Source organism: Aquarana catesbeiana, linkage group LG05 (assembly GCF_042186555.1).
Source record: "Aquarana catesbeiana isolate 2022-GZ linkage group LG05, ASM4218655v1, whole genome shotgun sequence".
Lineage (NCBI taxonomy): Eukaryota > Metazoa > Chordata > Amphibia > Anura > Ranidae > Aquarana > Aquarana catesbeiana.
Genome location: NC_133328.1, coordinates 228552708 through 228841065, shown reverse-complemented (window position 1 = coordinate 228841065; position 288358 = coordinate 228552708). Strand labels below are relative to the sequence as shown.

At 43.4% G+C, this 288358-nt stretch overlaps 1 protein-coding gene across 1 annotated transcript; it reads left to right on the top strand.

Moving 5' to 3' along the window:
- The first annotated feature begins 137048 nt into the window (after positions 1–137048).
- SPMIP7 (sperm microtubule inner protein 7) lies at positions 137049–273453 on the top strand. The gene is made up of 9 exons (XM_073630618.1): positions 137049–137715; positions 146744–146823; positions 158041–158108; positions 191545–191683; positions 206930–206997; positions 210348–210389; positions 211702–211809; positions 262031–262138; positions 273115–273453. The coding sequence occupies exons 1-9, from the start codon at positions 137241–137243 to the stop codon at positions 273221–273223; spliced, it is 1197 nt and encodes a 398-aa protein (XP_073486719.1). The 5' UTR covers positions 137049–137240; the 3' UTR covers positions 273224–273453.
- The last annotated feature ends 14905 nt before the right edge of the window (positions 273454–288358 follow it).

The following is a 288358-nucleotide window of genomic DNA, read 5'->3' as shown; positions in this document are numbered from 1 at the left end:
TCCCCCTGTGTGTGTTCTCTACCTCCAATGTCCCCCTGTGTGTGCTCTCCCTCCAATGTCCCCCTGTGTGTGTGTGCTATTCCTCCAGTGTCCCCCTGTGTGTGTGTGTGTTCTCCCTCCAGTGTCCCCCTGTGTGTGTGCTCTCCCTCCAGTGTCCCCCTGTGTGTGTGCGCTCTCCCTCCAGTGTCCCCATGTGTGTGCTCTCCCTCCAGTGTCCCCTTGTGTGTGTGTGTTCTCCTTCCAATGTCCCCCTGTGTGTGTGTGCTTTCCCTCCAGTATCCCCCTGTGTGTGTGTGTGCTCTCCCTCCAGTGTCCCTGTGTGTGTGTGCTCTCCCTCCAGTGTCCCCTTGTGTGTGTGTGTTCTCCCTCCAATGTCCCCCTGTGTGTGTGTGCTCTCCCTCCAGTGTCCCCCTGTGTGTGTGTGTGTGCTCTCCCTCCAGTGTCCCCGTGTGTGTGCGCTCTCCCTCCAGTGTCCCCCTGTGTGTGTGTGCTCTCACTCCAATGTCCCACTGTGTGCGTGTGCTTTCCCTCCAGTGCCCCCCTGTGTGTGTGTACTCTCCCTCCAGTGTCCCCCTGTGTGTTTGTGCTCTCCCTCCAGTGTCCCCCTGTGTGTGTGTGTGTGCTCTCCCTCCAGTGTCCCCCTGTGTGTGTGCTCTCCCTCCAGTGTCCCCCTGTGTGTGTGCGCTCTCCCTCCAGTGTCCCAGTGTGTGTGCGCTCTCCCTCCAGTGTCCCCCTGTGTGTGTGTGCTCTCCCTCCAATGTTCCCCTGTGTGTGTGTGCTTTCCCTCCAGTGTCCCCCTGTGTGTGTTCTCCCTTCAGTGTCCCCCTGTGTGTGTGCGCTTTCCCTCCAGCGTCCCCCTGTGTGTGTGTGTGTGCTCTCCCTCCAGTGTCCCCCTGTGTGTGTGCACTCTCCCTTCAGTGTCCCCCTGTGTGTGTGCTCTCCCTCCAGTGTCCCCCTGTGTGTGTGTGTGCTCTCCCTCTAGTGTTCCCCTGTGTGTGTGGTCTCCCTCCAGTGTCCCCCTGTGTGTGTGTGTGCTCTCCCTCTAGTGTTCCCCTGTGTGTGTGCTCTCCCTCCAGTGTCCCCCCGTGTGTGTTCTCTCCCTCTAGTGTCCCCCTGTGTGTGTGTGCTCTCCCTCCAGTGTCCCCCTGTGTGTCTGCTCCCTCCAGTGTCCCCCTGTGTGTGTGTGCTCTCCCTCCAGTGTCCCCCTGTGTGCTTCCTCTCCAGTGCCCCCCTGTTTGTGTTTGCTCTCCCTCCAGTTTCCCCCTGTGTGTGCTCTCCCTCCAGTGTCCCCCTGTGTGTGCTCTCCCTCCAGTGTCCCCCTGTGTGTGTGCTCTCCCTCCAGTGTCCCCCTGTGTGTGTGCGCTCTCCCTCCAATGTCCCCCTGTGTGTGTGCTTTCCCTCCAGTGTCCCCCTGTGTGTGTGTGCTCTCCCTCCAGTGTCCCCTGTGTGTGTGCACTCTCCCTCCAGTGTCCCCGTGTGTGTGCGCTCTCCCTCCAGTGTCCCCCTGTGTGTGTGTGCTCTCCCTCCAATGTCCCCCTGTGTGTGTGTGCTTTCCCTCCAGTGTCCCCCTGTGTGTGTGTGTGCTCTCCCTCCAGTGTCCCGCTGTGTGTGTGCTCTCCCTCCAATGTCCCCCTGTGTGTGTGTGCTTTCCTTCTAGTGTCCCCCTGTGTGTGTGTGTTTGTGCTCTCTCTCCAGTGTCCCCCTGTGTGTGTGCGCTCTCCCTCCAGTGTCCCCGTGTGTGTGCGCTCTCCCTCCAGTGTCCCCTTGTGTGTGTGTGTTCTCCCTCCAATGTCCCCCTGTGTGTGTGTGTGCTTTCCCTCCAGTGTCCCCCTGTGTGTGTGTGCTCTTCCTCCAGTGTCCCCCTGTGTGTGTGCGCTCTCCCTCCAGTGTCCCCGTGTGTGTGCGCTCTCCCTCCAGTGTCCCCCTGTGTGTGTGTGCTCTCCCTCCAATGTCCCCCTGTGTGTGTGTGCTTTCCCTCCAATGTCCCCCTGTGTGTGCTCTCCCTCCAGTGTCCCCCTGTGTGTGTGTGTGCTCTCCCTCCAGTGTCCCCCTGTGTGTGTGTGTGCTCTCCCTCCAGTGTCCCCTTGTGTGTGCTCTCCCTCCAGTGTCCCCGTGTGTGTGCACTCTCCCTCCAGTGTCCCCCTGTGTGTGTGCGCTCTCCCTCCAGTGTCCCCCTGTGTGTGTGCTCTCCCTCCAGTGTCCCCCTGTGTGTGTGCTCTCCCTCCAATGTCCCCCTGTGTGTGTGTGCTCTCCCTCCAGTGTCCCCCTGTATGTGTGTGTGCTCTCCCTCCAGTGTCTCCCTGTGTGTGTGCTCTCCCTCCAGTGTCCCCCTGTGTGTGTGTGTGCTCTCCCTCCAGTGTCCCCCTGTGTGTGTGCGCTCTCCCTCCAGTGTCCCCGTGTGTGTGCGCTCTCCCACCAGTGTCCCCTTGTGTGTGTGTGTTCTCCCTCCAATGTCCCCCTGTGTGTGTGTGTGTGCTTTCCCTCCAGTGTCCCCCTGTGTGTGTGTGCTCTCCCTCCAGTGTCCCCCTGTGTGCGCTCTCCCTCCAGTGTCCCCGTGTGTGTGTGCGCTCTCCCTCCAGTGTCCCCCTGTGTGTGTGTGCTCTCCCTCCAATGTCCCCCTGTGTGTGTGTGCTTTCCCTCCAGTGTCCCCCTGTGTGTGTGTGTGCTCTCCCTCCAGTGTCTCCTTGTGTGTGTGTGCTCTCCCTCCAGTGTCCCCCGTGTGTGTGCTCTCCCTCCAGTGTCCCCCTGTGTGTGTGCTCTCCCTCCAGTGTCCCCGTGTGTGTGCGCTCTCCCTCCAGTGTCCCCCTGTGTGTGTGTGTGCTCTCCCTTCAGTGTCCCCCTGTGTGTGTGTGCTCTCCCTCCAGTGTCCCCGTGTGTGTGTGCTCTCCCTCCAGTGTCCCCCTGTGTGTGTGTGCTCTCCCTCCAATGTCCCCCTGTGTGTGTGTGCTCTCCCTCCAGTGTCCCCCTGTGTGTGCTCTCCCTCCAGTGTCTCCCTGTGTGTGTGCTCTCCCTCCAGTGTCCCCCTGTGTGTGTGTGCTCTCCCTCCAATGTCCCCCTGTGTGTGTGCTTTCCCTCCAGTGTCCCCCTGTGTGTGCTCTCCCTCCAGTGTCCCCCTGTGTGTGTGTGTGCTCTCCCTCCAGTGTCCCCCTGTGTGTGTGCGCTCTCCCTCCAGTGTCCCCTTGTGTGTGTTCTCCCTCCAATGTCCCCCTGTGTGTGTGCTTTCCCTCCAGTGTCCCCCTGTGTGTGTGTGCTCTCCCTCCAGTGTCCCCCTGTGTGTGTGTGCTCTCCCTCCAGTGTCCCCCTGTGTGTGTGTGCTCTCCCTCCAGTGTCCCCATGTGTGTGCGCTCTCCCTCCAGTGTCCCCCTGTGTGTGTGTGCTCTCCCTCCAGTGTCCCCCTGTGTGTGTGTGCTTTCCCTCCAGTGTTCCCCTGTGTGTGTGTGTGCTCCCCCTCCAGTGTCCCCCTGTGTGTGTGTGTGCTCTCCCTCCAGTGTCACCCTGTGTGTGTGCGCTCTCCCTCCAGTGTCCCCCTGTGTGTGTGCGCGTCTCCCTCCAGTGTCTCCCTGTGTGTGTGTGCTCTCCCTCCAGTGTCCCCCTGTGTGTGTGTGTGCTCTCCCTCCAATGTCCCCCTGTGTGTGTGCTTTCCCTCCAGTGTCCCCTTGTGTGTGTGCTCTCCCTCCAGGGTCCCCCTGTGTGTGTGTGTGTGTGCTCTCCCTCCAGTGTCCCCCTGTGTGTGTGTGCTCTCCCTCCAATGTCCCCCTGTGTGTGTGTGCTATTCCTCCAGTGTCCCCCTGTGTGTGTGTGCTCTCCCTCCAGTGTCCCCCTGTGTGTGTGTGCTCTCCCTCCAGTGTCCCCCTGTGTGTGTGTGTGCTCTCCCTCCAGTGTCCCCATGTGTGTGCTCTCCCTCCAGTGTCCCCTTATGTGTGTGTGTTTTCCCTCCAATGTCCCCCTGTGTGTGTGTGCTTTCCCTCCAGTGTCCCCCTGTGTGTGTGTGCTCTCCCTCCAGTGTCCCCGTGTGTGTGCTCTCCCTCCACTGTCCCCTTGTGTGTGTGTGTTCTCCCTCCAATGTCCCCCTGTGTGTGTGTGCTCTCCCTCCAGTGTCCCCCTGTGTGTGTGCTCTCCCTCCAGTGTCCCCGTGTGTGTGCGCTCTCCCTCCAGTGTCCCCCTGTGTGTGTGTGCTCTCCCTCCAATGTCCCACTGTGTGTGTGTGCTTTCCCTCCAGTTCCCCCCTGTGTGTGTGTGTGCTCTCCCTCCAGTGTCCCCCTGTGTGTGCGCGCTCTCCCTCCAGTGTCCCCGTGTGTGTGTTCTCCCTCCAATGTCCCCCTGTGTGTGTCTGCTTTCCCTCCAGTGCCCCCCTGTGTGTGTGCTCTCCCTCCAGTGTCCCCCTCTGTGTGTGTGCTCTCCCTCCAGTGTCCCCGTGTGTGTGCGCTCTCTCTCCAGTGTCCCCCTGTCCCCCTGTGTGTGTGTTCTCTCCCTCCAGTGTCCCCCTGTATGTGTGTGCTTTCCCTCCAGTGTTCCCCTATGTGTGTGTGTGCTCCCCCTCCAGTGTCCCCCTGTGTGTGTGTGTGCTCTCCCTCCAGTGTCACCCTGTGTGTGTGCGCTCTCCCTCCAGTGTCCCCCTGTGTGTGTGCGCTCTCCCTCCAGTGTCCCCCTGTGTGTGTGCGCTCTCCCTCCAGTGTCACCCTGTGTGTGTGCGCTCTCCCTCCAGTGTCCCCCTGTGTGTGTGCGCTCTCCCTCCAGTGTCCCCCTGTGTGTGTGTGCTCTCCCTCCAGTGTCCCCCTGTGTGTGTGTGCTCTCCCTCCAATGTCCCCCTGTGTGTGTGTGCTTTCCCTCCAGTGTCCCCCCGTGAGTGTGCTCTCCCTCCAGGGTCCCCCTGTGTGTGTGTGTGCTCTCCCACCAGTGTCCCCCTGTGTGTGTGCTCTCCCTCCAGTGTCCCCCTGTGTGTGTATGTGCTCTCCCTCCAATGTCCCCCTGTGTGTGTGTGCTTTCCCTCCAGTGTCCCCCTGTGTGTGTGTGCTCTCCCTCCAGTGTCCCCCTGTGTGTGTGTGTGTGCTCTCCCTCCAGTGTCTCCCTGTGTGTGTGCTCTCCCTCCAGTGTCCCCCTGTGTGTGTTCTCTACCTCCAGTGTCCCCCTGTGTGTGTGTGCTCTCCCTCCAATGTCCCCCTGTGTGTGTGTGCTATTCCTCCAGTGTCCCCCTGTGTGTGTGTGCTCTCCCTCCAGTGTCCCCCTGTGTGTCTGCGCTCTCCCTCCAGTGTCCCCATGTGTGCACTCTCCCTCCAGTGTCCCCTTGTGTGTGTGTGTGTTCTCCCTCCAATGTCCCCCTGTGTGTGTGTGCTTTCCCTCCAGTGTCCCCCTGTGTGTGTGTGTGTGCTCTCCCTCCAGTGTCCCTGTGTGTGTGCTCTCCCTCCAGTGTCCCCTTGTGTGTGTGTGTTCTCCCTCCAATGTCCCCCTGTGTGTGTGTGCTCTCCCTCCAGTGTCCCCCTGTGTGTGTGTGTGCTCTCCCTCCAGTGTCCCCGTGTGTGTGCGCTCTCCCTCCAGTGTCCCCCTGTGTGTGTGTGCTCTCCCTCCAATGTCCCACTGTGTGCGTGTGCTTTCCCTCCAGTGTTCCCCTATGTGTGTGTGTGCTCCCCCTCCAGTGTCCCCCTGTGTGTGTGTGTGCTCTCCCTCCAGTGTCACCCTGTGTGTGTGCGCTCTCCCTCCAGTGTCCCCCTGTGTGTGTGCGCTCTCCCTCCAGTGTCCCCCTGTGTGTGTGTACTCTCCCTCCAGTGTCCCCCTGTGTGTTTGTGCTCTCCCTCCAGTGTCCCCGTGTGTGTGTGCTCTCCCTCCAGTGTCCCCCCTGTGTGTGTGCTCTCCCTCCAGTGTCCCCCTGTGTGTGTGCGCTCTCCCTCCAGTGTCCCCGTGTGTCTGCGCTCTCCCTCCAGTGTCCCCCTGTGTGTGTGTGCTCTCCCTCCAGTGTCCCCCTGTGTGTGTTCTCTCCCTCCAATGTCCCCCTGTGTGTGTGTGCTCTCCCTCCAGTGTCCCCGTGTGTGTGTGTGTGCTCTCCCTCCAGTGTCCCCCTGTGTGTGTGCTCTCCCTCCAATGTCCCCCTGTGTGTGTGCGCTCTCCCTCCAGTGTCCCCGTGTGTGTACGCTCTCCCTCCAGTGTCCCCCTGTGTGTGTGTGCTCTCCCTCCAGTGTCCCCCTGTGTGTGTGTGCTCTCCCTCCAATGTCCCCCTGTGTGTGTGCGCTCTCCCTCCAGTGTCCCCGTGTGTGTGCGCTCTCCCTCCAGTGTCCCCCTGTGTGTGTGTGTGTGCTCTCCCTCCAGTGTCCCCGTGTGTGTGCGCTCTCCCTCCAGTGTCCCCCTGTGTGTGTGTGCTCTCCCTCCAGTGTCCCCCTGTGTGTGTGTGCTCTCCCTCCAGTGTCCCCCTGTGTGTGTGTGCTCTCCCTCCAGTGTCCCCCTGTGTGTGTGTTCTCTCCCTTCAGTGTCCCCCTGTGTGTGTGTGTGCTCTCCCTCCAGTGTCCCCCTGTGTGTGTGCGCTTTCCCTCCAGTGTCCCCCTGTGTGTGTGTTTGTGTGTGTGTGTGTGCGTGTGCTCTCCCTCCAGTGTCCCCCTGTGTGTGTGTGTGTGTGTGTGTGCTCTCCCTCCAGTGTCCTCCTGTGTGTGTGCACTCTCCCTTCAGTGTCCCCCTGTGTGTGTGTGTGTGTGTGTGTGTGTGCTCTCCCTCTAGTGTTCCCCTGTGTGTGTGCTCTCCCTCCAGTGTCCCCCTGTGTGTGTGTTCTCTCCCTCCAGTGTCCCCCTGTGTATGTGTGCTCTCCCTCCAGTGTCCCCCTGTGTGTGTGCTCTCCCTCCAGTGTCCCCCTGTCTGTGTGCTCCCTCTCCAGTGCCCCCCTGTTTGTGTTTGCTCTCCCTTCAGTGTCCCCCTGTGTGTGCTCTCCCTCCAGTGTCCCCCTGTGTGTGCTCTCCCTCCAGTGTCCCCCTGTGTGTGTGCTCTCCCTCCAGTGTCCCCCTGTGTGTGTGCGCTCTCCCTCCAGTGTCCCCCTGTGTGTGTGCGCTCTCCCTCCAATGTCCCCCTGTGTGTATGCGCTCTCCCTCCAATGTCCCCCTGTGTGTGTGCTCTCCCTCCAATGTCTCCCTGTGTGTGTGTGCTCTCCCTCCAGTGTCCCCCTGTATGTGTGTGCTCTCCCTCCAGTGTCCCCCTGTATGTGTGCTCCCGCTCCAGTGCCCCCCTGTCTGTGTGTGCTCTCCCTCCAGTGTCCCCATGTGTGTGCTCTCCCTCCAGTGTCCCCCTGTATGTGCTCTCCCTCCAGTGTCCCCCTGTATGTGCTCTCCCTCCAGTGTCCCCCTGTGTGTGTATGCGTGCTCTCCGTCCAGTGTCCCCCGGTGTGTGTGTGCGCTCTCCCTCCAATGTCTCCCTGTGTGTGTGCGCTCTCTCTCCATAGTTCCCCTGTTTGTGTGCTCTCCCTCCAGTGTCCCCCCGTGTGTGTGTGTGTGCTCTCCCTCCTGTGTCCCCCTGTGTGTTCTCTCTCCCCAGTGTCCCCCATTGTGCTCTCCCTCCCCAGTGTCCCCCTGTGTGCTCCCCCCCCTCCAGTGTCCCCCATTGTGCTCCCCCTTCCCCCCCCACAGTGTCCCCCTGTGTTCTCTCCCTCCCCCCTTGTCTCCCTGTGCAGGTGTGGCTTGAGTGTGGGGACACAGGTGGCCCCATGATCTTCTATTGCCTGGGGGCCCCATGAGTTGTCAGTCCGCCCCCACCCTGAACCTTCTGGTCTGGGATTCTATAGCTAGTTTTAACTCAGGGCTTAATAACCACCATAGGCTGAAGACAGATTAAGCATCTGACGGCCATTTCTGGTAGTTAGAGGTCCAGTTGCATGACAGATTTTATGCAACTAGGGTCTAAGCGCAGAGTAGATAGGCTCTGAGTTCCAGTGCCACACCACAGTTTCTGCTGGTGAAAATCTGCATACCAGGCTGGTTGGACAATGCCTGGACGGTCTCCTCATCACCACAAATCTTGTCTTCAGATCTATGACACCAAGACGATCGAACCACTGTGATCATCCTCTTGGGCCCCTGCAACTGGACTTTGCTGCCAACATTCATCTGGAAGTATCTTTGTTAATAACTATATATATTCAAGTATATGTTGATTTCACTAGGACTATTGTTGGGCTCTTTGTTCATAATATTTGTATATTTAATGTATGTACTATTATTAATCGTTTCCTATATAAAGCTTGTAGTATTTTCATACATCTATATACTTATGGTTAATGTTATATGCTGGTTGCAGTAGTTTCCCTGCTCCCAATTACTTTGATTAGATTACTAGTTAATTTCCTTGGAAGGGAATCCCCTCTGTTAACTTATGCCCTGTTCTGGGTGAAGACATTGCCAACTTTATTCTCAAACCCATTTTTCCAGCTAACAAAGGTTCTGATTCTCCTATTTACCTACAGGTTTAGCACAGTATCCTGCCTGGAGCGGACACTAATTATACTGTATGTAAAAATAAAGCTAAGAATGTGATAATGAACACATGGCTAGATTAAATTGTGATTGCTTATATCTGTCCAAGTGAACACCTTAGCACATCTATCTAAAGTTAACACATATACATATACATAATATTCTTCACAAGTGCATGTAGAGCACATGCTGTTTTCAGGGTACATAGATTGAAGCATTAACAAAAGGCCATAATTGATTTGCCTTGTAGTAGGTAAAATCTAATTTTCTCTGCAGCCACTGAGAGCAGAGCCTGAAGGAAGAAGCCAAATCCCCTGGAATTATGATTGAAAGTGATTTAATCTTATATTATAGCCTTGTGAATATTAAAAATGACTAGATTTAGCTTCTTTTGGTCATTTGTACTTCATACAAATCTTGTTGAGTGTGAACATACTGTAATGCTTGAAATAAATTACCATGTGAATTAATTTGGGCTCTTCATTAGTAATGATTACAGTTAAAGAGATTAGGCATTCAAATTTATTGAAAGCCTTAGTGATTTAAAGAGGAACTGCAGTCTGCTCACATAATTTGTAATAAAAACATCTTTGCCATTCTGAAGCTTCCCTCCAACCACTTTGAATATTATTTTATATATACTGTGATTCTGTACTTGCAAAATATGCTGCAGAAGTCTCCCTTCATTGAGTCTGAATGCAACCATTTAAACTGTGGGCAGCTGAGGCTGCTGCCTGTTCACTTCCTGGATTTACCCAGACACACAAAGGCACACCTCCAGCCATGCAGCTCTGATTGGCCCTGTTATTACTCCCCCCCCCCCCTCCCTTCCTGGCAAACTCTTACTAGAATGAGAGAGAGCTGTGCATGATGCCATAAGCCTAGGCTAATGACCAGACAAGAAACAGGAAGTGGGCTGTATAAGGTATTTACTATTTTACTATCCAAAGTTAAAACAACAAGGGCAAAAGATTTAATAGATGGGAAGTTGAAAAAATGACAGAAATTCCACTTTAAACAGGTATTTTGTGTTTTTCCAACAGTAAAATTCAGTCTTCGTTCAGATTGAAGGTTCCCAGCATAACATTTTTGAATGGCAAACTGTTTTATTTCTCATTCTAAAAAATTACGACTGTACCCTTTATCCCTTTATACCTCCCAGACCAGTAGCTTCACCTTCAACCCTAGCCCATTTTTCTTTTTTTTTTTCTCCATAAAGATTTTTTATTCAAGATAAAAAGGAGCATGTATACAAATCATAACATATATCACGTTAGAACATTGAACAAACAGGGTATAAGTGGACAAAGTATAGGACAAATCTTGTATAAACAGCAGAAATGAGATAACCAGGAGCACACCAAATTGAAAGCGAGGTGGAGGTTCGCTTTTTCATCCCCCCACCCCCACCCCGCAGTGTCAGACACTCGACCAAGGAGAGGAAGTGGCTGACGGGTTTGTTCCGGATCAAAGCGTTAAAGGCGGTGTATCCCAAAGGGTGGGTACAAAGGACATAAGAGAATTGCAATAGTTAGGACCAGCAAAGATGTAAGTGACCAATAAGGGGAGAGCGATTAAAAGGGGGTGAGAAGAAAAGGGGAAAGGGGCAGCAAGCCAGGAGAGGCAGGAGGGGGGGGGAGTAGAGGGAAGCAAGAGAGGGGGGAAGAGAGGGGGAAAAAAGGGAGAGGGAGGGGAGAACTAGGGAAAGGGGCTAGGGAGGGAGAAGGACGATTAGGCGTTGTTGTTGACACCTACCGGTGGACCAGCTCCCCTCCACTCCCCACCACTTGAGGAGTAGCCTGGGGAAAGAACTGGTAGTCATCTGCCATCTTTAGGAAACGTAATAGCGATAGCGTTCGGTGGTTGTGAAGTGGGTCCAGCATGCCCTATAGTTGAGAATTTGTGCATTATTTTCTGAGATATATGGATCAGTTCCTCCATTTCCTCTATTTTGGATAGTCTCGCAAACCATTCTCTGATCGTTGGAGTGTGCATGGAGCGCCAATGTATTGGGATGCCAAGTCTAGCCGCATTCACCATGTGCATGGCCAATGATTTGAAATAGTCCTTTTTTGACAGGGATGTATGGTGCAGAAGAAATTGTGCATGGGTGTAATCTAGGGTAAATGTAGTAACATGTAGGATGAGATCGTGAACTTCCCTCCAAAAGGGTTGAAGTCATTCGCAATCCCACCATATATGAAGCATGGTGCCTTCCTGTTCCCCACATCTCCAGCAAGTGTTGGGGATCGTAGGGGAAAATTTATGGAGGCGAGAGGGAGTCCTGTACCACCTTGTGATAACCTTGTAACCATTTTCTTGGATGGCTACATTTAGAGAGCATTTGTGGGCATATTCATAGATGGTGTCCCAGTCCTCTGCGAAGAGAGATTCTTGTAAGTCTCTGTCCCAAGAGGCTTGTAAAGGGGCTGGGGTAGGGGTCATCACATCTGAGAGAAGGGTGTGTAAGAAGGGTATCAAATGTCTTTGCAGTGTTTTATGATGACATAGGGATTCAAAAGGTGTAAGGAAAGGCTGGATTCCCTCTTAATGTAGTCAAGGGTCCTGGTACCGAAGAAAGAAAGCCGGACCTTGTTGCTCTTCCGAAGACCAGAAGGCAGAGATAGATGAGCGGATGTGTTGAGATTGTGCCTAATGCTTGGGGGGTAGCCAGGGGAGTAGGTGTAGTGAGCCAGGCGTGAGCAATTTTTCTAAGGATACCCATGTATGTATGTTCCAGTCCACGATCCTTGTGAGGTGACATGCTAGGTAATACTTGTGTAAATCCAGTGGATCAATGCCCCCGCTAGTCTTGTGTAGTGTGAGACGAGAGTATTTTATACAGGGTGGGGAATTTATCCAGATGAAGGCGGAGCAGGCTCTCCGATAAACGATGGGGGGGACGTGGATCGGGATAGTTTGTATTAGGTAAAGTAGTCATGGTAGGATGATCATTTTAACCAGTGCCGAGCAACCGAACCATGAAACATTCAGGCCCATCCACTCTTTAAAGTGGTTTTGAACTTTGGTTAGGGCTATGTGGAAGTTATGCATGTAAAGGTCTGTCAGTCAGCTGGTGATTTTAATTCCCAGGTATGTGATTGACTCTCTTTCCCATCGGAAGGGGAAGGATTCTTGACAATGGAGCACTTTCTTAGGAGGGAGAGTGACATTCAGGGCATGGGATTTTGAGTGATTAACTTTGAGATTGGAAAGGCTGCCAAAGAACTCAATGTCTTTAAGTAAGTTAGGCAAGGTGGTCCGGGGCGATTTCAAAGACAGTAGGATGTCGTCTGTAAAAGCTGCAACCTTGAATTCCCTATCTCCTATAGTCAGTCCCTGGATGTTAGGGTTAGTTCTCAGTCTATTCGTAGACATGTGCAGGATGAAAAAATTTGTTTAGTTTAGTTTCGTTTCGATTCGTTATTTAACTAAATTCGTTTAGTTAAATTCATTGCATTCGTTACATTCGTTTTCGGAATTCGTTTTGTTTCGTATTCGAATTCAAAAAAATTTGGCCGCATTCGAAAAAATTCGACCGTATTAGAAAAAAACTATCAAATTTGAAAAAATTCTACCACATTCGAAAAAACTGTCAAATTCGAAAAAAATTCTACCACATTCGAAAAAACTTTCAAATTCAAAAAAATTCTACCACATTCAAAAAAAAACTATAAAATTCGAAAAAATTCTACCGCATTCGAAAAAAACATTAACTGAATTTGAAAAAGTAAATTATATATAACCATTTTGCGAAATTTGAAATTCGTATAGAATGAAATCGAATTCCAATAGAAAAGGTTAGGATAGAATAGAAAATATAAAAGAATAGCATAGAAAAACAATAGAACAGTGTCACGGAACGTCCCACACTCCGCTTGAGTGCTTCCGTCATATACCGCTTCCTAAGTTCTGGAACACGAGTCCAATGGATCTGGCTATAGGAACCCCAAGAACTAGACAACACCAGTCTTGGAGTACATCAGAACTACTCTTTATTTGAGATCTCCCACACATTTATACACCAGGATGACTCAAAGCTAACCTAATTAACATGAGCTCCAATAGGAGTCGTCCCGTCTCCTACATTGTATAGAGGACAATGTGATCAGCTCATTCAATTTACACACATTACCATAAACATCAACACAGGGTTAATTAGAACAAACAACAATGAGTTGAATACCCTTAGAACCTAGACTAAACTTATTTACATTAAACACATTATAGCTGACATCAGACAGATGAGTGAAGTTGATGACATTAGCATCTCCTCACAGGATGTGTCCCAACGGAATGAATCCATTGAAAATCCAGGGCCCATAATCAAAAGGCAACAGGCTTGCATACAGTCCTCTCCAACAGCCTCTGTTCTGGCTAGGTCTGTGACATTTCTCCCCTTTCGGCAGGAGACTAACACAGGAGAAGACCCCAGACGGGTTGACTCCGAAGTTAGTCCATAGTTCCAGTCCTCTACTGCCTGTACCCACACAGTACCCCAAACAAATTGTTCCAAACAGAGTATTACTCACCCAGCCAACCTCTGCCTCTCTCAGAGAACATATCCGCCGCTGGGGAGAGGCCTGGACTGGCTCTTCTCCCTGGAATCCTTTCTGCCGCTGGAGAGAAGACAGGGTGTCTGGGCTCACTCTGTCATGCTGTTGGGGATCGGGGCCCACTGCCCAGCATCCCTGGGGTATACAGGTGGAGACTGAAGTCCCATCCACCTTCACAGGAAATCCATCCTCTGTTAGTTGAGGGCAGAGTCCAGCAGTCCTCGGCCCTGTTGCCAGCCCTTCTGCTGGAAACCCCACACCATCTGTTCCGGCTAGGTGTTGGGGCAGGAGGCTGGCTTCCTCCACTCCCAAACTGTGTAGCTGCCATTGGGGAGGTGAGCCGGCTGCTTCCTTTTCCATTCCCTCATCTGGCTGCTGGGACTACATGTCGATGGTACTGTCTCCCAGGTGCATGGATCTTTGCTGGGGAGGAAAGTCCGCTTCCTCCACCCTGGCCAACTGTTGGGGAGGGACAACAGACACCTCCTCTCCCTTCTCCCCCTGTATCTGCTGCTGGGAAGTGATTGCCATCTTCTCAGCCTGAGCCTCCACAATTGCTGCAGGTGTGGGGCAGAGGTCTTGGACCCTCTGTCCGGTTGCCAGCACTTCTGCTGGGGGTTTGCCAGGTGGTTCCTCCTCTACAGAAACGTCTATTAAATCCCCAGTCTCTGGAATTGGTAAAAGTGTGGGACAGAGGTCTTGGACCCTCTGTTCAGTTACCAGATCTTCAGCTGGAGAAGTTTGTTTTAACTCCATAGATGCTGCTGGCAGAAAATCACATGTCCCTGTCAGTGTTGTGGGAGAAAGGCCGACTACCTCTTCTCTCAGGAAGGCTGAAGCCACTGTTGGTGCTGGGCAGAACACAGTGAACTTTGGCCCTGATAGCAGCTCTTCTGCTGGAGGCTCATCAGGTTGTTCTTCCTCAGCAGAAAAGTCTATCAAATCCCATGTCTCTGCAACTGATGTCTGGGGATAGAGGTTCGCCATCTCCTGTCCATGGAACCCAGAAGATGCTATCATTTCTGGGCAGAGGTTAGCAGAGCTCTGCCCTGTTGTCAGCACTTCAGGTTTGGGGACGGCAATCTCCAGATTTTCCACTGCCGATTCTCTGGCATGCTGCTGAACTTGTTCTAGCAGTTTCCTGTATGCCCTTTCCAGATGCTGTTCCTTCCTTAGCAAATGGTCCAGATCAGGTTTGAGCTCTGAGACCCCTGCAAGACCGAGCATAGACTCTCTATAGTCTCTCAGGTCCTCAAGGTCAGGTTCCCCTTCATCGCCAAACATAAAAAGATCTGTAAGGCTCTCCCACAGCAATCCAGGGCCGCCAAAGTCATATCCCTCCGGAGAGCATTCTGTTGTCTCCCCTAAATATCCCTCCTCTGCGTGCCATTGCAGAGCCCGATAACGATTGTCCAGCTCTATCTCCTGCTGGACCAACCTGTCCAACTCAGTCACCCATTGCTCCTGGGGCTGCTCTCCCAGGAATGCCATCCGCAATGCCCGTTGGTCACTGGCCCATTGCTCTTGGGTTGGAAAGCACTTGCCCTGTTTTATACCAGCGAGACGGAGGGCTGCAATCCAGAGCTCCACCCGAATTTGCTGCCTAAGCTCCAGGTATTCATCCTCAGACACAGTCCTGGTGTATGTTGAAAGGATGATCCGCAGCAGCCCCGGGAATTCTGATGCCAGGTCCATATCTCCGCTGGGGTGACTGAAGTCTGCTATGCTGATCTTGGATCCAGTTGGAAGTTTGGATGTCCCAGACTTCAGGAAGCTTTCCCGCTGCTTGCCACCAATGTCACGGAACGTCCCACACTCCGCTTGAGTGCTTCCGTCATATACCGCTTCCTAAGTTCTGGAACACGAGTCCAATGGATCTGGCTATAGGAACCCCAAGAACTAGACAACACCAGTCTTGGAGTACATCAGAACTACTCTTTATTTGAGATCGCCCACACATTTATACACCAGGATGACTCAAAGCTAACCTAATTAACATGAGCTCCAATAGGAGTCGTCCCGTCTCCTACATTGTATAGAGGACAATGTGATCAGCTCATTCAATTTACACACATTACCATAAACATCAACACAGGGTTAATTAGAACAAACAACAATGAGTTGAATACCCTTAGAACCTAGACTAAACTTATTTACATTAAACACATTATAGCTGACATCAGACAGGTGAGTGAAGTTGATGACATTAGCATCTCCTCACAGGATGTGTCCCAACGGAATGAACCCATTGAAAATCCAGGGCCCATAATCAAAAGGCAACAGGCTTGCATACAGTCCTCTCCAACAGCCTCTGTTCTGGCTAGGTCTGTGACAAACAGAATAGAAAAAAAAATAATATATTGTATTCTAATCTTTTCTATTCAAATTCGAATTCATTCTGTACCAAATTCCAATTTCGGAAGATGGTTATATATATATTATATTTTTTTTCTATTCTGTTCCATTGTTTTTCTATGCTATTCTTTGCTATTCTATTCTAAACTTTTCTATTCGAAATTTGAATTAATTCTATGCGAAATTCGAATTTCGGAAGATGGCTTCTAAAATTAGAATTTCGTATAGAATGAATTCGAATATGAATATAAAAGATTAGAATAGAAAATAATAGAAATAGAATAGACTAGAAAAACAATAGAACAGAAGAGAATAAAATATAATATATATTATATTTTATTCTCTTCTGTTTCATTGTTTTTCTATGCTATTCTTTTTTATTCTATTCTAAACTTTTCTATTCGAATTTGAATTCATTCTATACAAAATTCGAATTTCGGAAGATGGCTTCTGAAATTCGAATTTCGTATGGAATGAATTTGAATAGAAAATAATAGAAAAGAATAGACTAGAAAAACAATAGAACAGAATAAAATATAATATAGATATATATATTATATCTTATTCTATTCTGTTCTATTGTTTTTCTAGTCTATTCTTTCTACTCTATTCTAATCTTTTCTATTCAAATTCATTCAAAATATTGTTTTTCTATTATTTTCTATTATATTCTAATCTTTTCTATTTGAATTCAAATTCATTCTAAACAAAATTCAAATTTTGGAAAATGGTTATATAGAAATATACAGAAATCAAATTCTAATAGAAAAGAATAGAATAGAAAAACAATAGAACAGTAGAACAGAATAGAAAAAAATATTATATATATATATATAGATCTAGATCTATATATATATATATATAAATAAAACCATCTTCCGAAATTGGAATTTGGTAGAAATAGAAAAGATTAGAATAGAATATTTTATATTTTTTTCTATTCTGTTCTATTGTTTTTCTATGCTATTCTTTTATATTATTTTCTGTTCTATTCTAATCTTTTCTATTTGAATTCATTCTGTACCAAATTCCAATTTTGGAAGATAGTTATATATATATATATATATATATATATATATATATATATATATATATATATATATATTTTTTTTTTTTTTTTTTTCTATTCTGTTCTATTGTTTTTCTGTTCTAGTCTTTTCTATTAGAATTCGATTTCATTCTATTTCATTATTTCATTCTGTTTCTGTATAACCATTTTTAGAAATTCAAATTTCGTATAGAATGAATTCGCATTCAAATAGAAAAGATTAGAATAAAATAGAAAATAATAGAAAAACAATAGACCAGCATAGAAAAAAATAAACTAAAAAAAATAAAATAAATATATATATATAATATAATAATATATATATATAATATAATATATATATATATATATATATATATATATATATATATATATATATATATATATATATAACCATCTTCCGAAATTTGAATTTCTTATAAAATGAATTCGAATTTGAATAGAAAAGATTAGAATAGAGTAGAAGAGAAAATACTAGAAAAACAATAGAACAGAATAGAATAAAATATATATATTATATTTTATTCTGTTCTGTTCTATTGTTTGTCTAGTCTATTATTTTCTATTCTAATCTTTTCTATTCAAATTCAAATTCATTCTATACGAAATTCCACTTTCAGAAGCCATCTTCCAAAATTCGAATTTCGTATAGAATGAATTCAAATTCGAATAGAAAAGTTTAGAATAGAATAGAAAAGAATAGCATAGAAAAACAATGAAACAGAATAGAAAAAATTATATATATATAGACCGAAATCAAATTTGAATATAAAAGATTAGAATAGAATAGAAAATAATAGAAAAGAATAGACTAGAAAAACAATAGAACAGAATAGAAGAAAATATAATATATATATCAAAGAAAATATAAATAACACTGCGCTAACCCAATGTGAAAAGCAGCTACATAAAATATGACCAATATTATAAACAGAAGTAAAAGTGAAATGCAGCGCTAAAAATTATAACCAATGGTAAAAGGCACATCAGACATGGTGACCATTACCAATATATACATAGCTGAAACACATGAAGCATAATACCAAAAAATTGAATATTAGACGGGATATAGTAAAGTCCCAATGTATGGCTATGAATCTGATACAAGAGAGTCCCAATCATAGGCTAAATACGAATGTTGGACTGATGTAGAAATCTTCTCTTGTATATCATGAATTGTACGATCATGGGAAGTGAATAGATGGAATACGCTTACCAGCAAGAGTGGATTCGGATGCCGGTGACACCGAATCAAACAGACTCTGAGATCCTTAATGGACGATGGTTGGACGATGGTTGGTCCTGGAAATCCCAGATCTCGGGGGGGATCTATCCTCTATGGTCCACGTCACAACTGTCCGTTCAGAAGCCCGAGGGGGAATTCTCCGCCACAAAGAAGTCCGACGCGTTTCGTCCACATGGACTTCAACAGGGGCATTGACTATATCCCGTCTAATGTTCAATTTTTTGGTATTATGCTTCATGTGTTTCAGCTGTGTATATATTGGTAATGGTCACCATGCCTGATGTGCCTTTTACCATTGGTTATCATTTTTAGCGCTGCATTTCACTTTTACTTTTATTACTATAATATATATATATATATATATTATTTTCTTCTATTCTGTTCTATTGTTTTTCTAGTCTATTCTTTTCTATTATTTTCTGTTCTAATCTTTTCTATTCAAATTTGAATTCATTCTATACGAAATTCAAACTTCAGAAGCCATGTTCCGAAATTCGAATTTCGTATAGAATGAATTTGAATTGAAAAGACTATTATAGAATATAAAATAATAGAAAAGAAAAGCATAAAAAACAATAGAAGAGAATAATAAAAAATATATATATATATATCTTATTTTATTTCAGGTACTTATATAGCGCCGTCAATTTACGCAGCTCTTTACATATACATTGTACATTCACATCAGTCCCTACACCCTCAAGGAGCTTACAATCTAAGGTCCCTAAACTCACATTCATACATACTAGGGACAATTTAAACAGGATCCAATTAACCTCCCAGCATGTCTTTGGAGTGTGGGAGGAAACTGGAGTACCCGGAGGAAACCCACGCAGACACAGGGAGAACATGCAAACTCCAGGCAGGTAGTGCCGTGGCTGGGATTCAAACCAGCGACCCTTCTTACTGCTAGGCGAGAGTGCTACCCACTACACCACTGTGCCGCCCATATATATATATTCTATTGCTTTATTATTTTATATTGTATTGTTTTTTTTTAGAAAAACGTTTTCTATTTTTTTTTAATTCGATTCGAATTTGTTTTTGAATTCGATTTGAATTTGTCTTCGAATTCGATTCGAATATGTTTTCGAATTCGATTCGAATATGTTTTCAAATTCGATTCGAATATGTTTTCGAATTTGTTCGTTTTTTTTCAGATTCGTTTAAATTCTTTACTTTTGTAATTTGGAAATTCGGACGCATCCGAATTTCCGAATAATGAAAAATTTGTCCGAATTTCGATTCAGAATGAAACGAAATGCACATGCCTAGTCTATTGAGGAGGAGCTCAAGAGTCGATTTCAGGAAGACACGGCCAACTTCTGTAATAGACTGGACACGTTAGTCGAGATCCCAGGCTGGTCGGAAGCTCAGGTTAACACCTCATCCACGGAAGAACAGCGATGGCACCTGTGACGGATCCAATCCCACACTCAGCTGTGTGCTTCCGTCAGTAATACTGCTTCCTCCAGTCTGACCATCACAGAGATATTATTATAGCTGCATTGAATACAAGTCTAGCCGAAAATAGCTTGTAAAATCTTTAATGCTTTATTGGACAGAATACAGCCTTTTTATACACTTTTAACACAAGGGGTTAGATAACGAGGTAGGGCTGACTCATGGATACTCCCCCCTCCCCTCTAGAAAAAACTTAAAAGACAATTATATCATTAATATGTTAATTAACACAGCACTTAAGGCAGCCTAGGTGACCAGACAGTTCGTCTCCACAAGTCAATGTGATCAGCTCTTTTAAGAATCATGTATTGTTCAGAAATAACAACCAGGGGGGGGGGGGGGGGGCGTGGTCTGCCAGCGTCAGGAAAGGACGCTTACACACTGAGCTCGTCAGCCAAAGGAGAGCACCGGAGCAACAAGGGCCCAAAACACGGCACAATCCACGGCCATCCTACCTCTCCATAACCCGCACATCAGCCCCAGCAATGTCACGGAAGCGGCTGACCGATCACTACCCGCAGAAGCTGATGGCCTTCTTCAAATCGCCAGACAAGGTCAGTCAGAGCCAAAATGGCGCCGGCGCGGCCACGACCTCGGCGGTCTACACTGATCTTCCAGATGATCTCCCAGCAAATCCAGACCCCACAGGCACACCCAACCCCTTCACCCACAAAACGGGAGAAAACCCCATTACTGGCAGCCCAGCGAAAGCCCGCATGCGGTTGGAGCCAATGCCGCTGTCAGGAAAAGCCCTCTTGCAAATATCCCAGCAAACTAAAGTTTAAAGGAATGCCTGTGCACAGAAGCGCCATCCGGCGCTCGCACGCGCGCAATAGCGCCAATAGCGCTAACGTGCGTACGTGCATGCGCAATAGCGCCAATAGCGCGAACGTGCGTACGCACATGCACAATAGCGCCAATAGCAGCGTACTTGGCGCCAAAGGGGCTATTTAAAGAGGACTGTTCCACTGCTGCCTTGCTGTCCGGTCTACAGCGTTCCTGAAGACCCCTTGTGCCCTGTTACTTGCATTTGCTACCTGATACCTGTTGGACTGTTCCTGACTACTCTGTTTGCTGCCTGCCCTGATCCCGGCTTTTGGACTTTGACTACTCTGTTTCTGCCTGCCCTGATCTCAGCTTTTGGACTTTGACTATTCTCCCGGATTTACCTTCTGTACCTGATCTGCCCGTCTGTGTTTGACCCGGCTTGCCTGCACCCTGCTGTCTACATCCTGCTGCTGGACTACAAGACACCTCCCAGCTGTCTACATCCTGCTGCTGGATTACAAGACACCTCCCTGCTGTCTGCATCCTGCTGCTGGACTACAAGACACCTCCCTGCTGTCTGCATCCTGCTGCTGGACTACAAGACACCTCCCTGCTGTCTACATCCTGCTGCCGGACTACAGGACACCTCCCAGCTGACTACCTGATTCAGCTCTCTGCTCCAGCCTTCCAGCCAGGCACTTGTGCCCCTTCGCACTCCCGAGCCCCTGTCATCACTACCAGGGGTTCCCGAGTCGGAGGTATACGAGAGGCCGTTCCCTGCATTCCGGGCTCCACCTACCAGGTAAGTGACAGCCGCCGCCGTCACCAGCACAAATAGAGGCCCCTTCCAGGCAAACCAGGCCCGACACTACACTAAAGGAGATGCTCCTTTCACTCCAATCCTCCTTAATGACAGACCTTTCATCCCTTTTTACTAAAATAAACACAGATCTGCATACTATGGATGGAAGAGTAGCTCACCTAGAAAACAGCATGGAAGAATGCACCACAACTGTAAATGATCTCATAGACACTTATGCTGAAGTGAAAGACGAACAAGCCTGGGTCAGGGCCAAGCTAGCCAATTTGGAAGATCGTTCCAGGAGGAACAATATCAAAATAAGAGGAGTTCCCGAGTCCATCTTACCAACAGATCTTCCTAAATATGCCAAGGAACTTATACACTTGATCCTCCCAGACGCATCACCCAGAGATCTACTTGTGGATCGGATTCACAGAATAGCCAAACCCTCACATCTCACAGCCTCAGTCCCTAGAGATGTCCTAATGAGGGTACACTTCTTCCATATAAAAGAAAAGCTCCTCACCACAGCCAGAAACAGCTCTGCGCTCCCTGCTCCATATGAAGGAAGTCTACTGTTCCCTGACCTCTCTAAGTATACCTTGCAAATGAGGAGACAGCTCAACCCGATCACTAAAGGTCTCCACAACCACAAAATCCTCTATAAATGGCGCTATCCAGCAACTCTGCTAGTAACAAGAAACGGATCTTCACACGTTATCCAATCTCTCCACAAGGGCATGCAACTGCTCCAAGCCTGGGGAATCCTTCTGGACCCACCACAAGACACCAATCTGCCGTTGGAACAAAGACAGCCACAGCCTTCACGTCGCACTCATGGCCACCGTGATACCTGAACGGATCACCTACTCCTCATCACATAGGACACCCTCTTTGAGATTAAATGAAGAGCTTCTACAGGATAAAATAGCAGTAGAAAGGATCAAGAATGAGTTAGAGCAGTACTTTAAAATTAATCACACAACAGATATATAACGGAAGCCACAGTATGGGAAGCACACAAGGCTTACATTAGAGGTATATTGATTTTGATGGGAGCAGAAAAAAAAGGAATAGAGCAAAGAGAACAAAGAGAAGGAACGTCTTATCAAAAGAAATATGGACGGCACTTATTAGTAAAAGGGAGGAGTTGAAAGATTTAACTGAGCAGTAGACTCAAACGGCTTATAATAGAATTAAAAAGGTACCTATGGAGAAACAAGACTGCTAAGTCCCTGGCCAGAATGTTAAAAAAGAAAATAACACTAAATTACATAGAAAAAATACAAACTGGTACAGGGGTAACAGTTTATAATACATCAGACGTAGCCAGGACATTCCAGGAATATTATGGTAAACTACATTGAATCAATCAGAAGGAACCATCAGAGCAGGCTAAATAGAGGAAGGCATAAACTAAGGCATTCCTAAATGAAATAGGCCTAAATAAAATCTCGGAAGATAAGATCAGAGCCTTAGAGGACCCCGTAACAGAGGAAGAGATAATAAAAGTCTTAAATGACATACCTACAGGGAAAAGCCCAGACCCAGATGGGCTGACGACACTATACTATAGAAAGTTTAAAGATATCTTAATCCCCAAACTTTGCTCATATATGAATGGAATAGGAACTAAATGGGAGATGCTGAAGGAGGCCCTAGAGGCAGCAATAACTATAATACCAAAGGAAGGGAAAGATGCCTCACTCTGTTCTAGTTATGACCTATATCATTGCTGAATGCCGTCACAAAGTTATTTGCGAAGGTACTGGCAGGAAGGATGAAAACAGTAATGAACTATTTGGTACACGCCGATCAGGCAGGGTTCATACCAGGAAGAGAAAGTAGGGATAATGGAATTAGAACACTTCTGGTGGTACAAAAAATAAAAGAAACGACGTCCCCCAGTCTGCTGCTGTCAATAGATGCTAAAAAAGCATTTGACAGGGTAGACTGGGGTTTTATGCAAGATACCTTAGAGGCAATGGGAGTAGGCCCCAGAATGATACATTGGATTAAATTGTTATATAATCAGCCTACAGCGAGGGTGAAGGTAAATGGGTCAGTCTCAGGACCATTTGAGATGCATAATGGCACTAGACAGCGGTGTCCCCTGTCCCCTCTGTTTGTGCTTTCACTAGAACCGCTTTTGGTGGGGATCCCGCAGAATGTATACATCAGGGGGATTAAAATAGGAGAGGAAGAACATAAACTCGCAGCATATGTCAAATGATATTCTGTTTTTTATAACTAACCCCAGTATAACCCTGCCCAAATTAACGAAATCTCTAAAACTATTTGGAGAATTTTCTAATTTTAAAATGGACCCGGCCAAATCTGAGATCCTAAATATCAATGTGCAAAAACAGGAGGAGCAGATGTTAAGAGTTAAAATATCTGGGAGTAGAGATAACAACATCCATGGAGACGCTATATCAATCAAATTTTATATCATTATTGAACGACATTAAACTAGAACTAAGCAAAATCGCATTAAGACATGTGTTGTGGTTCGGAAGAATTAACATTTGTAAAATGAGTATCCTACCGAAGATTATGTATAAGATGCAAATGCTACCGATCCCCCTTCCACAGGTATATTTTAAAACACTTAAAAGGTTTATATGGCAGAAAAAGAAGGCACGCGTCAGTCTGCCAATTTTGACTAGGGACAGGGGAGCCTGGGGGTACCAGACCTCAAGAATTATAATGCTGCACTTCCCTCACGGGTGATAGAACAAAAAACAACAAAGAAAAAAGATGGGTGGAAATGTACGACGGGGAGGGCGGGGTGGGCAGGGGTCAAATGGTATTTGTAATATATGATGTAACGTTGAGAAGTGTGTCTCAACCTTTTTTTTTATTTTAATATGATATAAAGAAAATTAATAAAGAGATTGAAAAAAAAATTGATAAACAAATATTGTACAAGTGTTAGAAATAGTACATCACAGACTAATAGCATGATACAAAGTAAGTACTACAAAATGCAGACAGTTGTATTAAAATATGTACTACAATGTGCAAACCACATATTCGATGTACAATGAGCACAGATGATCAGTAATGTAATAAAAATACATATGTGCTTGCTGAAAATTGGACACAAGCTTACAGGCCTAGGCAATCAGGCATTAGCGAAGTCTATTTACTGGGTTCAAACTGCTGAATTCTTTATCAAAGTGATCTTCAATAAAATTTTAATACATTAGCTTTTATAATCTTGCAGTTGAATCTGCAGTTGAAAAATCTTTTGACGTATTTCACTAAGCATTTATATATGTCACCAAATACTCAGAAGCATGGCCACCCTAAAGTGTTATGGTTCCCCATTTAAAACTGTAATATGTGCTCCTTTATTCAGCAAAAATAGAGAATTGTATTTGCTATCATGTAAATATAAATCAGGAAAAGCAGCCTCCTCTCCAACTGCCTTATCTTTTTTACAATTTAAATGATTCACAGTAGGCACACAAAGAGCCTTGCTCTGATATGGACATTATATTAAAAGTTGATACCATGTTGCAGTAGTAAAGAACAAGCCCGGAATGAAAAGGGAACCTTAGGTGGAGGGCGAACATGACTGGGGACAGCTGTAGTGGATGCACAGGATGTTGACATGGGAAGTGTTCAGGAGAAAGGGGAAGGGGAGTTTTTGGATTGGTCAGGGGGAGGAGTGTAAAGTTAATTTTGACCCTGCAGAGGGGAGGGGTTAGTCATTCGTGGTGCAGCAGAGGCAGTGAGAGGTATAGGTAAGGTTTTTTACTGTCAGCATGGAGACCTTTGACAGCCTTATAGAACAGATAGGACAGCCGCAGAGGTGCACGGTACACAGTGGCTGAATTCTCAGCTCACGGTGTCGCTACAGGTGTCGGGGCAGGGCTCAGCTCCGCCAGCCCCCTTAACATCGCGCACGAGGAGGTCTTGGCCTCCTGCGCGTTTTAAGCTGGATGAGACCTCTCGGGTGAGCAGCCAATCCGGGAGCCTGAATTTGGACCCTCCAGTGCCCAGGGCCAAGCGCCCAGCCATGGCTGCTGCGGCTGGGAGGAATCCCCATTGAGGGCACCATCAGCACCCCCCTCCAGGCCTCCTTCTACAAGGGATCAGGACAGAGCAGCGCGCAGGGCAGGGCATTCCCCTGTGTCTGGCGGCGCTCGGCGGAGGACGACGTGCAGTTACTGGCGCGGGGTCCTCCCCCTGAGTGGCCGCGGCCATTGCTGGGGAAGCGGAGTTTCGCACGGGGTCGGCGGCAGTGGCAGATTGGTGCCTGCCAGCCGGCAGCGAGCTCCATGAGGGAGAAGTGCAGGAGTCGGCCGCAGTGCCGATGACATCACGGACGTGCGACCGGGACCTTCTACGTACTCAGCGTCCCCTGGTGGACAGGGGGATCAATGATCAATGTATCTTGCATAAAACCCCAGTCAACTGTCAGATTCTGGATCGGATGGGTCTGGTGCGGCGCCAGTTCGGGCGGGACATCTGCAGGGATCCGGATCAGTGGCTGGTCAGTCGGTTTCCCCTGGGCAGCCTGGTAAGTCTCTGTCTGTTCCTGTCAATGGGCCTGTTATGTCTGTGTCCCACCCTCCCCTTGTTAGTTCCCCTTCTGGGTTATTGGTGGGGTGACCGGTTAGCTCCCCCGCTGGGATGTTGGTGGGGGGTGGTCCGGCCCCGGCGCCTGTTATGGCTGCCGGGGCTGGGCCTGTGGGGACTATGGGAGTGCCGCAAGGTGGCTTCCAGGGCATGGGCGCCAGTGACATGCTTGTACAGCATTTGCTGGCTGCACTCTTAGCGTTTAGGGGTCCTGGAACAGCCACGCCTGGGGCTCTGCTCTCCCCGGTTGCAGCATGGACAGCGGGGGGTTGGGCCGGGGGCGCTACGGCACCGCCTGGTGTCCTCCCAGTTGTGGGGTTTACCTCCGCCACCATTGTCGGGGATGGCGGTTTCGCCATTGCCAGAAGTGGTGGTGCCCATGCCACCGCAGGCGGTGGTGGCGGTTCCGCCGGCTACTGCGGTGGTGACAGGGCCGTCGCCATTAATAGTGGAGTCGTCAAAGGATGGGGTTCCTGCAACGGTGGCGGTGTCTTCGCAGGTGAGTACGAGTACAGGGACTCCAGGGGTGTCGGTGGTGGACGGAGTGCGGCTGGCGGATGCAGCACGGTGTGAGGTTTACGTTTGCTACGAGGGTCCCCTTGGTTCCCATCTAAAAACAGAGGTTAGGGAGAGGATCTGGAAAGGGGGGTACGTAGAGATCTTCTCGCTCCTTCCGCTGGAAAAGTTTATTCTGGACTAGATTAAGCCGGAAGACAGCAAAATGGAAGAAGAGGAGAAACTGCGTTATCGGCTGATAACTAGAACGTTTGTGAATTGGTCGCAGGCGTTTCACATTTTAGCAAGTGTCAATGTGGAGAAGGCTCCGGACAATTGTTCGGGGCTGTTCTGTTACCTGGATTCCATCAGTGAGGCACAAAGTGTTTATGGGGGGTGGCCTGGCTTAGGTACGACGAGCAGTACCGGCAGCGGAAGGCTTTTTGGGCGTCATTGCGGTGGGTACAAAAAGATTTTGGGCTGTGGATGAAGCTCATGACGCAAGCCAGGGCGGTGCCACCGCCCTTTCATAGCGGGGCCGGGGGTGCCAACACCTCCTCACTATCAGCCGTTAAGCGCAAGGGGTTCTGTTGGCAGTTCAATGAGGGAACCTGCAAGTTCGGGGGAGCCTGCTGCTTCCGACATGAGTGTTCGGGATGCGGAGGTGCCCACCCGTGGTCAAAGTGCTTCCGGAAAGGTAAGAAACCGTCCGACGCTAGAAAAAGGGAGGACTCCGGTGAGGGTGGAAAAAATGGCGCCGTATCTAAGTAGGTACCCTAACAGGGGGGTGGCCCGGACGTTGTGGATGGGTTTTAGGGATAGTTTCACTACTCTGAGCACGTTGGATAGGATCCCCCCTGTTTCTCCTAATCTTAGATCAGCGTACGAACATCCGGAGGTGGTGGGAGGTAAGTTGCGTAAGGAGGTTCAGTTGGGGAGGATGGCGGGCCCGTTTGAGGGGCTGCCGGTGGAGGACTTGGTGGTTTCCCCATTGGGCGTGGTGCCCAAGAGGGAGCAGAATCAATTCCGCCTGATTCTCCGTTTGTCTCATCCAAAAGGGGGTTCAGTAAATGATGCAATTGATCCGGTGCGCTCTTACACTTCGTTTGACAAAGCAGTGCGGTGGGTACATAAATTCGGGAGAGGGGCACTCATGGCCAAGACCGACATTGAGTCAACTTTTGGCCTATTGCCGGTTCATCTGGATAGTGTGCGTTTGTTGGGTTGTTGCTGGGTCCGTTTTTCGTGGACAGGTGCCGTCCTATGGGATGCGCTCTTGCTCGTACTTTGAGTTGTTCAGTGCCTTCCTGGAATGGGTCATCAAGGACTTGTCCGGCCTTAGTTTAGTCTTGCACTATCTGGACAATTTCTTGGTGATAGGTCTGCCGAGAGAGCAGGCTTGTTCCATTTTGTTGGCCACGTTGCAACATGTCTTTCAAGTTTTTGGGGTTCCCCGGGCTAGAGAAATAACGGAGGGCCCAACCACAGTCCTGAAGTTTTTGGGTATCATAATTGATACTACACTGATGGAGTGCAGGTTACCGAGTGATAAGCTGGAGGATCTTCGATCGACTGTGGCTGCGGTGGCTAGGCGGTATAAGGTTCAGCTGAAGGAGCTGCAGTCCTTACTGGGAAAACTGAACTTTGCGTGTAAAATTATGCCAATGGGGATGGTCTTTTGTAGGCGCCTGGCAGCCGCGACTGCGGGGGTCAAGGCGCCATATCATTTCATTCGGTTAAGTCAGGAGCATCGGGCGGATCTGCAGGTTTGGGATTCCTTCTTAGAGTAGTATAATGGTACTTCTTTTTGGTTGGGGCCGGCGGTTCAGGTGGCTGAGCTGGAGTTGTTCACGGATGCGGCGGGCTCGGTAGGCTATGCTGTTTATTTCAATGGGAAATGGTGCGCAGACCGGTGGCCGGTGGAGTTGGCGGGGTCGGCGCTAGTGCATAACCTCATGCTGTTGGAGTGGGGCACGGAATTCACCAACCAGGGGGTTCATTTTCATTGCGATAACTTAGGTGTGGTACAGGCCATCAATTCCCTGTCGGCTTCTTCTTAGCTAGTGGTGCGCCTGCTGCGACATCTGGTGTTAATATGTTTACAATAGTATATTTGTGTGTCTGCTGTACACATCTCTGGGGTGGAGAATGAGGTGGCTGATGCGCTTTCTCGTTTACAGTGTGAGAGGTTCCGTCAATTGGCGCCGGGAGTGGAGCGGCTGGGAGTCCCATGCCCCAGGCACATGTGGGAACTCGTCTTGATACCGTGATGGCTTTGGTGCAGCGCTCTGTAGCGGACGCTACGTAGCGAGGGTATGAGCGGGTATGGCAGGAATGGCTGAAGTTGGTGAGTGATGTCGGCGGTTGTTCCAACAAAAAGGAAAGGCTTCAGGTACTTTTGTATTTGTTGGGTAAGAATTGAGAAGAAGGGGTGTCGGTTGCCACGGTTAATAGGAAGATGTCGGGCCTTGCGTTCATGTTCCAGCTGAATGGGGTGGAGGATGTCACGAAGGCGTTTATAGTGTGGAAGGCTTTGAGGGGTTACAGACGGGGGAGAAGTAAGCCAGATTCAAGGAGGCCAGTGTCGTTGGGGATGTTAACTAACTTGGTGAGTAATCTGCTCCAGGTTTGTTTTTCTTCATTTGAAGCACAGCTGTTTAGGACAGCTTTCGTGTTGGCCTTTTTTGGGGCCTTGAGGGTGGGTGAACTGGTAAGCCCCTCGAAGTCAGTGGTTGGGGGTCTGGCACTGTCGGATGTATCAGTAGCGGACGATTCGATTATGTTGGTCATCCCTGATCAGTTGGGTAAAGGGGCTAAGGTGGTGTTGGGTGCCGTGACTGGGCTGGAGTTATGCCCGGTAAGGGTTATCCGGGAGCGGCTAGGAATACGGCCTTCCATGGGGTTTCTCTTCTGGTACATGACAATGGTTCACAGTTGTCGCGATATCAATTTGTGTCCGTGTTCAGGGAGTGTTTAGTGGCAGGGGGTTTCTCCCCTTGTGACTACTCATCTCATTCATTTAGGATTGGGGCGGCTATGGAGGCGGCAAGGTGGGGTGTTAGTGACCAGATCTTGCAATGGATTGGTCACTGGGAATCTCAAAGATTCCGACTCTATGTTCGCCCTCATTTACTTTGAAGGGTAGTGGGGAAGGGCCTGGGGGTGGAGCCCAGGTAGACGGGTCCTGTCTGATGTTTGTAATGTCTTTATGTGGTGTGGTATGTTAATAATGGGGTGGTATGAATGAAGACTGGTGTGTGTCTATGTTTCCCTTTGTGTCTTTCTGTCTTTCAGGCCCGGTGTGCCTGATATGGATCATGGGGCACTCATACGTCCATTGGGGAGCAAGAAGGGCCTTGCGGCGGTGGATTGGGATTCTGGGCATGCTATGGGCCCGCGTCCTTCCTGAAGTGCAGTGGTACACAAGGCTGGATAGGCCCCCGGATGTGCTGTTGTTGCACATAGGGGGTAATGATTTGAGTATCAGGGCCTTGAGGGATCTTATTCGGGATGTCAAATGGGATTTCTTACATTTAAGGTCAGCATTTCCGGAGACAGTGGTGGTGTGTCAGATATGATTGGCAGGGCAACTTGGAGGGGTGTCCGGTCTGTTGAGCAAATCAACAAGACCAGGATAAAGGTTAACAAGGCTGTGGCCAAATTTGTGGTTCGCAATGGTAGATTGGTGGTCTGCCATTTCGAGTTGGAACAGGACATCAGTCTGTGCTTAAGGGCTGATGGGGTACATTTGTCAGCCATCAGGATTGACATGTGGTTCCTGGGGCTCCAGGATGGGCTGCAGTGGGCCTGTTGGCTGTGGCGGGCCTCCCATGCATGAGGTGGTCACCGGTTGGAGTCTGTGGCATGGGTCTCTGGTTCGTGTAGGTTGGAATGGTGGAAGGTAAACAGGATATGGTGTGGGGAGGGTTGAACCTATCTCGGTATGGTACCCTCCCTAGCTGGAAATAATGGGCTACTGGTCATCGGGCTGCAGTGGTATGAAGGTGGCAATGGTTCGTCCCTGTACTAGTGGGATCATGGCTAGGGGCCAAGGATACTGTGGTGGTGGTGGTGCAGCCGATGATGTGGTAGATATACCTTCCTTCACAAACCTCAGACAGAGCAGGAGTTTAAAAAAGTTGGGGTTTATTATAAGTGTTTTATATATATATATATAGTTCTGTTTTATATATATTTTTATATATGTGGTTATATATATATTTAAATTGAGTTTATTTTTATAAAAATTGTTATTTGTTAATAAAGGAGCCATTTAATCCAGAAGGTGTGTGGTGATCATTTTAATAAGTAAGGTAAGGCAAGTAGTGGAAGGTAAACAGGATATGGTGTGGGGAGGGTTGGACCTATCTTGGTATAGTACCCTCCCTAGCTGGAAATAATGGGCTACCGGTCATCGGGCTGGAGTGGTATGAAGGTGGCAATGGTTCGTCCCTGTGCTAGTGGGATCACGGCTAGGGGCCAGGGATACTGTGGTGGTAGTCGCTCAGCCGATGCGGTGGATATATGTAAAGAGAAAAGGCTGATGGCCAAACGCTGAGCTAAAAATTGATATTTAAACAAAGATTTAACGAAAAATCCAAAGATGAGCAGCCACACCAGGAGTTAAATACAAAACCCAATTAAATGCAAAAATATTATTAGTGTAGCGCTATATATAAGGTAAAAACAAAATATACAACAAAGTAAAATAAATATAAATTGCCAATGCTAATGGAATGCCTTGGTGGAGTGAAATAGAATTGAAATAATAATCACATATACCATACCAGTGAGTATATACCCTTTCATGACTAAGCCTATTTTTGAAATTTGGTGTTTACAAGTTAAAATCCATATTTTTTGCTAGAAATTTACTTAGAGTTCCCAAACATTATATATATTTTTTTAGCAGAGAATCTAGAGAATAAAACGGAGATTGTTGCAATATTTTATATCACACGGTATTTGTGCAGCGGTGTTTTAAACGCAAATTTTTGGAAAAGGGACACTTTCTTGAATTTTAAAAAATCCAAACAGTAAAGTTACCCCAATTTTTTTGTATAATGTGAAAGATGATGTTACGCCGAGTAAATAGATACCAAACATGTCACCCTTTATAATTGCACGCACTCGTGGAATGGCGACAAACTACGGTACCTATGAATTTCCATAGGCGACGCTTTAAATTTTTTTCTACGGTTACCAGGTTTGAGTTACAGAGGAGGTCTAGTGCTAGAATTATTGCTCTCGCTCTGATGATCGCGGTGATACCTCACATGTGTGATTTGAACACCGTTTACATATGTGGGCGCGACTTCCGTATGCGTTTTCTTTGCTGCGCGAGCTCGCGGGTACGGGGGCGCTTTAAACATTTTTTTTTATTATTTATTTTTATACTTATAAATTGTGTTTAAAAAAAAATATTTTTTTTACTTTTATTGCTGTCGCAAGGAATGTAAACATCCCTTGTGACAGTAATAGGTGGTGACAGGTACTCTTTATGAAGGGATCGGGGGTCTAAAAGACCGTCCCCTTCCGCTGCTCTGGTATAACAGCCGAGCGGCTTTTAGCCGCATCGGTTGTTATACTCGGATAGCCGATCGCCGGCTCTAAACAACGGAACCGGGATGATGCCTGCAGCTGCAGGCGTCATCCCGGTATAACCCCGGAAAGCCGAGTACGCACATCTGCATACGGTCGGCGGGAAGGGGTTAATAAACCCCACACATGGATATATATATCAGTGCTGTGAGAATATACCCCACCAACAAATGTAAAAATAACTCGTGCTGTGAAAATCACTTAATTGAAAGAGGGTATAACAAGATTGATGTGCGCATATGAGCGCCAGTTTAAAACAAATATGTCAAAAATAGATTTATAAATTCACAAGTGCAATATCAAAATGATTGTGGTGAAAAGAGTTATTCAAAAATATAAATGTTCAGAAAAAAGTCCCAAAAGAGAAGAATCCATCAGTGGGAATATGTTTCCGTGATGAGAGGAGAAAATCCCTTATCCAGTGAGAAACGGAACACCCAAGGTGAATAAATTGGCTCCTTACCGGATAGAAAGACCAATACGTTGGTCTCCCCAAGCGCAGGGAATTAAGGTCTCCCAAAAGACCATATGGACAGATGGAAGAAGGGGCTTCAGTATCGCCAGAAGGCATCAGAAAGACCAGAGCTCATCCGTCTCAAGTTGGTAGTGTCACTGGTACTTTCTGAATTGCTCCCGAATGAATTTGCATGCAGCAGTGTTTTTGTAGCGCTCTGGGCCATGCAGGTAGCGTAGTTCTCGCAGAAGATCACGAAATATGTGCACGGGACTTCTAAGAGCAGCCATTTAATCCAGAAGGTGTGTGGTGATCATTTTAATAAGTAAGGTAAGGCAAGTAGTGGAATGGGTTTTGGTTAAGGGGGAGCACATGAAAATCAGCTATACACCAGTCATGCATTCTTATCTCTTATTGTTTTCAGTGGACACAAATGCGACTTGTAACGAAACGTCCCACACTCCGCTTGAGTGCTTTCGTCATATACTGCTTCACTATTCTACATTGCCGACTCTTCAGCCAGGACCCTATAGCTTCCAGTGCCCAGTGCACTTCAGAGACGTTCATTTTCTTTTCTCTGAAATCCATGATTTCGTCCAACCACCACTCAAAAATCACTCCCAAAGTTATGGTCGCCTGTCAGCTTCACGTACAACAGCCCCAGGCCACCGTAGCCAAAGCCTTCTGTTGGGCTGTCATCTGCTATCCAAGGACATGCTTGGGATACATGCCACCGGAGGGCTCAGTAGCTCTCATCCAGCCACATTTCTGCCCAGACCATCCTGCTTAACTCAGCTGTCTGCTCCTTGTGCGTTTTTTCTCCCAAAAACAGCACCCGCAATCCATACCGCGACCAGTACCTTTCCTGGATAGAAGGGAGAATTTTTCCCTGGTGTCGCTGCTCACGGGCCAGTGTTTCCTTTCAGAGTTCACAGAGGATAGATTCATACCATCGCAGCAAGACCTGCTCTGATACTAGGGTTGCCACATCATCCCTTTAATCCAGGACACACATTAATTACACAGGTTCTGTGGCTGATTAAGGTGGTAATTAAACTCATTTGGTGCCTTATCTGCATTAAATCAGCCTCAGAACCTGTGTAATTAATATACGTCCTGGATTAAAGGGATGATGTGGCAACCCTATCTGATACTGGTCCTCTTTCGCAACCTCCTTCCAAATTCCTCTTCCATGGCGGCTGGTATCTGTACCTCTCCTCTCCTGCTATCCGAACCTTGGATCCAGGTGGAGGTTTGGATGTCCCAGACTGCAGGAAGTGTCCCACTGCTTGCCACCAATATAATGAAATGTCCCACACTCCACTTGAGTGCTTTTGTCATATACCGCTTCCTCCCAGTCTGAATATAGATATCAGATATTCCAACCGCTGACAACAACAAACAAGGCAATACTTGTTTAGTTGCTGAACATCAACTGTTTATTTTGAGATCTCACACAAATATATACACCAAGATGACAATACAAACTGTAACCAGAAACCTAATTAACATGAGCTAATTAACTAATCGTTTAGACAGCCCAGGTGACTCCGAGGCATGACCTTTCAGGACAGACTTGCCATCTTTTAACTCAGAAGACACAGTCAACATTATCATAATTATAAACACAGGACAACTTCTCACAATAGCAGAAGCTAATTACAATTAACAATAGAAACAGTGATCTCCCCCCTCCATAGCCTCATAGGCAACAATCTATAGTAGGGGTAGACTGTCTGTCTCCTACACAGATCTAGAGGCCTGTGATCAGCTCTTTTAATTAACGTGTCGAGTTCAGAATCAAAGAAACCAGGAACAGTCTTTATATCTATCCTGGGAGATATTGTGAATAAATATTACTGTTATGGGGCGGCACAGTGGCGCAGTGGGTAGCACTCTCGCCTAGCAGTAAGAAGGGTCGTTGGTTCGAATCCCGACCACGACACTACCTGCCTGGAGTTTGCATGTTCTCCCTGTGTCTGCGTGGGTTTCCTCCGGGTACTCCGGTTTCCTCCCACACTCCAAAGACATGCTGGTAGGTTAATTGGATCCTGTCTAAATTGGCCCTAGTATAGGTATGAATGTGAGTTAGGGACCTTAGATTGTAAGCTCCTTGAGAGTATAGGGACTGATGTGAATGTATAATATATATATGTAAAGCGCTGCGTAAATTGACGGCGCTATATAAGTACCTGAAATAAATAAATAAATAAATAAATAAATACTGTTCCATTTTAAGTAATCCAAGCCATATTTTCTCAATCACCCTGTGCCCCTAATAGACACAGGGTGACTTAGACATAGGAAGTGCATGGGGAGCTGAATCAAGGGTTTCCCAACCTCTTCAAGGGATTCTGGGTTCCACGTGCCCTCCCGTCACACGACTTTACATTCAATGTTTGTGTGTACTTTGGCATTTTTTTTTATTAACCACTTGACGACCGCCTCACGCCGATGTACGTCGGCAAAGTGGCACGGACAGGCAAAATCACGTACAGGGTACGTGATTTGCCTTCCGCGGGTGGGGGGTCCGATCGGACCCCCCCCCGGTGCCCGAGGCGGTCGTCTTTTGTCCAGCGGCGATCGGTGATGAGGGGGAGACCATCCGTTCGTGGCCCCCCCCTCGCGATCGCCGCCGGCCAATGAGAATCTTCCTTTGCTGCTGTATGCTAAACAGCAGCAAAGGAAATGATGTCATCTCTCCTCGGCTCGGTAATTTCCGTTCCGGCCCGAGGAGAGAAGACATCAATGTGAGTGCACAACACACACACACACAGTAGAACATGCCAGGCACACAAAACACCCCGATCCCCCCCCCGATCGCCCCCCGATCCCCCCCCAATCACCCCCCCCCTGTCACAAACTGACACCAGCAGTTTTTTTTTTTTTTTTTTCTGATTACTGCATAGTGTCAGTTTGTGACAGTTACAGTGTTGGGACAGTTACTGTTACCCCCCTGTAGGTCTAGGGTACCCCCCTAACCCCCCCTAATAAAGTTTTAACCCCTTGATCACCCCCTGTCACCAGTGTCACTAAGCGATCATTTTTCTGATCGCTGTATTAGTGTCGCTGGTGACGCTAGTTAGTGAGGTAAATATTTAGGTTCGCCGTCAGCGTTTTATAGCGTCAGGGACCCCCCTATACTATCTGATAAATGTTTTAACCCCTTGATTGCCCCCTAGTTAACCCTTTCACCACTGATCACCGTATAACCGTTACGGTTGACGCTGGTTAGTTTGTTTATTTTTTATAGTGTCAGGGCACCCGCCGTTTATTACCGAATAAAGGTTTAGCCCCCCGATCGCCCGGCGGTGATATGCGTCGCCCCAGGCAGCGTCAGATTAGCGCCAGTACCGCTAACACCCACGCACGCACCGTACACCTCCCTTAGTGGTATAGTATCTGAACGCATCAATATCTGATCCGATCAGATCTATACTAGCGTCCCCAGCAGTTTAGGGTTCCCAAAAACGCAGTGTTAGCGGGATCAGCCCAGATACCTGCTAGCACCTGCGTTTTGTGCCTCCGCCCAGCCTACCCAAGTGCAGTATCGATCGATCACTGTCACTTACAAAACACTAAACGCATAACTGCAGCGTTCGCAGAGTCAGGCCTGATCCCTGCGATCGCTAACAGTTTTTTTGGTAGCATTTTGGTGAACTGGCAAGCACCAGCCCCAGGCGTCAGGTTAGCGCCAGTACCGCTAACACCCACGCACGCAGCATACGCCTCCCTTAGTGGTATAGTATCTGAACGGATCAATATCTGATCCGATCAGATCTATACTAGCGTCCCCAGCAGTTTAGGGTTCCCAAAAACGCAGTGTTAGCGGAATCAGCCCAGATACCTGCTAGCACCTGCGTTTTGCGCCTCCGCCCGACCCAGCCCACCCAAGTGCAGTATCGTTCGATCACTGACACTTACAAAACACTAAACGCATAACTGCAGCGTTCGCAGAGTCAGGCCTGATCCCTGCGATCGCTAACAGTTTTTTTGGTAGTATTTTGGTGAACTGGCAAGCACCAGCCCCAGGCAGCGTCAGATTAGCGCCAGTACCGCTAACACCCACGCACGCACCGTACACCTCCCTTAGTGGTATAGTATCTGATCGCATCAATATCTGATCCGATCAGATCTATACTAGCGTCACCAGCAGTTTAGGGTTCCCAAAAACGCAGTGTTAGCGGGATCAGCCCAGATACCTGCTAGCACCTGCGTTTTGCCCCTCCGCCCGGCCCGGCCCAGCCCACCCAAGTGCAGTATCGATCGATCACTGTCACTTACAAAACACTAAACGCATAACTGCAGCGTTCGCAGAGTCAGGCCTGATCCCTGCGATCGCTAACAGTTTTTTGGTAGCGTTTTGGTGAACTGGCAAGCGCCAGCGGCCTAGTACACCCCGGTCGTAGTCAAACCAGCACTGCAGTAACACTTGGTGACGTGGCGAGTCCCATAAGTGCAGTTCAAGCTGGTGAGGTGGCAAGCACAAGTAGTGTCGCGCTGCCACCAAAAAGACAAACACAGGCCCGTCGTGCCCATAGTGCCCTTCCTGCTGCATTCGCCAATCCTAATTGGGAACCCACCGCTTCTGCAGCGCCCGTACTTCCCCCATTCACATCCCCAACCAAATGCAGTCGGCTGCATGAGAGGCATTTTTATGTCCTCCCGAGTACCCCTACCCAACGAACCCCCCAAAAAAGATGTCGTGTCTGCAGCAAGCGCGGATATAGGCGTGACGCCCACTATTATTGTCCCTCCTGTCCTGACAATCCTGGTCTTTGCATTGGTGAATGTTTTGAACGCTACCATTCACTAGTTGAGTATTAGCGTAGGGTACAGCATTGCACAGACTAGGCACACTTTCACAGGGTCTCCCAAAATGCCATCGCATTTTGAGAGACCCGAACCTGGAACCGGTTACCGTTATAAAAGTTAGTTACAAAAAAAGTGTAAAAAAAAAAAAAAATATGAAATAAAAAAAAATAGTTGTTGTTTTATTGTTCTCTCTCTCTCTATTCTCTCTCTATTGTTCTGCTCTTTTTTACTGTATTCTATTCTGCAATGTTTTATTGTTATTGTTATTGTTATTATGTTTTATCATGTTTGTTTTTCAGGTATGTAATTATTTATACTTTACTGTTTACTGTGCTTTATTGTTAACCATTGTTAACCATTTTTTTGTCTTCAGGTACGCCATTCACGACTTTGAGTGGTTATACCAGAATGATGCCTGCAGGTTTAGGTATCATCTTGGTATCATTCTTTTCAGCCAGCGGTCGGCTTTCATGTAAAAGCAATCCTAGCGGCTAATTAGCCTCTAGACTGCTTTTACAAGCCGTGGGAGGGAATGCCCCCCCCCACCGTCTTCCGTGTTTTTCTCTGGCTCTCCTGTCTCAACAGGGAACCTGAGAATGCAGCCGGTGATTCAGCCAGCTGACCATAGAGCTGATCAGAGACCAGAGTGGCTCCAAACATCTCTATGGCCTAAGAAACCGGAAGCTACGAGTATTTCATGACTTAGATTTCGCCGGATGTAAATAGCGCCATTGGGAAATTGGGGAAGCATTTTATCACACCGATCTTGGTGTGGTCAGATGCTTTGAGGGCAGAGGAGAGATCTAGGGTCTAATAGACCACAATTTTTTCAAAAAAGAGTACCTGTCACTACCTATTGCTATCATAGGGGATATTTACATTCCCCGAGATAACAATAAAAATGATTAAAAAAAAAAATATGAAAGGAACAGTTTAAAAGTAAGATTAAAAAAGCAAAAAAATAATAAAGAAAAAAAAAAAAAAACACCCGTCGCCCCCTGCTCTCGCGCTAAGGCGAACGCAAGCGGCGGTCTGTCGTCAAACGTAAACAGCAATTGCACCATGCATGTGAGGTATCACCGCGAAGGCCAGATCGAGTGCAGTAATTTTTCCAGTAGACCTCCTCTGTAAATCTAAAGTGGTAACCTGTAAAGGCTTTTGAAGGCTTTTAAACATGTATTTATTTTGTTGCCACTGCACGTTTGTGCGCAATTTTAAAGCATGTCATGTTTGGTATCCATGTACTCGGCCTAAGATCATCTTTTTTATTTCATCAAACATTTGGGCAATATAGCGTGTTTTAGTGCATTAAAATTAAAAAAAGTGTGTTTTTTCCCCAAAAAATGCGTTTGAAAAATCGCTGCGCAATTACTGTGTGAAAAAAAAAAATGAAACACCCACCATTTTAATCTGTAGGGCATTTGCTTTAAAAAAATATATAATGTTTGGGGGTTCAAAGTAATTTTTTTGCAAAAAAAAAAAACTTTTTCATGTAAACAATAATGCCGCGTACACACGGTCGGACTTTCCGGCATACTTGGTCCGGCGGACCAGAGTGTGCCGGACAATCCGCCCGTGTGTGGGCGGCGGCGGACTTTTCCGGCGGACTTCTTCCCAAAAGCCCGGCGGACCTAGATTTGAAACAAGTTTTAAATCTTTCCGCCAGACTCAGTTTCGGGCGGAAAGTCCGCTCGTGTGTGTGCTGGTCCGACGGAAAGCCCGCTCGTGTGTATGCTGGTCCGACGGACCAGATACGACACGAGGGCAGGGTATTGCATCTCGCGCTCGCTGCAATAGGAAAAACAAATTTTCCTATTGCGGCGAGCGCGGGACATACCAGGCCCTTAGGTCTGGTATGGATTATAAAGGGAACCCCCCCTACGCCGAAAAAACGGCGTGGGGTCCCCCCTAAAATCCATACCAGACCCCGATCCGAGCACGCAGCCTGGCCGGTCAGGAAAGGGGGTGGGGACGAGCGAGCGCCCCCCCCCTCCTGAACCGTACCAGGCCGCATGCCCTCAACATGGGGGGTGGGTGCTTTGGGGGAGGGGAGCGCCCTGCGGGGCCCCCCCACCCCAAAGCACCTTGTCCCCATGTTGATGAGGACAAGGGCCTCTTCCCGACAACCCTGGCCGTTGGTTGTCGGGGTCTGCGGGCGGGGGCTTATCGGAATCTGGGAGCCCCCTTTAATAAGGGGGCCCCCAGATCCCGGCCCCCCACCCTATGTGAATGAGTATGGGGTACATGGTACCCCTACCCATTCACCTAGGGAAAAAGTGTAAGTAATAAAACACACTACACAGGTTTTTAAAATATTTTATTAAACAGCTCCGGGGGGGGGATCTTCCTCCGGCTTCGGGGGTCTTCTTCCGGCTTCGGGGGTCCCTCCGCTTCATCTTCTCCCGGCGTCCGGTTGGTTCTTCTCCGCTCTCTTCTCCCGGTGTTCCTGTTCTTCGGCCGGCTCCTCTGCTGTCTTCAAGTAGCTCTCTTGCCAGCAGAGGTCCGGACTTCTGGGCTTCTGGGCTTCTGGGCTTCTGGGCTTCTCTTCCCCAGATGTTGACACGACGCTCTCTCCTGCTGGACTGCTCTCCGAGGGCTGCCTTGTGACTTATATAGGCGGAGACCCCGCCCCCTTTTGATGTCACAGTCCCTGGGCATGCTGGGACTGTGACGTTTTAGGGGGCGTGGTCACTGGGTGATGTTGCCGCGACGGGGCTCGCAAGGTGTCAATCTCGCCGATAAAAGCGGCAAGATTGACATCCTTTTCTAGTCCCGTCGCACCTGAGTCACGTTCAAAATGAACAGACTTGTCCGTGTGTGGGCAAGTCCGTTCATTCTGAAAGTCCGCCGGAACTCCGGCGAAAGTCCGTCGGAAAGACGGGCGGACTTAGCCCGCCGGAAAGTCCGGGTGTGTGTGGGCAAGTCCGTCCGTTTTAAAGTCCGGCGCACCTGGCGGACAAAGTCCGTCGGAAAGTGTGCCGGACCAAGTAGGATAGAAAGTCCGACCGTGTGTACGCGGCATAAGTGTCAGAAAGGGCTTTGTCTTCAAGTGGTTAGAAGAGTGGGTGATGTGTGACATAAGCTTCTAAATGTTGTGCATAAAATGCCAGGACAGTTCAAAACCCCCCCAAATGACCCCATTTTGGAAAGTAGACACCCCAAGCTATTTGCTGAGAGGCATGTCGAGTCCATGGAATATTTTATATTGCGACACAAGTTGCGGGAAAGAGACAAATTTTTTTTTTTTTTTTTTTTTTTTTGCACAAAGTTGTCACTAAATGATATATTGCTCAAACATGCCATGGAAATATGTGAAATTACACCCCAAAATACATTCTGCTGCTTCTCCTGAGTACGGGGATACCACATGCGTGAGACTTTTTGGGAGCCTAGCCGCGTACGGGACCCCGAAAACCAAGCACCGCCTTCAGGCTTTCTAAGGGCGTGAATTTTTGATTTCACTCTTCACTGCCTATCACAGTTTCGGAGGCCATGGAATGCCCAGGTGGCACAAAACCCCCCCAAATGACCCCATTTTGGAAAGTAGACACCCCAAGCTATTTGCTGAGAGGTATAGTGAGTATTTTGCAGACCTCACTTTTTGTCACAAAGTTTTGAAAATTGAAAAAAGAAAAAAAAAATGTTTTTTCTTGTCTTTCTTCATTTTCAAAAACAAATGAGAGCTGCAAAATACTCACCATGCCTTTCAGCAAATAGCTTGGGGTGTCTACTTTCCAAAATGGGGTCATTTGGGGGGGTTTTGTGCCACCTGGGCATTCCATGGCCTCCGAAACTGTGATAGGCAGTAAAGAGTGAAATCAAAAATTTTCACCCTTAGAAATCCTGAAGGCAGTGATTGGTTTTCGGGGTCCAGTACGCGGCTAGGCTCCCAAAAAGTCCCACACATGTGGTATCCCCATACTCAGGAGAAGCAGCTAAATGTATTTTGGGGTGCAATTCCACATATGCCCATGGCCTGTGTGAGCAATATATCATTTAGTGACAACTTTATGAAAAAAAAAAAAAAAAAAAAAGTGTCACTTTCCCGCAACTTGTGTCAAAATATAAAATATTCCATGGACTCAATATGCCTCTCAGCAAATAGCTTGGGGTGTCTACTTTCCAAAATGGGGTCATTTTGGGGGGTTTTGTGCCATCTTGGCATTCCATGGCCTCCGAAACTGTGATAGGCAGTGAAGAGTGAAAGCAAAAATTTACACCCTTAGAAATCCTGAAGGCGGTGATTGGTTTTCGGGGCCCCGTACGCGGCTAGGCTCCCAAAAAGTCCCACACATGTGGTATCCCCATACTCAGGAGAAGCAGCTAAATGTATTTTGGGGTGCAATTCCACATAGGCCCATGGCCTGTGTGAGCAATATATCATTTAGTGACCACTTTTTGTAAATATTTTTTTTTTTTTTTTGTCATTTTTCAATCACTTGGGACAAAAAAAATAAATATTCAATGGGTTCAACATGCCTCTCAGCAATTTCCTTGGGGTGTCTACTTTCCAAAATGGGGTCATTTGGGGGGGTTTTGTACTGCCCTGCCATTTTAGCACCTCAAGAAATGACATAGGCAGTCATAAACTAAAAGCTGTGTAAATTCCAGAAAATGTACCCTAGTTTGTAGACGCTATAACTTTTGCGCAAACCAATAAATATACGCTTATTGACATTTTTTTTACCAAAGACATGTGGCCGAATACATTTTGGCCTAAATGTATGACTAAAATTTAGTTTATTGGATTTTTTTTATAACAAAAAGTAGAAAATATCATTTTTTTTCAAAATTTTCGGTCTTTTTCCGTTTATAGCGCAAAAAATAAAAACCGCAGAGGTGATCAAATACCATCAAAAGAAAGCTCTATTTGTGGGAAGAAAAGGACGCAAATTTCGTTTGGGTACAGCATTGCATGACCGCGCAATTAGCAGTTAAAGCGACGCAGTGCCAAATTGGAAAAAGACCTCTGGTCCTTAGGCAGCATAATGGTCCGGGGCTCAAGTGGTTAAAGCACCTTAACACTAATACTACACAAGGAAGTGTATACGTTTTATCTCCATGTGAGATTAGATTAATTTCTGGAAAGGAGACTTAACCTGATGGTCACATTCACTGTGGATTCAGAGGAGCCTCAAGTCTATATTGTAAACAATGTAAGGGCCAGTGTGTGTCCTTTTCATCGGTGGTGGTTTCCATTGCAACACCTACTGTTTGGGGTTGTGACAGACTCACCCGGGACAGAGGCTTTTGGAGGGGACTGAATGTGAGCCTCTTGCCTACAGATTATGGGCCCTGGCATTTGGGGTACCCTTGAGGTGTTGTTACATTGGCTTTGGGTCCTTGTCCCCCAGGACACACAGACTCTGGGGACCCTGTATTTGCCATATTAGCAATAGTGACTGAGTAATACTGTTGGGACACATACTGTGAGGAGATGCTAATATCAACTCCACTCACCTGTCTGATGTCTGCTATAATGTGTTTAATGTAAATGAGTCTAGTCTGGCTTACCACAGGTTCTAAGGGTATTCCACACATTGTTATTTGTTCTAATTAACCCTGTGTTGATGTTTATGGTAATGTGTATTGAATAGTCAATGAGCTAGGAGACGTAGTCACCTAGTCTGGGTAAATGATTTAGTAAACTAGCTCATGTTAATTAGGTTCCAGTTGTATCGTTTGAGTAATATAAGCAGGAGGGGGGAACCTCCTCTAACAGCATATAAAGTCTTGTAATTTTGATTCTAAATAAACAGTCCATGTTAGCAGTGAAACAAGTGTCGCCTTGTTTTGTGCTTTGGGAGCAGTTGGAATATCTGATGTCTGTATCCAGACTGGGAGGAAGTGGTATATGACGGAAGCACTCAAGTGGAGTGTGGGACGTTCCGTGACATTGGTGGCAAGCAGCGGGACGCTTCCTGCAGTCTGGGACATCCAAACCTCCACCTGGATCCAAGGTCCGGATAGCAGGAGAGGAGAGGTACAGATACCAGCCGCCATGGAGGAGGAATTCAGAAGGAGGTTGCGAGAGATGCAGATACAGCACAGAGGACCAGTATCAGAGCAGGTCCTGCTGGGATGGTGTGATTCTATTCGCTGCAAACTCTGGAAAGAAGCGCTGGCCCGTGAGCAGCGACACCAGGGAAAAGTTCTCCCCTCCATCCAGGAAAGGTACTGGTCGCAGTACGGATTGCGGGTGCAGTTTTTGGGAGAAAAAGGAGCAGACAGCTGAATTAAGCAGGCTGGTCTGGGCAGAGAATCTGGATGAGAGCTACAGAGCCCTCCGGTGGCATGTATCCCAAGCATGTCCCTGGATAGCAGATGACAGCCCAACGGAAGGCTTAAGCTATGGCGGCTTGGGACTGTTGTATGTGAAGCTGACAGGGGACCCTAACTTTGGGAGTGATTTGGAGTGGCGGTTGGATGAAATCATGGATTTCAGAGAAGGGCTACTGAACATTTCGGAAGTGCACTGGGCAAAGGAAGATTTGGAGTTTCTGGCCCTTTAGGAATGGGAGCTGGAGATCGCCTACAGATGGCTGCTAGACGTTTCTCAGTGCCAGGGCTGGGCTCCCTTTGCCTGGGACTATCAGGAAATACCAGTTGACAACCCTGAAATCCTGGCTGAAGAGTCGGCAAGGTGGCAGAGTAATAGTGTGCTTTGCCAACCTGCCCTCGCAGTTATGGAGGCAGAGGTCTTATGGTGGATGCAGCAAGTGCTGACTGACCTTGATGATCCTGTTTCTGCATGGGATGATCTTGGATGGAGGAATGTGCCTGTCCAGCAGCATGCCAGAGAATCAGCAGTGGAAAATCTGGAGATTGCAATCCCCAAAGCTGAAGTGCTGACAACAGGGCAGAGCACTGCTAACCTCTGCCCAGCACTGATAGCATCTTCTGGGTTCCATGGACAGGAGGTGGTGAACCTCTATCCCCAGACACCAGTTGCAGAGACAGGAGATTTGATAGACTTTTCTGCTGAGGAAGAACAATCGGGTGAGCCCCCAGCAGAAGAGCTGGTATTAGGGCCAAATTTCACTGTGCTCTGCTCAGCACCAATAGCATCTTCTGAGTTCCATGGACAGGAGATGGTGAACCTCTATCCCCAGACACCAGTTATAGAGACAGGGGATTTAATAGACTTTTCTGCTGAGGAAGAACAACCTGATAAGCCTCCAGCAGAAGACCTGGTATTAGGGCCAAACTTCACTGTGCTCTGCCCAGCACCAACAGCAGTATCTGTGGAGTTACAAGGAACTTCCCCAGCTGAAGTGCTGGTCACCAGACAGAGGGTCCAAGACCTCTGCCCCACACCTGTGGCAGTTTCGGAGGCTCAGGGTGAGAAGGTGGAAATCACTTCCCAGCAGCAGATACAAGGGGAGAAGGCAGAGGAGGTGTTCTTCATCCCTCCCCAACAGTTGGCCAGGGTGGAGGAAGTGGTCTTTCCTCCCCAGCAAAGATCTGTGCACCTGGGAGACAGTACCACAGACATGTCGTCCCAGCAGCCAGATGAGGGAATGGAACAGGAAGCAGCTGGCTCACCTCCCCAATGGCAGCTACACAGTTTGGGAGTGGAGGAATCCAGCCTCCTGTTCCACCGGTTAGCCGGAGCAGAGGGTGTGAAGTCCCCAGCAGAAGTGCTGGCAACAGGGCAGAGTGCTACTAACCTCTGCCCAGCACCGGCAACAACTGTGGAGATCCAGGGAGCCGGGGCAGTTGACCCCTCTCTCTGGCGACAAGCTGATGTAGTGGAGCTGCTACTCCCAGCTGAATTGCTGGCAACAGGGCAGAGCACTGCTGGCCTCTGCCTAGCACCTACAGTTTCTTCTCAGCTTCAGGGAAATGGGACAGTGGGCCCCTCTGCCCAGCAACAGGCCAAGCCATGGAATAGTAAACACCACCCAGCTGAAGTGCTCACAGATGGACAGAGAGTCAATGACCTCTGCCTCACACCTACTGAGGTCAACTATTCCTTGCAGCCAAGAAAGGAGATTATGCGGACAGACTTTGTAAATTCACTCAGCCTGACTAACGCATGTCCAGACCAGGTGGAGGTCTGGGACCTTGTTAGTCAACTTTTCATGGGGGAGAAATGTGACAGACTCACCCGGGACAGAGGCTTTTGGAGGGGACTGAATGTGAGCCTCTTGCCTACAGATTATAGGTCCTGGCATTTGGGGTACCCTTGAGGTGTTGTTACATTGGCATCGGGTCCTTGTCCCCCAGGACACACAGACTTTGGGGACCCTGTATTTGCCATATTAGCAATAGTGACTGAATCATACTGTTGGGACACATACTGTGAGGAGATGCTAATATCAACTCCACTCACGTGTCTGATGTCTGCTATAATCTGTTTAATGTAAATGAGTCTAGTCTGGCTTACCACAGGTTCTAAGGGTATTCCACACATTGTTGTTTGTTCTAATTAACTCTGTGTTGATGTTTATGGTAATGTGTATTGAATAGTCAATGAGCTAGGAGGCGTAGTCACCTCGTCTATGTAAATGATTTAGTAAACTAGCTCATGTTAATTAGGTTACAGTTGTATCGTTAGAGTAATATGAGCAGGAGGGGGGGAAACTCCTCTAATGGCATATAAAGTCTTGTAATTTTGATTCTAAATAAACAGTCCATGTTAGCAGTGAAACAAGTGTCGCTTTGTTTTGTGCTTTGGGAACGGTTGGAATATCTGATATCTGTATCCAGACTGGGAGGAAGTGGTATATGACGGAAGCACTCAAGCGGAGTGTGGGACGTTCCGTGACAGGGATTATCATCACTGGACTCTTTTTGGAACTTTGATCCATGTCATTATGGACTATATATCTATCCTTACCATTGCATTTAAATAATACACTATTCACTTGGTGTTTTTGTTTCTCTAAAGTGCTGCATTTTATTGTTATATTTATTTGGTTTTTCAGGAAATTTTTGTGCTGGCTGCTTATATGGATATTAACTATATTTCATTTATATAACTATCAGTCCCTTAACGAGCGCAGATATTTTGTGTTTTCTTTTAGTAGTAATGCATTGGCAGATGGGTCATCTGTTAGATGCCAGTAAGAAAGGGGAACCACATTATAAAATCAATGAGAAGAAAAGAGAATTAAAGTCTCTGGCTATATGTAATTGGTAAATATGAGCTGCAATAGAAATCCATTGGGCAAAAGAAAATGTCCCTTTCCCCAAGCATTAACCAAAATGAACCTGACACATTTAGGCCTTATTTACACAGGCGCTGAGAGTCCCATATCATGAATTTTCCATTTGTTTGTTGCAACACACTGTCTGTATTCGGGGCTGCTCATCTGCATGCTCACACCTGACCAGTGGCTTTGTCTGTGAAGCCACTGTAAGCCCTATAGATTTACATGGGCTACCTGCATGCAGCACCTGCCAGCTCCATTCACATAAACAAATGGCTAATTCCTTGTGTCACTGTGTAAATGAGGCTTAAATGTGCCATTTCCCATAACTGATCATTTTAGTTATTGTTTGGTGGAAGGGACATTTTCTTTTACACAATGGATTTGTATGGCAGATGATATTTACCATTTACATATAGCCAGGTACTTTAATTCTCTTTTCCTCCCACGGATTTCATTTAGAATGTTGGGGCCACGACAGAATAAAATAGAGAAGTGGCCCCATGGAATTGTCACCCCTGACACCCATTTGTTTTACAAATACATTTTACTCTTAATAGAGGGCTATGATTATTGTTAAGTACATGTCTCTCTATGACTGCTTTGCTGGTTCTTTCGGTTTTGTGCTTCAGGTGACAAGCTGCCTGCTGTTGCTAGGAAGATTTACCTCAGCTGCTGAGCACTGAATTGGTGACAAATTTGGTGGGAAACATCTAGCCAATGAGTGTAGCTTTTTACTTATATCCTCTCCTGTGCCTGGGCAGAGTCAGCATTTACCTCAGGTCTGTCAGTTGGACTCACCTCTGGATTCTCCTCAGCCTTCCTCCTAGATCTTTTGACCTGCTCTCCCACCCTACCTCCCTTTTGTTATTTCCCCTCGTCGCAGTCTACCTTTATGTGGGTAATGTTGCCCACTTTGTGAGCGGACAGTGTTTGGTACGCTGTTACTTGGTTGGTATAAAATATTGTTGCTTAAGTCTTAGTGACTAAGCATGTTGGTCTGTTATTGGTTAACAACAGTTCTATTTAATATTAAATGTCCATCTTTTGGGTAATGTCACCAACTTTGTAGGTAGACAGTGGTTGGTAAACTGTTTTTTGGTTGGTATAAGATATTGCTGCTTGAGTCTTAGTGACTAAGCATGTTGGTCTATTAATGGTTAACAGCGGTTCTGTTTGGTAATAAATGTTAAAGTTCATTTCATAATTAAAATTGTTTTAAACCCAATAAAGGGGCAGCGGCTTAAACTTTTCCACAATCCTTGTTGTGTGTTTATTTAATATTTAGGTATGTTCTTATGGTATGATGGGTGTTAATGGGGTGTACAATCCCATGTGGTTCCCCCTTCTTACTGGCATCTAACAGTTGGCTTCTGCGCCTGTGTGATTGAGGCCTTATACATAAATGTATAAAATGTTCTCATGTAAAAAAAACACTTTTAATTTACAGCATGCATAAACTCTCTTTAAATGAACTTATCTTCAAGCAAAAAAAAAAACAAAGCTATGTCCCTGTTTACAATATATCCTTCAGCACCTAAACTCATGCTTGGCCACCAGTACTTTCAGAATCCATGCATTTTTGCATCTATACATTTATGTCTTTTCCTATCCAGCTCCGAATGTTGGTGTGTGTTTACAGGCCATAATTGTCTTGAAGAGTTAGATATTTTTATGGAACAGTAAGTCCTGTCTGAAAGAGTGAAACATGGGGCAAAGTGCCCTTATATGATTAAGTAGTTTCAGTACTTTTATAGTTTTGTCTACAAAATTAGACTAGAGTACGTCTATGCAGTCAGTAATGAATCAGTAGAAAGCAAGTCAAAAGGCCAGTGCAAATCAATGAAGCAGTTTTAATGCATAAAACATATAAATAGAAATCACTTACAAACACAGAAGAATGAAGTAGCCTTTTAGCTTGAAAGCTCAGTTCAATATACATGCAAAGAATATTTCAAGCTTAGAATACATGGTGAGTACAAATGGAACTTGTTCTGTCTTGATATTTCAAAAGATGTTTCTGAAAAATGTCATTTAGATCTACTTTTATTTAACCACAATTTTGTAACCATATATTTTATATTAGTTCTTCTCCATTTTAGCTAATGCTGTCTAACGAGATATCTTGCAGCATTACTACTGCTATGCTAGAGACTGTGTCAGAAATTTGTAGTGAGCCAATCTGTTGGCAAATTTTATTTTATACTCTTTAATGCATACTAGGTAGTACATGTTGGCTACAAATGCAAATCTCTATAGTCACATAGATAACGTGGTCTAGCCTTCATTTTCTGTGAAATGTCATGATTACAATTATCCACTATTCACTTTAAAACAGTGTCAGCCAAGCTTAAGTAGGTCCCATTCTAACCCCAGACAATGATGAAGTGGTAAGATGCTCTATGCTAAATTGTGCTATATGCAACTGGTCATGGTGGAGGGGTTAGAGCCTCTATAAGTTTTTACTGCTGTCTGTGTCACTACTGGTGGGAGTTTCCACACTTTCTGTTAGGACAGGACATACTAGGAATTCTCTCTTGTGGGGATACAGGTAAAAATAAAAACACATTTAAACCTATGTTAGACATATTCAAATGTATCTTTATTGACCTATGTATACCTTTTGTTGATACAATAACCTATTCTTCATTTGATTGTTCATATGTCGATCAACTGTTCAACTTTGTACTTTCTACTCTGTAAAACTTACAATAAAATTACGTTAAAAAAAAAATAAAAAATAAACTTAAAACACATTTTTGGCAAAAGATTTAAAATATTGTAATATTTTTTTTGGTGTCTGTGCCTCCCTTTCGTGCCAAAAACATACCCCCTACTTCTTGTCAAGGTGTCATAGGGACAAGAAGTGAATTAAGTTTCACCAATGGGATAAAATAATGAAATCAAGCCTTTAAAGCTAAATATCAAGTATGATATTTATTGCATACTCACATTGATGCAGCTTTGATCAGTGTAAGTACTGTATGCATATCTCATATCTGAGGGGCATCTGGGGAAGCAGACAATCAGCGTCAGTGATAGCTGCAATCTTCTGGGTCTTTTATTCATTGCAGGGCCAGTACAGCCAGCCCTCCAATACTACCTCTGGTACATAAGATCTTACAAGAACTACAGATCTACTCTCTGGTTGCTCTTGTTACTCCATCCCAAGGTAGATGTACTGTCAACTCTAACTGACATAATTACATTAGTTTGCTAAAGCTCATTTATCCTAAACAGTTGAGTTTAACTTTTTGTTGCACCTCAGCCCTTCTCTCCAGCCTGTTTGCAACCATTTTCCAGCTACATGCACTCCCTCCAGCCATAGAGGGTGACAACAGCAGGCAATACCCGAAAAATGTGTGTTGACATGCCCACTTGTAATCTTGCAAGAGTTTTTATTTGGATAGTCAAGCAAAAGGTTAGAAGTTACGGGGGTAGTGGCATACCTAGAATATGACCCAGCGGGAGGTTGATTGTTTTCTTTTTTAATGCCTCCATTCTCTGTTTTTAGTAACAGTCATGAAATGAAACAAATAATAATAATAGCCAAAGAAGAAATGCAGATAGTGAAAGAGTCAGAGATATGTAATGCACAACACAGCCTACTGCACTGTGAAGAAGGGGCAGTGTAGGGTCCTCTTATGTTGGTGATCAGTAGAGAAATGTAAGAAAACTCTAATAGGGGAATTGGCGCTGTTCACAAAAATCTGTATATCCTAAAAATAAAAGGTATGTGTGCATAAAGGTGCAACAACAAATGAGGTTGAAATCTTTTAAAAGTGCTAAAACCTTTGAAATGTGTGTGCCACAAAAACTGTAATCATGCAAAACACCACAAAAAATATAGTGAAATCTAAACATCAATTGCATCCACTGTGAAAGTACAAATAATAAATGTTCAAGACAGTGTGACACCATATATCAAAATGACAACTATTAATCCTCTGGTAATGATAAAAAAATCTCAAAAATGATAAAAAAATATGTGTAATGTCAAACAAAAAAAATATTTAAATATGAAAAAAATTTTTCAATGGAAAAAATCTGTGGTAAAATAACGATGTGTGCATCCAAATCCAATAAAAGTTGTCCTATGCATGTGAAAAAAAGTCTGTGATAAAATAACGATGTGTGCATCCAAATAATCCCATAGGGGTCTTGATTACTGCTGTGACTGGTGCTATCCGTCTTCTATTGTGCCCCCACTTGTGCCCTCACTCACCGGAACGCCCAACCCCTGCAAGGGTGATAGGCATGTGTATGTGAATCCAGTAGCAAAGTTCCTTATCGATCGATGTTCCTCTCTGCGATTTCCTGGTCTCCTTTCCCCGTATATCACTGTTGTTCCTTTAGTGGTCTCCACCGGAATATATCCATATGTGATGAGAAAAGAGGAGCCTCATAGAGTAAATCCAAAAATTATAAGTTTATTAAAACAATAAATCTTAAAAACTGGAGCTGACAGTGCTCCGCCGGCTGGCTCAGAGCCAATCTGCGCAGCAACAACGTGGTAGCGGTGTGCGTTCCACAGCCTGCCTTTTGTGAACAGCGCCAATTCCCCTATTAGAGTTTTCTTACTGTTTGGATTTCACCTTGGTGTTTTTCTTTTTCTGGGGGGCTGCAGTTCCTTTTTATATTTGTCCTGAGCGTGGAATATTTGATTCTTATCAGTAGAGAAATGCCCTCTTACATTTGTGCTCAGTGAAGACATTTTCCTTCATATTGGTAGTCAGTAAAGTGTTCCCTTGCATATATGGTCAGTGTAGTGCTAAGTGGAAAAATGTTCCCTTACAGTCACGGTCAATAGTAAAGTGCATTGGTGGACAGTGGAAAAGTGAGATAATTATAGGAGTTTTTTTGCTTCCCTACCACCAGCTCTGGTTATGCCAAGTGAAGTTGAAACTATGCAGGCAATATTAGGCAAAAGATCACTCTGATTGGATTGCCTATGTACTAGCTGCATTGTCATTCCCTATATACAGTACATTGCGCCCTTTTATTGACTGCACCCAGGACAACAGTTCTGCCTTTCATACACTACTATTCAAAAGAAAAAATCTTTGTAAGAACCTATGTCTATTATGTTAATCCTAGAATGCAGACATACATGCACTCATGCTGTCTCTCATCAGTGTTTTGTATAATGCAACCACTTTAATTGTTCAAAACATCTAACGTGAGAATGTTATGATAAGCATATCATAGATTACGATAAGCCAGGAGCTATGTTTTCAGAAGGCACCTTTATGGCAATACTTAATACATATTTTAATTGCTTGCACAGTAGGATTTTTTTTTTTGGCTCTGCTGGCAGCTGGCATTAGTTAATAGTGCAATTGAGAATCATGATGACATACGGAGTCAGATCCACCTAATTAATGCCGTTAATTTGAAGTAAAACTAATTTAATGTCACATTAATACAGATTTAGAATTTATAGAGCCTACTAAAATGACATTAATGCTGGTTAATATAAATGATCTAATAAACAGCTATTTACCAAGGTCATCTAATTAAGAGCTGCAAAATGCATTTATTTATGTTTTGTAAGTTTTCAAAATAGAAGTGTTCTTTTACATTTTACATTTAACCCCTGCAACCCTAATACCATGTAAATACCAGAACGTATCACTTTTTCTAGTTCTCAGAATACAAAATGTACAAAAGCTTGGTGAAAGGCCTTTCTTTAAGACACGGTGGGGATTATATAAAGCTGGGTCTCGCTTGCTTTGGCTCCCCGTGCCCCAGCAAAGCCAGCGAGACCCAAAAAGTGAGGGGAGAAACGATCTGCGGAAGTGCACGGCGCTGGATCGAAAGGGGTCTCAGGTAAGTAAAGGGGGGGCTGAGAGGGCAATGCTGACACCTAAACATTTTTTACCTTAATGCAAGGAATGCATTAAGGTAAAAATGTTTAGACTTTACAACCCCTTTAAATATCCTTTAAAAGAGTAGTGCTCAACTAGGGGGCCTCAAGTTCACTCCCTGACAACCCCAAAGAGCTGAACATAATGTTCAGCGAATATATTTCTACAAACAGGCGTAAGAGATTGCAGACATGTAACAGGGGATGGTCAATGATTAGAACTTGCTAAAGGAAATGGTCTAAAATTGTGAAGATGTCATAGGAGTTGTTGGAAACTGAGCACATGCTTCAGGAGACATAGACTCTAGACAAATTACACTAGACTTCTAGAAATCACTGTTTTTATTAAAGCTTTGCAAATTAATACTTCACCATTTGTGTTCCCTACAGTTCCCATGAAAATTACTGGTGCCACATTACATTGCCTAATGCATTTCCAGTCAAAACACCTTTGTTGCAGATATTTTTGCATATGTTTTTCTTAAAACAAAAAGACCCCCTGTTCTAATTCTCGCATCAATATATACCACTAGGGATGGTCCATGGTGAAACCTGACTAAATACTACCTCTACTGTGAGCTCTTTGGGAACCTTCATTGATTTCATTAAACATTTTTTAATAGCAACTTTCTTCTGCTCCTTCCCAAACTCCACCTACTCATTATCCTATTTATGCATTCTACTAAATGTAACACTAAAAAATCACTAAAGCTGGACATGCACTAATCAAAATTTTGATCAATGTGTGATCTCCCATGCTCAACAGAACTCAAGTGCTTAATCTACTTCTGTCAAAGGGACATGTTGGAAAAATTTCCATTGAACACTGATTAGTATATTCTGACAGCGGCAAATAACATTGTGCTATTAGTGTACTTTAACCCAATGTCCAATGGACTTTTGAGAACTGCAACATTTTAAGTGTAAAGTAATATCTAAAGCTAAAAGCTTCTGATAGAGTAGGGAACAGTTAAAAGGGTTTGTCAGGTGTTTATTTTTTTTATCATCTGTGTCCTATTGGGGGAATTATCCAACAGGGAGTAAGAGTAAATAGCTATAAAAATAAAAGACTTAAAACTGAGACAGATGTCGCCAAAACAAAAGATTCCCTCTCCATTCTCGTTCTGGTGACAACTTAACATTTTGGATGCCCTATGATTTTCAGTCCTGGTAACAATGGTGTCAGTGAGGGAATTTTCCCTGTGAGGACACGGACTGTAATAAATAAAAACTGACAGGGGTTTTAAGCCTCTCCAGTCTACACAAAACAAAATAAGTTTAGGTTTTAGATATTCTTTAATGTGAGCTCTTTGGTTAACAAGTAGGCTATTAGATGATATGCAGTGAATATGTAAAACACTAATACAGATCTGCGTCCATGGTTAGCAAGGTCAGAAAACTAAAGAAAGCCAATGGGACTGGTAGGATTAAGAGTCTTAAATTCAGTTTGTAAAGAAAAATAAACAATATGTGAATCATGCTAACAAAGTTATGTAATTCCAAAGTTTTAAAATAAAGTTTTGCATACACTTTGAATGAGTGAACTTTAACAGAAAATGCTAGCTGGCAAAATGGCAAACTTTACAAAATGAAGGAAATGTATGCTGTACACTGTCGACACTTCTCTCAAGGCCTTCTTGATAAAGATGACAGGAATGGCATAAGGAAGAAGAGCCTATCCTGCTGACAGGGCAGGGCAGGAGGGGATTGATTGTTATAGAAAGAGAAATATCATTTTTGATGATGCCAGCAATGATCCCCAGTTTAGCCCAGGCAAGAGTGCTAAGGAGGCTACAGATGTCAGGACCTTTGCTCCTAACAATGTGTCTAACTCAAGAAAAGAGGCAGTTCATGTCTGCTAAGAAAAAAAACACTTTAGCACATACAGTATTGCAGTACTAATTTAGCAGTAATTTTACTTACTCTGTCAGTGAATCCTCTCAATTTTTCTAGAATGTAATCTGTCAAGTACAAGTACATATATCAGTGAATCGAAAAAAGGTGCATGCAATGCACGTGCCATGAAGACAAGGTTTCAAGATGTAACTTTCATTTTTCTACTTTCAGTAATAAAATATACTATTTTCAAAGTAAACATTTAAAAAGCTGGAAGAAAAGAAATACTACAATCAAAATCACATTTACAGAGGCCATATGCATCAAAATAGATTACTACAGTCTTTAGCCAATATGGTTTTCATTGGTATTATCAATGATGTATTTGCTGATGAGACATTACAAAAAAACGTGCAAGCAGAAATTCTAGAATCACACATTCTTGCAAATCTTATGTGTGTTGACAGTTTTGATCTGTGGCACTTGATGCATGCAAAATATATATCCTTGTCTATAAGGGCTTTTCAGGTTGGAGATAAAGGTAACTGTCCAAATGGTCTCAGTGTGTAGCCCGGGGAGCACAGTGTTAGTGATGTGTGCTCCCCTGTGTGTTTTCTGAGATCTGGCTAAGTCTGAGAAGTGTATAACAAATCCTATTAAGGTGAAGAGCAATGATAGGCATGTCAATACATCAATCTGATCTGCTCTTTATAAATTGATAGTTTTCAGTTAAAGCAGTTCTCTAGTCCCCCACCTCCAGAATTAAAAGTCAGCAACTACAAATACTGTAGCTGCTCAATTTTAATATAAGGACACCTACCTGTCCAGGGATCTAGTGCTGTCCTCACCCGAGCCGATTCTTCTATCGGCTTCAGGGCCAGGAGCCGACATCTTAACTAAAGGAAACTGTCATTGAAGCCTTGTGGCTTCACAGTTGGTTTCCCACGAGAAACCACAAGCCTCACTGTGCTTTGTGAATGGTTCTGCAGTCTTCTGGGACTTGTGATGTGTCCCAGAAGAGGGGGTGAACAGCCGCTCGGATCACCAAGGTCCAAAGTGGGAGCTGGTACCTATTAAAACCAGGTAACCAATCCCCCCCAAAAAAGTACCAAGTGTTAAAAAGGGGGGGATGCACATCGGCAGAACTTCCCCTTTTGGGTGAAGTTCTGCTTCGTGTTTGAATTCTCAGTACTTTCTGTATGTAAACCAACAGCCATTTCTGTCACCATAAAAGTATAGCTGTGTGATATAATCCAGGGTAATGTGGCAACAAATGACAGATGAAGGCTGGGACAACATGTGGCAGGCTGTAGCTTAGCTAAGCATTATGCACAAGAAATGGGTCACATTCGTCTACTGAAGAGGAAGCACTTTCCTCAGGAGAATGTAAGCTCATGAGGGAAATACTATTTTCACTAGTTAGTAGGAAAATAGTAGGAAATACAGTCAGCAAAGTTACAAGAAACTTGACTTCCACATTTGTTTCAAGACATTGACTCTCTAACAGGGATGGGTAAAACTACCAGGGCTTGAATCTCTAAAAACAAGTCAGCAGTGGCAATTTCCATATTTCTATCCCCAACCATAGACAAATAATTTTTTATAGTTCCGCCAGTGGTTCCTCCAGACACAAATGAGATGTATGGAGGAATCCCCCTGTCGGGACATTGCATTCAGACAACTGCACCCGCTGCTGTCAGAATGCACTGATCAACAACTGCAGCCACTGACCAAAAAAAGTTTTCCAACATTTACATCAAACGATCCACTCTGTTCAACAGGGATGGGCACACACTGATCAAAATCAGTCAGTCCCTGCTGAACCGGAAAAATTTTGATCTGTCTTTGGCCAGCTTTACAGGTTGCTTATATTATTCTGTGCTGGGTTTCATTGCAACTGCTAGTAACGGGACTTTTGTACTAACTCTAAAATATGTCTCTTGAAGTTAATTAAGGGACACAAGATTCAGTTATTCAGAGACAATTGGGGTCATACTTCCACCTATAGAAGGAATTAGACAAACAAAAAAAACATTGGCCAACCAAGTATAACCCTTCCCAGTCCTGGCATGCTTCAGTTTTGTAGCGAAGCAGTACACTAAATAAATTGACGTTACAGTAAGCACAAGAATCAAGTTTTCTTTTTCATTCATTAAAGTGGTTGTAAATGCTCACATATACCCGGTGAAGTGAGAAGCCTCAGATGATACACAGATTTTAAACAAATCCCCCTACATTTTTTTACTTGTTTATCTGCAGCCCTCATTTCCCTACACCCCTTCAAAAGGGCAGAAAAGTGTTAACATTTTTCTTCATCTGTCAGGAGCACAGAGGAGGGGGCGGAGAGCCTGCAGTTACAGTGTGTGAGAGCTGATTGAAGGTAAGGCACACTCCCCCCTCCACACAGCAGAAGAACTGTGTTCTGAATAGACAAGCTGTGTACTGAGCTTCCTCCCCAATACAAATTGATCTTGTGTGTCGGGAAAACTTCTCAGAAGTGACTAATGCCGATAACAGAGGAACAAAGCACCAGAGAGAAATTACACTTAGAGCTTTGGAGAGAGGTAAGTAAACACTACAAATATGTGTGCTTTACTCACATTCCATGACTGAGGTTTACAACCACTTTAAGGAAGACAGGATTCAATCAGAGACAATTGGGATGTCCAAAAGCAATCCAACTGCAGGGAAGGCAACAGTAGGGAAAAAAACATGCCCACATAACAAAACAACGGAGCAGGGGGCAGTTTGCAGCTCGAAGAGCTGACTGACAGAGCTTACACTTAAAGCTGGCATTAGATGAGGCCTGAACATCCACCTCTAAGTAAAACTTAGAGATGGTGTGAACAGAAGATGAGGTGGCAGAATTTCAAATCTAGGAAACAGATGTCTGATTCGGAAAAGTACAAGAAGCAGTCATAGACCTAATATAGTGGACTTTGACAGGAAAGGATGGAACCTTGTTCTTAAGACAATACATTTATATAATGTCTTGTCTGAGACTCTGAAAAATAATGAACCCCATTTATGGGGACCATCAGGAATGCAAAAAATGGTCTTTCTAATGGAATTAAAAGCTGCAAGATAAATTCATACAGCACAAATTACATTGAGGCAGTTAAGGTAAGTTTTCTTTTGATATACTGAAACTAAACAGGGCCGGAGAAACTTAAAGTGGAAATAAACCCTCCTATCCCTTACAGCCAAGGAAGCTTCCATATTACTTCTGTTTTATTTGCAATTGCCATGGTCCTGCACATGTGATCAGTTGTAACATCTGCTATTTGATGGCTTAACAGTTTGGTTGAGAGCACAAGCACCTGTGACAGTTATCATTCATGGCATACCTTAAATGTAACTGTTTTGGAAAACTGCTAAATTGATGGGTTTAGTTCCACTTAAAGAATGAAGAAGGGCCTAGGTATCAACATCATCTTATCTTTGTTTAAGACCAGAGAGGGTTCTTTACATTTACAGGCCAAAGTCTAGTTCTGATTCACACCTTTCAGAGGTGCTGGCAAAAGAAAAGTGACCTTGTAGGTGAGAGTAGAAAGTGAAACAACAATGATGGGTTCAAATAGTGGTCTTTAAAGTGCCAGCAGAACAAGCCTCCTTATCCAATAAACAGGAAGCCAGTGATCTTTAAAATAGGATCACAAGGGCTAAGATTTTCTCGTTGATGGTGCTTATCCAGACCTGATTGCAAAAATGTTTCTTTCCATTATTCCCTTTTCAAGGAAACAAGGAGATAATAATGACACTCAATGATTGCAATAATTGTAATAGCTCCCGATGCTCGACCCACATGATGTACTCACTAAAGAGTCTTCAGAGACAGGTCATCAGATGCAGTGCCATGGCTCTGAACTTGGAAAGTACTCTGCAGCTAGCTAACACAGTACACAAAGGTCTGGAAGGCACCACAAGCAGAGCCCGTTTGGATGGAGTGGAAAGGGATTAGAACATCTGTTAGGTGTGTATTGTTCTCTGTGCCATTGATAGGAAGATTTACCCTCTCCATTTGTCCTGTTTACCATTATCACAGAGAGAGAAGGTGAAAACAAATCCCAAAATCTGAGTTGTGACCTAAACAGTGATTGAGGGGAAATCTTCCAATGAGTATACTAGTTCTGGTGACCTTGGTGACAACCAGAGTTTCTCTCACTTTGGCTATGGGAAAGGAAGTGAAGGGGAACCCCCCCCCCCCAATGGGACACAGATGGGTAAATTAAAATCTCACAGGTTATAACTCTCCCTTACTATATACAAACATTTTTTTTTTTAAGTTTTGCCTTTAGTTTAGTTGCCCTTAGTAGTTAGTTTTGCCTCCCAGGACTAACAAAAAAAGCTGAAGCGTACTGGGAGTGGGAGTGGTTATACCTGCTAGGAGTGGAGAAAGACATGGCCAAACTGACTTCATCCTTGCCTAGGCAGTGTTTATTATGAAGTGTTAGCAGATTTTAACCACTTCTCAAAAAATGGGCAGTGGGGGGAGGTAGGGGACAAGTGGCACTTATAATTTGGGGTGAAAATGAACAAAATGAAATCCCTTATCAAGATGTGCTCCCAGGTTTGACTGCCTTACATACAGGATTTTTTTTCTGCGCTCATAGCTCCACAACTGACTAGTCTCTGTGAGCAGGTACATTTGCTATAGTATCATGTCAGAAAATATCCCCATGGCTGCCAAGAGGGTAGGTTGGGTACTGTATTAAAAATTAACATCTGCATTCACCAAAGGAGTCAATTCAAAAGTCAGACAAAGGTTAGTCCTTTTCATGTATTAGCTAAATGAACCACTAGCTTAAGTAGCCATATATACAGCCATAACTAGTGAAATATACAGTTGATATGAGCATTTAAAAGTTACGTAAAATCTTCAGGTTTAGGCACAAAATAATTACCACATAGTTAAAAAAAATCTAAAGATTTATGTATGACTGCCAGTTACAATCAGGTTTTTTTCTTTGTCAATGTCTAGAAAAGGGTCAGAAGAGCACAGCAAAGTGAGGAAATGTATAAGAGGGGAAACAAGGTAATTAAATATAATTGAGAAAATAGAGAACACACAGCAAAAATGTCACAGGCAGAAATGTTATAAAGGTGAACTTTAAAGGAAAAGGATTTGTTATTGAAGCTATGTAGTTACATAAGAAGAAACATTGGACTGCAGCCACTGTCTGACCCCTTGGCTGCATACCAAACATGTAATAGATATGGAAACTGACACTCTTCATCTAGGAGTTGTGCTCCCGAGTACTTTAATTGTAATTGAAATCATTTTATCACATGACTTATCAAGACTTTAATGATAGTTAAAAAAAACAAAGCAACAGGGTTTATGTAACAGCTGAACTAGTCAAGTCTCAACACATACCTAAGCCAATCTAGTATAAATTTTTACCGGATAAAGCAATCTCTTTTTAAAGTGTATTTAAACCAAAAATGAAAAATGTAACATATGGCAACTTACCAATCCATAAAGGATAAGTTCACCTTTTGTAATATGTTACATGTTACCCCCATAATCAGGGTGTAACATGTTACAAATGTACCGGCCCCTGCACCCCCCCCCCCCGATCCCCCCATTTTGGCAGCAAGTGTGGGATCAGTGTTCTGGTGAATGAATGTACTGCAACTACCAACAGTCTTTGCGGCTGTCGGCTTGTAGTTTTCAATGAGCTACCATGGAGCTGTTGAGTGTTGTAGTAGTTAATTGATTCTTCCTGTCAGCGTGAAACTGCCTGCCCATATGATGTACAGGCAGACAAATTACACTGACAGTCTGCAGGAGTCCTACATGGCACCAGCGATCTGCTGATCAGTGGTGCAATGCTTTCCAAAAAAAAAAAATACCTGCAAATAAATGTGCATTTATTTATTTTTTTAACCACTTGCTGCCAAATCACGTACTTAGTACTTCATTTGACTTCAAGTGGTTGTTCCAGGGTGAATCCTGCAGCTGCCATTTTTTGAAAACCAAACGTATTAAAAAACACAGACCTTGGTGTTTTGAATGCTTTATAGACCACAGATCCCTCCATAAAGAGCACCTGTCACATGCCTATTGCTGTTACAAAGGATATTACAAGTAACAGTATAAAAATAAAAAAATATAAAATAATAATTAAAAAAAAGTAAAGTGCCCCTGTACCCTATTCATTTACTCACCCAGCATTCACATATAATGTTTACAGTACTGAAAATGATTAGTGTAACTTTGCTATTCCTGTTTTGCATATCTTTGTTTTTTGCTGCTTTGCAGGAAACACAAATTAAGTCTAGAGGGATTTATTTTCTCAAAACATTTTCAGTTTATATTGTGTTTGTGTGTGTGCTAATAACTATTTAAGTGCATAGATCGTATTGAAAATTTTCTAGAAACATTTAGCAAGCATCTTTAGAATGCACAATCAACACTTTTTTACTGGTTAGCAGCTCCGGAAAATGCTTAGTTTATCAAGCTGTAAAGCCTTGTTATTTAGGTCATAAGGGTCATTATTTTATTTTGTTGTAAGTATCATTATTTTCAGCCATATTACTATTTTCAACTCACATTGGCTGTCACTGCTATAAATAAAATTTGGTATGGCAAACATTTTTTTTTATAATGGAATAAATGGAGCATACTGATAATGAGTATTGCAGCCTTATTCTTTTGTTCAGAGATGCTAGGAATAACTGGTTAAAGTAGAAAATTTGGGCTGGATATTCATTAATGAAGCTTATAGACCAGCCATTCTCACCAGGGTTCAGTGAAACCCTACAGGGGGGGTTGACAACTTTTAGAAATTCTGTATATCGCCCTACAGAACACACGGTGCACAGTCCACATGGGCTTTGCTGCTGCTGGACTGCAAACAGGAAACAGGAACTTTATTCAGGAAGAAGAAATAGAGTATAGTCATAGATGCATCTAAAAACTTATAAACGGGGGCGTGGCCAAGATGGCGCTGTGAGCGGCGGCTTTCTCTAAGAGCTCCGCTCATCCAAGCATAAAATCCAGCTCCATCGCCCTTTCTCATCCACAAATTTCACCCCAGCTGATCGGGGGAGACCCAGGCACCCCCTGCCAGGCGAGGAGCGAGGAGGATTTCTGCCCCCGGTCCGCGATCGGCGCCGCTGCACACTCCCGCTCCACTAGGCCGGAGCCGCGGTCTTTCCTGGCGGGCCGCGCGGCGGGCCGGGAGTCCCCTGGCGCGGTCGCCCCCGTCTCTACACAAGCCGGCTGCTGTGGACTGCTGAGGGGGGTGAGTGGACTGACCCTGGGCTGCAAATAGACGCCGCTGCATACTCCCGCTCCACTAGGCCGGAGCCGCGGTCTTTCCTGGCGGGCCGCGCGGCGGGCCGGGAGTCCCCTGGCGCGGTCGCCCCTATCTCAACGCAAGCCGGCTGCTGTGGACTGCTGAGGGGGGTGAGTGGATTGACCCTGGACTGAAAATAGGCCGTGCTCTGGGCCTGGTCTCTACCCCCCCCCCCACGTATGACTAGGCCGCAACCGCAGCCTCCCCATTAGATCTGGATTCCGCTGGCCTGTAGGAAGAGGCCCTGAGACAGTGGGGGACATCTACCTGGGCAGAAGACCCATCTCTGGAGCACCTCCACCCCTGGCCCTCCTGACAGCGGAAGAAGCTGGCTGGGCTGCATACTCTGACAAGCTTGTGGAGCCCTGAAGTGGACAGCATCTACATCCTATAACTGCAGGTGAGAGGAAAGACTGTTAAAAGGTCACACACTGCTCCTTACCGACTGCCTGACTACCCCAGACCCTGCAGACAGGCTCCGTCACTCGCTTACCTACCACTGCCTGGCCTAGGCCCCCCAACACCTGAATGAGACGCAGGAACTTCAGCGCCAAATATATTAAAGGGGGGAGACGTGACCTTACTATGGAAACGTAAAGACGCGTCATTGGGAGCTCTGCACTGAAACGGGCCATGAATCACCCGCAGCACTGACCAACTAAACCATCCATTCATGCCAGGAGGCCGCAGCCACCCACCGGTCACTGAGGCAAGGAAGGGACCTGAAATTTCACACTACTTTCTGCGGCAACAGCAGGCTTCCTCACCGGCGGGAAGGAGCAAGATGGCGCCGCCTCGAGTCAGCTCAGCGGGCGCTGCATCCTCAAGTAAGAAGGGCGCTCCTGCAACTACCTCCGCAGCGGAGGAGGACTTTCCCCCCTTACCGCACAGAGCACCCTCTCCTATAGTGTCCCCGGCCTCCATAACTGCTGACACCCCTTTGCCTCCAGACTACGCTGGTGACCTAAGCGGCCTAGTTGAAGGCTCTCTGAGAGACATAGTGTCAGGCCTCCCCACCAAGCAAGACTTAAATGCCATGGCCACCTCTATTGTAAACGCACTAACCAGAGAACTGCACGACCTAAAGCAGCAAGTGGATGTGGTCGAAGAGAGAGTCACCACGATCGAAGCATCCCAAACCAATACAGAAACGCGCCTCACTACACTGGAGTCGGAATACGGGGCATTCCGCCGCCATCTTGTTGATGTCCAGCTGCGCCTGGACGACGGCGAGAATAGGAGCAGGCGAAACAATCTGCGCCTAAGGGGGATCCCAGAAGCCACCATGGGCCCAGACCTCCGATCCACAGTGACAGCCATCCTAAACCAGGTCCTGGGCAAACCACCGACAGCTAATCTGGAACTGGACAGGGTGCATCGTATCCCAGGCCCCAGACCCCCGCCCTCTGCACAAAGATCATCACCCGAACTGGACTTTCCCCGTGATGTATTATGTAGGGTGCATTTCTTCACAATTAAGGAGGACATTCTTCGCCTTGCCTGGGAAAAGGGCCCAATAGACTTCGACGGGGCTCCCATCAGGATTTTCCCTGACATTTCCAGACAAACACGCACCATGCGTGGGCTCATGCGACCCCTACTGGAAGTTATCCGTGAAGCTGATGCCACCTACCGATGGGGTCACCCCTTCCATCTTATTGTCAGGAGGCAGGGGGCGGAATTCTACCTCCGCACGCCAGACCAACTACCTGCCCTTTTTCAGTTCATCTCCAGGCCAGCGATTGAGGTGCCCAACTGGTTTGAATATCTGCTCTCCCAGGACCCACAAGGTTCAGCGCCACCCAGACAGCAAAGGTTTCGACGCCCAAGATCCCGTCCGCCAAACCGAGAAGTCCGAAGAGCCCATCCTACATCATCTGAGGACTAAACACACGCCACCTTTCGGCTGTTGGTGAGACTTCCAGTACCTCATACGGGTTGGTGCCCCGCTCCTTCCCCCCCCTAAGGCGATCCTCCCCCTTTTTATTTTTGTCCTCCTGAAGATGCCTCTTTCTTTTTCTTTTGTGGGCTAATTTTTAAACTCCAGACAGGGGCGGGGGGAGGGGGGACACATTGTTATAATTGTTATGACTGTTATAAATTCTGTATCTTTGTGGCAGGCTAGACTCCATGCACTACATCCGAGTTTGTCTGATGTGAATGTTGACACTGAAAAGGAGGTGCATACATGTTTTCCATGATCCACATCCGGCCATGCTGCCTTGGCGCACTGACAGTTAGTCGATGGGGGCTCTCTCCTGGTCCTACCCGGGGGAAGGGCTAATGGGCCAGTGGGCCCTCAGTCCTCGGCCGCCACTGCGATGCGTCAACGCCAGGAGGTTATGGATGTTAGAGGTCTACTTAGTTGTACTTGCTAGCCTGCAACACAGTTGAGTTCATGGATATTATGCCCAGATATGTGGTAAATCACACTTTATTTACGATGGTTAATGTATTGTTTTTCTCAATGTTTCTGATTCCTTAGGCCCCCCACTCAGTGCATCTCCCTACCACCCCCAAAAGTACCTTATTATATAGTTTTTTTTTTTCTGCTTACATAGGCGATAGCAATAACTATTTGATTACGCGCTTCGCCGCATTGGCCACCCCCCTTTAGGGCGACCTCCCGACTGCCGCACAATCCCCTCTGTGTCTCGGCCGGGAGCTCATAGAGTAGCTACTTGACTAATTTAGATTACTCCCTCCCTCCTTCCCCCCCTCTCACCTTCATCTACCCTCCCCCTCTCTCTCTCTGATACTGTCATCTCCTCCTTTGTCCCCCTCTCTTCCCCGGTGCTGTTGCTCTCTAGCTGGGTGGGGACGTGAACTTGAACTAAGAGTGATCATCCTCCTCATCCTATCAATGATCATCAGTGCCCCGGCTGCCACAATGGCTCTCCTAAAGGTGACCTCCCTTAATGTACGGGGTCTCAATATCCCGGAGAGGCGTTCCCAACTCCTGGCTGACCTTCGCAGATCTAAAACCCAGATTGCCTTTCTACAGGAAACCCACTTTCATGGTGAGCATATTCCCAAACTGACTAACAATCTGTTCCAGACGGCATACCACAGCATCTCACCTATCTCCAAATCTAAGGGGGTTAGCATTCTAGTGGCAAAATCTGTACCTTGGGAGTTTGGGGCGCAGCAGACGGACCCCCAGGGTCGCTTTCTCCTGATTAAGGGAAAGGTATTTGACGTTCAGGTCACTCTTGCCAATATCTATTTCCCCAACGCCGACCATGCACAGTTCCTGCGTGGGCTGTTACCCAAATTGCTTGAGTTTACGGAGGGGATGCTCATTTTTGGGGGTGATATGAACTTTGCGATGGATCCCTTGTTGGATACCTCACGGGGTGCTTCCCATCTCTCATACGCCCGCCTTAAACGAATCAAATCTGATCTTCACTCACTGCGTTTGATAGACCCCTGGCGCCTTTTACACCCCAGGGACAGGGATTATTCGTACTTCTCACAAGTACATCATTCGTACTCAAGACTAGATTACCTGCTCCTTTCCCATAAAGACCTGCCGAGGGTAGTGGACTCATCCATAGATGTCATCTCCTTTTCTGACCATGCCCCAATACACCTGACGCTCCAAATGGGACCAATGTCTAAATCCCCACCCTCATGGAGACTGAACGAGTCTCTGCTTCAATCTGCGGAGACCCGCGCTGAGATTCAAGCCAAACTACAGGAATACTTTGCACTCAATGAAGCCTCGGTCCCCAACCCCTTGGTGATGTGGGAGGCCCACAAGCCAGTTATCAGGGGCATCTTAATAGGCATTGGGGCACGTCTCAAGAGGGAAAGAACCCGCAGAACTGAAGAACTTCTTCTTCAGATCAAGACCCTTGAATGTACACATAAGGCCAGCCTAGCTCGCTCCGTGTATCAGGAGTTACTAAAAGCACGTGAGGAGCTTCGCTCGCTTCTGTTACATAAAACTAAAGAGAGGTTAGCATGGTCACGCCGCACAATGTACGAATTCTCTAACAAACCTGGCTCCCTCCTAGCCAGAGCTCTTCGCGGACCCCGCACCAAAACTTTCATCCCCCACATTCTGACCCCTTCGGGTCGGAGGGTCTCTACCTCAACAGAAATGGCGGAAGAATTCCGCTCATTCTACAGCGGCCTCTATAATCTAGATAGACCCTCTCCTGATGCCCCTGGCCCCTCTGGGGGACCCACCCCACACGAATATCTAGCCTCCTCTGGCATGCCATCTCTATCGGCCGACATCGCGGAAGAACTGGAAGACCCCATTACGGTGGAGGAGCTAGGGGTAGCACTGGCGAGCTCCAAGCCCAAGAAAGCCCCAGGCCCTGATGGCCTTACTCCAATTTATTTCAAAACCTTTTTTGAGACGCTCTCTAAACCGCTAGTGGATGCACTTAACTCAATCACGCAAGGTAACTCCTTCCCCATAGATTCCCTTAGGGCCTACATTTCTCTCATCCCTAAAGAGGGAAAGGACCTACTCCGGTGTGGAAACTACCGACCGATAGCTTTGCTAAACACCGACTTGAAACTGTTTGCCAAGATCCTGGCGAATAGATTGCTCCCACACATACCAAACCTAATTCACAAAGACCAAGCGGGCTTTGTCCCCCAACGGGAACCACGTGACAACACCATTAGGGTGCTAAACCTCATACATGCCGCCAGGACCACGCGACGACCCCTTCTCCTGCTGTCAACTGACGCGGAGAAGGCTTTCGACCGTGTAGACTGGACATTTGTTAGAGCAACTCTCGAACACATTGGCCTCCGGACGTCGATGCTCAGCTGGATCTTATCTCTCTACTCCAACCCCACAGCGGCGGTCAGGGTCAACGAAACCAGGTCGGGTTATTTTAACATTCGAAATGGTACCAGACAGGGTTGTCCCCTGTCTCCTCTAATCTTTATTCTTTCTTTGGAACCTCTGCTCTGCAAGATACGGGCCAACCCCCAAATAGAGGGCTTTCGTAAAACATCTGGAGCCCACAAGGTCGCCGCTTTCGCGGATGACCTTATCTTCTTCTTGGCTGACCCCATTGCCTCACTCCCCGCCTTGCTTCACTCCCTGAGGGAGTACGGAGCTCTGTCCCTATTTAAAATAAACATGTCTAAATCCTCCATGCTTAATATCACACTGAGCTCACAAAATATCCGACAATTGCGACTGAACTACAAGTTCCACTGGGCAACCGATACCATTCCGTACCTAGGAGTGGCCATCACCGCGGACCCCGCTCACCTTTATCAAGCAAACTTTGCCACTCTTCTACACAGACTTAAAACTGACCTGCAGCATTGGCACTCCCTCACTCTAACGTGGTTTGGACGCTGTAATGCCATCAAGATGACAGCTCTCCCGAGGATACTCTATCTCCTGCAGGCCCTCCCCATACATCTCCCGCCCTCCTTTTTCAAGCGACTCGACGCACTTTTCCGAGACTTTGTCTGGTCGCGCGGGCAGCCTCGCATCAAATTACAACTACTCTATATGACAAAACGTAGGGGAGGGGTGGGACTACCAGACGTAAAAGCCTACTACAGGGCAACACATCTTACCAGACTGATAGACTGGTATTGCCACTCAGAAGCCAAACAATGGGTCCATATGGAGATAGAGGACTCCGATGGTACGGCTAGGAGTTGGCCGTGGCTTTCCACCCCGATCCCGAAGACCATTGCTGAACACCCGACTCTGGGAAACACATTAAGAGTGGCCAGAGAAACCTTTCGTAAAACCCCGATATCACCTATTCCTTCCCCTATGGTGCCGATACTGGGCAACCCTGATTTCTTGCCGGGCTGCCAGGGCCCGATCTATAGAGCCCTATCTGGGGGAGATAGATGGCCACACCTCCACGACTTCCTGGATGCCGGTGGCCGGCTCCGGTCGGCCGCGGGAATTGAGGACCTGGACACGCCATTGGATTTCCTGAGTGGTCTCCAACTGCGTAATTTTTTACGCCGAAGTGCTCAGACTTTAGGCCCCCCACGCCCACTCACGGAACTGGAACGTGTCTGTCACCGCAGAGAGCCCGTACGCCACTCCCTGTCCTCGATCTACCTCTCCCTGATTGCCCCGACTGAAGGCTTTGTGCCCCCCTTCCTCACTAAATGGGAGATAGAATTAGGAGTGCATTTTAATGAAGCACAAAGGGAAAAGATCTTACATTTTGCCCAAAAATCTTCTCTTGCCACAAGGGTCCAAGAAACATGCTACAAGATTGTGACCAGATGGTACAAGGTACCATCCACTCTCCACAGGTTCCTCCCGCAGGTACCAAATATATGTTGGCGCTGTGGAGCAGGAGAAGGAACGATGTTGCACATTTTCTGGGACTGTCCCAAGATTAAACCTTTTTGGAAAGAGGTGACAGACACGATCGAACGTTTAACGGGCGTCGCACTGGGGGGAGATCCCGGGGCCTGTTTGCTGCACCTATCTAGCAGACCAATCAAGAAATACAAAGCCTCACTCACTATACAACTACTTAATGCGGCCAAGGCCTGTATCCCTCTATTTTGGAGATCGGAAACCCCACCAACTAAGATCCAGTGGTATGCCAGGGTTAACGAACTGCGCGACATGGAAGATCTTACGGCCACGCTGCATGACAGGGAGGAAGCCTTTCGGGAGACCTGGCGCCCTTGGCAACACTTCATCTACTCCGAGGCTTACCTCCGGGAGATGTCTTAGCGTGGACACCCCCCGCTATGAGGGCCCCGCCTGGCTGGAGGGTGGCACCACCACCCTCCCCTCTTTACCTCTCTTTACCCCCTTCCTTACCTTCTTCACCCCCCTCTCCATCTCTCCTCTCTATTATCCTTACCCCTCCCCCCTATTGTCTCCCGCTTTTTTACCTCTTCCCTCCCCCCCCCCCACCCTTCCCAGTCCTCACACAATCCCCTATACTTTTCCGGCTTAGGGAAGACCTGATCAGATATAATGAATATCATGGTCTACATCACTTTATGTTAGTTGCCCTTTGCCGGACTTTACTGGTCGACCAGGAATATCTCCACCCCCGATCAGTGGAGAGTTTCTCTTTTGGTTGTCTTAGTTCACCCTTTTACCTATCGATAAAGGATAACTACACGAGTTACCTGTTTACACAAGGCATGTCTCAGGGAAATGCTTGCAAATGGACACTAAGATAATCATTACATTAGACCCTCCCATGCACACAGGCTCCGCCTCCACCATACAGATTGTGTAAACGAGAGGATTGTTTATGTGTTACATCTCTAGTCGACGACAGTTCCTGTTAAAATTTCTTCCTACCACTGTTTTATGTTATCCACTAAATGTTATAGAACTTGACAATATGTACCTCAAACTGTAACACGTTTTATTGAAAATAAAATAAAGGAATTTAAAAAAAAATAAAAACTTATAAACACTGGCCTCTACTGGCTGATGTAGTTGTTGCACAAAATACATGAAAAATGTATTCCAACAGCAACCCATTGATCGCAATCTACCCACTGATTGTGTGGGACAACACGTAGGATGACCAAAAGAGAAGGGCCGGCAGAGATTAGTGTTTCGAAAGAAAAACAGTAATGTGTCACTGGTGCTTCCCTGTTCTGCATGTGAGGGAAGTTTCTGTCCTGCTGAGACTCCCTGCACATGTAAATCTCTGCCATACCAACTCCCTGTCTTCTGCTCTGCTGACCCCTATTATCTACTCTGCAAACTGCTGACTCCTGTACTCTGCCCCCCACCTACTGACTTTTGTACCTGCCCTTCAAACTAGTGACCGCTGGGCACTGCCTTACATAATACTGACCTATATGTAGCGGGTGTCTCACTCTATAACCCATGACCCCGCCAAGCTGGCAAGAACAATTTTCACCCCCACTCCTTCCTTATTCACTGACTGAGTCTGTTGTAATATGAGCACATACACACAGAGCTGTACATTCAGTAGCCTCTCTTGTGCCCCTATTGGCAGGAAGAAGTAAGCCAATTAAAGGCACAGTTACAGCAGCCAATCAGAGAGACTGTACTAAGCTGCAGGAAGCAGCTGCAATGGATTCTGGGACATGCAGTTACCTCCCAAAGCGACTCTATAGCCTGGTATGACAGGAAAGTAAAAGACTCCATTTTGTGTCCTGAGGAAAAGTCAGTCAGCCTTGAGAGAGGGAAGAGACCAGACCTGAGAGAGATGCTTTCTCTCAGATGATCTCCCCACGCGATTAATGCCTCCGCCACCAGTTGGGACATCCAGCCTGAGAGAGAGGGATCCCAGGTGCAAATCGAGGCGCACCTACACCGACAGTGAATCGTTCCAGTGTGAGGTGAGCAATCGGGTTGCCAAGAGAGCCTGTCTGTTCCAGGACGTTCGTTTGGGCCTTGATCACAGGATTTGGTGAAATGGCATTTATGGCCATCTGCAGGGAACAGAGACACTGCACTAAAGAAGGAGTTATTTGAACGCTGTATACAGACATCATTGCTGGTAGTCATCTTGCTGACACTTGTAGTACCGCAGGGATAAATGGATAAGGCTAATAATTTCTGGGACATTGTATACAGACATCATTGTCCTCTCGTCATGTTTAACAAAACCCTGTCTGTTTTACTTGATAATCTGGGCCAGTTGTGTTGTTTGGCCCTGCTATCCAGGAATTTAAGTGTGCCAATGAAAGGGACTAGCTGAAGACACCAAATGTTATCTTTCTTTTTTTTTTTCTTATCTTTGCTTCAAAGGGACTGAAGCTACTAGTGCCATACGGATCCACACACACATACTCAGGTCTAAGTATATGCATAGGGTGTGTGGGACAGTTTATCTAAGAAATTAAACTTACCTGTTGTATAGAAATATATATATCTATATATATAGATATATATCTATATATATAGATATATATATAGATAGATATTGCTCTCTAGTTGATTACTCGAATATATATTGTTACTGTCTGTTATTCTTCCACAGAAATATTGCAGTAAAGACAATTTCTGTGTTTTATTATAACATGTGTGTTTCTCATCGGTCATTGCACTTAAACTATTGCCAAGTGTGCCAGAGGGGGCTGAGACTGTTATTGGGGTTGAGAGGCAGAGTAACGGACTGAACATACTTAAACAGCCCCTGCGGGGGGTATCGCTACATGTGGGGGCTCGTCCGGGATAATACCGCTACTTTGCAAGACAGCACCCCCTAAAAGTGCCAAGATGGACCCCGTCGCTGGGACACAGTGGTGTAATGAAGAAGGCGCCTGCCCAGAATCATGCGTAATGCTTTAACTCCGTGGGGAGCCCTGGAATGAGAAGAAGATCTGTCAGGTAGTGCACATATTGTCCTTAGACAAGAAAATATGGGTGATCAATGTTAGACCTGGCCGTGAGTCCTCCTGCACACATGTGCTGCTGGAATGGAAACAAGAGATATTTGACCGTTTCCGACGGTCCAGTGTGCCATTGGCAGACCAGGCTGAGTTTTGTCTAATTCAGTCAAGTACGCCAGACATGTCTCCGGCAAGTTCTAGTCAAGCTGAGGCCATGAAAGAAGAAGTCCCTTCCATGACATCCCTGGCCATGATTGGACCAGAGTACTTCACTGCCTTGGGAGACTTTTGTGGCAAAGTGCCAGAGGTATACTTCAACGTATTCTGAAAGTGGGTATCAGAAACTCTGGACCTTTTCTAGGAGACATCCAGTGCCTACAGGGGAGGACAACTTTCAAGAGTGGCTGGACCAGGCCAGGCAAGCTTTGGATGAATAGGACATTCTTGAGACTCACGAGAAGAAGAAAATTACAGAGAGTCTAAGGGGCCCTGCCTCAGAAGCTATCGACAATCTGAAGCACAGTAAGAAAGATTGCGTCATTCAAGACTACCTGAACATTCTGCAGGATGTGTTTGGGTGCAGTGAAAAAACTTCCAACCTCATGTACCAGTTTGAGCATACTTACCAGAACGCAGGGGAAAAGTTGTTTGACTATGTGAGGCGTTTGGATAAGATACTGCATCAAATACTACTGAAGAAGGGTTTGGATCCCCGGAAAGTATCTGAGGTCTGTGCACAGCAAGTCTTGGGGGGTGCTCAGCCTTTGGACTCCATCACCATCCTGCTGAGAACCAGGCAAGATGTTGTCATCCTGAAGTATCCAGATCTGATCAGGATTGTGCGGGAATAAGAGGCCATGCTGAAGAAGAGCCAAAAGTCTGAATCAGTTGTCGAGGTCAGAGTGGCCAGTGCAGCTGGTGACAACTCTGAGGTCGAACTTCTCAAGACTCAGATGTCACAGCTGATAGAGATGATGACCGAACTGTTGGATCTCAAGTCTGAGATAGCCGCACTGAAGATGCAGGTATCCCAGATGATGGAAGTGATGGACTAGTTGGCAGCAAAACGTACTGAGTTGACCGACAAGGGTGGTACGGGGCAGAATGTACCTGCGGACTCACCTACTGCATCTGGCAATAGGCCAATGAGTCCAGACGTCTGTCTAAACTGTAGAGGTGTGGCTCATTACCAGAGCATATGCCCAAGCCCATGGAGGGTAGAAGACTGGCGTGGACCACAGAGCGGTGATCCAAGGATGGAGAGAAGGTCTGGGCCTTCAAGAAGAACTTACACTGAACCTGCAAGGGAACAGTGTAGGGCACCTGCAGTTTATGCTCTCTCAGTGAGAAATGACTCTCGGCCTCCAAGATGTCAACGGAAACAGAATTCCCAACATCAGAATAGGAAGGAAGCATGAGTCCAGCCACAAAAATCCGCTGTTCTAAATGCTTCCACCAAACCTCCTGTTCAGTTGGTAGGCGCTCTGCCTGTAGTGCCTGTCTTGGTGGAGGGAATTTATACAAGAACCATTCTTGATTCAGGTGCTCAGGTTACCTTGTTGACCAGAAACTTTTATGAGAGGTATTTGTCATACATACCCCTACGAAAGTTGGAAGATATAGAAATCCAGGGTATTCAAACGGAGGATTACCCTTGTGATGGATATCTGCGGATCAAGTTGTAGTGTGATCCATTGAGGACTGGGAAGCAAAAGAACTTTGAGACACTGACCATTGTGTGCCCTTTGGCTGCCAGGGTCCACAGGAAGTTTGTTGATCATTGGAACCAACACAGATCTGGTGAAGCAGCTGTGTTAGTCTCTGTTGTCCACAGATGTGATCCCTCACCTTCTCTGTCAGCAGAAAAGCGAGAAGTGTCTCCGTCCTCTACAGTGGATGAAGAAGGATCCACAGCAGAAGCAAAAGAGACTGATCTGCAGGAGGCAGAAGCAGTCAAACAAGAAGAAGGGGCTAGTGATCCTACTGTGCCATAGCTAATGGAACAGAGAAAACAAAGAGTCATTCCCCATTTCAAGAGACCGACCTGTGATGTGTTGGGTGAGAGTTCCACAGAAGTTTTCCTCTCCCCTCAAGGGACTCTTGACATGCCTGACCTGTTCACCACTGCTTTGGTGAAGGGCAACCCTGACTCACCCCTTGGCTCAACTGGTAAGTTCATCCCTATAAAGGGTGGCCTGTGGGCAGGACAACTTCCCTTCCTATGTTAATTGGTGGGAGGTTCCTCTGCCAGGTTCTTGCAAAAAATATAAATTGTGGTTTCATGAGTACATTAACCTGTTTCCTTCTGCGTGTATTTAAAAGCATGTACCAGGTCAAGGACTGTTACTTTCTTTGGAGGACCAAAGATTCTTTGGTGGGGGGAGTGTCTCACTCTATAACCCACGACCCTGCCAAGCTGGCCGGAACAATGGGTTTCCAGCTTGAGTTAGGGAGAGCTGCCAGCCAGCAGCTGCAAGGGGGATTTTCACCCTCTCCTTCTTCCTTTTTAACTGACTGAGTCTGTTGTAATATGAGTACATACACACAGAGCTGTGCATTCAGTAGCCTCTCTTGTGCCCCTATTGGCAGGCAGAAGTAAGCCAATTAAAGGCAGCCAATCAGAGAGACTGTACTAAGTTGCAGGAAGCAGCTGCAATGGATTCTGGGACATGCAGTTCCCTCAAAAACGGCTCTATAGCCTGGTATTCAGGAAGTGGCTCTAAATCGAATGATTCACCAAAAGTAGACAAAAATGTTGCCAGCAAATTTACATACTGGGGGTCCCCCATATTAAAGTTGGGACTTTAAAGGCAACTGGATATCATAGAAAAACAATGGATTTAAAATTAAATAAATTTTATTATTGAGTCAAAAATTAAAAGGTCAGTGCATAAGATTATTGCAACTGACTCATTAATAACAACAGTGACATAGAAAAAAGGGGGTGTCAGAATACAAAATAACAACGAATATAGTCTCTTAAAAGAATACACATGTCAATGTACAAACACAGTTGTGGTTTCCTCTTGGAAGAGAGAAAAAAGGGCCGGTGCGTTTCAGGAATTGATCCTTTCTTCAGGGGCCTGTTATATGTAGAGATAGGTGTACATCTATAAGAAAAATGAATCATCAGGGTTGAACAATGTGGGGACAGGAAATAAGAGGAACATCGATGAGGCAAAGGAAGACAAGTTGGCCAACTGTGTCACTGTTGGTATTAATGAGTCAGTTGCAATAATCTTATACACTGACCTTTTAATCTTTGACTCAATAATAAAATATATTTAATTTTAAATCCATTGTTTTTCTATGATATCCAGTTGCCTTTAAAGTCCCAACTTTCATATGGGGGACCCCCAATATGGTATTCAGGAAGGAACTACAAAAATCCCAGGATGCTCTGTGACAGGAAAGTAAAAGACTCCATTTTGTGTCCTGAGGAAAAGTCAGTCAGCCTTGAGGGAGGGAAGAGACCAGACCTGAGGGAGAGATGCTGTCTCTCAGATGATCTCCCCACGCGATTAATGCCTCCGCCGCCAGTTGGGACATCGAGCTTGAGAGAGGGGGATCCCAGGTGCAAATCGAGGTGCACCTACACCAACAGTGAATCGTTCCAGTGTGAGGTGAACAGTCGGGTTGCCAAGAGAGCCTGTCTGTTCCAGGACGTTCATTTGGGCCTTGATCGCAGGATTCGGTGAGAGGGCATTTCTGCCCATCTGCAGGGAACAGAGACACTGCACTACAGAGAATGCTGTATACAGACATCATTGCTGGTAGTCATCTTGCTGACACTTGTAGTATCACAGGGATAAAGGGATAAGACTATCCATTTCTGGGACATTGTACACAGACATCATTGTCCTCTCACCTTGTTGAACAAAACCCTGTCTGTTTCACTTGCTAATCTGGGCCAGTTGTGTTGTTTGGCCCTGCTATCCAGGAGTTTAAGTGCGCCAATGAAAGTGACTAGCTGAAATCACCAAATCTTATCTTTGCTTCAAAAGGACTGAAGCTACTAGTGCCATATGGATCTGCACACACATACTCAGGGCTTTGTATATGCATTGGGTGTGTGGAACAGTTTATCTAAAGCCGCGTACACACGAGCGGAAAGCTTTTCATCGTCTATTCTGATCGTGTGAGTGCTTCATCGGACATTTTTTTTTTGAAAATTCGTGCTCTATGTCACCGCGTTCTGGACGGTCGGACTTTGGGTTGACCGTGTTGGAGTTTATTCCGACGGCAAAACCGGTCGTGTGTACAAGGCATAAGAAGTTAAGCTATCACCTGTTGATTTGTATAGAGTGTTTCAGGTTGGGCCTGTGGTATCAGGGGACAGGAGAGAGAAGACTGACAAAATTTCCTCTGCTATTCACCTGCCTGGACTCGTAGAGATAACCTGGGTAGAGGTAACCAATCCAATTTAAAGTGTCATATTGTGCTTTGTTTGCCATTTAAGTGTGCCTCTGCTCTTGGGGACATTCTAGTGTTTGGAATCCCCTGAAAGCAGCTTCAGAGCTGTATTGCTCTTAAATCTCAGTTATTGCTCTCTAGTTGATTACTCAAATACATATTGTTACTGTCTGTTATTCTTTCACAGAAATATTGCAGTCAATTTCTGTGTTTTATTATAACGTGTGTGTTTCTCATTTCTCACTTACACTATTACCAGGTGTGCCAGAGGGGGCTGAGACTGGTATAAGGGTTGAGAGGCAGAGTAACAGACTGAACATACTAGCAGCCCCTGTGGGGGTATCGCTACATACACTACAATACATTCTACTGACCTCTATACTCTGCCTTACATCCCACTGGCCTCTGTACACTGCCCTACATCCTACTGGTCTTTGTACACTATCCTACATACTACTGGCCTCTGTACACTGCCCTACAAACTACTAACTTCTATACACTTACCTGCATCCTCCTGACCTCTGTACACTGCCCTACCTCCTACTGACTCCTGTATACTGCAAAACATTATACTGACCTCTGTACACTGCCCTACATCCTACTGGTCTTTGTACACTGTCCTACATACAACTGGCCTTTGTACACTGCCCTACAAACTACTAACTTCTATACACTTACCTGCTTCTTGCTGACCTCTGTACACTGCCCTACCTTCTACTGACTCCTGTATACTGCAAAACATTATACTGACCTCTGTACAATGCCATACATCCTACTGACCTCTGTATATTGCCCTATATCCTACTGACCTCTGTACGCTGACCTACATCCTACTGACCTCTGTACTCTGCCCTACATACTACTGACCATAGGCATGCGCAGTGGGTGTGCAGATATCACCAAAGCTCCAGAACGGGGCAGCTAATTTTTTTTTTAATATAATAATAAAAAATTACATTGTAAAAAATAATACAAAAATAAAATAATAAACATAAAAAAACTACTCACACCATCCACTGCCCTTCTGACACATCCACTGCTCTACTGACACCATACGCTGCCCTACTAACACCGTCCATGTTTTAATACATTTTACATTTTTTTTTAAATTTATTAATATATGTGTGTGTGTGTGTATATATATGCATATATCTCTATATAAAGTACATATACATACACACATACACACACACACACGCACACGCACACACATACATACACACATACATACACACATACGCTTGTATGCATGTGTGTTTGAGCTTTGGGGTGCACACCCTAATGCAATAGGCTGCGCACACCTATGCTACTGACCTCTGTACTTTGTCCTACATACTACTGACCTCTGTACACTGCTCTACATCCTACTGACCTCTGTACACTGACCTATACCCTGCTGACCTCTGTACTCTGCCCTGCATAATACTGACCTCTGTACTTTGTCCTACATACTACTGACCTCTGTACACTGCCCTACATACTACTGGCTTCTGTACACTGACCTACATATTACTGACCCCTGTACATTGGCCTATATCCTACTGATCTACTGTATGTACACTGCAATACATCTTACTGATATATAAATATCACATCTGATGTGAACAAATTGTGAAAAATGTCATAGCACCAAAATTAAATAAACAATAATTGGTACAATCAACAATTAAGGACATGTGAAAGTGAGTCCAAAACAGTGACTATATCACCCGTGAAAATGCAATTGGATGATAAATTGTTTTAAAAAGTCCATCCAAAAATTGTGGAATCCTTGATAGTAGAGGGAAAGATAGTGCCTGATCCACCACCAAAGAATATAGGTTTGCCGCTTATCAGAGACCCATGATCCCCCACTACAGAGGATCAGGGAAAGCCTGTATTGGAAGCTGTCCTCCGGGGCATAACAGATACACCAAAAATGAATCCAGGTTTTGGCTGTAAGTGTGGTATCCAAAACACAACCAACGGAGCTTATAGAACTTCATATCTCAAGGTAACATCCCCAGCTCGCAAGTGGATAAGTGTACCTACAATCCCACACCGAGCAAACCGCATCAGGACACTTCCGGGAGCACTGCTCAGCGGCACCCCCCACCTGGAGGTCTCTGGTAAGCGGCAAACCTATATTCTTTGGTGGTAGATCAGGCACTATCTTTCCCTCTACTATCAAGGATTCCACAATTTTTGGATGGACTTTTAGAACAATTTATCATCCAATTGCATTTTCACGGGTGATATAGTCACTATATGTTTTGGACTCACTTTCACATGTCTTTAATTGTTGATCGTACCAATTATTGTTTATTTAATTTTGGTGCTATGACATTTTTCACAATTTGTTCACATCAGATGTGATATTTATATATGGGCACATCACCATATTATTAAGTATATGTATATGTGCATAATTATTATTCATATTTAGCGCAATTCTATATTTTATTATTTGATATACACTGTGTTCATGTTGTGCTTGGTTCCCATCTATACATACTACAGGGATTCCAGATAATTTTCAATCCTTGGTTCTTAATACATAAGCCTACACATTGCTTTACTCCTTTAAGATATATGTGACTGGCGTTATGGAGACTGGAACTTGGAATATCACCTGACAAGCCATCAAGTTTTAATTCATCTAGGATATGCATACAATTCTGTGAATGAGTAAGTCCTTTCTCTATCATTTGCCTTTTTGTTCTTTTCTGCCCAAGCTCCCATTCCCCACCATTTAGACTTTGATACATGCTCATCGCATATTTGTATTAATGATTGGTATATTTTATCTATGTACTTCCTCAGATCATACAATATATCCTCACAGGAAACCCCTGAAGGTGGAATTGTACTTTTAAATCCGAAACATGTTGGGTTCCTAATGTATCATGTACATGCATGCTTCTTTACCCTAGAACCTCCATTTACATGGTCTAGAAATTTTGTATGAACCGTTCATTGCTTTTTAAACTATATATTTTGCATATTTCAAATAAAGATTATTTTTATTACTTTTGGGTACCTCATCATACCAATCACACTACCTACTACTCTCCCTCCATACCCTACCTCCCCCTCACCCATACAATCCCAGGGTTTTTCCTCTTTTCATTTTTTTTTATGTTGTGCAGGAGAATCGCTGCTTCACAATTTTTTCAAGTTATATATTATTACCCTTAGGGTTTGGGTACATATGTTTTTATTTTATTTATTCACCAGAGCGCAGTTTCTTTTTCCTTTTTTCAATACATCCTACTGACCTCTGTACACTGCCGCCCTACCTCCTATTGACCCCAGTACACTTCAATACATCCTACTGACCTCTGTTCACTACCATGCATAGTACTGTCTTCTGTACACTGCCGCACATATTACTGAGTTCTGAGTACTACTAATATTACTGAGTACTTCCCTACATACTTCTGATCTCTGTCTATTGCCCTACATACTACTAACCTCTGTCAACTGCCCTACATCCTACTGAACCTCTTCACACTGCCCTACAAACTACTGACCTCTGTATATTCCACTACAAACTACTAATTTCTGTACACTTACCTGCCTCCTACTGATATCTGTACACTGCCCTACCTCCTACTGACCCCTGTACACTGCAATACATACTACTGACCTCTGTACACTGCCTACATCCTACTGACCTCTGTATACTGCCCTACGTACTATTAAGCACCCTGTGATCCCTGTGTCCATCAAACACAGGAGATCACAGATCAGGGTACAGGGCCAATGAAATTGCCAAAAGTGATAGGGGATATAACTCCTGCCATAGCTGCAAAGTAAAGCATCACACCTGTGGTGGCCGCTGCATCTGCAGTTAAGGGGGTATTGGTTGGGGCAGCAGAAAGACCACATTTCTGCTTGCTGTCTGGGCCAATCCTTTGCCTATTTGTTAACCGTGTCTCTGCCTGCCCCCTGAAGTGACCCATCTGCACATACCACTGACTACGTTTTGGCGAGACACAAGCCCTAGCCATTCCCTGTGGACAACTGCTCTCCTGAAACCACAGGAATTATTTTGTTCTTCCTTTCTTCAGCCTCCTGTACTTCCTGGCCATGATACATGGTATTACTGTGGGCAGCCGCCAGTAGGCTAGGCTTGCTTGGCTTATAGGAACGGGGACTGATAAAGGGGATGCTACACTGAGCTATATTCCATGACCATTAGTACAGAGGTGACCATTATAGCACACTGTTTTTATTTACAATTGGTTGTAAAATTAAGTCTTCAAAAGACTCACCATGTCTCTTAGGCCCCTTTCAGTTTTTCAGGCGGACCTGATCGGACTATTTATGCATCTCTATGGAGCGACGGATGTCAGCGGTGATATGTCTGCTGATATCTGCCGATATCCATTCCGATCCTGTCTGTGAAACACAGACGGATGGAAACCTTATTTTCCTTCCGTCTGGAGAATCGGATAGGATCGGATGAAAAGGGACAGGCATCATCTGGGGAAAACATCATCTGATCTCCAAAGAGGACAGCGAGTCTTTGATAGGTCCATCTCCTCACAAGCAGAGTCCGTACATGGACAGGCCCATGTGAAAGGGGCCTAAAAAATACCCTGGGGTGTTTACTTTCCAAAATGTGGTCATTTTGTAGGTGTCTCCACTGGCCTGGTGCTCCAGGGCCTCCAAAAATGGAACAGGTAGTCAGAAAAGGAAACGTATAATTTGTGTCCCTAGAAAACCTGAAGGTGCTCTTTGGACTTTGGGCCTCTCTCTGTGGCTAGCCTGTGAAAAAGTCTCACACATTGTTATTCTAAGGAGAAGTAGCAGAATGTGTTTTTGGGTGTAATTCTAAATATACCTATGCTGTTTATTAGAATCTTAATATCGTATTAATTGTCAACTTTATGCAAAAAATACATTTTTATTGTCCTTTTGCATTTTACAAAAGCTTGTGGCAAAAAATTAAGTCTTCAAAAGACTCACCATGCATTTTAGAAGATACCTTGGGGTGCTTGCTTTCCAAAATGTGGTCATTTTCTTGGTGTTTCCATTGTCCTGGTGCTTCAGGGTCTCCAAAATTGTGATAGGTACTCAGGAAATTAGAAATGTATGCCCATAGAATGCCTGAAGGTGCTCCTTGGATTTTGGGCCTCTCTATGTGGCTAGGCTGTAAAAAAGTCCCATACATGTGGTATCTCCATACTTGGGAGGAGAAGCAGAATGTGTTTTGAGGTGTAATTCTAAGTATCCATAAAATGGTGAATGGTGCTGCACTACCAAACAATCAAATATTCAAAAATGCCATATAACAAATGCCATGTCGCAATTGCAATACCAATCAGTATAAGAAATAAAATATGTAAATGAATAAACACAGTCCGACCAGCCCATAGTAAAAATACATCATTACTTTGACGTTTAATTCTGGTGTTTTGGCAGCAGCTACCTTAGATCACTCAGAGGGAGGTGATCTAGACCAGAACCTGAATTCTGACACTTTCCTTTGATTTATCATACCTGTCTCCATTCATTGGGCCCTGAACTCATATCAAGTTTCTGTGGGCAGCCGGAAATTTAATCGAGCAGTCCTTGGCCACTGAATTGGTCATTCCTCTCGTTTCCTTGGCAATGCCTCTATCAATATCTGCAGTTGATGGCTCTACCTTGGCCTTAGGACCCCAAACTACATCCAAGTCGATTCAATTCTCCTGATATAGATCCAGTAGACACAATGGACTGAATGACTTTCACTCCTCATCTTGATGCTTATTCAATCTTAAGGCTTAGCCTTTCTTTGGTCACTAAGTAATTTACCACCTTCAGTATAATCTGACTAAACGTATTTAAAATAATTCTGTTCTAATAAGTTTGGAACTTCCCCCTTTATCCCCACTCCCTCCCTCCCTTCCCCCTTTCCTCTCCCCTTTAAATTGAAGTACTTCTATTGTTTTATATTTAATGATCCTGTTTATCACTAACACTATTTTCCTTCTTCATTACTGGCAGTCTCCTATGATAAGTATTATTTCTATGCAAACCATACAGTTTCTTATTTTAAAGTAATTTTTCCCTAGGGTTACCTGTAGGTATTTAGACTCACCTTACAGTATAATTGTTAATAGCTAATTTAGCTAACCTTTTATTTATTTTTTTACCCGTGCTCATTTTTTTTTTAACGGCTGAACTTGGGTGTCCAAGTATTTCTCTTTTTCTGTATATAGATCTAGGCCGTTGGGGTCGCGAGAGATTGTCACTGCTCCCCCTATCTTTCTGTCCTAGGATAAACCTCCATTCTGACCTATTAATACTGGAGGATCTCCTCGGATAGATACTAAGCCTCTGAGTTAGCATTTTTTTTTTTACGCACTCAGTACGCCGCTTTTTTACTTTTCTTATTCACACAATTTACTTACTATTATTTGACTATATAGCTCTTACTCTCTCTTTCTTCCTCTTTATTCTGTCTCTACTCTCCTCTTGCCCCCCGGTTGATTGTAGACTCAGAATCTATGAATGCAGTATACTACAATATTTCCTTTAAGATTTACCGATGGCCCCCTTAAATGTGTCCTTACGCTAAACATAAAAGGTCTAAATATCCCACAAAAGCGAACTAAAGTTTTTCGTTCCTTAGCTTCCTCAAAAGCACATGTTGTATGCCTCCAAGAAACCCATTTCGCAGCTAAGGCGACCCCTAAATATTTTGGTTCAGCTTATCCCCAAGTTTTCACAGCCTCTGCTAAAACGAAACAACGAGGGATGCTAACAGCGTTTCATCGTACCACACCCTTTTCCCTTTTGACAGAGATAAAAGACCCAGAAGGTCGTTATCTTATACTCAAGGGTTATCTTTTCGATTCTCTAATCACAGTGGTATCCTACTATGCTCCTAACAAAACTCCATCCTCATTTCTCTCCCATTTATTACAGGTAATTGATACTCATAAAATGGGCACACTTTTAATCTGTGGAGATTCTAATCAAGTTCTTTATCCTTTTTTGGATAAATCCCCAACTCCTATTGCATATAGTTTTCAATCTTGTAAGTTCCAACAACTTCTTCAACAACACTCTTTATTAGATTCTTGGCATGAAATCAATCCTGCTAGACGCCAATTTAATTTTTATTCTCGTCCCCATAAATCATTTTCCCACATTTTTATCTCAATAGACATGATCCCCAAACTACTTTCTTCATCTTTTATCCCCTTTACATGGATTGACCACTGTGCTGTACTTTCAACTTTTCACTTCTCTAATACCCATAACACAAGATTCTACATGGCAAATTAATGACTCAATCCTATCTTATCCATCACACTCCTCTGATCTAGAAATAACCATAAAATATTACCTGGCCAATAATGAGACCCCTGATATATCCCCCACTGACCCTATGGGAAGCTCATAAAACTGTTCTCCGTGGTGTTTGTATACGCCAAGCCTCATTTCTTAAAAGAGAAAAACAACAACTAAAACAAAAATTAGAAGCAGAATTTAATACATGCCACACAATCTTTCAATCCAATCCTACACCTGTGACTAAATTACAGCTTAATAAAGCATGTTTAAACCTTGACCTTTTTTTATCAGAATCTGCAGATACAGTGGGGACGGAAAGTATTCAGACCCTTAAATTTTTCACTATTTGTTATATTGCAGCCATTTGCTAAAATCATTTAAGTTCATTTTATTCCTCATTAATGTACACACAGCACCCCATATTGACAGAAAAACACAGAATTGTTAACATTTTTGCAGATTTATTAAAAAAAAAAACTGAAATATCACATGATCCTAAGTATTCAGCCCCTTTGCTGTGACACTCATATATTTAACTCAGGTGCTGTCCATTTCTTCTGATCATCCTTGAGATGGTTCTACATCTTCATTTGAGTCCAGCTGTGTTTGATTATACTGATTGGACTTGATTAGAAAAGCCACACACCTGTCTATATAAGACCTTACAGCTCAAAGTGCATGTCAGAGCAAATGAGAATCATAAGGTCAAAGAAACTGCCTGAAGAGCTCAGAGACAGAAAGAAAATTTCTGCTGCACTTAAGGTTCCTAAGAGCACAGTGGCCTCCATAATCCTTAAATGGAAGACATTTGGGATGACCAGAACCCTTCCTAGAGCTGGCCGTCCGGCCAAACTGAGCTATCCGGGCAGAAGAGCCTTGGTGAGAGAGGAAAAGAAGAACCCAAAGATCACTGTGGCTGAGCTCCAGAGATGCAATCGGGAGATGAGAGAAAGTTGTGGAAAGTCAACCATCACTGCAGCCCTCCACCAGTCAGGGATTTATGGCAGAGTGGCCCGACGGAAGCCTCTCCTCAGTGAAAGACACATGAAAGCCTGCATGGAGTTTGCTAAAAAACACCTGAAGGACTCCAAGATGGTGAGAAATAAGATTCTTTGGTCTGATGAGACCAAGATAGAACTTTTTGGCCTTAATTCTAAGTGGTATGTGTGGAGAAAACCAAGCACTGCTCATCACCTGTCCAATAGAGTCCCAACAGTGAAGCATGGTGGTGGCAGCATCATGCTGTGGGGGTGTTTTCAGCTTCAGGGACAGGACGACTGGTTGCAATCAAGGGAAAGATGAATGCGGCCAAGTACAGGGGTATCATGGACGAAAACCTTCTCCAGAGTGCTCAGGACCTCAGACTGGGCCGAAGGTTTACCTTCCAACAAGACAATGACCCTAAGCACACAGCTAAAATAATGAAGGAGCGGCTTCACAACAACTCCGTGACTGTTCTTGAATGGCCCAGCCAGAGCCCTGACTTAAACCCAATTGAGCATCTCTGGAGAGGCCTAAAAATGGCTGTCCACCAACGTTTACCATCCAACCTGACAGAACTGGAGAGGATCTGCAAGGAGGAATGGCAGAGGATCCCCAAATCCAGGTGTGAAAAACTTGTTGCATCTTTCCCAAAAAGACTCATGGTTGTATTAGATCAAAAGGGTGCTTCTACTAAATACTGAGCAAAGGGTCTGAATACTTAGGACCATGTGATATTTCAGTTTTTCTTTTTTAATAAATCTGCAAAAATGTCAACAATTCTGTGTTTTTCTGTCAATATGGGGTGATGTGTGTACATTAATGAGGGAAAAATGAACTTAAATGATTTTAGCAAATGGCTGCAATATAACAAAGAGTGAACAATTTAAGGGGATCTGAATACTTTCCATCCCCACTGTAAATGTTATGTAAGACTAAACGTAAATTTTATTTTAAAGTGAATAAAACAGACACTCTTTTAGCACTTAAAAAACTAAATCGCCCCTTTAAACCGATTCGACTGAATTTATCTCATGATACATTTACTAGTAATCCAGTAAAGATCCTCCACACCTTTCAAAAACATCTTACCTCCTTATATAAAAAGGAAGGATCTTTTAATCAAACTTTAACAGAATCATTTTATTCACAAATCAAACTTCCTACTATTCCTTTAGCCCAACGCGATTGTCTTGAAAGCCCCATTACAGCTATCAAAATTAAATTAGCAATTACTCTCTTAAACCAAATAAACGTCTAGGCCCAGATGGCTTCTCTGCCCTATACTATAAGAAATTGTCTCATATCCTTCCTCCAATGTTAACCGAAGCATTTAATTCTCTCCTTAACGATCAATTCTTTCGCACCGAAACATTATTGGCTATAATTTCAATGATCCCCAATCCTCAGTCAGACGATACATCTTGTTCTAACTATAGACCCATATATTTACTCAACCTTGACATTAAGTTACTAGCGAAAGTCTTAGCGACCCGCTTAAATAGTGTAATAGGTTCTTTAATAAATAAAGACCAGGTCGGCTTTATCCCACAGTGCCAAGTGGCAGGTAATGTACGCAGGACTACTTTACTAATTCAAGCAGCTAAATCACGACAAATACCCATCTGTCTCTTATCTTTAGATATCAAAAAAGCATTTGATACAGTTTTGTGGCATTACCTACATTTCGTCCTGCAGCGTTGGGGATTTGGTCCTCATATTCTTAGCTGGGTCTCTTCATTATACAAAAATCCCAAAGCTTATGTTAAATATGCTGGCTAAAAATCAAACCTATTTGACACCTGTAGGGGTACGCGTCAGGGATGTCCACTTTCCCCACTCTTATTTGCCCTACATATTGAACCCCTTGCGCAATCAATCCGTACTGACCCCTCTATTAAAGGCCTAGATTTAGCTGGTCACCAGCATTTTTACACTTTTTTTGGTGAATGTGTAGGGGTACAATGTACCCAATACCCATTCACATGGGGGGGCAGGATCTGGGGGTCCCCTTGTTAAAGGGGGCTTCCAGATTCCGATAAGTCCCCCGAACGCAGACCCCCACAACCACCGGGCAATGGTTGTGGGGATGAGGCCCTTGTCCCCATAAACATGGGGACAAGGTGCTTTGGGGGAACCTCAAAGCACCAACCCCATGTTGAGGGCATGTGGCCTGGTATGGTTCAGGGCACAGGGTTCCACTTAATATCCATACCAGACCTGAAGGGCCTGGTATGGATTTTGCGGGGACCCCCACAAATTTTTTTTTTTAATTTGGGTGCGGGGTTCCCCTTAATATCCATACCAGACCCAAAGGGCCTGGTAATGGACTTGGGGGGGGACCAATGCCGTTTTTTTTCAATAATTTTCATCTATATTGCTGGGACCCGACAATACATTACAGCCGCGAGTAGTTTTGAATTACTTTTTTCCTTTAGAAATGTAATTTTGCTGTGGTACTGTTATAAACATGGGAAAATGCGCTACTTTACAGGCATACTAAGGACACCCCTCAGGCACGATATTTAAAGGAATATTTCATTTTTATTGTTTCACTTTAAGCATTATTAACCACTTCAGCCCCAGAAGGTTTTACCCCCTTCCTGATCAGAGCACTTTTTACAATTTGGCACTGCGTCGCTTTAACTGTTAATTGCACGGTCGTGCAATGCTGTACCCAAATGAAATTTGAGTGATTTTTTTCCCACAAATAGAGCTTTCTTTTGATGGTATTTGATCACCTCTGCGTTTTTTATTTTCTGCGCTATAAATGGAAAAAGACTGAAAATTTTGAAAAAAAATGATATTTTCTACTTTTTGTTATAAGGAAAATCCAATAAACTCAATTTTAGTCATACATTTAGGCCAAAATGTATTCAGCCACATGTCTTTGGTAAAAAAAATGTCAATAAGTGTATATTTATTGGCTTGCGCAAAACTTATAGCGTTTACAAACTAGGGTACATTTTCTGGAATTTACACAGCTTTTAGTTTATGACTGCCTATCACATTTCTTGAGGTGCTAAAATGGCAGGTGCAGTACAACCCCCCCCCCCAATGACCCCATTTTGGAAAGTAGACATCCCAAGGAAATTGCTGAGAGGCATGTTGAGCCCATTGAATATTTATTTCTTTTGTCCCATGTGAATGAATAATGACAAAAAAAATTACAAAAAGTTGTCACTAAATGATATATTGCTCACACAGGCCATGGGCATATGTGAAATTGCACCCCAAAATACATTATGCTGATTCTCCTGAGTGTGGGGATACCACATGTGTTGGGCTTTTTGGGAGCCCATCCACGTACAGGGCCCGAAAACCAAGCACCACCTTCAGGATTTCTAGGGGCGTAAATTTTTGATTTCACTCCTCGCTACCTATCATAGTTTTGAAGGCCATAAAATGCCCAGATGGCACAACCCCCCCCCCCACCAAATGACCCCATTTTGGAAAGTAGACACCCCAAGCTATTTGCTGAGAGGCATGTTGAGTCCATGGGATATTTTATATTTTGCCACAAGTTGCAGGAAAATGACAAACTTGTTTTTTGGGGGTTTTTTTGCACAAGTTGTCACTAAATGAGATATTGCTCAAACATGCCATGGGCATATGTGGAATTACACCCCAAAATACATTCTGCTGCTTCTTCTGAGTATGGGGATACCACATGTGTGGTACTTTTTGGGAGCTTAGCTGACCCAATTTTGGAAAGTAGACACCCCAATCTATTTGCTGAGAGGCATGTTGAGTCCATGAAATATTTTATATTTTGCCACAAGTTGCGGGAAAATGACAAACCTTTTTTTTTTTTGCACAAAGTTGTCACTAAATGATATATTGCTCAAACATGCCATGGGCATATGTGGAATTACACCCCAAAATACATTCTGCTGCTTCTCCTGAGTATGGGGATACCACATGTGTGGGACTTTTTGGGAACCTAGCTGTGTACGGGGCCCCGAAAACCAATCACCGTCTTCAGGATTTCTAAGGGTGTAAATTTTTGATTTCACTCCTCACTACCTATCACAGTTTTGAAGGCTATAAAATGCCAAGATGGCACAAAACCCCTTCAAATGACCCCATTTTGGAAAGTAGACACCCCAAGCTATTTGCTTGTGCAAAAAAAAAAATTTGTCTTTTTCCTGCAACTTGTGTCACAATATAAAATATTCAAGTGGACTCAACATGCCTCTCAGCAAATAGCTTGGGGTGTCTACTTTCCAAAATGGGGTCGTTTGGGGGGTTTGAACTGTCCTGGCATTTTATGAACAACATTTAGAAGCTTATGTCACACATCACCCACTCTTCTAACCACTTGAAGTCCTTTCTGGCACTATTTGTTTACATGAAAAAATCTTTTTTTTTTTGCAAGAAAATTACTTTGAACCCCCAAACATTATATATTTTTTTTAAAGCAAAGGCCCTACCGATTAAAATGGTGGATGTTTCATTTTTTTTTTTCACACAGTATTTGCGCAACGATTTTTCAAACACATTTTTTGGGGAAAAAACACACTTTTTTTTAATTCTAATGCAGTAAAACACACTATATTGCCCAAATGTTTGATGAGAAAAAAAAGATGATCTTAGGCCGAGTACATGGATATCAGACACGACATGCTTTAAAATTGCGCACAAACGTGCAGTGGTGACAAACTACATACATTTTTAAAAGCCTTTAAAAGCCATTACAGGTTACCAATTTAGATTTACACAGGAGGTCTACTGCTAAAATTACTGCCCTCGATCTGACCTTCGCGGTAATACCTCACATGCATGGTGCAATTGCTGTTTACATTTGATGCCAGACCGACGCTTGTGTTCGCCTTTGCGCAAGAGCAGGGAGGGACAGGGGTGCTTTTTTTTTTTTTTTTTTGCTTTTTTATCTTATTTTCAAACTGTTCCTTTTATTTTTTTATTTTTTTTATAATTTTTATTGTTATGTCAGGGAACGTAAATATCCCTTATGATAGAAATAGGTAGTGACAGGTACTCTTTTTTGAAAAAACTGGGGCACTATTAGACCCTAGATCTCTCCTCTGCCCTCAAAGCATCTGACCACACCAGGATCGGTGTGATAAAATGCTTTTCCAATTTCCCAATGGCGCTGTTTACATCTGGCGAAATCTAAGTCATGAAATGCTCGTAGCTTCCGGTTTCTTAGGCCATAGAGATGATTGGAGCCATTCTGGTCTCTGATCAGCTCTATGGTCAGCTGGCCGAATCACCGGCTGCATTCTCAGGTTCCCTGTTGGGACAGGAGAGCCAGAGAAAAACATGGAAGACGGTGGGGGGGGCATTCCCTCCCATTGCTTATAAAAGCAGTCTAACGGCTAATTAGCCACTAGGATTGCTTTTACATGAAAGCCGACCGCTGGCTGAAAAGAATGATACCAAGATAATACCTAAACCTGCAGGCATCATTCTGGTATAACCACTCAAAGTCCAGCAACATACCAATACGTTGCTGGTCCTTGTTGGGCATATATTGTAATTTTTTTTTTCATGCAGCCTGTGGGCTGAACGAAAAAAAGAGATTGATCGGTGGGTATACCCACCATTAGAATACCTCCCTTCATCCACCCACTTCTAATGATGGGCATACATGCACCATTTATATATGCCGAAGCATGGGGGCATCCGCCCCGAAAGTTAGGAGCAAATCGCTACTCCGCCCCTGCTGCCCCCATGCTTCGGCATATATGCTCTTTTTTTTCACTGTGGTGGTGAAATCACCTCCTACAGCGCTGGAGTCACGGCTTTATGTATCGTGGGAGCAAACGCTGTTGCTGTCAAGATAAATAAATCTACGCTGCAACTGGATGGCGTACCTGCTAAGCAAATCATGGTTAACAATAAAACAAAGTAACATTACAGTATAACAGTAAGACATACCATACCTGCAAAGCAAATACAAAAAAACATAGTAAAAAATAAAACATTTTTTAACGCAACCTGTGCCTAATATATATATATGCCGAAGCATGGGGGCATCCGCCCGCAAAAGGTAGGAGCAAATCGCTCCTCCGCCCCTGCTGCCCCCATGCTTCGGCATATATGCTCTTTTTTTTAACTGTGGTGGTGAAATCACCTCCGACAGTGCTGGAGTCACGGCTTTATGTATCGTGGGAGCAAACGCTGTTGCTGTCAAGATAAATAAATCCGCGCTGCAGCTGCATGGCGTACCTGAAAACAAAAAAATGGTTAACAATAAAACACAGTAAACATTAAAGTATAAAAAATTGCATACCTGAAAAGCAAACATGATAAAACATAATAACAATAAAACATTGCAGAATAGAATACAGTAAAAAAGAGCAGAACAATAGAGAGAGAATAGAGAGAGAGAACAATAAAAAGACAACTATTTTTGTTTTTTTATTTTATATATTTTTTTGTTTTTTACTTTTTTTTACACTCTTTTTTGTAACTGTAACTTTTGTAACTGTAACCGGTTCCAGGTTCGGGTCTCTCAAAATGCGATGTCATCTTGGGAGACCCAGTGAAAGTGTGCCTAGTCTGTGCAGTGCTGTACCCTAAGCTAAAACTCAACTAGTGTATGGTAGCGTTCAAAACATTCACAAATGCAAAGACCAGGATTGTCAGGACAGGAGGGACAATAATAGCGGGTGTCACGCCTATATCCGCGCTTGCTGCAGACACGACATCTTTTTTGGGGGGTTCGTTGGGTAGGGGTACTCGGGAGGACATAAAGAAAATGCCTCTCATGCAGCCGGCTTACTGCATTTGGTTGGGGATGGTGAGGTGGAGCACTGTCTGGAAACAGAAGGGCTTTGACGATCTCTTCCTGGAATTTAAGGAAGGATCCAGTCCGTTCTGAAGCTCTGTATAGCACATGAGCGTTCAGCAAAGCCAACTGAAATAAATAAACAGACACTTTCTTGTACCAGTGTCTGGCCTTACGAGCAACTGGGTACGGCACCAACAACTGGTCGTTGAGGTCCACCCCTCCCATATTTTGGTTATATTCGTGGACACAGAGGGGTTTCTCCACAACACCAGTCGCGGTAGTAATTTGGACCGTCGTGTCTACATGAAGCGAGGTAAGAACGAAAACATTCTTATTATCCCTCCACTTCATAGCGAGCAAGTTATTACACTTCAAGCAGGCTCTCTCCCCCAGCCTAAGACGGGAATCTACAAGCCACTGGGGAAAGCCGCGGCGATTAGATCGCACAGTGCCACATGCTCCAATCTGATGATCAAACAAGTGACTAAAAAGTGGCACGCTCGTGTAATAATTGTCCATGTCCAAGTGGTACCCCTTTCCGAATAAGGGTGACACCAAGTCCCACACAATCTTGCCAGCGCTTCCTATGTAGTCAGGGCAGTTTGTTGGCTCTACGTGACTATCTTTGCCCTCGTAAACCATAAAACTACATGTATAGCCTGTGGCCCTGTCACAGAACTTATACATCTTGACCCTGTGTCTGGCACGCTTGCTGGGAAGATACTGTTTGAATGACAAGCGGTCAGAAAACTTAATCAGGGACTCATCAAAGCAGACAACTTGATGGGGAGTAAACAAGTCTGCAAAACGTTGGTTGAAGTGGTTTACGAGGGGCCGAATTTTATGAGGGGACCGTAATTGGTCTCCAATCTCTGGCAAGGAAGGACTGGGGAATAGTGGCGATGTGTTGACCAGTGTACAAACTGCTTTGGTCCACAACAGATCTATAGAGATCTTCGGTTAAAAACAGCAAATAAAAATCAAGTGACGTAAAATCAACTGTTTCCACCTGAATGCCGGGTTGGCCAGTGAATGAGGGAAGTACTGGTGCTGCAGAAATGGTGGGTTCCCAATTAGGATTGGCAAATGCAGCAGGAAGGGCACTATGGGTACGATGGACCTGTGTTTGTCTTCTTCTTGGTGGCAGCGGGACACTACTTGTGCTTGCCACCTCACCAGCTTGAACTGCACTTATGGGACTCGCCACGTCATGTCGCTGGTTTGACTATGACCAGGGTGTACTAGGCCGCTGGTGCTTGCCAGTTCACCAGAAGGAATAGCGGCGCTAGTACTGCTCTGCTCCATACGAGGGACCTGCGGTTCTTGCACCTCAACAACAGCAGAAGAAGATTGGGGTCGAGTACGCCTGACCTTGGCAGGGACCACAACTCCGTTGTCAGAGCTATCTTTCATGGAGCCGCTGTCGTCTACAGGATCGTATTCTGAGCCTGAATATGACAGATGAGTGACTTCCTCTTCACTATCTGTCATGCTCAGAAATGTGTAGGCCTTTTCACTACTGTACCTTTGATTTGCCATTTTGGGCTCTAAATTTAGCGGTACAGTAGTGAGACTCACAGGTAAAAAAGCTCCTGACTGTTAGCGACTGTATCAAAATGCTACCAAAAAAACTGTTAGCGATCGCAGGGATCAGGCCTGACTCTGTGAACGCTGCAGTTATGTGTGTTTAGTTTTTTGTAAGTGACAGTGATCGATCGATACTGTACTTGGGTGGGCTGGGCCGGGCGGAGGGGCAAAACGCAGGTGCTAACAGGTATCTGGGCTGATCCCGCTAACACTGCGTTTTCTGGAACTCTAAACTGCTGGGGATGCTAGTACAGATCTGATCAGATCAGATATTGATCCGTTCAGATACTATACCACTAAGGGAGGTGTATGCTGCGTTTGTGGGTGTTAGCAGTACTGGCACTAACCTGACGCTGCCTGGGGCGACGCAGACCCTATCTGACCCTAAAACCTAACTTATATCACCCGCCGGGCGATCAGGGGGTTAAACCTTTATTATGTAATAAACGGCGGGTGCCCTGACACTATAAAAAAGAAACAAACTAACCAGCGTCACCCGTAACAGTTATACCATGATCACTGGTGAAAGGGTTAACTAGGGGGCAATCAGGGGGTTAAAACTTTTATTAGGTAGTATATGGGGGTACCTGACTCTATAAAAAGCTGACGGCAAGCCTAAATACTTACCTGCCTAACTAGCGTCACCTGTGACACTAATACAGCAATCAGAAAAACGATCGCTTAGTGACACTGGCGACGGGGGGTGACCAAGGTGTTAAACCTTTATTAGGGGGGGGTTAGGGGGGTACCCTAGACCTAAAGGGGCCTACCACTAACTGCCCTACCACTTATAACTGTCACAAATGACACCAATGCAATAATCAGTAAAAAAAAAAACTGCTATTGGTGTCACTGTGACAGGGGGTACAGGGGGTGATCGGGGGTGAAAAGTGTGCCTAAGGTGTTCCTCTGTACATGTAGTGTTTGGTGCACTTACTTGATGTCTTCTCTCCTCGGAAGCCAGAACGAAAAGGCTTCACGAGGAGCGATGACATCACTTCCTCTGCTGCTGTTTACATTACAGCAGCAGAGGAATATTTTCATTCGCCGGAAGCGATTGCGAGGGGGTGACCATGAATCAATGGCCCCCCCTTCAGCACAGATCGCTCCTGGAACAAAGCCGACCGCCTCGAGCAATGGGTCAGATACGTGATTTTGCCTGCCCGTGCCATTCTGCCGCAGTATATCTGCGTTAGGCGGTTTGCAAGTGGTTAATATTACTGCTTCCGAAAAAATGTCCGTTTTTAAAACTTTTTTTTGCATTGATACATGTCCCCTGGGGCAGGACCCGGGTCTCCAAACACTTTTTATGGAAATAACTTGCATATAAGCCTTTAAAATGAGCACCTTTGATTTTTCATGTTTGTGTCCCATAGACTTTAACGGTGTTTGCGTGTTCATACAAATGTGAACCAAACTGGGGGGGGGGGTGTTCGGGTCATCCCTGTTTATTAGCAGAAAAGATGTCAAAATTAAAACCTCAAGAGAGATACAATTAAAACATCAAAGCGGCGCTTCTATCAGGCAGCAATTACAAACCTGATAGGTTAGTTTACAATAACTAAAAATTACAAAACTGAAGTAAATAGAAAGTCTCTAATGGATATGGAGGGTGTAACTGGTAGTATATTGATGAGTGCACCGTTCACCAAACACTTCACCACCGCGTGTTCCACACACCCGCAAGGGGTTCACACTCACCAGAACCCAGAGGTTAACAGGCCCAAACCAGCTTCCTATGGACTGTAGATCTGGATGTCCTAATAGGGTAGTTCAGCCACATCTCCAAAATCCGAGCCCAGCCTCTATTGGTTGGTTATACCATGTACTTCTCATACCTCTCATTTCTTGCTTCCCTATTTTTTCTTCTACCTAAGATTACTTTTTCTTTTATCTTCTTTCTCGCTCCTACTTTTTCCCCCTATTCTCTCTCTCCTCTTTCAATTTACTCTTTATATAGTTCTGGTAACAGAACTTTTATTTCCTTGGTTATCATTATACCGATTGTACATAGTTCCAATATGTAGTATAAGATTTTAGATTCTATAATACATTTTTTTTATCTAAAAACTATACTCTTTTTAATAATTAAGACCTTTTTTTTTATCTGAGGTCATTTTATGTTAACCTGGTCTAAGTTGGTTTTATCCCTTCTTATCCGCTAGCCAACCAGCCGCCGCAGTTATACTGCAGCCGGTTGGCACGCTGTGCAAATCGCTGTAGGTATATGTCGTTCCTGTAAGACGATCTAGCAGGCGCCCCAGAGCTGATGCACGTTCCTCAGCGGGTGCGATGTCCGCCGGGCACTCGCGAGCGCTTGTGACAGAGCAGGAGATTGGATCTGTGTGTGTAAACACACAGATCCACTTCCTGTCAGGGAAGTAGAGACAGATCTATGTTCCTAATATATAGGAACAACGATCAGTCTCCTCCCCTAGTCAGTCCCACCACCCCCCCCCCACATTTAGAACACACCTAGGGAACATAGTTAAAACCTTGATCGCCCCTTAGTGTTAACCCCTTCCCTGCCAGTGACATTTATACAGTAATCAGTGGCTATTTTTAGCTCTGATTGCTGTATAAATGTCAATGGTCCCAAAAAAGTGTCAAAATTGTCCGATCTGTCCGCCGCAATGTCACAGTCCTGATAAAAGTCGCAGATCGCCGCAATTACTAGTAAAAAAAATTATAATAAAAATGCCATAAATCTATCACCTATTTTGTAGACGCTTTAACTTTCACGCAAACCAATCAATATACGCTTATTGCGATTTTTTTTACCAAAAATATGTAGAAGAATACATATCCGCCTAAACTGATGAAGAAATTTGTTTTTTTATTTATTTTCTGGATATATATTATAGCAAAAAGTACAAAATACTGTGTTTTTTTTCAAAATTGTCGCTCTTTTTTTGTTTACAGCGCAAAAAATAAAAACCGCAGAGGTGATCAAATACCACCAAAAGAAAACTCTATTTGTGGGGAAAAAAGTACATACATTTTGTTTGGGTACAGCGTTGCACAACCATGCAATTGTTAGCTAAAGCGACGCAGTGCGGTATTGCAAAAAATGGCCCGGTCAGGAAGCGGGCAAATCCTTCCGGGGCTGAAGTAGTTAAACAATGTATGACGTAATCTTTTGAGTAGTTAGTTCCATGCTAAAATTGTATTAGTTAAACTACTTTTAGTTTATGTTGGAACTACAACTCAATATTGTTACCATATATGTGATCTCTTCTTTTGCTGCCACCATATGTACTAATTGTTAAAATTCAATAAACAAATCTGATAAGAGAAAAGAGATATATCATGACACTAAAATGACATATAATGCAAAGCATTACCATTTAAATCCCTGCTTTCTATGGGGGTTAAACCTCTTTTTTTCTTATTTCTTTTTTTTGTGTAGTAGTTAAAACACAATGGTTTATTAATAAAAAAAAACACACTCACAAAATAAAAAAATCCAACTTGCAAACCTTTAAAATTCCGCAATTACCATAATGTTTTGGACCAGGTATTGGCAATGGCAATGTGGGGAGTCTATGGTCGCCATACTTAATACATATCAACATATGCAGTGGACACTCAATTAAAGGTTGAACAAAAGTACAGCATGGTCTTATATTGATGCTAGGAAATACCCTACATTGTCATAAGCCACTAAAACAAAAATAAAATACAAAGCAATGTAATTTTGCTGTGGTACTGTTATAAACATGGGAAAATGCGCTACTTTACAGGCATACTAAGGACACCCCCGAGGCACGATATTTAAAGGAATATTTTATTTTTATTGTTTCACTTTAAGCATTATTAAAATCACTGCTCCCGAAAAACATCCATTTTTAAAACTTTTATTTGCATTGATACACGTCCCCTGGGGCAGAACCCAGGTCCCCAAACACTTTTTATGGCAATAACTTGCATATAAGCCTTGAAAATTAGCACTTTTGATTTTTCATGTTCGTGTCCCATAGACTTTAACGGTGTTCGCGTGTTCATATGAATTGTTTGCCTGTTCGCAAATTCTGGTGTGAACCGAACAGGGGGGTGTTCGGCTCATCCCTACGGAAAACTCGCTTCCCTATACTAAAAATATAAAAACCCTCAAAGTGCTAAAAATTGCTGATAAAACAGTTTAGACCAAACTCAACACAACTCAACATTACGACTGTAGGGAATCAGTGTTCTAAGGCTATGGATCCATTTTGATTCCTGCTGGCTAAGTGTTCTAATTTTGTTACTGCCTCTCTATTTCTTTGTACATGTTTCAATAACCCAAAAAAGTAAACTGGAGGGATCCTTGTTGTCAAATTTTCAGAAGTGTTTGGATAGATTATGTTTTCTGCACAATATAATAATATTTTGAACATGTTCCTGTAATCTGACTTTCAGGGGTAATTTTGTTCTGCCTACATACTGTAGGCCATGTTGACACTGCAAAACCTAGACAACCCCCTCTGTACTACAGGTAATGATATCTTTGATAAAAATGTTGGTTTCCTGTACTTATAGCCTAACTCAAACTTTTTCTTCTTTGAGTTAGGTTTCTTTGTATGATTACAAACAAAACACCTATTAAAGGGGTAAAAATCCTTTACCATCGAAAAAGATCCAAGTTATTAAAACTGGGGGTGGTTCAATGGCACCTTTAACAATTTTGTCTCTGATTATTGGGGCTCTCTTATACAAAAACCTTGGTTTTGCTGGAAACACCTGTTGTAAGTGCCTATTGGACTTCAGTATGAGCTAACGACGCCTAAAATTTTATTTGCCCTGCTTATATTGTGCAATATATTTAAGGATAATCAGTATATTATCCTGATTCTCTGTTACCTGTCCTTTATTTTCAATAAGCACATCCCTTTCCACAGCGGCCACTTTCTATTTTGAATTAATTTATTATCATAATAGCTCTTATTCGGGAATCTTCTTCTAATAACATCAGCTTGGTCCAAGAAATCAGTTTTTCTAGTACAATTTCTCCTTAAGCGGATTAATTGACCCTTAGGTATATTATTTAACCAAGGATTGTAGTGGCAGCTGTTAATAGGCATACTGTATAACTATTCCGATCTGCAATGTGTCTTGGTTATTAAGTTTTCATTTTCAATGCTAATTTGCAAATCCTAAATCCAATCCGATAATTTTGTTACTGCCCACTGTATAGAATTAATTATATAGGCTTTAACAAAATGGCTGCAGTTTATTGAAATGAATGGTAAGGGTATATAAGCACATTTATGTTGACCTGACTCTCTCCTGTTGAAGTCCCGTGACTCGTGGCATAACACATATGGTGGAACCTGAGTGACGTGGACCAGAAGTAACTTTTTACTAGTACTGGTGGTATTTCTTGGTAGTTTAAAGATATGCAAGTTGGATTTTTTAATATTGTGAGTGTGTTTTTTTTTATTAAAAAAACAATTGTGTTTTACACAACTACATTATGGAGGCTGTCTTTATCTTTTAACATGGTGAAGTGATACATCATGGCCTTAATGAGTAAATAACAACCTTAAAGGGACCTACACCTGTTTATTCAGCACAAGTGTACAAGCGGGCACTCGAGTGAAAAGGAGGTCCCGGAGGACACATAGCATGTATTTTTTAACTTACATTTCATGTGGGTCATATAAGTGAGGTAAGAGCATTATGAAGACTGAGGTGATACAAGTGGATGAATAATTTGGTACACCATTGGAGTTTCACTGGGTTTGTGGCACTTTTAATGAAGAATATAAAGGACTCAGTTGTAGTTGTTTCTATATATTAATTTGGCACAGACACTGATCACAAAGTTTTAATGAAAAAAGACATAGAGACTTGAAACACATTTAATAAGGACTGTGTTTATTCATTATTTACTTTTTTTCACTGTTATGTTGATTGTTTTTGCAATCTTGACACTGCATTTGATATATGGTATCATTTTTGAATATTTGATTGTTTGTTAGCACAGCACCATTCACCATTTTATGTTTGCTTACTGCATATGCAGGAACCATTTTTTGGTTATTTCACAAGATTTAATAAGGTAGCAGAAGTTATTTTCAGTAATTCTAAGTACTGTATAGCCTCGTACAAATGATCAGATTTTCCGCAGACAAAGCGCCAGACATTTGTCCGAAGGGCGTGTGCCAGGAACTTGTTTTGCATACAAACGGTACACAAACATGTGTTTGTCAGTCAACAAACACGAACGTAGTGACGTACTACGTGGAATTTCAGCCCTTTGGGAACCTTCTGCTAATGTCGTGTTTGGTGAGCATTGATTCCGAGCATGCATGTTTGTACTTTGGACTTTTGTGTGACAGACTTGTGTACACACAATAGGAAAATCTAAAAACAGACCGTTGACCACTGAAAATTTACTAGCCTGCCATCCAACATTTGTTGGCGGAAAGTTGGCCAACAATTGTCTGATGGAGCGTACTAATGGTCTGATTTTAGGCAAACAGTCTGTCATCACACAATTCCCTAGCAAAAATCCGATCGTGTGTATGAGGCTTATGTCTGTGCTGTGTTTTAGAAACCCTGTGAGCTGATAACTTCCTGTACTCTCTGCCTCTGGACTGTTATTACTTATCAATGTTCCCAGCTATCTCAGTAGACTACAAATCATCCCCCCCCCCCCCGTTATGGAGAAAAGAGGGAGGTGTTACATAGTTCTAACTCCATGTCCTAAGGTGACAATGCTGCTCAGTAAAGTTGTCACCTTAGAATAGGAAGTGAGTTCATGGCAGGATTACCAAGTTAAAATAAAGAAAAAGGTGTTTAAAAGAAAAGGAACTAACACAGCCACCACATCTAGACAGGTAAGCTGCAATACTACCCAATTATTGTTCTTGGATTTTGCTGCGCTTTAACCACTTGCCTACAGTGCAGCTGGTAGTTTCTGGGAGGGCATCATATGACGTCCTCCCGTGATCGCAGAGGCACACTCTGTTATCGCTGTGTCACTAGGACTCTGTAGGAGCTGATCACAGATCGAGTAAAGGGCCAATCACAACGGCCTTTTGCCATGTGATCAACTGTGTCCAATCACAGCTGATCACGATGTACACACAAGCTGGTTATCGGCATTCCTTTCCTCGCGCTGACAGCGTGAGGAGAGAAGAGGTGATAACTGGCTTGTGTAAAAAGGACATCTACACTGATAATCAGGGCATTGATTATTAGTGTCCTGAGTATCAGTGCAGTCCCAAAAGTGCCTACCAGTGCTGCCTATCAGTGCCTACCAGCACTGACAATCATTGCCCACCAGTGATGCCAATCAGTGCCCACCAGTGCCTCCTCATCAGTGTCACCTATTAGTGCCACCTACCAGTGCCCATCAGTGCCGTCTATAAGTTCCCATACGTGCAGCCTATCAGTACCGCCTATCAGTGCCTCTCAGTGCCACCTATCAGCGCCCATCATTACTGCCTATCAGTACAGCCTCATTGGTGCCTCCTCATCAGTGGACAGCAGTGCCACTTCATCAGCGCCCATCAGTGCAGCCTATCAGTGTCCATCAGTGCAGCGTCATCAGTGAAGGAGAAAATTTACCTGTTTGCAAAATTGTATAACAAACTATGGAAAACGTTTTGTTTTTCAAATTTTTTGGTCTTTTTTCATTTATTTAGCAAAAAATAAAAAACCCAGTGGTGATTAAATACCACCAAAAAGAAAGCTCTATTTGTGTGAAAAAAAATTATAAAAATGTCATTTGGATATGGTGTTGCATGACCATGCAATTGTCATTCAAAGTGTGACAGCTCTGAAATCTGAAAATTAGCTTGGTCAGGGAGGGGGAAAAGTGCCCAGTAGGCAAGTGGTTAAAGTAGAGCTTACCCCCCCTTTTATTTAAATTCACATTAGCATGCCTCTCTGCATGCTGATGTGAAATCACCTAACACCGATTTAAAAAACAAATTCAAACAAACAAATTCAATTTCCTTGTTTCCCTGAAGGCAGAAGCGACCTAGCCCCAGCTGCACAGATGCAACCATCACCAACAGCTGCACCCTCACCTTAAAGTGTTTGTTACCCCAACTCTGCAACCCGCAGGACGAACACCCATCGCAGCATCATCTAGGGGAAGACTGCAGGTACATGTATATGTCCGGGGGCTCGGTCAGAAGGGACTTACGGCTGCAATTCAGCTCGGGAATCGATCAGACCGTATCCAAGATGGCGGCTGCAGCACAAACATGTGCTCTGATGGGAAAGGAACACTCAGAGCCAGTGACTCTCGCCCCTTTACAGACAACTCCAGGTCCATATGTGAGTAACCAACATACTGTGGCACCCTCTCCTGCCTCCACAGAGTCATTAATAGGGCATACAATGGAAGATTACATGCTCTCCCCTATGGGGGCTAATGCGGCCTACTCAGCTTCACTAACTCAGCATGGGAACATCAGCTCTGATACACTTATAAACACAGCTGATCTATTTCATAAACTATCGGAGCTGCTAGAAAGGGGTCTGAGTACCACAGCAGCCAAAATTACTAGAGATATCAAGGCAGATTTTCAGAATCTGGGAGCCAGGATGGAGGCAATTGAACACAAGTTAGACTCCACAGTTACCAGGGCCAACCAAAACTTAGACCACATCAAGTATTACAGGACCAGCTGGACATAGCCCTTTCTAGGATTGATGACCTCGAGAACAGGTCAAGGAGGTATAATTTCAGAATAAGGGGTCTCCCAGAATCCATCACAGATATTGAGCAGTCCAGGATTTCATTAAGAATCTTCTTCCGGACTTTCCACTACATAAGCTGGAACTGGATCGCACTTATAGAGCATTAGGCCCCCCACGCCGAGATGGTACCGCAAAGGATGTAGTGGTTAAGCTACACTTCTATATGGTGAAGGAGGAGATCATGAAAAAGTCACGCTCGCAAGCGCAACTCCTCTGCCAAAATCATCCAATATAGATCTTTGCAGACATATACCATACAAAGGAGAAGGTCCCTGAAGCCTCTTCTAAACATCCTCATCACGCAAGAACCACCTCATACCCCCCAAACTCCCACTTGGGGGCCACTAAACGTCAAACACCATCTAGCCTCATCACTCTAGTGTAGAACAAGTCCAAGTTCAAGCAGCCCAAAGATGGCAGACTCCCTTGATTTTCCAGAGAGTATCGATACCTTCTCTACTTGACCTGACCTGATATTTTCATTACATGTGCCTTCAACATCAGCTCTAGATGCAGGACTATCTTGTAAGCATTATTGACCTAGAATAATTGCTGAAACGTATGGTCCAGGACTGCATTGAACCCAAGGAGAATCAACATTCCTTGGGCATACTATGCCATCCCGAGTACAAGTCTTTAGCTAACTTTATGGAGCTTCCCCCACTTCTGCCTTCTTCACCCTCCTACCCCAATTACCCCTCACCCCTCCTATAACCCTTTCCCTACCTTACCCCTCCCTCTCCACCCCCCTCCTCCCCTTCCCCCAACTCTTTTTTTTCCCTTCCCCACATGAGCGGGACATTTCATGTTATTCTGATGATCATAGCAAGTTGCAGCTATTTATTTTTGGTTATTTAAATTGTTTAAGTTGGTGTGTTGCAGCCGGGGGGCTTTCTTGCGCCTGCCCCTACCCAGTGGTTATGGAATCTCCACTTGGTAGGACTTTGTCCTCTTATGTTGAGGACGAGACGTATGTTGGTTTTCTGGGCAGAGAGAAGCTGTTCTTCTCCTGCCTATTGGAGCTCTTTTTGGGCTCTTCTCTAATCTTTTTTCTTTTTCTTTTCATTGCTAGTATTTACCTATTTTCTATTTTAGCCAACCTTCAGGATCCCTATACCCCACTCGCCTTCCATTGGGATTCCGCATTGTCCTGGAACAGTCCCCACGAATGGTCTACGCTCAACACAGGGGCAAGTGACAGTGGATTGGGTAAGGGCCCTACCCCTCTGCTCGATGGCTAAGGATATTATTATTCCCTACCCCCCCCCCACCTCTGCGTATTGCTTCACACAATGCGCAGGGGATGAACTCCCTGGTGAAACGCCGGAAAATTTTACAATCTCTCCACTCCCAAAAAATTGACATTGTACTCCTTCAGGAGATACATTTCCCAAAGCGGTATGACCCTTTCTTCCTACATGCTAAATACACCTTGTTTTTCCTTGCTAATGCCAAAGACAAAACCAAGGGGGTAGCAATCCTATTTTCTAACAATTGCAAATTTACAGCTCAGTTGGAACACAGGGACCCCGAGGGCAGATTTATCCTTGTAAAGGGAACTATAGATGACCAGTTATATTCCTTTATTTCTTATTATGCACCCAATCAGGGCCAAGCAGAATTTTTTTTTCAGGCAATGTTTAAAACGTTAGATCCCATGGTGGGAGGGACAGTAATATATGGGGGAGACTCAAACACTGCCATTGACCAAGGGCTAGATAAGTCCAGGCCTCCTGGTTCCCAGCCAGTGTTAATTTTAGTCTTAGGACTAAAATGGCATTTTAGTTTTAGTCCCATTTTAGTCTTCTGCAACTGTTTTAGTTTTAGTCGTATTTAGTCGACTAAATCTCCAGTACATTTTAGTCGACTAAAATGTCCTACGTTTTAGTTGACTAAAATCTCCAGTACATTTCAGTAATTGCAATTTAGTTTTAGTCATAGTCTTTTGACTAAAATGGCATTTTAGTTTTAGTCTCATTTTAGTCTTACGACTAAAACTAAAAGCCATTTAGTCCTATTTTAGTCATCTCAATTGTTTTAGTCGTATTTTAGTTGACTAAAATAGTATTTATTTAGTCAACTAAAATGTTTTAGTCATTTTAGTCGACTGAAATGTTTTAGTCGGTTTAGTCAACTAAATTAACACTGTTCCCAGCTCACTTGAGCACCTAAATGAAGCCTTAAGATTGACAAATTGATCTTCCAGTGTGGATTAGCTGATGCTTGGAGAGAGATGAACCCAACTAAAAGGGATTACACACACTTCTTGTGCCCACATCAGTCATACACTAGGATCGACCATATTTTCATATCCACGTCTCAAATCTCGGCCATAGTTAAGTCTTCCATCAGAGACACGGTCTGGTCGGACCATTTTATAGTACTGCTCACACTCTGCGTAAGCTTTAATCGCCCAAATCTCCACTATTGGAGAATCAATTAATCAGTTCTAAGTGATCCGGTTAAGGTTACGGAAATTTAGAAAGCTATCAAGGAATACTCTCTTCTTAATAATGTAGCAGAGGTGTCAGCAGAAACTCTCTGGGCAGCTCATAAGGCTACAATCCGTGGCAAACTAATTCAGATTTCCACACAGATTAAGAGGGAGAGACTGGTCGACATTAAAAGACTGGAGAGGGATTTCCTAAATACACGACAAAAACATAAACGAGACCCCAAAAATGTCCCCACAGATCAACTAGATGCAGCTTGTCTCTCCCCCAACCTGGCTCTCACAGCCAAGGCAGAAAAAAACATTTCATGGAGCGGGGCTAAATTCTATCACTAAAGGGATAAAATAGGCCCTATGTTAGCCACTAAACTATCACCCCAACAGCAAATGCACACGCTAAAATTCAAGTTTCGGGAGGGGTTTCTACTCTGAACCCGCAGTGCATCATGAAATCTTTCCATACTTTCTATGAGAAATTATACAGCGCAAGTAACACTGGAAAAACATCCCATGTGACTTTGTTCTTAGATTCTCTTCCAATTTCAAAACTGGTAGATCGACACCGAGATAGAATGGAGACCCCTATATCAGTTGAAGAAGTGCTACTAGTCAATAAAAACCTTAAGTGAGGTTCTGCCCCTGGCCCAGATGGCTTCTCTACACCTTATTATAAAATGTTCGCCCAGCTTATGCTCTTTAATTCTAAAAAACAAGGGGGATCCTTTTGATAGACATCTGAATTCAGCTTTCATTTCTGTAATACCCAAACTGAACAAAGACTAAGGAGAGGTGGGAAATTATAGGCCCATTTCTCTGATCAACAACGACATGAAGATCTTGACCAAAATCCTAGTGAATCGCATGGCATCCTTTATTGGTCTGTATGTCCATAAGGACCAAGTTGGTTTTTATTGCAGACAGACAGGGCCAGACCAGATCAGGAGAGCGATCAATATCATCTCACTCTTACAGATGGGATGGGACCGAGGGAGTCGTCAGGAAGGTTTGCTTCTTTCGATCAATCTCCAGAAACCTTTCGATTTGGTCTCATGGCCTTACATTTTCACGATTATGAACCGCTGGAACTTCATGGGTCTTTTAGGCGTGATTTAATCCTTTCACTAAGCTCAAATATGTCTTCAAGGTTATTAGCCTATTAAGGGACTAGAGGGACTAGACAGGGCTGCCCCCTCTCATCTTTAATATTTGCAATAGCAATCGAAACCCTGGCGATAGCCATTCGCACTTACCCAGATATTAAAGCTATTGGGAGACTTTGCTAGGGCTTCAGGGTTACAGGTCAGTCTCTCTAAATACCAAATTTTAAATGTCTCAGTTCCGCACTCAATTGCGGTGTATCTTAAAAACTCCTTCAAGTTGAGTGGAGCGATTCTACAATTCATTATCTAGAAGTCGACCTATCCCCGAAAACTGAACAATTATATTTGGCTAATTTCCCCCTCTTTTTTTAAAAAACTTAAAGCGGATCTCAAGGCCTGGGCGCTCCATGAGATATCCTGTTTAGGCAGGATAAACTCGGTTAAGATAACGCTGCTTCCCAGACTACTTTATCTATTTAGTTCCCTCCCAATCCCTATCAGAAAAGATCATCTGTGGATTTTCCAAGGAAAAATAATAAACTTCATCTGGGGTTCCTCTGGACACCACCTATCACGGCGGGTACGCTACTGACCGAGGTCACAGGGTGGGCTGGGGGTTCCCAATCTATTATGGTATTACCAAGTGGTACGCCTATCACAATTATCGGTCATTTACTCATGCCTGGAAAAACCTGATTGGGTGCATTTAGAACGGCAAGCAGTTCCCCCAGATACATTGGACTTCCTTCTCTGGTGTCCACCAAAAGATTTCCCACCAATTATGTCCCCCACGTTATCTTATTCTATATCCAAATGGGAGGGTCTGAGAGGCCTCCCCTCTTTACCTTCGGAAATACAACCCTTATCACATGTTTTTCATAATCCCAAATTCCCACCGGGAATGAACATTAAGGTTTGCAGTTGATGGCTGGACAAAGAGTTATACCGGATTGGACATTACCTAACCCCCCTGGGACCACTCTCGCTCAGCTATTGTAAATGCAAATTTGAGATGCCTGCCTCTGAGAGGTTTAGGTTCATGCAAATATCCCACTTCCTACACTCTCAATGGAAGAGCAAACCAGAACCCCCAAGGGTTAACCACTTGCCGACCGCCGCACGCCGATGTATGTCCAAACTTTGGCGGTGGATATCGTTGTTATGGCAGCAGCTAGCTGCCATAACCCCGGTATCCCCGTTTTCGTGCAGCGGTCGGCTTTAAGATAAAAGTGGTCTCTGTGGCGGATTCGCCGCAAGATCACTTTTATCGCTGGTGGGAGAGAGCCCCCCTCTCCTGCCGCGATCCGGTGCCCTCCGCCGCTTACCGGAGCCGTCGGTAGCGGCGGAGGCGATCGCGTCCGTCTTTCTTCTGTGCCTGGAGATGAGTGAGGCTAAGATGGCGCCCACTCATCTCCATTACACTGCTGGGCGGAAGCGACGTCAAAACGTCACTTCCACCCATACGTCTTAAAGGCACATTTTTTTCAATGTCATTTTTTTCAATGACTTTTTTTTTTTTATTGCATTTTAGTGTAAATATGAGATCTGAGGTCTTTTTGACCCCAGATCTCATATTTAAGAGGTCCTGTCATGCTTTTTTCTATTACAAGGGATGTTTACATTCCTTGTAATAGGAATAAAAGTGACACATTTTTTTTAAACTGTGTAAAAATAAATAAAATCATGTAAAATAAATAATACAAATAAAAAAAATTTTTTTTAAAAACCCCCCGTCCCGACGAGCTCGCGCGCGGAAGCGAACGCATACGTGAGTAGCACCCGCATATGAAAACTGTGGTCAAACCACACATGTGAGGTATTGCCGCAACCGGTAGAGTGAGAGCAATAATTCTAGCCCTAGACCTCCTCTGTAACGCAAAACATGCAACCTGTAGAATTTTTTTAAACGTCGCCTATGGAGATTTTTGAGGGTAAAAGTTTGACGCCATTCCACGAGCGGGCGCAATTTTGAAGCGTGACATGTTGGGTATCAACTTACTTGGAGTAACATTATCTTTCACAATATAAAAAAAAATGGGCTAACTTTACTGTTGTCTTTTTTTTTATTCAAAAAAGTGAATTTTTTTCAAAAAAAGTGCGCTTATAAGACCGCTGCGCAAATACGGTGCAAAAAAAAGTATTGCATTGACTGCCATTTTATTCTCTAGGGTGTTGAAAAAAAAACAATATATAATGTTTGGGGGTTCTAAGTAATTTTCTAGCAAAAAAAACTGTTTTAAACATGTAAACACCTAAAATCCAAAACAAGGCTGGTCCTTAATGCCGCGTACACACGAGCGGACTTTCTATCCTACTTGGTCCGGCACACTTTCCGACGGACTTTGTCCGCCAGGTGCGCCGGACTTTAAAACGAACGGACTTGCCCACACACGCCGGGATTTTCCGGCGGGCTAAGTCCGCCCGTCTTTCCGACGGACTTTCGCCGGAGTTCCGGCGGACTTTCAGAATGAACGGACTTGCCCACACACGGACAAGTCCGTTCATTTTGAACGTGACTCAGGTGCGACGGGACTAGAGAAGGATGTCAATCTTGCCGCTTTTATCGGCGAGATTGACACCTTGCTAGCCCCGTCGCGGGGCATACCAGGCCCTTAGGTCTGGTATGGATTATAAAGGGGAACCCCGCTACGCCGAAAAAACGGCGTGGGGTCCCCCTAAAATCCATACCAGACCCCGATCCGAGCACGCAGCCTGGCCGGTCAGGAAAGGGGGTGGGGACGAGCGAGCGCCCCCCCCCTCCTGAACCGTACCAGGCCGCATGCCCTCAACATGGGGGGTGGGTGCTTTGGGGGAGGGGGGCGCCCTGCGCCCCCCCCCCCCCAAAGCACCTTGTCCCCATGTTGATGAGGACAAGGGCCTCTTCCCGACAACCCTGGCCGTTGGTTGTCGGGGTCTGCGGGCGGGGGCTTATCGGAATCTGGGAGCCCCCTTTAATAAGGGGGCCCCCAGATCCCGGCCCCCCACCCTATGTAAATGAGTATGGGGTACATGGTACCCCTACCCATTTACCTAGGAAAAAAGTGTAAGTAATAAAACACACTACACAGGTTTTTAAAATATTTTATTAAACAGCTCCGGGGGGGGATCTTCCTCCGGCTTCGGGGGTCTTCTTCCGGCTTCGGGGGTCCCTCCGCTTCATCTTCTCCCGGCGTCCGGTTGGTTCTTCTCCGCTCTCCGGCCTCTTCTCCCGGTGTCGCAGGTCTTCGGCCGGCCCCTCCGCTCTCTTCATGTAGCTCTATTGCGAGCGGAGGTCCGGACTTCTGGGCTTCTTGGCTTCTTGGCTTCTTGGCTTCTCTTCTCTTCTCTTCCCCCAGATGTTGACACGACGCTCTCTCCGGCTGGACTGGTCTCTGAGGGCTGCGTTGTGACTTATATAGGCGGAGACCCCGCCCCCATATGATGTCACAGTCCCTGGGCATGCTGGGACTGTGACGTTTTAGGGGGCGTGGTCGACCACGCCCCCTAAAACGTCACAGTCCCAGCATGCCCAGGGACTGTGACATCATATGGGGGCGGGGTCTCCGCCTATATAAGTCACAACGCAGCCCTCAGAGACCAGTCCAGCCGGAGAGAGCGTCGTGTCAACATCTGGGGGAAGAGAAGAGAAGAGAAGCCAAGAAGCCAAGAAGCCAAGAAGCCCAGAAGTCCGGACCTCCGCTCGCAATAGAGCTACATGAAGAGAGCGGAGGGGCCGGCCGAAGACCTGCGACACCGGGAGAAGAGGCCGGAGAGCGGAGAAGAACCAACCGGACGCCGGGAGAAGATGAAGCGGAGGGACCCCGGAAGAAGACCCCCCCCCCCGGAGCTGTTTAATAAAATATTTTAAAAACCTGTGTAGTGTGTTTTATTACTTACACTTTTTTCCTAGGTAAATGGGTAGGGGTACCATGTACCCCATACTCATTTACATAGGGTGGGGGGCCGGGATCTGGGGGCCCCCTTATTAAAGGGGGCTCCCAGATTCCGATAAGCCCCCGCCCGCAGACCCCGACAACCAACGGCCAGGGTTGTCGGGAAGAGGCCCTTGTCCTCATCAACATGGGGACAAGGTGCTTTGGGGGGGGGGGGCGCAGGGCGCCCCCCTCCCCCAAAGCACCCACCCCCCATGTTGAGGGCATGCGGCCTGGTACGGTTCAGGAGGGGGGGGGGGGCGCTCGCTCGTCCCCACCCCCTTTCCTGACCGGCCAGGCTGCGTGCTCGGATCGGGGTCTGGTATGGATTGTAGGGGGACCCCACGCCGTTTTTTCGGCGTAGCGGGGTTCCCCTTTATAATCCATACCAGACCTAAGGGCCTGGTATGCCCCGCGCTCGCCGCAATAGGAAGATTTGTTTTTCCTATTGCAGCGAGCGCGAGATGCAATACCATCCCCTCGTGTCGCATTTGGTCCGTCGGACCAGCCTACACACGAGCGGGCTTTCCGTCGGACCAGCACACACACGAGCGGACTTTCCGCCCGAAACTGAGTCCGACGGAAAGATTTCAAACATGTTTAAAATCTAGGTCCGGCGGGCTTTTGGGAAGAAGTCCGCCGGAAAAGTCCGCCGCCGCCCACACATGGGCGGATTGTCCGGCACACTCTGGTCCGCCGGACCAAGTATGCCGGAAAGTCCGACCGTGTGTACGCGGCATAAGTGGTTAACGACCTATGAACTGTGTTGTGGTCAAGCTACGGAGCAGAGGGGGGGCATATTCACAATCTACCTGTCACTAGCTTCGGACCGCTCTAAGTTACCATAATCCAAGACAGCTGGGGCTTGGAGGACTTAAAATAATATAAAATATTTACAAAAATGTGAGGGGGTGTACTCACTTTTGTGAGATACTGTATATGGTGGGGTTGCCAGAGAATTAGGGTATTCTGGAATGAAATATTTCACATACTTCGCAGAGTTACGGGTTGTCTGATTTCCAAAAACTCCTTGATAGCGTTACTCAATTTCCCTGTACCTAAAGTTGCTAAATCTACCCAGAATCAAATCTTTTTCATTCTTTTCATTCATTCTTTTGGGAGCAAAACTTAGCCCGGGCTTGGAAGCAACCAAAAGTATCCATTGTCGCAGCCAAACAGAAAATACCCTGGATAATGGTTCACGAAAAAATGGTAAGCTCCCTGATAGACTCGGCTGCGAAATTTGAGACGACATGGGAGACCTGGGTGTATACAGTGGATATAAAAAGTCTACACACCCCTGTTAAAATGTCAGGTTTCTGTGATGTAAAAAAAATTAGACAAAGATAAATCATTTTCACTTTTTCCACCTTTGATGTTACCTATAAACTTTACAACTCAATTGAAAAACAAACTGAAATCTTTTAGGGAGGGGAAGTAAAAATAAAAAAAAATCAAATATTGTGGTTGCATAAGTTTGCACACCCTATTATAACTGGGTTTGTAGCTGTGTTCAGAATTAAGAAATCACATTCAAACTGATGTTAAATGGTAGTCAGTACACACCTGCCATCATTTAGAGTGCCTCTGATTAACCCCAAATAAAGTTCAGCTGTTCTAGTAGGTCTTTCCTGACTTTTTCTTAGTCGCATCCTACAGCAAAAGCCATGGTTCGCAGAGAGCTTCCAAAGCATCAGATGAATCTGACTGTCAAAAGGCATCAGTCAGGAGAAGGGTACAAAAGAATTTCCAGGGCATTAGATATACCATGGAACGCAGTGAAGACAGTCATCATCAAGTGGAGAAAATATGGCACAACGGTGGCATTACAAAGAACTGGACGTCCCTCCAAAATTGATGAAAAGACGAGAAGAAAACTGGTCAGGGAGGCTGCCAAGAGGCCTACAGCAACATTAAAGGAGCTACAGGAATATCTGGCAAGTACTGGCTGTGTGGTACATGTGACAACAATCTCCCATATTCTTCATATGTCTGGGCTATGGGGTAGAGTGCCAAGATGGAAGCCTTTTCTTATGAAGAAAAACATCCAAGCCCGGCTAAATTTTGCAAAAACACATCAGAAGTCTCCCTAAGGGCACTTTCACACTGGGGCGGGGGCATTAGCGGTAAAGCGATGCTAATTTTAATTACATTTTTTACCGCAGTAATAGAAGCGCTTTTCGGCTGCTAGCAGGGTGCTTTTAACCCCTGCTTGCGGCCAAATAAAGGGTTAATAGCGCCCGCTAAGCGCCGCTGCCAAAGCGCTTTGCAGGCTCTCGGCAGCGGTGGCCATTGATTTCAATGGCAGGGGCGGTGGAGGAGCAGTGTATAACCGCTCGGCACCGCCTGAAAAATGCTACTTGCAGCACTTTTTCTAACGTCCTGCAAGCGTACCACTCCAGTGTGAATGCACTCGGGCTTTCACACTGGGGCTGCAGGGGAGGCGTTTTTCAGGTGCTTTACAGGCGCTATTTTTAGCCCTATAGCACCTGAAAAATGCCTCAGTGTGAAAAGGGTCAAAAGCAGGTGGGAAAATATGTTATGGCCTGATGAAACCAAGGTTGAACTTTTTGGCTATAGTTCCAAAAGATAGGTTTGGAGCAAAAACAACACTGCACATCACCAAAAGAACATCATACCCACTGTGAAGCATCGTGGTGGCAGCATCATGCTTTTGGGTTGTTTTTTTTTTTTCAGCTGGAACAGGGGCCTTAGTCAAGGTAGAGGGAATTATCACCAGTCCAAATACCAGTCAATATTGGCACAAGACCTTCAGGCTTCTGCTAGAAAGCTGAACATGAAGGGGAACTTCACCTTTCAGCATTAGAACGACCCAAAACATACATCCAAATCAACAAGGGTTTGGCTTCACCAGAAGAAGATTCAAGTTTTGGAATGGCCCAGCCAGAGCCCAGACCTGAATTCAATTGAAAATCTGTGGGGTGATCTGAAGAGTGGCTGTGCAAAAGAGGAGCCCTTGCAATCTGACAGATATGGAATGTTTTTGCAAAGAAGAGTCGGCAAATATTGCCAAGTCAAGGTGTGCCATGCTGATAGACTCATACCCAAAAAGACTGAGTGCTGTAATAAAATCAAAAGTTGCTTCAACAAAGTATTAGTGTAAGGGTGTGCACACTTATGCAACCATATTTTTTTAGTTTTTTATTTTTACTTCCCTCTACCTAAAATATTTCAGTTTGTTGTTCAACTGAGTTGTACAGTTTATAGTTCACATTAAAGCAGAGTTCCAGCCATTTAAAAGTCAGCAGCTACAAAAAGTGTAGCAGCCGACTTTTAATAATCAAAACTCACCTGTCCCACGTCCAGCGATGCGGATGCAGAAAGCCTCACTCCTCTCCCCCTCCTCTCCGCGGCGCCGGCATTCTGAGTGTGTGTGAGTGCCTGGCTGTGCCTTCGTAGCCGGGCACACACTGTGCATGTGCGAGCCTCGCTGCATGCTGTGAATGGCCGGGCAATCTTCTGGGACCTGTGACGTCTCCCAGAAGATTGCAGGGAGGGAGGGGGGAGAGGTGATCTTCCGTCCAGCGCCGCAGGGCCAGGGGAGGAAGTGGGAGCTGGGTGCCTCTAAGATCTGGGTACCCGCTCCCCCCAAAAAAATGACATGCCAAATGTGGTATGTCAGGGGGTCACCAGCACTTAAAGAGGAAGTTCCATTTTTGGGTGGAACTCTGCATTAAAGGTTACATTTTTTTACATCACAGAAACCTGACATTTTAACAGGGGTGTGTAGACTTTTTATATCCACTGTAGGTATGCATTGGTAATTAAGTGAACTATTGGGAGTGGGCAGGGGTACTGAGGGGTTGGCTAATTCTCGTAATTCCTTTCTCTCTCCTATTTCTTTCTGACTTTACTCTCCTCTTAAATATTTTCACACTACCTCTAGTGTGTTTTTAACTCCACTTTAAGCGTTGTCAATTATCTATAGGCCTATTGCATCTTGTGATATAGATGATCGATGACTTGTGCACAGATTTTCTGAAAATGAGCCATGAAGCTTTTTCCAACTCCTACATGAAGCATACTTTCTCAGCAATACGTGTCGCAGTTACCCATTTTCAGTTGGTAGCTGTTTGGATATTTTCTTTTATTAACTAGATAACCTTTAGTGAGATATAGTCCTCTGAAGTTAGAGCAACTAATGTATCACCCTTGTTAACTCTGTATAACACATTGAATGTGACATTTTCTCTTGTTCATAATAATAAAAACTTATTTAAAGAAAAAAACTGACCACAGTAAGCAGGAGAGCACACCATGGTCAGTTCTCTAGCTATGCTGGGAACTCAGTGTACTCTCCTCCAATCATCAGACTTGTCCTGACAACCCCCCCCCCGCTGCACAGCCATTCACTGGGAAGCTCAGTGTGCTGCTGCTTCTCCTCCCCCCAGCTCTTATGCAGCTGAGAACAGAGGGATTGTGATACATTATAAAAAAGGGAGAACATGTATTAATCATTTATTTATTTATATATCTATACAAAAATGTTTTGCCTTTCATTTCTATTTTAACCACTTCATCCCCGGAAGGATTTACCCCCTTAATGACCAACTTTAGCTGACGAATGCGCAGTCATGTAACATCATACACAAACAAAATTTATGTCCTGTTTTCCCACAAATAGAGCTTTCTTTTGGTGGTATTTGATCACCACTGGGGTTTTAATGTTTTGCACTATAAACAAAAAAAGACCGACAATTTTGAAAAAAAACTATATTTTTTACTTTTTCACTTTTTGTTATAATAAATATCTCCAAAAAAAAAAATTCTTCATCAGTTTAGGCCAATATGTATTCTTCTACATATTTTTGGTAAAACAAATTGCAATAAGCATATATTGATTGGTTTGAGCAAAAGTTATTGCATCAACAAAATTACGGCATTTTTATTATAATTTTTTTTTTTTACTAGTAATGGTGATGAACCGTGGTTTTTAGTGGGTCTGCGACATTGTGGCAGACAGATCGGACACTTTTGACATTTTTTTTGGGACCAGTGACATTTATACAGCGATCAGTGCTAAAAATAGCCACTGATTACTGTATAAATGACGCTGGCAGGGAAGGGGTTATCACTAGGGGGCGATCAAGGGGTTAAGTGCTCCCTAGGGAGGTGTTTCTAACTGTGGGGGGATGGGACTGCCTGTAGAGAGAGTAGAGAGTAGAGAGAGATCGCTGTTCTTGATCACTAGGAACAGATGATCTCTCTCCACTTCCCTGACAGAACGGGGTTCTGTTTGTTTACATTGACTGATCCCTGTTCTGGCTCTCTGTGGAGCGAGCGCGGGTGGCTGGACACTGAGGCTGCCAGCAATTCGGCTCCAGCATAGCGGCGCGCATGCCTGCTATTGCTCTTGAAGCGGCTGATGTACACCTACACCGATTCACGCAGCCATGGCATCCTTCTGCAGTATAATGACGGCGGCTGGTTGGCAAGCGGTTAAACTGAATGGGTTGTTTTACAAAGTGATCATTTACAATCACTTTAAGTACAGAACCTTACATACAATTAAGGTAAGGGTACAGCTGATGGTGGTGGTTACACACATAAGAAATTCTTATTTTTATATTAACCTTCAAGAAATAACACGCATGTATCAAGTTTGGTGAAATAAGGACATTTATTTAAAGAAATCACACTGAGTTCGATTTAAGAGACTCTATTGTTTCTTTGATTTTTTATTTTTTTGAATTCATAAAAGGCGGTGCCTTTTCACATTTTAGTTATAATAGTATTAAGTGCTGTACCTTTTGTATTTAAAACAAAGCTAGAACATACTGCATTTTTTGTGTACTAAATGCATCTGGAATGCGGCAAAAACACATGATCTAAAACACATCAGAATGCACATGTCCTGAACATAAATGAAGAAAATAAGGGAGGGAAAAATGCATCAGAACGTATCAAAAACGTGCATGCATAAATGCATCCGGAAAGCATAAATTGTAGTGTGAACTGGTTTTAAGGCTGCATTCCCACCTGCGCGATTCCTAAATGCGAGACAAAACACACAAAAGTGTGCGTTTTGCTACACATTTCATAATCACGCTGCAATTGCAGACTGCGCTTGCGGTGCCATTAACTGTTAATGAAACCCCAAACACGGGTAGCAGCATTTGTAGCATGACAAAACATGCTACAAATGGGCACTGAAAAATGCCCACGTTCTGCGACAAAAAGGGTTCTGGAGCTCTGTGCATTAATGCGTAAAAAACACGCAAAAAAGAATTCCTACTATGCACAGGTGTGATTGGGGGCCTAATGCCGCGTACACACGTGCGGACTTTTCGACCGGACTGGTCCGACGGTCTATCCGACGGACTTTTGGCGGACTTCCGACGGACTTTCCCAACGAACGGACTTGCCTACACAAGATCACACCAAAGTCCGACGAATTTGTACGTGATGATGTACGACCAGACTAAAATAAGGAAGTTGTTAGCCAGTAGTCAATATCTGCCCTAGCGTTGGTTTTCGTCCGTCGGACTAGTATACAGACGAGCGGACTTTTCGACCGGACTCGAGTCCGTCGGAAAGATTTGAAACATGTTCCAAATCTAAAGTCCGTCAGATTTTCAACCGAAAAAGTCCACTGCAGGTCCGATGAAGCCCACACACGGTCAAATTGTCCGCCGGACTCGGTCAGTCGGACCAGTCGGACCAGTCCGGTCGAAAAGTCCGCTCGTGTGCACGCGGCATAAAGCCCCTACACACAATCAGAAAATCGTGCGAAAAATACCACTTTCTAAGCGATCTTATGATAATCTGATCTGAACAGCTTTTGAGAGGCGATCACGAAAATTCATGCAAAATTATCCAAAGGGACGAGCACAAAAAGTTTTCTCGTATGATACCAGATCATACAATTTTCATTCAGTCAGTACAGTTGTTCAAAAATACAATACAAATACATTACAACACATTACATCACTTCCAAATTTTTATTCTGTTGTACAAGGATAATACGGAGGAGTAAAAAACCTCTAAGGGGCTATTGAGACGCAACTTTTGAGACACAGTCCTTTTTATACTCTCCTTGATTTTAAAGATATTTCAATGGAATGTTTACCTGTGACACTACCATAGTATATGTAAGTCTACCAGATAATGAATACTGTATCTATCATAAACACTCTATTGAAAACAAATTATGTTTATTGATATGTTTATTTCTCTATAATGTTATAGATGTACAATTTGTTTCCTAACAAACATCCCTGAGGAAAGAAAATAAACTGAAACACATCGGGTGAAGGACAATACTGGGCGTCATGCTTGGATTATGGTGTTTCTAAACACAGATTTGTATACATTCCATCTCTCTGTTTATATGAAAATTATTTTAAACCTATTTTGTTAAATAAATACTGTTTGTTACATAAATACACACATTTTCTATATTCTTCTCAACATATAAGTGCCTATAAAGTCCATTTAGGGGTATTCATTTTGTTTCTAACAATTTTTGGATGTGGCACTACAATCATAAGGATACACTCACCGATCTCACCTTTATTCTTGTATGAAGAGAGGTATGGACTCCAGAGAGAGAGATATCATTTCGCCCCTGTACAAATTATTAGTAAGACCAGGGCTCGAGTCAGGCAGTAACGCGTAGGAAAGACGTTCCTGCACTTCTTTCACAGCAGGAATGTTGTTCCCGTTAGCAGCCGCATCCTGCAGGACCGCGAGCTGTGGCAGGCAGTGTGTGGGTGCAGGAAGGGAGGGCATCCATGCCAACGGGGGGTCAGTCCGCCCCGAGTGCCACACATTGGGGAAGGGGGTGTGCGTCATCCCAGCGCGCCTGTCCTCCACTCCCTCGGTCCTCCTCCGCCAGCCCCTGTAACATGGTCCTGCCTCCTAGAATTCTGTGATAGGCGGAACAATGCCGGTGTCACCAGCGTGTATTATAGGAAGCGGGACCTTGTTACAGTGGCCGCTGGAGGAGGAGGACTGAGGGAGGGGAGGATGGCCATGCTGGGATGACACCCCCCCTCCCCAATGTGTGGCACCCAGGGCGGACTGACCCCAGTTGGCACTGGTAAGGCTGCATTGATGGGGACACTGATCAGGCTGAACTGATGGGGGCACTGATCAGGCCGCACTGATGGGGACACTGATCAGGCTACATTGTTTGGGGCACCGATCAGGCTGCATTGCTAGGGACACTGATCAGGCTGCATTGATGGGGACACTGATCAGGCTGCATTGCTGGGGGCACTGATCAGGCTGCATTGCTGGGGGCACTAATCAGGTTGCATTGTTGGGCACTGATCAGGCTGCATTGATGGGAACTGGTGAGGCTGCATTGCTGGACACTGGTAAGGCCACATCCCCCAGCAGTGTCCCCCTTAATCAGGTGTCCCCCAGAGGAGCCCCCTTTACATCAGTTGTTCCCCAGTGGAGCCCCCTTTAAATCAGGTATCCCCCAGCGGTGTCCCCTTTACATCAGGTATCCCCCAGCGGTGTCCTCCCTACATCAGGTATCCCCCAGCGGTGTCCCCCTTACATCAGGTATCCCCCAGTGGAGCCTCCCCTTACATCAGGTATCCCACAGCGGTATCCCCCTTACATCAGGTGTGCCCCAGTGGAGCCCCCTTTACATCAGGTGTCCCCGAGTGGAGCCCACTTTACTTCAAGTATCCCCCAGTGGAGCCCCCTTTACATCAGGTGTCCCCCAGTGGAGCCCCCTTTACATCAGGTGTCCCAGCAGTGGAGTCTCCGCCGCCATTACTGAAGACCAGAAAAACTCGAACAAAATAGAGGCGGAGCCGGCCGTGTGGCTGCCATTAGAAATTGAGCTTCCCCCCCCCCTTGTCCCGCGGCCTTTCCCACAACAGGTCACAGACAGACCGGCAGCAGGGCAGGTGGCAGCTCAATTTTTATTGGCAGCACTGATCAGGCTGCATTTGATGGGCACTGATCAGGCTGCATTTGATGGTGTTGTGGATTTTATAAGCTTCCCTATAAGCAAATAAATCCGTTGCACTAATAAGCACAATTATAGCTCTCTTGTATAATGTCGGGAAATCGTGCTTGGATCGCCAAGTAACATAGACAGATGCTGGTATCACATTGAGTATAGAAGTCCTGACTTACGGGGGGGCGCATGCGCGGACCTGAGCGGAGCGGTTATGCCCGTCTAGAGCTACCTTACCCGTGGGACTGGAAAACCTAATAACGGCGGTGGTAGGTCACTTACCCGCAAATATATTGTACACATAAGTGTCCACAGCTCCCTGCCACATCACAGAGGTGCTACCGGCAACAAACAGCCTGATATGAAGCCAAAAAACGGCAAAGCAGTGCCGCGTCACACAGATAATAAAATGGCGCTGAAGCCGACCCCCTCAGAAGCGTCATACAGGGATGACAAAACTTTAAAGGCAAACACACAATCTCTTCTCCTCTCAGGAAAAAATGTTATGGAGATGGAGAATATTGAGAATACCTCACAAGATGAAATGGCTTCCCCTGTAACACTGAAACAAATAGAAAAACTTTCAAAAATCATTAAAAAATACCTCAGACCATATTACTACCAGTCTCACTAAAGAGATTAGGGAACTGGGCCAACGCATGTCTGAACTTGAAATTAGAGTAGATGATATGGAAAATTATACATTGAATTACTCAACAGAAATTGAAAACCTTAAAGAGGAAAATCTAGAGACCAGATTGGAAGATTATGAAAACCGTGCTAGGTGCTCCAATTTGCGCATTAGAGGAATTCCTGAAGATGTGACTGACTTACAGGCCACAATGATAGCACTTTTTCAAGAACTACAACCAGCTATACCGGTAGATCATCTCGAGATGGACAGGTTTCATGGAGCCCTAACACCGAAAAAAACAGAAGGTTCACCTCGCGATATTATCGCACAGTTCCATTTCTTGTACAAAGAAAATTGTTCCTTTCTTGTACAAAGGAACAATTATCTCTACATTTCCAAGGGCACAATTACCAACTGTTTGCAGACCTATCACAACTAACCATCAACAAAAGATGAGTGTTGAAACCACTTCTTCAGATTTTTCAAAGCAATTTAATAACATATCAGTGGGGTTTCCCCTTCTCAGTGCGTTTTACTTATCAAGGCTTTAAATACACATGCCGCAACGCAAATGATCTGCAAACAACATTACAGAATCTACGCCTGATGAACTTAACCAAAGACCCTGATGACACGCGCCAAAGATCGACCTCACGTTCTTCTGGTAAATCATCTTTATCATCAAGAAGAAATGAACACCATAGTCCGCACAAAAGAAGTTGCTTTCAATCTCCATATCCGGATCCGGCTGATTACATGGACTGAAAATTATCTCTCACCAAGTCTCCCCTTTTCTGGGAGATCAACCGAATACACTGGTTCAGATTTATTCTCAAAATGACTTTCCTATGGTTCTATTCCTAGCATTGAATATTTGGCTATGCTAATGAGACTCTTTCTTCTATCTTCTCATATATATGGCTTCAGCCCACTATCTTTTGAAACCTAGAGAAGTTATCGATGTTGATATTGTCGTTAATTATCATTTTTTAGCCATTTTTCTGCTTTATTAAATTATATTAAATAGCTTAACAACTTTAGCAATAGATGATATGAAAACTATTTGTTCCAGTCTCATAAGGCTAACTTCATACGAATTCTGGATCCATTGCCAGTATTCGTATTTTTTGAGTCTTCAAACCTTTAATACATGCTTGGGCATTTACTTTGTTTTTAATCTTGTTTACAGATTGTAATAGTACAATTTTCATGGTTGGCTTTCTATTTTCTGCAGGGATGTTCCTTGCGCTCCCCTCTTACTACCCTTGACTGCTTATTAAACCAGTAGGCAACTGACAGTAGCCAATGTACCCTTGGAGGGAGACTTTTCCTCCCTTTAATGGATATGTTATGAACTTACGTATGTTATGCTTCATATTCATGACATTCAAAATCAACATTTTTTTTTGAGCTTTTTTTCTTTTCCCTTTTATCTTCCTTTATCCCCACTATTCCGGCGGCAAATTCTCTCTTATACAGTCTCTGATTGCATGTTACCATATTTAATGATTCTTTGATACCATGGTTCCATTAAATATACTATCCCTGAATGTTCAGGGATTTAACATCCCACAAAAACGTACTAAAGCCTTTCGTTCCTTTGCTTCCAAGAAAGCACATATAGTATGTCTCCAAGAATCCTACTTTACTGCACAATCCACCCCTAAATTCTTCAGTAAGATATACTCCCAAGTATTTACGGCCTTGGCTTCAACAAAACAGCGTGGTGTGCTTATTGCATTTCACCGTAACAACCCATTTACATTATTAAAAGAGATTAAAGATCCTGATGTCCGTTACCTGATTCTTACAGGGCATTTTTTAGATACCACTACTACCATTGTGTCATATTACGCCCACAACAAACACCCCAGTTCTTTTCTCTCACATTTACTACAAACAATAGACTCACATAAAATAGGTACTATAATTGTATGTAGAGATTCTAACCAGACTATCTTTCTCTTTCTAGATAAATCGCCAATACCACAGACTCAAAGGTCTGACAAACACTCTTTCTCAAAACTTATTACGAAATATAACTTAGTAGATTCCTGGCATGAGTTGAATCCTACCAAGAGACAATACACACATTACTCACATCCTCATGGCTCATTCTGAAGGATTGACCAATATTTTTGACCACAGCTATGGTGGCTAAAATTTTGACATCAAAAATTCTGATCATAGTGAAATCTGCACTGTTCTAGCTTCTACAATCCCAAAAGCATGTGACCCCACATGGCTAATTAGAGATTCTCTGCTCAAAAATCCAGCACATAGATATAGTATTGTACTCACGCTTAAGGAATGTCTAAAATATAATTCTACACCTGACATTTCTCCGACCACTCTATGGGAGGCACACAAACCTGTTCTCCATGGCATATGTTTGCGACAAGCTGCACTATTCAATCGATAATGAAAAGACCTATGTTGTAAACTAGAAACATATTTTAATGCATGTCATATGGCATTTCAACATAACCCTTCTCCTTCATCAAGTTTGAAATTAGATAAAGCCAAATTAGAGTTTGACTTATTTCTCACTGACTCAGCAGACAAAATCATTAAAAGATCACAACATAATTTCTACTTGGATGCAAACAAACCAAATATGCTATTAGCCGTGCACTAAAATCTTGTCATAATTCAACCAAACCTATTCCAAACCTATCCAAAACACAATTGGAAATGATGGAGGACTCCATGATAGTTGGTGAGGTGACCAAAGTTATGAAGAATCTGAAACTAAATAAGTGACCTGGTCCCAATGGATTTTCCGCTCTTTACTATCAAACATTTGCAGATACTTTATCGCCGGTTTTAACAGACACCATCAATTCCCTCCTAGAAGGTCACTCTTTTAGGAAGGAAACTCTGACAGCAATCACTTGCATGCTTCCCAAACCCCATACAGATGACACTGCTTGGTCAAATTACCACCCTATTTCTTTATTAAATTTGTGTTTCAATCTCTCTTTATTAAATTTGGATATTAAAATTCTGGCCACAATTCTTGCCAACAGATTTAACAAAATTATCTGTAATCTTATACACTATAATCAAGTTGGTTTCATACCTATTCGAAAAGCTAGTGATAACATTAGACATGCAAAACTTTTGTCACATGTCACTAAAATACGTCGTATTCCCACCTGTTCTCTCTCTCTTGACATTAAGAAAGCATTTGATAGTGATATCATGGTCATATATGCACTTTACCCTTAATAAATGGGGCTTTGGCCCACATTTCTTGCAATGTATCTCTGCATTATACCATGAACCTAGAGCCTTTCTTAAATATGCAGGTTACAAATCAGAAGAGTTTGGTATAAAAAGAGGTACACGTCAAGGTTGTCCACTTTCACCACTCTTGTTTGCATTACTTATTGAACCTTTGGCACAAAGAATAAGAACGGAACCTACCATCACGTGTATTGAATTGGGCGAATGTCACCACAAATTATGCTTATTTGCAGACAACAGCCTCTTATTTTTGTCCTCACAAGTTTCCGCCCCTAACCTCATGGTTATATTACATACATTTTCACTCATTTCAGGTCTTAGAGTCAATGTTCAAAAATCAGTGGCGTTGAAAATTTCATTAAATGAAAAGGAGAAACGAACAAAACAAGATTCGCTACCCTTTAAATGGGCTGACCATAGCCTTCCATATTTGGGTGTCCAACTCACTGCCAGTCCCTTGGATCTATTTGCTGCTAACTATTCAGCTTTATTGAAAACAACTACTGGGGGGCAGGAGGCGGAGCCTAGCGGAGCAGACATGCATTGTTAGAGCTCCACACCGCTGAGGAGAGAAGAGAAGGACAAAGCGGAGCCTGCAGGCTCAAAAGGTATCCATTTGAACCTTTTTGCCCCAGGGAACAAACTGTGAAAGTTTGGGCAGGAAATATGGTACTGGGAGGAAACCGTGGCAGAAATAAAAATCACTTCACAAAGAGCTCACAGGCACTCACTGCAGCTGAAGCAGCTCCAGTCACCTCACAAGATACAGCATCAGGGCGCTCTCACAGACAGAAAATGTCACAGCAAGACTCTCCATTTGAGTCAGATACAGAACAAATCCTCTCACAAACTTCTCCACAAGCCTCCTCAGTATCCCCAGTAATATTATTACAATTTGAAAAGATGCTTCATAAGGCTTTAAAACAAACCTCAGACCAAATAACAAAAAGCCTAACCAAAGAAATAAGAGAGCTGGGAAACCGCACCGCAGCCCTAGAAATAAAAATGGATGAAATTGAAATTACAACCCAAGTAAATATAACAGAATTGGAACAATTAAAAGAAGAGAATTTAATACTTCAAACTAAGCTCGAAGATTACGAAAATAGAGCCAGACGTTCAAACTTGCGCATAAGGGGAATACCTGAAACTGTGACAGACCTGCAATCTACTATTACTGCTCTATTACAAGAACTAAAGCCAGATATCCCTATTGAACGTTTAGAACTGGACAGAGTACACAGAGCCCTCACAGCCAAAAAGAAAGATGGACCCCCACGTGATATAATCACAACATTTCATTATTACAGAACGAAAGAACAAATACTAATTGCTGCAAGAGAAAAAAAGGAACTTAATTTTCAAGGACACAATTATCAAATTTTTGCTGACCTATCCCAACTTACTATTACTAAAAGACGATCCATGAAACCCCAACTAATGGAACTGCAACGCCACAACATTATGTATCAATGGGGCTTCCCCTTTTCAGTCAGATTTAACTACCAAGGTACAATTTACAGAAGCAGATCAGCAGATGAACTACAACAAACCCTTTTAAAATTAAATCTGACAGAACCCACAAGCAGCAACTCTCCCACACGCAGAAGAATGGCGTCATCTTCACCTTCAGGCAGCACCCATAAAATTTCAGAACAAAATGGGAATCATCATTCTCACAAAAGAGGCCGTTATGCCACATCATCCATGGACCAAGAAGATTCAATGGACTGACATCCTAATTCCTAATATCTCTTCATTTATTATACTAAGAGATGGTTCTCTATAAAAAACCTATATTTATAACTGAATGTAACTGCATTCTGATAGTCACACACTGTGTGGGATCATGTTACATTCCAGTTATATTTCTTATTACTTCTGATTCATATAGCCTTAGAATATATAAGTGAAATAAGGAAATTCATGTTCAGTTATATATTATCAGGTAATAACAATAGATTTATTACTTTTTAGGACAAATATGTTCAATAATCCAGAAGTAATGGAAGCTTTTTCTTTCTTTTCTTAAAACAAATATATTATTACCTAACTAGTTCCTAGAATTATGTTTTTGTTTATTATAATCTGAAGCAATACAACCTCAATTTTATGAGTTAACATATCTAAACAGTTACATATGAATAAAATATGTAATTGTTTACTCTAAAAGGGTTAAAATCCCAAAATAATTCAAACTATCTTCATCAATACCAAAGTTATTAACAGAACCTTTCTAACTGAATTATTTAGCCTAGGGCAAGACTAACCATATACAACCACCCTGGAATAAATAATTTCAACAAAAACTATATTCTGCACTCCAATTAATGAAACATCATTTTGATGTCTTTTGACATAGCACTTCTCTCCTGTAAGCGGAAGATCCGTGTACCCCCATTAGCCCTCCTCATTCTCCCAACCATTATGTGGGAGTGTGACGAAGGCACTTATTCCCCTGAGAGAGATATTTATGCTCTTTCACGGGTAAATTGTGATTACTTGCAAAAAATAATTTATACAATGTATCATCTAATCTCATATGTTTTTTGTTTACTCTTTACTCCAGAATTCACTGGTTTCTTTTCTATCTATTCATCTCTTCAGTCCACACAGGTTGATCTGCGCAGTCAGCTCTGCATAACAAAAAGTAAGTCAAAACTATTTGATCTATTGCCATGGCACCACTGAATATACTTTCCCTGAATGTTCAGGGAATAAATGTCCCTCAAAAAAGGACCAAAGCCTTCCGTACTTTCCATAACAAGAGGGCTCACATAGTATGCCTCCAAGAAACACACTTCACCAAAGATTCTACTCCAAAATATATTTCTCCTTTTTATCAACAAATTTACACGGCTTCTGCCTGTACCAAGCAAAGGGGAACTCTAATTGCATTTCACCGATCCACACCATTCACCTTATCATCAGAAATTAAAGACCCAGAAGGTAGATACCTGATACTCATGGGTTATATAATGGATACAGCAATCACAGTGATTTCCTACTACGCTCCTAACAAACAACCTACACCATTCCTCTCACATATATTACAAGTGATTAATACACACAAAATAGGAACAGTGATAATGTGTGGGGATTCGAACCAGGTCCTCCTCCCATTTCTAGATAAATCACCTTTTACACCATCCAAAATAACCTCTAGATTACCTTTTTCTCAACTTCTTTCCAAATACAATCTGGTAGATTCATGGAGAGAAAGTAACCCAATGAAAAAGAAATTCACTTATTTCTCGCACCCTCATCAAACCTTCACCAGAATAGATCATATTTTTCTAACAATAGGAATGATACCAGAAATTATTGCATCAGATATAATTCCGATTACGTGGTCTGACCATAATGCAGTATACACTACTATAGCCTCAGCCATACCAAAAGCGCATGACCCAACGTGGTACTTACCGGACATAATGCTCAAACACCCACTACATCAGATGGCCATTGAACAAGCTTTAAAGAAATACATATCAATTAATAATACAACAGACATCTCCCCAATAACACTGTGGGAAGCTCATAAGCCTGTCTTGCGTGGTACAATACAAAGACAAATGGCACTATTTAAACGGGAACGCAAAAATCTAGCAAAAAAACTAGAACTCAATTTTAATGCAGCCTACATATCATTTCAAGATAATCCATCTCAGAGTACAAAATCTCATCTGGAAAAATCTAGATTGGAATACGATCTATTTCTCACTGAGTCAGTTGATAAATCCCTCAAACGCTCCAAACACAATTTCTACATGAATACAAACAAACCAGGTACATATTTGGCTCGGGCATTAAATTCAACTAACAAATCTTTCAAACCAATACGTTTGAAATGATCAAAAAATGTTTACACTTGTAATCCAGTTAAAATAGTCCATAAACTTCACTCACATCTCGCAACTTTATACAAGACAAACAATGAATTTAATCCTACAGAGGCTGAATCCTTTTTCTCAAAAATAACCTTACCTGAGTTATCTCAGAATCAAAAAAGCAGTTTGGATGAGCCTATAACTATAGATGAAGTTGCTAACGCCATAAAAGACCTAAAACTTAACAAAAGACCAGGCCCAGACGGCTACTCGGCTTTATACTATAAAACATTCTCAGAAATACTCTCTCCCATTCTCACTGAAACTTTTAACAAACTTCTAGATGGACATTCTTTTCGGCAAGAAACACTAATGGCAATTGTTTGTATGATCCCAAAACCCCTTTCTGATGATACTTCCTGTGTGAATTATCGGCCTATCTCTCTGTTAAACCTCGATATTAAATTATTAGCAAAAATAATAGCAAAACGCCTCAATAGCATTATAGGAAAATTAATACATAGAGATCAAGTAGGCTTCATGCCAAATAGACAGGCAGGCGATAATATACGCAGGGCAGTGTTATTGGCACATATTGCTAAAAAACGGAAAATCCCTTTATGTTTTCTATCTCTCGATATTAAGAGGGCATTTGACACAGTATCCTGGCAATATATGCAATATTCATTACAAAAATGGGGTTTTGGACCCCACTTTTCAACATGGATCAAAGCATTATATAATAAACCCAAAGCCTATATAAAATATGCTGGATACAAATCTGAAGCCTTTAATATCGAAAGAGGTACCCGACAGGGTTGCCCATTATCTCCCTTATTATTTGCCCTTATACTCGAACCCATGGCCCAGTACATCAGAACAAACCAAACTATAACTGGCATTGAAGTAGGAGGTATTACACACAAATTATGTATATTTGCAGACGATATATTACTTTTTCTATCATCACCACAGGTCTCTGGTCCTAACTTAATACCAGCTCTTGATGGATTTGCAGCCCTATCCGGCCTTATGATTAATCCTAAGAAATGCCTAGTGCTTAATATTTCACTCACAAACATGGAATTGATCCCGGCTAGGGCTGCACTCCCATTCACATGGGCAGAAAAATCAATCCCATATCTTGGAATTCATTTAACAGCATCTCATTCTGACTTATTCTCAACCAATTATCCTCCTGTATTAAGACAGATCACAAATCTAATAAAACAATGGTCGCAACTTCCTTTATCTTGGATAGGGAAGATTAATGCAATCAAAATGACTATTCTACCCAAATTGCTTTATCTATTCAGAGTCCTCCCTATTCCAATTCCTTCCTATTTTTTGAGAATAGTACAAAAAAGAGCAACTTCGTTTATATGGGGCTCTTCTAAACCACGTATACCTATACACACACTACATCTTCCCAAAAATAAAGGAGGCCTGGGATACCCTAATTTTACTAACTGCTACAGAGCAGCACATTTGGCCAGTCTGTCCAAATACCATGCAAAACAGGAAATCCCATTATGGGTATTTATAGAGGCTTCAGAAAATGACCCTCTATTAATATCAAATTTATTATGGCTTGATCCTAAAGACCGCTTTAAAATTCATAATCCCATAACTAAACACTTCTTATCTCTCTGGGATAAACTAAAAACCAAATATCAGTTACAATCTCCACACAATCCTCTCCTTTCTTTTATCAGAAATCCGGCCTTTTATCCGGCATGGATCTACCCAAATTCTTTTAAAGCTTGGACAACATCAGGCATTCAGACACTAAATGACTTCATAGCATCTAAATCATTCCTTTCATTCCCATCGCTTAGAGAAAAATATGATCTACCAAACTCTGAGATATTTAGATATCTCCAAATCAAAAATTTCTATACACCATTCCTAAAGGGGATACACCATTATCCCAATTATCCATTTTTGAATCAATCTGTACAAAAGATCCATTTGCTAAAGGTACAATTTCATCACTTTATAATCAATTATATGGAGTAGCAAATCTTAATAGACCCTCTTACGTTCAGAGGTGGGAGGAGGACCTGGGACGAACTTTAGAAGACGCGGACTGGTCTAACATATGGCTCACATCTAAGTCATCTTCACCCAACATCTTAGCACTGGAGACAAATTATAAAGTCCTAACTCGCTGGTACCTTGTGCCCGCTAGAGTGGCAAAATATTCACCTAATACCTCAGCTCTTTGTTTTCGAGGATGCCCAGAAATAGGCACATATTTACACATATGGTGGACGTGCCCAGTAATCCAAACCTTCTGGAAGGAAGTCTTCGTGATTGCATCTAAAATATTTAAAAAAATAATACAACCAGATCCATATTTAACTTTACTTAATCTAAAACCGGAATGGTTAACACTCTCTCAATTCAAACTTATGATCCAACTAATAACGGCTGCAAAACAAACAGTGGCCAAGGCATGGAAATCTCCTACATTGGTACTAGCAGAAACAATTCACAGAATGAATAATACAATGTCCCATGCTAAGATGGTAGCCATCGATCAAAATCAAATTCCAAAATTCGAAAAACTTTGGCATCCTTGGATAAAACAACAGTTCCTGTCAAACTTCAATGACTCTGTCCTGTTGCCATGGTAACAGATTAAATGACTTACAGAGACACCCATTCTAAGGCTTCAAAGAGAACTAAAAAGAATAATAAACTGACGAGCGGGACAACCTTGTGGACCATACCTCTACCTTTCAACCCTTTTTCTTCTTTCTCTTTCCTTTTCTCCACCTTACGATTAAAGCTCATTATCAGAATTTATTTGACCTATATACACTCTACTTGTAAACAATATGTATAGTAGGTATAAATCATTTAAATACCTACAAAAGTAACTAAGGAAATGATATATATCTTTAATTTAGGTTTACGTGAACCCAATGTTTAATATTTGAAATTTCATGATATTTACCTATATAAACCCTACTGTAAAACAATGAGCTTACTTTATAGATCCTTGTAAACTTACTTTATGTATCTTTATAACATTGTATACTCAATAAACTTCTTTTGACAAGGAAAACAACTACTAGTTTGCTATCTAATTGGACATCTCTACCAATTTCCTGGTTCGGAAAACTCAATATAATAAAAATGACCATACCCCCTAAATTTTTATATTTATTCATAGTCCTTCCGAATCATATCCCTGCCTACTTTCTTAGAATTATACAACAAAAAGCAATACAATTCACTTGGGGGAAAATCAAACCTTGGTTACCTAGAAGACTTTATACCTCCCTAAATCAATGGACGGCTTGGGATTTCCACACTTTTCGATTTATTACAGGGCTGCTCAATTGGCACAACTATTGAAATATCATTCTACTATAGCGATTTCTTTGTGGGTAATTGAAGCAATGGATTGTGATCCTCTTCCTATAAATAATATCCTATGGTTATGTCCTATAGATCGTAAGACATTAAAAAATCCAATTACTAAACACTCTCTATCTATCTGGGATAGACATAAGACCTTACACAGTCTACAATCTCCATATAACCACTTCTCTCTCTTCATAAATATCTGGCCTTTTATCCAGCTCGGATATCTCCCAGAACTTTTAAAGCCTGGTCTACGGTTGGCATTTATTGTCTATATTAGAGGTCGACCGATATGGGTTTTTCTCTGGCCGATGCCAATGCCGATATTTAAAAATTGGGGCGGCCGATATATGATGCCAATTTTTGCGGCCGATATTTTAGGGCAATTTTTTCTTTTTTTGGCAGGTGGCACTGATTGGCACTGGCAGCTGGCACTGATTGGCACTGACAGGTGGCACTGTTTGGCACCGGCAGATGGCACTGATTGGTACTGGCAGGTGGCACTGATTGGCACTGGCAGGTGGCACTGGTTGGCACTGACAGGTGGCACTGATTGGCACTGGCAGGTGGCACTGGTTGGCCCTGGTCTGCACTGGCAGGTGGCACTGATTGGCACTGGCAGCTGGCACTGATTGGCACTGGCAGGTGGCACTGGTTGGCACAGATTAGCACTGGCAGGTGGCACTGGTTAGCACTGGTTGGAACTGGCAGTTGGCACTGATTGGCACTGGCATTTGGCACTGATTGGCACTGGCAGGTGGCACTGGTTGGCACAGATTGGCACTGGCAGGTGGCACTGGTTAGCACTGGCAGGTGGCACTGGTTGGCACTGGCAGTTGGCACTGATTGGCACTGGCAGGTGGCACAGATTGGCACTGGCAGGTGGCACTGGTTGGCACTGGCAGATTTCCCACTGAGCCAATATAGTGTAACTGTGTGAAACTGACATATGTAACTGAATGCAGAGAGAGACCAGCTGTCAAAATTCAGTGGTGATGTGGGCGGGACCCGGAGGTGGGCGGGTCCCAGCAGCTATCAAACACCAGCCAATGATTGGGCTGCTTAAGAAAGGGGTGGGGCCACATACACATACAACCCATCCCATTGGGTCGTGTTTGATAGCTGCTGGGTCCCGCCTACCCCCCAACATCAACGCTGAATTTTGACAGCTCCTCTCTTTCTGCATTCAGTTACATATGACAGTTTCACACACTCAGCGACTCTGGCATATATCAGCCGAACCCTAGTCTATATGACATAATTTGAACAACATCAATATGTCTTTTCCCAGAACTACGCAAATCCTTTGGGCTCCCCCAATCCGAAATTTTCTGTTACCTTCAAATCAAAAATTTTTATGCTCCTCTCCTCAATGATACCATAAACACCCTCTCCCAAATTGAACGAATTTGTCTAAAGGACTCACATGCTAAGAGTCGCATTTCAATAATCTATTCTCAACTGATCACTGAATCAAATACAAATATACCAACATATGTTGCTAAATGGGAAAAAGATCTTGAACGCAAAATTGATCTTCCGGTATGGTCTAATATATGGTCTAATACTAAATCTTCTTCATCAAACATAATGGCAGTTGAAACCTTATATAAGGTACGTACACGATGGTACTTGGTTCCATCTAGAATAGTTAAATTTGCAAAAGACAACTGAGGCCTCTGTTTTCATGGCTGTCTCGAACAAGGTACATATATACACATCTGGTAGAATTGTCCAAATGTACATACATTTTGGGAAAAGGTCTTTCTAATAGCCTCAAAAATTTTTGATTGCTCTATTATACCAGACCCAATGACAGCACTCATAAATTTAAAACCAGACTTTCTCACACATAAACAATTTAAACTATTCCTTATATTCTTGACAGCCGCAAAGCAGACAATAGCTAACACATGGAAAACACCTATATTGAACATTGCAGAAACCAAGCTCAGAATGAATCAATCATGTATACATGCTAAGATGGGCGCTCTAGATAAAAATAATTTGAAGAAGTTTGACAATTTATGGAAACCATGGATCAAACATGGCATACCAGATAACTTTGACAATTGAGTACTCTCGTCATGGTAACTGACACCCTCTCACGCATTTTTCTCAGGATTTTCACAATCTATAAATAATGTTTGCCTCCGGAACCCTGATGTCTTCCCTACCCCCATACTCTTTCTCTTTTCTTCTTACTATTTCCTTTCCTCTTATTCTTTCGAGAACTATTTTCTTTCTCAATTCAATCTTTTACACATAATATTTGTTACCAACAAATGTACATAATCGCAGTTATGGTTTATATTATAGATAGATACAAAACATTCAATTAAATATGTCCATGTTAACTCCAACTTATTGAGACTTTAAATTTTTTCAACTGGAAAATAGTATATCTACATATGACAATCTAATATTTTATTATTGCATGGAAAGTTTATTGTAACACCTTGAAAGTAAAGGACTCTTTCAAAATGAATCATTCTCTACCAGTCATAAACATAGCGTAATATATCTACCTGTATTTTCTGTAATATAGAATAATATTCTAAAAATTTTGTCAGATATATTGTATTTGCTATTATTTGATATTTCAAAAAATACAAATTTGAGCGAGGAAAAACAAAAAAAAAAGAAGTCCTGACTTTAGTGTAACACAAGGATAACAAAAGAGGGTGGTGGCTTCACAAGCACCCAATTAGACACTTGTATACCTTCAAACGAACCAATCAGACACATGTATAGATTCAAATAGATATCCAGTAGTGACATGTGCAAATGGTCGTGTCCAGAGCCATGTGGGCAGCTTCCTGCCGAGACACAATGTGCCTTACACTGTGGACACTACAAACATGGTTCTGATTACAGCCATGTGCACATTCCCACCGCTATCATTGGTGCGAACAATCTTCTACCATGGCTCAGTGAGCCATAATTTTGTAAGGTTATTCTATGGTTCCCATGTACACAGATCTGTTTGTTGGAGCGTAGATGCTGTCGCCATGAGGTGGCCAGTCTCTTGGTGAGGCATAAGCGAACATCCCTTAAAGGGCAAACAGATCTGCCATGTATACAGTAGGGTTTCCACAACCAACGGTCCTCCACCGATGTCTGTATGTGCGAATACGCTCGCATGAGCATATTGCAGCAAAACTGACACTGGGGGACATCTGACAACATACATTAATAAAAATTTCCACAATGGGCACTGAGGAGTGAGCAGCCCATGTCCTGGGCCCCACAATCAACACAGGCAGCCTGAGTATATTGTGTGTGTATATATATATATATATATATATATATATATATATATATATACACACACACACACTTTTTTATTTTTGAGGTGGGGGGCAGGAATCTTGGGTGAGTTTCCACACTTTTTTTCCAGGAATTGACTCCTGAGTAAGACCTCATCTGGAATTTATTCTCTCTTGAGAAGAGGAGATTAAGGGGGGATATGATCAACATGTATAAATATACAAGGGATCCATATAGCGAACTTGGTGTTGAGTTATTCACTTTAAGGTCATCACAGTGGACAAGGGGGCAATATTTACGTCTGGAGGAAAAAAGATTTCATGTCCAAATATGGAAAGGTTTCTTTACAGTGAAGATGTGGAATAGACTCCCCCAAGAGCTGGTTCTGGCCAGCTCAGTACATTGTTTTAAGAAAGGCCTGGATTCTTTCCTAAATTAACATAACATAACCGGATACTAACATTTATAGGTAAAGTTGATCCAGGGAATATCGGATTGCCTCTCGGGGAATCAGGAAGGATTTTTTTCCCCTGCTGGAGCAAATTGAATCTTGCTTTATTGTTTGTTTGTTTTTTTCCTTCCTCTGGATCCACTGTGGGTATAGGATTGTGTATATAGGACTATACATGTGTGTGTATATACTGTATGTATACCTGTGTATACAGTATCTGTTTTTTCTTTTTGTAGCACCTTGTCCTAAACAGGGCTGCTAATAAATGTAGCTGTGGTAGGTGGTAGCTAGCCTGGCTAATTTGTAGTTTATTGATCAAAGTTGTTTCTCCGAAGCCTGGTGTTAGCTGTGATTTCTCCCTTTTGTCAATAGGTGGCACTGCTACCTTTGGCATCAGTGTGATGACTAGGCATGGGCTTTATGTTCGGGTTGAACATGAGTTCGACTCGAACATTGGCCGTTTCCCCCGTTCGCTGAATAGCGAACAATTTGGGGTGTTCGCGGCAAATTCGAAAGCCGTGGAACACCCTTTTAAAGTCTATGTGAGAAATCAAAAGTGCTAATTTTAAAGGTTAATATGCAAGTTATTGTCATAAAAAGTGTTTGAGGAACTGGGTCCTGCCCCAGGGCACATGTAACAATGCAAAAAAAAGTGTTAAAAATGGACGTTTTTTTCAGGCCGATTTTAATAATGCTTAAAGGGAAACAATAAAAGTGTAATATTCCTTTAAATTTCGTACGGGGTGTCTATAGTATGCCTGTAAAGGGGCACATGTTTCCCGTGTTTAGAACAGTCTGACAGCAAAATGACATTTCTAAAGGAAAAAAAGTCATTTAAAACTACTCGTGGCTATAATGAATTGTCGGTCCCGGCAATACACATAAAAGTTCATTGATAAAAACAGCATGGGAATTCCCCACAGGGGAACCCCGAACCAAAATTTAAAAAAAATGCATGGGGGTCCCCCCAAATTCTATAACAGGCCCTTCAGGTCTGGTATGGATATTAACCACTTAACAACCGGCCCATAGCCAAATGACGGCTACAGGGTGGTTGTTTAACTCTGGGAGGACGTCCAGGGACGTCCTCCCAAAATTCTGCTCTCGCGCGCCCCCTAGGGCGCGCACTCGAGAGCATCCGTGACCGCTGGGTCCAGAGGACCCGGCGCATCACAGATCCCGGTAAATGGCCGCTAATCGCGGCCGTTTACCATGTGATCGCTCCGTCAAATGACGGAGCGATCACATGTAAACAAACCGGCGTCATCTGATGACGCCTGTTCCTCTCCTCCCCTCTGTGTACCGGTCGGTACACTGTGAGCAGAGAGGGGGATGGATGGATGGCTGCAGCTTTGTGGGCTGCATGTGTAGTGCCCACAGCGCTGCACAGAGACATCCAGCCATCCATCCATCCATGCTCAGCCATCCCCACTACTCTGCATGCCCTGCAATGCTCTGCAATGCCCCACAGTACTCTGGTATGCCCCACAATACCCCTGCAATACTCTGCCATACCCTGCAATACCCCTGCAATACTCTGCCATACCCTGCAATACCCCTGCAATACTCTGCCATACCCTGCAATACTCTGCCATACCCTGCAATACCCCGCCATACTCCGCAATACCCCGCCATACTCCGCAATACTCTGCCATACCCTGGAATACCCCGCAATACTCTGCCATACCCTGGAATACCCCGCAATACTCTGCCATACCCTGGAATACCCCGCAATACTCTGCCATACCCTGGAATACCCCGCAATACTCTGCCATACCCTGCAATACCCTGAAATACCCCGCAATACTCTGCCATACCCTGCAATACCCCGCAATATCCTGCAATACTCTGCCATACCCCGCAATACCCAGGCATACTCAGTGATACCCAGCCATACTCTGCGATACTCAGTGATACCCAGCCATACTCTGCAATACTCAGTGATACCCAGCCATACTCTGCAATACTCAGTGATACCCAGCCATACTCTGCAATACTCAGTGATAAAAGAAAAGTGTGCGAGTGTGGCGCTGTCCCAAAGTTGCAGAAGAAATGTCTGCATATATACAGTTTTATCAAAAGTGTCACGTGTGTATTCCTTTAAGTGAAATATGTATGGCAGTTATTACCACTCCTGTGGGTTAAAGTGACAGCTGTATATCCCCTGCAGGGGTAACGAGTAGTCACAATATGTGCCACTGTGCAGCAGTGCTTGGCAAGACCAGGACCAGGATGATATCATAAGGACATAAGAAGAAAGGATTCCATAGTGTGAAACCGTTTAAAACCACTATTTGTTAGGTCAGATAAAAAGGGTACTCACATTGTAATGGAAAAAATGAGCGGTGTACAATGCTTACAAAGATGTTCCTAAGCGTCAGCTTTGCAGGGAGATGTCAGCAAGGCGTTCAGTCAAAGGCCACGCCCTACGTACGTTTCGTCACACGGACTTCTACGGGACCGACAAAGAATTGTGGGAAAAAATGACAACTTCAAAAAACTCACCATGCATCTTTCTAAATACATTGGAATGTCTTCTTTCCAAAAAGGGGTCATTTGGGGGGTATTTGTACTTTTCTGGCATGTTAGGGTCTCAAGAAATGAGATAGGCCGTCAGTACTTCAGGTGTGATCAATTTTCAGATATTGGCACCATAGCTTGTGGACGCTATAACTTTCACAAAGACCAAATAATATACACTAATTTGGGTTATTTTTACCAAAGATATGTAGCGGTATAAATTTTGGCCAAAATATATAAAGAAAAATTACTAATTTTCAAAATTTTATAACAGAAACGAAGAAAAATTAATTTTTTTACAGATTTTTCGGTCTTTTTTCTTTTATAGCGCAAAAAATAAAGAACCCGGCGGTGATTAAATACCACCAAAAGAAAGCTCTATTTGTGTGAAAAAAAGGACAAAAAATTCATATAGATACAGCGTTGCATGACTGAGTAATTGTCATTCAAAATGTGAGAGCACCAAAAGCTGAAAATTGGTCTGGTTATTAAGGGGGTTTAAGTGCCCAGTGGTCAAGTGGTTAAGGGGAACCCCGCGCCAAAATATCTGAGGCAGATCGGAGGACGAAGCAGAGAAGAAGAAGCGGAGGAAGATGCCAGACGAGAAGACTTAGGAAGAAGCGGAGGAAGATAGAGGAAGAAGCAGGGGAAGAACAAGATGGAGGAAGAACACCAAAGGAAGACCAGAAGAAGATGGAAGAAGAAGCGAGTAAAGAAGAATACATTAATAAAGGAATTGTCAAAAACCGTCTATTGTCTTTTTTTAACATTTTTAACACTTTTTTTGTGACATGGTAGGGGTACATTTGTACCCCATTAATAATTCACACAGGGGGGTCCCCTTGTTAAAAGGGGCTTCCAGATTCCGATAAGTCCCCCGCCGGCAGACCCCCACAGCCACCGGGCAAGGGTTGTGGGGATGAGGCTCTTCTTCCCATCAACATGGGGACAAGGTGCTTTGGGGGGCTACCCCAAAGCACCCCCCAATGTTGAGGGCATGTGGCATAGTACGGTTCAGGGGGGGCTCTCTTGTCCCCCCTCTTTTCCTGCGGCCTGCCAGGTTGCGTGCTCAGATAAGGGTCAGGAATTGATTTTTGGGGGGACTCCACGACATTTTTTTTTTAAATTTTGACGCGGGGTTCCCCTTAAAATCCATACCAGACCTGAAGGGTCTGGTATGGATTTTGAGGGGGACCCCCACGCCATTTTTTTTATTTTGGCGCGGGGTTCCCCTTAATATCCATACCAGACCTGAAGGGCCTGGTATGGAATTTGGGGGGACCCCCGCGCATTTTTTTTAAATTTTGGTTATTGGGTCCCCTGTGGGGGAATCCCATGCCGTTTTCATCAATGAATGAATCAATTTTATGTGTATTGCCGGAACCGACAATTCATTATAGCCGCGAGTAGCTTTAAATGACTTTTTTCCTTTAGAAATGTTGTTTTGCTGTCAGGTTGTTCTAAACTTGGGAAAAATTCGCCATTTTACAGGCATACTATAGAAACCCCCCAGGTACGAAATTTAATGGATTAGTACACTTTTATTGTTTCACTTTAGGCATTATTGAAATCACTTCTCCCGAAAAAACTGTTTTTTAAAACTTTTTTTGCATTGATACATGTCCCCGGGGCAGGACCCAGGTCCCCAAACACTTTTTAAGACAATACCATGCATATAAAATTTTTAAAATTAGCACTTTTGATTTTTCATGTTCGTGTCTCATAGTCTTTAACAGTGTTCACATGTTCAAACAAATTTTTTGCCTGTTCGCATGTTCTGGTGCATACCGAACAGGGGGGTGTTCGGCTCATCCCTAGTGATGACTAACAGAGAATGCAGGTTATGAGTGCGTATACTTCTCTTAGCCAATCAGAAGGAGTTTCTTTGGCTGCCGAGAATGCTGGGAGAAGGTATTTATTTGGAGGAGGTCAGATGATCTGGGTTCTCTCAATCCAGACTGCGGTCTGGGTGGGTGCGTGAGGAGCAGCTGTAGCAAGGTAGGCTTTAAGCCTGATGGCGTGCAAAGGGGCTCTGCTGGAGGGAGCCTGGTCGATGTCGGGAGGCATAAGAGAGGTAATTTCCAGAGGATCAACACCTCTTGTTGCCAGAGGTAGGTTGAGAGGGATGGAGTTCTGAATGAGTACCAGAGGAGACGCTTCATAAGGCGGGGACTATGAAGTGGCTGGGAAAACTTCAGGAGAGAACTCATCCATGGAACTACAGTGGGATACTGTGAGTTAAGTTGTTGGTACAGAAGACAGCTGTTGATTTGACACAGCTGATCACATGGTTAAAAAGCCGCCGATCACATGGTTAAAAAGCCACCGCTCTTTAGAGAGATCGGGGTCGCGCTGTGTCCTAGCAACACGGCGCAGTCGCGATCGCCGTGCGCCCGTTCTGGGATGACATCATACGTCAGAACTACCCCCTCTCACGCATTTCCTGTTAAGAGAAATAAACTTCTCTTTGTTCATTTTTAAAAGTGACTGGCGCCCATCTTTCCACCCTGCACAACACCCACCATGCCTAGTAACCTGCACCCTGAGGAGGAACGTCGGCCCTTCCTGTCTCTGGGGGTCATCACCATGCCTCTGGAGGGTGGGAAGGGCGCTACATTTTTATTGATTGAAGTAGATAGACTTGTGTCTTTTTTTTCAGCCAGAATAACTATGTAGAACTATGTAACTATGATATGACACTAGCATGCAAAAAAAAAGAAACAGATGATCATTCATCCAATAATCTCATTGTGTATACTAGGCATTAGTAAGCAGTGGCGGCCCGTGCACTGTGATAGCATGGGCGGCGCCCCCCATCCATGCGCCCGGCCCCTTTCAGGACACCAGACGCATAGATTCCTATGTGGTACTTTTTGAAGCACCTGATTTGAGCTAGTGGCCTGGCGCTTTGGCCAATGAGGAAACAGGTCTGCGGCCCTGCCTCCTGACTGGCGGGGAGGAGGGTTATTGTGAAAATAGGGTAGGCTCAGGGCGCAGAGAGTGCGCCTTGATCCCACCCAATTGTGTGACGATAGCGAATTAATTTTCGCTATTTTCACACTAACCTTCCTCCCTGCCAATCAGGAGGCAGGGCCACAGACCTGTTTCCTGATTGGTCAAAGTGCAAGGCCACTCTATTGGAGAGGAGGAGACACGCTGGAGGAGCTGCTGCGGTAAGTCCCCTCTGCCAGAGCCTTGCGCGCGGGGGGGTCGGTGCTGCCAGAGCCACATGCGTGGGGAAGTGGGGGGTGCTGCCAGAGCCGTGAGTGGGGGGTCGGTATTCACAGCCTGCATTTGATGGGCACAGTGGCTGCATATGATGGGCACAAGTGGCTGCACCCCCCCCAAAAAAAAAACAAACAAACTAATTTTGAGCTCCAGGCGCCACTGTAAGCAAAACCTGCCCGATCCATTCAGTGCCTGCACAGGAGGGATGAGGTGAAGGCACATCTAGAGGGAGGAGGGAGGGCTGTTTATGATCCAGGTCTGCAGAGTGGGAGGGCGGGGCCTGTCAGCGTTGTTCGTCTCCTAGCAACCACTTGTCACACTAGAAGGGAAGACAACAAGGAAGAGATCTAGAAAGTCGTGCTGCACTTTAATGAGGAGTATTACTTCGTAAGAAGACACAGGGCTGGGGGGGGGGGGACAATTATTAGATTTCAGTAAAGGATAAAGAAGCAATCTGTCATCATCATTCAGCCATCATGGTAGTCTATGATCAGCTCGTTACCAAGACGGTCCGACACCCAGCCAGCAATGTGACCAGCCCGCTCCCATCTATGAAATGGAATCCACACGCCACTTCTCCTGATATGTCCGGATACTGCCTGCACCCTCTCCGGGATGACGTGCCTTTGCTCGATCCGTGCTCGGGCTTTCTTAGTGCTGGAGCGGATGCCGATCTGAGACCCGGGACCGGGAAAAGCATCCCATGTCTGGCCGATCAGAGTGATGTGAAGCCCGGCAACAGCGATCCCTGGGAGCGCACAGCTCACCGGCAGAGCAATAGGTGCAAAACAGCGCCACCTAGAGGAACGATCAGCAATCCGACACAACACCAGCCCTGTGTCCCCAGACAGAGATCCAAGGAGGATGACTACAGAGATTTCATCTACAAGGAGGGCACGACATGGAATTCTGTAGTCAGATCAGATGCTGCACTCAGGGCACATCTTGGAGGTAAACTACCTGTATAAATATGGTCATTGTACAGTGATTGTCTACAAGACATAATAATGATCATTGTACAGTGATTGTCTACAAGAAATAATAATGATCATTGTACAGTGATCGTCTACAAGAAATAATAATGATCATTGTACAGTGATCGTCTACAAGAAATAATAATGATCATTCTACAGTGATTGTCTACAAGAAATAATAATGATCATTCTACAATGATTGTCTACAAGAAATAATAATGATCATTGTACAGTGATCGTCTACAAGAAATAATAATGATCATTGTACAGTGATTGTCTACAAGAAATAATAGTTTTCTATAACTGCTTAGTTTTTCTTAATAATAATCTCATCTGTCCTTTCCATTTACTGGAGAGCCAAGAATGTAACTATATTGTAGGGGGGACAAAACACGAGGACAGCCCACTGGACTTGGGAAATCAATATTCCCAGTTTTACTCAATAAAGGTGATATGAAATATAGTCTATATTAATCACTTCAATACAGGCCACTTTCTTCCTGCCCAGGCCAGTTTTCAGCTTTCAGCTCTCACACTTTGAATGACAGTCAGTCATGCAGCACTGTACTCAAATGAAATGTTTATATATTTTTTCACACAGATAAAGCTTTCTTTTGGTGGTATTTAATCACCGCTGGGGTTTTTAATTTTTTTGCTAAACAAACGAAAAAAGACTGAAAACTTTGAATTTTTTTTGCAAATAAGTCATATATTTTTCACTGATGAGAGATGATGAGGCTGCACTGATGGGCACCGATAAGCACTGATTATTAGGACACTGCTGATGAGTGCCCTGATTATCAGTGTAAAGTAAACAGTGTTCTGACAGCCTTGCAGGTTTTTGGCATTCCTTTCCTCACATAGACATTCGTGAGGAAAGGAATGCTGATAAACACCAAGTCTGTTTACATGTGATCAGCTGTGATTGGACACAGCTGATCACATAGTAAAAGGCCGCTGTGATTGGCCCTTTACCCCGATCCATGATCAGCTGTGTCCGAAGGACGCTTTAGACACAGAGCGTGATCGATGCGCGCTGCAGGGGGCGAAGTACTATAGTACTGCACTGTATCCGTCTTTTGTCTATAGCGCAGTACTGAAGTGGTTAAGGTACATGTAAAAACCCCAAGGCCTCCTTTACATGGGCAGTAAAAATAGCTGCGGTTTTACCACCCCTTACCAGTCAACCACAAGTTAACATGGATGTTGGCTATGTTAGTACACGCTGCTGCAGTCGTGGTGCAGCATGGCTAAATTTATACTACAAATCTCACTTGGCAAGCGGTTGCCGCCACCAAACGCAACCCATGCTAGCGAGTGGAGCCATGCCACAATTGTACTACAATCCTATGTAATACACACAACTGAGGGGTGGTACTGCAGGCTTTCAAGGCTTAGTACAGGCAGCCAGGAAGCAACCTATGAGCTACTGTCAAATACATCCAAAAAGCATTCCACTGAGAAAAGAGGATCACTTTTTATAGAGGTAGCAAAAACTACCACAAGTGTACATGGACTCTGACTAAATGATGTTGGGTCTGCTAAAGCACTACATACTGTATTATAAACAATTCCCTTTTTTTTACTAAAATACTTGTTTTCACTTTTTGTCATTTTTTTGTATCTCCTGCAGCCTCTTTGTAGGCACTTCCTGTCTACATGCATGTACTCCAGGGATACATGACCTTCCCTTCTCAGGATGGGTTTACTAATAATGACAACAGTAGACCAGTAAACTGTGTTAAAGCGGTCACCGGGAGTACAACTGTGTGACTAGAATAAAGCATTGCTACCATATGACATGTGCTTGACCCCCAAGGACAAGGGTCTTTTTTATCAAACTGATTATATAACTATAGACCAGGAAGTGCCTGCCTGAACAGGGACCTTTATATATATGTATATATACTTTTATAGGATCAGCAGGTATTAGCTTGAAGAAATCCATTTATCTAAACATTTAGGCTCCATTCACACTTGTGCGACATCAAAGTCGCATGGCGAGCGGTAGCCCATGCTTTTCAATGGCACCTGTTCAAATAAGGTGCAACTTTGAAAAGGTGCCTGCCCTACTTTGATGTGACTTTGATCCAGAGAGTGTAAAGTTGGATCAAAGTCACATCAAAGTCGCACTGTAAATCATGAGACTTTGGAGTCACACAAGTGTGAATGGAGTCTTAACAAAATGAGCTTTTAAGTTACAGTAACATGTTAAAGCCTATATGAGATTTTAGTGATTGGGTTTACATATATTTTAAGGGCCAGTTCACACCAGAATGTGGCAAGGGAAACCCACATTCTATGCACATTTCTTGCACCGCCTTCAAAACGCACTGCAGCTGCAAGCTGTGGCGGGTATGAAATTTAAGTTAATGACACCCCAAACGTAGGTTGCAAACGTAGTGCATTTGCCCGCATGAAATCACGTGGTACAGAAGTACCCTGCCATGTGGTTGCAGTGAGTTTCCAAGAGTAATGCATGCACTACTTTTGCTGCGATGCAGTGCCATTTCAGCCCTTTCAAAATGAATGGGGTGAAATTGCACCGCACAGAACTTCATGTGAATCGCACAGGACTTCACAGTGCATTCTTGTGCGATTTCCAGTGTGAACCGGCCCTATGAAAAACTTTTAGATTACGAATAGGATCACTTTACAAGGGTTTTAGAGATTGGCTAAAGCTCCACTCTGGAACATTTTTAATTTTCTTTTGTTGGCTTTGCCCTTCAAAAATTCCTTCATTCATTACTTAAATAAATACATTTTTCTATAAAAGCAAAACATTTTTTAGTTTTGGATAGGGTGAAAAGGGTTTTGAATACTGGTCTGGTTTTTATTGCTGTCTGTGACCTCTATAAGGAGATTCATTCTCTCTATTGAAAGTGAAAGTAAAAGAAAATCCCAAATTTTGGGATGTCCCCAGAACAGGAAATCTTCCAATGGGGACCCTATTCTGGTGACCATGGTGACAACCAGGGATTTCCTCACTTTGCAGGGATTTCCTCTCACTTCCTCTTTGGCTATGGCCGGGAAATGGACAGGAAATGAAGGGAAATCTCCCCAATGGGACACACATGGCAATACAAACTGACAGGTGTTATAACTAGGGTTGGCCCGATACCCTTTTTTTATCAGCTAGTAAGAGTACCAATACTTCCGGGCAAGTACTCGCCGATACCAAGTACCGATACTTAAGGGTGCAATTTGAGTCAATACAAAATAAATTGGCGCAAATCACACTGCAAAGAATCGCATTCGATTTGAACAGGAATGCAGTATGATTCCTGTCCGAAATGCATGCGATTTCCCCCACTGCTCCTGTGTGTGTGTATAGAAAGGGAATATCATCATCTAATGGGCAGTTTAATAAAAATGTTAGAACTTGCATTAAGTACATATCTGTCCAAATACAAAATCTGCATAGGTGTTCCGGTCCCACCAATAATAGAAAATCCCGGCCGCTGGAGGTGCTCCCAGAGCTGGAGGAGAAGTTCCGGGACCCCATAGGTATAGGGCAGAAGTGATGTCAGCTTGGGGGACGACCGCCTCTACATCTCCTCCAGCCCTGTGAGCACTTCCAGCCATCCTGATTTGTGATCATGGGCAGGACTGGGACACCTATGCAGATTTTGCATTCGACTAGATACAGTGCCTTGAAAAAGTATTCATACCCCTTGAAATTTTCCACATTTTGTCATGTTACAACTAAAAACGTAAATGTATTTTATTAGGATTTTATGTGATAGACCAACACAAAGTGGCACATAATTGTGAAGTGGAAGGAAAGTGATAAATAGTTTTCAACATTTTTCTTTACAAATAATTATCTCCTAGATTGTAAGTTCTAACGAGCAGGGCTCTCTGATTCCCCCCTGTATTTAATTGTATTGTAATTGTACTGTCTGCCCTAATGTTGTAAAGCGGTGTGCAAACTGTCGGCACTATATAAATCCTGTATAATAATAATAATGTGAAAAGTGTGGTGTGTATTTGTATTCACCCCCTTTACTCTGATACCCCTAACTAAACTCTAGTAGAACCAATTGCCTTCTGAAGTTGCCTAATTAGTAAATAGAGTCCACCTGCGTGTAATTTAATCTCAGTATAAATACAGCTGTTTTGTGAAGCCCTCAGAGGTTTGTTAGAGAACCTTAGTGAACAAACAGCATCATGAAGGCCAAGGAACACACCACACAGGTCAGGTATAAAGTTGTGGAGAAGTTTAAAGAAGGGTTAGGTTATAAAAAAATATCCCAAGCTTTGAACATCTCACAGAGCACTGTTCAATCCATTATCTGAAAATGGAAAGAGTATGGTACAACTGCTAACCTACCAAGACATGGCTGTCCACCTAAATTGACAGGCCCGGCAAGGAGAACATTAATTAGAGAAGAAGCCAAGAGGCCCATGGTAACTCTGAAGGAGCTGCAGAGATCCACAGCTCAAGTGGGAGAATCTTTCCACAGGACAACTATTAGTTGTGCACTCTACAAATCTGGACTTTATGGAAGAGTGGCAAGAAGAAAGCCATTGTTGAAAGAAAGCCAAAAGAAGTCCCATTTGTAGTTTGTGAGAAGCCGTGTGGGGGACACAGCAAACATGTGGAAGAAGGTGTTCTGGTCAGATTAGACCCAAATTGAACTTTTTGGCCTAAAAGTAAAACGCTATGTGTGACGGAAAACTAACACTGCACATCACCCTGAACACACCATCCCCACTGTGAAACATGGTGGTGGCAGCATCATATTGTGGGGATGCTTTTCTTCAGCAGGGACAGGGAAGCTGGTCAGAGTTGATGGGAAGATTGATGGAGCCAAATACAGGGCAATCTTAGAAGAAAACCTGTTAGAATCTGCAAAGACTTGAGACTGAGGCGGAGGTTCACCATCCAGTAGGACAATGACCCTAAACATACAGCCAGAGCTACAATGGAATGGTTTAGATCAAAGCATATTCATGCATTATGCCCCGTACACACGTTTTTTTGTTTGCATGCTAGTCATATATCGAACCTGAAGAGTTTACTAGAGTGGCGAAAATTCTCCTACGACAGAATAAAAAATCGGAAGTGATGTCATGTGTTGTAGTGTATTTGTATTGTATTTTTGGACGAGAACTGTACTGATTAAACGAAAATCGTACGATCTGGTATCGTACGAGAATCATTTTCATGCCTGTCCGATCAAAAAATATTGGATGAGCTGTCGTGATCAGCTATCGAATGCTTTGTACTAACGATCTGATTATTGTATGATCGATTCGAAAGCAGTATTTTTCGTACGATTTTCAGATCGTGTGTACAGGCCAGTCAAAGTCCAGACATAAATCCAATTGCGGTGCCAGGCGAGGAAGTGGGAGCTGAGTGCCTGTCAAAACAGGGTACCCCCCCAAAAAAATGACTTGCTAAATGTGGCATGTCAGGGGGTCACCGGCACCTAAATCGGAAGTTCCATTTTTTGTGGCACTCCGCTTTAATGTGAGTTCTAACATTTATAATAAACTGTCCACTAGATTGCGCTTTTCCCTTTCTATACACACACAGGAGTGGTGGGGGAAATCGCATACAATTTGGACAGGAATCGCACCACATTCCTGTTCAAATCACATTTGATTCTTTGCAATTTGCACCCATTTATTTTGTATTGTCTCAAATCTCAGCCCAAAGTATCGGTTTCGGTAACAGGAGCATTTTCACAAGAAAAAGTACCGGTGAAAATACTCAGTATCGGTGCAGAATTATAATTATAACACTCCCTTACTCCATCCAAACTTAAAGTGTTGCCTAGAGTACTTAGGACTCCTGTGTGGGGAAAAAGATGTTACATTGTAAGTGGCTTCGCCTTGGAGCTGCAGCTGACTACAATGTAAACATTTTCTATTTTAATTAAAAAATTATTTATTTTTATTTTAGCAAGCACAGCCACTGTCAACACTGAACACTATAAGGGCTCTTTCACATGGGGCGGATCAGTGATGATCCGCCCCGTGAATATCCGCTTGCTCAGCGGGGATCGCTCCACCGATCCCCGCTGAGCAGGAAAATGGCAGGTCCGTCGCTGCACAGTGTTCAGCGACGGACCTGTCAGAGCGCTGCTCTCCCCTATGGGGGATCGGGTGATGACGGACCGTAGAGTCCGTCGTCACCCGATCAGATCTGAAAATGGATGGAAAAGTAGGTTTTTCCTCCATTACACTTTTTCGGATCGGAGCGGGTCGGATGTCAGCGGACATGTCACCGCTGACATCCGACGCTCCATAGACCTCCATGGAGTGTCCGTTCAGGTCCGCCTAAAAAACTGACAGGCGGACCTGAACGGACAGTCCGTGTGACAGAGGCCTGAGGCCTCTGTCACATGGGTGGCTGTCATGTCACGGTTAAAAATATGTTTTATTTTAAAATTCCAAGACAGGCACAGCGATCGCTTGCATTTGTGCATTGCCAATAGCAGAGATTATGTGCATTTACATGGTGGAACATTCCTGCTGTTTTTCTTTCCTTGTTGCCGCTGCTATCCACAGGTGAAATAGTACACTGTGATTACCTGCGGTTATGTGCAGATAGCTGCGATAAATCAGTCCTGGACGCAGTCAAATTCATTTTTTCGAACCGCACAAAAACCCCATGTAACAAAACCGTCGCTAAACGCAGTGTGTGAATGGGGCCATAGGAAAGCATTGTGTGAGTTTAGGTGCGGTAGATAACTTCATCTATCCACAGCTAAAAGCTGAATTCTATCCGCCCATGTGAAAAGGGCCTTACAGTAATAAGTGAAGAAAGGGCAGCTACACTGTCACTTATAGGCCAAATCTAGACTTGCATCTAAACTGCTCCTCCTTCGAAAAGTGATCCATGTTTGGAACACTTTTCAGAGGTGTTTGACATGCAATGCAGGTGGCAGCATAATACTTCTCACTGCCTGCTTTAGCCCCATAATTGAAGCACCAACACACTGCAACTGCATGTACAGCACGCGATTGTGGGGTGTTTGCGGACATTCCTTATTCACTTGTTGGGTCTCGTTCAGTGGGTTTACCATCCATTGCATGCAACAGGAATGAAGCATCGTGACCGCAGCATGTAAACACCCCTGTCTGTTGCCTTTGCAGCTTAAAGTGGTTGTACACATCAGGCATGAAATATAAACAAAGCATATCCCTTCATAGTGTGTACTTGTCTCAATTAAAAGCACTAAGTGTCATTCCTGTCTGCTGCTTCATTCCTCTGCTATAAGCATGAGTCACTTCTAATGAGTTTTCCTGACACCAAGAGAAAAATGGCAACAGGGGAGGGACCGCCAGCAGATTGACAGCTTCAGCTCTGTTTCTGTGTGCTGTGTAAAGGGGGCGTGTCCCTTCTCTCCAATTAGCTCTCAGAGCTCGCCTCACTGATGTAACTTCATCTCTCTGCCCCTTTTATCTGACAGCTCAGACAAGCTTTATAAATTCTGGGGACTTTGAATGGATGTAGAGAAGAGAAGACTGCAGATAAACAAGTATAACTTATGTAGGAGGATTTGTTCCAGCTCTGTGTATCACATGAGGCCAGTCACATCATTGGGTATAGGTAAGGCTTTACAACCACTTGAAACCCTTAACCCTTACCTATACCCAGTGAAGTGACTAGCATTAGGTAATACACAGAAATGGAACAAATCCTCCTACATAAGTTGTATCTGTTTATCTGCAGCATCTATTCTGTAGATTGTTTTAAAAGCACTCAGATCAAATTATTTTTTTACCAGTTCTAGCAGGCAGAGGGTGAGGATGTCACATACTCGAGAAGCTTCTGGAGCATAAGTGTGGAGTTATGCAGGTGGTGGCATAAATATTTATACAGCCCTGGCCAATCCCAGAGAGGCAGGCCCTGAAAGCATGCTGGGAAACGTGTATATATTCTATGAGCACACTGGGCTCTGGGTCATTTCCTGGATAGTATCAGCCCAGCCTGGAGGGGCTTGCTGCCCCCCAATACATTGCTGCCACATGTCTGCTGTTAAGAGGCCTTCGGGGGGTGACCTATGGGCCTGAATGCTGGGATGCTGAGACCTTGAAACTAGAGAGAGAGCTGACTGAGGAGGGCTGTCCCCTGAAGATCTAGTCTGGTATCACCAGAGTAAAGTGTTGCTTGGGAGTTGGAAGGAAGCAACCAGCTGTCCTTGGGCCTTGTGTGAGTACGGACGGTTCTGAGAGATCTTAGTCCACCTAGTTCTCTGTAAATGGGACTCTGCTGCTCTTGTGGTGCTAAAGGAAGGAGTTTGAAGTTACCACTACTTCTACTACTTCAAAGCTAAAGTTCACTGTTTGTTGCAAGCCCAAACTTTTTTACAGCTTTTCCAGAATTAATACTTCATCCTCAACTAGTACATACTGTAGTTCCTGTATTTTGGAGTATCCCACCGAATTCCCTCAACCCTATCCAAGTTCTCTAAAAATAAAAAACACTACCCCTAGACTAGTTATTGGAGAAATGTGTGGATAAGCCTGTGTGCCTGTCCACGGGGCAAAGCTTGTGGGGAAGACCTGGACAGTATTTCTGAAGCTTCTATGGGAGAAGCACTACAATTACTTTATAAGTTACCCACACTGGCAACAAGATGGTGACATCAGGCATCCAACAAACATACATGGAAGAGAGCATCAAAGGAAGATATCACCAACATTTGCAGCCAGTGGATCTCTTAGCTTAATAAATCTGGCCCGATATGTTATATAGTGCAGCTTCTAATTAAACCTGGGTCTACGCACAGTAAGCGCGGTTGACTTGCCTACTACATAGTACTATCTAAATAGGGTTCAAACAGAAATCATTTGAAAATTATATATCTATGGTTAACACATTCATGTGTAATATAATGTATATTATGTGTTTCATTTAAATTATGTATTATATTTTAATGTTTTTCTTTCCTTGTATATGGTATTTTACCAATAATAAATTGTCCATAACCTTTTTAGCATTTTGATCAAAACTATTTTTTCACAAATATCAATAATTATTTTGACAGGTTGGACTAGTAATATGAAAGTAACCTCTCAAGTGACAAACGGACATGGCAGTTCCATATTGCCAAAGTTTGTTCTTCAGGTAGGTACATTTTTGTTGTGGTTGTGAACAAGGCCCGCAAGGCTCAATTGTGTTTACATTTGCTGTCTCGATACTGTGCCCTTTATGGAGAACCAATAAATTCTGAAGATTTTAAGACTGAATCAGGGCTGAATCTCTGCCTGAATTTGGCCCTGAAACGGAGCCAAAGACGCACAGTGTTTCTGTACAGTGCGCTCCGCAGCCACCCCAGAGACATGTGATCTGGCTCCATAGAGAGCCGGCCACGTTCTCCTGCTATGCAATTCGGATGTGGAGAAATCCACATCCAATTCGCATACGTGTGATCCCAGCCTAAAGAGCAGCAAGGAGATCATCTTTTTATGATTGCTATTGCAGCTGTGTGACTGCCTTTCTGCTCCCAGCAGGTCTGGAAAATTCTCTCATCTTATTGGGTTGTAGCACCTCACCTCTGCTTTATTTTAGGTGCATTTTTTAAGTTGCTTGGCCATTTCGTGGCCCCATTCACACCCGCGTGTTTTGAAGCTCGAAGCTCCAAAGCACTGAAGGAGAAAAAAAATGATTCTCTATGAATTTGGTTCACATCTCCACTCCGAGACCCCGGAAGCCAAATGCTTGAAGCACAAAAGTTCTGGAGCATCTTTTGTAGCTTGATTTGGGCAGATTTGTAAGTGTTTTTTCCCCTTAGAAATGCAATAATTAAATATTAATAATACATAAATAACGAAATAAAAAATAAATACATAATGATCACAATAAATAATAAATAAAATAACCCTAACTAAAAAAATAATAATAGGTAAATAAATAAATAGTAAATTCAACTGTGGGTATAGGATTGGGTAAATGGGATTAATGGTATTTTATAGGTTGAACTAGATGGACTTAAATAATATTAAATTAACCCCTAACCCCCTAACAAAAAAGAAATAAAAACAAATAAAATAAATAAAAGCAGATGAAAAAACATAGCAAAAGATGATGAGACAGAGAATATTTTTCTCTATTGGCTAATAAAAATATGCCAATACTCGAAAATACTTTAAAAACGCTGCACAATAATGCTCAAAAACATGCATAAAAATGCATATAAAACACTAAAAAAGTGAAATACTTTCATATGAATGCACCCTTACTGCTCTGAACATTTATGCTTCTAATAATAAACATTTATATATAAACATTTGTTGCATCGGTGACAGAAACATTTGTGAAAGCTAAACTAAAATTTCACCATATGTGTTCAAATAGATTAACTCCTGTATCATCAGCTCCCTCTAGCTGCCAAAATGCAATATCACTTTCTGAAAAATGACAAAACATACCACATTTTGGCCACTAGATAGAGCTGATAATACATGAGTTAATCTATGCTTAAACAGACAATGAAATTTAGTTCAGTTTGCACAAATGCTTCTGAGATTCGTGCAACTAATGTTTTAGAACATAGTTTGTAGAACTATAGGCAAACCTTTTTTTTTTCTTCATTTTTGATAGAGCGAGGGAGGGTTATAACCCCAGTCTGATTTTTTTTTTTTTGCCATCTGTGTCCCATTGCAGAGATTTCCCTTCACTTCCTGTCCCATAGCCAAACAGGAAGTGAGAAGAAATCCCTGAAAATTAAGGGAATTCCATGGGAATCCCCAGGTCACCAGAACTAGTGTCCCCATTGGAAGATTTCCCCAATATTATTTTTCTGGGGACAACTCAAAATTGGGGATTTTCTTTTAATTTCACTTTCAATGATAATGGTAAAAAGGACAAACCGAGAGGGTGAATCTCCCAAACAGTGGCACAGACAGCAGTAAAAACCTGACATGCGTTCTAATCCATCTACACTTTGTCTAAAACAAAAAAAAGTTTTGCCTTTAGTTATACTTTAATGACTCAGAATGAGTAAATCAATTTATGTAAGTCCGAACTTGCGACAAATCCAGAGGGATGGTTATGCACCAATACTTGTAGATAAGGACTGATCCATGGTTGTGCAACTCACAGAATCTTTAAAGCACATGCATGTTGGTCATCACATTGGCAAGCCTACCCATAATCCTTAGCATCCCCTCTGACCCAGTAAACAATTTTTCCTGCTTCCTGCAGTTGCCACAAAGCAGGGGTAAAGTGCATAGGCAATCCAACATAAAAAAAAAAAAAAAAACTTCTCACAGTATAATTGGCATTTCATGTGTTGCATGAAATGGATGTGATAGGAGAGTACTATCTGTGTTAGGTATGTAGGTATGTAGCAGGTTATTAGAACAATACTTGTAGATCATAGGCTTAGCAAATTCATGCAATGCCAGGCTGCAGGTAAAAAAGCTGGGAGAATACTCTAATGCATTAAAGGGGTATTTTACTTAAGAGATCAATAAATCTATCCCTTTCCAAAACCCTGGTTCAGCTTATGTATGTGGCTGATTTTTGGTTACCGATCCTTAGGAATGTTCTTGAACTTCAAAGAGTTCTTCAAAGGGAAACTCAATTTAATAAAGGGATTGGAAGACCTCGGCTAAGAGAAATGATTAGAAAAATTATACCCTGGAAAAGCTGTCAGTTTCCAAATGCAAGTTTAGTGTACTAAAAGCTGAATCTTTTTTTATCCCTTGCTGTCTGGAACCTGGATGATGACAATTTTCAGGCTGTACTTTTTTGGAATTCATGAATTTTAAAATTCATACCTGAAAGACTGGTGTAAATTATGGGAAAGCCCCAACACAGTTTTTGTTTTTTTGATGGGGGAGCCACATTAACATCTATATCAGAGCCTCTTTTAGGGTCTGATATGCTATTTGTTTGACAATCACTTGCCTATTAGCCTAGAAAATGGACATTACTGTTTTGTTTTTTTTAACTTCTGACTCCAATTGACTAAAACGGGGTCTGGGTTTTGCACCCAAACTTTAGGAATGTCTGCTTAAGCCTGCTCAGACCAAACCCAGGTATGTTTGGCTCATCACTAGTACAAACTTCAGTTTCTGAATATTCCCTGTACAAATGAAAAAAATCTGCAAATACCAAACCTGACCAAAGCCCAGTTTGCAAGCTTTTGTACTAAAAGTGACATTTCAAAACAAAAAAAAAATAAAACTATGGCTGCTAAATGGTATTTCCCAGCCGACTTCTGTTCTTTTTATATACAAAGCAACCCGGAGAATCCCCCCCTCAACATCTATACCAGAGCCTTTTCCTTGATAAGGGTCCGGTAAAGATTTTGAGAAGGGACCACACACATTTAAAAAAGTCACGGGGTCCCCCTAAAAATCCATATCAGTCTCTTCAGGTCTAGTAAAGATTTTAGGGGGGACTTCACGCAAAAAAAAAAAAAGAGAAGGGAAGCAAGGGTGTATCCTTTGAATAAAAAGTCATATGCTGTATATACACCATCAGATTTTGGCATCCAGTGATGTAGATCCATCATCAGTCACAATTAATGATACCCCCACCCACACTTGATCCTGACAGACTCTTGCTGGGAATGAAGTAAATAAATGAACTGTCAATAAAACTGATGTAGTGATACAAAAAATCATAATAAAATGTCCATCGACAATAATAACTAATGTATGAAAAAAATATGCAGTGAAGTCAAAAAATTTAAGGATTATAATCAATCATATAAAAAATAGTCCACTGTGAAAATGAAATCACTGAAGTAGAAGAAAAGACACCCATGTGAGGGCATAAAAGGGTTTTGACTTCGCCTTTTGATTGTGAGATCCACCACCATATGACAAGATTGGCACGCTTACCAGAGAGTGTGGACTCATATACTGATAAGTATTGAGTCAAACGAGCGTTCGTGAGGTATAACTCAACAATATCCAGCAGGATCACATGGATGGTTGAAGATCACCCGGCCATAATCTGGATGGAGGAGTTTCACTTGAGGCAAACAGACTCTATCAATGTGTTTCTTAATAGGGCGTGATGTGCCCACTCCACATGTTGTGATTCATACTTGTTATATTTGTTATATTTATCACATAATTGTCATCTTAGTATCACCATCCGGACTCTGTTAACTTTAATATAGCTGACAACATTAGACAACATTAGAATGTTACTCTAATGCCACTCGGATTTTCCGACGAGAAATGTTCGATGGGAGCTTGTTGTCGGAAATTCCGACCGTGTGTAGGCTCCTTTGGACATTTTCCGTCAGAATTTCCGACAAACAAAATTTGAGATCTGGATCTCAAATTTTCCGACAACAAAATCCCTTGTCGTAAATTCCGATCGTGTGTACACAATTCCGACGCACAAAGTTCCACGCATGCTCGGAATCAAGCGGAAGAGCCGCATTGGCTATTGAACTTAATTTTTCTCGGCTCGTCGTACGTGTTGTACGTCACCATGTTCTTGATGTTCGGAATTTCCGACAAGATTTGTGTGACTGTGTGTATGCAAGACAAGTTTGAACCAACATCTGTCGGAAAAAGAACATGGATTGTTGTTGGAATGTGCGATCGTGTGTACGCAGCATTAGAATTCTTTACCCATTATTCTGATTCACTTATTTTTGATTTTGCAATTTATGTGAAGTTGTTTACAAAAATTAATTATATGTTTCATTTTGGGATTATAAAGAGATTCATATTTCATATTCGGTCCTTTTACTAGTTCTCCCAATGACCAGAGGTGGCCCCTGAATGTTATGTTCCGCTTTTGATCAGCCGCCCCTTTGGTTCATGTTTAATGAGGCGTGGACCGCCATTATAGAGATGTTGAGGCATGGGGCACACGCTGGTGACGTCTTATCTGTTTTGAAAACGAGGGGTGGATCGCAAGGTCCTCTTCCCCTTTCTTTCTCTTTCTAATAGACAGAAGGTTAATAGCGAGGCGTGGAACGCATGCCAGCGCCATCTTGGAGCAGGTTGGAGCCCTGGTTTCAGGTGTCTCCATCCACCAATTTGGAGGTTATTTCCTATTGGATTGCAAACTTATATCGCAGTGACTGTGCACGATTCCAGATGATGTCCAATAGGATTTAACTTGGATTTTATTGAATCAAGTGGTTGTTTGTAAGTGTACTCCTGCTTTTTATATTAAACATTTTATGCAGTTTTACACTATGTGTGGCCGTTTGTTCTCTATACATATGTTCGGGAGCAGACTCCCCTATTGATATCTGCCAGTTTTGGAGGTCTGTTTGCCTCAAGTGAAACTCCTCCATCCATGTTATAGCCAGGTGATCTCCAACCATCCATCCTGCTGGATATTGTTGAGTTATACCTCACGAACGCTTGTTTGACTCAATATTTATCGGTATATGAGTCCACGCTCTCTGGTAAGCGTGCCAATCTTGTCATATGGTGGTGGATCTCACAATCAAAGGCGAAGTCAAAACCCTTTTATGCCCTCACATGGGTGTCTTTTCTTCTACTTCAGTGATTTCATTTTCACAGTGGACTATTTTTTATATGATTATTTATAATCCTTAAATTTTTTAATCACTGCATGTCTTTTCCTCCATTACTTATTATTGTTGATGGACATTTTTATGTTATTTTGTTTTATCACTACAACAATTTTATTGACCGTTAATTTATTCACTTTATATTCTCACATTGTACAGAGCGCTGCACTATTTATTTATTTGTTATAAGTTTGCACTATATGTCTAGTGAGTGTTAGCTGCTAGTTTTAGTCTCTGAACGCAGTTCCTATTTTCTTGCTGGGAATGGCAGCTCACCAGCTGGCTGCTAAATGTCAAAAAACTGGTCAGTGATGCTGACTGATGTAATTGGACTTGAAGTCATTCATATATTGGTGGTAGAATTCATCAATAAATTAATCACTCCTGGCTGCAGTAGCAGCCAAAGGTTTTGGAGGATGAGCATAGCCAAACCTTGCAATTTAGTTTCCCCATTCAGTGGACCTCCAACAGTTAAAGTTTAGGCCAGACTCTCCATCGACCTGAACCTGAAGCTCATCCATATTGCTGACAATTTATATTACAAGTCGGTACATTACATTTGTAGTATTTTTACAAAATAGGTGCAATGTTGCTAGAAATAACCTACTTGGAAATTTTGACAATAATTTGTACAATTTCAGAAGCTGTCAGTCAGATTTTTTTTTTGAACTGTGTACTCTAAGCAGCAATGTTATAGAAAAAATAGAGGCTTTTTTAGGCCTAAAATGCCTAATTTTTTTTTTAAGAGCTGACAATCCATGTCCACAGCCAGGCTTATATGATTGCTTAGTATTGTTGGACAACAAATTAAGGCTTTGTTTGCCAAAATACATGGCTATAGGAACATGCTATCTATCTTCATTGCCTTAGTGCCATGCTTATTAGAGAAGGGTATATTTCTACTTGCAAAAACAGATCAGTGTTATATACAGTAGGTGCCACCAAAAAGTGTTGTTGGCCATGTTTCCAGCAGAGGCAATGGCAGTGACCCCTCTACACAACATCAAAATATCCAAGTCGGTAAGGAAGGATGCAGTAACAGCAAGTAGTCTGGCATTTGCAATACATGGCACCTGTGGCCTCTGTTTTAACAATAAATCTAAGTGGCCGGTCCACAAGAGATTGTCAAGTGTGCCTCTTAACCACTTGACCTCCGGATGATTTAACCCCCATTCATGACTAGACCATTTTTTGCGATATGGCACTGCATTACTTCAACTGACAATTGCACGATCGTGCAACACTGTACCCAAATAAAATTTATGTCCTTTTTTTCCACAAATAGATGAGCTTTTTGCAGCACTTGTGTACAATTTGAGTTCACCTTTAACTGCACTTTCACCTCCTTCCTGCCCAGGCCAATTTTCACCTTTCAGCGCTGTCACACCTTGAATTACAATTGCGCGGTCATGCAATGGTGTACCCAAATTACATTTTTATCTTTTTTTTTTTTTTTACACAAATAGAGCTTTCTTTTGGTGGTATTTAATCAACACTGGAGGGGGTTCTGGCTAAAAAAAAAGATCGAAAACTTTAAATAAAAAAAAAAAAAATAATAATAATAATTCTTAGCTTACATCAGAAAATGTTGTAAATAAGTAATTTTTCTCCTTCACTGATGTGCGCTGATGAGGTGGCACTGATGGGCACTGATAGGCTGCATGGATGGGGACTGATGAGGAGGCACTAATATGCTGCACTGATGAGCAGGCACTGAAAGGCAGCATTGATTGGTGTCACTGATGGGCACTAATTGGTGTCACTGATTGGTGTGGCTGAAGGGCACAAACTGGCATCAATTGCTGGGCACTGTTGGGGCTGCACTGTAATCGGGGGGAACTCCCCTGCGTGTAGATGCCGCTGATCGGTTCTCCTCACCCCACACTCTGTCAGTGTGAGGTGAGGAGAGCCGATAAATGGCACTTCCGCATTTACATGTGATCGGCTGTGATTGGACACAGCCGATTTACATAGGTGAAGAGCTGCGTAATCGGCTCTTTACCGACATCAGGGTTGCGCTGTGTCCTAGGGACATGGCGAGCCTGCGATCACCGTACTGTGCGCCCCCCCCCCCCCCCCCCTCGGGGGCGTGAGCGGTGCCACTGGAAATGACAAGGGATCCCAACCACCGTCATTTCCCTATACGGCAGATGGGAAGAGGTTAAAGTCCGTTTATCTGCTGCCCTTTCCCCTCTACATCAGTTCAAAGTACACAGATCGAAGGCTATTTTTCAGCTTCCTGAAGACGGGTGGGGATTTGATGTCACACACTGCACAACAAAGAGCACAGAGCTGAGTGTAACCTGAGACCTGAGTGGAGGGAATGGACACATCCCCTCCATACAGTCTTACAGGGAAACAATCATAGCTGAGGCTGTCAGTCATTTGCTGTATGCTGGAGAGGCGGGGCCATCTTCTGGGATTGTCTAGTGTCAGTATTAATGATCAGAAGTGAATGCAAATAGCAAAAGATGAGAGAACAGACAGAAATCTCAGTGCTTTTTGGATTGAGGCTAGTACACACTATGGAAGTATGCTTTGTTCAGTTTTTATTTCAGAAGTTTACAATCACTTTATTGCTGAACTCCAGGCCAACGGCCAACTACACAATTAACACATATGTGGATTTGTATTTTTGTCCAGTCCTGGGATTTACACAGCCCTGCTAGCTAGCAGTGGTGGCTGGTGGCAATTTTTTTTTTGGGGGGGTGGCAAACAGTGCACCCACAGCCACCGTCCAGTCAGTTGGGTCCGGAGCACACACCCAATCTATGGTGGACATCGATTCACCCAGGTGACAGGCGGTGGGCATTACGGGCGACGGGCACTGCATCACGGGCGGCTTCCCCTGCAGGCATCACGGTAGCTTATGTCTCCTCCCTCCTCCTCGATGGCCAACCAGAACGCTAATCCTTTCAGGCCAATCGGGAAATGGGTCTCAGACATGCTTCCTGATTGGCCGGGAGGAGAATCTCTGTGATAATAGTGAATATTCATTTGCTATTGTCACACAACTGAGTGGGCTTGGTTTGCAGTGCTCTGCGCCTCGAGCCCACCCTTTTTTGAAGTCTATTAAAGCCTCTAGCTCTAATCATGTGCTTCGAAAAAACAAACCCCCAATTTGGAATTCATGCATCCGGCGTCCTGCATGGGGGCCAGACACATGGATAGGGGGGGCGGTGCCCGTGCGCCCTTAATAGATGGGCGCCCCTGCCTGCTAGACCATAAAATCAGCCTGGTTAACTTGATTTTTCTCTACTGCAGGTATACAAGCCTGGTAAGTTCCCTGCCTCCAAACTGTGATATTCCATTGAAAGGGCAGAAGCAGATAGCAGAGCTCATTCCCCCTCTGTCTCCTCCTGTCAGCATGTTTTAGGTCCACAAATTTCAATGCAATACACCTGATTGGTTCCCAGTACTTTCCCTAATTCTCGTAATCTGGGTTCTATTGTAAGAATCTAATATCAACATATATTCCGACAATTACACTAGAAGCATTTAAAACTACTTTTCATTATTTATTTATTTTTTTTGTTATTTATATCTTCCTGGAGTTCATCTTTAGAAGGAACAATTCATACTGACCATTTGATGAAACCATGCATACAGTGAAAACTGTTAAAATGATCAGTTGAACCAGCAAAATAGGAAACTAAAATTATGGGTAAACTCCCTGTAAAAGTGAAACACGCCTCTCCTAACTTTGAAACCTTCATTTTGATCAATAAAGCAGAACCCCAGCCAAAAATAACAAGATAAAAAGGAATAGCCCATTGAAGGCAAAAAAAAAAAAAAAAACCATCAGCCTTTGCTGCATATTCACCCTAATCCAGAGATTTCCAATGCATTCCTTTTTATTTGCAGCAAGATGTCCTCAGTCTGATAGCCACCATTATGCAACCCACTTCCTTTGAGCTAAGGTTATCCTGGACCTTCCCCAGTCTGTATTTGGACAGTGAAAGGAAAAGCAGCACTGTGATGAACTCATCTCTGTTTCTCTATCTCCTCCTATCAAATTAACTGATTTGATTCTTGTACTGCTTCTTCCTAACACTCCAGCCCTATTGTGCAGGAACTGTAGGAGGCTTATATCGGGTCATTTGCAGCATGTACAGTGGGGCAAAAAAGTATTTAGTCAGCCACCAATTGTGCAAGTTCTCCCACTTAAAAAGATGAGAGAGGCCTGTAATTGTCATCATAGGTATACCTCAACTATGAGAGACAAAATGTGGAAACAAATCCAGACAATCACATTGTCTGATTTTTGAAAGAATTTATTTGAAAATTATGGTGGAAAATAAGTATTTGGTCAATATCAAAAGTTCATCTCAACACTTTGTTATATATCCTTTGTTGGCAATGACAGAGGTCAAACGTTTTCTGTAAGTCTTCACAAGGTTGTCACACACTGTTGCTGGTATGTTGGCCCATTCCTCCATGCAGATCTTCTCTAGAGCAGTGATGTTTTGGGGCTGTCGCTGGGCAACATGGACTTTCAACTCCCTCCAAAGGTTTTCTATGAGGTTGAGATCTGGAGACTGGCTAGGCCACTCCAGGACCTTGAAGTGCTTATTATGAAGCCACTCCTTCGTTGCCCAGGCTGTGTGTTTGGGATCATTGTCATGCTGAAATACCCAGCCACGTTTCATCTTCAATGCCCTTGCTGATGGGAGGAGGTTTGCACTCAAAATCTCATGATACATGGCCCCATTCGTTCTTTCATGTACACGGATCAGTCGTTCTGTTCCCTTTGCAGAGAAGCAGCCCCAAAGCATGATGTTGCCACCCCCATGCTTCACAGTAGGTATGGTGTTCTTTGGTTGCAACTCAGCATTCTCTCTCCTTCAAACACGACGAGTTGTGTTTCTACCAAACAGTTCTACTTTGGTTTTATCTGACCATATGACATTCTCCCAATCCTCTTCTGGATCATCCAAATGCTCTCTAGCAAACCTCAGATGGGCCCGGACATGTACTGGCTTAAGCAGGGGGACACGTCTGGCACTGCAGGATCTGAGTCCCTGACGGCATAGTGTGTTACTGATGGCAGCCTTTGTTACGTTGAACCAAGCTCTCTGCAGGTCATTCACTAGGTCCCCCCGTGTGGTTCTGGGGTTTCTGCTCACCGTTCTTGTGATCATTTTGACGCCATGGGGTGAGATCTTGCGTGGAGCCCCAGATCGAGGGAGATTATCAGTGGTCTTGTATGTCTTCCATGTTCTAATTATTGCTCCCACAGTTGATTTCTTCACACCAAGCTGCTTGCCTATTGCAGATTCAGTCTTCCCAGCCTGGTGCAGGTCTACAATTTTGTTTCTGGTGTCCTTCGACAGCTCTTTGGTCTTCACCATAGTAGAGTTTGGAGTGTGACTGTTTGAGGTTGTGGACAGCTGTCTTTTATACTGATAACAAGATCAAACAGGTGCCATTAATACAGGTAATGAGTGAAGGACAGAGGAGCCTCTTAAAGAAGAAGATACAGGTCTATGAGAGCCAGAAATCTTGCTTGTTTGTAGGTGACCAAATACTTATTTTCCACCATAATTTGCAAATAAATTATTTCAAAAATCAGACAATGTGATTGTCTGGATTTGTTTACACATTTTGTCTCTCATTGTTGAGGTATACCTATGATGACAATTACAGGCCTCTCTCATCTTTTTAAGTGGGAGAACTTGCACAATTGGTGGCTGACTAAATACTTTTTTGCCCCACTGTATAGTGTTGATTTTTTTAGCTCCTATATATTTTGAAAATGTACTATTTGACATATTTTGAGTTATTATTGTTTTAATTCTGAATTTTCTAACTATTCTAAACAGCATTCAGAAGATAATTGCTCAAGAGATGCCTTGGTCCACAAATTTATGTACACTTCATCTACACAAAGGTAAAATATGTTTAAATGTAAACTTTAAGAGTGTCCTTCCTAGATATTTGTTTTTCTTAGGAAAGCATACTTTGCTTTAGCACTGGCTCAATAAACAAATCACTATTGCATATCTGAAAGTTCTCTGTACATTCACTGTGCAAGCCTGGACTTTTCCAGGGTGGTTCTTGAGTGAAGATTTAGTAAATCAGCCTCACTCTGTGCTGGTACTCATTGATGCTACCTCCCCAAGCCATATGCATCCGTGCCTCTTTTTCATTGGTATGAGCTTCAATATTTTATTTATTACAGGCACTTATATAGCACAATCAATTTACGCAGCACTTTACATATACAGTATCTCACAAAAGTGATTACACCCCTCACATTTTTGTAAATATTTTACTATATCTTTTATATTATATCTTTTCATGTGACAACACTGAAGAAATTACACTTTACTACAATGTAAAGTAGTGAGATGCTCAATAGGGTTTAAGTCTGTATACGTGCTTGGTCAGTCGATCACTTTTACCCTCAGCTTCTTTAGCAAGGCAGTGGTCATCTTGGAGGCGTGTTTGGGGTCGTTATCATGTTGGAGTATTGCCCTGCGGCCCAGCCTCCGAATGGAGGGGATTACGCTTTGCTTCAGTATGTCACAGTACATGTTGGCATTCATGGTTTGCTCAATGAACTCTAGCTCCCCAGTGGCGGCAGCACTCATGCAGCCCCAGACCACGACACTCCCACCACCATTCTTGACTGTAGGCAAAACACACTTGTCTTTGTACTCCTCACCTTGTTGCACCACACACGCTTGACACCATCTGAACCAAATAAGTTTATCTTGGTCTCATCAGACCACAGGACATGGTTCCAGTAATCCATATCCCTAGTCAGCTTGTCTTCAGCAAACTGTTTTGCTGGCTTTTTTGTGCATCATCTTTAGAAGAGGCTTTCTTCTGGGACGACAGCCATGCAGACCAATTTGATGCAGTGTGCGGTGTATGGTCTGAGCACAGACAGGCTGACCTCTCCACCCCTTCAACATCTGCAGCAATGCTCATCTATTTCCCAAAGACAACTTCTGGATATGACGCAGAGCACATACACTCAACTTCTTTGATCGACCATGGCGAGGCCTGTTCTAAATGGAACCTGTCCTGTTAAACAGCTGTATGGTCTTGGCCACCATGCTGCAGCTCAGTTTCAGGGTCTTGGCGATCTTTTTATAGCCTAGGCCATCTTTATGTAGTGCAACAATTATTTTTTTCAGGTCCTCAGAGAGTTCTTTGCCATGAGGTACCATGTTGAACTTCCAGTGACCAGTATGAGAGAGTGAGAGCAATAACACCAAATTTAACAAACCTCCTCCCCATTCACACCTGAGACCTTGTAACACTAACTAGTCACATGACACCGGGGAGGGAAAATGGCTAATTGCGCCCAATTGACTTGTGGTTGTACTCACTTTTGTTGCCAGCGGTTAAGACATTATTGGCTGTGTGTTGAGTTATTTTGAGGGGACAGCAAATTTACACTGTTATACAAGATGTACACTCACTACTTTACGTTGTAGTAAAGTGTCATTTCTTCAGTGTTGTCACATGAAAAGATATAATAAAATATTTACAAAAACGTGAGGGGTGTACTCACTTTTGTGAGATACTGTATATTGTACATTCACATCAGTCCCTGCCCCCGAGGAGCTTACAGGCTAAGGTATCCAAAATATTTGTTGTTTTGCTCTCTGTTTCTAACAATTGGGTCTGTCATTGAGTTTCTCTAAAAACAGAGAGACACTCAAGTTACAAATAAGGCCTGTAATGTGACCAACATTCTTGTGAGTAACTAAAGTTGGGTATACTGTAAGTTCAAAAGACAAAGAGAATGGAGGTGGATTTGTATTTTGTTCCTATTGTATGTTATAGTATGAGATGCTTAAATTGTATCTCCACTTTTGTTAACAAAAACAATCCTCTCTGGATGATCTACAGTGCCTTGAAAAAGTATTTATACCCCTTGAAATTTTCCATGTTTTGTCATGTTACAACTAAAAATGTAAAGATATTTTATTGGGATTTTATGTGATAGACCAGCACAAAGTGGCATATAATTGTGAAGTGGAAGGAAAATGATAAATGGTTTTCACATTTTTTTACAAATAAATATCTGAAAAGTGTGGCGTGCATTTGTATTCAGCCCCCTTTACTCTGATACCCCTAACTAAAATCCAGTGGAATCAATTGCATTCAGAAGTCACCTAATTAGTAAATAGAGTCCACCTGTGTGTAATTTAATCTCAGTATAAATACAGCCATTCTGTGAAGCCCTCTGAGGTTTGTTAGAGAACCTTAGTGAACAAACGGCATCATGAAGGCCAAGGAATACACCAGACAGGACAGGAATAAAGTTTCGGAGAAATTTAAAGCAGCGTTAGGTTATGAAAAAATATGAAAATCTTATAGAACGCTGTTCAATCCATTATCCGAAAATGGAAAGAGTATGGCACAACTGCAAACCTACCAAGACATGGCCGTCCACCTAAACTGACAGGCTGGGCAAGGAGAGCATTAATCAGAGAAGCAGCCGAGAATCCCTGGGTGGGAGAATCTGTCCACTATTAGTCGTGCACTCCACAAATCTGGCCTTTATGGAAGAGTGGCAAGAAGAAAGCCATTGTTGAAAGAAAGCCATAAGAAGTCCCATTTGCTAGAAGCCATGTGGGGGACACAGCAAACATGTGGAAGAAGGTGTTCGGGAAAGCAAAACACTATGTGTGGTGGAAAACTAACACTGCACATCACCCTGAATACACTATACGTACCGTGAAACATGGTGGTGGCAGCATTATGTTGTGGGGAAGCTTTTCTTCAGCAGGGACAGGGAAGCTGGTCAGGGTTGATGGGAAGATGGATGGAGCCAAATACAGGGTAGTCTTAGAAGAAAACCCGTTAGTTTGCAAAAGACTTGAGACTGGGGCAGAGGTTCACCTTCCAGCAGGACAACAACCCTAAACATACAGCCAGAGCTACAATGGAATGGTTTAGATCAAAGCATATTCATGTGTTAGAATGACCCAGTCAAAGTTAAGACCTAAATCCAATTGAGAATCTGTGGCAAGACTTGAAAATTGCTGTTCACAGATGCTCTTCATCCAATCTGACAGAGCTTGAGCTATTTTGCAAAGAAGAATGGGCAAAATAATTTTTCACTCTCTAGATGTGCAAAGCTAGTAGAGACATACCCAAAAAGACTTGCAGCTGTAATTGCAGTGAAAGGTGGTTCTACAAAGTATTGACTGAGGGGGGCTGATTACAAATGCACGCCACACTTTTCACATATTTGTAAAACATTTTGAAAACCATTTATTATTTTCCTTCCACTTCACAATTATGTGCCACTTTGTGTTGGTCTATCACAGGGGTCTTCAAACTATGGCCCTCCAGTTGTTCAGGAACTACAATTCCCATCATGCCTAGTCATGTCTGTGAATGTCAGAGTTTTACAATGCCTCATGGGATGTGTAGTCTCGTAACAGCTGGAGGGCCGTAGTTTGAGGATCCCTGGTCTATCAGATACAATCCCAATAAAATACATTTATGTTAATGGTTGTAACATGACAAAATGTGGAAAATGTCAAGGGGTATGAATACTTTTTCAAGGCACTGTATGTATGTTGGGAGCTTTTTTTTTAAACAAATTTTGTTACAAATTACTATCTTTTTCTGTTCTTCAGGGAAAGCTGTTTGTTTCACTTTGTCCTTTCCAGAATGATTACTGGACAGGAGGGTCAGCTTTTATTATACCCACTAGAACAAATCCCCTTGTTCTAGTGAGTAAAGCTGCAGTGTTGCATATGGATAATCCTGAGGGATATGAACATGTTTGAATGTATCTTAGGCCCCTTTCACACTGGGGCGGTGGGGGCGTCGGCGGTACAACAGCGCTATTTTTAGCGCTGCTGTACCGTCGTTCTTGCATCGGTATTCAGCCGCTAGCAGTGCGGTTTTAACCCCCGCTGGCGGCCGAAAAAGGGTTAAAATCCCTCGTACAGCGCGGCTATAGCCGCGGTATTGCCGCGGTATAGCCGCGCTGTCCCATTGATTTCAATGGGCAGGAGCGGTGAAGGAGCGGTGAATACACCGCTCCTTCACCGCTCCAAAAAAGCGGTTTGCAGGATTTTTTTCACCGTCCTGCCTGCGCACTGCTTCAGTGTGAAAGCCCTCGGGCTTTCACACTGAACAAACAGCGGAGGCTGTTTAGGGGCGGTTTGCAGGCGGTATTTTTAGCGCAATACCGCCTGCAAACCGCCCCAGTGTGAAAGGGGTCTTAGTGTAGACTTTTAAGAAAATCTGTGAGCCAATCACACAAGCAGAAAATTACATTTCTGGGGGTATTCTTTACACCTGTTTTATTATTAAAAAAAAGTCAGTACCTTTTCAAAATAAGAAAATATTTAAATCAATACAAATCCAGGGATCCAGGGAATATCCGATGGCCTCTTGGGGGATCAGGAAGAATTCCTCAAAGGTTCAGGGTCACAGGTAAACAGGGATAGTCGGGGACACGCCAAAAGGTCAGGGTCACGAGCAGACAGGAATAGTCGGGAACACGCCAAGGTCGGTAATAGAGACAAATGAATAGCACACGGCAAGCAGGAAACAGGAAGCCAAACACACAATGAATACACAATAGATGATCAGCACCGCTGGCTTGCAGTGCACAGGTTAATAAAGGGTTCCCTGATAGAGCCTGGGGTGGAGCCATACTTAGAGGAGAGTTTTAAGGTTGAACTGGATGGACTTGTGTCTTTTTTCAACCTGACTAACTATGCAACTATGTATAAAAACAGCCAGGTGAGAGTGGCTGGCCTCTTAGTCTGAACACATTAGGAGGGGTAAGCTAACTGAGAAAGATTACTGCATAACCATGACAATTTCTCACTGGAACATGCATAATATTTAATTGTAATCTTTCCTGAGATAGTCCTGAGTAGTCAGTGCCCAAATAAAAAATATTTACAAAACAAATTTGTTTGTACTTACCTGCCTTGTGTAGTGGATTTGCACAGAGCAGCCCAGATCCTCCTCTTCTCGGGTCCCTCTTCTGTGCTCCTGGCCCCTCCCTCCTGTTGAGTGCCCTCATAGCAAGCAGCTTGCTATTGGGAAACCTGTGCCGAACTGCAGCTCCCTGTGTCTATTTAGACACAGAGCTGCGGTTCGGTCCCACCCTCTCTCTCTCTCTCTCTCTCCTGATTGGCTGAGAGAGACTTTGATAGCAGTGGGAGCCAATGGTGCCGCTGCTGTGTCTCAGCCAATCAGGAGGGAGAGTTTCGGACGGCGAGTCACTCGTGGACATCGCTGGACAGAGAAGTGGCTCCATTAAGTATTAGGGGGGTGAGGGAGTGCTACTACACACAGAAAGCTTTTCATATTAATGCATAGAATTAAGGAATTATAAAAATAAATAAGATTCTAAACTTGTTGAAAACAAATGCAAAAATGTCAAGTATACTTCTATGGAAAAGTTAGTATTATGACATAATCATAAAGACACTTTCCTTGCTTTCATAGAAGCAACATCATCTCTGGCATTATCAACATTAATATCTTTTGCAATTGCACATTCAATAGAAAGTATAGGTTTGAAAGTCTTTCCTGTCTGATACTGGGATATAAATAATTTTAATGAGTTTCAGCCTGATGAAGCTCCTTTCATAAGAATCAACAGTAAAAAGAAGAGTCAAAAAAATGTTCAATGTTGTTTAAATATTTGGATAGGAAGCAGTACATGAATAGTAATGTATTATCTGACACAGATCAGGAGGCATTGCTCATTCTTTTTTCTGACTGTACAGACTCAACCAAAAATGTAAAGCTTTCAAACTCAGTGGACATTTCCAAGGTATCCAGATCTTTGTTGTACTTAGAAGCCAAGTTAAATGCAGCTTTCTATAATTTTGTCACAGTCGTTGTGACAAGAGGAGGGCAAGAGAGGCACACAAAGTCCAGATGTTTCTATTAGTGTTTGTGACTTCCATGGCAAGTCTGTGATGATAACATCAAAAATCTGGTTATGGTCGATTCTAAAATTTCTTCACTCAGGTTGACTTGCACATCTTGGGACTCGTACGAGACTTAGTTTTCCATTGCCTCTTTTGTGGAAATGTTGCAGGAATCTCATATTTATCACATACTTCTGCAGCATAATTAAATATTTCCTGAACATCCATATTACACATTTCTTGAAAAGTGTGTCTTAAGCCATTTCTCATTTGAAATGCCTGTAGTATGGAAATCCCTTTGGCCTGGATAACTTGGTTTACCCAATCAACTCGACTGAAGATTCTGTTCCACACAAACAGCATACACAAAAAATAACTAACCTGCAGCAGAAGACTTTAAGAAGTTGACCTGGATTCACGATTCAATGTGTTTTCTATAATGTCCGTAAGAGCTTCATATATATTAGTGATCTGTGTAAAAAAAGCTTTTATTGTGCTTGCCCAGTGTGCTGCCCGTAAATGTCCATTACAGGCAGCTGTGCTTGTAAAAAAGAAGGCTGCGGGCCGACAGCGCAACTGCGCATGTGCCGTTCCGAAGCCTGCCGGGCTCGGGAAAACTCATACGCGCTCGGCCGGGCGGGCGCATGCGCAGTGACGTGATGGCACCGCCTGGTGCCATTTTTGAATGGCAGGCGCTCGTTCTCTGTGGCGTCCCGATCTCGCTCACCACAGTGACAGCAGAGGAGGAGAAGGAGGTCAGTCTCTGCTTGTAACGGAGTGCCACTGACTAGTGTGACTATCCACTCCAGGGCAGTCAGATACTGATGTGTAATTGTGTATGCAATTGTGCTGATCAGCCTGAGCCAAGTATGGAGGAGGAGGGAGGCCAGCTAGAGCAGAGCCATCCAATAGGAGAACGCTACACAGACAGCCTCTGACCCCCTGTACCATGTCCACACAGCCTCTGAGTCTGACCCCCCCGTACTCTACCATGTCCACACAGCCTCCAAGTCAGACCCCCCTTTACTGTACCATAGTTACATAGTAGGTGAGGTCGAAAAAAAGACACAAGTCCATCAAGTCTATATCTGAATAATTAAAATCCCCCATTATGATAACACTTCCCATCCTTGCTGCTAATCCAATTTGTGATAGGAGATCTGTCTCCCCTTTGTCCTTCAGGTTAGGGGGCCTATAGCATACTCCCAGTATTATTTTCCCCTTAGCTTCATCCCTTTGGAGCTCTACCCATAAGGATTCCACCTCCTCCCTAGCTCCCTTAGTGATGTCATCTCTCACATTCACATTATTCTTGATATATAGGCATACCCCTCCCCCTTTTTTACCCTCTCTATCCTTGCGATAAAGGGTATACCCTTGAATGGTTGCCAGCCAATCATGAGAGCTGTTGAACCAGATCTCTGAAATTTCCACAAAATCCAAATCCTCCTTGGAGGATCCCCTCTGACCCCCCCCCCCCGTACTGTACCATGTTCGCACAGCCTCTGACCCCCCTGTACCATGTCCACAAAGCCTCTGACCAGCCCCTCTGTACTGTACCATGTCTGCACATCCTCTGACCCCACCTGTACCATGTCTGCACAGCCTCTGACCCCCCTGTACCATGTCCACACAGCCTCTGACCCCCCTGTACTGTACTAGGTCCGCACTGCCTCTGACCTTCCCTGTACTGTACCATCTCCGCACAGCCTCTGACCCCCCCGTACCATGTCCGCACAGCCTCTGACCCCCCCCCCCCGTACTGTACCATGTCCGCACAGCCTCTGACCCCCCTGCGGAAGTGGGTTTTCACAAATTTTTCACTATGTTCAAAAGACAAGCTATGTCTTTGGGTCCAATTCTAGTTGGTTGAACAAGTCAGCCAACACTGTGTGGTATATTCAGTGTTGAAGGGGGCTTCAGCCTGGGTTCTACCTCTTGCTTAGCACAAATCTGCCCCATCAGAAGTACTGACTATGTATGGTCTTACACTCAAACTCAGATGAAGGATACCAGCATATTTTATTTACAGTGGTGGACCATTTTACCAAGTTTTCAGTGCCAGTACTGACCTACAGCCAGGCAGCCAAGACCACCACCTAGATAGTGTGGAAGCACTTCTACATTTTTTTATAACTGTACACAGCAGATATATTCAGAACAGGAACCCTGTTTCAAGAGTTCCAAGAATGTTGCCACTCACTAGCCACATTAGGAATTCGCACAATACCCCATACCACCCACAAAGCAATGGGGCATGTGAGAGGTTCATTTGCAGTCTGATACAACTGCTGAGAGAATCAGCTCATGAGAAATTAGGCAAATGGTTCCACTGCACAGCCAAAGTGGTCTGGAAATACAGCCACACAGTGCATTCTTCAACAGGCCACTCACACTGTTATTTATGACTGTACTCTCAGGGGGCCCACAGATCTATGTGCCACTGTGTCCATAGAAGAACTTGAACACATCCTCCGAGCCCATGGCCGGTCCCCGCCGCTCCTGCCCCCCCCCCCCCCCCCACGATATCCATTCCAGACTTCATCATAGACTGGCTCTGGATGTGAAGACAGCAGGAACAGTCCACCAGAGGATCAAAGGATTAGGTACATATAGCTTTTCCTTGTGCCCCTGGACAAAACAAGCAGTTAATCCATGCAGTAGAAAATACATTTTTGCCCGGTGTTCTTCTTTAAATCAGGGAATAGTGCTGGAAAGGTAAAGGAAAAGTGCTGGGGAGGAGGGACTGAAACATAGGGTTGGACAATAAAATACTCTCTTTCCATACTACCAGAATACAATATTTTTGCCATAGTGGTTCTAAATATGTGTGCCATCATAAACTTGACTACAGGCAAGGTACATTTGAAAAATCGAAAATTAGAAAAATAATCATAAAATCATAAACTAATGAAAAAATATAGTAGAAAAATATTCTAATGTTAATCCGTTACAGACAATTATATGCAAGCTACACAATGCAATTAATGTAGAGAAAATGTTGTAATTCAAGGGATTATTTTCTAACTTCCAGATTCCAAAGATGCTGTGAAATTTTAGCAGCAAGCAGTGAAAGTAATGATGCACAGAAACAAAACAATTTAATAGTGTGCCAGTGCCGTGTATAACTTTTAAAGATTATTCTATTATGACATGTTTACTAGGCTGATCAAGAAAAGGATGTACAGCTGAGAGCAGCAAGCAAATAAAACATATATTAGCATAATACTTTTATGCATGATTATTTCTATTGTCAAATAAATTTTGTTTTTATCCTTTTCACTCCAGAAAGTGACTATCAAAGGAGCACCTTGAATAAACGACAAAAACAACTTATTCTGAACGTAAGGGAAATTCCCCTACAGGCCACCTTTAGTATACTACACCCAAAACTACAGATTTTTCTCGCTATATACACTAAGGCAATTCTATGTGAACCTGTGAAATCACATGTAAGGGAGAGAAATAAAAGCAGAATTTTTGTACTTATCGTAAAAAAACATTTTTTGGAGTTCATTAAGGGACACAGAATCAATAGTTATTTTGATAGATTTGGTTATACTGCCACCTTCAGGAGAATTTGGACACTGGCAAGCCATTGGCCAGCCAGGTATACCCTTCCCACTCTCAGCATGTCTCAGTTTTGTAAAAAAAGCAGTAATTAGAAGTGGATCACAAAAAAATATTCTACTACACAGCATCTAAATATACACTATAATATCAAAAGTATTGGGATGTCTGCCTTTACACGCACATAAACTTTAATGGCATCCCAGTCTTAGTTCTTAGGGTTCAATATTGAGTTGGCCCACCCTTTATAGCTATAACAGCTTCAGCTCTTCTAGGAAGGCTGTCCACAAGGTTTATGTTTGACTATTCTTCCAGATGCACATTTGTGAGGTCAGGCACTGATGTTGGACAAGAAGGCCTGGCTCGCAGTCTTCGCTCTAATTCATCTCAAAGGTGGTCTATCGTTTTGAGGTCAGGACTCTGTGCAGGCCAGTTATGTTCCTCCACCCCAAACTCGCTCATCCATGTCTTTATGGACCTTGCTTTGTGCACTGATGCGCAGTCATGTTGGAACAGGAAGGGGCCATCCCCAAACTGTTCCCACAAAGTTGGGAGCATGAAATTGTCCAAAATGTCTTGGTATGCTGACGCCTTAAGAATTTGCTTCACTGGAACTAAGGGGTCAAGCCCAACCCCTAAAAAACAACCCCACACCATAATCCCCCCTCCACCAAATGATTTGGATCAGTGCACAAAGCAATGTCCATAAAGATATGGATGAGCAAGTTTGGGGTGGAGGAACTTGACTGGGCTGCACAGAGTCCTGACCTCAGCCTGATAGAACACCTTTGGGAGGAATTTGAGCGGAGACTGCAAGCCAGGCCTTCTCGTCCAATATCAGTGCCTGACCTCACAAATGCACTTCTGGTCAGACATTCCCAAAGACACACTCCTAAACCTTGTGTACAGCCTTCCTAGGAAAGTTGTAGCTGCAATGGGTGGGCCAACATATTGAATATTGAACCTTACGGACTAAGACTGGGATGCCATTAAAGTTCATATGCGTGTAAAGGCAGGTGTCCCAAAACTTTTGACAATATAGTGTAGCTGTATAGATAAAAAGTAGCATGCACATAAAAGAAAAAGGTTCACCTTAGCAAGTGGTCGCGTATAACTAACATCACAACAGTAGCACTTGTTAATATTGCCTATAGGATGGAGACAAAACAGAAATGTAATTTTCACAAGAGGGGTGTAGCTAAAAAAAAAACCTCCAACTTTAATAAACAACACAATGAATTTCAGAGCAACCCATGCTCCCTCTTAAGAAGTAAAAACCCGAAACGTAAATAAGTAAATGCACAGTTTAAATTCACAGGAAATTCCCTTCCCCAAGTAGCAGGGGATTCTACAACACTTCATTATTAAAACAATGTAGCCACAAAAAAAAAGTAGCCTATCCATTTAATAAAGATTGCTGACATAATGGTTTATTCAACCTATGAATTCACTAGAGATTAAAAAGACAATGCAGCCTGTGGTGACCTTGTTCGTTTATGAATGAACTAGCAGATATAAGGGTGGAGACACAACACAAGTACTGGTGTCTAACATATATGCAGGGCTGATGGAAATTTGTTAAGTCATCTTGACAGCTTCAAAAGTCATAAATGTTAGTACTATACCTGGTGATAGCAAACACCATCCATGCAGTCTTGAACCCAGTTTATCTGCTTTTGATTTAGAAAGTCCCTGACCAGACCATTTAATTCTGTGTTATGAGATGAAATGAGGCTCACCAGACATACACAATTCACAATTCGGGGGCATTGTCATTGTCTGTGCCTGGATGGTGCATTGTAGTATCTTTCTCTGTTTCATCTGAGCTCCATTTCTATGGTGGCTTTCTATGGTGTCTGATACCTTGTTATAGTATTTCAGGGCCCAGAATCTACATTTTGGTATCTTTTTTGATGGTTTACGCCTTATTCTATGACAATTTATTTCCATTGTTGGTCTGGATTCCTATCTTGCTACATTGCTGGCTTTGCATTTACTATACACCAGGTACTTGCTTGATAGAGTTCTGCCTCACAGTGGTTTATAATCCCTTTGCTACCTAGTGGGTTTGCTACAGCAATACGTGTCATCCATGTATACGCATCGATCTGATACACATATGCTTCAGATTTGAAGCCTCTGTTTTTGAATGTCTGTATAGTCTCCTGGGGTGTCCCTATACCCCTGGATATAGGCTCATCAGCACCTACCCAGTATTTGTCCTGAGGAAGCTAATATCTAGAGCAACGCATCGACAAGCAAGAGTGGAGGCGATATTGGATCAAACTTTTTCCATTAGACTTAGTTAATCTCTATACCTTAGATCCAACCTCTTTAACTGCATTATTGGGTAACTGGTAACCGTGTCTATATAGGGTGTTGATTGTATGTTTTCATGTTTTTTTACTATGTTGTAATAAAATGTATCATTTTTTTTAATCAGTTCTCCTCTCAATATGTGCCCACAAAGTCCACCTTTTTTTGAGTCCTTGAATCCTTACATATATATGTTGGATGTTGGCATGGTGAGGGTTGGCATGGTGAGGGTAATTTAAAAAAATTATGAAAATGAATAAAAAACTTTAAAAACTACTGACACCGTCCACTGCGCTACTGACACCGCCCTCTTTGGTGGAGGTGGGGGTAAGGGGGGTGCCCCAGGTAAAAGAATGTCTAGCTTCGCCACTGACTATATACAATTGTGCTATGTTGCTGAGTATGTGTAGTGACTACATACAGTATTTCACAAACGTTAGTACACCCCTCACAGTTTTGTAAATATTTTATTATATCTTTTCATGTGACAACACTGAAGAAATTACACTTTGCTACAATGTAAAGTAGTGAGTATACATCTTGTATAACATTGTAAATTTGCTGTCCCCTCAGTATAACTCAACACACAGCCATTAATATCTAACCCGCTGGCAGCAAAAGTGAGTACATCCCTATGTAAAAATATCCAAATTTGGCCAAAAGTGTCAATATTTTGTGTGGCCATCATTATTTTTGAGGACTGCCTTAACCCTCTTGGGCATGGAGTTCACCAGAGCTTCATAGGTTGCCACTGGAGTCCTCTTCCACTTCTCCCTAATGACATCACGGAGCTGATGGTTGTTAGAGACCTTGCGCTCTTCCATCTTCTGTTTGAGGATGCCCACAGATGCTCAATAGGGTTTAGGTCTGGAGACATGCTTGGCCAGTCCATCACCTTTACCCACAGCTTCTTTAGCAAGGCAGTGGTCGTCTTGGAAGTGTTTGGGGTCATTATCATGTTGGAATAATGCACTGCAGCCCAGTCTCTGAAGGGAGGGGATCATGCTCTCCTTCAGTATGTTACATAGTTAGTAAGGTTGAATAAAGACACCAGTCCATCCAGTTCAACCTAAGTGAGTGTGGGTGAGTGTCTTATGTCACAGTACATGTTGGCATTCATGGTTCCCTCGATGAACTGTAGCTCCCCAGTGCCGGCAGCACTCATGCAGCCCCAGACCATGACATTCCCACCACCATGCTTGACTGTAGGCAAGACACACTTGTCTTGGTACTCCTCACCTGGTTGCCACTACACACGCTTCACACCATCTGAACCAAATAAGTTTATCTTAGTCTCATCAGACCACAGGTCATGGTTCCAGCAATCCATGTCCTTAGTCTGCTTGTCTTCAGCAAACTGTTTGCAGGCTTTCTTGTGCATTATCTTTAGAAGAGGCTTCCTTCTGGGATAACAGCCATGCAGACCAATTTGATGCAGTGTGCAGCGTTTGGTCTGAGCACTGATAGGCTGACCCACCACCCCTTCAACCTCTGCAGCAATGTAAGCAACACTCATACGTCTGTTTCCCAAAGACAACCACTGGATATGACGCTGATCATGTGCACTCAACTTCTTCTGGCGAGGCCTGTTCTGAGTGGAACCTGTCCTGTTAAACCGCTGTATGGTCTTAGCCACCGTGCTGCAGATCAGTTTCAGGGTCTTGGCAATCTTCTTATAGCTTAGATCATCTTTATGTAGAGCCTTAGAGAGCCTTTCAGTGACCAGTATGAGAGAGAAATGCTGCGTACACACGATCAGAATTTCCGCCAACAAATGTTCGATGTGAGCTTGTTGTCGGAAATTCCCACCATGTGTAGCCTGCATCGGACATTTTTTGTCCGAATTTCCGACCAACAAAATTTGAGAGCTGGTTCTCAAATTTTCCGACAACAAAATCCATTGTCGTAAATTCCGATCGTGTCTACACAATTCTGATGCACAAAATTCCACGCATGCTCGGAATCAAGCAAAAGAGCCACACTGGCTATTTAAACTTCTTTTTCTAGTCCCGTCATACATGTTGTACGTCACTGCGTTCTTGACGTTTGGAATTTCCTACAACATTTGAGCGACCGTGTGTATGCAAGACAAGTTTCAGCCAACATCCGTCGGAAATAAATCCACGGTTTGGTTGTCGGAAATTCCGATCGTCTGTACGCGGCATAAGAGTGATAACACCACATTTAACACACCTGCTCTCCATTCATACCTGAGACCTTGTAACACTAACAAGTCACATGACACCAGGGAGGGAAAATGGCTAATTGTGCCCATTTTGGACATTTTCACTTTGGGGTGTACTCACTTTTGTTGCCAGTGGTTTAGACATTAATGGCTGCGTGTTGAGTTATTTTGAGGGGACAGCAAATTGACACTGTTATACAAGCTGTACATTCACTACTTTACATTGTAGCAAAGTGTAATTTCTTCAGTGTTGTCACATGATATAATAAAATATTTACACAAATGTGAGGGGTGTACTCACTTTTGTGAGATATTGTATATACAGTATATATCAGACCTTTTGTATGTTAAGAAATTGTATGTATAAGATAACGATCATCCGCAATTCTCTACGCTTGTACAAGTGAACAAAATGTGTGTCCTCTTGCTCACCTTGAGGTTCAGATGCCGGTTAGGAAAACATGAATCAATTGTATCAACACATTTCATGTAATTTTTACCCTGGAAAAGCTCAGTGATGAAGAACTTTCAAAAACCAATTTCACAGGTGATTAACAAAATGATTATCTTCCTCATGAAGAAAAAAATTACTATTTCAATGGTAACCCATACAAAAATATATTTATTTAGGTAGCGTCTGCTTGAATTATATAGTAATTGATTGGCAAGCTGTAGTATTTCTGCTTCAAACTGAAACGTTTTAGAAGCTTACATTGTTATACTGGCAACTTCTAGGCATGCAATAAACAATTGTTAGTTCACACAAATCTCACTATTGTTAATTTGCACAAATCTTACTATTGTTAGTTCACACAATCCTAATGCTAGATTTAACAATGAATATATGTATTTAATGAACATATATGCATTTTGGCAGTGTTCAAACAAAAAAATTCAAATTGATTGGCTTAAAAGTGTAACTTCACTTTTAGTGCTGTTATAACTACACTCTGTTCCGGTTAACACCAATGCCGCGTACACACGATCGGAATTTCTGACGACAAATGTTCCATGTGAGCTTGTTGTCGGAAAATCCGACCGTGTGTAGGCTCCATTGGACATTTTCTGTCGGAATTTCTGACCAACAAAATTTGAGAGCTTGTTGTCAAATTTTCCGACAACAAAATCCGTTGTCGTAAATTCCGATCGTGTGTACACAATTTCGATGCACAAAATTCAGAGAAAAAGGGGGAGTTGGATGAAAACATTTGGAATTTCTTAACTACGTGCTAGTCTCACTTAGATGTACAAAACCTTAGATGTGTTTACAAATAAGAACATGTTATCAGAAGCAACCATTTTGTTCCAAATTCAGCTATTTTAGCCCACTGCCATATTCCCCCTTTGACGCTATTGTAGCGAAAACTTGAGCGGAGACTAAGCATCATAAAAGCTTCATTATGTACACAAGTGCCAGTTACTATGCCTTCACATTGGTAATAAGAATGCTATAGCAACATTTTGGTGGTTATGGACCCTACTCTAGTGGTTTTGATACATAGGTCACATGATTTGCCCTCCCTTTTGGGCCTAGCCAGTATCATTACTATGGCTACCAGAAATCTTATCAAAACATTTTTAGTAAACATCATATCAATGAATACCCTGAAGCTTCGGCTGTGCGTACTGTCAGCTTCCGGATGTGACTGGTGCAGAACTAGCATATCACAGATGTGTCCTTTTTCTTCCACCATGCGTTGACCCAGCAGCTTCCAGGAATGTGCTGGGAGCAGGGCTGCAGTCCAATTATCTTCTGCCATGTGGCGACCCAGCAGCTTCCAAGGATGTGCTGGGAACAGGGCTGGAGTTCTTCCCTCTGATTTCTCTAGTCAGTTTTAGCTATAAGGAGTCTTGAGGGTCTACTGCATCCAAGGGGTCACCTTCGGCCACCTTAATGTCTGTGGGGGTAGGCAACAGAACAGTGTAAGGACCTCTCAATCTAGGCCCTAAAGGGGTTAGGTTCTACTCTTTTACTCACACTGCATTTCCTGGTGCAAAGGGGTGGACTGAGTTGGCCGACTTATGGGGAGTTTTTTCCTGAACCCATTCCCCTATGTCCTGCATATTTTCCCCTAGTTTCTGTAACAGTTCACGATTCACCATCCATCTAATGTAAATCTCCCTTAATACCTTTTATGATGGGTGGGGGCCTACCGTATAGTGCTTCAAAAGGGGACAAATTTGTCCTCTTAGTTGGAGTACTCCGAATTCTCAGCAAAGCAATGGGCAGCATCAAGGTCCATTTCATTTGGGTTTCCTGACAGAGTTTGGCCAGTTGTAATTTAAGAGTATGGTTCATTCTTTCCACTTTTCCAGAACTTTATGGCCTATATGCGATGTGTAGTTTCCAAGTAATCTTGAGTGCTGTTGCTAATTCCTGGAGGCACTTGTGAACAAAGGCAGGGCCTTTGTCTGAGCCTATTGCAGAGGGGATTCCATATCTGGGGATAATTTCCTGGATCAGGCACTTGACCACTTCTTTTGTTTTCCTGCTCCTCGTGGGCCACACCTCTACCCAGCCTGGAACGGCCACCAGCAAATATTTGTATCCTTCTGAGGGGGTCATCACGATAAAGCCAACCAGTAATTCTTCCATCGGTAAGGCTCCTACAGCTTAAGAGGTGGGAAGCAAAGTGGCTGGGTTTAGGGTGTTAGCAATCTCTAAATGGATTTTGGGATTTTCACACAGCATGGCCTGGTATTTGCGGGACTCAAACATACGTCTCCTGACAATTCCAATTTCAGCGCATACTTTTTCTTCTTCGCAACATGCATATAAACCTCTTTCCACTTTCAACACATACTTTGTCTTCTTCTGTACAACATGTACAGTCAGGTCCATAAATTTTGGGACATCGACACAATTCTAATCTTTTTGTCTCTATACACCACCACAATGGATTTGAAATGAAACAAACATGATGTGCTTTAACTGCAGACTTTCAGCTTTAATTTGAGGGTATTTACATCCAAATCAGGTGAACAGTATAGGAATTACAACAGTTTGTCTATGTGCCTCCCACTTTTTAAGGGACCAAAAGTAATGGGACAGATTAATAATCATCCATCAAACTTTCACTTTTTAATACTTGGTTGCAAATCCTTTGCAGTCAATTACAGCCTGAAGTCTGGAACGCATAGACATCACCAGACGCTGAGTTTCATCACTGGTGATGTTCTGCCAGGCCTCTACTGCAACTGTCTTCAGTTCCTGCTTGTTCTTGGGGAATTTCCCCTTCAGTTTTGTCTTCAGCAAGTGAAATGCATGCTCAATCGATTCAGGTCAGGTAATTGACTTGGCCATTGCATAACATTCCACTTCTTTCCCTTAAAAAACTCTTTGGTTGCTTTCGCAGTATGCTTCTGTTCATTGTCCATCTGCACTGTGAAGTGCCGTCCAATGAGTTCTGAAGCATTTTGCTGAATATGAGCAAATAATATTGCCCGAAACACTTCAGAATTCATCCTGCTGCTTTTGTCAGCAGTCACATAATCAATAAATACAAGAGAACCAGTTCCATTGTCAGCCATACATGCCTACGCCATGGCACTACCACCACCATGCTTCACTGATGAGGTGGTACGCTTTGGATCATGAGCAGTACCTTTCCTTCTACACACTCTTCTCATCCCATCACTCTGGTACAAGGTGATCATGGTCTCATCTGTCCATAGGATGTTGTTCCAGAACTGTGAAGGCTTTTTTAGATGTTGTTTGGCAAACTCTAATCTGACATTCCTGTTTTTGAGGCTCACCAATGGTTTACATCTTGTGGTGAACCGTCTGTATTCACTCTGGTGAAATCTTCTCTTGATTGTTGACTTTGACACACATACACCTACCTCCTGGAGAGTGTTCTTGATCTGGCCAACTGTTGTGAAGGATGTTTTCTTCACCACTGAAATAATTCTTCGGTTATCCACCACAGTTGTTTTCTGTGGTCTTCCAGGTCTTTTGGTGTTGCTGAGCTCACCAGTGCATTCTTTCTTTTTAAGGATGTTCCAAACAGTTGATTTGGCCACACCTAATGTTTTTGCCATCTCTCTGATGGGTTTGTTTTGTTTTTTCAGCCTAATGATGGCCTGCCTCACTGATAGTGACAGCTCTTTGGATCTCATATTGAGAGTTGACAGCAACAGATTCCAAACGCAAATAGCACACTTGAAATGAACTCTGGACCTTTTATCTGCTCCTTGTAAATGGGATAATGAGGGAATAACACACACCTGGCCATGGAACAGCTGAGCAGCCAATTGTCCCATTACTTTTGGTCCCTTAAAAAGTGGGAGGCACATATACAAACTGTTGTAATTCCTACACCATTCACCTGATTTGGATGTAAATACCCTCAAATTAAAGCTGAAAGTCTGCAGTTAAAGCACATCTTGTTTGTTTCATTTCAAATCCATTGTGGTGGTGTATAGAGCCAAAAAGATTAGAATTGTGTCGATGTCCCAATATTTATGGACCTGACTGTATATAAACTTCTCGGGCCCTGCCTGAGCGCTCTCCGTTTCTCTGAACTATTTCTGTCAGGACTTCTGCCAGTAAATCAACTTTCTTTTTCATTCTCCGATGTGCTTCCTATTTTGTATAAACCCTCCTTCTGTACTTTCTGTTTAATGTCTCTTCCAGACTGGCCTACAAAGGCCGTGTTCACCAAATTCTTATTATCATTTGTCTTTGGATCAAAGGGGTATACAATCTGAAAGCTTCACATAGTCTCTCATAAAACTGTGCTGGACTCTCAAAGAGCTGCTAGAGGACCTCCACAATTTTACTAAGGTTAGGTTATTCTAAGACTGTCCATGTCTTCTCTTTTCCAGTTCAGTAGGTCTATTGTGGTAAAAAGGGGAGTAGACTAGAGTTCGGTATCCCCCACAGTCTATTTCTTTAGGGGCATTTGCATAACTAAGTTGAAGGATGGGGCAAGAGTCTGGTTACTGACATCAGGATTCTTTGGGGTGGAAGTGGACACTTGACCTGTGTGCCTATTGCTTTCTTTTGTTATTTCAGCTTCTATCCTACTTATACTGGGAGTGTCACGACTGGGGGTACCTCTGGGAGTGTGTTTGCTGAGATTAAGCATTGACAGAGTCTGAGTATCTGACTGGGGGGGCGGGGTGTAACACCCTGAGCTTGATTCCCCATTCTACAGGGTGGAGTGTTAGGACCTGTCCTCTGCCTATACCCACCCAGGACGTATCTTCCCATGTACTGGAAAAAAGGGAAGAGGGCTGTGTATGGGATCTGATCATGCTTCTGTGAGTCAGACCTAACATGCTATGCTAGTCAAAAATTATCACATTATGCTACATTTCACACACGCAGTCCTTCACACAGGATATCTCTATCGAATGAGGGAGGGGGAATACTGAAAGCCAGCCTTATCCTTTTTACAGAGACACACACAGTACATGTAAAGGAGGGGTCAAATCCCTCTCTGCTACAAATGATTTCTCAGTTAAACATACAAAGTCTTTCTACAAAAACTTCTATCTTTCTCATATACAGTACCACTTTACAAAACGTTCACCTTCACTTAATTACTTATCTCTCCCTATGTTAAACTCACTTAGGCTCTTAAACATAAGTAGCAAAACTCATTTTACAAATCAGCCATACTTAGCATTACTTTTCTGGCTTAATTCAGGTAACATTGTCACATTCACTACAGAGAAAACAAAATGCATTCATCATCTTCATAAAAGCAACATTTCCTCATCATTAGTTAGCTAACACAACCCAAAAAGTTCAAGGTATACACACACATCTTTTCATTACTGCAGTTTTTACAATCTGAGCGGTCAACTCATCGTTTTCGATATTCAAACAAGTACGAGAACAGTGTTCAAACTTGCCACACCCTCATCTTCCCTTGGAATTTCTTCTCCTCTTGCTTCTGTTCCCCTCCTACACTATACTGGCTATCTGGGAGTTGTTCTACATGTTGAACGGGGGGGGGCGTACTTATGTTGAGATAGACGCAGTACAATTTGGCCTTAAATCATCCTCTTTCTTTAGAGGGAGAGAGAGGTATACTGCATTATAACTAGGTGAGGATGGTCCAGGGGCTGAGGGAACATTAGAAGGTACCTTTGGGGGCTCAGGAATATATCACAGGGCATACTGCAACCAATTTAGTCCTCCCGCCCTCATATGCTTCATGTCCCACTCTGGATTCCCTGAAAACCATGGGGTTGCTTCTCTGTCACAATCCCTTCACCATATTCATGTGGAACTCATCATTTGCACCATCCCATACAAAGTGAAAATGTGACTCCATATTTTCACTCCATGTTGCTAAATTATCAGTCCATGGGTCTACACAATAATCATACCAGCGAGAGACTCTCAAAACATACTCTTTTCATTTTAAATGTTGAAATCGTTTGTCGTTTGCTCCTCTCTCTCTTTTTATTTCTTTTTAATAACCCTTATTACATTACACAGGGGCTTAGGTATGTTTGGCAGAGGTCCTTTGCCATGGACTTTACCCATCTTAAAACAAAACAGCAGTTAAGCAAAGCACTAGATGCAACATAAATATCTACTTAACAGTTAGCAGCAATTAAAGTAGTGTTCCGGTCGAAATTATACTTTTTAAATAAAAATACCCCTATAATACACAAGCTTAATGTATTATAGTACAGTTAGTCTGTAAACTAAGGTCTGTTTTGTTAGTTTATAGCAGTAGTTTGTTATTTTATAAACTTACAGCAGGCCGTGGCCATCTTAAGTGTGGGCATCTGAAGCCAGACTGTATTTCTTCCTGCATCTCATCCTTGCAGATCTCGCACATGCTCAGTGCAGCACAAGCAGTGTAATAGGTTTCAGGTCAGGTTTCCATAGCAACAGCAGTGTCAGAGGAAGTTGCCGCCCCTTCCCAGAAGGCATTGCAAACAGGAAATGATGTGATGGGCCACGGCCAGGGAGGAGGAAGTGAAAAATGAATACAGCAGATATACAGTAGGTGCTGAGAAAATTTTTTTTAAATATCCATGTATATATTTTAACAATTACATAGACCTTCCCAAGGCATTGTGTAAGCCCCTAATATGCTTGTTAGCAAATATCTTCAACAGTCTTTCAGTTATCTGCCTAATTTATCAGCCACTAATAAGGTTGCTGTGATCCTAGCTTCTCAGAATAAGGGGGAGTTAGATGCAAACATTTTGAATTTCTTAACCACTTGACGACCGCCTCACGCCGATTTACGTCGGCAAGGTGGCACGGACAGACAAAATCACGTACATGTACGTGATTTGCCTTCCACGGGTGGGGGGTCCGATCGGACCCCCCCCCCCGGTGCCCGAGGCGGTCGTCTTTTCTCCCACGGCGATCGGAGATGAGGGGGAGGCCATCCGTTCGTGGCCCCCCCCTCGCGATCGCCGCCGGCCAATGAGAACATTCCTTTGCTGCTGTATGCTAAACAGCAGCAAAGGAAATGATGTCATCTCTCCTCGGCTCGGTAATTTCCGTTCCGGCCCGAGGAGAGAAGACAAGTGAGTGAGTGCACAACACACACACACACAGTAGAACATGCCAGGCACACAAAACACCCCGATCCCCCCCCGATCGCCCCCCCCGATCCCCCCCCCCCCCCCCGTCACAAACTGACACCAGCAGTTTTTTTTTTTTTTTCTGATTACTGTATTGGTGTCAGTTTGTGACAGTTACAGTGTTGGGACAGTTACTGTTACCCCCCTTTAGGTCTAGGATACCCCCCTAACCCCCCCTAATAAAGTTTTAACCCCTTGATCACCCCCTGTCACCAGTGTCACTAAGCGATCATTTTTCTGATCGCTGTATTAGTGTCGCTGGTGACGCTAGTTAGTGAGGTAAATATTTAGGTTCGCCGTCAGCGTTTTATAGCGACAGGGACCCCCATATACTATCTAATAAATGTTTTAACCCCTTGATTGCCCCCTAGTTAACCCTTTCACCACTGATCACCGTATAACTGTTACGGGTGACGCTGGTTAGTTTGTTTATTTTTTATAGTGTCAGGGCACCCGCCGTTTATTACCGAATAAAGGTTTAGCCCCCCGGTCGCCCGGCGGTGATATGCGTCGCCCCAGGCAGCGTCAGATTAGCGCCAGTACCGCTAACACCCACGCACGCAGCATACGCCTCCCTTAGTGGTATAGTATCTGAACGGATCAATATCTGATCTGATCAGATCTATACTAGCGTCCCCAGCAGTTTAGGGTTCCCAAAAACGCAGTGTTAGTGGGATCAGCCCAGATACCTGCTAGCACCTGCGTTTTGTCCCTCCGCCCGGCCCACCCAAGTGCAGTATCGATCGATCACTGTCACTTACAAAACACTAAACGCATAACTGCAGCGTTCGCAGAGTCAGGCCTGATCCCTGCGATCGCTAACAGTTTTTTGGTAGCATTTTGGTGAGCTGGCAAGCACCAGCCCCAGGCTGCGCCAGATTAGCGCCAGTACCACTGACACCCACGCACGTACCATACACCTCCCTTAGTGGTATAGTATCTGAACGGATCAATATCTGGTCCGATCAGATCTATACTAGCGTCCCCAGCAGTTTAGGGTTCCCAAAAACGCAGTGTTAGCGGGATCAGCCCAGATACCTGCTAGCACCTGCGTTGTGCCCCTCCGCCCGGCCCAGCCCAGCCCAGTCCACCCAAGTGCAGTATCGATCGATCACTGTCACTTACAAGGCACTAAACGCATAACTGCAGCGTTCGCAGAGTCAGGCCTGATCCCTGCGATCGCTAACAGTTTTTTTGGTAGCATTTTGGTGAACTAGCAAGCACCGGCCCCAGGCAGCGTCAGGTTAGCGCCAGTACCGCTAACACCCACGCACGCAGCATACGCCTCCTTTAGTGGTATAGTATCTGAACTGATCAATATCTGATCCGATCAGATCTATACTAGCGTCCCCAGCAGTTTAGGGTTCCCAAAAACGCAGTGTTAGCGGGATCAGCCCAGATACCTGCTAGCACCTGCGTTTTGCCCCTCCGCCCGGCCCAGCCCAGCCCACCCAAGTGCAGTATCGATCGATCACTGTCACTTACAAAACACTAAACGCATAACTGCAGCGTTCGCAGAGTCAGGCCTGATCCCTGCGATCGCTAACAGTTTTTTGGTAGCATTTTGGTGAGCTGGCAAGCACCAGCCCCAGGCTGCGCCAGATTAGCGCCAGTACCACTGACACCCACGCACGTACCATACACCTCCCTTAGTGGTATAGTATCTGAACGGATCAATATCTGGTCCGATCAGATCTATACTAGCGTCCCCAGCAGTTTAGGGTTCCCAAAAACGCAGTGTTAGCGGGATCAGCCCAGATACCTGCTAGCACCTGCGTTGTGCCCCTCCGCCCGGCCCAGCCCAGCCCAGTCCACCCAAGTGCAGTATCGATCGATCACTGTCACTTACAAGGCACTAAACGCATAACTGCAGCGTTCGCAGAGTCAGGCCTGATCCCTGCGATCGCTAACAGTTTTTTTGGTAGCATTTTGGTGAACTAGCAAGCACCGGCCCCAGGCAGCGTCAGGTTAGCGCCAGTACCGCTAACACCCACGCACGCAGCATACGCCTCCTTTAGTGGTATAGTATCTGAACTGATCAATATCTGATCCGATCAGATCTATACTAGCGTCCCCAGCAGTTTAGGGTTCCCAAAAACGCAGTGTTAGCGGGATCAGCCCAGATACCTGCTAGCACCTGCGTTTTGCCCCTCCGCCCGGCCCAGCCCAGCCCACCCAAGTGCAGTATCGATCGATCACTGTCACTTACAAAACACTAAACGCATAACTGCAGCGTTTGCAGAGTCAGGCCTGATCCCTGCGATCGCTAACAGTTTTTTTGGAAGCTTTTTATTGAACTGGCAAGCACCAGCGGCCTAGTACACCCCGGTCGTAGTCAAACCAGCGCTGCAGTAACACTTGGTGACGTGGCGAGTCCCATAAGTGCAGTTCAAGCTGGTGAGGTGGCAAGCACAAGTAGTGTCCCGCTGCCACCAAAAAGACAAACACAGGCCCGTCATGCCCATAGTGTCCTTCCTGCTGCATTCGCCAATCCTAATTGGGAACACACCGCTTCTGCAGCGCCCGTACTTCCCCCATTCACATCCCCAACCAAATGCAGTCGGCTGCATGAGAGGCATTTTTATGTCCTCCCGAGTACCCCTACCCAACGAACCCCCCCAAAAAGATGTCGTGTCTGCAGCAAGCGCGGATATAGGCGTGACACCCGCTATTATTGTCCCTCCTGTCCTGACAATCCTGGTCTTTGCATTGGTGAATGTTTTGAACGCTACCATGCACTAGTTATTAGCGTAGGGTACAGCATTGCACAGACTAGGCACACTTTCACAGGGTCTCCCAAGATGCCATCGCATTTTGAGAGACCCGAACCTGGAACCGGTTACCGTTATAAAAGTTAGTTACAAAAAAAGTGTAAAAAAATATATATATATATAAAATAAAAAAAAATAGTTGTCGTTTTATTGTTCTCTCTCTCTATTCTCTCTCTCTATTGTTCTGCTCTTTTTTTACTGTATTCTATTCTGCAATGTTTTATTGTTATTGTTATTGTTATTATGTTTTATCATGTTTGTTTTTCAGGTATGTAATTATTTATACTTTACTGTTTACTGTGCTTTATTGTTAACCATTGTTAACCATTTTTTTGTCTTCAGGTACGCCATTCACGACTTTGAATGGTTATACCAGAATGATGCCTGCAGGTTTAGGTATCATCTTGGTATCATTCTTTTCAGCCAGCGGTCGGCTTTCATGTAAAAGCAATCCTAGTGGCTAATTAGCCTCTAGACTGCTTTTACAAGCCGTGGGAGGGAATGCCCCCCCCCCCCACACCGTCTTCCGTGTTTTTCTCTGGCTCTCCTGTCTCAACAGGGAACCTGAGAATGCAGCCGGTGATTCAGCCAGCTGACCATAGAGCTGATCAGAGACCAGAGTGGCTCCAAACATCTCTATGGCCTAAGAAACCGGAAGCTACGATCATTTTATGACTTAGATTTCGCCGGATGTAAATAGCGCCATTGGGAAATTGGGAAAGCATTTTATCACACCGATCTTGGTGTCATCAGATGCTTTGAGGGCAGAGGAGAGATCTAGGGTCTAATAGACCAAATTTTTTCAAAAAAGAGTACCTGTCACTACCTATTGCTATCATAGGGGATATTTGCATTCCCCGAGATAACAATAAAAATGATTAAAAAAAAAAAAAAATGAAAGGAACAGTTTAAAAATAAGATAAAAAAGCAAAAAAATAATAAAGAAAAAAAAAAAAAAGCACCCCTGTCGCCCCCTGCTCTCGCGCTAAGGCGAACGCAAACGGCGGTCTGTCGTCAAACGTAAACAGCAATTGCACCATGCATGTGAGGTATCGCCGCGAAGGTCAGATCGAGGGCAGTAATTTTTGCAGTAGACCTCCTCTGTAAATCTAAAGTGGTAACCTGTAAAGGCTTTTAAAGGCTTTTAAAAATGCATTTATTTTGTTGCCACTGCACGTTTGTGCGCAATTTTAAAGCATGTCATGTTTGGTATCCATGTACTCGGCCTAAGATCATCTTTTTTATTTCATCAAACATTTGGGCAATATAGTGTGTTTTAGTGCATTAAAATTTAAAAAAGTGTGTTTTTTCCCCAAAAAATGCGTTTGAAAAATCGCTGCGCAAATACTGTGTGAAAAAAAAAAATGAAACACCCACCATTTTAATCTGTAGGGCATTTGCTTTAAAAAAATATATAATGTTTGGGGGTTCAAAGTAATTTTTTTGCAAAAAAAAATAACTTTTTCATGTAAACAATGAGTGTCAGAAAGGGCTTTGTCTTCAAGTGGTTAGAAGAGTTGGTGATGTGTGACATAAGCTTCTAAATGTTGTGCATAAAATGCCAGGACAGTTCAAAACCCCCCCAAATGACCCCATTTTGGAAAGTAGACACCCCAAGCTATTTGCTGAGAGGCATGTCGAGTCCATGGAATATTTTATATTGCGACACAAGTTGCGGGAAAGAGACAAATTTTTTTTTTTTTTTTTTGCACAAAGTTGTCACTAAATGATATATTGCTCAAACATGCCATGGGAATATGTGAAATTACACCCCAAAATACATTCTGCTGCTTCTCCTGAGTACGGGGATACCACATGTGTGAGACTTTTTGGGAGCCTAGCCGCGTACGGGACCCCGAAAACCAAGCACCGCCTTCAGGCTTTCTAAGGGCGTGAATTTTTGATTTCACTCTTCACTGCCTATCACAGTTTCGGAGGCCATGGAAAGCCCAGGTGGCACAAAACCCCCCCAAATGACCCCATTTTGGAAAGTAGACACCCAAAGCTATTTGCTGAGAGGTATAGTGAGTATTTTGCAGACCTCACTTTTTGTCACAAAGTTTTGAAAATTGAAAAAAGAAAAAAAAAAAAGTTTTTTCTTGTCTTTCTTCATTTTCAAAAACAAATGAGAGCTGCAAAATACTCACCATGCCTCTCAACAAATAGCTTGGGGTGTCTACTTTCCAAAATGGGGTCATTTGGGGGGGGGTTTGTGCCACCTGGGCATTCCATGGCCTCCGAAACTGTGATAGGCAGTGAAGAGTGAAATCAAAAATTTTCACCCTTGGAAATCCTGAAGGCGGTGCTTGGTTTTCGGGGCCCCGTACGCGGCTAGGCTCCCAAAAAGTCCCACACATGTGGTATCCCCATACTCAGGAGAAGCAGCTAAATGTATTTTGGGGTGCAATTCCACATATGCCCATGCCCTGTGTGAGCAATATATCATTTAGTGACAACTTTGTGCAAAAAAAAAAAAGTGTCACTTTCCCGCAACTTGTGTCAAAATATAAAATATTCCATGGACTCAATATGCCTCTCAGCAAATAGCTTGGGGTGTCTACTTTTCAAAATGGGGTCATTTGGGGGGGGGTTTGTGCCACCTGGGCATTCCATGGCCTCTGAAACTGTGATAGGCAGTGAAGAGTGAAATCAAAAATTTACACCCTTAGAAATCCTGAAGGCGGTGCTTGGTTTTCGGGGCCCCGTACGCGGCTAAGCTCCCAAAAAGTCCCACACATGTGGTATCCCCATACTCAGGAGAAGCAGCTGAATGTATTTTGGGGTGCAATTCCACATAGGCCCATGGCCTGTGTGAGCAATATATCATTTAGTGACAACTTTTTGTAAATATTTTTTTTTTTTTTTTTTTTGTCATTATTCAATAACTTGGGACAAAAAAAATAAATATTCAATGGGTTCAACATGCCTCTCAGCAATTTCCTTGGGGTGTCAACTTTCCAAAATGGGGTCATTTGGGGGGGGTTTGTACTGCCCTGCCATTTTAGCACCTCAAGAAATGACATAGGCAGTCATAAACTAAAAGCTGTGTAAATTACAGAAAATGTACCCTAGTTTGTAAACGCTATAACTTTTGCGCAAACCAATAAATATATGCTTATTGACATTTTTTTTACCAAAGACATGTGGCTGAATACATTTTGGCCTAAATGTATGACTAAAATTTAGTTTATTGGATTTTTTTTATAACAAAAAGTAGAAAATATCATTTTTTTTCAAAATTTTTGGTCTTTTTCCGTTTATAGCGCAAAAAATAAAAACTGCAGAGGTGATCAAATACCATCAAAAGAAAGCTCTATTTGTGGGAAGAAAAGGACGCAAATTCCGTTTAGGTACAGCATTGCATGACCGCGCAATTAGCAGTTAAAGCGACGCAGTGCCAAATTGGAAAAAGACCTCTGGTCCTTAGGCAGCATAATGGTCCGGGGCTCAAGTGGTTAACTACGGTTTGAAATTTTCTAACTACGCGCTAGTCTCACTTAAATGTACAAAACCTTAGCACTTCTTACAAACAAGAACATGTTATCAGAAGCAACCATTTTGTTCCAAATTTAGCAATTTTAGCCCACTGCCACAACACAACTAGAAATGTTTCCAAAGGGAGACTGGGACACAATCAGTACATATGGACATAATAAGGAATGCTCCTGCAGAGTACTGCACCTACACAAGGAGAAATTTTTCCACAGAGACATAATCAGTATATACTGACATAACCAGGAATAGTTTCCACGGAGACACAATCAGTAATGTATTGATAGAACCAGAAATGTGTCCCCAAAGGCCAGTCTCGTACTCACACAACCCAAATGTGTCCATAGAAACACAAAACAGGATATGTCCACAGAGCACATGCTCCTACATCATCACTCCCTCACTGAACAAAACCCCATACAATCTTGCTTGCCAATTAGGGAAGCATTCTTAGTTCACCTCACTAGTTTATCCAACAAGTAAATTATGCAATGGAAAGAGGTGAGTGTTCTCTACTGGTCCAATCGCTGGTCAGTTGCCTTCAACGGCAAGATTTTTAGAGTAACAAATGATAATACAACTTTGTTGATCCTTGAGACCTTATATAAAATAAAATAAATCTTCTTTGTGCAGCAGCAGCCCCCCCTCCCCAAATACCTACCTGAGCCCCATCTCGATCCAGCAATATTTACAAGAGCTTCAGCTGTTCTGGGTCTCTCCCTCCTCATTGGCTGAGATAGCAGTGGGAGCCATTGGCTCCTGCTACTGTCAGCCACAGCCAGTGAGCCAATGGAGAGCCAATGGAGAGAGCGGGGGGTGGGGCCGATCCACGACTGTGTGTGAATGGACACACAGAGCAGCAGCTTGGGAGTGAGCCTGCTTGGGTGCCCCCATAGCAAGCTGTTTGCTATAGGGGCACTTGGCAGGAAGGAGGGGCCAGGGGATCAGGGCTGCTCTGTGCAAAACCACTGCACAGAGCAGGTAAGTATAACATGTTTGTTATTTTTAATTAAAAAACAATCTGCCTTTATTAATACTTTAAGGACAAATTCTATTATCTGCTGGATGCTGCAGTATTCCACATTGCAACCTGTGTTTTACTTCCTATTTAACTTGACGTCCTTTTATTGCAGTGTTCCATGGAGTTCTCTCTGCTCAACTCTGCAGAAAGAACTTTGTGATTGAAGGATCTACAAATAAACTTGTTTAGCCCTCTCTTTTTTGGGGGGGGATGGGGGTGATTAGAAATGACACTCTTCAAACAGGACATTGAGCTAAACCTGTAGGTAACAAAGAGGACCAGAATCTATGCTAAGTGGGAAGGTGGGTTGGATTAATAAGGTTGGCAGTGCCGCCACCCAGGACAGGGCCTTTGTGAGCAGAGGGGATTGCCTTCCTGAGAAATTAACCAGTAATCTAATCAAAGTAATTGGGAGAAGAGGAACAACTGCAACCAGCATATAACATTACCATAAGTATATACAGTAGATACACACCAGTAGGGGAATAATATGAGCTTTATATAATAAAATATTATTAATAGTACATACTTCCAATGTACAAAATACCCATATATCAACAAAGAGATTCCTCCAGATGAGTGTTGCAAAATCCAGTTGAGGCACCCCTGAGGATGATCACGATTTTGCATCCGTCTTGGTGTCAAAGACCTGAAGACCTGAAGATAGAATCAGTGATGATGGGGAGATCCTCTAGCCATTGTCCAACTGGTCTGGAACATAGCTTCTCACCAGCAGAAACCATGGTGTGATATTGGAACTCAGGTTCAGCCTATCTACTCTGCTTCCTAGTCCCTAGTAGCTTCCAATCTGACATGCAACCGGAGCTCTAACTACCTGTGGGCCGTCAGATGCCTAACCTACCTCTAGCCTATGCTGGTTATTGAACCCTAAGCTAAAACTAGCTATAGAATCAAGTCAAAAAGGACAAGGTTAACTAAGACAACAAGAGCTGCATATAACCTCTATTGCAATAAACAGGTTCACCTACTATGATACAGCAAGATGACCACTACACATGCACACTGTGTCATAGGCTGAACTATCTGGCATAGTGCATGTGAGATAACAGCAAGGAGACCGATATTTAACTTGTCACCAGTCTTTAAATATATACATATATACACCTGGAAGCAATGGATAACTATTAAATATAGGAACACTTTCCTAATAATCCCTGATCCTGGTCTGGGTTAATAACAGCTATTATAGCCTTTCCTCCTTCTTGGGCTTTCAACCCAACAACCCAGAGACAGAAAGTGCTATACACAATCAAGTCTGTTATAAACAGCACAGCTATTTACAAATGCACTCAGTAGAGGGCAACAGATCCCTGCACTTGATTAACCCAACTAATGTCCATTGCTCACTCAAAAATTGATTAAACAGCCAACAATATTATTATTGTTTACTACACCTTCTGTGTGATTGAAGCCCATCCCATGTAATTTACCATACCTCCCAACCGTCCCAGATTTGCTGGGCTAGGTCTGCTCCACCTCCTCCCCATATCCCCCTGTGTCCGCTCACAACCCCTGGAGTGCAGCCAACCTGTGCCTGTGAAGGGGTTGTGTGGGCTGGAATTTTGAAGCAGTGTTCTGGAGACCAGCCAGCCTTGGGTGAGTGAACACAGCCTGTGACTGAACTCACCCCTCTCTCTCTCTTCCTTCCTTCCACATAATATAGTGATCCTTTCATGTACCATGGTGATCCTTCCTGTCATCCATGTGCCATAGTGATCCTTCCTTCCTACCTTTCATGTACCATAGTGATCCTTCCTGCCTTCCATGTACCATAGTGATCCTTAATGCCTTCCATGTGCCATAGTGATCCTTCCTTCCTGCCTTCCATGTACCATAGTGATCCTTACTGCCTTCCATGTGCCATAGTGATCCTGCCTTCCATGTGCCATAGTGATCCTTCCTTCCTGTCTTCCATGTACCATAGTGAACCTTACTGCCTTCCAGGTAGCATATGGTCCTTCCTGCCATCCATGTGCTATAGTGATCTTTCCTGCCTTCCATGTGCTATAGTGCTCCTTCCTGCCTTCCAGGTCTCATAGTGAAACTTCCTGTCTTCCATGTACCATAGTGATCCTTCCTGCCTTCCATGTACCATAGTGATCTTCCCTGCCTTCCATGTGCCATAGTGATCCTTCCTGCCTTCTATATGGCATAGTGACCTTTCCTTCCTACCTTCCATGTACCATAGTGATCCTTCCTCCCTTCCATGTACCATAACGATTCCTCCATCCTGTCTTCCATGTACCATAGTGAACCTTCTTGCATTCCATGTGCCATAGTGATTATTCCTGCCTTCCATATACCATAGTGATCATTCCTTCCTTTTTTTATGTACCATGAAGATCCTTTCTTCATGCCTTCCATGTACAGTACCATAGTTATCCTTCCTTCCTCCCTTCCTTCCTTTCTTCCATTTACCATATTGAAGCTTCCTTCCTACCTTATATGTACCATAATGATTCTTCCTTCTTGCCTATTATGTACCATAATGCTACTTCCTTTCTCCCATGTACCATAGTGATCCTTAATTCTTGCCTTCAATTTACCATATTGATCCTTCCTTCCTTTCATTATACTATAGTGATCCTTCCTTCCTTTCTTTATTATAACATAGTAATCCTTCTCTTTCTCAAATCTCTCGCCCTCAGGGTTGATTCACCCTGGAACACAGTGCGGAAAAGGCATATGCTGTGTGCATTCCCTGCGCTGCATGCAACCATGCTATCCTTGTGAGAAGCATGCGGGTGAGATTTTTTGGTAATGGCAGCATGCTTGCGGCCACCAAACCACATGTTACTGCAGTACTATGCAGTTTGGTGTAGTACGATTTAAAAAAATAGTGCTTTGCAGAGCGTCCCTATTCACTGGAATGGGTTGCGGTCAGTGGGCAGCAGTGCCCACCAATGCATCAGGGGATATAATTCCTGCTGCAGCCATAAAGCAAAGCATCACAGCTGCAGCATATGTACATTCCCTGGCTGCTGCCACTGCAGCTAAAGGAGGAGCTCTTGGTGAAGTGGTAAAACCCAGTGGTTGAGCCAGGCTTTTACCACCCCTACAACCACTAGTATGAATGAGCCTTAAGTGTTATGTTGTATATTTCTGAAGTTTAAGATAAGATTTCCTTTTTATGTTCATTTGTTCAAGCAATGCTGCACTGTATACAGCAATTAGGCTCAGCTTCTGTTTAATCATCCCTCTTTAAGCCATTCCCCCTGTTAGGCGCAACTTGACCATCACTATCGTTTGCTACTATGTGCTACACGTACTGTGATACTTATTTTTTGGCTCCATCCCAGGGTTTCTCAGATCCTTCATAATCCTCTATTTAAAGCTCTCTGTCTATTCACAGTGTCTACAAAACCAGATCCAGGTAACTGTCTCCCTGAAATGTCCCTCATTCTCAAGTTCAAAAGTTGGGTGGTATGCATTTACTGAAGGTGAATAGACTGTTCACTTTGCAAGGGAAGTTTCACTTTGCAAGGGAAGTTTAACTTTGCAAGGGAATTTGCCCAGAGCTAAGTGAAAAAGGTGAAGTAAGATCTGCTGACATCCATCATCCAATCATGTGCAATCAAATTGCTGTTTTTTTTTTTTGTTTTTTTTTTTTTTGCACACGATTGCAAAAATGTCTCCTTTTACTCCTTATAAGCAGCTTATGAGTAGTAGAAAGGGCAACAGTAATCGTATCTCATAAAATGTAAAAACTACTCCTGTTATGCCATGTCTTACTGTGTAGCAGTGATGATTAATCACTCCCAGCAAGTGATTAGATCAACCTATTACATGAAATTGATGGGGTGTTTTGTATGAGGCAGAATTGTGGAATGGTGTGTATGTGTCATTTAGGTTTCCCACATGCAGCACATACAGAATAGTAAGGGGCTCCAGGATTTGTTATTGATGTGGAGAAAAAAAGCTTTTTGCTTTCACAGAAATCTTTTAAGTCTTTTTTTTGCTGGCTTCAAGAGCCCCGAGGCTTTGTAGAGCTTTGGGTGGGAAAAGCGCCTTTCCTAGATCCACAGCTTATCTCGTAGTCAAACCTCATTATTAGTCTTCGCTACTCCCAGACCTTGACGTGACTAATGCTCAAGGATCTCCCTCTGCTGTGGGTGCCTGCTGGGGGTGAAAAGGCTGATTGCCGACAGAACACTAAAAAGGTATATGTTTTGCCTGTTTGCTTTTCAGAACCCATTAGCGAACACACTGTTAGTCTCGATGAATAAAAGTGCAAGACAAAACTACTTTGACTCTTCTTTGGTTTACCGCTGCCAATACCACTTGAGTCTATCCCCTCTAAAACTTGATTTATAAAAAAAATGAAGATTCTTTCTTGCTCAAATAAATGTATTCAGTGATTGATTTAGAAATGACTTATTCACTATGTTTTTTCAAATATTTTGATGAAGATAGATAGCATGTATGCAGGATTAATTTAAACATATCATCAACTGAAAAAAGTATTTTGCTAGGTCATTGCAATCTCAAAGCTGCTAAATTTAACTACACAGAGCTTATGAAGCTGTTCCATGGGACGTTAAGCTGCCACCAAAGCTACAGCCTCCTGAGTCTACATTAGAAAAAATGCCAGATCCAATCTCACAACATTTCACCCTGAAAAGATATGAACCCAAACCGGAAATATGGCAAGTATGTAAACGGTATCATATTTTTGTACCTTGCTTTTTTTTCAACCTGGTAAACTATGAAACTGTAAATTTGAAGTGCTATTCCCAAAAACATATATGAAAGGAATAGCAGAAATAAACTACATATCAGTTAATTGGAAAACTGGAAAAACTATGCTCATTCTTTGAGTGGTATTTAAAGCTGCACTATGGGCAAAAATAAAAGACACAAATTGATGCAACTCCAATAATACATCATTATGGCTATAAGCACTTAGGCGCATTTGCCCTTGCAGCCTAAAGATAATGTGTTTATTTGTTTTCCCGGTTGTTCCAAATCTGCGTGAAGCCATCCATAGACATGAATGGAAAGGGTGGCTGTATGTCAGATGTAATGCACAGTTGTCTCATTGGAGATCATTTCTTCTTGCTTTTTGATTTTTTTCAGTTAAAGCTAAAATTGGGGGAAACAAACTTTAATTTAAAGATGTAGAGCTACCCTCGAAGGAGCCACTAGATCAGTGGTGTCCAAACTGCAGCCCAAGGGACAGATGCGGCCCTTTGGTAGCCTTTATCCGGCCCTTGAGGCACTGAATTTGAGGCACTATCAGTCGGTCATAATTCCCCCAACTGACACCAATGATGGGGCACCATTCCTCCCAATATTACCAATGATGGGGCACTATACCCTTCCTACTGATCTCTAAAAAAAATAAGTACCCCTAAACAGACTTTAAAGGCATTAATATCTATACAAAAAAAGTATGACAAAGTCTTTATAGTATTACAAAATATTTATTTGCCAAAACACTTTAAAAGCATGGTCACTTGGGATAAATGGTTGGAATATATAAAAAACTGTGTAGAAAACACCAATGTAGCAGCACACGGTCAAATGTGATCCATAACCCGACGTGTTTCAATTCCATTCTTTCCTCAGGGGTATTCTCCAGGAAACACACGTGTGCATCTATAATATTTTTAAAAATATGCAATATCAATAAACATTATTCCATAAAGTACATATATATCAATAGAAAGTGTCATTTTTGTATATTAGATGCACTTACATGTGCTGAAATGGTGTCACAGATGAAACATTCCATAATATAAAAAACAAAAAGAGATTGTGTCTCATAAAATGATTTTGATCACCCCACAGAGGTAAATGCCTCTAAGTTGGACAGACATCGGGATGCCAGGAATGACGGGCCTCCCCTCCCCAAAACAAGGATCCCCCAGGACAAGGTGGAGAGGAGCACTGAGGCCAACAAATGGGAGGACGGTCTAACTGCAAAAGATAAGTTTACGAAATATATATGAAAAAGTAAATATATGTGCCTTATTAATAGATCTAAAATATAAATAATGCCATGAAAATTGGTACCTGAATAGTGCTTTAATCCAAAATGGGGACGCTAGTATGTATAGAGATTGTATGGTTTACCAATATCTAGGTAGTAAGTAAAAATTGACTTGAAGTAAACATATGCACTGATATATCAATCAGTTAAACTATGCATCCAGCTACTATGGAGCGGATGCCATAACTGGACTGCCGTGCGCTTACACCTACTTGCTGATTGCTTAATTGACACAGCTGACTAGTGTCAGCTGTGTCATAAGTCTGCCTCCATAAAGACCTCCTGGGATGCGCGCACACCTCTCCGCCCCATTCGCGCATGCGCAACATCAGCACGGCATAACAGGGAGATGCACGCGCAACCCACCGACACACAAAGCTTGACCGACGGACTGCGCATGTCTGCCGGAGTAGCAAGATGGAGGGCAGATGACCGGAAGGTCCCTGCTCTCCAGATGCCCACCGTGGGTTGAAACCCAGGCGGCTTTGCGTACTGGGTGACTGTAGCACCTGCCTGGAAACAAAACTAATGAAGGGGAAGGGGTAAACCCCCCATGCATGACAACCCGGATAATGTGGGGCTACAAAATACATATTGCAATATAACCGAGTACCTCTGTTTTATATTGTGTGTCCAATACGGAACAGTTCATTGCCCGCTAGGGGGCATGGCCAGAACTACAATAAAAGATATAGAGAGTTAGCAAATAATACACAGAGATCAAACCGTGAAAGGCACATACCTACAGTGGGGACAGAAAGTATTCAGACCCCCTTACATCTTTCACTCTTTGTTATGTTGCAGCCATTTGCTAAAATCATTTAAGTTCATTTTTTTCCTCATTAATGTACACACAGCACCCCATATTGACAGAAAAACACAGAATTGTTGACATTTTTGCAGATTTATTAAAAAAGAAAAACTGAAATATCACATGGTCCTAAGTATTCAGACCCTTTGCCGTAACACTCATATATTTAACTCAGGTGCTGTCCATTTCTTCTGATCATCCTTGAGATGGTTCTACACCTTTATTTGAGTCCAGCTGTGTTTGATTATACTGATTGGACTTGATTAGGAAAGCCACACACCTGTCTATATAAGACCTTACAGCTCACAGTGCATGTCAGAGCAAATGAGAATCATGAGGTCAAAGGTACTGTCTGAAGAGCTCTGTCACGGAACGTCCCACACTCCGCTTTAGTGCTTCCTCCCAGTCTGTATACAGATATCAGATATTCCAACCTCTCTGAGCAGAAAACAAGGCGACACTTGCTTCACTGCTAACATGGACTGTCTATTATGAATCAAAGTTACAAGACTTTATATGCCGTTGGAACCTCCTCTAACAATACAACTGTAACTTAATTAACATGAGCTAATTATCTAATTATCTAATCCTTTATACAGCCTAGGTGACATGACATGACCTTTCGCCCAGACTTGTGGTCACCGAGCTTCATACAGTTAATTAACACAATAGCAGTCGTCCAGTCTCCTACATTGTATAGAGGACAATGTCATTAGCTCATTCAATTAACATAAACACAGGTTGATGACACCAGCATCTCCTCACAGGATGTGTCCCAACAGAATGAATCCATTGAAAATCCAGGGCCCATAATCAAAAGGCAGCAGGCTTGCATACAGTCCTCTCCAACAGCCTCTGTCCCGGCTAGGTCTGTGACATTTCTCCCCTTTCGGCAGGAGACTAACACAGGAGGAGACCCCAGACGGGTTGACTTCGAAGTTAGTCCATAGTTCCAGTCCTCTACTGCCTGTACCCACACAGTACCCCAAACAAATTGTTCCAAACAGAGTATTACTCACCCAGCCAACCTCTGCCTCTCTCAGAGAACATATCTGCCGCTGGGGAGAGGCCTGGACTGGCTCTTCTCCCTGGAATCCTTTCTGCCGCTGGAGAGAAGACAGGGTGTCTGGGCTCACTCTGTCATGCTGTTGGGGATCGGGGCCCACTGCCCAGCATCCCTGGGGTATACAGGTGGAGACTGAAGTCCCATCCACCTTCACGGGAAATCCATCCTCTGTTAGTTGAGGGCAGAGTCCAGCAGTCCTCGGCCCTGTTGCCAGCCCTTCTGCTGGAAACCCCACACCATCTGCTCTGGCTACCTGTTGGGGAGGGAGGCCGACTGCCCCACCTCCCTGGAACTCTGTAGTTGTTGCAGGTGATGGCCAGAGGTTGGTAGCACTCTGCCCGGTTGCCGGTGCTTCAACTGGGGAAGTTCCCTGTAACTCCACAGATACTGCTGTTGGTGCGGGGCAGAGCACAGTGAAGTTTGGCCCCAATAGCAGCTCTTCTGCTGGAGGCTCATCAGGTTGTTCTTCCTCAGCAGAAAAGTCTATTAAATCCCCTACCTCTATAACTGGTGTCTGTGGATAGAGGTTCACCATCTCCTGTCCGTGGAACTCAGAAGATGTTATCAGTGCTGGGCAGAGGTTAGCAGAGCTCTGCCCTGTTGTCAGCACTTCAGCTTTGGGGATGGCAATCTCCAGATTTTCCACTGCAGATTCTCTGGCATGCTGCTGGACAGGCACATTCCTCCATCCAAGATCATCCCATGCAGAAACAGGATCATCAAGGTCAGTCAGCACTTGCTGCATCCGCCATAAGACCTCCGCCTCCATAGCTGTGGGGGCAGGTTGGCAAAGCACACTATTGCTCTGCCACATTGCCGACTCTTCAGCCAGGATTTCAGGGTTGTCAACTGGTAATTCCTGATAGTCCCAGGCAAAGGGAGCCCAGCCCTGGCACTGAGCAATGTCTAGCAGCCGTCTGTAGGCGATCTCTAGCTCCCATTCCTGAACGGCCAGAAACTCCAAATCTTCCTGTGCCCAGTGCACTTCCGAAATGTTCAGTAGCCCTTCTCTGAAATCCATGATTTCGTCCACCCGCCGCTCCAAATCACTCCCAAAGTTAGGGTCCCCTGTCAGCTTCACAAACAACAGTCCCAAGCCGCCATAGCTTAAGCCTTCCGTTGGGCTGTCATCCGCTATCCAGGGACATGCTTGGGATACATGCCACCGGAGGGCTCTGTAGCTCTCATCCAGCTTTATCTCTGCCCAGACCAGCCTGCTTAATTCAGCTGTCTGCTTCTTGTGTGGTTTTTCTCCCAAAAACCGCACCCGCAGTCCGTACTGTGACCAGTACCTTTCCTCGATGGAGGGGAGAACTTTTCCCTGGTGTCGCTGCTCATGGGCTAGCGCTTCCTTCCAGAGTTTGCAGCGAATAGAATCACACCATCCCAGCAGGACCTGCTCCGATACTGGTCCTCTGTGCTGTATCTGCATCTCTCGCAACCTCCTTCTGAATTCCTCATCCATGGCGGCTGGTATCTGTACCTCTCCTCTCCTGCTATCTGGACCTTGGATCCAGATGGAAGTTTGGATGTCCCAGACTGCAGGAAGCTTTCCCGCTGCTTGCCACCAATGTCACGGAACGTCCCACACTCCGCTTGAGTGCTTCCGTCATATACCACTTCCTCCCAGTCTGTATACAGATATCAGATATTCCAACCTCTCTGAGCAGAAAACAAGGGGACACTTGCTTCACTGCTAACATGGACTGTCTATTATGAATCAAAGTTACAAGACTTTATATGCCGTTGGAACCTCCTCTAACAATACAACTGTAACTTAATTAACATGAGCTAATTATCTAATCCTTTATACAGCCTAGGTGACTGAGACATGACCTTTTGCCCAGACTTGTGGTCACCGAGCTTCATACAGTTAATTAACACAATAGCAGTCGTCCCGTCTCCTACATTGTATAGAGGACAATGTCATTAGCTCATTCAATTAACATAAACACAGGTTGATGACACCAGCATCTCCTCACAGGATGTGTCCCAACAGAATGAATCCATTGAAAATCCAGGGCCCATAATCAAAAGGCAACAGGCTTGCATACAGTCCTCTCCAACAGCCTCTGTCCCGGCTAGGTCTGTGACAAGCTCAAAGACAGAATTGTGGCAAGGCACAGATCTGATCAAGTTTACAAAAAATTCTGCTGCACTTAAGATTCCTAAGAGCACAGTGGCCTCCATAATCCTTAAATGGAAGACGTTTGGGATGACCAGAACCCTTCCTAGAGATGGCCGTCCAGCCAAACTGAGCTACCGGGGGGAAAGAGCCTTGGTGAGAGAGGTAAAGAAGAACCCAAAGATCACTGTGGCTGAGCTCCAGAGATGCAGTCGGGAGATGGGAGAAAGTTGTAGAAAGTCAACCATCACTGCAGCCCTGTGTGTACATTAATGAGGAAAAAAATGAACTTAAATGATTGAATGAATGGCTACAACATAGCAAAGAGTGAAAAATGTAAGGGGGTCTGAATACTTTCCGTCCCCACTGTAGGTATGTGCCTTTCACGGTTTGATCTCTGTGTATTATTTGCTAACTCTCTATATCTTTTATTGTAGTTCTGGCCATGCCCCCTAGCGGGCAATGAACTGTTCCGTATTGGACACACAATATAAAACAGAGGTACTCGGTTATATTGCAATATGTATTTTGTAGCCCCACATTATCCGGGTAGTCATGCATGGGGGGTTTACCCCTTCCCCTTCATTAGTTTTGTTTCCAGGCAGGTGCTACAGTCACCCAGTACGCAAAGCCGCCTGGGTTTCAACCCACGGTGGGCATCTGGAGAGCAGGGACCTTCCGGTCATCTGCCCTCCATCTTGCTACTCCGGCAGACATTCGCAGTCCGTCGGTCAAGCTTTGTGTGTCGGTGGGTTGCGTATGCATCTCCCTGTTAGGCACATACCTATGAAGATAATTTTTAGGCAATGAAATAAGGATAGCAAACAAATGAGCAATAACATTGAAAATAGAAGACGTGAACAGGAGGCTAAATATAGGGCATCAGATTTCTATTTCTCCATAACTCTAGATGAAAAGCCCTCTAAAAAGGGTTTGAAGCATGTTGCTTCATTAAGGCCTGGTGAGCATGTAGCTTTTAAATTATGGATCCATCGTAGTTCCATTTGAAGGAGGACTTTGTTCCAGCCCCCCCCTTGGACTAGGGTGGATGCGATCCAGAATCAAAAATTTGATCTTTGGAAATTTTCCTCCGTGTATTAGTTTTGTGTGACGACCAAGTGGTAGGTCAGGATTGGAAATATGCATACTCTTGATGTGTCTGTTTGCACGCCTCCAAAATTGTAGCTTCGTTTTGCCGACATAAATACAGCCACACTCACAATACAGTAGGTAAATTACACCAAACGTCTTACAAGTGGCAACGTGTTTGGGTTGAGAGGTTCTCCCGTTTGGGAGAATGGGGTCCTTCTGAGTGAGCATGTACTTACTTACAATAGTTACAAGCCCCACAGATAAAAGTACCCTTAGATTTGCAGGGATCATTACGAAATTCTCCCTTAACTTCACCGCAAACAAGTTGATCCTTAATGGACTGCGCTCTATTAAATGTGAATAATGGATGTTCAGGGAGAAATTGTCCAAGTATCAGATCCATAGTTAGCATATGCCAATATCTGGTCACAATAGATTCAATTTTTTCATGTTGGTTGGTATATTTTGTAATTATTCTTATGGAGTCAATATCCTTATTAGTTTTCTGAGAATAAAGTATTTGCGATCTGGTTTTGGACGTTGTCTTTTTGTAGGCTCTCTTCAGGGAAGCATGTGAGTAAAACCCTCTGCAGCAGTCTGTCCTGAAGCTTTTTTGCCTCAGTCATGTAGATTTTATCATCCGAACAATTACATCTTGTCCTCAAATATTGACCATATGGTATGGAATCTATTCAAGTTTTTGGGTGGAAACTAGAAGCATGCAGGATCGTGTTCCCTGTTATTGGTTTTCTGTACAGGCTTCTGCAGAGGGTCCCATCGTCCCCTCTGTAAATTGAAATATCCAAAAAGGGAATAAAATTGTTGTCATGTGACATAGTAAATCCCAGATTAAAGTCATTTTTATTCAATCTCATCAAAAATTGTTCAAGTGTTTCTATGGGTCCATTCCAGAGGACAAAACTGTAGTCGATGTAACAATACCATGTGGAAATGTGGCTAGTGTACATTGACATGGATTCGTCTGTGAAAAGCATTTGCTCCCACTTGGCGTATGATGGGGCACAGCATGTCCCCATAGCTACCCCCTGTATCTGAAGGTAGTGGGACCCATTAAACGTCAAAACATTCTGTTGAAGAATGAACTCTAACAGCGAGATGATGAATTCACTGTAGGCTTGTTCATGTGTAGCTTTAGTATGTAGAATATGCGTAATGGCCGCTAGGCTTTTGTCATGGGGAATCAAACTATATAACGTTTCCACATCCATAGTGACCAGGATGGAGTGTTCTGGAATGTAGCGATTGTCAATAATTTGTAACATATGTATTGTATCTTTAATGTGTGGTAGTAGAGTAGTCACATAAGGTTTCAAAGTTTTATCAACTAGTTTGCTGGTGTTCTCACTAATAGCCCCCCTCCTGGGTGTACCCGGTGGGTTGGATGTTTCTTTGTGGATTTTTGGGAGTGTATAAAAGGTTGGGACCTAGGGGAATTTTGTTCTGATGAAATCCCAGGTGGTTTTAGTAATGGTTCCATTTAAAAATGTTGTATCAATCAGAGGATAAAATTCTTTATTGTACTTTTCGATAATGTCTCCTGTAATGCGTCTGTACCAATCTTGGTTTTTCAAGATCTTATAGCACATAAGGGTATATTTATCATTGTCTAGCAGGACAATGTTGCCCCCTTTGTCCGCAGGCTTAATTGTGATGGAATGATTATCAGACAGACGTTTTAGAGCTTTGGCCTCCTTTACATTAATATTAGGGTTTTTATTAGTTTGTATTTTCAACTGTTCTAACTCTCTATTGAGTAATTTCAGAAAAGCTGCTGCATAAGGGTTAGTGCTGGGAACAGGATACAGATTAGACTTTTTTTTGTAATGCCCCGTACACACAGTCGGATTTTCCGACGGAAAATGTGTGATAGGACCTTGTTGTCGGAAATTCCGACCATGTGTAGGCTCCATCACACATTTTCCATCGGATTTTCTGACACACAAAGTTTGAGAGCAGGATATAAAATTTTCCGACAACAAAATCCGTTGTCGGAAATTCCGATCGTGTGTACACAAATCCGACAGACAAAGTGCCACGCATGCTCAGAATAAATAAAGAGATGAAAGCTATTGGCCACTGCCCTGTTTATAGTCCCGACGTACGTGTTTTACGTCACTGCGTTCAGAATGATTGGATTTTCCGACAACTTTGTGTGAATGTGTGTATGCAAGACAAGTTTGAGCCAACATCCGTCGGAAAAAAACCTAGGATTTTGTTGTCGGAATGTCCGAACAAAGTCCAACCGTGTGTACGGGGCATAAGAGTAGATTCACATTTAAGAGAGCGCAGTCCATTAAGGATCAACTTGTTTGCGGTGAATTTAAGAGAGAATTTCGTAATGATCCCTGCAAATCTAAGGGTATAAGGCATCTAAGGCTGCTTTTATCTGCGGGGCTTGTAACTATTGTAAGTACATGCTCACTCAGAAGGACCCCATTCTCCCAAACGGGAGAACCTTTCAACCCAAACACTTTGCCAACTGTAAGACGTTTGGTGTAATTTACCTACTGTATTGTGAGTGTGGCTGTATTTATTTCGGCAGACACATCAAGAGTATGCATATTTCCAATCCTGACCTACCACTTGGTCGTCACACAAAACTAATACACGGAGGAAAATTTCCAAAGATCAAATTTTTGAATCTGGATCGCATCCACCCTAGTCCAAGGGGGGGGCTGGAACAAAGTCCTCCTTCAAATGGAACTACGGTGAATCCATAATTTAAAAGCTACATGCTCGCCAGGCCTTAATGAAGCAACATGCTTCAAACCCTTTTTAGAGGGCTTTTCATCTGGAGTTATGGAGAAATAGAAATCTGATGCCCTATATTTAGCCTCCTGTTCACGTCTTCTATTTTCAATGTTATTGCTCTTTTTTTGCTATCCTTATTTCATTGCCTAAAAATTATCTTTATAGGTATGTGTCTTTCACAGTTTGATCTCTGTGTATTATTTGCTAACTCTCTATATCTTTTATTGTAGTTCTGGCCATGCCCCCTAGGGGGCAATGAACTGTTCCGTATTGGACACACAATATAAAATAGAGGTACTCGGTTATATTGCAATATGTATTTTGTAGCCCCACATTGTCTGGGTTGTCATGCATGGGGGGTTACCCCTTCCCCTTTATTGGTTTTGTTTCCGGGCAGGTGCTACAGTCACCCAGTATGCAAAGCCACCTGGGTTTCAACCCACGGCGGGCACCTGGAGAGCAGGGACCTTCCGATCATCTGCCCTCCATCTTGCTACTCCGGCACACATGCGCAGTCCGTTGGTGAAGCTTTGTGTGTCGGTGGGTTGCACGTGCATCTCCCTGTTATGCCATTTTGACATTGCGCATGCGCGATTGGGGTGGAGAGGTGCGCGCGCACCCCAGGAGGTCTTTAGGGAGGCAGACTTATGACACAACTGACACCAGTCAGCTGTGTCAATTAAGCAATCAGGGAGTAGGTATAAGCACACGGCAGTCCAGTTATGGTATCCGCTCCATAGTAGCTGGATGTCAGGACGCTTTGTGCTTTTCCAATCTCCCTGAAGGTAATGATTTATTTTAAACTTTAGAACTGATGTCCTAACTTCCATGTGTAGTTTATCTACTCACTATATTTAAGCAGCTCTGCTCTGCATATTTTAACTGATTGATATATCAGTGCATATATTTACTCAAGTCAATTGTTGCTTACTACATAGATACTGGTAAACCATACAATCTCTATACATACTAGCGTCCCCATTTTGGATTAACGCACTATTCAGGTACCAATATTCATGGCATTATTTATATTTTAGATCTATTAATAGGGCACATATATTTACTTTTTCATATATATTTCTTACACTTATCTTTTGCAGTTAGACTGTCCTCCCATTTGTTGGCCTCGGTGCTCCTCTCCACCTTGTCCTGGGGGATCCTTGTTTTGGGGAGGGGAGGCCCGTCATTCCTGGCATCCCGATGTCTGTCCAACTTAGAGGCATTTACCTCTGTGGGGTGATCAAAATCATTTTATGAGACACAATCTCTTTTTGTTTTTATATTATGGAATGTTTCATCTGTGACACCATTTCAGCACATGTAAGTGCATCTAATATACAAAAATGACACTTTTATGGATAAATATGTACTTTATGGAATAATGTTTATTGATATTGCATATCTTTAATAATATTATAGATGCACACGTGTGTTTCTTGGAGAATACCCCTGAGGAAAGAATCTAATTGAAACATGTCAGGTTATGGATCACATTTGACCGTGTGCTGCTACATTGGTGTTTTCTACACAGTTTTGTATACATTCCAACCATTTGTCCCAAGTGACCATGCTTTTAAAGTGTTTTGTCAAATAAATATTTTGTAATACTATAAACACTTTGTCATACTTTTTTTGTATAGATATCAATGCCTTTAAAGTCCGTTTAGGGGTACTTATTTTTTTAGTTTACAATTTCTGGATGTGGCATTATATCTATGTGAACACAATTGCCGACCTTCCTATTTTTCTCCTACTGATGACAAGCACTTTACAACTAAACAAACACCACACCCTGAGGCATTGTTAACTCTCACTGATGCAGGGCCTGGGACACATTCTACCCCCACTAGCTACAACCCAGCCCCCCAAAAGTCTGAAGAACAGTAGATTGGCCCTTTGTTTGGAAAGTTTGCAGACCCCTGCACTAGATGATTGGGTTCCCTTTGTTCCTAGTGATAATGATCCTTCAGGATCAGACCAGAGCTGGAGGAAAATATGTTTATTTGGGCAGAACACCCAGCAGAGTAAATAACAGTGACAAAATATCTGTAAACAATAGCAAATTGCAGTTTTAATAACAATTCTCAAAAGAGATATTATCAAACCTAATTTTACAGGGGTCTCAAAGGGGCAAAGTTTGCACCTCCTAGCTCGTGACTTATGGGGAGCCCTAAATATGGGATATATACGAGGGGTCTTCAAAACGTTTCCACACTGTTTTATATTTAACTGCTTCAGCTCTCCCAATGTCAAATGACGGTGGGGCGGTGCGGTTCTCGTTCTAGAACGCCATCATATGACGGCGTCCCAGAACGCCCGCTCTCGCGCGCCTGCGGGGGCATGCAGCGTGGCTATCAGGGGCGTGCCGTGTTTCTAGGACACGGCATGGCCTCGATCTCTGTAAAGAGCTGCGTCCGCGGCTCTTTAACCATGTGATCAGCTGTGTCCAATCACAGCCGGTCACATGTAAACACGGAGATGCCGGGAATCGTCTCTCCTCACCGCACACTGACAGAGTGTGTGGCGAGGAGAGCTGATCAGCGGCATCTCCACGCAGAGGGATATATAGGAATATAATCAGGGCACTGATCATCAGTGTCCTGATTACAATATAGAAATACAGTGTCACCAATCAGTGCCCACCATTGCCCAACAATGCCAGCAATCAGTGCCCACCAGTGGCAGCAATCAGTGCCCACAATTGCCATCAAATAGTTCCCATTAGCGATGTCAGTCAGTGCTTGCAATCACCCATCAATGCCCATCAGTACCGCCTATCAGCGACGCGTAACAGTACCCATCAGTGCCCCCTGTCAGTGCTCATCAGTGCCACCTATCAGTGCCTATAAGTGCGGCATATTATTGCCTCCTCATCAGTGCCACTAAATCAGTGCCCATAAGTGCCGCCTCATCAGTGCCCATAAGTGCCACCTCATCAATGCCCACCAGTTCAGCCTATCAGTGCCCATCAGTGCCGCCTCATCAGCGCACATCAGTGAAGGTGAAAAATTATTTAGTTACAAAATTTACTGACAGAAAAAAGTAAAAAACTTTTTTTTTTAAAATGTTTTTTTTTTTTTTATAAAAAATAAAAAACCCAGCAGTGATTACATACCACCAAAAGAAAGCTCTATTTGTGTGAAGAAAAGGATAAAAAAACTGTTTGGGTACAGTGTAGCACGACTGCGTAATTGTCATTCAAAGTGCGACAGCACTGAAAGCTGAAAAATGGCTCGGCAGGAAGGGGGTGTAAGTGCCTTGTAGGCTAATGGTTAATAGAGTTAAAAAAGTGTGGAAACTTTTTGCTAAACCCTCATACATTCAGGAGCTAAAAGTCACAGCCCCCCCTATCCCCTCCTTCCGACCAATGGTTTACCTGTTGGAGCCCAAAACTGCATTGGAGTTTTTGTATTTCCAATGAAAAGGCAAGTAGATTCAAACAAATCCTTTGGGGTGATACTGTCTTTTTGAATAGAGAAGCAGCAAAGATATTGACCATGTCCTCTCACCACTCAGCGTGCAGTCTCCTTCCTCCTGTGGGTGTCTGGAACACTAGATGAACAATTAGTTTGCCTCTTGCAGTCTCTGAGGGTGATGGTATGGTAGGGGCTCTGATCACTGTTGCAAACCTGGACAAAACTAAATATGGTCTGGGTGCAGCTTTCTGGGTCCCTGCAGGAACAGCAGCCTCTGAATAGGTACAGCAGCGCAGCCCTGATCACACAACATGATATCATACCAGTGCTCAGCAGTGTTAGAAACAGGCTTCACACAGCACACTTCTTTCTCTCCATGTGGAGAAACTGACCTAGAGCCCAGGATTTGCAGTCCTTTTCCTCCTTTCAGCAACACGTATTTCCCTCTGGGACTTGTGGTTCCACACAGTATCTTCCTGGACAGGGGCTGACTTCTTTGAACTTCCTTTCCCATCTAGCCTCTCTTGCCCAATCATTCAATGGGCATTCTCCTCCCTTGTTGCTGTCTTGTGATGTCCCGTGCAGTGGGTGGGCTCTCCTTCATGGCTGCAAACATCCTCCTCAGTGTCCTTCCTCCCTTGTCTTCTGTCCCAGCATGGCTGCTCTGTTCACTCACAATCAATGAGAGAAGGAGATGTCAACTGCAGCAGGTAGTTGTGTGACAGGCCGGGCCATGCAGCTGCTGGGACAATGGCACTGCAACCGGAACACATATATTCTACATATACTACATATATTCCTCAAAAGCCACAAAGCGTTTCAATCCACATTGCCATCACTATAGGTTGACTTGTGTACAACCAGCCTGTCAGGTTTACAGCCAGCAACACTGATAATTGTATTCTGCCTGTAGGGAAGGCTCCCCATCGGCAGAATACAATAGTTCAGCGGGAGTGAATCCACCATCTCCTTTGAATATGTGGATGGGGGAATTGTTTCATTTTTTTTCGTTCAACCCATTGGTTGAACGAAAAAAAAAAATGGATCATGTATGGCCTGCCTTAATATTTCTGGATAATGAGTTTGTAAACAATGAGTCACTAAGCCCTGAAAACTGAACTGAAAACTACAGGTTTGAAGCAGACCTGTAGCCAACAGTAAGGTATACAAAAGACCCAAACCTCTTTCGATACAAAGTATTTCGAGAGATTGATGTCAGGGCACTGTTCAGACAGAGATAGTCACTGGCTGGTACTTTCTGAATAATCTCCTGACAGTAGTCCCACAGATCCACTGGAAGACACTATTGGGGTTATATACTAAAGGCAAATCCACTTTGCACTACAAGTGCAAAATACAAGTGCAAAGTGCACTTGAAATTGCACTGAAAGTGCACTTGGAAGTGCAGTCACTGTAGATCCGAGGGGGACATGCAAGGAGAATAAAAAACAGCATTTTAGCTTGCACATGTGGATAATAAAATCAGCAGAGCTTCCTCTCATTTCAGATCTACCCCTCAGATTTACAGCGACTGCACTTCCAAGTGCACTTTCAGTGCAATTTCAAGTGTACTTGTAGTGCAAAGTGGATTTGCCTTTCGTACATAACCCCCACGTGACCAGTAAGCCGACAACAGTCACATGGCAGGATCCAGATATGATCCAGAATCATCACATTACAAAAGTAATATTTACAGGTATATGACTATGTTTAAATTGCAACGAGGAAGGATTGTATGTATATAGTTTTGCCTATAATTCTACTTCGACTGACCTGCAGCTTTTCATGTATGCCAGGGACAATTAAATATCCCCTCCGAAGAGAGCATGGAAACTGCTGTATTCGGTGTTTTTCTACAGTCACGCTGTGCGGCACCACAATTCTTTTGTGTAAGCAAGGAAGAAAAGAATGAGAATTAATTTTTAAAGAGCATCTGTCAGCTTAGGGATAACATGAGCGCACAGACAGTATCTAAATTGCTGTCTGCTTGGGAAAGTAAAAAAAGAAATTTTGCTTTTACCTAATTTGTTAGCTAAACCTAAAAAAGAAAATATATGAAACTTGACAAAATGGTTGACAAAATGATTTCTGCTTGGACTTTGGTGTTCATTTGAAGAATGGCCAAATGTAAAAATTGTTGTTGTATTGGACAATTTATGCACATGACAGGTATGAATGTAATGCTCACTATTTTGTATGGCTGTGCAAGAAATAGTAATAATTTAAACCCAGGGTTTTCACTGTTCCTGGGATTTATCATTCTAATAAAATGTCAATGTTTCATGCCCAACCCTCTTGGCTATTTATCTGCAAGATTTCCTCTTATTTCTTCTTCCAGGAACAGTGATAGCCAAGATAATATTTTTTTAGTAGAACTGGGAAATGTTTTTGCCTCTGTCAAGCTTCTATTGTTGTTCGTATTAGCTCTGAGATTTCCTGTACTTCATATCATAGACAGTGGTAGCTGGGACAAGAATTGATTAAAATCTTCCCAATAAGGATCCACACAGCATAAAGTGCCTTCCCTGTTATATCCTAATCTAAATAAAGAATTATTTAAAGCACTTCGATGTAACTTATTCTATTCTATAATCATGAGTTAAAATCTTAATCATTTTCCAGGTGACAGGTGGAATGTGGGACAGATTTCAAACAAGGGTGTTTCATGGTCAAAAAAAACCTCTGACATTGTAAGTTTAACTTTAAATCCATAGTATCATGTTAATCTATTATATTTATTTTACAGATATTAACTTTAGATTAATGCAATTACATTCAAATTTTGAAAAAAACAATAAATGATGTGTGGCAATAGTGAGAGGAATAGTGAGCACAGCAATAGTGAGAGAAGGCTTTTAAAATGTCTCCTATGTAAATTTTGGATATCTGATTTTTTTGGCCACTTTACACAAATTAATGTCCTGTAATTTTTTTTAACTAAATTCTTTCTTTAAGTGCATTTTAATACATACAATACTGAAAATAGAAATAAATTAAAAAAAAAACTGAAGTGTAGCTTTTGGCAACTGCAGAATGACTGAGCCCTTCATGAAAATTCTTAAACCACTGAGGGCCACAAGGAAGATGAAAGTTGCACATGTGGTCCATAACAAATAATACTTTGATTTTAACATAGTATTCAAGGCCACAAAAAAGTCATTCGTTTTTTGTGAAAATTGTTGGCATATTTACCGTAATTTTCCTTTCCTGCAATGTTAACGAGTTTTACAATTGCTGGACTTCCTCGTGTTTGCCTACTACAGATCGTATCATGCAATGCCAAAAAACAAACAAGCAGGGGAACACTTAGAAGTACTGCTGAGAAAGGAATTTAATGGTTAACCACTGTAGAAAAAGGAACCAAATCCCTCTGATGCAGCCAAAGAAAATTCAACTCTCTAATGACAATTTAAGGTACTAGCTGTGCTCCAAGTAGGTGCTTTGCAGGCTACCTCTGCTCAGACCTATGCATCAGAAGCCCATGAGACTGCTATACCTCTTGTTGAATGTGCTCTGACTTCTGAAGGAGGAGGAAGGCACAAGAACTTGTAGGTAATTTGGATGGTCTTGACAACCGAAGAAGAATTTATTCTTGGAGAAACTGCCAAACCCTTCTTTAAACCTTCTGAAAATCTTTGGTTCATTCCAGATAGGCCGATAAGGAAAGAACCAAGTCTAACTTCTTCCATTTTCAACTGCTTTTTTGGACACAAAGGCCAGAAGAATGGATTCCCAATTTAAATAAAAAAGATTTGAGACCTGGTGTAGAAAATCCAGAACTGGCCTCAGAATGTCTCTCTCTGCTAGAAAAATATAATATGGTTCTTTAATAAAAAAATGCACATAACTCCGAGAGTCTACTAGCAGAGGCAATAGCTTTGAAAAACACTGCCCTTAAAGGAGAAGTATAGCAAAATCTGAGAACTGAGTGATCAGCAGTGTTTGATCACTCAGCTCTCAGTGTAAACCTGGCAGGGGACAGATGCAGCATCAAACCACCTGGGTGAGTATAAATCTTCATTTTTTTCAAAAGTCCCATTTTGGAAAAAAAAAAGCTCTGACCGATGGCCTCCTAAAATGTCCCACCAAAGGATGAAAAGCCCATTTCTTATTAGTCATGGCTGATAAAGTGGAGACCTCCATCCTCCCTAATAAATTGTGTACCATGCCTTCATCCAAGCTCTTCTGTAGCAAATCTTGAATGTTTGATTTCAAAGAAGAAAGCAGGTTCCAGTGCTCCTCTGAGGGACTCTGTGAAAAACATAATGGTAGTTGGAATTTGATTAGATTATTTCTGAGATGGCAAAAAAGTTTCAATGACATGATCAGATAACGCAAACTATCTCAACAATCTCTTCTCAACCTTTAGGCCATTAAGTTTCCGTTTGGGTAAAAGGCCCCATCATGGATTAGGAAATCCCAATAGCCTAATAGCAGAATCTGCAGATCCAGCTTCATTCTTCATAATAATCCCTTCTCCAAAAACATGGCCTTCTCGGTTGATACTGGAGATTCACTATTGCCTGGATTCCCTCCTGCTGGATTTTGAGTAGGACTAGAAGAGTTAGGGGGGGACGGTGGAAAAATATGCACCAGGCAATTGAGGGACCACTTGTTGTGGTCTACAAATCTTCTACTCAAACTGTCCTCCACAACATTCTGAATCCCTGGGAGGTACAAAGTTGTCAAGGATAGAATATTCTGATGTGCGCACTGAAAGATCTGAGATCTGACTATAGCCAGGGGGACTATAAGTGGAAGTTGGAGTGAAATTCCTGGAGACAGATCGTGGGAATCCAGCCACCATCTCAGAGATTGGACATGACAATTCTCTGAATCAAAGAATATACAGGGGACTTGCAGGGGATCAAAAACACACTCTAGTGCAATTTTGTATGTGTCTGTTCACATGCACTTTTTCGGTGTATTGTTTTTGCATACTGCACCACGTGCGCAAAAAAAAAATACTTCAGCTGTGGAAATGACATACATGCGCAGTGAGAGACCTTTTGACTGACTTTTATTCCTCCTTGGGCTTTTCCTTCTGTCAAAACAGGGAGCGCTCTTTTAGAAAAAAAAGCTGGTGAAAATTTATGAAGATAATACTACCTTTTCCTAACATCCATTAGTGCTTTAGCTGCCAAAGAAGGACTCGTAGCAGCTCTGAAAAGGAAATTCAGACAGAAATATAATTAACCAAAGCATCCAGGACAGTCAAGCTATATCCCTATGCTGTCCCAACTCACAAGAGAAAAGCAGTGAGCACAGTGGGAGCCAGACAGAGCAGGAATAGGAAGCCTGAGAGCGAGTTTGAGGACAGGCAGCAGCTGCAGAGCTGGGAGACAAAGGAGATCCACCCCTAATCCACTGCAGTGAGTCGTATTGCCATGGGTTCAAGAAGGCTAGGAAGCCCACACCCCACTACATGATGTGATACATGAATGAAGAGCTGCTGTGTTAGATGCTGACCATCAGATGCTGGAGCATCCTAAGCAGGCCAGGAGGGAAGGTATTGTACAAGAAGGAAGAGGAAAAACAAATAACTATCCAGCAATAGGATTATACAGCCAGCCAGAGTAGCAGTAGTTTATACAGCTATCACCATATATCCCAAACTGTAGTTAACAGAGCCACCCGCCACCCGCAGCAGTAGTTTTTATTAAAAGATCCTGAAGGCATAAAAGCAACTCGAGCACCATGGGTACCCAGCATATGGAAGATTTACAACCCAAACAGTCCTCTTGTCCATGAAAGGCTGAATCTGGGAAGGAGGAAAAGGTATGGGGAATCCAAAAAGACGTGTTGAAGCGAGGGCGGAAAAAGAACAGTAGGGTCCAGGTTTTAATTTAAAAAACTAGCTTGAGATGGTCCTGGAGAAGTCAGGAGGGTGTATTTAACTTATAGTAGGCTGACACGAAGAGGTCCAGAAAAATATTTATAATTCTATTTCTTTTTTTTTTTTAGGAATGTAATGATTTATCTATTTTTTAATTTACTGTAGTCATAAAACAAATTAACCTTATTTTCTTCTTTATTTCAGTATATCTCCATATCCTCGTATGGATCATATTCCAGGTTATTGGTATGTTTTTGTAGAATTCAGTTTGCAGAACATTTGTTTTCAGCATCAGCACCTACAGCACCCAAAACAAATGAGATCATGCGCTGAAGCATTTTCTTCACCTCTAATTTGCTTGTCATATTTAAGTGAAATTAAAGTCCACAAAACTTACATCTGCTTTATTGGGCTAATGTTCCTCGCCATCACTGGCATCTTCTCGGCTTCTTATGCTCCGCAGCTCAGTTTACATTCTACAGATAACTGCAAACAAGCATGTAGGTTTATTTTTTCGCAAAAGATACGTTGTATGTCTCTTCTGCAATAAAGAGCCTACTTGCTCCCAGTTTTTTTTAAGACTTTAGTTCCTCTTTAACCACTTCAGCCCCAGAAGATTTGGCTGCTCAATGACCAGGCCATTTTTTGCAATACACGTGGTCGTGCAGCATTGTACCCAAACAAAATTGACGTCCTTTTTTTCCCACAAATAGAGCTTTCTTTTGGTGGTATTTGATCATCTCTGCATTTTTTATTTTTTGTGCTATAAACAAAAAAGAGCGATAATTTTGAAAAAAACACAATATTTTGTACTTTTTGCTATAATAAATATCCCCAATTTATTTTTTAAAAAAGCTAATTTTTTCCTCAGTTTATATGTATTATTCTGCATATTTTTGGTAATAAAAATCATAATAAGCTTATATTGATTGGTTTGCGCAAAAGTTATAGCATCTACAAAATAGGGGAAAGATTTATGGCATTTTTATTATTTTATTTTTTTTTTTTACTAGTAATGGCGTTGTTCAGCGATTTTTTTTATCGAGACTGCGACAGTATGGCGGACAGATCCGACACTTTTGACACATTTTTGGGACCATTGGCATTTATACAGCAATCAGTGCTATAAAAATGCACCGATTACTGTATAAATGTCACTGGCAGGAAAGGGGTTAACACTAGGGGGCGATAAAGGGGTTAACTCTGTGCCCTAGAGAGTGATTCTAACTGTGGGGGGAGGGGACTGACTGGGTGAGGAGACCGATCAGTGTTCATACTTAGTATGAACAACAGATCGCTCTCCTCATCCCTGACAGCACGGAGATCTTTCTGTTTACATTGACAGATCTCCGTTCTGTCTCTGTCACATGCGATGACTGACATCGCAATAGTGTGAACCCAGTCTTATATTTATACACCCTCTACAATAACTGTAACAGGAAAATGGTGTTATTGCTATATGAAAGAAGATTGTTAGTGCAACATCTATGTGACTGCATACTGTATCTATTTCGGTGACTTTGGGATTAACTGTTGTTTTTTTATTTTATCCAAACAGTGGTTTTACTGGCTCTGTGAATACCGAAGACATTGACAATCCCCGGGAGGTCTTCACACCTTTTACTAAAATTCGAACATTGCAGCCTCGATATACAGAAACAGCACAGTATGTATTTTTGCTCTCCTTCTGATTTTGTGTAATGATTGCTACTGAAGAGTTCAATTATACATTAAAACATGTTGTTTTTCAGTGTACTTGTTAGCCTATACCTGTATGCCTTAAAATGTAATATGATAAACCCCTGACAGCTTGTGGTAATAATTGTTCAAATTAACCATATACAGTAACAAATGGATACCTGAAAGAGTTCAGGAAACACCATTCAAGAGGAACTGCAGTCTGCTCAAGTAATGCATAAAAAAAAACAGGTTGCGATTTTGAAGCTTCCCTCCAACCACTTTGCATATTATTCTATATATATACTGTGATTCTGTACTTACCAAATATGCTGCAGAAATCTCCCTGCACTGAGTCTGGCTGCAGCTATTTTAACTGTGGGCAGCTGCCTGTTCGACTTCCTGGATTCACACACACACAGAGGCACACCTCCAGCTCTTCAGCTCTCATTGGACCTCCCATGACTCACCCCCCCTCGCTACCTGGCAAACTCTCACGAGAGTGAGAGAAAGAGCTGTGCGTGATGTCATAAGCTTAGGCTAATTACCAGACAAGAATCGGGAAGTGGGCTATATGGCAGAAAAAAAATGTTTTACTATCCAAAGTTAAAAAAACAAGGGCAGAAGATTTAATCGATGGAAAGTTGAAAAAATGACTGAAGGTCCACTTTCAGTAAGTAAAGCCTTTCAAAACGAATACATGCCAGCAGGTTCCTTGTCATATCTGTACAGTGAAATGCAGTTGGTCTCTCTGGAAAATGGATAAGTCGGTTTACCTATTCCAAACTCTTGAGCACAATCATTTTTTAAGACTATACAAGGCTGCCTGTAGACATTAAATAATTGTGTCCTTATCTAGCCATTAATGATTACATATGTCTGTGAACATTCCCCCGATTTATTATAGGAGTAGTGTATGTTCACTTTGCAAATTGGATTTTCAATTTTAATAGGCTTAGTGAACATGGGGAAGCTTTTCACATGATTGGTTGTTCTTTGCAAAGTGGATTTTCACCACATTAACTAAGCTAAGTAAAAATTATTTTGCAAAGTAAAAAGGCACTAATCCATTATGTTGTGGTTGTTGAGGTGCTTATCTAATAGTTTTTTTGAAACTATCAATGCCCCCTGCTGAGACCACCACCTTGGAAGGGAATTCCACATCCTTGCCGCTCTTACAGTAAAGAACCCTCTACGCAGTTTAAGGTTAAACCTTTTTTCTTCTCATTTTAATGAGTGGCCACGAGCCTTGTTAAACTCCCTTCCGCAATAAAGTTTTATCCCTATTGTGGGGTCACCAGTATGGTATTTGTAAATTGAAATCATATCCCCTCTCAAGCATCTCTTCTCCAGAGAGAATAAGTTCAGTGCTCATAACCTTTCTTCATAACTAATGTCCTCCAGACCCTTTATTAGTTTTGTTGCCCTTCTTTGTAGATCTGGTCATATGCACTGCTCTATGTACACTACAAATCCCATAGTATTAGTGTCCAACTGAATAGGTGCAAAGTGAGTGTGCTGCCTACCTACAAGGAGATGCTGCCCTTTGCACCTCCTCAGTAAGGTTGGCTATTATGGTACAAAATGCACCATGTTGTGTCAGACAGAACACTCACTGACTTTTTTAATATTTATAGATTAAAAAAAAAAGTTCCGACACACAAAGTTTGAGAGCTTGCTATAAAATTTTCCGACAACAAAATCCGTTGTCGGAAATTCCGACCGTGTGTACACAAATCCGACGCACAAAGTGCCACGCATGCTCAGAATAAATTAAGAGACGAAAGTTATTGGCTACTGCCCCGTTTATAGTACGTGTTTTACGTCACCGCGTTTAGAACGATCGGATTTTTCGACAACTTTGTGTAACCGTGTGTATGCAAGACAAGTTTGAGCCAACATCCGTCGGAAAAAATCCATGGATTTTATTGTCGGAATGTCCGATCAATGTCCGACCGTGTGTACAGGGCATAACTGTGTTCACATGTGCTTCATTTTCACGTAATCACAGAATTAATAAAAACAATCAACTGAAAAATTACCAGCCAGGAATACACTGACATTCACATCTGAGCAGGTGCGAGAAGGCGTGCAATTGCACACCTTCCTGCACTGGCAGAGGAAAAACACACTGCTGCTTAGGAGATACGCAGAGGTACACTAGAATGCGGGAAACCCTCAATCCACGCACGTTTCGTGCACCTCATTCAAATCACACCTTGCGATCTGCAGTGGGTGTCAGTGCTATCTTAATGACACCCCAAACAAAGGTTGCAAAACACAGTGTGTTTGCCTGCACCGGATTGCATTCACAAAATGACCATGTGAACCGTATGCAGTGCGGTTCCAAAATTGATGCATGCTTGACTTTGGTGCGATTTGAGCCCATTCAAAATGAATGGCCTTGATTGCACCGCAATCAACACAGTAAGCCTGGTTTCACACTATAGTTTGCATATGAATCATACAGGAACTGCACCGCATTCCTGTGCAATTCACATGCGATTCTGTGTGGTGTGATTTGAGCCCATTCATTTTGAATGGGCTGAATCGCACCAAAGAAATGCAGGCACCTTTGTTTGAAAACCAACCATACGATCTGGTTCAGACAAACACTGCATTTGCGACCTTCTTTTGGGGAGTTGTTCACTTTGAATTGACACCTGCAGCAGATCAAAAACACAGTGTGATTGCAATGCCGTGCGGGAAATGCTCAGGGATCGCAGCGTTTACTACACCACATATGTATGAACCAGGGGTAAAACAGGGCCAAGACATGCCACTGAGGGCAGCAGAAAGTCCAGCCTGGCTCTGGCATTGGCAGACATGTTGTGGTGCCAACTGCTGAATCAGTAAGGCGGTGAGCACCACAACAAGCTTGCCAGTGCCAGGCTGGACTGTCAGTAACACAAGCAATAGAAAACTCAGCTTAGCCTCAGTCAACTGTCAGTAGCACAAGCAATGCAAAATTTAGCCCAGCCGCACAGATCCCAACTGTCCCTAATTTTGAGGGACTGTCCCTGATTTGGACCAATGTCCCTCTTTCCCCCTCATTCTGGTCTGATCTATATAGTTTATCCAATTTCTAAATTGCTGTAATTGTAAATTTTAAAAGCCAATGTAAAGGAATAGTAGTGTTAAAAAAACCCTTGTGGCTTTAATTAACCTTTTTTTGGTCAATTCTCCTTTAACCACTTAAGGACCGAGCCTCTTTCTACAAGTTAACAACAGTTTTTTTTGCTAGAAAATTACTTAGAACCCCCAAACATTATATATTTTTTTCCAACACCTTATTTTCCAATACCGTATTTGCGCAGCGGTCTTACAAGCGCACTTTTTTTGGAAAAAATACTCTTTTTTGAATTAAAAAATAAGACAACTGTAAAGTTAGCCCAATTTTTTATTACGTGAAAGATAATGTTACGCCAAGTAAATTGATACCCAACATGTCACACTTCAAAATTGTGTCCGCTCGTGGAATGGCGACAAACATTTACCCTTAAAAATCTCCATAGGTGACATTTATAAAAAATTCTACAGGTTACATGTTTTAAGTTACAGAGGAGGTCTAGGGCTAGAATTATTGCTCTCACTCTACCGACTGCGGTGATACCTCACATGTGTGGTTTGAACACCATTTTCATATGCGGGTGCTACTCACATATGCGCTCGCTTCTGCACGCGAGTTCGTCGGGACGGGCACGTTTACATTTTTTTTTTTTATTATTCTTATTAATTTTACCTTCTATTTTTTATTTTTACACTGTTTAAAAAAAAAAAATAAATTGTGTCACTTTTATTCCTATTACAAGGAATGTAAACATCCCTTGTAATAGAAAAAAAACATGACAGGACCTCTTAAATATGAGATCTGGGGTAAAAAAAGACCTCAGGTCTCATATTTACACTAAAATGCAAAAAAAAAAAAAAATGTTGTCATTTAAAAAATTTTTTTTTAAAAATGGCCCTTTAAGAGCTATGGGCGGAAGTGACATTTTGACATCGCTGCCGCCCTGCAATGATATGGAGACGGGTGGGGGCCAACTTCCCCTCACTCGTCTCTATGTCGCCTCCGCCGCTGCCAACGGCTCCAGTAAGCGACGGAGGGCTCCGGATCGCGGCAGGGGGGGCCCTCTCCCTCCGCCGATAAAAGTGATCTTGTGGTGAACACGCCGCAGAGACCACTTTCATTTTAAACCAGACCGTTCACTGAATAAACTAGCTGCTGCCATAACAACGATACTCCTCTGCAAACAGCCGACGTATAACGACGGTGGGCGGTCCGGAAGTGGTTAAGGGTGTGTGGCAGGGGGCGTGTCCTATGCCTACATACATTTGCTAGTAGGTGTCCCTCATTCCCATATCAAAATGTTAGGAGGTATGCAGCCAGCCTCAATCACATACTTTGCCATTTGCCACAAAGAATCACAGACAGTCTCTCACTGACTCACGATTACCTAGTATAAACAGCAGAATGCCAGCAGCAGCACAGCAGTCTGAGCAGTGGTAAGTCTGAGGACACTCTCTGAGACTAGGCCAGAAGAGAAAGAGGGACATACCTGGACAAGACAGCAGCAGTTCATTCATGTGGGGGGCCGGGGCTTTAGGGGATGGCAATATTAGTAAACTGGGTAAACTACCCCATGGAAGTTGAGATTCGATTTGGATTCACACATAATCAAGTGCGGCTGACATCCTGTCAGATGATATCTCTTAGATGGACTACTCCAGCACAGGGGAGTCTGTGGGTAAAAGGGGCCAATCAATCATAAAAAAGAGCAGGGGGAGACAGGAAGTGGAGAAGGAAAGAAGGAGGAGGGGGAAAGAGATAAGACCAGAGAAAGAAAAAGGGGAGGACGAAAAGGGTAAGAACAGATCCCGGGGGAGAGGATCCTCTACATAGGAACTCTGATGGCACACGTTCTAAATGGTCAAGGGGATAGTAATGTTTCACCAAAGTCAGTTGAGAGATAGTGATCCACCCAAGGTTTCCACAAGCGTTCATATTTTTTGATCCTGTCTAATAAAACTGCTTCAAAAAATAAAATTGCTGAAGCTGATTGGTTTCTATGTAGAGCTGCACCAGATTTTGCGCCATGCAGTTTTAGTAAATAACCCCCAGTATGTTTGGGATTAAATTATTTTGTGTATTTCTGGAAAAACCTTTTAGCAGCTATTTCTTTTTCTCCCATCCTATATCTATAGGTAGCTTTTGTTTTGGACATGATCTGTCAGAACAACCAAATTTAACAACTGTTTAATTTGAGAGTCTTCCTAACAGGATATAATTTGAATACATTGTTTAGGTAGTCTTTAACACTGCATTACTGTAATAACAGTAATACAGTAAAAGTGTGATCACTATACATAAATGTATAATTATGTGTTTAAAAAAAATAAAGAAATCAAATGTTGCCATAGAATTGCTGAACATGGCCACAGTGATCAAGTGATCATTCTTTTAAAAACAGCATTAATAAAGGGGATGTATAGTATTTATACTAACATTTTTTTTCTTTTAGCATACAAAAAGTTGTTTTTTGTAAATATAAAAATATGTATATGAATGTTAAATGTTTAAATGTTTACTTGTAAATAAATATTTAATATAAACCATCAAAATTAGTACTAGTACAAAAACTGAGAAACGCTTACAAAGGATGAAGAAGAGGCTTGTGTTAAAATCAATTTTTTTTTTATTAATTTGTCTTTTATTTGCATTTTTTTTGTTAGAAATTTACAAACCAAGACAAGAACATTGCTATAAAACATAACATAATAGAAGGTAGCCCCCCTGATGTTTCTTCCCTCTTTTCTTCTCTCCCCTCTCCTTTACCTATTACCTCCCCTCCTTAAACATAAGCAGAGAGAAGAAAAAAAAAGGGAGAAGAGTGTATAGGGAGGGGGGAGGAGTGGTGAGGAGGATAGCCTACTTGCAATCTTTCAGTGCAAGTGTGTTATGTGCTTGTTATTAATTTGATAAGTGTCTATAAAAAGGAAGAAAAAAAAAAAGGGGGGGGGGAGTGTAAGGGTAACCTACTTACAATCTTTCAGTGCTACTGCGTTATGTGCTTCTTATTATTTTGATGAGTGTCTATGATAAGAAAAAAAAAGAGGGGAGGAGGAAAATTATTCCCCTCTAACTATTGTGCTCGTTAATTTTTCAATTTTCTTAGTGCTTATATGTGTCTACCAGTTTTCATTTTTATGTATATTATTTAAACCTAACGTGTTTAAAATGTGAGTTTTATTAGCATATCTCTCCTTTTCATCTCCATACCCCCTCCCGTAATAGAACTTAAGAATAAGAAAAAATAAAATAAAAGTGGGACAGAGGTATTATAGGGGGGTCCACCCCGTAATCAACATATAAGATTTGTTCAAGTACTTAATCTTAAAAATGTTGTAGTTCATTCCTCATTTATCTTCCTAATATCAGATATTCCTTTAAGAGGTATCTAAGCATTTGGCAATATCATCTAGTCCATTTTTTATCTCTATCTATCTCTTGGGCATAATATTTCCAGCCTTCCCATATTTTTTTCAAATTTCTCCTGTTGATTTCTGGTCTCATAGACCCACCTTTTCACCTCCATTATTGCGTCCACTTCCCTTTTCCATTCTGCTAGGGTAGGGCATGTAATCTGTTTCCAGTATCTGGGTACCAACCTCTTAGTTGCATTTAATAGATATGGTATAACACTATTTTTGTATGATTTTATGGATCCGATAGTCCCATGGAACAAGAAGTGCAATGGTCTTAGTTCTATAGATTTATTAGACGTTTTCTTGATCCATGGGGCTATTTCTTCCCAGAATACCCTAATCTTTGAGCCACCAGATGTGGAGGAAGGTGCCCCTGTCTTTACATCCCCTCCAACAGCAATGATCCGCGGTTGGGTATATCTGTGCTAATCGCGCCGAGGTCCGGTACCATCTGGCCAAAAATTTGTATGACATCTCCTGGATAGATGAGCTTACGGACGACGAGTACGTTACTTCTATTATTTTTTTTGTTTGTGATAGAGTAAATGTACATCCTAGTTCTTTTTCCCATTCTTTGATGAAATAAGGCATTGTAGTATTTTGTCCACGAAGCATTAGTTTGTACATTTGGGACAATAGATGATTAGGTTTTGACATCTTCATACACATGTTCTCGAATATAGTTAGGGAGTTCAGAGTCCTTACTTGGGGTTCTAGTTTGTTCAAAAAGTTTGGCATTTGATAGTATCTCCACCCTGCCATCACCATGTCCCCTTATGATGATACCAGTTCCGCTTGGGGAATAAGAACACCCAATGGGGCATACCTTAGACACATTGTATTCCCATCTGATTCCCATGGGCCTAACGTTCCCTTTTCCTCCCCAGGGGGGAACCATGGATAACCTCCCAATGAGGCCAATGGGGATGTTCTAGGAGCATATTTGCCAGTTTTGTTTATTCTATCCCACACTGCCAGTGTATTCCGCATTAGCGGGGATGTCATTTTTGGACAATCCCCTGGCCTTGGCTGGAATACATGGTGCTCCCGTTAAATTTCTACCTGCCATGTTTTTCTCTATCGAGACCCATGCTTTATTTGCGGAGTCATGGCACCAGTTTAAGATGCGTACTAAAGACATTGCTCTGTAATACAGTGCAATGTCTGGTAGCCCCACTCCTCCCTCCCCCTTACTTCTGCATAAGATGTCATATGTTATTCTGACATTTCCATCCTCCCATATAAAGGATCCTTTACGTATGTTTTTGAAAAATATTTGGGGAAGTGGTTTGGGTACAGTATACAGGATATATATTAGTCTAGGTATTACATTCATTTTAAGAGTGTTGATCCTGCCAAACCATGTTAGTGTATGTCCTTTCCATCTATGCAAGTCCTTTGTTATTTCCATGAGCAGGGAATTATAGTTTCGTTCATATATGAGTTTTGCATCTACAGTAATATGAACTCCTAAATAAAATAATGATTCCCTATTCCATATAAACGGGTAGCTATTTTGCAAAGATGTGGTTAATAATGGTGGCACATGGCTAAGTAATATTACTGATTTCTCTAAGTTTATTTTAAAGTTGGGGGGGAGGTCTTTTGTCGACCTCTCTCTGGTACCTGAAACCAGGGCTTGGGACGTTGTATTGGAATGTTTACATTGCTTATTCACCAAAGTCAGTTAGGGGGAGATCTAGTATTTCCAAAAACATTTTAAAATTGTCTTTAGTTCGAAGAAACGCTGTTTTCCCATCGCGTGAAACTATTAGACGGAAGGGAAATCCCCATCTATATCTGATGTCCGCCACCCGCATTACTTCCAATTATGGACGCACCATTGTGCGTTGCATTAAAGTGCGGCGTGATATGTCAGGGAATAAAGAAATTTGTGTCCCTTCATATTCAATCAAGGGTGTATATTGTACAATCCTCATTATAGTCTCCTTCACAGAATATTTATGGATTTTACATATCACATCCCTTGGCCTATCTTTGTTCTGACTTACAAAAGGTTTAGTGCGGTGGACTCTATCTATTTCCACATGTTCAGATGCGGCTGACCCCATGATCTGCGAAAAAAGCTTTTGGATTGTTACTAGCAAATCATTACTATTATATTTCTCAGGTAAGTCCCGAATCTGTATGTTCTGACGGCAGTCCCTGTTCTCAAAATCGTCCAGTTGATCCCTATAGGTATTCATCAAATCTTCTTGTTGTTTAATAATGTCGTGGACCTCCCCCACAGCCTGTGTAATCTCATCTTGGCCATTCTCCAATACTTCCACTCTATTTCCTACTGCCACTACCTCCTCCCTGAGTTCTTCCACTGCTTGTTTGCATGATCGCTCTACAGTGGCTATCAATTGTTGTATATCTGTTTTTGTGGTTAATGCTCTTTTAAGATCTTTAATGTCCCGGTCATCACAAATCCTTACTGACTCTGTCTCTGTATCATCTATGCAAAGTATATTTTGCTCCTCAGAGGCTGCTCACACCAGCTCAGCCAAGGGTAAAGATAGTATTATTCCCTCTGATGTATAATCTGTCTCTAGGGGTCCCTCCCCTGTTCTCATATGACCCTGGTCAGATCCCTTTGGGTCTATTAGGGAGGTGGCGGTTCCGCTTATGTCTGCCGGATCATCTCCTGGGGTCACCCCTCCGTTATGTGCCAAATGGCTTGCTCTGTCCTTTGGGGGCATTAATGAGTCTGTCCCCTGATCTGTTGGGGTATCTCCCAACTTTGGAAGCCCCTCTTTGCCCCTCTTTAGTTCGCTCCCCCTCCAACTCTCCTCCATACCTCTGGGGACCTGTGGGCTGCCCCTCTGCTTTGACTCCGCGTGCCCACCGCCTCTGCCTCCACTCCGCTCTCCTCCAGGCATCTGACTGCCTCGCCTGCCCACCGATGAGCTCCGGTTTTGCAAGCCTTGCACATGGGTGCTGTGAAGTGGGATCGGTGAACTGATCTGGCTTTCATATGGATTTCTCCGATCTCTGGGCTCCCGTACCTCCCCTCGCTGTTGCGCGCTGTCGCCGCTCCCCCAGTGCTGTCTCCTCTCTGAGGCGGCATGTATGCTCTCAGCCCGCCGGCCATGCTCCTGCTCCCTCCTCCAACCGGCCCGCCTGCGAGTGGTCATCTCCGCTTCTACTACCAGGACTTCGTCTCCGCTACTCACTGAAGCCCCTGGGTCTTTCGCCTGCTGTCGGCTGTTAGCCTCTAATTAAGCACAGCCGTCTCTCCGTATGCGGTGCGGGTGTGTGAGGGAGTTCTTACCTCACACGCCTACTCCTCCCATTGCATAGGCATGTTAAAATCAATTGTTAATGTATTTTTTCTTAAATTCTGAAATATTAATACAATAGAGCACAAATAACTAAGAATCCTTGTGAAATGCTGAAACTGAAAAGCAGAGAAAAGGCAAATTCTTCTGATGAACAAAACTAACTAACCCGTATTTGTAAAAGAGGCAACTAAATTGCACTTAAAAATGCAGGGTGAACATATTCTTTCACTTTATTTTCTGACCCTCCAATATTCTATGAAGAAATGCATTTTCGTATATAATTTTAATCAAAGCAGTTTAAGTTGCATTTACTTGCTTGGCCACAAGATGTCTCTATGTTATCACACATGGGAAAGGCTTGTCCAGTTTCAAACTTAAGGGAAATTACTGGCTTGAACGTTGATTTCTTTTCAACATAAAAAAAAAAAAAGAAATGCAATTGTAAACTTTTTCCATCTGTTAGGAGTAATACTTATAACATTCAAAAGTCTTGTAACTTCAATTAAAAATGTAGGTTTTTCTTTTCCCACCTACAGCACAATTGTGACCATGTCTATTTAAAGGCAATCTGTAAAAATGTTTTTTCTTCCTAAAGCCTAATTGAACCCTTTGTAATTACTACTGTAATGAAGTTAAGCTATTAGGTTCTTTACAGTTGCTAGGTGCTGCAGAAAGGATTAAAATACCCTGTTCTGACAGCATTTTAGAGAGTCGGACCACTGCCCACACACAAGGGTCAGTTTACTAAAACTAGAAAGTATAACATATGGTGTAGCTTTGCATAGAAACCAATCCGCTTACAGTTTTTTTTGTCAAAACCTAAATAATCAAGCTGAAGTTAGAAGCTGATTGGTTACCGTGCACAGCTGCACCAGATTTTGCACTCTCCAGTTTAGTAAAACAACCCCACTCCCATCCCCACACACTACTCCAATCAACAGTGATGTTTCTTTCTGGGCATTGTACTACTCCCCAACATGCTGTCAGCACAAGGTATTTTAACTCTTGCTGCAGCTCTTAGCACTTGAACAAAAAAAGTAGCATATTAACCACTTCAGCCCCGGAAGGATTTACCCCCTTCCTGACCAGAGCACTTTTTACAATTTGGCACTGCGTCGCTTTAACTGCTAATTGCGCGGTCATGCAATGCTGTACCCAAACGAAATTTGCATCCTTTTCTTCCCACAAATAGAGCTTTATTTTGATGGTATTTGATCACCTCTGCCGCTTTTATTTTTTGCGCTATAAACGGAAAAAGACCGAAAATTTTGAAAAAAAAATGATATTTTCTACTTTTTGTTATTAAAAAAATCCATTAAAATCAATTTTAGTCATACATTTAGGCCAAAATGTATTTGGCCACATGTCTTTGGTAAAAAAAATGTCAATAAGCGTATATTTATTGGTTTGCGCAAAAGTTATAGCGCCTACAAACTAGGGTACATTTTCTGGAATTTACACAGCTTTTAGTTTATGACTGTCTATGTCATTTCATGAGGTGCTAAAATGGCAGGGCAGTACAAAACCCCCCCAAATGACCCCATTTTGGAAAGTAGACACCCCAAGGAGAGGCATGCTGAGAGGCATGTTGAACCCATTGAATATTTACTTTTTTTGTCCCAAGTGATTGAATAATGACAAAAAAAAAAAAAAATTACAAAAAGTTGTCACTAAATGATATATTGCTCACACAGGCCATGGGCATATGTGGAATTGCACCCCAAAATACATTCAGCTGCTTCTCGTGAGTACGGGGATACCAAATGTGTGGGACTTTTTGGGAGCCTAGCCGCGTACGGGGCCCCGAAAACCAAGCACCGCCTTCAGGATTTCAAAGGGCATACATTTTTGATTTTACTCCTCACTACCTATCACAGTTTTGAAGGCCATAAAATGCCAAGATGACACAAACCCCCCCCCCAAATGACCCCATTTTGGAAAGTAAACACCCCAAGCTATTTGCTGAGAGGCATGTTGAGTTCATGGAATATTTTATATTTGGACACAAGTTGCGGGAAAGTGACAATTTTTTTTTTTTTTGCACAAAGTTGTCACTAAATGATATATTGCTCAAACATGCCATGGGCATATGTGGAATTACACCCCAAAATACATTCTGCTGCTTCTCCTGAGTACGGGGATACCACATGTGTGGGACTTTTTGGGAGCCTAGCCGCGTACGGGGACCCAAAAACCAAGCACCGCCTTCAGGATTTCTAAGGGCATAAATTTTTGATTTTACTCCTCACTACCTATCACAGTTTTGAAGGCCATAAAATGCCAAGATGGCACAAACCCCCCCCAAATGACCCCATTTTGGAAAGTAGACACCCCAAGCTATTTGCTGAGAGGCATGTTGAGTCCATGGAATATTTTATTTTTTGACACACTTTGCGGGAAAGTGACAATTTTTTTTTTTTGCACAAAGTTGTCACTAAATGATATATTGCTCAAACATGCCATGGGCATATGTGGAATTACACCCCAAAATACATTCTGCTGCTTCTCCTGAGTACGGGGATACCACATGAGTGGCACTTTTTGGGAGCCTAGCTTCATACGGGGCCCCGAAATCCAATCACCGCCTTCAGGATTTTTAAGAGCGTTAATTTTTGATTTCACTCCTTACTACCCATCACAGTTTTGAAGGCCATAAAATGCCAAGATAGCACAAAACCGCCCCAAAATGACCCCATTTTGGAAAGTAGACACCCCAAGCTATTTGCTGAGAGGCATGGTGAGTATTTTGCAGCTCTCATTTGTTTTTGAAAATGAAGAAAGACAAGAAAAACGTTTTTTTTTTTTCTTTTTTCAATTTTCAAACGTTTGTGACAAAAAGTGAGGTCTGCAAAATACTCACTATACCTCTCAGCAAATAGCTTTGGGTGTCTATTTTCCAAAATGGGGTCATTTGGGGGGGGTTTGTGCCATCTGGGCATTACATGGCCTCCGAAACTGTGATAGGCAGTGAAGAGTGAAATCAAAAATTTACGCCCTTAGAAAGCCTGAAGGCGGTGCTTGGTTTTTGGGGTCCCCTATGCGGTTAGGCTCCCAAAAAGTCTCACACATGTGGTATCCCCGTACTCAGGAGAGGCAACAGAATGTATTTTGGGGTGTAATTTCACATATTCCCATGGCATGTTTGAGCAATATATCATTTAGTGACAACTTTGTGCAAAAAAAAAAAAAAAAAAATTTGTCTTTTTCCCGCAACTTGTGTCACAATATAAAATATTCCATGGACTCGACATGCCTCTCAGCAAATAGCTTGGGGTGTCTACTTTCCAAAATGGGGTCATTTGGGGGGGTTTTGAACTGTCCTGGCATTTTATGCACAACATTTAGAAGCTTATGTCACACATCACTCACTCTTCTAACCACCTGAAGACAAAGCCCTTTCTGACACTTTTTGTTTACATGAAAAAATTATTTTTTTTTGCAAGAAAATTACTTTGAACCCCCAAACATTATATATTTTTTTAAAGCAAATGCCCTACAGATTAAAATGGTGGGTGTTTCATTTTTTTTTTTCACACAGTATTTGCGCAGCGATTTTTCAAACGCATTTTTTGGGGAAAAAACACACTTTTTAAAATTTTAATGCACTAAAACACACTATATTGCCCAAATGTTTGATGAAATAAAAAAGATGATCTTAGGCCGAGTACATGGATACCAAACATGACATGTTTTAAAATTGCGCACAAACGTGCAGTGGCGACAAACTAAATACATTTTTAAAAGCCTTTAAAAGCCTTTACAGGTTACCACTTTAGATTTACAGAGGAGTTCTACTGCTAAAATTACTGCCCTCGATCTGACCTTCGCGGTGATACCTCACATGCATGGTGCAATTGCCAGACCAACGCTTGCGTTCGCCTTTGCGCGAGAGCATGGGGGGACAGGGGTGCTTTTTTTTTTTTTTTTTTTTTTTTTTATTAATTTTTTGATTTTTTATCTTATTTTTAAACTGTTCCTTTCATTTTTATTTTTTTTAAATCATTTTTATTGTTATCTCAGGGAATGTAAATATCCCCTATGATAGCAATAGGTAGTGACAGGTACTCTTTTTTGAAAAAATTGGGGTCTATTAGACCCTAGATCTCTCCTCTGCCCTCAAAGCATCTGACCACACCAAGATCGGTGTGATAAAATGCTTTCCCAATTTCCCAATGGCGCTGTTTACATCCGGCAAAATCTAAGTCATGAAATGCTCGTAGCTTCCGGATTCTTAGGCCATAGAGATGTTTGGAGCCATTCTGGTCTCTGATCAGCTCTATGGTCAGCTGGCCGAATCACCGGCTGCATTCTCAGGTTCCCTGTTGGGACAGGAGAGCCAGAGAAAAACATGGAAGACGGTGGGGGGGGGGGCATTTCCTCCAACTGCTTGTAAAAGCAGTCTAGAGGCTAATTAGCCGCTAGGATTGCTTTTACATGAAAGCCGACCGCTGGCTGAAAAGAATGATACCAAGATGATACCTAAACCTGCAGGCATCATTCTGGTATAACCACTCAAAGTCCAGCAACATACCAGTACGTTGCTGGTCCTTGTTGGGCATATATTGTAAACTTTTTTTTCATGCAGCCTGTGGGCTGAACGAAAAAAAGATATTGATCGGTGGGTATGCCCACCTCCCTTCATCCACCCACTTCTAATGATGGGCATACATGCACCATTTATATATGCCGAAGCATGGGGGCATCCTCCCGCAAAAGGCAGGAGCAAATTGCTCCTCCACCCACTGCCCCCACGCTTCGGCATATATGCTGAAGTATGTAACTGTGGTGGTGAAATCACCTCCGACAGCGCTGGAGTCACGGCTTTATGTATCGTGGGAGCAAACGCTGTTGCTGTCAAGATAAATAAATCCGCGCTGCAACTGAATGGCATACCTGCTAAGCAAATGATGGTTAACAAAAAACAAAGTAACATTACAGTATAACAGTAATACTTACCATACCTGCAAAGCAAATACAAAAAAAAAACATAGTAAAAAATAAAACATTTAACGCAACCTGTGCCTACCTAAAATATATATATGCCGAAGCATGGGGGCATCCTCCCGCAAAAGGCAGGAGCAAATCGCTCCTCCACCCACTTCTGCCCCCACGCTTCGGCATATATGCTGAAGTATGTAACTGTGGTGGTGAAATCACCTCCGACAGCGCTGGAGTCACGGCTTTATGTATCGTGGGAGCAAATGCTGTTGCTGTCAAGATAAATAAATCCGCGCTGCAACTGAATGGCGTACCTGCTAAGCAAATGATGGTTAACAAAAAACAAAGTAACATTACAGTATAACAGTAATACTTACCATACCTGCAAAGCAAATACAAAAAAAAAACATAGTAAAAAATAAAACATTTAACGCAACCTGTGCCTACCTAAAATATATATATGCCGAAGCATGGGGGCATCCTCCCGCAAAAGGCAGGAGCAAATCGCTCCTCCACCCACTTCTGCCCCCACGCTTCGGCATATATGCTGAAGTATGTAACTGTGGTGGTGAAATCACCTCCGACAGCGCTGGAGTCACGGCTTTATGTATCGTGGGAGCAAATGCTGCTGCTGTCAAGATAAATAAATCCGCGCTGCAACTGAATGGCGTACCTGCTAAGCAAATGATGGTTAAGAAAAAACAAAGTAACATTACAGTATAACAGTAATACTTACCATACCTGCAAAGCAAATACAAAAAAAAAACATAGTAAAAAATAAAACATTTAACGCAACCTGTGCCTACCTAAAATATATATATGCCGAAGCATGGGGGCATCCTCCCGCAAAAGGCAGGAGCAAATCGCTCCTCCACCCACTTCTGCCCCCACGCTTCGGCATATATGCTGAAGTATGTAACTGTGGTGGTGAAATCACCTCCGACAGCGCTGGAGTCACGGCTTTATGTATTGTGGGAGCAAACGCTGTTGCTGTCAAGATAAATAAATCCGCGCTGCAGCTGAATGGCGTACCTGAAAACAAAAAAATGTTTAAAACACAGTAAACTATAAAAAAATTACATACCTGAAAAGCAAACATGATAAAACATAACAATAAAACATTGCAGAATAGAATACAGTAAAAAAGAGCAGAACAATAGAGGGAAAATAGAGAGAGAGAGAACAATAAAACAACTATTTTTGTTTTTTTTATTTTATATTTTTTTGTGTATTTTTTTTTTTTTACTTTTTTTTTTTTATAACTGTAACTTTTAAAACTGTAACGGTTCCAGGTTTGGGTCTCTCAAAATGCGATGGCATCTTGGGAGACCCTGTGGAAGGGTGTCCTAGTCTGTGCAGTGCTGTACCCTACGCTAATACTCAACTAGTGTATGGTAGCGTTCAAAACATTCACCAATGCAAAGACCAGGATTGCCAGGACAGGAGGGACAATAATACCAGGTGTTACGCCTAAATCCGCGCTTTCTGCAGACACGACATTTTCTTTGGGGGGCTCGTTGGGTAGGGGTACTCTGGAGGACATAAGGAAAATGCCTCTCATGCAGCCGGCCTACTGCATTTGGATTGGGAAGGTGAGGTGGAGCACCGTCTGGAAACAGAAGGGCTCTGACGATCTCTTCCTGGAATTTAAGGAAGGATCCAGTCCGTCCTGAAGCTCTGCATAGCACATGAGCGTTCAGCAAAGCCAATTGAAATAAATAAACAGACACTTTTTTGTACCAGCGTCTGGCCTTACGGGCAATTAGGTACGGCGCCAACAACTGGTCGTTGAGGTCCACCCCTCCCATATTAAGGTTGTATTCGTGGACACAGAGGGGTTTCTCCACAACACCAGTCGCCGTAGTAATTTGGGTCGTCGTGTCTGCATGAAGGGAGGTGAGAACGAAAACATTCTTCTTATCCCTCCACTTCATAGCGAGCAAATTATTATACTGCAAGCAGGCTCTCTCCCCCAGCCTAAGACGGGACTCTACAAGCCGCTGGGGAAAGCACCGGCGATTAGGTCGCACGGTGCCACATGCTCCAATCTGCTGATCAAACAAGTGACTAAAAAGTGGCACGCTCGTATAATAATTGTCCATGTACAAGTGGTACCCCTTTCCAAATAAGGGTGACACCAAGTCCCACACTATCTTGCCAGCGCTTCCTATGTAGTCAGGGCGGTTTATCGGCTCTACGTGACTATCTTTGCCCTCGTAAACCATAAATCTACATGTATAGCCTGTGGCCCTGTCACAGAGCTTATACATCTTGACCCCGTATCTGGCACGCTTGCTGGGAAGGTACTGTTTGAAGGACAAGCGGCCAGAAAACTTAATCAGGGACTCATCAACGCAGACAACTTGATGGGGAGTAAACAAGTCTGCAAAACGTTGGTTGAAGTGGTTTACGAGGGGCCGAATTTTGTAGAGCTGATCGTATGCAGGGTCTCCACGAGGATGACAGAGTTCATTGTCGTTGAAGTGCATGAACCGCAAAATCTGCTCATATCGTGCCCTGGCCATTGAAGCAGAGAACACGGGCATATGGTGAATTGGGTCAGTGGACCAATATGACCGCAACTCACTCTTTTTGGTTATGCCCATGTTGAGGGAAAGGCCCAGAAAGATCTTAAATTCGGAGACCGTAATTGGTCTCCAATCTCTGGCAAGGGAGGACTGGGGATTAGCGGCGATGTGTTGACCAGCGTACAAATTGCTTTGGTCCACAATAGATCTATAGAGATCTTCGGTGAAAAACAGTGAATAAAAATCCAGTGGCATAAAGTCAACTGTTTCCACCTGAATTCCGGGTTGGCCAGTGAAAGGGGGAAGTACGGGTGCTGCAGAAGTGGTGGGTACCCAATTTGGATTGGCGAATGCAGCAGGAAGGGCACTATGGGCACGACGGGCCTGTCTTTGTCTTCTTGGTGGCAGCGGGACACTAGTTGTGCTTGCCACCTCGCCAGCTTGAACTGCACTTATGGGACTCGCCACGTCACCACGTGATACTGCAGTGCTGGATGTACGACCAGGGTGTACTAGGCCGCTGGTGCTTGCCAGTTCACCAGAAGGAGTAGCGGCACTAGTACTTCTCTGCTCCATACGAGAGCCCTGCGGTTCTTGCACTTCAAGGACAGAAGAAGAAGATCGGGGTCTGGTATGCCTGACCCTAGCAGGGACCACAACTCCGTCGTCAGAGCTATCTGTCATGGAGCCGCTGTCCTCTACAGGTTCGTATTCTGAGCTTGAACTTGACAGATGAGTGACTTCCTCTTCACTATCTGTCATGCTCAGAAACGTGTAGGCCTCTTCACTAGTGTACCTTCTATTTGCCATTTTGGGCTCTAAATTTAGGGGTACACTAGTGAGACTCACAGGCAAAAAATCTCCTGACAGCGACTGATTCAAAGCGCTACCAAAAAACTGTTAGCGATCGCAGGGATCAGGCCTGACTCTGCGAACGCTGCAGTTATGTGTGCTTAGTGTTTTGTGACAGTTATCGATCGATACTGCACTTGGGTGGGCTGGGCTGGGCCGAGGAGCAAAACGCAGGTGCTAGCAGGTATCTGGGCTGATCCCGCTAACACTGCGTTTTTTTGGGGGACCCTAAACTGCTGGGGAGTATAGATCTGATCGGATCAGATATCGATCCGTTCAGATACTATAGCACTAAGGGAGGTGTATGCTGCGTGCGTGGGTGTTAGCGGTACTGGCGCTAACCTGACGCTGCCTGGGGCGACGCAGACCTTATCTGATCCTAAAAACTTAACTTCTATCACCGCCGGGCAATTAAGGGGTTAAACCTTTATAGGGTAATAAACGGCGGGTGCCCTAAAACTGTAATAAACTACAATAAACTACAAAAAACAAACCAACTAACCAGCGTCACCCGTAACAATTATATGGTGATCGCTGGTGAAAGGGTCAACTAGGGGGCAATCAAGGGGTTAAAACCTTTAGTAGGTAGTATATGGGGGTCCCTGTCGCTATAAAACACTGACAGCAAACCTATATACTTACCTCCCTAACTAGCGTCACCTGTGTCACTAATACAGCGATCAGAAAAACGATCGCTTAGTGACACTGGCGACGGGGGGTGATCACGGGGTTAAAACTTTATTAGGGGGGTTAGGGGGGTACCCTGGACCTAAAGGGGGGTACCCTTGACCTAAAGGGGGCTAACCTAACTGCCCTAACACTTGTAACTGACACAAACTGACACCAATGCAATAAATCAGAAAAAAAAAAAACCTGCTATTGGTGTCAGAGTGACAGAGGGTACAGGGGGGTGATCAGGGGGTGATCGGGGGGTGACAGGGGGGTGACAAGTGTGCCTGCGTGTTCTACTGTTAGTGTAGTGTTGGTGCACTTACTTGGATGTCTTCTCTCCTCTGCGCCGGACGAAAAGACCGGCTCGAGGAGAGATGACATCACTTCCTCCGCTTCTGTTTACATTCACAGAAGCCGAGGAAGCTTGTCATTGGCCAGGAGCGATCGCGAGGGGGGAGCCATGAATGAGTGGCCTCCCCCTCACCTTTGATCGACCCTGACCTCGATCCGACCGCCGCTGGAACCGGGGGGGGGGTCCGATCGGACCTCCCACCCGCGGGCAGGCAAGGACGTACAGGTAAGCCCTTTTGCCTGCCCGTGCCGCTCTGTCGACGTACATCGTCGTGCGGCGGTCGGCAACTGGTTAATAACTGTATATGCAGCCTGACTATAATACATACAGAGTGTTCACTTGGGTTTTAAAATAATCAACGGTCATAGCCAGGGCAGGACTTAGTTTGGTGGGGGCCCCTGGGCTTGAGTCACTTTCAGGCCCCACCTTCTATACATATGCACAGCTCTATCAAACAGAAATAGAAAAGGACAAGTTGCGCCAGACTCAGTGCAGTATTAAAGAACTTCTGTTTAATTGGACAAGACAAAACTGCCAAATGGCTACTTACAAAAGTAGATAATATATAAGCGTATAAGTGGGGGATACTGTACTGGTATTCGTCCTGGGTCCACAATTAATAAAAGCAATAAAAATTGATAAAATGATAATTACTGTATTTATCAGCGTATAACACGTGCCAGCGTATAACACGTGCCAGCATATAACACGCACCCCATGTTTAGGAGGGAATTTTAAGGAAAAAACTTTTAGGAGGGAAGTTTAAGGAAAAAAAATTAAATTTAAATGCCCATCAATGCAGCCTTATCAGTGTCCATCTGCAGCCTTGTCAGTGTCATTGCAGCCTTGTCAGTGTCAGTGTAGTCTTATCAGTGTAGCCTTGCCCCAGTGTCATTTGCAGACTTGTCAGTGTAGCCTTGCTCCAGTGTCATTGCTGCATTGTCATTGCAGCCTTTCAGTTTAAAAATGGCGCCTCCGAGATACAGAGCTGTATGTCCTGTGTATCTCGGTGGCTTTTGGCCGCCCTCGGCGGTTCTCGGCGGCTTTCGTCCACCCTCAGTGACTCTCGCCAGCTTTCGGCCACTCTCAGCGGCTTTCAAAACGGGCGGGCCCCCTATTGGCCGGGGCCCATGGGCTTGAGCCCAGTCAAGCCCAATGGTAAGTCCGGCCCTGGTCATAGCGATGTATTTTATTCTTCTGTCAGTAAAGCAGCTATTTTTAAACTGTACACGCCTTAATGCCGGGCATACACCGTGATCATGGGTGTGGATGTGAATGGATGCCGCCAATAGTGTAAGTTTGTGACAAGTTATAGGATGAAATGCATGTGTGGCGAGGGAAGGGAACATATCTTGTTTAGGGAAAACAACTGACAACTGTAGCATACAAAGCTAAAAATGTAATGTATACAGTCTGTTATATGTGTGAGGTTAAAGTGATTGTAAACCATCACCTTGTAAAACAAACTATTCAGTTTAAAATAGAAATGAAAATCAAAACATTTGTATATACAAACATTATAAATACCTTTTTTTCTCAAGTGATCACTTTCCCTCTGTTCTCAGCTGCATAAGAGCTGGGGGGAGGAGAAGCAGCAGTACACAGAGCTTCCCAGTTAATGGCTGTGGGGGGGGGGTCAGTACTGGTCTGAAAGTCAGATCATTGAAGGAGAACAGACTGAGTTCCCAGCATAGCTAGAGATTTGACTATAGTGTGTTCTCCTGCTTAATGTGGTCAGTTTTTAATAGGAAAGTAGAGGGATGGCAGGAACACCAGAAATTTCACACGGAGGAAGCAATACAAAGAGAACAGGATAATTCTTCATACAAGTACAATGCAGTAGGCTCATATCAGGAATATGAAATGTTGGGTCTACATACTCTTTAACTTTGGTGAGTGCAGGTGTAGAAGGGAACACAGTTTTGATGAAGCATTTGGAGAAAACATGATGTTAAAGATGAGAGGGCACAAGTCTAGGATAGAAATGTAGTGTAGGAGTAGAAGGGACACCGGTGTGATATAGGGTTGGGATAGCACTGATAATGCAGGAGCATAGATTCTGAGGCAGCTGCATACCTCCCAACTTTTTGAGATGGGAACGAGGGACAGCTATCAGCAAAAGCATGGTGGTATGATTATGTCAGATTTTTGCGTCTCAAAGCAGTACATTGTTTTGCATGGAAATTTGGCTTTTTATATTGTAGGCCTGTAATTCTTAGGAATAACTCACTTAACCACTTCAGCCCCGGAAGGATTTACCCCCTTCCTGACCAGAGCACTTTTTACAATTTGGCACTGCGTCGCTTTAACTGCTAATTGCGCGGTCATGCAATGCTGTACCCAAACAAAATTTGCGTCCTTTTCTTCCCACAAATAGAGCTCCCACATTTTGATGGTATTTGATCACCTCTGCCGTTTTTATTTTTTGCGCTATACACGGAAAAAGACTGAAAATTTTGAAAAAAAATTATATTTTCTACTTTGTTATAAAAAAAATCCAATGAACTCAATTTTAGTCATACATTTAGGCCAAAATGTATTCGGCCACATGTCTTTGGTAAAAAAAATGTCAATAAGTGTATATTTATTGGTTTGCGCAAAAGTTATAGCGCCTACAAACTAGGGTACATTTTCTGGAATTTACACAGCCTTTAATTTATGACTGCCTATGTCATTTCTTGAGGTGCTAAAATGGCAGGGCAGTACAAAACCCCTACAGTGACCCCATTTTGGAAAGTAGACACCCCAAGGAAATTGCTGAGAGGTATGTTGAGCCCATTGAATATTCATTTTTTTTGTCCCAAGTGATTGAATAATGACAAAAAAAAAAAATTACAAAACGTTGTCACTAAATGATATATTGCTCACACAGGCCATGGGCATATGTGGAATTGCACCCCAAAATATATTCAGCTGCTTCTCCTGAGTACGGGGATACCACATGTGTGGGACTTTTTGGGAGCCTAGCCACGTACGGGGCCCCGAAAACCAATCACTGCTTTCAGGATTTCTAAGGGCGTAAATTTTTGATTTTACTCCTCACTACCTATCACAGTTTTGAAGGCCATAAAATGCCCAGATGGCATAAACCCCCCCCAAATGACCCCATTTTGGAAAGTAGACACCCCAAGCTATTTGCTTTGAGGCATGTTGAGTCCATGGAATATTTTATATTTTGACACAAGTTGCGGGAAAGTGACAAATGTTTTTTTTTTTTTTTTTTGCACAAAGTTGTCACTAAATGATATATTGCTCACACAGGCCATGGGCATATGTGGAATTGCACCCCAAAATACATTTAGCTGCTTCTTCTGAGTATGGGGATACCAAATGTGTGGGACTTTTTAGGAGCCTAGCCGCGTACGGGGCCCCGAAAACCAATCACCGCCTTCAGGATTTCTAAGGGTGTAAATTTTTGATTTCACTCTTCACTGCCTATCACAGTTTCGGAGGCCATGGAATGCCCAGGTGGCACAAACCCCCCCCCCCAAATTACCCCATTTTGGAAAGTAGACACCCCAAGCTATTTGCTGAGAGGCATGGTGAGTATTTTGCGGCTCTCATTTGTTTTTGAAAATGAAGACAGACAAGAAAAACATTTTTTTTTTCTTTTTTCAATTTTCAAAACTTTGTGACAAAAAGTGAGGTCTGCAAAATACTCACTATACCTCTCAGCAAATAGCTCGGGGTGTCTACTTTCCAAAATGGGGTCATTTTGGGTGTTTTTTTGCCACCTGGGCATTCCATGGCCTCCGAAACTGTGATAGGCAGTGAAGAGTGAAATCAAAAATTTACGCCCTTAGAAAGCCTGAAGGCGGTGCTTGGTTTTCGGGGTCCCGTGCACGGCTAGGCTCCCAAAAAGTCCCACACATGTGGTATCCCCGTACTCAGGAGAAGCAACAGAATGTATTTTGGGGTGTAATTTCACTTATTCCCATGGCATGTTTGAGCAATATATCATTTAGTGACAACTTTGTGCAAAAAAAAAAAAAAAAAATTGTCTCTTTCCCGCAACTTGTGTCACAATATAAAATATTCCATGGAGTTGACATGCCTCTCAGCAAATAGCTTGGTGTGTCTACTTTCCAAAATGGGGTCATTTGGGGGGTTTTTAACTGTCCTGGCATTTTATGCACAACATTTAGAAGCTTATGTCACACATCATCCACTCTTCTAACCACTTGAAGACAAAGCCCTTTCTGACACTTTTTGATTACATGAAAAAATTATTTTTTTTTGCAAGAAAATTACTTTGAACCCCCAAACATTATATATTTTTTTTAAAGCAAATGCCCTACAGATTAAAATGGTGGGCGTTTCATTTTTTTTTCTCACACAGTATTTGTGCAGCGATTTTTCAAACGCATTTTTTGGGGAAAAAACAAACTTTTTTAAATTTTAATGCACTAAAACACACTATATTGCCCAAATGTTTGATGAAATAAAAAAGATGATCTTAGGCCGAGTACATGGATACCAAACATGACATGCTTTAAAATTGCGCACAAACGTGCAGTGGCAACAAAATTACTACATTTTTAAAAGCCTTTAAAAGCCTTTACAGGTTACCACTTTAGATTTACAGAGGAGGTCTACTGCTAAAATTACTGCCCTCGATCTGACCTTCACGGTGATACCTCACATGCATGGTGCAATTGCTGTTTACATTTGACGCCAGTCCGACGCTTGCGTTCGCCTTAGCGCGAGAGCAGGAGGGACAGGGGTGCTTTTTTTTTTTTTTCTTTATTATTTTTTTGCTTTTTTATCATATTTTTAAACTGTTCCTTTCATTTTTTTTTTAAATCATTTTTATTGTTATCTCAGGGAATGTAAATATCCCCTATGATAGCAATAGGTAGTGACAGGTACTCTTAGTTGAAAAAATTGGGGTCTATTAGACCCTAGATTTCTCCTCTGCCCTCGAAGCATCTGACCACACCAAGATCGGTGTGGTAAAATGCTTCCCCAATTTCCCAATGGCGCTGTTTACATCCGGCGAAATCTAAGTCATAAAATGCTCGTAGCTTCCGGTTTCTTAGGCCATAGAGATGTTTGGAGCCACTCTGGTCTCTGATCAGCTCTATGGTCAGGCTGAATCACCGGCTGCATTCTCAGGTTCCCTGTTGAGACAGGAGAGCCAGAGAAAAACACGGAAGACGGTGGGGGGGGGGCATTCCCTCCCACTGCTTGTAAAAGCAGTCTAGAGGCTAATTAGCCACTAGGATTGCTTTTACGTGAAAGCTGACCGCTGGCTGAAAAGAATGATACCAAGATGATACCTAAACCTGCAGGCATCATTCTAGTATAACCACTCAAAGTCGTGAATGGTGTACCTGAAAACAAAAAAATGGTTAACAATAAAGCACAGTAAACGGTAAAGTATAAAAAATTGCATACCTGAAAAGCAAACATGATAAAACATAATAACAATAAAACATTGCAGAACAGAATACAGTAAAAAAGAGCAGAACAATACAGAGAGAATAGAGAGAGAGAGAACAATAAAACGACAACTATTTTTTTTTATTTTATATTTTTAATTGTGGTTTTTTTTTTTACACTTTTTTTTGTAACTAACTTTAATAACTGTAACCGATTCCAGGTTCGGGTCTCTCAAAATGCGATGGCATCTTGGGAGACCCTGTGAAAGTGTGCCTAGTCTGTGCAATGCTGTACCCTACGCTAATACTCAACTAATGTATGGTAGCGTTCAAAATATTCACCAATGCAAAGACCAGGATTGTCAGGACAGGAGGGACAATAATAGCGTTTGTCACGCCTATATCCGTGCTTGCTGCAGACATGACATCATTTTTGGGGGGTTCGTTGGGTAGGGGTACTCGGGAGGACATAAAGAAAATGGCACTCATGCAGCTGACTGCATTTGGTTGGGGATGTGAATGGGGGAAGTACGGGCGCTGCAGAAGTGGTGGGTTCCCAATCAGAATTGGCGAATGCAGCAGGAAGGGCATTATGGGCACGACGGGCCTGTGTTTGTCTTCTTGGTGGCAGCGGGACACTACTTGTGCTTGCCACCTCACCAGCTTGAACTGCACTTATGGGACTCGCCACGTCACCAAGTGTTACTGCAGTGCTGGTTTGACTACGACCGGGGTGTACTAGGCCGCTGGTGCTTGCCAGTTCACCGAAACGCTACCAAAAAAACTGTTAGCGATCGCAGGGATCAGGCCTGACTCTGCGAACGCTGCAGTTATGCGTTTAGTGTTTTGTAAGTGACAGTGATCGATCGATACTGCACTTGGGTGGGCTGGGCCAGGCGGAGGGGCAAAATGCAGGTGCTAGCAGGTATCTGGGCTGATCCCGCTAACACTGCGTTTTTGGGAACCCTAAACTGCTGGGGACGCTAGTATAGATCTGATCGGATCAGATATTGATCCGTTCAGATACTATACCACTAAGGGAGGTGTACGGTGCGTGCGTGGGTGTTAGCGGTACTGGCGCTAACCTGACGCTGCCTGGGGCTGGTGCTTGCCAGTTCACCAAAACGCTACCAAAAAAACTGTTAGCGATCGCAGGGATCAGGCCTGACTCTGCGAATGCTGCAGTTATGCGTTTAGTGTTTTGTAAGTGACAGTGATCGATCGATACTGCACTTGGGTGGGCTGGGCCAGGCGGAGGGGCAAAACGCAGGTGCTAGCAGATATCTGGGCTGATCCCGCTAACACTGCGTTTTTGGGTACCCTAAACTGCTGGGGACGCTAGTATAGATCTGATCGGATCAGATATTGATGCATTCAGATACTATACCACTAAGAGAGGCGTATGCTGCGTGCGTGGGTGTTAGTGGTACTGGCGCTAATCTGACGCTGCCTGGGGCGACACATATCACCGCCGGGCGATCAGGGGGCTAAACCTTTATTCGGTAATAAACGGCGGGCACCCTGACACTATAAAAAATAAACGAACTAACCAGTGTCACCCGTAACAGTTATACGGTGATCAGTGGTGAAAGGGTTAACTAGGGGGCAATCAAGGGGTTAAAACATTTATTAGGTAATATATGGGGGTCCCTGTTGCTATAAAACGCTGACGGCGAACCTAAATATTTACGTCCCTAACTAGCGTCACCAGCGACACTAATACAGCGATCAGAAAAATGATCGCTTAGCGACACTGGCGACAGGGGGTGATCAAGGGGTTAAAACTTTATTAGGGGGGGTTAGGGGGGTATCCTAGACCTAAAGGGGGCTAACACTAACTGCCCTACCACTTCTAACTGTCACAAACTGACACCATGCAGTAATCAGAAAAAAAAAAAAAACTGCTTGGTGTCAGTGTGACGGGGGGGGGGGGGTGATTGGGGGGTGATCGGGGGTGTAAAGTATGCCTGGCATGTTCTACTGTGGGGTGTAGTGTTGTGTAACTCACTGAGATGTATTCTCTCCTCGGCGCCGGAACGGAAACTGCCGAGCCGAGGAGAGATGACATCACATCCTCTGCTTCTGTGTACTACACAGAAGCAGGGGATGGTTCCCATTGGCTGGGAGCGATCGCGAGGGGGGGGGGGCCACGAATGGATGGCCTCCCCCTCACCTCTGATCGCTGCCAGACCAAAGCCGACCGCCTTGGGCACCAGGGGGGAGTCCGGTTGGACCACCCGCCCGCGGGAAGGGAAGGCAATCACGTAATACGTGATTTTGCCTGCCCGTGCCATTCTGCTGACGTATATCAGCGTGAGGCGGTCGGCAAGTGGTTAAATATGTCCAAACAAGAGTCTAGTAGACATCCCGGGTATATGATAAAGTTTGAAACAAAATCATACATTATACTATAATAAATAACTATAAATAATTATAACAAATAATAATATAATAATAATAAATTGTATTCAATAATGTAATCAAATCAAAAACACTGAAATTTGCTCAGTTGCATAATTGTCGCTGTTGTTACTTTCAGTGTTTGATCACGAATTTCCCCACGAATCACTATTGCTCAATCCTGCAAGTGATTCTAATTTACTATCGCTGTTTTCTAGCTGGTCTAAAACCACTTTTGACGTAAAGGGACACTTTTTGGTTACTATGGACAAGCTCCAGTTTCCAGGCAGAAAGAACAGTATATATAATATAATAATACTGGACAAAGCATTAGGGATAAAAGGGATGTGAAATAATTTTTATACAGTACACTGTAATCTTACAGATTACGTTACTGTATGTGTTATGTTATTTTTTCACTTTTTGAATTTGTCACCAGGCTCCGTCCCCGTGCATCGCGACGCTTGCATGGAACGGAGCCCGGCACATTGATAAATCAAGCGGAGGACACAGCCTGCACACAGGATCCTGGGGACAAGGTAAGTAACTTTCCCAGGATACTGCGATGCAATTCTGAGTAATCCTAATTAAAATTCACCCCGAGCCACAATCGGGATTACCGCCAGGAAGATCAAAGGAGAATTATTCGGAAAAAAAAATAGTTAAACCCACAAGTTTTTTTTTTTCACAACTACTATTCCTTTATATTGGCTTTTAACCCCTTCCCGCCGACCGTATGCATATCTGCATACTCGGCTTTCGGGGGTTATACAAGTAAAAAGGCGCAAAGCACAGTTACCTTGAAAGTAAAACCGATTAGTCCAGAAACTGAAAACTGTAAAAATGCATGTGTAAGTTCATGCATATATACTGGGAGTATATACAAGAGGTCAGTCAGGGCGGCCACCAAAGGAACCAAAAGCAGGGTCCAGCAAGCTAAAACAACAACAAGGAGAGGGGCGCCTCTGAGTATAAATCATAAATACATTTTATTAAAACAACAATATCCACTCACATGGAAGTTGGAGAAGTTGCATTAGGGTCGGTTGGCTGGGCTGGAGAGATGCGGTGGAACTACAGGTCACAGCGGTTCCTGCAGGGCATGCCAGGTCCAAAGAGGATTAGTTCTTGCAGCCGGGTTCAGTCTCTTGCAGCGAGCTTTCGGGGGTTATACCAGGATGATGCCCGTAGCTGCAGGCATCATCCCGGTACCGTTGTTTAGAGCGGGCAATCGGCTATCGGAGTATAACAACCGATGCGGCTAAAAGCCGCTCGGCTGTTATACCAGAGGAGCGGGAGGGGTCACCCCCCCTCCCGCCACCACCCGCCGCTCTTACCGGGCCTCCCGTGCGATCGGGAAGCCCGGTGTCCAATCGGCCGCCTTCGGCGGCTGGGGGCGGGCTGGAACGAAGCTGTGGGCGGCTTCGTTCCAGCCTTCTGAATGTAAACGCGGAAGCGACGTCATGATGTCACTTCCCGTTTACTCGGCTGCCAATGGCGCCAAATTTAAAAAATTAGTTTTCGGCGATCTGAATACTGTGAAGTGCAAAGCAGGGATCGGGGGTCTTTTAGACCCCCGATCCCTCCGTAAAGAGTACCTGTCACCACCTATTACTGTCACAAGGGGATGTTTACATTCCTTGTGACAGCAATAAAATTTTTTAAAAAAATGTTTTTTTTAAACGCAGTTTACAAGTATAAAAAAAAATAAAATAGATTTAAAAAAATTTTTTTTTTAAAGCGCCCCCGTCCCCGCGAGCTCGCGCAGCGAAGGAAACGCATACGGAAGTCGCGCCCGCATATGTAAACGGTGTTCAAATCACACATGTGAGATATCGCCGCGATCGTCAGAGCGAGAGCAATAATTCTAGCCCTAGACCTCCTCTGTAACTCTAATCTGGTGACCGTAAAAAAAAATTTAAAGCGTCACCTATGGAAATTCATAGGTACCGTAGTTTGTCGCCATTCCACGAGTGCGTGCAATTATAAAGGGTGACATGTTTGGTATCTATTTACTCGGCGTAACATCATCTTTCACATTATACAAAAAATTGGGGTAACTTTACTGTTTGGATTTTTTAAAATTCATGAAAGTGTCCCTTTTCCAAAAATTTGTGTTTAAAACACCGCTACACAAATACCGTGCGATATAAAATATTGCAACAATCTCCATTTTATTCTCTAGATTCTCTGCTAAAAAAACATATATAATGTTTGGGAACTCTAAGTAATTTTCTAGCAAAAAATACGGATTTTAACTTGTAAACACCACATTTCAAAAAATAGGCTTAGTCATGAAAGGGTTAAAATGTACAAATGCAGCAATTTGGAAAATGGTTGAAAGGTTTAGCACTGGGAAACACTTTTTGTAAGATAGTTGTATTTAAAATACACTACCTATATAGATCAGACCAAAATGAGGGACAATCGAGGAGGAAAGAGGGACAGGGGGACTTTGTTCCAAATCAGGGACAGCCCCTAAAAATCAGTTACAGTTGGGAACTATGCAGATGTATAACATTTTGGTAGGAATGTGGATTTGGGGTTGAGGTGACACATTTGAAAAATCTTTACCTGGAAGGTACAGCAGACATCTGAGCACTAGGGATGAGCCCAATGTCCATGAACATCGGGTGTTTGCCTGCTCGAAAGCCACGGAACACCCCTTTAAAAGTCTATGGGAGAAATCAAAAGTGCTAGTTTTAAAGGCTTATATGCATGGTATTGTCATAAAAAGTGTTTGGGGACCTGGGTCCTGCCCCACGGGACATGTATCAATGCAAAAAAAGTTTCAAAAATGACCTTTTTTTGGGAGCAGTGATTTTAATAATGTTTAAAGTGAAACAATAAAAGTGAAATATTCCTTTAAATTTCGTACCCGGGGGGGGGGGGGGTGTCTATAGTATGCCTGTAAAGTGGCGCATGTTTCCCGTGTTTACAACAGTTCCTGCACAAAATTACATTTCTAAAGGAAAAAAAGTCATTTAAAAGTACTCGCGGCTATAATGAATTGTCGGTCCCAGTAATACACATAAAAGTCATTGAAAAAAACGGCATGGGATTCCCCCACAGTCCATTACCAGGCCCTTTGGGTCTGGTATGAATATTAAGGGGAACCCCGAACCAAAATGTAAAAAAAAATTGAGTGGGGGTCCCCCCAAATTCCATACCAGGCCCTTCAGGTTTGGTATGGATATTAAGGGGAACCCTACGCCAAAATTTTTTTTAAAAATGGCGTGGGGGTCCCCCTCAAAATCCATACTAGACGCTCCAGGTTTGGTATGGATTTTAAGGGGAACCCCATGCCAAAATGAAATAAAAATGGCGTGGGTATCCCCTCAAAAATCCATTCCAGACCCTTATCTGAGCACGCAACCTGACAGGCTGCAGGAAAAGAGGGGGGATGAGAGAGCACTCCCCCTCCTGAACCGTACCAGGCCACATACCCTCAACATGGTGAGGGTGCTTTGGGATAGTCCCCCAAAGCACCTTGTCCCCATGTTAATGGGAACAAGGGCCTCATCCCCACAACCCTTGCCCGGTGGTTGTGGGGGTCTGCAGGCAGGGGGCTTATCAGAATCTGGAAGCCCCCTTTAACAAGGGGACCCCAGATCCCTGCCTCCCCCCTGTGTGAAATGGTAACGGGTACAAATGTACCCCTACCATTTCACAAAAAAGTGTGAAAATGGTAAAAATGACATGGCACGGCTTGGAACAAGTCCTTTATTAAAAAATAAAAAAATAAAAATGTCCCACAAAGTCTTCTTCTTCTTCTCTTTCTCCGCCGACAGACCGAAAAAGAAGAAAAACCTGCATGCCGCCACTGATCTGCCTCCATGGGAGGCATCCGCCATAACGACCGTCCTCTCAGGCGACAGTTCTTTTATAACTAAGGGCGGGGCCATGCGGTGCCCTCTGACGCCATGGGGAAGCCATAGGGATGTCCCCGTGCGTCACAGGGGGTCGGGGTAACCCGGGGACGTCACAGTGTCACAGACCTAAAGGGTCTGGTATGGATTTTGAGGGGGACCCCCACGCCATTTTTTTTTAAATTTTGGCGTGGGGTTCCCTTTAACATCCATACCAGACCTGAAGGGCCTGGTATGGAATTTGGGGGGACCCCCACGCAATTTATTTTTTTAAATTTTGGTTCGTGGTTCCCCTTAATATTCATACCAGACCCAAAGGGCCTGGTAATGGACTGTGGGGGAATCCCATGCCATTTTTTTCAATTACTTTTATGTGTATTGCTGGGACCGACAATTCATTATAGTCGCGAGTACTTTTAAATGACTTTTTTTCTCTTTAGAAATGTCACTTTATGTAGGGACTGTTGTAAACACAGGAAACATGCTCCACTTTACAGGCATACTATAGACACCCCCCAGGTACGAAATTTAAAGGAATATTTCACTTTTATTGTTTCACTTTAAGCATTAATAAAATCACTGCTCCCGAAAAAACGGCCATTTTAAAAACTTTTTTTGCATTGATACATGTCCCCTGGGGCAGGACCCAGGTCCCCAAACACTTTTTATGACAATAACTTGCATTTAAGCCTTTAAAATTAGCACTTTTCATTATTCATGTTTGTGTCCCATAGACTTTAACGGTGTCCTCGTGTTCGAACAAATTTTTTGCCTGTTCGCATGTTCTGCTGCGAACCGAACTGGGGGGTGTTCGGCTCATCCCTACTGAGCACCATGACAACAGACATACAGTTTTTTCATTCATGTAACTCCATGCAATACATTCATGTATCTCCAATGCTCTGTGTATCAATATTCAATATTTTTACTATATTTCATACATCCCAATTCCCAGCCTCCTTATTTAACAATACTGATAAGTGCTCAAAAATTATACATTTTTCAGTAATGATTTCTTGGTGACATTTTAGAGTTATGTGTTTACAATTATCTATTTGTAAAGTATGCGTACTATATATAACTTTTTTGTTATTTGACAGTGCAGAATGCACTTTGTATGCCATTAGTTAACGTTTAAACTATATCAAGGACATGCTGCTTTCTGATTGTTATGTTTTTCTTTCTTTGTATCGCTCTTTTAGCCCTATTTTTTCAAAGTCTGAATTTTTCTGGCCTCCCAGTGCCTTTTAGTAGTATTTGATCACAATGAAGTACATTCTCTTTTCCGTTTTTTTCTCTTTTCCATTTTTTTCTCTTTTCCAAACATTCTCTATTCTGAACAATTTTATCTAATTTTTAAACAGGTGAAAATATTTTTCTTGATCATTCATTAACCACTTAAGCTTCGGAAGGTTTTATACGCTTCATGACCAGGCCATTTTTTGCTATGTGGCGCTGCACTACTTTAAAGTGTTTGTAATCTCTCCAAAAAAAAAAAAACCTGCAAGACAAAGGCATAATGAGTTAGTATGTATTGCATACTAGCTCATTATGAAATATTTACTTTAGATCGAAGCTGTTGCAGCAGTCCCCATACACTGCTGTGACCGTTGACATGTCTCCCGGAGTTATTTACGGGTTTGCGGCTTTTGGCGCTGTGATTGGCCGGAGCCGCAATGACGTCACGCGCGCAGGAATACAGGCCCTTTAGAAATGGCACGATCGAGCCGTTTCTTCAGTGCACATGCGCCGATGATGTCGGAGCATGTGTATATGGTATATATGTCCTAAGCCATGCAGGTTTAGGAGATATTTACAGTACTTATAGGTAAGCCTTATTATAGGCTTACCTGTAGGTAAAAGTGGTAGTACAGGGTTTACAACCACTTTAACTGACAATTGCGCAGTCATGCAATGCTGTAACTGTTAGTTATGAGGAAAGGTTGCGAGCACTGAACTTATTCTCTCTGGAGAAGAGACGCTTGAGAGGGTATATGATTTCAATTTACAAATACCATACTGGTGACCCCACAATAGGGATACAACTTTTTTGCGGAAGGGAGTTTAACAAGACTCGTGGCCACTCATTAAAATTAGAAGAAAAGAGGTTTAACCTCAAACTATGTAGAGGATTCTTTACCGTAAGAGCGGCAAGGATGTGGAATTCCCTTCCACAGGCGGTGTTCTCAGCGGGGGGCATCGATAGTTTCAAGATACTATTATATAAGCACCTGAACAACCACAACATATAGGGATTTGTCCTATTAACATGCCATGTGATTTTACTTATGGCAATTTTTAAGCATACCCATTTACAATTGTTGTTTTCTTTATAGTATATAATACTTCATGTGACACTTCCAAAAACTCCTGAAGAAGCTCCTCTGAGCGAAACCTGTAGAGTAAGAAGTGGTTGTACATGTTTAAAGAAATAATACTTAACTCTTGTAAATGCTCATTGCGTTTTTAAAGAATTGTTTAAATAAAATGTATATTTTTTCAAATTGATTGTTTATTCTATATTTTGGTACCTTACATAAATAAGTCACCAGGACCGGATGGCTTACACCCGAGGGTCCTTAAGGAACTGAGTCAGGTGATAGCTAGACCATTGTTCCTAAATTTTTATGGACAGTTTACTGACTGGAATGGTACCAGCTGATTAGAGAAAAGCCAACATTGTACCAATATTTAAAAAAGGGGCGGAGACATCCCTGGAAACTACAGGCCAGTTAGCCTAACATCAATAGTCTGCAAGCTATTGGAGGGGATGATAAGGGATTATATCCAAGATCTCAGTACTGAAAACAATATCATTAGTGGTAATCAGCATGGATTCATGAGGAATCGTTCTTACCAGACCAATCTATTAACCTTCTATGAAGAAGTGAGCTGCCATTGAGATAAAGGAAGGCCTGTAGATGTGGTGTATCTGGATTCTGCAACAGCATTTGATACAGTTCCCCATAAACTTTTACTGTACAAACTGAGGTCTGTCAGCATGGACCATAGGGTGAGTACCTGGATTAAAAGCTGGCTACAGGGGCGGGTCCAAAGGGTGATTAATAGCGAGTACTTGGAATGGTGCGGTGTGGTAAGCGGGGCCCCCCCAAGAATCGGTCATGGGACCAATTCTGTTTAATTTAATTTTTAATGATATAGAGCAGGGGTCAGCCCCCTTTAAATTACACAGCCCCCGCACCTCTGGACCCATTTACATTACACAGCCTCCTGCACCTGTGGACCCCTTTACATTACAGCGCCCTGTCAAGTGAATGGCTGGTGTAAGCACCTAAATCATCCCGACACCATGCTTGATATGGTGTCAGGATGATCAAATTACATTATTTCTATTACTATGTTATAATATATAATGAAATAGTTCAACTCACCATAATGCTGAATCAGTGGGAACCCTGAGCTTGTCACCTGCCACGAGATGCAGCTTGTTACTTGCCACCGTCGCTTGCCATCAGATGCAGCGTGTTACTTGCCACTGTCACCTGCCATCAGATGCAGCGTGTTATTTGCCACTGTCGCTTGTCACCAGTTACAGCCTGTCACTTGTCACTGTCACTTGCCATCAGATGCAGCCTGTTTCTTGCCACCATCACTTGCCATCAGATGCAGCGTGTTACTTGCTACTGTCGCTTGCCACCAGATGCAGCGTGTCACTTGCCACCATCGCCTGCCACCAGATGTGGCATTTCACTTGCCACCCACAGCCTGCCCAGATGCACTGTCCCTTGAACCCACAGCCTGCCCACTGTGCAGTGTCACTTGAACCTGCAGCCTGCCCACTGTGCAGTGTCACTTGAACCTGCAGCCTGCCCATGTGCAGTGTCACTTGAACTTACAGCCTGCCACCAGTCTAACATACCAGTGCCCCATCTCCCGGGGAAGATGAATGCCCCCCCCCCCCGCTGCTGTGGCTCCTCCCAGTGGCAGTGGGAGTCCCGTGCTTTAAAGCATGCTGGATTCTGCAGCCCAGAGTTGATAGAGGAGGTGGGTGGAGTGGACATCGTGGTGCAGGCGGAGCTGGCCTGGAGAACATAGAGGAGGTGGGTGCCAGACGTCCGTGGTGGAGGCGGAGCTGACCCGTGGAGAGCACTAAGCGTGGAGGAAGAGGAGGAAGTTAACTCCTCCTCCATTTTGAATGCAGGGCAGGGAGTCACAGCCATGACGTCACTGGTTGCTAGATGCCAGGTGGCTCTAGCAGCCAGTGGCCTTGCCAGTAGCAGAGTCTCTCAGGTGGTGGTGGTGGAGGCAGAGCCAGTGACAGCACTATGGTGGGGTTTGCTCCTCTATCAGCTTCATTCCGGGACACTGTATTGTCCCGGAATGAAGGTGCCGGGTCCTGGGAAAGACCCTTAGTGACGGGCTGGACATTTAGCGGCGGCGCACCATAGGTTGCCGACCCGTGATATAGAGGATGGGATAAATGGCTCAATCTCAGTATTTGCTGATGATGCAAAGTTAAGCAGAGCAATAACTTCTGCGCAGGAAGTGGAAACCTTACAAGAAGACCTCAATAAAATAATGGGGTGGGCAACTACATGGCAGATGAGGTTTAATCTTGAAAATGTAAAGTAATGCATTTGGGTGCAAAAAAATATGAACGCAAGTTACTCACTAGGGGGAGAACCTCTGGGGCAATCTAGGATGGAAAAGGACCTGGGGTCCTGGTAGACAACAGGCTCAGCAATGGCATGCAATATCAAACTACTGCAAACAAGGTCAACAGAATATTGGTATGCATTAAAAAGGGGATTCACTCCAGAGATAAAACAAAAATTCTCCCATTCTACAAGACTCTGGTCCGGCTGCATCTTGAGTATGCAGTCCAGTTCTGGGTACCAGTTCTTAAGAAGGATGTGTTGGAACTGGAAAGAGTCCAGAGAAGAGCAACAAAGCTAATAAAGGGACTAGATGATCTCAGCTATGGAGAAAGACTAAAAGCATTGAACTTATTCTCTCTGGAGAGGAGCGATGTACTAATTCCAAACTGGTGACCCTAGCATAGGGAAAAAAACTTTTCAGTGTAATGCCCCATACACACGGTCGGATTTTCCGATGGAAAATGTCCGATCGGAGCGTGTTGTCGGAAATTCCGACCGTGTGTGGGCTCCATCGGACATTTTCCATCGGATTTTCCGACACACAAAGTTGGAGAGCAGGAGATAAAATTTTCCGACAACAAAATCCGTTGTCGGAAATTCCGATCGTGTGTACACAAATCCGACGGACAAAGTGCCACGCATGCTCAGAATAAATAAAGAGATGAAAGCTATTGGCCACTGCCCGTTTATAGTCCCGATGTACGTGTTTTACGTCACCACGTTCAGAACGATCGGATTTTCCGACAACTTTGTGTGACCGTGTGTATGCAAGACAAGTTTGAGCCAACATCCGTCGGAAAAAATCCTAGGATTTTGTTGTCGGAATGTCCGAACAAAGTCCGACCGTGTGTACGCCCTATTAGGGAATTTAAAAAGACACGTGGCCATTCACTGAAATTGGAAGAGAAGCGGTTTAACCTTATACTGCGTAGAGGGTTCTTTACTGTCAGAGCGGTAAGGATGTTGAATTCTCTTCCACAGGCGGTGGTATCAGCAGGGAGTGTCAATAGTTTCAAAAAACTATTAGATGGGCACCCTTACAATCGCAACATACAGGGATATACAATGTACTATTGACATAAACACAAGCACACACACCACAGGTTTAACTGGATGGACTGGTGTCTTTTTTCAACCTCACCTACTATGTAACTATGAATTGGCTCTTTACACAGAGTTGTTTCAAGACCTCTGCCACAGTAGGGAGAAAGTTACATCTGGACCTCCTGGCTTCTACATTCAACAAAAAACTAAGCAAGTTTATCTACAGGTGCAGGAATTCTCTGGCCATTGCAGTGGAAGCCCTAGTGACTCCATGGGATCACTTTGGCCTGATCTGCACTTTTCCTCCCCTGTGCCTTCCTCATCTGCTCTGCATAATTTAGCTGGAAGGCATTCTGGTAACGTTCATCACATTAAATTGGCCCAGGCGGATGTGGTACGTGGACCTCATTAGGCTCCTGGCCGACTCTCTTCCAGATCGCACAGAACTTTTTTCCCAAGGACCAGTTTAGCACAATGCTTCACAGTTGCTTGCTTTGACTGCATGGTTGTTGAAGCCCAGGTCCTAAAGGATAGGGATCTATCCAATTCTGATATTCCTACACTCCTTTAAGCTAGGCAATCCACCTCTTATAAGGTCTTCAATTGCATCTGGAAAACATACTTCGCATAGTGCAAGGCTAGGAAGTTTTATTCAGGATGCATTCATTGGATGCATCCTGACCTTTCTCTAATACAGTTTGGAGCAGTGTTTGGTCTGGAGTGGTATCAAGGGGCAAATCTTGGCTCTCGTAGTTCTCTTTGGTAAAAGCCTTTGTACAGGACGTTGCTCAATAAAGGTCTACCAGTAAGTCCACCTGTGACTTTGTGTGATCTCACCTGGTTCTGTCAGCCCTTCAAAAATCACATTTACAACCTATCAATGATATTCCGTGTCAACAATTACCCACAAGGTTGCCATCCTTATTGCTAACAACTAGACCAGTTTCTGAGTTCATGACCCCTTCTTGTTCTACATAGAGAAAAGGTTGACTTGAAAATGAGGGTCTATTTTCACCCTATCTTGGACATTACCTAGGACTTCCTTCTCTCTGTCCTGCTGCAGTTTATCTCAAGATTTCCCTCCATTGTTTGGATGTGGTATGAGCTGTTTGAATTTATTTCTCAGCTACTTCTTCCTTCAGGTAATTGACGCTCTTTTCATCAATCCCGAGGGACCCCATAAAGGACAGCTTGCTTCTCGTTCCACCATTTCTAGTTGTTTAGGGCAGATCATCATTTAAACCTGTAGGTTCAGTAACAAGGCACACACCACTTGATCAGTAAGTGCTTTATAAGTCTTTCAGCATCTATAATCTGTTTCCCAGATTTGCTTGGCTGCCACTTGGCCTTCTGTTTGCACATTCTCTAAATTTTGCCTGGTGTGTTTGAGCCTCATCTGATGCCAGTTTCAGACATAAGGTTCAGGCAGATCTTTTGTCACACAAACAGGTAATTGTGTAAAGGCTGTTTTTAAAAAAAAAGATGTACAGTACATGCTTATAATTAGAGCAACACTGATGGAATTTTTACCAGGGGTAATCCACTATTTTAATTGAATGTACTCTGAAGACGCATACACACGGGCGGACTTTCCGACCGGACTGGTCCAACGGGATTTCAATGGACTTTTGACGGACTACCGACTGACTTTTTAACGAACGGACTTGCCTACACATGATCACACCAAAGTCCGATGGATTCACACATGATGATGTACACCGGACTAAAATAGGGAAGTTGATAGCCAGTAGCCAATAGCTGCCCTAGCGTCGGTTTTTGTCCGTCAGACTAGCATACAGACAAGCGGATTTCTGGGTCCGGCGGAGTTACGACGTGAAGATTTGAAGCATGTTCCAAATCTAAATCCGTCGGACCAGTCCGGTCGAAAAGTCCGACCGTGTGTAGGCTGCATAAATCATTACTTCTGCAAGTAGAAAACCTTCAATCTTTACAACCACTTTAATCCTTTTTCATAAAAGTCATTTCTAGGCACTGTTGAATATCATCTTTTATTTTGATGGTCTGGGAGCCATCTTGTCAAATCCTCAGTGCATTAGGGTATTTTTTCAATGCAAATCACTAAAATCTTAAAACCATACAAGTTAAAAGCACAGTAGCATTCTGAACCCTATGTTGAATGTTATGGTGGCTCAACTCATATGCAGCAATATATTAACCACAAACTGGCAATCAAAGCAGTATACTTAGTAGAGGATTCTACGACCCTTATATAGCTCAACATGTTTTGTGTAGTACCACTTCTTTAGAGCACTTGTTGGGGGACCCCTTGTGTGATGGAGGATCTATAGAGACTGTTACCATAGTTACATAGTTAGGTTGAAAAAAGACACAAGTCCATCTAGTTAAACATAATAATAAAAAAAAAAAATCATCTAAATCTTTCTGTGGCTGGTTTGGAGTAACACTCTTGGTGGTCCCCTACATAAGCATAAATTCATCCATAGGCTACTTTATTAGGTACACCTGTTCCATTGCTTGGTAACACAAATTGCTAATTAGCCAAGCACATGGCAGCAACTCAGTGCATTTAGGTATCTAGATGTGGTGAAGACGACTTGCTAAAGTCTAAACCGAGCGTCAGAATGGGGAAGAAAGGGGATTTAAGTGACTTTGAACGTGGAATGGTTGTTGGTGCCAGAGGGGCTGGTCTGAGTATTTCAAGAAACTGCTGATCTACTGGGATTTTCTTGTACAAAGAGTTTTATTGAAGATATATATCAACAGAGTAGTACAGTGATGGATACATTTAGAGTTAACAGGTATAAAACTGCCGGTATCCGGCAAGTAGAACTGACATTCAAGGCTTAAAGCCTGGTCTCAGGCAGCTCAAGGCCGAGGCCTGGCGACATACTAAGGAGAGTCTTCATCTCGTGTTTACTAGCCTAGCGGTAAACTGCAAACACAGAATTTTATGTTTGCAAACACTCTTGAACATTTAAAGTATGTCTAGCGAGATGTTATGGTAATACGCAACATTGCATTAATAATGAAAAAAGAAAAAAAACTTTTTTCTTTCTTTTCATTACCGTAAATATCCATTCTCTGTAGACTTAAGCCCAAGGGCCTGAATAAGGGGAAGGAGAGAGGAATTGAGAGTGGGGGTAGAGGGGGGTGAGAAGAAGAGAAAAAAAAAGGGGGGGGGGAGGACCCTGGGGTGGGGGGGACGGAGGCTCATTATAGGGAAAGAAGCGTTAGGTCAAATCTCGAAGGACGATTATGGGTCACCCAGGGTTGCCATATCCTGAGGAATTTATCGTGCGTGTCCAATAATATGGCCGTAAGCTTCTCGTTTACCATGATATCATTCAGACAGTTTTTAACTGCCTCAAAACTGAGGTTCGGGGTTTTCCAGGCCCTTGCTATGGTCAATTTAGTTGCGGTAAAAATATGTGCTGCTAATTGGCGTTCAGGACGAAGAAGTTCTGCAATCGGTTTCCATAAAAGGGCTTCAAAAGGGTTCCGTTTTATAGTGGTGTTAAAAAGATTGCGTAGTAGTGCGTATACCCTGACCCATAATCTGCAAACCCTGGGACAAGTCCACCAGATATGTGCCATTGTGCCCTCCTGTGAGCACCCGCGAAAACAGAGGGGGGAATAAGATGGGATGAAGCTTGCTAATCTAGCCGCGGTATAGTACCATCTATAGAAGACTTTGTAAGCGTTCCCCAAAAAAGAGAACATTCTTAGAGCATTTGGATAGCATAATAGTCATACCTTGCCAATCTTCCGGGTCTAATTGTTTTCCAAGTTCGGCCACCCATTGAAGATAATAGGATCTCAATGGTGGTGTCATGGAATTAATTATAGCACTATATATGAGGGAAATCAGACCCGAGGATTAGGGGCGAGATCTACAAAGGCTTTCAAATGGGGTCATAGTAAAGGGGGCCGAATGGGATTTTGTAAGCTGGAGAAAATGCCTAATTTGCAGGTAACTGTAATGTTCCTTAAGGGGGATATCGTGTGAGGAACGTAAAGCCGCGAAAGGGATGATCTTGGTTGGGGTGAATAGCGAATGGACATCTGTGAAGCCGTTATCAGACCACCATTTAAACTGCAATAGATTATCACAACCTGGTTGAAATAAAGGGCAATGGAGGAGACGAAGTAATGGGAGATGAGGAGAAATTAGGCCCGCTGAGTACTTAACCGCATCCCACAGTTTAAGGGAGTGAGTCAGACAGGGACCTATGGTAGCGGGCGATGTGCTTTAGGAAGCCAAGGAAGAGAAGCTAGAGGTGTTGGTGTGCATTGACTAAATCCATGGTGGCCCACAGTGGCATTTGTTGTTTCTCATGAAGGTGAGATATTGGGGCGATACCCGCAGCCGTATAACAGTGGCGGCCTGTCCATAGGGGGCGCCAGGGCGCCGCCCCCCCCCCCCCCCCCTCCTGTAGTCGGAAAAAAAAAAAAAATTCAAAAAAAAAAAAACATTTTTTTTTAAAACGGCCCCTTTAAGAACAAAAAAAAAAAAAAAAAAAGTCCTTCAACAAAGTGCACTGTGGCGCCGGACGCCAGTGCACTATGGGAAGCGCCACGTCAATGCAATCACGAGATTGCAGACGCGGCGCTTCATTTGCGGGCTTTTAACCCGCCTTGTGGCGCAAACGAAAACGCCGATTAGCTTCCGCTCGTAGAATCAGTGTGATTCTATGGGCGGGAGCATTGCTTTTCAAATCTTGAGGTCACTTCCGGCTTTCGTGAAGAAGACGAGAGCCGGAAGTGATGTCGGCAGCTCCGTTCTTCAGCTGAGCGGAGCTGCAGGAGGAAGGTAAATGAGGGATGTGTTGCTGTCTGGCAAGCAGGGTGAGCTCCAGCACAGCTGCATGTATCTGTCCCTCTCTTCCCCATTCCCCCCCCTCCCTCCTGTCTCACTACACACGGACTGAAGACACCTATACACAGACAGAGGGGGAGGGGGAGGAGAATGGACACATACACAGGACGTTATCAAACAAAGATACAGTGATTTGGGGGGCTGGGAGAGGATGCTTTATGTGCTAGGGGCCACTTTGGGAGCAGAGAGGATTTGTGCTAGAAGGGGGGTTGAATATAAAATTAGACCCCCCCCCAGCACAAATCCTCTCTGATCCCAAAGTGGCCCCTAGCACATAAAGCATCCTCTCCCAGCCCCCCAAATCACTGTCATTATCTTTCTTTGATAACTTGCACCTCTTCCCCCTTGTTCAAAGAGATGCTGGCTGTTATTAAGGAGACAATCGTGGTTTCTGGGATCAGTGGACACAGTGGATGCGTTTTTGATGACACAGTGGCTGCGTTTTTGATGACACAGTGGCTGCATTTTTGATGACACAGTGAATGCGTTTTTGATGACACAGTGGATGCATTTTTTATGACACAGTGGATGCGTTTTTTATGACACAGTGAATGCGTTTTTGATGACACAGTGAATGCGTTTTTGATGACGCAGTGAATGCGTTTTTGATGACACTGTGGATGCGTTTTTGATGACACAGTGGATGCATTTTTTATGACACAGTGGATGCGTTTTTTATGACACAGTGGCTGCGTTTTTGATGACACAGTGGCTGCGTTTTTGATGACACAGTGAATGCGTTTTTGATGACACAGTGGATGCGTTTTTTATGACACAGTGAATGCATTTTTGATGACACAGTGAATGCGTTTTTGATGACACAGTGAATGCGTTTTTGATGACACAGTGGATGCATTTTTTATGACACAGTGGATGCGTTTTTGATGACACAGTAAATGCGTTTTTGATGACACAGTGAATGCGTTTTTGATGACACAGTGGCTGCGTTTTTGATGACACAGTGAATGCATTTTTGATGACACAGTGAATGCATTTTTGATGACACAGTGAATGCGTTTTTGATGACACAGTGGATGCGTTTTTGATGACACAGTGAATGCGTTTTTGATGACACAGTGGATGCGTTTTTGATGACACAGTGGATGCGTTTTTGATGACACAGTGGCTGCGTTTTTGATGACACAGTGGCTGCGTTTTTGATGACACAGTGGCTGTGTTTTTGATGACACAGTGGCTGCGTTTTTGATGACACAGTGGCTGCGTTTTTGATGACACAGTGGCTGCGTTTTTGATGACACAGTGGCTGCATTTTTGATGACACAGGCTGCGATTGATGTTTTTTTTTCAGAATTTTTCAGTTTGTTTGCGCCCCCCCAAAAATTTTGAGCACCAGCCGCCACTGCCGTATAATATGCTTGCAGATTAGGAACTGATAGGCCACCATTGATTCTGCGTGCGTAAAGTACCTGTCTCTTGATCCTGGGTTTCTTGGGGCCCCATATAAACTGCATAATTTTACGTTGATGTATTCGAATGATATGAGGGGGCACATGGACTGGTAGAACTCTAAAATAATAGAGCAGTTTAGGGAGGTACGTCATGCGTACTGTCGCTATTCTGCCGAACCAAGAAATCCGGAGTGTGGACCAAGAGGCAAGCATAGCCTCCAGCTTTCGGAACAGCGGAGGAAAATTGGCTTGGTATAATCCCGAGTACCTCGGAGTAAGTTTAATACCCAAATAGGGTAGTGAGGTTAACCACTGGAATGAGAATGCCGATTGTAGGGATTCTAGTTCCAGGGCCCGGAGGTTGATAGACATCGCTTTAGATTTTGCTGGGTTAACTGAAAGGCCTGAGAATGAGGCGAAGGAGTCTAAGAGAGAGAATAAATTGGGGAGGGAGATTCTAGGTTTAGTAATGGTTAATAAAATGTCATCCACAAACAGTGACAATTTGTGCGCAGTGCCTGCTACTTCTACTCCTGATATATCTGGGTGAGAGCGTATGGCCTCTGCCAGGGGTTCAAGAGCTAGTATAAATAAAAGTGGGGAGAGTGGGCATCCCTGACGTGTTCCCCTCTTAATAGGGAAAGTGGGAGATTCATATCCATAGTAACGCACTTTAGCCTGCGGGGAGTGATATATGGCTGAGACCCAACTCAAAAAGGAGGTGCCGAAACCGTAGTGAGTGAGAACCTGTGTCAAATAGGGCTAGGATAAGGTATCAAAGGCCTTATTGACATCTAAAGAAAGAAACATTGTCTCCAGGGACCTTTCATGAGCTATATGTTGAATTTGGAGGAGTCGTCTAATAGCATCTCCTGCCTGCCTACGGGGGACGAATCCCACCTGGTCCTTTTTTATCAGGAAGGAATTCAGGCGGTTGGCCAGAATTTTCGTCAATATCTTCATGTCAATATTAATTAAAGAGATTGGCCGAAAATTTGCCCAGGAGGAATGGTCCTTATCTGGCTTAGGGATCATCACTATATTGGCTGTCAGCAAATCTGGTGTAAATGTGTGACCTCCTTTGACCGAGTTATACATAGCCGCTAGGTGTGGGACCAGAACCTCTGCAAATTTTCGGTAATACAGAGCGGTGAAACCGTCTGGGCCTGGTCTTTTGCCCACTTTCAGTTCCTTAATGCATTGGAGAACCTCAGAGACCTGTATATCCCGGTCCATTAGGGAGATATGGGATTCGGATAGGGAAGGTAAAGATAACTCTTTTAAGAAAGCATTCAGGCCCTGCATTGAAGAGTGATTTGGGGGGAGTAAAGTTTGGTAAGGCGATGGCAGAATTCTTCCAAGACCTTCTGGGGGTTTCCCATGAGGATATTATGGCGGGTGCGCAAGGTTATAGGGGTAAATTTCGGGGTAAAAGTGCGTAGCCTATTGGCCAAATTGGTTTTGTTTGCCTTATCATACCATTTCTGGCGGGCCCAACGTAAGGATCGGTCCGCTTCGTCTGTTAGACATAGATCCAAGTCTGTACAGGCTTTGTCTAAAGATCTGCGATTAGCAGGGGTGGGGGTTAACTTAAAGGCCGCCGATCGGTCCTCCAAGTTCTGCTCTAACTTGCGTCGGGCCTGAATCCTTTCTCTTTTGCGTTGAGGCGCTATTCTAATAACGCGACCCCGGAGGACAGCTTTATAAGCCTCCCATAGTGTTATTGGGGACGAGACAGAACCTGCATTGAGTCTAAAGTATTCCGCAGAAGCTTCTTGGATTTCACTGAGGATTGGTTTGAAGGATAAAAGAGAATCATTCATCACCCATGGAGCATGTTGTGGTTTGCTAAGTAGGGAGCGACAAACGGTTAGAACAGGGTCGTGATCCGACCAAGGAACTGCTAAAATCGAGACCGATTCTATTAAAGGGAGATGTTTCCGTAACACAAACGAGTGGTCGTAGTCCCTACCCATGGGATGAAACTCACGCCATATGTCCACTAAATCAAGATTTTGTAGGGCTAGCAAAACTTTTTTTGAAGCAAGAGAGGGAGCTTTATGATCTGCCGGGTACTTATCAAGGGCAAGATTGAGTGTCACATTAGAATCGCCCGCCAACAGGAGGGTGCCTTTCTGGTGGACCTGCAACAAGGAGCAGACATGAGACAGAAATGGGCCCGGATTGTCATTTGGGGCGTAATAAGTCATGATAGTTACTTCATTGTCCTGAACAGAACCCTGCAGGAGAAGGTATCTACCATTAGGGTCAGCTATATGTTTGTTACAGATAAAGGGAATCGATTTACGTATAGCTATAAGGACCCCTCTCTGTTTAGTAGGACCATTAGCCAAATAGACTTGGGGATAGTTTGCCGCAAAATATTTGGGGCAGGAAGAGGAAGAAAAGTGTGTTTCCTGCAAACAGGCAATGTCTATTTTTTGTTGCTTAAGGTAGTTAAAAACCTTGACTCTTTTTGGGGGGAATTCATGCCTTGAACGTTCAGGGACAACCAATGAAGGGTCATTGGGTCTGAGATGTAACGTTATGGATTACTCCATCCGCATACCCCAGGGTCCGAGGGAATGGGGAAAGGGGGAGGGAGAGAAAGGGGGGAGAAGGATAGTAAAAATAGGAAAGAACATAAGATATAGAAGTACCGAGTATAACTCGGATTATAGTGTGTAGCGAGTACATTGATGTATCACGACGTGGGCAACAAGGCCCACAATGGGATGGGACCAAAGCCAAGACACGTATCTTATCCAGGTGCCATCTCTTGAGGGGAGCAGTGGTCCGTCGGAACCACCGGCCTATAATAAAGATAATGCAATCAAGTTAAACAAAATGAACATAGAATTTAAACAATACTTAGAAAAGGCATCAATACAAGTAGCTTAAAATGAATAACGGTGTGAGATCCTCAATGTGTTATCGACATTTAAAGGTGTAGATGCGGGATTCCCCCCCCCGCCCCCAGGGGCGACAGCCACAAGACCGCCCACCCCCGACGGCGGGGCGGGACCCCACATCAAAATCAAAGCGCCAGCTCTATCACTCCACTGAACAGGAGTGAAGGGCCTCGGTGTGTAAACAAAAACAACCAACCTACATAACTGTCAGTGGAGGCGTGTCCCCGGCCTAAAACCATTTACCCTTCTCCCCCCACCCCAACAGGTCTTGAAAGTGATGTCTTAAGCCTGATGAACCCTCTACTCCACGAGAGCCATCAGGACGGTAGAGGTGGTTTAGGGGGCAGACCAGTGCCGGAGATCCAACAGGGAACCCCATATGGGGTGGTCCATGCCCGCGCCCGGGACCGCCATCTCACAAACGGGGCAGTCTACAGTCGGGCAACGCCCACCCCAGCCAAGCAGTAGTCAACTCAATAGGGCAAAGGTATGGCAGGGGGACGTCCTCCAAAACAAGCTGTTGGGCTCCTCACGTTAGGTTGGAATTTAGAACAAGAACATTCAGTGACACACCGGGTAAGCGACCAAGTAAAGTAAAATGCACATCAAGGGAGGATGGGGGCTTTCATCCGTTATTGGCTTGTTGGAATCGTTGGGCCTGCAAGTCCCGCAGTGCCTGGGATCCAGATTGTGATTTTTGTGATGCTTGAGAGGATTAATGAGGAGGTCTAGCGGGGCCTGGTCGGGAACGTGAATCCTGGGCATCAGGTTGGGACGGAGGGATGTCCAATTGCAGATCCTGGAGATGTTGTTTTAGGCCTGATGGGGAGGTGGCATGGAACTGGCGACCCCGATGGGAGAAGGAAAGTTTAAAGGGGAACCCCCATCTGTATTTGATTTGATGGGATTGTAGAACTTGGAGATAAGGCTTGAGACCTTGGCGTCTGGCAATGGTGACCGGTGAGAGGTCCGCGAATATTTGGAGGGGGTTGCCTTGGAAAGAGATATCTCATTGTTCTCGGGCAGACTGTAAGAGTTTCTCCTTGGTCCTATAATAATGGAACTTGATGATAACATCCCTTGGGGGACCTTCGGAGGGTTTAGGGGCCAGTGACCGATGAATGCGGTCAAACTTCAGCCTGTCCAGCGGAATCTCAGGAGTCAGTTCCTGGAAGAAAGCTGTGGCTGTTCCTTGCAGGTCAGTGACCGTTTCAGGGATGCCGCGGATACGAAGGTTATCCCTGCGGGCCCTGTTTTCCGTGTCCTCTAATTTATCTCTGAGAGCGTCTATTTCTGTGGACATTCTGTCTACTTCCTCCTCATGGCAATTGATTGGTGCGGTGGCCAATCTCCTTAAGGCCGCGGACCAAATCTGAGGAAAGCTTTCGGGAGGCAGCCGTTATCCCATCTCTAACAATGCTGCGGAACTTGGCTAGCATGGCATCAGAGTCAGCAGGGTGGGGACTTACGTGGTCCGTGGGAAAGAGATGGAGGCTGACGGCAGGAGAACCCTGACCCAGTTCAGAGAGCTGTGTGTCCTCATCAGGCTCAGGAGGATTGGGCGCCATCTTGGATCTGCCTTTGGCTGGGGCTGGGGATTAGCTGCTGCTCTGCCGGTTTTTTAGTTTGTTTTTTGTGGAGCGGTACATCACCGCTTGCGGCTCCAGGTGTTCCTCAATCCTGTGAGGTGTAGTGGTCCCCTCCTCGTATCGTCTATGTTGTATTAGGCCGGGTAACGGTTTCCGACAGAGCGGAGCGGAGGGATCAGACTTCCATTATCCCCGCTCGCGCGTATGCGCCCCTCATAGACAGTGAATTACATAGCAAGGGAAAGGACTATGTTAGACATGATGGGGCCGTTAGTCAGTAGCCCTGTGGATTTGTATCGTATTTGTATTTGTGGGGGGGTGATTGTTAGGAGAAGTGGTCCCTAATGTTCCGTCACAATCACTTGTATGATGGATGATATATCAGGGGTGAAATTCTTAGCCTAGGCAGGCAGGCAGTCTCTGGCAATATCCCAGGCCCTGGGAGGGACTAGGGGGTTTGGCAGAACAGATGAGGGAAGGAGGCCTGCACTTAGGTGTGGGCCGGGCCGCTCGTGACGTCCCTCGGCTTCAGGAAAGAGTGGGGATCCACAGGCCTCACTAGGCCGCACTAGGCCGGACCAGGCCGCGGCCGCTACGGGCGTCCCCGGAGCTCGGCGGAGCCTCCGGACCGTGCTAAAAGTGTAGGGGGACAATTTATGGGTAAGGATGGGGGTCCCCTTACCTCCGGATCTGCCCGGATTGAGATTCCCCCGGGAGGCCTCGGACCGGCAAGATGGCGGCGGCCGCAAGAGTCTGGAGGCTATAGGCCTCTGTCCCTTACAAGCCGGATTCCCCAAAAATAGTCTGAGGTGTTGCTGCAGGGGGACCCGGTGGTTAGCCTGGCAGGTTTTTGTGTGGGTTTTAGGGTCACAGGTGCCGGGATGCAGGCGGATTAAGAAGCAGGGCTCTGGAGCTCTTCAGCAAGACGCCCGCCGCCGCTCACGTCCAGACACGCCCCCCTCGATCTACTGGGATTTTCATGCACAACTTTCTCTAGGATTTACAGAGAATGGTCTAAAAAAGTGAAAATATCTAGTGAGTGGAAGTCGTGTGGACGAAAATGCCTCATTGATGTCAGAGGTCAGAGGAGAATGGCCAGACTGGTTCGAGATGATTTGCATCATGGATGTGCAGCCGATAAATCGGCAGCAACTGTGTGATGCTATCATGTGAATATGGACCAAAATCTCTGAGGAATGTTTCTAACACCTTGTTGAATCTATGCCACAAAGAATTAAGGCAGTTCTGAAGGCAAAAGGGGGTCCAACCCGGTACTAGCAAGGTGTACCTAATAAAGTGACCCGTGAGTGTATGTGTACAGTTTTTTGAGGACTAATGTCCTGCTTTTCCTGTCTATTACCTTTAATGCCTGTTGTGGCCCCAGGGGGATTATAAAGACCATCTTTAGCATGCTTTACACCTGGGATGAAGGTGATTCATTATGAGGGGGTTGATTGCTGTTACAGTGATTATCACTGTAACAGCAATGTTTTTAACTGTCATGAATGGGTTTCATTCATAAGAGCTGTGATTACTAGTGATCTGTGATTGGCTGTCGCTAATCACATGGAACAGGGTGCTCTGATAGGCCCAGGTACCATGTGATAGCTGTGGGCAAATCACAGCATCACAATACTAAGCACACAACTGATGTGAATGAAACCCACTCAAACCGCAATCCGCTGTGTCCACCCCAAAAGTGACACGCTGTGCACCCCAGGGGATGCCCCAGTGTACATATGCCAGGCGACATACAGGTACATCGCCTGACTTGCAGCTGCCGCACGCCTGCAGTAAAATTACTGCGGGCGGGCAAAGAGTGGTTAAGGGACACAGGTTCCACTTCTCTGTGTTTGTGATCTACTCCTAAATACTGATCTTCTGCAAAACTGAAGCATGCCGGAAGTAGGAGGGTTTATACCAAGCTGGCCAATTACTTTTTTGTTTGTAAGTATACAAGCACCCTGTTGGAGGTAGTATTATCCAATTGTATCATTAATTTTTTTATCTCTTAACTCCAAGAACTGACTTTACAGTTAGTACAAAAATGCTGTTTTACTGTAAATAAAAAATTAGCATTGTATCTATAATTTGTCCCATTTAAAATAACACTGGTTGAAAGCCTGGGAAAGTTATTTGCAAATGAAAAGGGTGGGTTTTTTTCAGCATTTTTATACAACACTGAAATAAATAACAAACAAAACAAATGATATTGAAAAACAAATGTAACTATTAATGGTAAAATATAATTGAAATGAAAAAAATCAACACAAAAATAAAGGAAGAATGGGAGGTAATTGGGACTGATTAGGGTTAGCTGAGGGTTTATTAGTAGTTAGATAAGAAAACATCTATATAAAGTATAAGGTTTTCTTTAACTGATGTCAAATGCAGTTCAAAGGTCCCATCTTTGATCTTCAAATGAATGAAATGGTAAATGCAGTTGTTACACAGTATTACCCAATGTCACGTTCAAATTATCAACAAGTGTCATTTTACACAGGAGTGGCTGCACTTTGGCAGCTACTCCTGCTGTGTAATACATAGCAATTTAAGGCTGTCATTTTGACAGCTGATTGTTGTTAATAATGACAGTGTGAGCAGTGGCAAAGGAGCTGAACCTCTAGATCTAACAAAGAGCTGATATTTATCATGAAAAAGGTGTGTGATAGTAACATACTATATAGAAACGTAGCTTACTATATAGCTTTAGCCTTATTATTGTAGCAGTTATGGTGATTTCTTGTTCTTTATTAAAAAAAAAATGTTTTTTTTTTTCTTACCTTATGCCAGGATAACCAGACATACAGTAAATAAAATTCTTAGCCTTGGAGTTTTTAACTTTTCTATTATTTAAGACATTTAGTATCCCTGGGTCACTATTGTTTGTTCAAAATTATGAGTGAAACACGATTAATCAGAGTGTTTGTTTACTTCTTTGTTGTATAACCTTGACAATGATGGCATCTCATTGTCTTTGGCATTACTAATGCTATTTACTTTTTCCTTTTTAGCACTCCAAACATTCCTGGATACACTGGCAGGGTTCATTGGATAGCTATCCACCCAGCAAATTCTAATCTTCCATCTCCCCCTTCATATGCAGACAAAAAAATGAATGGGTATGTGTGAGTTGAATTTCTGAAAGAGTTTTCATATGCTACAGTGTTAACCCTCTAGAGTGCTGCTTCCATTTGTGCATTTAATATCTATTAAGCTGTCTCTGCCTTCATAGAAATCTTGTCTGTGAAGAACAACCACGGGATCTAAAATAACAGTCAGTTTTTAACCATAATCTATATATTATATAGTGCAAAGAGAGCACACAGAGGTGAATCACACTTGATCCAACATGCAGGGTGTTTATTAGGGGTTTTAGTACATAGAGATAATATGTTATCTGGTACTGAAGGTCATTTTTTTCTAAAATAAAAAAGAATTTGTACTTACCTGATCTGTGCAATGGTACTGCATAGAGTGGGATTGGGGGAGAATTTGAGAGGACTGAGTCCATAGGTTGGACCTGATGGACTTGTGTCTTTTTTCAACCTCACCTACTATGTAACTATGTAAGTGTTTTGGGCGGGGGGGGGGCAAGTAGTAGAGCATCTCTTACCTTAATGCAGGGAATGCATTAACCCCCCTGGTGGTATGATTATTTCAGATTTTAGGTGCTGAAAGCGGTACCATTATTTTGCACAGAAATTTGGCGTTTTATATTGTAGGCCTGTAATTCTTAGGAATAACTCACTTAAATCTGTCCAAACAAGAGTCTAGTAGACATCCCAGGTATGATAAAGTTTGAAAAACTAAATAAAAAATTATAATATAATAAATAACTATAAATAATTATAACAAATAATAATATAATAATAATAAAAAATATTCAATAATGTAATCAAATCAAAAACACTGAAATTTGCTCAGTTGCAGAATTGTCACTTTCGTTACTTTTAGTGTTTGGTGACAGATTTCCTCACAAATGACTATCACTCAATTCTGCGAGTGATTCTAATTTATTATTGCTGTTTTCTAGCTGGTCTAAAGCCACTTTTGATGTAAAGGGACAGTTTTGGTTGCTATGGACAATCTCCAGTTTCCTGGCAGAAAGAACAGTATTTACAATATAAAACTGCATGCAGGACACTGGGCAGACCACTAGGGACAAAAGGGATGTGAAATTATTTGTTACAGTACTGTAATCTGTAAGATTACAGTATACTGTATCTATACTGTGTGTTTTACTGTTTGAATTTGCCGCCGAACTCCGCCCCCGTGCGTCGCAACGATCGCAGGGAACAAAGCTCGGCAGTGTGAATTGAGCGAGACACGGCGGCTCGCCGATCACAGCGGGGAGATATCGCAGGAACCAGGGGACAAGGTAAGTGAATTCTTCCTGGATCCTGCGATGCAATCCTGAGTCTGGCTCGGGGATACCGCTTTTGGTATTGAAAATCCACCCCGAGCCAGACTTGTGAATACCGCCAGGGGGGTTAAGGTAAAAAATGTCTTTACTTTAGAACCTCTTTAGGGCTAGGGTTACGTCAAGAGGGGGTGTAGGTTAACAGTATGATGCTGACTTTGAGAATCAGCATGATTGCAGGATGGAAATAGGATGCAGCAAAAGAGGTAAGTTCAGTGGTAACAATCCAGGGCACAGAAAGGGTCAAGTAGTAGGATCACAGGTCAGCAATATGGCTCAAAAAAGGATAAATCCAGAGTCACAGGGCAGTACTTCAGGCACCTCAAGGGACAAATAGCAGTATCACAAGGCAGCAATATGGCAGAGCACAAGATAAGTCCAGATTCACAAGGTAGCAATGTTATACATCATAAGAGTTAAAAGACTCATACTGTAGGTGTGCAATTGTAGTGGCAAGCTGGCTGCTGTGGCTCACTGGGTCCTGGGAGTTGTAAAGGCCTCGATCACAACTTCAGGTCCACCAGGCAGCGAGAAGACATAGGATGAAGAGAGCAGAGTGTCACAGGGAGAGACTCCTGAGCTCAGGATTAGGGATGAGCCGAACACCCCCCTGTTCGGTTCGCACCAGAACATGCGAACAGGAAAAAAGTTTGTTCGAACACGCGAACACCGTTAAAGTCTATGGGACACGAACATGAATAATCAAAAGTGCTAATTTTAAAGGCTAATATGCAAGTTATTGTCATAAAAAGTGTTTGGGGACCTGGGTCCTGCCCCAGGAGACATGGATCAATGCAAAAAAAAGTTTTAAAAAAGGCCGTTTTTTCAGGAGCAGTGATTTTAATAATGCTTAAAGTCAAACAATAAAAGTGTAATATCCCTTTAAATTTCGTACCTGGGGGGTGTCTATAGTATGCCTGTAAAGGGGCGCATGTTTCCTGTGTTTAGAACAGTCTGACAGCAAAATGACATTTTGAAGGAAAAAACTCATTTAAAACTATCGGCGGCTATTGCATTGCCGACAATACACATAGAAGTTCATTGATAAAAACGGCATGGGAATTCCCCAAAGGGGAACCCCAAACCAAAATTAAAAAAAAAAAAATGACGTGGGAGTCCCCCTAAATTCCATACCAGGCCCTTCAGGTCTGGTATGGATATTAAGGGGAACCCCGGCCAAAATTTTAAAAAAAAAATGACGTGGGATTCCCCCTAAATTCCATACCAGACCCTTCAGGTCTGGTATGGATTTTAAGGGGAACCCCGCGCCAAAAAAAAAAAAAAAAAAACGGCGTGGGGTCCCCCCAAAAATCCATACCAGACCCTTATCCGAGCACGCAACCTGGCAGGCCGCAGGAAAAGAGGGGGGGACGAGAGTGCGCCCCCCCCCCTCCTGAACCGTACCAGGCCACATACCCTCAACATTGGGAGGGTGCTTTGGGGTAGCCCCCCAAAACACCTTGTCCCCATGTTGATGAGGACAAGGGCCTCATCCCCACAACCCTGGCCGGTGGTTGTGGGGGTCTGCGGGCGGGGGGCTTATCGGAATCTGGAAGCCCCCTTTAACAAGGGGACCCCCAGATCCCGGCCCCCCCCCTGTGTGAAATGGTAAGGGGGTACAAACGTACCCCTACCATTTCACTAAAAAACTGTCAAAAATGTTAAAAATGACAAGAGACAGTTTTTGACAATTCCTTTATTTAAATACTTCTTCTTTCTTCTATCTTCCTTCATCTTCTGGTTCTTCTGGTTCTTCTGGCTCTTCTGGTTCTTCCTCCGGCGTTCTCGTCCAGCATCTCCTCCGCGGCGTCTTCTATCTTCTTCTCCTCGGGCCGCTCCGCACCCATGGCATGGGGGGAGGCTCCCGCTCTTCTCTTCATCTTCTTCTCTTCTTCTCTTCTTCTCTTCTTCATTTTCTTCTCCGGGCCGCTCCGCACCCATGCTGGCATGGAGGGAGGCTCCCGCTGTGTGACGGCGCTCCTCGTCTGACAGTTCTTAAATAACGGTGGCGGGGCCACCCGGTGACCCCGCCCCCCTCTGACGCACGGGACATGACGGGACTTCCCTGTGGCATTCCCCGTGACGTCACAGGGAAGTCCCGTCAAGTCCACCGTGCGTCAGAGGGGGGCGGGGTCACCGGGTGGCCCCGCCCCCCGTTATTTAAGAACGGTCAGACGAGGAGCGCCGTCACACAGCGGGAGCCTCCCTCCATGCCAGCATGGGTGCGGAGCGGCCCGGAGAAGAAAATGAAGAAGAGAAGAAGATGAAGAAGAAGAGAAGAGCGGGAGCCTCCCCCCATGCCATGGATGCGGAGCGGCCCCCGAGGAGAAGAAGATAGAAGACGCCGCGGAGGAGATGCTGGACGAGAACGCCGGAGGAAGAAACCAGAAGAGCCAGAAGAACCAGAAGAACCAGAAGATGAAGGAAGATAGAAGAAAGAAGAAGTATTTAAATAAAGGAATTGTCAAAAACTGTCTCTTGTCATTTTTAACCATTTTTGACAGTTTTTTTAGTGAAATGGTAGGGGGTACTTTTGTACCCCCTTACCATTTCACACAGGGGGGGGGGCCGGGATCTGGGGGTCCCCTTGTTAAAGGGGGCTTCCACATTCCGATAAGCCCCCCGCCCGAAGACCCCCACAACCACCGGCCAGGGTTGTGGGGATGAGGCCCTTGTCCTCATCAACATGGGGACAAGGTGTTTTGGGGGGCTACCCCAAAGCACCCTCCCAATGTTGAGGGCATGTGGCCTGGTACGTTCAGGAGGGGGGGGCCGCACTCTCGTCCCCCCCTCTTTTCCTGCGGCCTGCCAGGTTGCGTGCTCGGATAAGGGTCTGGTATGGCTTTTTGGGGGGACCCCACGCCGTTTTTTTTTTTTTTTTTTTTGGCGCAGGGTTCCCCTTAAAATCCATACCAGACCTGAAGGGTCTGGTATGGAATTTAGGGGGAACCCCACGTCATTTTTTTTTTTTTAATTTTGGCCGGGGTTCCCCTTAATATCCATATCAGACCTGAAGGGCCTGGTATGGAATTTAGGGGGACTCCCAGGTCATTTTTTTTTTTTAATTTTGGTTCGGGGTTCCCCTTTGGGGAATTCCCATGCCGGTTTTTATCAATGAACTTCTATGTGTATTGTCGGCAATGCAATAGCCGCGGGTAGTTTTAAATGAGTTTTATCCTTCAAAATGTCATTTTGCTGTCAGACTGTTCTAAACACAGGAAACATGCGCCCCTTTACAGGCATACTATAGACACCCCCCAGGTACGAAATTTAAAGGGCTATTACACTTTTATTGTTTGACTTTAAGCATTATTAAAATCACTGCTCCTGAAAAAACGGCCGTTTTTAAACTTTTTTTTGCATTGATCCATGTCCCCTGGGGCAGGACCCAGGTCCCCAAACACTTTTTATGACAATAACTTGCATATTAGCCTTTAAAATTAGCACTTTTGATTTCTCCCATAGACTTTTAAAGGGTGTTCTGCGGCATTCGAATTTGCCGCGAACACCCCAAATTGTTCGCTGTTCGGCGAACTTGCGAACAGCCAATGTTCGAGTCGAACATGAGTTCGACTCGAACTCGAAGCTCATCCCTACTCAGGATGTCTAAGCTTCAGGTCCCCATAGACACAGAGGGCCCACACAACCAGAAGTCAGATTGCTACTGGCCCCTTTATTTCAACACATGCCAGGGTCAGATGCCGCAGCCAGGCTACCCGATGCTTAGCATCAGCTGCCATAGTCACAGGCTCCACCTGGTTCTGCCCCCATCACATCACTGTCACAGTGTTGGAAGAGGAGCATACTGTGCCCACAGGAGACTCTGTGGTGCCAGGTGAGATGAAATCTGCATCCTGCATGTGGTGAATCCTTATACAGAAAGCAGCAAAGGGTTGAACTGCCCCAGCAGCTCACACACAGATGCTGTGAGTACCTGAAACTATGTCAGGTGCTGGAGAAGAAATGGTGCCTCTGGCTGGTGTGTCGTCCCCCACGTAAATGGTGTGGAGGGATGGGGATACATGTGGGGAGCAGGAGAGAGGGTGCCTGTTGACAGATTTTACAAGGAAAAGAGAGTGGGACATAGGGGACAGTGGCTGATGTTGGCCCCATAATCTAAAATGGCTGGACTATACCGGTACAGGTAAACGATGATAAACAAAATATATAAAAGAAGTTTATTACAAAAAGGAAATACATGGTATACAAATTAAAATGCAAAAACAGAAATTCAAAGATCACCAAAGAATATCTGAAAATTACAAAGTATTGACTGGTCTGGTTCTCGACTAGTTTCGCGATATTATCGCTTCCTCAGGAGGACCAATCTATAAGACAAATAATATAATGCAATACAAGCAAAAACATTATACAGTACACTACAAGTAGTGATCGTAAAAACAGCATGTAGAAAGGGGAAAAAATAAAACATAATTACTAGTTCGGCTTACCCTACAACTCTCCCCCGCGGCGGACAAGGGGGATAGTTTAGAGCCCTCTAAAAAAAGCATAGCATAAGTGGGGGGCCACAAAAATAGCTGATGAAAGGATATAATGGATTTAGCCAAACACATGTTGAGGGGGCGGAAGGGGAAGGGAAGGGAGGGAAAAGGGGGAAGGAAACTGGGGGGAAGGGGAAGGGGGAGGGGGGGGGAAAAGGGGGGGGGGGAAGGAGGGAGGGAAAAGGGGGAGGAAAGGGGGGGGGCGGGGAGGGAGGAGGGAAGGAGGGTAAGGGTAATGGAACATGGAAGGGGAAAGGGGGGGAGGGGAAAACTGGGAGGGACACCGGGGGGGAGGGGGTAGTGGAGGGAAGGGAAGAAGGGGGTGGGGGACAGGGTGAGGAAGAACAGACAAAACACAGGGACAGGGAAGATAGAGGGAGGGGGGTCAAAGGGAGCGAACAAGAGGGATTACACTAGGCTTTCCCTTCCCTCCACTACCCCCTCCCCCGGTGTCCCTCCCAGTTTTCCCCTCCCCCCCCCTTTCCCCTTCCCATGTTCCATTACCCTTACCCTCCTTCCCTCCTCCCTCCCCGCCCCCCCCCCCTTTCCTCCCCCTTTTCCCTCCCTCCTTTCCCCCCCCTTTCCCCCCCCCTCCCCCTTCCCCTTCCCCCCCAGTTTCCTTCCCCCTTTTCCCCTTGGCCCTCCCTTCCCTTCCCCTTCCGCCCCCTCAACATGTGTTTGGCTAAATCCATTATATCCTTTCATCAGCTATTTTTGTGGCCCCCCACTTATGCTATGCTTTTTTTAGAGGGCTCTAAACTATCCCCCTTGTCCGCCGCGGGGGAGAGTTGTTTGGGCGCCCCGGTGCCGCACACGATCACCCAATTATAGGGTAAGCCGAACTAGTAATTATGTTTTATTTTTTCCCCTTTCTACATGCTGTTTTTACGATCACTACTTGTAGTGTACTGTAAATGTTTTTGCTTGTATTGCATTATATTATTTGTCTTATAGATTGGTCCTCCTGAGGAAGCGATAATATCGCGAAACTAGTCGAGAACCAGACCAGTCAATACTTTGTAATTTTCAGATATTCTTTGGTGATCTTTGAATTTCTGTTTTTGCATTTTAATTTGTATACCATGTATTTCCTTTTTGTAATAAACTTCTTTTATATATTTTGTTTATCATCGTTTACCTGTACCGGTATAGTCCAGCCATTTTAGAGTGTGAACATTATGGGGCCAACATCAGCCACTGTCCCCTATGTCCCACTCTCTTTTCCTTGTACATATTAATTTGGATGATGGTACGGTTTAAATTTTATTACCCTTATTATTTGAGGCTATACTCACAATTTGTTGACAGATTTTATAATAAAAGGGATTATCCTAAACCAGTGGTAGAGAGACTTGAAGAAATGTACCTCTCTGATGCATAAAATGAAATGTGGACATAGATAAACTGAAAAGTATAAACTTAAAATATTTAGACACGTATTTGGCCTAAAATTGTTGAGCACTTTTTGGAAATACTAGAGCCCTAGATGCATCTAGCATCAATATGTTGATGCCAGAAGCATCCGGGGTGCGTCTGGCATCAGAGTATTGATACCATATGTATCCTAGCAAAACACATAGCACATTCACTGTTTACTCCAGATTTCTAATATAAGTACCCCCAGCAAACATGACTGCTTTCGATCTCTAACTTTCGTACTTATAGAAACACTGGGCTCCATTCACAGAACCAGATCGCATGCGGTATTTAGGTGTATTATTCAGTATTGATAAAAGTCAATTCACAAAATTTTTTTTTTAAATGTATGCAGTAAATAAGTAGTGACCCTGGCATGCGATTTTTAAGAAACCGGCACCCGCCAGCATTCTTAACAACCAGTAAATAAGCTGTTAAGCAGCGGGAGGCCTCAGGTCCTTAAAAACCGATGAGTCATCAGCTGTCAGCTGATTGCCTCCTGGCATTTGAATGTAAAAAAAAATGCTAACAATAAAAATTAAGAAAAAAAAAAACAGCGTTGCCCCCCCCCCCTCAATCCATACTATGCTCTTCCGGTCTGGTAGGGATTTTGAGGGGAACCCCCACTTCAATTTATTTTTTAAATGGCTTATCCGAGGATGCAGCTTGGCAGGTCAGGAAAGGAAGGGGACGGCGAGCACCCTCCCCTCCCCCCCTCCTCCCGTTCTGAACCATACCAGGCAATAAGGCCCTGAAGATGGGGGCGTTCTTTGAGGCGGGGGGGGGCTATGCCCTCCCCAACACACCTTCTCCCCATGTTAATAGGGACAAGTGCCTCTTCACCACAACCCTGGACAGTACCTCCATGCATAGAATACAATAAAATAAGAAACCTTCAGCCTTTACAACCACTTTAAGAAATTTATGAAATGTCAGCTGGTTGTTAAGTAGCCGGCACCTGCCGTGGGTCCTTCACCTCCCTGGCGGTTTTCCTGAGTGTGGCTCAGGGTTAAATTTCAGCACCATTAGCGGTAACCCTGAGCCACACTCAGGATTGCATTGCAGGATCCTGGTGCAGTGTACTTACCTTGTCCCCAGGATCCTGCGATGTCCCCCCGCTGTGTCCGGGGGCTCTGTCCTCCGCCCGATGCCTCTCTGTGCCGGGCTCCGTTCCCTTCAAGCGTTGGGGCGCACGGGGGTGGAGCCCGGCGGAAAATTCAAACAAGTGAAAAATCATAACACATACAGTACACTGTAATCTTACAGATTACATTACTGTATGAAATTATTTCACAACCCTTTTGTCCCTAGTGCTTTGTCCAACGCCCTGCATGCAGTTTTATATTTTCCTTGTCAAAAGATTTTTGTTGAGTATATAAAGAAGTAGATAACAAATACATGAGTAAACATATTGTGGTAAAGATAAGATGCTAAAATTATTAGTTAATAATAGATTATTACATAACGTATAAATAGGGGTAATTGGGTATAACCTGGCTAAGGTGTTGAATACCTAAGTAGGAGCTGTTAAAGAGTAAGTCAATTCTTAAATGGTACTTGTGCCCACAACTTAGGCTATGTCAGAACTGTCTGAAGGAGAATACACTCTACTAGGAAAAGAGCTTTAGGATCGGAAAGTGGATAGGGAAGAAGAGAAAGGAGAGGATTAGAACATAGAAAAGAGGGGGTCCACAGGGTTGGATTGAGATCCATCATGAAAGTCTGTGCTTTTTTTATATATCAGCTTAAATCATTGCAACTCAGCTACCATGGTAGTAGAACATTCTCGTCAAAGTTAGATGGTAAATGATGTGTTATCCATGGGTGCCATTGTTTTTCAAATTTGGGAAGCAAAGCGTTGTCAATGGCCACCATTTTGGCATGAATCATGGCGTTAGTAATCCTATTCTTCGTCTCAGCCACTACTAATGTCGGGGACCGCCATGCCTTTGCCAAAGTTTGCTTAGCTACCGTTAGAAGTTGTACAAATAGTTTAAATTGAATCAACGTTAGCGATCCTGGTTTCAGATTAAGTAATGCGGTAGCAGGATCAGGCTGTACTTGCAAACCAAACATCTTGGAGGCCATTTTAAAGATCTCTTTCCAAAAGGTTTGTGCTATTGGGCATGTCCACCAAATGTGTAGTTGTGTGCCTGGCTCTGAGAAACCACGATAACACTGCACGGAACAGGTTGGTACATATTTTGCAACCCTAGCCGGTACAAGATTGCAGTTTTATATTTTATATACTGTTCTTTCTGCCTGGAAACTGGAGATTGTCCATAGCAACTAAAAAGTGTCTCTTTACGTCAAAAGTGGTTTTAGACCAGCTAGAAAACAGCGATAGTAAATTAGAACACTTGCAGAATTGAGCGATAGTGAATTGTGGGGAAATGTATTTTATTATTATTATATTATTATTTTTTTATAAATATTTATATTTATTTATTATATTGTCATTTATGATTTTGTGTTTCAAACTTCATCATGCCCGGGATACCTACTAGACCCGTGTTTGGACAAATTTAAGTGTGTTATTGGTAAGAATTACAGACCTACAATATAAAATGCCAAATTTCTATGCAAAACAATTGTACCGCTTTGAGATGCAAAAATCTGACATAATCATACCGCCAGGGAGGTTAAGTGGAACTTCACTCTCCCAATTAAGATTATTTGTAATCTGCATACTGCTAGAATTAGTAAATAGATGGTCAAGTATATCATATTTACTTGTTTTAAACTTTTTTTTTTGCATTTCTTCAGTTACTTTCTTGTTTCTTGTCTAGGCAAATGATGTTGGACATCCCAGGAGTTTTCAGGAGGGGAGGGGGGGGGATGGGTTTTCTCAGCTAAGCACACTCTCCTGCATGCATGCTTGAGCGAAGGGCAGATGGATTCCAGGAAGTAAATGCTACATTAATCATTTGCCCTTACTCAAGATGGCCACCAACAGAAATGCTAGGAGGTTGTTTTTCAAAGTGATTCTCAACAAAATAAAGCATAGAGACATGGATGGATGGGGAAGTTTGCTTTGAATATTAAAAATTAATTAAATTGTGTTTTTGGTCTGTGGTGCTCAGATGCAGTGAAGATCCGCTTTAACAACCAGCGAATAGCAGGTCGTTAAGGACATCGGCGGGTGCCAACTTCTTAACAACCAGCTACTCATTGATTGTTAAGGACGCCAACGGGTTTCTGCGTTAACATACCAAAGGTTTTCACTACTAAAATACTGCATTACTTCAATACATAGCACATACAATATTTTAGCAGCATTCCTAGTGAATTGCAAAAAACTTTTAAAAAACACTATGAGCGTGTGCAGCTAACTCTACGAGGGCGAACAGGCAGGTAAGTAACTTTAATGCAGAAGAGACAACTCATGTCTCTTCTGCATTAAATTTTCAGCCAGTTCGGCATTTATAATTTTCCACTTTAAAATGGTAAATAACATTTCATGAATTGAGCCCAGTGTCTTTATGAAGTTTCTCCCTCTTTCCCAATCCACTGACATTCATCGCTCTAGAGATCCCCCACAGACAACAATAAAAAAACTTCACAGGGTTTCTAATCCTTTCTAATCCTTTCCTACTCTATCCAAACAAACAAACAAAAAAAATCCTTTTGACTATACAGGACTTTAAGTACTTTAAGATGACAAAAAAAAATCTTAGTTTATATATGTAAATATGTTTACAAACATGACATATTAAAACAGAAATTTGTGATCATATATTTTCATACTTTGTTTCAGATCTCTTATTGGAAGTAGAAGTGGTTCTGCATATAAACACCAGGGGCCTCTTTCCAAAATGATCACTACAGTTTCACCATGCAATCCTTACAATACAGTGGAAAAATAACTGCTCTTTTAAGAAAACAGATCATTTATGTTGGGTAGAAAATGAATTAAAGAAACAAAGAAGTCACAATTGTAGCCATTCAATGCTTAATTGAACAAGCTGAATTTAGAAGCTGATTGGCTACCATGCACAGCTGAACAAGATTCTGAGTGCTCCAGTTTTAGTAAATCTACCCCTAATTAGTGTTTTAATAACACAGCAAATTGTAAAAATAAATGCATCTCAATTTAGCAGCTTTTTGGTAATTATCTTTTTTTTCTTTTAAATCTTTGTTTGAAATGTTACAGCTATAATTTGCATATATTCTACAATCCTATCTTTATTCTAATTTCTTTAAAGCTAGTCTGTAGATAAGAAAAAATAAATACAACAAGATCCTGTAAGAGATTTTATATTTCCCCACCCCAGTACTTATTTGTGGAATCAATGTTCTATTGCAGAGCTGAGCTGTTCATAGAATTTTCACATCCAACGTACTTCCTAGTATGTCAGATACCTGTGCCTCTGCCATACTCTATGGTTCCTCTTGGGCCTTTATGTCACTATTGTGTCTTGTAGTGTGCAGGAGTTAGCAGGAGGAACCACAGGTCATGGCAGGGTATGCAGTACTAATAACCCATTGAATCACAGCTTATATCGTTAAAAAAGGTGCAGTCCAAGCATTATTTAAAAAAATTGGTAACATAAGGTGCCTCATTGTTGCTCAGTAGGTGTACAAAAATCTTCTTTCAGGTTGCTTTGCAATCCCATTAAAAGAATTTACCTTTACACCTTTACATTTGTCGTAGGTGCTACAATCACCACCACTAACCACATATGCATTACATCAGGTCTGTCCTTCTGCCATTTTTTTGCCTAACCTCATATGCAAAACATTTGTGATTTTTGCATGACTTCTGTGTTCAACAACTAGAATGTCTTTAGATTTAACAAGTTCGGGAACCTCAGCAGCTTCTACAAATACTTGCTGCTACTAGCAATATTTTTGATATCACCAATGTGATACTGTGATAAGATGGCACTGGGATTCTATTTTTTCAGTGCCACAGCTAGTACTACTATTTTTATATGATTTTTTAGTATCATTGCTTGCTTCTTAAAGTGATGTATTTGTAGCACTACCCCCTAGACAGCCGCTGGCTTTTGGGTCTCCCTATTCTTACACAGCCAGGCAACACACATTTTCCAACTTCCACACAGAGTCAGTAACCAGTCCCTGGGCTTGTTTTTGTTGTTTTATTGAGGGAAATCAACTTGGATAGGGATAAGGGATAATGTGATGCCCAACTTGAGCAACTTATGGACAAAAATTTCATCTCTGTGTACAAAGAAAAATGCATCCTAGACTGTACTCCCTCCGGGATAACAGTCTCTGGTGGCAACAATAGCAAGGTTCTTCTTTCAGGAGCTCTATGTCCCCTTGATGAAAATCAAAATGTCCCAAACTTGCAGCAGCTCTATGTCCCCTTGGTGAAACTCACAAAAACCCAGCACTTGCAGAAAATACCAGCCCACCTGGCTGTCTTGAAAAGTGTCCCAGAGCAAGTGATTTAGGTTAGCCGTGACACTGTCCCAATGAAAGCATGCTAGAGATTGCATCTGGCAGCCTTCTCCCTTATTGACCGTTGGGGTGATAGGTAGAAATACTCACACTGTCCACTTAAATCCTGCTGGCTTGGTTAAGACTGCTGTTTAGGCCTCCTGCAGTACAGGTCTTCTCATGCTAGACAGGGTGTCTCCTGGATGAGACTGAAGGGTGGTGAAGGTTCCTCTCTTCAGCTTCCTCTCCTTCCTTCCTCAGCTCCAGCCTGGAGGCAGAGCCCTCCTCCCAGGCCTCATGATACTTAGCACTCTATCTTCCACCCAACAACAACCCCCACTGGCCAGGCTTTCCAATATTTATGGGCCTGTCTTACCACCCTGCCAGGCCTCCTGCCTGGGGATTGGTCAAACTCCCATAAATATTCAGATCCTTGCCTCTGTACATCCACCCACTAGTTTCTAGACGTTTCCATGGACCTCCAAAACCAGAGGGAGGTGATAGAGGCCTGGTCTGCAAAGCCTCCCAGCCTGACCTTAAGCTGAACCCACAACAATCCAGATTCAGATAAGCCACTATGAGTCTGCTAAATTTACCTAACTAGACTGTACACGAGAGGGTGCTACATATATTGATACTAATAGAAGATTATGGTGCAGCTTGAGACACCACAAGAATAATATTTTTAAACAAATATCTATCAGAAATAATACAGAATAACTTATTAAGTTTGAATTTGTGTAATTTACTGTATTGTGTGCATCCTAAATCTTTGTAAAAGAAAAGCCAATGATATAATTTGCACAATAAATACTTTCACTAAAAAATAATAATTCACAGACACATGACTAGTTTTTCTTGGCAAACTAAGAGGTTACTGGTATACTTTTTTTTAACAATGACTACTAACAATGACTTGCATATGAATTTTTTCTGAGATGCTTCAGAACGAATCCTTTATTTATTGCAATTTTTGTGATATCTTTAATAATCACAAAATACAAAGCTTTAATTTCTCTAAAGAATGTTTAAGTCAAATGTAGAAATGAAAAAGAACATGGACATTTTTTCCTGCCCAGGACAACAGAATAATAGTATAATTGTTTTTTTCTTTATGGTTTTCTTAATTAAACTAAATAACACATTTTGGGATGTGTCATTTTACTATGACTAAAAGGGACTGTGGTATAGCATTTTATAAAGAGGTTGTACAGTCAGAAAGTTTTTTTTATCTTAATACATTCTATGCATTAAGATAAAATGCCTTCTGTGTGCAGCAGTTGCCCCAGCACCCCTTAATACTTTCCTGAGCCCCATCTCTGTCCAGCGATGTCCGCAAGTGTCTCAGCCATCCGGGACTCTCCCTCCTTGATTGGCTGAGTCACAGCAGTGGTGCCATTGGCTCCTGCAGCTGTCAATCAAAGTCAGCCAATCAGGAGAGAAAGGGGGCGAACCACATCTCCGGGTCTGAATAGACACACGAAGCTGCAGCTCAGCTTGGGTACCCCTATAGCAAGCTGCTTGCTGTGGGGGCACGCAACAGGAGGGAGGGGCCAGGAGCACAGAAGAGGGACCCAAGAGGAGGAGGATCAGGGCTGCTCTGTGCAAAACCATTTCACAGAGCAAGTAAGTATTACATGTTTGTTATCTTTATAGAAAAAAAAGAGACTTTACAATCACTGTAAGCTAAAACATAGAGAATGTTTGTCAGCCCACAAAGTAAAAATATGCATGGATGCCAGTTAATGGTCATTCTACCAGAGAAGGGGAATTTTCTCTTCTGATGATTTTTTTAGGTTAGGGCTCTTTAAGTATGTGCACGGCAAAAAGGAGACTTTCCATGATCCCCTAACTCTTGCTCTACCACTCACAATTTTACTCACACGGGGAACACAAAATGCAGTGATTAAAACTTTGAAAGGTCATAAAGGTGGTAGGAGAGTGTCATCAAGCAAGGATGTGTTGAAGAAACTTAGGAAAGCAACATGGGGGTGGTGATACCAACCTGTGTGTATTTGTCTCTTGTAGTAGCTGTATATAAGAAGCCTGAACCTAAAAAAAATAATTAATGTCTACTCCTCCAAAGACATCTGAATGACACCTACATTTTTTATTCTCTGTTTTAAGAAAAACAATATAGTGACCAACACCAAGATAGCTCACTAAACAATAAAAAGGCACGTGGTCCAAACAATGGGGCATCTTAAAATGCTCCTTACACCATGCTTTCAAATAAAGCACTGTTTTATAGGTATTTATTGTTTACATCAACGTTATAATTCACAAGCAGCAGTATATGAAATCATGTACACCTGCTTGTCATGACCAAAACATGACTATGTGCAATAATACCTTGCAAAGCATACACTATGGTCTTTTTTTGCAAGCAACTTCAATTTTATCAGAGCACACTTCATGTAGTATTGAAATTTGAATGAAAAATAGATATCATATGCACAATAGACATTAGAGGAAAATCTAATTTAAGAACTTTGCTATCATATGTTTAGGTACTGGAGACTGGAGCGTGTTCAGTCGAGCAAACTGCATTTGGTATTAAATAAGTCCTATACATGCCACCACAGTTGTTAGCATGGCTGTGAGCATTGCATGCACAAATACTATGAATATAGGCTGTGGCTGTTTGACCAAGTTTGCAGGCGCATCAATGCAACAGTGTATGCACAGTAGATCAGTAGATCAGACCTATTGAGTGCTTTGAACACAATACAATCTTACTTGTTCGGAACAGTATATTGGCAGGTTTCATATTACAAGGTATTTTGCACAATTTTGCAAATGTTTAATTCATAGTCAAAGAGAAGTTTGCAATTTATGTTTAATGTACAGTATATGTGTGATCACATCAAACTAGTTAAAAAAAACGCTGTAAAATGTGTTCAGTAATAAGTAATCATGTTATATAGTACTATTTAATTTCTGAGAAAAAAAAAATGAAATCCTGATATCCTTTGGAATGTATTGTGCTGTGGGATGTCTGAGTAAATTAAATTCTCCTTTGCACACTAAAGCATCAATTTCCTTATGGTAATTATCTGCAAGATTGGATCTGTCAGTAGCATGGAAGCAAAGGCTGACATTATACCCTCTTTACAGAAAATGATTACAAAAAATTAAGACGAATGAGTAAAATTAAAGATGTGTCTGCTAAACGAATGCAGCACTCTCATAGATCACTTTATGTAGATACAATTCTAGTAGATACAAGGCTTTTAATGAGTGGTTTCATAATGAAGTGAAGTCCATTAGATCGCTCAGGGGCAACTGATTGCAAAAATCAGAGGCTTGTAAAATGATTTCTTCAGCCAAAAGTAATCATTTATAATATGAAGTTGTGCTAACAACATTTCTTTAAAAACAATTTTTAAAAAAGCAAAGCTAATGATCTATTTACTGCAACTTAAGTTTTTATTTTTATTTTTTTTTATCATATTATTTTTTTGGTGACACAAATTGGATCGTAATTAAGGTATTGATGTCACAGTGTAGCAGTGCTGCTTAATGGTGACAGAGATAAAATACTGTGTGGCCCCCTCTCATATAACAATTTGCTAAAGGGTGTGTGCCTTATGTCATCCCAGACAACCAGTGTTTACCTTAAACAGTCAGTTGCGTAAAGGGAAATAAATTGATATTTCCTTGTATTATAAATTGTCACAATAAAGTGAAAAACTAGACCTTCTTCCACTATCTCGGCGCTATGGAATTACTAGATCTTATAAATATAGACAATTCAGTAATCACAGTGATTCGATCTTTCACAGCGAGTGTCAGCTGTCGCTTAAAGTGCAAAATGCAACACAATAATACATACAATATAGTAAAATGTCCACAGGTACTCCAAAGGTACCTCTGATTACTAAAGCGGTGCTACTGTCATTGCTTATTATGACCAGTTTTCATATGGTAATGGCGCATGAGAAAATTGAAGAATGACAGATGGTGATAAAAGTCCAGGAACACACAGGTGGTGGTCCTAATGTGGTATAAAAGTTGTGCACCTCACACCAGAATCCGCAAGCGGTGCATCACACTCCCCTTAGGGGTTCTCACTCACCAGAAAGATGAACACATCACACTTTAATATGTTAACCATGGCTGTCTTCCACGTCATGGAGGGTGTCAGAGCTTGTGCTAGATCTCCCACAGGTATTCGGACAGAAAAAAGGAGCTCAAATAGTGTAATTCCGTTTTTCTCTCTCGTTTATTTTAAATTCAAAATGACATGTTCCATAAAATTCGTCAGTCAATCAGTACTTAAAATTATCAGCATTAAAAAAGCTTTCTACATGGTACAGGACCCACGAGACTCACAAAACTAAGGAAGACAGCGTCCACCACTTACTTCTGGTTGTCTCTTCCTGGCCGTGGAACGCAAAGTCACTTCCGGTCACTGTAAGGTCACGCCCTGACGGTAGATTTGATATTGCAGGACCTAATCCTTGCTCTGTTTGGACTTAAAAAAAAGGATTAGGACCTGCAATTTCAAACCTACCATCAGGGTGTGACCTTACGCCGATCGGAAGTGACGTTTGCGTTCCACGGCCAGGAAGAGACAACCGGAAGTAAGCGGTAGATGATGTTTTCCTCAGTTTTGTGAGCCTTGTGGGTCCCGTGCCGTATAGAACGCTTTTTTAATGCTGATAATTTTAAGTACTGATTGACGGATTTTATAGAACATGTCATTTTGAATTTAAAATAAACGAGAGAGAAAAACGGAATTATGCTATTTGAGCCCCTTTTTTCTGTCCGAGTACCTGTGGGAGATCCAGCACAAGCTCTGACACCCTCCATGATGTGGAAGACAGCCGTGGTTAACATATCAAAGGGTGATGTGTTCATCTTTCTGAGTGAGAACCCCTAAGGGGAGTGTGCCGCATGGCTTGCGGATTCTGGTGTGAGGTGCACAACTTTTATACCACATTAGGACCGCTACCTGTGTCTTCCTGGACTTTTATCATCATCTATCATTCTTCAATTTTCTCATGTGCCATTACCATATGAAAGCTGTATTATAAATTGTCTGATTATTAGACATGATAGTAGTGAATTCTAGTAAAAAGGAATAGCCTATATACATATCACCCTCTATGAATTAATATATGTTGATGCTTCAGATTTAACACCACTTGCGAGCCCACACTGTACATCTACTGTGACAGTGCGGGCCGGCTGTGCAGAATCATATATATATATATATATATATATACGTGATTGTGTATTTCTGGGTAGGGGGCGCGCGCCCACCCTGCTGTGCTGTGAGATAATAGAGTTAATTTACTAAAAGAGTAGAAAATGCTTAATAAGTAAAATTAATCTTCATCTTGATGAAATCAGTTAAACTCTATAACTTTAAATTAATGTACAGGGAAGTTAAGAAAAAAAAAACACAGAACTTGAAGTGAACATTCTCTTTATGAGTAGGCATTCTCTAATTCTTTAGTAAGTCAACTCTTCAGACTTCAGTCCTAGATAATATTTTTTATATGAATCTATAAGATTGGGTTCTATCAGTGGACATAGAGCATTAGAAAGAATACTCCTCTGAGTTTTATAGTATGTGTACTGTGCAGTTAAAATATTTATTTTAAGGAGACAAATAAAAGACTTTGCACAGTTAATGTTTACTTTGCATACTCTTCACTGATTTTAGATAACGTAATTAAACTGTGTGCATGTCAACAAAACAATTATGTTCTGGCAAAAATCTTGTTTTTGTAATTACCTATGCACATGGTTGGGAAATCCAAGCAAACATGAGTTCACCTTATTTACTAGCATTCACTTTGCTACATGCACAGCCTCTTCTTCTTTAGTAAATCAACCCTGCTGCTACTTGACTTTTGAATTTGTAATTTTGTTAAGCTATTTTTGCGATGGAAATGTCTCTACAACACAGGCAGACAGATTACTACTATTTCATGGATCGCCTCCCTGATAACTGAATTGATTGAACAGATATGAAAATGAAGTGTAATATGTAAATTGCCTTATCTCGGTGCAGTCCTTTATGAGAACAACTTCCCAAAATTCTGATGGGAATGCAGTGGTACCATTAGCTCATTACTTCTGGTCCCTGCATTGTCTGCTTTTAGTCCCTGCTAGTATTTGAATGGAATTAGTTGCTGAAACTGAAGTCTATGGGGTTGATTTGTCTATGGGCTTCTAACTTCAGCTTGTTCAATTAAGCTTTTACGGAAAAAAAAAAAAATTGGAGGCGGATTGGTTTCTATGCAGTGCTGCACCAGATTTTGCACTCTCCAGTTTTAGTGAATCAACCCCTATGAGTCCACCATTTCAGAAACAAATTCTATTGAAATAATGCTCAGTTGGGGGGGGCAGGAGGCGGAGCCTAGCGGAGCAGACATGCATTGTTAGAGCTCCACACCGCTGAGGAGAGAAGAGAAGGACAAAGCGGAGCCTGCAGGCTCAAAAGGTATCCATTTGAACCTTTTTGCCCCAGGGAACAAACTGTGAAAGTTTGGGCAGGAAATATGGTACTGGGAGGAAACCGTGGCAGAAATAAAAATCGCCTCACAAAGAGCTCACAGGCACTCACTGCAGCTGAAGCAGCTCCAGTCACCTCACAAGATACAGCATCAGGGCGCTCTCACAGACAGAAAATGTCACAGCAAGACTCTCCATTTGAGTCAGATACAGAACAAATCCTCTCACAAACTTCTCCACAAGCCTCCTCAGTATCCCCAGTAATATTATTACAATTTGAAAAGATGCTTCATAAGGCTTTAAAACAAACCTCAGACCAAATAACAAAAAGCCTAACCAAAGAAATAAGAGAGCTGGGAAACCGCACCGCAGCCTTAGAAATAAAAATGGATGAAATTGAAATTACAACCCAAGAAAATATAACAGAATTGGAACAATTAAAAAAAGAGAATTTAATACTTCAAACTAAGCTCGAAGATTACGAAAATAGAGCCAGACGTTCAAACTTGCGCATAAGGGGAATACCTGAAACTGTGACAGACCTGCAATCTACTATTACTGCTCTATTACAAGAACTAAAGCCAGATATCCCTATTGAACGTTTAGAACTGGACAGAGTACACAGAGCCCTCACAGCCAAAAAGAAAGATGGACCCCCACGTGATATAATCACAAAATTTCATTATTACAGAACGAAAGAACAAATACTAATTGCTGCAAGAGAAAAAAAGGAACTTAATTTTCAAGGACACAATTATCAAATTTTTGCTGACCTATCCCAACTTACTATTACTAAAAGACGATCCATGAAACCCCAACTAATGGAACTGCAACGCCACAACATTATGTATCAATGGGGCTTCCCCTTTGCAGTCAGATTTAACTACCAAGGTACAATTTACAGAAGCAGATCAGCAGATGAACTACAACAAACCCTTTTAAAATTAAATCTGACAGAACCCACAAGCAGCAACACTCCCACACGCAGAAGAATGGCGTCATCTTCACCTTCAGACAGCACCCAGAAAATTTCAGAACAAAATGGGAATCATCATTCTCACAAAAGAGGCCGTTATGCCACATCATCCATGGACCAAGAAGATTCAATGGACTGACATCCTAATTCCTGATATCTCTTCATTTATTATACTAAGAGATGGTTCTCTATAAAAAAACTATATTAATAACTGAATGTAACTGCATTCTGATAGTCACACACTGTGTGGGATCATGTTACATTCCAGTTATATTTCTTATTACTTCTGATTCATATAGCCTTAGAATATATAAGTGAAATAAGGAAATTCTTGTTCAGTTATATATTATCAGGTAATAACAATAGATTTATTACTTTTTAGGACAAATATGTTCAATAATCCAGAAGTAATGGAAGCTTTTTCTTTCTTTTCTTAAAACAAATATATTATTACCTAACTAGTTCCTAGAACTATGTTTTTGTTTATTCTAATCTGAAGCAATACAACCTCAATTTTATGAGTTAACATATCTAAACAGTTACATATGAATAAAATATGTAATTGTTTACTCTAAAAGGGTTAAAATCCCAAAATAATTCAAACTATCTTCATCAATACCAAAGTTATTAACAGTACCTTTCTAACTGAATTATTTAGCCTAGGGCAAGACTAACCATATACAACCACCCTGGAATAAATAATTTCAACAAAAACTATATTCTGCACTCCAATTAATGAAACATCATTTTGATGTCTTTTGACATAGCACTTCTCTCCTGTAAGCGGAAGATCCGTGTACCCCATTAGCCCTCCTCATTCTCCCAACCATATTATGTGGGAGTGTGACGAAGGCACTTATTCCCCTGAGAGAGATATTTATTCTCTTTCACGGGTAAATTGTGATTACTTGCAAAAAATAATTTATACAATGTATCATCTAATCTCATATGTTTTTTGTTTACTCTTTACTCCAGAATTCACTGGTTTCTTTTCTATCTATTCATCTCTTCAGTCCACACAGGTTGATCTGCGCAGTCAGCTCTGCATAACAAAAAGTAAGTCAAAACTATTTGATCTATTGCCATGGCACCACTGAATATACTTTCCCTGAATGTTCAGGGAATAAATGTCCCTCAAAAAAGGACCAAAGCCTTCCGTACTTTCCATAACAAGAAGGCTCACATAGTATGCCTCCAAGAAACACACTTCACCAAAGATTCTACTCCAAAATATATTTCTCCTTTTTATCAACAAATTTACACGGCTTCTGCCTGTACCAAGCAAAGGGGAACTCTAATTGCATTTCACCGATCCACACCATTCACCTTATCATCAGAAATTAAAGACCCAGAAGGTAGATACCTGATACTCATGGGTTATATAATGGATACAGCAATCACGGTGATTTCCTACTACGCTCCTAACAAACAACCTACACCATTCCTCTCACATATATTACAAGTGATTAATACACACAAAATAGGAACAGTGATAATGTGTGGGGATTCGAACCAGGTCCTCCTCCCATTTCTAGATAAATCACCTTTTACACCATCCAAAATAACCTCTAGATTACCTTTTTCTCAACTTCTTTCCAAATACAATCTGGTAGATTCATGGAGAGAAAGTAACCCAATGAAAAAGAAATTCACTTATTTCTCGCACCCTCATCAAACCTTCACCAGAATAGATCATATTTTTCTAACAATAGGAATGATACCAGAAATTATTGCATCAGATATAATTCCGATTCCGTGGTCTGACCATAATGCAGTATACACTACTATAGCCTCAGCCATACCAAAAGCGCATGACCCAACGTGGTACTTACCGGACATAATGCTTAAACACCCACTACATCAGATGGCCATTGAACAAGCTTTAAAGGAATACATATCAATTAATAATACAACAGACATCTCCCCAATAACACTGTGGGAAGCTCATAAGCCTGTCTTGCGTGGTACAATACAAAGACAAATGGCACTATTTAAACGGGAACGCAAAAATCTAGCAAAAAAACTAGAACTCAATTTTAATGCAGCCTACATATCATTTCAAGATAATCCATCTCACAGTACAAAATCTCATCTGGAAAAATCTAGATTGGAATACGATCTATTTCTCACTGAGTCAGTTGATAAATCCCTCAAACGCTCCAAACACAATTTCTACATGAATACAAACAAACCAGGTACATATTTGGCTCGGGCATTAAATTCAACTAACAAATCTTTCAAACCAATACGTTTGAAATTATCAAAAAATGTTTACACTTGTAATCCAGTTAAAATAGTCCATAAATTTCACTCACATCTCGCAACTTTATACAAGACAAACAATGAATTTAATCCTACAGAAGCTGAATCCTTCTTCTCAAAAATAACCTTACCTGAGTTATCTCAGAATCAAAAAAGCAGTTTGGATGAGCCTATAACTATAGATGAAGTTGCTAACGCCATAAAAGACCTAAAACTTAACAAAAGACCAGGCCCAGACGGCTACTCGGCTTTATACTATAAAACATTCTCAGAAATACTCTCTCCCATTCTCACTGAAACTTTTAACAAACTTCTAGATGGACATTCTTTTCGGCAAGAAACACTAATGGCAATTGTTTGTATGATCCCAAAACCCCTTTCTGATGATACTTCCTGTGTGAATTATCGGCCTATCTCTCTGTTAAACCTCGATATTAAATTATTAGCAAAAATAATAGCAAAACGCCTCAATAGCATTATAGGAAAATTAATACATAGAGATCAAGTAGGCTTCATGCCAAATAGACAGGCAGGCGATAATATACGCAGGGCAGTGTTATTGGCACATATTGCTAAAAAACGGAAAATCCCTTTATGTTTTCTATCTCTCGATATTAAGAGGGCATTTGACACAGTATCCTGGCAATATATGCAATATTCATTACAAAAATGGGGTTTTGGACCCCACTTTTTAACATGGATCAAAGCATTATATAATAAACCCAAAGCCTATATAAAATATGCTGGATACAAATCTGAAGCCTTTAATATCGAAAGAGGTACCCGACAGGGTTGCCCATTATCTCCCTTATTATTTGCCCTTATACTCGAACCCATGGCCCAATACATCAGAACAAACCAAACTATAACTGGCATTGAAGTAGGAGGTATTACACACAAATTATGTATATTTGCAGACGATATATTACTTTTTCTATCATCACCACAGGTCTCTGGTCCTAACTTAATACCAGCTCTTGATGGATTTGCAGCCCTATCCGGCCTTATGATTAATCCTAAGAAATGCCTAGTGCTTAATATTTCACTCACAAACATGGAATTGATCCCAGCTAGGGCTGCACTCCCATTCACATGGGCAGAAAAATCAATCCCATATCTTGGAATTCATTTAACAGCATCTCATTCTGACTTATTCTCAACCAATTATCCTCCTGTATTAAGACAGATCACAAATCTAATAAAACAATGGTCGCAACTTCCTTTATCCTGGATAGGGAAGATTAATGCAATCAAAATGACTATTCTACCCAAATTGCTTTATCTATTCAGAGTCCTCCCTATTCCAATTCCTTCCTATTTTTTGAGAATAGTACAAAAAAGAGCAACTTCGTTTATATGGGGCTCTTCTAAACCACGTATACCTATACACACACTACATCTTCCCAAAAATAAAGGAGGCCTGGGATACCCTAATTTTACTAACTACTACAGAGCAGCACATTTGGCCAGTCTGTCCAAATACCATGCAAAACAGGAAATCCCATTATGGGTATTTATAGAGGCTTCAGAAAATGACCCTCTATTAATATCAAATTTATTATGGCTTGATCCTAAAGACCGCTTTAAAATTCATAATCCCATAACTAAACACTTCTTATCTCTCTGGGATAAACTAAAAACCAAATATCAGTTACAATCTCCACACAATCCTCTCCTTTCTTTTATCAGAAATCCGGCCTTTTATCCGGCATGGATCTACCCAAATTCTTTTAAAGCTTGGACAACATCAGGCATTCAGACACTAAATGACTTCATAGCATCTAAATCATTCCTTTCATTCCCATCGCTTAGAGAAAAATATGATCTACCAAACTCTGAGATATTTAGATATCTCCAAATCAAAAATTTCTATACACCATTCCTAAAGGGGGATACACCATTATCCCAATTATCCATTTTTGAATCAATCTGTACAAAAGATCCATTTGCTAAAGGTACAATTTCATCACTTTATAATCAATTATATGGAGTAGCAAATCTTAATAGACCCTCTTACGTTCAGAGGTGGGAGGAGGACCTGGGACGAACTTTAGAAGACACGGACTGGTCTAACATATGGCTCACATCTAAGTCATCTTCACCCAACATCTTAGCACTGGAGACAAATTATAAAGTCCTAACTCGCTGGTACCTTGTACCCGCTAGAGTGGCAAAATATTCACCTAATACCTCAACTCTTTGTTTTCGAGGATGCCCAGAAATAGGCACATATTTACACATATGGTGGACGTGCCCAGTAATCCAAACCTTCTGGAAGGAAGTCTTCGTGATTGCATCTAAAATATTTAAAAAAATAATACAACCAGATCCATATTTAACTTTACTTAATCTAAAACCGGAATGGTTAACACTCTCTCAATTCAAATTTATGATCCAACTAATAACGGCTGCAAAACAAACAGTGGCCAAGGCATGGAAATCTCCTACATTGGTACTAGCAGAAACAATTCACAGAATGAATAATACAATGTCCCATGCTAAGATGGTAGCCATCGATCAAAATCAAATTCCAAAATTTGAAAAACTTTGGCATCCTTGGATAAAACAACAGTTCCTGTCAAACTTCAATGACTCTGTCCTGTTGCCATGGTAACAGATTAAATGACTTACAGAGACACCCATTCTAAGGCTTCAAAGAGAACTAAAAAGAATAATAAACTGACAAGCGGGACAACCTTGTGGACCATACCTCTACCTTTCAACCCTTTTTCTTCTTTCTCTTTCCTTTTCTCCACCTTACGATTAAAGCTCATTATCAGAATTTATTTGACCTATATACACTCTACTTGTAAACAATATGTATAGTAGGTATAAATCATTTAAATACCTACAAAAGTAACTAAGGAAATGATATATATCTTTAATTTAGGTTTACGTGAACCCAATGTTTAATATTTGAAATTTCATGATATTTACCTATATAAATCCTACTGTAAAACAATGAGCTTACTTTATAGATCCTTGTAAACTTACTTTATGTATCTTTATAACATTGTATACTCAATAAACTTCTTTTGACAAGGAAATAATGCTCAGTTATCCCAAACAAGCTAGTAGTATTACTGAATTCCCATCAGAGTTATCAGAGATATTTATCTCACACAGGTTTGCATGTAGGAAAGTGTAAGTTACACATTACACTTAACTTCTGCAGTTATTTCTGAAAATTGTTCCTGAAGCTTTGCTTTAATTGTATGTTTAGCTCTTTGCCTTAAGATCAATTTCAAGTGAAATGTTCCTGTTCCACTGATTGAACAGACAGGGAGGGGGAAGCTCACCTATGAGTTAGTGGAACTTAAGTTGAAAGGAATTCTCCCAATGGAAACACCTCTGTCCCTGTAACAACAACCAAAGGATTAAAGTTCATCTTAGTTTAGGGAGATAATCCAAATCTGGTGACATCAAAGCATGAAAGAGGTCAAAAAGCAAAAGTGCAAGTGATATATAACATCCAAAACTAATTGGATAATAATAAATGTGCTCATGTCCAATCACCACCTTGTGGTGTCATTGGACCCCATTGTTGGTGTCCCTGGGAGGAATTGTACCCCATCTTTTGTGTCCCTTTGTTGGTGCCAGTGAATGAAATGGTGCCCCCAGGCAAGCAAAGGGCTGCATCTTGCCCCCGGGCCGCAGTTTGGAGACCACTGGTTAGAGGCTTTAAAGCAGTTTTAGTGAGGTCAGCCATTTTGAGGCTGTTTGGCCTTTTTATTTTGTTTATTTTTGCTGGAGCTGCTCAGGGCAGCTCAGAACTAATTTAATGGCACTCAAAAATAGCTAATTAATAAGGAAGGGGGTTGTGAAGCATGTGATCTGCAATATACATAAGTCTCCCAGTGAAAAGGTTTCCTGATTGCTCGGTAAAATG

Excerpts from the sequence above, each read along its gene's own strand:
- SPMIP7 (XM_073630618.1), top strand. The coding sequence starts at position 137,241 with ATGGTAGTCTATGATCAGCTCGTTACCAAGACGGTCCGACACCCAGCC. Across the intron at positions 137,716-146,743 it reads ACTCAGGGCACATCTTGGAG|GTTGGACTAGTAATATGAAA; the intron begins GTAAACTACCTG and ends TTATTTTGACAG. Across the intron at positions 191,684-206,929 it reads CCAAACCGGAAATATGGCAA|GTGACAGGTGGAATGTGGGA; the intron begins GTATGTAAACGG and ends ATCATTTTCCAG.